We start from the raw sequence: 288358 nt of genomic DNA, 5'->3' as shown, positions 1-288358 counted from the left end.
AAGCTGCACCAGTGGTTCATATCAGAAAACAGTTTAATACATTTCTAGATTAGGTGACTTAAGACCTTTTCTGTGGTAATTTCTCCAGCAATTAGTATTGGGTTTGTTTTCTTAGAAAACTTGCTTTTAAATCCAGAACTGAGCTTTTGTTTCTTAAATACCGATTTATTTATTTTATTCTTTTACCAGCATGAAGATATCACTCAGCCAAAGAACCTACTGGCTGTAAGTATCTCCTTTTTCTTGGTGCTTTTTGCATTTCTGATATTTTTATTGATGACTTTGATCAGTAATAGACATAGAGACATCTTTGTCAAATGAACACTTGAAGTATTGAAAAATTTCAGATAGAAAATAATGGATTTAAATTCCCTTGCAGCTCTATTTGGAATGTTTTGGGGTTTTTTTCATGTTTTACATTAATACTCAGAACCAGAATACACCTTTTTTTTTTTTTTGTTAATTCATGTGACAAGATACCCAGGCTGGACAATGAGTTACCTGTTGATATCTGTTTTATTAACAGTCATGAAAGTATAAATAGTCTCTCCAGAATGCATTAAGGTATTGCTGCTATATGAAATGTTCAGGTGAAATGCAACATTTGGGGAAGGTTGCAAGGCTGTAAGACTTTTCTTAGAGGGATGGAGTCAGGTTTTCTATTAAGCTCAGTGCTATACTGCCCTTCTATATACCTGGAAATTATACTCTTGATGTATTTCCTTTTGCTGCTTTGATTTTGTTTATTACAGTAAAAGCTGTAATGGCATATAAGTTAGTATACCAGGATATCCTCTTGAAAGTCTCTCCTCCCTTCATTATTTCCTAATTTCTTGGAATATGAAGAAAAGAGAGGAGTTGTCCATGACTAGTCTCTCCTGTCCAACATCCCTAGATGAAATTTGAAACTTGCAGTCTTGCTGTTCCCCCCCAAGTCTAGTCCTTGCACTTCAGCTTCATCTTAGTGTAGCTTTTTTACCAAAATTTCAGCAAAGGTTTGAATTTTGCCTTTTTAAGAAGCAAGATTTGAAAAATGTAATTAAAAGTGTGGTACTTTCACCCTGGTGTGCCGCCAAGCACCACAGAGGTGCTTACTTGCTTCCTCCCACTGCCCAGGAGGACAGGGGAAGACGTAAAGAAGAATAAAAGCCAGAAAACTTGTGGGTCGAGATAAAATTACTTAAGAAGCAAAAGAGAAGTGGAAGCAGAGTGAAATAAAACAAAGAACCACCTACACGTGGCTGATGCTCAGCCAGTTCCCAAGAAAAAGGTTAACCTGCCTAAAACTCACCAATTAGTGATAACTGCCTCCTCACAAATTACTGCAGAGCATGGCATATGGCTGTCTCTTGGGTTAGTTCAGGTCATCTTTCAGCCTCTGCTGAAGCTCCAGTTTATTCACTGTGCAGAGAGAGTGAGAACCAGAGACTGACCTGAGACTGACCTGACACTGTGCAAACACCATTCATCAATAGCTACAATAATTAGGATGTTATCAGCGTTGTTTTGGTCACAGATCTGAAACACAAAACCATAAGAGCTGCTGTGAAGAAAAGTAACTCCATTCCAGCCAGACCCAGTACATAAATATATATACAGAACATTGTCACATGGTCTCTGAATCCATCATTATTCAAATAAAGCAAGGACATGCAGAACTTCAGCGCCACAAATTTCATACTCAGAATGGTCTCTGATTTAGTCACAGTTTGGCAGTCGATGAGTATCCCCCCTGTTCAGCAAACCAGAGAGGGAGGTGTCCCCTTGTGTCTGTCTTCATTCCCTCCTGCAACAAGTACCTGACTTTCCTCTCTTCTGGAAATTTGTCATCCAAAGGTGGGTGAGAGGTCTCAAGCAATCATCTGAGTCTTTATAGGTGAATTTATTTTACACATCAGTTAGGAAAAAATTGAACTTTTTTTACTTGATAATAATTCCTTAGTATTTTTTTACTTTATTTAGTCAGAAGTAGCTTCACATAAAGTGCTATTGCAGCAATGTATGGTCTGAATTCTGCCACAGTCCAATTAAATCATTTTTCTGCCCTGAAATGGTGAGGATCAGGTACTATGTCACTGTGTAAATATTGCAGTCTAAACACTGTGGCTACCAAGCATTTTGTTCCAGTCCAGTGGTACACTTGTTTAACCTCCTGTTCAAGCACAGTCAGAAACAGCTCCTCATTTCCCTGATGTGTAAGTACATGAAGGTACATGAAAATGTGAGTGCTAAACAAAAAAAGTAATTGAAAATCATTAACACCTGGATATGCAGGATTACTTGTACCTCTGCAATATTGTATTTTTCTTTTTTTTTTCCTTTTTTTTTTTTCTTTTGTAATACTTTATTCAAAGGGGACTTATAATTCACTGTTACCAGATAAACATTGGACCTTTAAATTTGGCTACTTTGTCTCATTCCTGTGTGGCAGAGGCTGAGGGGAGGTGAAACAGATACAGCAGTAACACTAGCAACTGTTTAACCTCTGTGATTTAGTTTCTTTCATGTAGAGTCACTTACAGATCTCATGTGGCCACATTTGTCATACAAACTATTTCTGTCTTGGTAGGCTTGTACAGCAAGATTTTATTTTTCATAACACCAGTTTGAGATTTTTTGTAAGTTATCTGATGAATCATTGTATCATAGGTTCTTTTTTTTTTTTTCCTTTGGTTTACGAACTCTGGAAAAAAAAAGTGCAGATTTGGGGCTTGGAAGATTTAAAATGTCTCTTCTACTTTGTATCTGAGAGTTGTTTAAAGATTAATAGGTTGGGAATACAGCAAGACAGTTGTGCAAGAAGCGCTTCAAGAATATTTTGAATTTTTTTTTTGTCAATAGACCTTAGGTGGTAATACTGAAGATTAAATTAATTAGAGCAGGGTAGGCATTAGAATATTTACTTTTAGAGTAGTCTCAGTTATATCATCTTTTCACAGGTTGCCCAACAGGCTGGGCTCTCCGCAGAGCTCTCCCAGAAGGCACTTGAAATGATTTCATCTGCTACAGTGAAGGACCGACTGAAAGAGACAACAGCTGAAGCACTGAAATACGGGGTGAGATGTTCCCAATAGCACTGGGCTTCACAGCTATGCATTCCTGCCCCCTTTAGAATACAGGGAAGCAAGGAACAATGAGGGTGATGATTAGAAAGCACTGTATAGACTCCTTGTTTTCCAATGTGTGTGAAAGCCACCTCACTGTTGTTAGTAGTTTATCTCACTGTCATCTGAGAAAGTAAGGTTGACCCACTCAGTTCATTCCAGCTGGATAGCAAGGACAAGACCAGTACTGAGAGATACCATTTGTTGCTACTTGAAATAGAACTGTGAATTAATCAGGTTGTTTTTTTGTGCTCCTTCAAAAGGGGCACACAGGCTCTGGAGAGGCACCTGGTTTCAGATGGCTTCATTAGGCTTATCTTTAAGAATGAAGAAGGTAAAAAGAAGGGGAGGAAAAAAGTAAAATTGTTGGGATTTACTCCAGAAGATATTATATGTTTGCAAGAAATTCTCCCATTATAACATTCTCTGTTTCATCTCCATGGTGTCAATAGGCATTTGGGATGCCTGCTGTTGTGGCACATTATGATGGGGAACCTCATCTGTTTTTTGGCTCGGATCGTTTAGAGCTGCTAGGCAGCTTTATAGGTGAGTCTATGTCATTACATCATTACTTTGGTTTCATGCCTTCACCCTCTTGGAATGAAATACATAATACAGCTGAGTTAAAAGGGCTTTCAAATGTTAAATAATGTTGCTTATCCTTCTCCTGGAATAAAACTGCTGACTGAAATCTAACTCAGTACACTTAAAATGACCAAATGATCCTTTTCCAAAGCAGAAGTAACTTGAGTTCTCCATCTTCTCTTGGTATGTTTCAAGGCTTTGTGCTCCATGTGCTGTTCTCAAAATACTACTGAAAGTCTTTAGTTCTCAAAATACTCATATGTAACCTTTTGGTACCACACAGTGGCCTTGGCTAAGATTATGACTATGGCTGATACTGGGTTTTTTTCATTTTTTTTGTCATTCTAACATTTTCATTTTATATCTGTTCCTTCTTAGTAAAAGCATTATCATTACAGCTCCCCAAACCATAACTTGTGTCTACCTACACAGCTGTTTAAAAGCTGTTCATATATTTGCCATCCTTTTCATTTTTCTATTAACAGAATATACATTTTAAATTCTTCAAAAGATTGAAGTAGACTGTGATAAATAATAAAACTAAAGTTAACTGTTTTTAGGAGTTAGAGGGCATTTGACTCTTAATCTCTTAGATCTGGCGCTTGAGAGAGTGTCTCTAGAAGAGTTATGCACATAATTAGCTCATGCTTTTGTGGAAAACATTCAGAAGAAAGTATTAATACAATTAGTATCAGTCATAGGCTTAAGCAGAAGGGAAACTTTGAGAGTTTTTTTAGTCTTCTGGATGAGTTTCTGATTCCATAAAATATTCTTGATGAACATGAGAGTGAGGAAGAATATCCAGCATTCACTACAGCAGTCACTAATATTGACTGGAATATTGTGGACTGGTTTCTAGTCTCAACTCCAAGGACTAAATCAGATTTTCTTTTTAATTCTCTGACTCCACAGCCTTGCACTTTTTTTTTGGTTTTTTTTTTTTAACCCCCACCCCCCCAAAAAACAGTCCTACAAAGAACTGATTTCTCTCTCATGTGGAATACCCCTGACCTACAGAATGTCTTATCTGTAATAGAGGAAAATAATTCTTCTGTACAGTTTCAGTTGTGACTAGACAGTAAAAGATTTATGGAGCTGGTTGAAGCATACCAAACAATACAGATATAAATCTTTATTCCATCACCAGTAGTTACCCTTCACAAGAGTAGGAACAGTAATCCTGCTGCAGAAAAATGAGCAGCCAATCACTTGTATGGATTATATTTTAACTGTCTCTTTTGTGCTGGTTTGTCTTGCAGGTGAAAAATGGCTGGGACCAGTTCCAAGCCCCAAGCTGTGAAAAGTCCTGGGGAAATATATAGGAAGGAAAATATATATGTCAATCTTCAGTGATTATCTGAATGTATTAAATTTTATGGAAAGATGGCTTTCTCATCCTTAACACTTTATTGTTTGGTCTTACCTCTAATTTTGAAGAACTTCAAGGTTTGCCAGTAATAACAGCATAGTGAGGTGTTTACTAAACACAAATGTGCTCCCTTTCTTTCAGAAATCAGATCAAAGATTAACATTAAAAATTTAACTTCTTGCAGCGTGAAGATTCTTTTTTCCTACAAACCACCACGGTTTTCTTTCCTTTAACCTAAAAACATGAGGATTACCTAGCTACTGGACTGCCATCTCTGGGTTTCTCAAGTCTTCCTGCTTGTCCTTGACAGACACACACACACACACACAACCTAAGAGAAGCTGGCCACATTCTCCTTTTATTTTAAGTCCAGTGTACTACATAGACAGAAGAAGCACAGGCTAAGATATTAATGTTTCCTTTTACTTTGCATCATGGTAGCTGGAAAGGACACAATTCAAGCCCAAAGAAGAGTCTAGGGAACCAATAAAGTATTTTAAAAGGAACTGCCCCTATCCTGGACAGTATTTGATACACCTTGCTCTGCAGTGACTGATATTTGAGGAAACCACCACACATGTGCATTCTTGGATACCAACCCCAAACCTTGCAGGGGTTTTTAATCAATGCAAGTTTTACAGTAATGTCTTTGGAGGACAGTGGTGAACACCATTGTAGGTTTCAACTGAAAAAAAAACTGTTTTGCTTCCTCGAGGACGCCCTAATTGCTGCCTACCCAAAGGTGATTTGGATACGGCTGTGATGGAGTTCCACTCATGTAGTCTGCAGTGGGAAAGGTTGCAAACAATAAAATTGAGAAATTTCACACAGAAACAGTTTCAGCCTGGCCCTATATCAGGTGAACTGGAGTAACACACGGAAATTTGATTTATATGAAGTCTGATTTCTCAATGGTTCCACACTTTGTGAGGCATCACTGAATGAAAACAGCAGCAGCTGGAATTCCTTTTTTGTCTTTTTCTGAACTTTAAGGTAAAGCATATTCATGTATTTTCACTTTAACAGCAAATCCTGGAACAAAGCATCAGAAAAAAAATCGGTATCCTTCATGTTGTTACAGCTGTTAAGTGTTGTGGGAGTATCATTTGCTCCCCCATCCACAATTTTACTTCTTTCAGCTCTTCAGGAAATACCCTAGGATAGGAGGAGTCCTTCCTCCTTTCTACCAGTGCACCCATTAGTCTTTAGGCAAATCCAGCCTGGAATTTAAGGAAATCTTTGTGAGAGATAAGAGGAGTTAGAATGACAAGAAATGCATGTAGGTGCCATAGGTTACTTTGAATACCTTGAACCCACATTAAAGAAATTTTTTACCCTTTCTACTGTGAAACTTGCTAGTCTTCAGTCTGTGCTATCAAACTGATTCAGAGGTTGTGATAAAATGGAATGACTAAAACATCACTTTAAGACTGTAGTGCTGTCTCAGGAGTGGGTAAAATGCCCTTTTGTGGAAATAACGAACTCTGGTAAAGAGCTGGTGAGAATTCAAAGAATATCTGGAAATAATCTCGCAGTGAAAAGCAGAGTCTCGTGAAAATTTTGTTCTTTGAACCAGATCAATTGAAAAATAACCAGCTTGTGGCAGAATGTTGTTGATTTGGCATATGGACCAAAAGAGATGGATCTTACAGACTGCAAATATTTCACAAAATTACTTTAAATGCTCTCTGACCTACTTCAAATCAGTGGAAATTAAATGCTCAAAATATTAGGTACTAAAATCATACCTAAGCACTACTGAGATACATTGCTTATTGCCTGTAATAGCCACCAGTAAATGCAAAACCACAGCCTTTGCATTTGGGTCACTGAGTTTGCAGACTGTTGCAGTTCTGACTCTGTACCTGTTTTGAGCAAAATTTGCCTGTTTGGTAGCAGAACTTTGAGGGAGTCCTGCCCCTTGTTTAGACAACCTTGCTCCTGTGTTACAGAGCTGTGATGTGAGTACAAGCTCTTGGCAAACACTCCGGGGATGACCCCAAGTAATCAGTGGCTGGCAGCTGCACTGTCATGATCAGTTCTGATCTTTGTCGCAGCACACACTGAAGCAGTCTCGGTGGTGAGTACCAGCTCCCCTCTCTGATCTGCTGTGGCACCAGAGGCCACCACATGGAGCTGAACTGTTCACCTGACTGCTCTGAATGCCACAAGGTGGCAGGGCAGCTAAAACTTGAGCACTAAGGATCTAAACAGCAACAGTAAGAACTACCAGCTGTTCAGGAATATTTAGGAATAGCTGGAAGAATTTTCTTCCATAAAGATGATACATCTACTCGGCTGTATACTAAACTAGTTCCTGATAGCTTCACGTCCCCACCACTTTCAAGGCAGCTGTTTAGCTGTCAGGCCAGAGAAGACACCAGGCAAGGAAAGGGACATAGAGCAAAAAGAGAGACTCTCAACAACACAGGCAAAACAGGACTATGAATTCTAGGAAACAAACCTGAAGTTGCTTCCCCTTTGCTCTATTACAGACCTCACCAGGAAATCAAGTCCCACCTCCCATGTCTGGAAAAGCTGTGAAACTGGCATGGACAAGTAGGTCCCACCAATGCTAGGCTGAAAGCAAATAAGCAAGTGTACAGACAAGCACAACATCAGAAAATGAGCAACAAAAAGGGGTTCTGTAAAGTAATGAAACTATAAAAAGCAGAGGTTAGGCACAGAGAAAGGTAGGTAGCATCTGAGGAAAGGAAACGGAACAATCAAAGACAAAGAAGATAAAGAAACTGTGCCTAGATTGGGGCAGAGTGCAGAATCTCAACAGAAACGCCATTCCCTGAGAGGGAGGAGGCAACCAAGAAAGGGAGTGCTTAGGTAAATCAGGCCAGAGCTGCTGGCCATGGAAGCTCACTTGGGGAGAAAGATAAAGGACTAACTGTGTTTGCTGAGAAGCTGTACAGCACTGGCTGCGCTATCTCAGTGAATCAGGGATGGGCAGGGGCCCGTGGCTTTCCTCCCCCCCGTGTCCATTACCTGTGCTCCTCACCCTGCCTGCAGCAGACAGTGCTCCAGCGCTGACATCACACACAGCACAAAATGGAGGCCTGCAGAACAAGGCACTGCTTTAACCTCACCCTTTCAGGCGAGTGCCTTCCTACTGCCCTTTCAACCCTCAGCAAGCAACACCTCCTAAATCAAGCCTCTCTCTTTTCTCCCATCCTTATCTCTGTGCAAGTGAGAAGGAAGTATTTTAATAAAGCACTTACTGGATTATGGTGCTGAGCCTCTGCTTTGCTGTCTTTTCCTTTGCCCGTGGAGCCAGCAACACTGCTGGAAGGAAGCAACCTGCTTCCTAGAAGGGAACCAAGCACAGAACAATACAGAAATAATCAAGAGGGTGTCCCAGGAGCTGCACACATAGCTGGTTTTACCCCAGAATTTTCACAGAGTGCAAGGAGTGTACCTATGCCCAAATTGACTAGTGTTACCTTCACCTGTTTCTCATTCCACCTCGAAACATGAGGAAAGTGACTGTTTTCATTTCATTAAAAAAAAAAATAAAAATCATCAGCCACTGGTTCCTGACAATCTGAATGCTTTATTCCCAAGGATACACATCTATGAAGCAGTCTCTAATCTTACACTCTCACAGTGTTTCTCTTCTTTCTCCCTCTGACCCCTCCCTTGAGATTCCCACATCTGACCTCAGGGTTTAAGGAATTTGCCTCTCATCACATATCAGCACCATGGCAAAACCAGGGATTAAATACTTGCAAAATTCACAAATTAAAAGCATTCTTTTGCTTTCTGTAATCATCTTATATTCACCATGTACATTTCTTGAGAAATGAGTAAGATGTCTTTAACATAACAGCTTTCTTAAACCATTCTACATTTATTCTTAGGTGGTCATCCATTCTATCCATTCTATGGTTAAAATTACTAAATATGGTAATTTAATAACCCGTATAGTTTGTGGGAGTTTATGCATAGCTGCAGCACAACATAAATCTGTATTATAACTCTTTTCTTTAAATCAGAGGAAAATGGAAAGAGTTTGAATTAAAGAGTTGATATTAATGTGGAATGTGCTAAGGGGTAGGTGAATACCTCTGATAGCATATCTACCCACCATTCAATCAGGAAAGTGAAGAAAGCTAATGAGGGATTCCTGCAGTAAGATGGTAAGCAAAGATGCTTTTCCCAGGAATACTTTTTTTTTAAATTTAATTTATTTATATGTGATCACGCCAGTATTTTCTAGGAAACAGATGAAATGCAACTATTTTTTCAGCATTTTTTCCAAGGTAGACTATCCCCTTTCCCAGTGTCATTATGCAATTTAAAACTGAGATTTAAAAACAAAACTGCTAAATCACTCCCAAATGCTGCTAAACTGTGGTTTTAAACAACATGAATTTACAATAAGAGGGTTCTTCTCTATTTTGTATGTATCCCAGTTCCACTATGCCGAAATTTAATTATGATGTATGCTTTTTGTAGGAAGTGACTAATAGGCCAATAAGCTACATAAAAATATACCTAACACAACTGGTAGTGTCTAAGTGTAAAGGAGAGTTATAGCTGAATTTTTGTCCTCCCCTTGAGGTTAGGGGAGAGTCACCTCTGCCTCATGTGACATACATTGGCACATGAGACATGTTGGTGCTTTAAAGCCAACTCAGAAAACACTTTGGCAATGCCAGTTCTCTATGTCATGATCTGGGAGCATAATAACCACAGACTGCTGACATTTTTTTTCCTGTTACTTTGCCCTCTCAATCTGAAAGGCAAATTGGAGAAGCTAAGAATGTGTACATGGGTTAGGAATGCTGGATTTATTCAGCATAAGATCTAGATTCACAGTGGGCTTGTCTTAGGTTTCTCCATTAAAAAAAAACCAGTTTGGTCTGATTTTATACAGTGCATTAACTGTGGCTGAATATTTACTATATAACTCAATGAAGGACAAATCTAAACCACCTGCTTTCTGTCCCAAGGTTGTAAAACCTAAAAGTTATGTTGAACTTTACATTGCATTCTCTGTAAAGATTATTCTCAGTGATGCATATTAATGATTTATATACTGTGAGACAATAAAGAGTCAGCAGACAGAGAAACTATCTGTGAAGAGCAACAGAGGCCAATGGAAAGCATCCCTGCCTCCAGCATCCACAACAAAAGAGCAACATCTCACAGAACAGAGGTCTCAGCAGATTATCTGACAGTATCACATCTTCAGTGCTGTTGCTAAGATACAGACAATTTTAAGCAGGGATCTATCTGATGGCCACTCTTGATATCTCATATATAGGAGCTGTGGAGACAGACTAACTCTATCCTCAAAGTAAGTTGGCTGCACTTTCTGACCATTGTAATCTTTACAAACAATCCTTTTTCACACAAAAATCTTCCTCTAAAGATTTCACGGTTCCTTCCAACCAACTCTCTTCCTTGCCATACCCATAATCCCTAGTATCTCTTACCACCTCAACATGCTCCTAAGCTTAATCTTCTCAATCATACTTCCCCAAAATCTTACACAGCCTCATTCTCAGAAACAGACCGAAACTGATTTAAACTTTCCATTATTTTAACTTAAGGCTGATGCTCAACAAAAAATGCTTCAATCCAAACCACTTCATTTTAACAAAGTAAAACACAACTGCAAACAGGATCTGAGATCAGGGCAGGTGATCCAGCTCCACAGCAGGAAATGCAATAATTGTCCCTGCTACAGGACTGAAGAGAACTGCTAAGGATTATAATCATCTCTGCATTGTGGATGGATCCAAGCTGATTTTAATCAACTATGTCAGCTTTAATCAAGTGCTAGACTAAGACCCCAACCTTGGCAAAAAACTCTCAATGCAGGTTAGCTTCCCAATTACCCATCTTCTCAGGAGCATACTGCTTTGTTCAGGCAGCAGCTCCTATGATCCCATATCCAAACTACCTAGTTTATATGGGGACTGCATTCAGAAATGCAACCACAGCTCTCCACAGAAAACACATCAACACTTTAACTCTTTGCAGTCTACTATAACTCCTTTTGCAGTATGTACAGCACTATTTATTCATGCCACTGAAACATTCTTTCCCCATTAAACTTTGCATGGCAACTTCTCTCCCCATTTTCCTGGACTATCATCTACCTGTGCTTCTAAAATATTAAGTACAGCACACAAAAGTTTTGGCTCAACCTCTCATATGCTTCTAGAGGTGTAAGTAGAGGGTTTTTTCTGTTTTTCTTTTTTTTTACCTGGTGAGCTAGAAGTACTGGGTGTGCAGTCACTGTCATCCAGCCACATACTCTGAACCATTGAATCCTGTTTTGGAGGGCCCTTAAGTGAGCACATCAGCTCCTGGAGAGGGCAAAGAAGATGTGTTTTAACAATGCACCTGGTTAAATTAGGGAGGGTCGCCTCTGTTTGGTAGAGATCACACACCCACCCTGTCATTCTCCTCTTCCACAGATGTTCCATTTTCCCTCAATCCACTACAACAACTGCTTACACTGGATGATGAACGTGAGAGTGGCTGCATCACACAGTATCCTGAAGTCTGACTCCTGAGCATTCTGTGAAATGCAAGCAATTCAAAATCATCATGCTTATTGCTATACACAGGCTTAACTTTTTGAGGCATAGCTTTATTATGTAGCAATCAGAAACAGTAAGAATGTATTCTTCATCCAAAGCTAGTTTTTTCACCTAGGAACAGAATTCAGGTGAACTGGCATGCATACCTTAATTTCTAGTTGCTAAATCATTTAGGAGAAACACCAGTTCTCTGACTCCATTCCAGATAACTGTATAAAAGGACAAGTCTGAACGAATTTTCAAGTCACAGATCTAAGTGTAATAAAATGGAGTGACTCAAACCACCTGCATTTAAGCATTAAATACATCTACACATTCATTACAATCAACAGATGCCCTACTTTGGAGATTAGAGATTTTAAGAAGTCAATACAGTATGAAGATGTGTTAAACTGAGTATGAAGGGCAGGTGCAACTCAGCCTAGGCCACCCATTCCCACAGCCACTCTCAGACTATCGTGTTTTATCTTTTGTGAAATTCCAGGCAGAACAAAGGGACCAAAAAAAGCACACTTTTCAGGTAATAGATCTTATAAATTGTTACAGCTATTTTCTGTACAGATGTAACAGAAGGCAGGAAAGGAGACAGACATTAACCAGTATTACAGAACAGTTAACTAAGAAAGTTCAAGGATGCAATGGGGAGGTAAAAACACATTACTGAGATCTGCATTGTTGCAGGATGTCTCAGTGTCAAACTATGAAGGATCAAGCGCCAAGCTCTTGCAAAGACATGTCAGAGCCTTCATCCTGCTTACAAACAGGAACACACCTAGGTCAGGATTCTCATCCTGGTGATTTTCCATGTGCCCAGTTGCCAATAGACCAACTTCTGCAGGTCCATCCCACTAAAATTCAGCTCCCACAAGGCCATTCAAAGGGGACATTCAAAGCAAACTGTACTGGATCCCTTTACCACCACTCTATCAAATGGAAAAGACATTGAGGTAGCCTGGTGCATGTTTCAGATCTATCCAAGAAGACCCGAGCTGAGAATTTGGGATCCACTGCCTAGTCATTCAGGAGATATAGCAGTCCCTGAGGCTGACACACTTACATAGTAAAAGGTGCACTGTGCATGCAAGCCCCAAATTTATGGTGAAGTACTTATTGTCTGCATAAGAGACCAGTTAGTAAGAAAGAGATGAAGTGCTAAAAAATGTTAAGGAACAAAAACAAGGTTAAGAGAGGCAAGAAAGATAAGACACCTTTAACATACTAAATATATTTATTCCTTCAGAAACACTGCAAAATGTGGCCAGTCTTGACCTACAAGCAGTAATGAAACCTGAAGTCCCAGGCATATTACATGCCAGCATGCAACAGGGAGAACAGTAAAGACAGGGCCAATAAAGGCCAAAGATATTTCCTCAAGAGATTAGGAAACACATTCTGGAAGAAATGAAGGCCAACATGCTTCTCCCTTAGCAGAGCAAATCAATAACATGAATCTATGTGAAGTGGGATCTAGATTTCCACAAAGCATTTCCTTCTCAGCACCCTTCCTCAGCAGGTTTCTCCATCCTTGTTCTCTGCACTGCATTTCTTGACCTGTGTCAAGGCACTAGAGACAGAGGTGGAGTTGTGTTCTTCTGCTCTTGCCTTCTGCAGGCCAAACTATTCTCACTCATCTAAGGGGAGAGGAAGGGAAGAGAAGGGGTCACACTCAAGGTAGCCTCCGTTCCCCATCATTAGTAGAGGTTGCTTCAGTGGCTGCTGATTTGGCAATGGGAAGGGCACAGAGCCAAAATGCTCCAACAGGAGCTATCTGTCCATCTCCCTCTCACAGAATTCCTGCTCCAGGAACTGCCAGTGGAGCGTTACTTGGTGCCACTCGGTCTCTCCACAGTCCTTGAGGTCCTCTAAGTACGTTCATGCTCCTCTTAGCCAGGACTCAGATTTCACCCCAAAAGTCTTGCCAGTGTCTTCAGTGAGGTACCCAATGACTGAGTAGCATCCGGTCCACTCCTGATTGGCTTGATGTTCCCACTCAGATGTGTCTGAGGAGGGAAAACACACATACAAAAAACCCATGTACTTTTCCTAGGATATGGACATACACAGATTTTTCAGATGCAACCCAGACAGTCGTCTGATCCTCAGGAGTTCTACCACTTGGTTACATAGGCTGGGCTCATTCTTTTGAGTCTGTCCCTTGGGAAGGATTATTTGGAAGGCTACCTGGACAGTAAAGCAGAAAAACTAAGGATAATTGTCCCTGTATGTGGGAGAGAAGACACCATTAGCTCAAGTGAACAATGCAGTTTCATGGATTGCTGGCTGATCACTGCATAAATGTGTGTTAAACTCAGCATGCAAGGACAGAAAGTAAGTGCTCCTTTGTCTCTACTGCAAAATAATAAATCTATTACTTATGTGTTCCCTTTGTATTTATTTCCAGGTTCTACTATTATAGTAGAACACAGGTGAAGAAGTTGATCATTCCAAGTTTTGAATCTGAAATTATTATGTAAGACCAGTAGCATCATGCTGGACACTTCTGAGGTAACAGAAATTTCTTGTGACTCTATGAAGAGAACCAGGAGTAGACTGATGACAGACTACCAGGAACAGCCCATTCTGTTATCTAATAGGGACTACATAAATTATTCTAGAACAAGGTAGAACTCTTTTGCATTGGAAGTATGCCTACATCTTGATCCTCATTTCACAGTTGATGAAAAACAGATAGGCTATTTCAGCAGAATGCTAGCAAGCTGACTCCAAAACAGACTTTACACTCCCAGCCTTTTCCTGCAACATTGTGCTAGTACTGTCTTGCTGAAAATGGTGTGCTTTACATGGTGGAATTACGTGTTCTTAATTCCCTGTCCCAGATGTCATGCAAAAAGTATGGCTGCACATGGGCAAGTCCCTAACTCTGACTAATCACTAATTGTGCAAAACTCCATGCTGCATCCCACCTTATAAATGAACTGTCCAGGAATGGGCTAAATCACCACAGATATGAAAATACTTCTTTTTTTTTCTGGTGATCCTAAGTGGTTTTGAGTCCATGACTGGAAAAAGAATCCTGGGAACAGAACCAGACAGACTGGCAAATCATACAGGTCATGCCTAATGTGCACAAACAATATTCATGCAAGTATTGTTAGTAAAATCCCATGCTATATTTGCTCTCTGGAAGCATGTGGATACCAACTGGAAACAGCCATTGCAGCTGGCTCACCTCCTCAGCTGATGGAGAATGGGGGTTGGGAAGTGGGGGAAGCAGAATTCTTGGTGATTATGCAAGGTAATCAGCTACCTAATCAGAGCAAGAGTCCCTCACACATGCCTGTCAGGAACTTCTAGTTCACTAACAAGGTCCCAGGCAGGATGAGGAAGAGAAGGTGGTGGGATGGTGTGGTAATGCTGGAAGATGGGGGATGCTGACCAATCAGCGATGTCCTGCATTCCCTCTAGTCCTTAGCTGCCAGAGCTAGCACCTTAAATGGTCTGTATCTCCTAAATGTGCTCCCATCCGCCTTCCCACCAAAATTCTGGGCGCTCATCCAACCCAAAAACTAGTGTACACACAAAAACATGCCAGAACACTGCACCTCGGCTGTGACAAAATTCTGAGCAGTCCTACAGCATACACCTGGGTAGCTGAACTACTGCAGATAGTCACCAGCTTACAATTCTTAGGGAGCATTGGGCGTGTAGCTGGAAGGGAGGCCCTTCCTTGTCAAATTTGGCACCTGAAGCAACTATAACCACAGACACCCGGTTCTAGGACACCTCCTGACCTTTTCTTAAGAATCTCCACATTCCCAAAGAAAGGGAAATGCCCTAATACAAAGTACTTGTTACCTTTCTTGCCACAGGTCTCATTCAAGTTCTCTTGAAAAAAATCAGGTGTGGCAAAATGTTCCAGAAGAAAGTCAGCTGCAGCCTTTTGATTAAGAGACAGCTATTCTGGAGTCTCAGAAATATAAATGGGTAGATTCCCTGAAGTGTTCTAGGTAGGATCACATCACTGTACAATACAGCTTAGCAGCAGCAAAGCTCCATTACCAGGAAATTGCATTTTTCCAGTTTTTGACAACCAGAAACTGGAGAATTAACTTGCAGATTACTGCATGAAGTGCTATGCACATACCACAGGGTGTGGTATGGCTTGCTTTAGCAATGAAACACAGGTGCAACACATGGGACCGTGCTGGAATCCTGCTGTAACACTTTGGGGAGACTGGAGACAGGTTAGTTCACGCTGGTTGGGAGCAGCGGCATGAATCCTGCTTAAAGGGGCAGAACTTGAGTACAACCCAACATCCCAACATACCCTTGTCCAAGCTTCTCCATGAAGCTCCAAAATCACTCCAGAGCAAACTATAGAGGAAACATACACACCAGTAAACATGAATAATCGGACAGCTAGGATTTTGTGTATCCTGTTGGATGCAAGCTCACATTACAGTAAAGATATTATCAAAATCAAGTGGTCCAAGCTTTCATCATGGTCTGTTTAAGAAAGCCAAGTTCTTCACAGGCTCTGAATTACTGTGCCACAGCCAGACATCCAACTTTTGAGATGCGTCAATGCCTGATGTGGACAATTTCAGTAAAGCTCCAACAGAGCAAGACATGCACCACACTTAAGCCAATAACAGAGACAGCATCTTTCAAATATTAAAATTTATTTTCAACTCACTTGCTCTTCCTGATGGGGAACTCTGGAGAGCTGGGACTGGATGATCCATCAGACTTCAGGTCAAAGAAAGTTCCTGGACTGTCCAACACCCTCTGTATCCTCTCTGTGGTGTCTCTGCTGGGAGAAAAGAGGAACCAGCTATATCCCAGGGCCACAGTTAACTACCATCTATTCTAACACTCCCTTACAAGACACAGTACAAAGCTGTATCTCCTGTATACACGTAAAAGGGAAGTAAACACAGCTGTGCTGAAAAGGGCACACTCCTTACATGTGTCATGTGACATCTGGAAACGGCCAACTTTTAAGCTCCTTTTGAATTGATAGAAAAGCCTGAATTAATTTTAGTATTCACCTTTAATTTTTTTTACTTTCTCCTCTATCCTCCCCATTCCACTGGTCTTAAGAAGCTATAGGATTTAACAGAGAGTGTAAATAAGATGGTTACAAAAGTGTTATTGCCACGAGGACTTGTCAAGATACCTCTGAAGAAAGCTGTCTGTGTAACTGATATGACAGGTACATTTAATTAAATAATGGAAAATTAAGGGATTGGGGTTTTTTTTTTTAGAACTTCAGTGATGGAATTTGTCATGAAGTTCTTCTTCTGCTCTCTTAGTCAGCTGACCCTACCTGCGTCCCTCACATCAGGGTTTCTGATACCCTCACTTAAGTTAATACAATTGTTTGTAAGACTAGAAATCACCCTGACAAAAAGTAATTCTAAAATTAAAGCAACCCTGAAGCTCCTACAACACACTAACAAGTGGGATGGCCTGGGTCAGCTCTGCCAGCAAAGCCTGCGTATCATTAAGTTACAGCTTCAGGGTGAAGTCACAAGTGACACTTTAAGCTCACTGTTTCCCATAAAGAGAGCATGCTCCAGCCTCCTTCATTTTTGCTGAGTGCACTTTCCACCAGTCCTGGTACCCATCAGACTTCTCCATGAGCCAGTTCATGGCAGAACCTGGCAGACAATTAATTCAGTGAAAGAAAGTTGATACTTCTATTTGATTAATGGGCTGAATCAGTTCCATGAAAGGCCCATTAGGGATCTGAGCAAACATCACAAGGAATAGTCAGGACTGGGTAAATGAAAGGGACAGAGGGAAAGTATCACATCTGCTTTCAATAACAATGAACTGTTAGAGCAGTTGCTAGTGAAACTGCACCTTTGAGAATGACCCACATAGCCTTTCAGAAAATACAAGCCAAGGTTCCCTGTTCCTCATATCTAAGTTTACAAGTAATCAAAAGGAAAGCTAAATAAGCCAATTAGTTCATCAGATCCCTCCAAGCAAAGAGTAGGGGGAAAAAGAGAAAATAAATCCAGGGGTTTTCCCTGGATTTCCTGTAGTATGAAGTTTTACAGATCCTTCAAGGAGATAGAAACAGTTGTTGTACACAAAGTAATGGATTGAAGGTCGCAGCTGCCTAAGGTACAAAAGTATTTCAAGTACTGAGGACCTGTGGCTACTGTGGTAGCTTAGACTGTTACAGGGCAGTTGTCTCTGAAGATCTAATTTTTCTCAAAAGAAGTTCTATTTATATTCAGATTAGGTTCATAGGCACCTCATTAAGAAGGAAGGAAAAATGCAGTAATTTCCTCCTAAAATAAGTAGTTTCCACATTAGAGACGACTTTCCCCCTTTTGCACCTAGTCTTTAAGCTGTTTCCTGGAATTCTTGCAACTGGGAAAACTGCATATTAGATCTAGAGCATTCATGTGACTTTTGAGACTCTGTATAAAGGTGTCTCAGCTAGAGCTGAGAGAAATTTATAATTTAACTAAATAATCTTTTGTGACAGTAGACAACTTTTGAATGGTTATAATTCTGTCAAATATGCAAAATCACTCCCTGAAGCAGTATATTATCCATTAATTATTTCTCAGATGATCTAACTTAAACACTAGTCATTTGGACTTACAGCTTTTTTAAATAAATCCTTTAAGTTACCAGAAGTTTTGCCTATATAAATATTTTAACATTAAAACAAACAAACAATCAAGCATCCCCTTCCCAAATACCAGCCTTTCATCTGACTTTCTTCTAAAAGTGTTCAGCGAAGAACAGGAAACTCAAGAGTCCTGGATCATACTGTACAGTATTTAAGAGTGATCTTAAAATGTTCCTCGACCCATTTCCTCCATTCTTCCTCAAATACTGATTCTCTCCAATTCCAAACGCCCTCTTTATATGTTGTCTGTTTGTTATTTGTCCGTTTCTCCATCAATCAATAATCAGTCCCTTTCCTTCCCATTCCAACTATTTCCATTTTAGTTTTCATTCCTGATGGCTTCCCCTCCACCTATACGTGCCTTTCTATGTTCCTTTTCTCAACTCCTCTTGGCTTTTTTACCCTCTTTGTCTTGTTTCCCCACAGCTCATACCTCTTTTCCTCCTGTATGTTTTCAATGCCAATGGCACTACTCCGTCGCCCATGGAAGCGGCTGGCTCGAGCACGTGATGGGCTCCTACCAGGCAAGGCAAAAGACTAGAAAAAAGGAAAGCATGACAGAAAGGACAGGAAAAAGACAGGAAAAGCTGTGAAGAGCTGAAAGCATAGAAGAGATTGCAATGTGGATCCAGATCCTCTCCTTTACTGCAATCCAAGAGCTCAGTTCCACCTGTGCAAGGAGTACTTTCTGTCAGCGAGCAAGAGCAGCCAGGGCTTACAAAGGTGGTGTGAGAAAGGGACAGAGATACAAAGGAACAAAGGCAGAACACAGCCAGTATATAGAGAAACAGGCTTGGGAAGGGAGGTATCCCCATATGGTGAGAGGCAGAACCAGAAAAGCAAAGAAAACCAGAAGTTAAAGGAGCAAAGGAGGCAGCAAACCCAAGTCATTAGTAGGCTGTGACTCTGTTGTATTGACATAAAGAATGCATACAACCAAGTAAATGTCACCAAGAAATCTTCACACTGAAGGGCACCTTCTTGGTTTACTCAGAGATGGTTTTTCTGTAGTTTGCCTGTATTGACATCACTAGTGCAGAGACCACAACCAGCTGGATGCACTTTGGCCAAGGTAACCATATTTTCAGTATCAGTAACATGGATCCTTTTCTGGAAAGATTTGTGATAGATTTTTTTAAATTAATTGGTCACATATATTTAATATCCCTATCAAATAAGAAAGGCTTTGATAGTGACTAGAAATATTAATTATTTTTCTCACCCCAAACTTTATTAATATTGCTGTTTGTTCCCAACATGCAAATTCTATTTACAGCAAAACAGCACCTTGAATATCTTGTGCACCTGTTTATATTGCAGAAAATATCCTGATAGGTGAAATCAAAGAAATGAAACAGTTCTAGTGTCCTTATGTTCTCAGGTCTTGCCATATGACAATACAGTACCATTCCAGCCAAACCACAGTGCATGCATTTTTTAACACATGGCACCGTACAGGATCTAATCCAGGATAGCAGAGGTAGATGTCTGATGCAGAATCATGTTTGGCTTTCTTTTCCCAGTCTGCATCAATCTCAGCTCTAGTTTACACATGAACTGGGGCTAGAGATGGGCACAGACAAAACAGACTGTAACACATGCTGTCACCACTTGTGAAATGGGAAGATACAACAAAAAGATTCACGGTGGGACAAGAAGACAAACTAATAGGGAAAAGGAAATGTGTGCGTGGTTACAAAGGTATGCCAGGTTCTCTTCTTACAGCCCACCCGAACACCTTACCGCAGCAATGGCCTTAGGGCCCTCGGCGACACTCTGGCTGAGGGCAAGGCCAGCTGTAGCTGGGCGGCTGGGCAAGGTGGCTGGCTGCTGCTTTCTCATGGATATCCCCATGGTATCCAGGCTCTGGCTGCGGCCTCTGATCACCCGCTGAACAGGAGGGAGGCAGGGAAACAGACAAACACAGATATACACATATAGACATGCACACGGTAGGGTAAGTGTGAGAAGCACCACAGATTGAGCGGGAAGTTGCGACAGACTGACACCAGAACTACACAGATCCTGACTCCCGGAAGGCAGCACCTTAGACACTGCCCTGTTTTGGTCCTAGCTGATTCAAGGAGCTCTGGGAAGAGCTCTTCCTCAAGTATATTCTCTAGTTTCACTTCCCTTCTCCTATTGCAATGCATAGAGGTTTCTGACCAGTATCCCAGCACAGCGGATTTAAATAGCATCACCTGGAGCAGTCCTATCCAGTACAGGCTATAAAACACAAAATCAAACTCCTGTTCAAGGCTGTAAGGTTCAGTCTCACATGAACTTGAGCTCTGGTTTCAATGGGAAAGCAGCTATATCAAAATCTGCCGCATTTGAAAAAGCCATTTTCTGACTTAACTCAGTCTTTTCCAGCCTTTTACAAATGTCATCTGTGTACATGAAATGCAAATCACAGCATCTGCCAGAAGTCATAAAAGGACATTTTGGGAGAATAAGAGTAAGACATGGATGGGTTAAAATTCATGGTTAGCAGCAAAGGCAGTTTGCATGTAAAAATACACCTCACCAAAGCATCCCAGACTTGACCAAAGCTATGCACACAGCTACCAAACCTATTTGTGAACAGATTAGTTTTACAGACCTTAATAACTCTAATTGATCCACCATACAAAGACACAAAGTAACCTGAAGAAATGCTATTTATAACCCATCTCTCTTTCCAGAGAGATAACTTATTATATAAAAGAAGTGGCAAGGCAGTTCCCACCTAAGTGGGAAAGGGTTAGTAGACAGAATAGGAAAGCATTGTCTCTATATAACCAGTTCAAAACTCAGTTTGTCCAGCCATACAAAAATTTTGTTTTCACATACCAATCATGTTTATCACTTCTAAAAGAAAGTTCTGTCAACTGATTTATTAAAAAAAAAAAAAACCCCTAACAATAAAAATGTCCTAACATGCCATTTACACTGAAAAAGGTAAATTAACTCTGGCTTTTAGAGGGTAAGTAAAGCATCACAGTTTTTCTAGACAGTAAGCTCAGAGATAAGCTAGAAACTCTTGCAGGGGCTCCTGCAATTCCTTCAGCTATAACGAAATTGAATTGAAAGACATCTGCTGTAGGAACTGAAAGTCCCTTGCTCCTAGTTATTACAATTCCTCTTGCAAACACTGACTCTTTCTTCTCTAAGTCATGGAACAAAACCACATCTGACACTTGACACCAGTATGAAGCATAAAGAGTTTGACTTCTAACGGCCAGTATGGAATTTTAGACCACACTGTAGGTTTGCAGAAAGGCTCACCTTGAAGTTTTCGAGGAAGCCCCCACTGCCATTGTCTATCTTGTCATCCTCCCCTACTGGTAATCCCATCATGCTGCGGCTGCGAAGCTGCAACTCCTCAAAAAGGCTCTCCAAGAGGGCACTTCGTGTTCTTTCCTGCATCAATATTGGAATGAGAACAGCTTTTACTGGAAGAGAAGATATTTTTTTCCTGTTTTTTTTTTAATGTCTCACACCCTTCTTAAAAAAAACAGCAAACCAACAAACAAACAAAAAACCCCAAAAGACCAACAATGACAACAACAAAACCCCATGAAAATTACTTTAAACAGTATGAAATAGTTTTAACTGCATAGTTACAGAATATATTACAGTAACACCCAGCCCTTTTAAACTCTTCCTAAAGCAAGTCATAAAGGACACTTCTTTACAGCTGATGAAACATCGTTTCATCATTTTTTCAGAGACATAGTTTTTTCTAGATTAGGCAACGGCAGAGTCTGGAACAGAATTTTGGTACCTTGAAGCACATATCAGAGATATCAGCATGCATCTTGTAGTGTAATACTGAATTTCAGCTAATACAGAATTTCCTCCAGCAAAATATATGCATCAAATTCCCATCCTTACTTGAGAATTAGATCTTTATATTTAAATGTACCTGTTCATAATCCATCACACCTGCTAAGAAATATGAAGGAAATATCCCATAGCTGAGTATAAAATCACATTTCATCTTCCTTTCTTGAGCAACACAAATTTAGTAGTCAGAAATTTTACTTGATTTTCTTTATCTGAAAATAATGTATTTATTATATATATAATTTTATTTTTCATATAATTTTTAATTGAAGCACACAGGTAACCCAGAAGCAGACCCACCTCTAACTTAGCAAATTTCTCAGCTCGATAGCAGCTGTACTCGGCGTTGATGAGCTTGACCAGAAGGAACTCACGAAACTCTGCACTCTACAAGACAAGATGAAGACTAAACTAAACTGGAGATGAAAATACTAGTAAAAACATCATATCATAAAAGCTCTGCTTACTACTCTTTGGACCTCCAAAGTGCTCTAGCCAGACTGACCATACAGACTCAGAACACAAGTGTGCACCACATCCCCTGGACCAGAGAAACAAACCTTTTTAAATATGGCTGGATTTGGCAGAGGCGGTCCAAAGAAAGGAACGTCATCTCGGGCTGTGACTGAAACCTGAAATAATATAAGGGGAAAAAATGAGAATCAGGACGTGAGACCATCAAACTACTCTGATGGATCTGATTCCTCCTAAATAATTTACCTATACAAAACAGATGTAATATAGTGCCCTGTGCATCCCTCTGTTCCTGAACTCAGTGGATGGATGTGCTCATTTATCTCCCAGAAACTCAAGTCAGCTAGATGTGCACACAGGAAGAGCAATAAAAAAAAGCTGAACAGACTGCTTTTTAAAAAAAATATTTAAAATAATAATTAGTATAGCCAGTATATTTAGGGAAAAAATGCTCCTATTCAGCCTGAAAGATTAACCTCCCCTAAAAAATCTTTGTCACTGTGGTTGTACTGACCTATTTATTTTTACAGAGAATCTTTGCTGGAGATATGCTGCACACTGAGGAGAGTACCTCAGTGACACTGCCTCTGTGAGTTACAGGGAGTAAACATTCAAATGCATTTTCCCAGTAAGAGATAGGATTAATTTGCTTTATTTTTAGCACTCTTACCTGATATACCAATGTCTAAAGAAGTAACTGTAATGCAGTCCAGTTTTTACACGGTCACTTGTTGCTTCACAGCACTTACCGATAGTTATATGCAGCTACCTTTCCAAATGCATACAGTACCCACGATATTTCAGAGGTTTTTTATCATGTTTGTCATTAAGCAAGACCATTATTTGTCCTTTCATACAAGAAGGAACCATTTCATAACAACCACAACTGACTCAAAACAACAACAAATAAATGTCACAGAGCCACTGCGAGGTGTGAGTTTAATGAGAGGAAGAATGGAAACGGGCTCTTGATTTAATTCAGATTTTTCACATTTCAGGCCACCTCCCATAATTACAAAGCCTCCATCTCTACCCTAATAGATATCTACCAGTTAAAATCCTGCTTTGCATTTTTAGTTTTCTGATTGCAAAAATTGATTCTATGAAATAAATTCTATTAATATTCCAATTTAACAGTAAGCACTAAAGCTTAAGTAAATGGAACAAGGCAAAGAAATCTTCCAAATGGCAGTACTTTTGTGTACTCCAATGCTCTCAAGGCAGCACCTGTTAAAGCCCCTTAAGAAAAGCCTTTACAGAAAACTCTGCTGTTGGAGTCAGCTTCAATAAAAGTGCAGATGACCAAGGCTTAAGGCTGTGGGAAAACCCTTGCAATAGCGGTAAGTAAAAAATCACCCCCAGAATCCTCCAGCTCTAATATATTGATCACTGCCAGAAAGTTCTCTGCTTCCCTTCTTATCATTGGTTCCTTTTTGCTGCAATAATTTTAATATTCCTAATCACCCTCCTTTATTGGACCCCCTCCCTAAACTCCACCCTAATTCCTCCCCTCCTCCATGTTTATCAATACCCCTGCCATGCCCTAACACCCGCTTTTGTCCATTTGCCCTCATGCATGGAACTGGCCTCCCTGTCCCATCTTTCCCTGTTCGTTCAGTACAAACTGCTCAGCTTGCTGTTTGTTATTTTCTGTATTAAAGTTTTTTAGTTCCCAAACAACCGGGTCAGATTTTCTTTCTGCATAAAGTCGCCAAGTTCAGTGAAGCCTCTGGCTCTAATAGCTGAGCTAGAAAGGATCAGAGGCTACACTCTGCATTGGCTCTAGGGTGATTATTGGGATGATTTCTTCTTCATGGAATGAAGCAGCCCTACTACACTAACAGAAAAAAAAAATGGTACTGCAAATAGGCAAAGATGAAAACAACGTCAGGAAAACACAGAATAAATAGTAACCTTTCCCAGCTCTTTCCTTGTCATTAAAAGGACCAGGGAAACTTTGTGCCCTACAAAACAGAGAGCAAGAGAAGTACTGGAACCCCATGCCCTGATCAACACAAGGCTTTCACTTACAAACTAGCTGCCCAAAACATAGGGAACAAACAATGGAAGGTGGTTGCTTCACCTCCAACACCCCTCTTGGTGGAAGAGATGATGGGGATCCTGTCCTAATTTTTATATTCTTGGTGTTCCTGTAGGCCTCCAAGGCATAAGAATTCATCATCACCATATCAAAATCCCTACATAACACAACACATGGCACTTGGATTAAAATGGAAAATCCATCACAAATCCAAGTTTCTTTATATTTTCTGTTCTCTCAGCATCACTGAAAGTTTAACATAAAGGTATACAGATATCCATATGGAGTCATGGCAGAGAGAGAATGAACTGTGTCCAAAGGCTGCAGATAATTAATTTGGGTTTTAGTAGGGCTCCTTTCAGATGGAGAGCCCCAACAGGTAACACTGCCCTTCCAGATTTGCATCAGTTCTGGAATTCCGAGAAGCAGCAGGTGTAGCTGGCTTGGATTCCATAATTAGGTCAACAGCTGTATCTGACCTGCAGCCTCAGGCAGTGCAAGCTGCAAGCACTGTGCTGTGCAGCACAGCCAATGCAGACATGAACTTTACCTGACTTATACAATGAAAGTGAGACAACTCCCAAAGTGGGATCAATTGTGGCTCATGCTCTTCGATGCAAACAAAATGTTTTACCTGAACTCTTTCTGTTTCAGTTCCAAAGCTTTAAGCTTCAGAAATTCATCAGCTACTTTGAAAAGCATACAACTTAACTCTGCTTTCAGGTGTAGATACTCAAGAAATCAGGACAACATCTGGCTGAACCTGCACCTCTCCCAAAGGACAAAGAATTACTTCAAGGATCAAAATCAGTACAGGTTAATCTCTTGCTTCTGGTTACCTTGTAGAGAGTGTCCCCAGTGGTGCTAAGAGTGAGCTGAACTACCACATAAGCATGTAGGAAATTAGAAGCAATCATATCAGGGACAAAAGGTGTGCTTTCATCCTGGAAAATGATGGCTACAATATCATTTCCAATGTGACGCTTCCGCTGAAGCTGGAGAGGAAAGAAATAATGAAGAGAGAAGACAGGTGAAAAAGAGCAGAACAGAATGATGAGACCTCAAACACCAGTCTGCCTAACATCTCAAACCTATCTGTTCACCAAATCCCTCATCACTACTTTTGCCATTACTCCAGCCAGAACTCCCAACACTATACAGTTAGTCATTCTCCCCTCTATGCAGTCCTTTTTCAAATACCCCCTCTCCCAGCCACACAGCTGTAATCCTTACTCCTCCTTCTGATACCTGCTGGGAATCTCCCTCTGTGAAGGGCAGCTTTGTGGACACGTGAAACATGATCTCCTTCCCCCGGAAATTTGTATAGACTGACTCAGTGCCTGTTTGACCTCTGGTAACATCCAAGCCTCCCCGGAACCTGAGCAAATCCATGCCACGCCATAGGTCAGGCAGTATAGAAATGAGAGAGCAGAGAGAAGACAGTATCAGTAACAGCAGTACATCGAGACTATCAAAGGAAATTTTTAGGAAATCATTGATAGTGAGGTACCAAATCTTCCCCGAACCCATGCACTGACTGAAGCTGCACTGTGTTTGTGCTGGTGAACATACCACCTTGCTAAAAGGTATGAAGTTAAACCAGGGATCTTCAAAATAGCTACTTCCTTTGGCATTCTTCTGAGAAACACTCCATATGTTAGAACTACAGAAGGGATGGGATGCCTCACAGAAAGAGCCTGCAAGAATACTGCCCCATACCACTGTGAAACAAATTTGTATTTGCGCTGCCAAAGAAAACTGTTCTTTGCTGATACTGCAGGTCAGATCGAGATGTCAGGAGACTTTTAAATCAAAATACCAGCAAAGACCAAAGCTCCAAGTAGTTCCCAGACACGATGGCTGACAGAAGCATCCAGGGCTTCTTCACCTGCACTGGGATTCAGAAGACACAGCACTTCTCCAGAAGCTGGGCAGTAACAGAGCCATAGCCTCTGAACACATGATGTTCCCTAACTTAATCTGGCTTTCCAGCTGCACTGCATACGCACCCACGGAAATCCTGCAGCTGAATCTTGTCACCAAGGAAATCTAGGAACTCCAGGAAACCCTGACTCTCTACTGTGTTACTGAAGACTTCTTCTTCAGTTGTCTGCAGAAGGAAAGCAGAAGTAGTAAGAAGCACAAGGAGTACAAAGAACAGGCAGTAATTTCTATAGACAGTTCAACCAATAATCATCTCTGCTTGAATACATTTCTGATCTGAGGCCCCACCATGGTGCTGGGGTCCTGTGCCTCAGCCCAAAGCTGCCATGAGGGTTAGAGTTAGGGTTCAGAGATCCACAAAGCCTACACTGCCAGAGATACTGCAGGGGAAGAGGCAAGCCAAAAGAACTACAGCACTGCACAAACACTGCTGCCTCCACGCCACTGCTTCTGGACAGTGCAGACCTTGCTATTGCATCCTTTAAGCTAGGAAAACTGACTATGCATTTTGCCACAAGTACCATGGGATCTGATGGGTCTTACCTGTCCAGGTTTTTGGTAGATGACCCCAAATTTGAAGTTATTGCTTATGACGTGTTCATCAAATGCAACAATAAGCTGTGAGGCCTGAGGTAATGAAAATGGAAATTATCAACTGGATGTCATTAGCCAGACTTCGATAGAAAAGTGTTATACAGACATATCAGACCACTGTACCTTGGGATAGAGGACAGGAAAGAAGCGTTCAACATTCACGTCCTCACACAGTAGCTGTTGAGTGAGAGAGACAGGGAAACAGATTATCATGTGCCCTGGCTTGCTGCAGGCATGAGAGTGTAGGCACCATTTATAATTATCTGACAAAAGCCCCTTCAGGCAAAAATTCTGAGGTAAAATTAGAAGAGAAAGAAGAGAAGGCAAATAGAAGGGTAAAAGGGAACTATATGACAGTTCTACTGGGAAATAGTAGAAAAAGAGCAAATAAGAGGACAGAGGTGAAAATAACTTGAAGAATGAGGCCTTAAGACAAACAGGCAAGCATGAATCTCACCTTTGCCATCTGAACAGCGTTGGGAAACTCATTCAGACAGGAAATGGGAATTAGATCATGTTTGGTGCCAGTACGAGTCCTGACACAAACAAAAAAGGCATTAGAGACATGGCTGAAGGGAGACACAAGCAACACTGTCTCCTTAAAGAAAGTATTGTTAAAGCAGTTAATTCCGGAGGGTTAATTTAACCGTGGTAGAATCACACATAGAATCATGCATTTTAACTGCACAGAATCACTGGAAAAGCAAGGTATTTTCACTTCTTACTGCCCATCACTTCTTGTGGTGAGCAGAGGAAGACAAACCAGGAGCCCTCAGTGCATTTGCTCCTTTGCACTCTTGTCTGCCCTGAGAAGTATTTTTCTTCCCTCCACACAGTTTTCTTTCACAGGAATCTAAATGACAAAATTCAATTCATGAACACAGAATAATAAGGCACTTGTGTGATCAGTGAGGGCTTGAAAGATTGTTATAAGGTCTGTTAGAAACAGCCCAGGAAAACAGATCTATGCAAAGTAAAGGAGGTAAAAACTGGTGTAGCATTGTTTCAGAAAGCTGACCGAGGAAAGCTGCCTTCCTCTTCATATGTGTATTTAAGGAGAGATATCTTTCTAAGGAGGACGAAATACTGGGCTGTCAAAAGCGTCTTCAAACTATTATAAACAAATAATGCAAAAAGTACTGTATATAATAAAATATCTTAACAGAGAAATAACTACCCTTTTGTTCTTCCCTGGTCTCTTCCACATAGGAAGATGAACATTCCCAGGCACAGCTCACAAACAGGCTCTCTCTTTATTCCCAAATTATTGCTAGCACTCTGAAGCATTCCCTGCAAACACTGGTGGAAACCCACCAGTGATTTTTTTTGTAGCTAATTCCTAGGCAACCATTTTTTTCCCTCAGTTCAGGATAAATCTTTGTCAGTAGCAACTGTAAATCACTTAGTTCCAGTAGCATTGCCTACTGGGAGTGCACCCAGCCCATAGAGCAGTAAAAATCTTCTCTGCAGTGGCCTCTCACCTACACAAGATCCTTCTCTGTTCTTCCTGTAGTTCATTCAGCAGCTCTCTCTAGGTAATGTCTCTCTTCATAACCCTCCCTAAGGGTTATGGCTTCATAGACTGCCCTGGGAATCTAGGGAATGTTTCTAGATCACCTTCAAGGGAGTCTTAGTCTCAAGTACAAAGCCTGGGCTAGGCTGTCCTCCATTCTCCTAGAGAGTACTCATATGTCTCGAAGTAGACAGAATAAACAGAAACACTTTCAATTTGAGGGAAGAACAGGTATTTTCCACACAGGTACTACAGGATGCACCTATAAGCACCACACCATCTTCTTTAGGGAAACTGCTGAGAGCAACTCAAGAGCAGAAGGCAAGGAAAAAAAGGCTCAAAGGTTTGCTGGCAGTTTCTTTTGTCTCCAGAAGAAAGACACAAAATTCACACCCATATCTATGCAGAGGGAGTGCAAGGTAAGACAAGAGACACAGCACAGTAGCATACACTTCAATAACAGGCATTGTTACCTCAGCAACAGGCGTAGATTTTCCTGTTTCTCAATCTGTTCGTATTTCACAGAAAGTACTAGGTAGCCCAAAGACATGTCACTGGAGTAAAAATTCTGGTGCTCCTGCAAACAGGAAACCAAAATGCATTATCCCCAACCCACTTCCTGGAGAAGTTTACCAAGTTGGTTTTTTTGCACACAGCCTATCACTCAAGATTAACTAATTTTTAATTTAATTAGGACTAGCATGTTTCCAGATGCGTGTATATTGTCTTCCAGCCCACTTGATCATCTGTGCATGAGCATACCAGTCAAAGTGCATCCAGACAGTTCAGTTCATCCTCACCTGTCCAATGTCAGAAGGGCTCCTGAGAAGGAATAAGATTAGAACACCAAGCAACATGTTTTGAAGAAATTGAGTTTCTTGTAAATAAAATCATATCCTTCATGGACTCTTCCTGTATCCATTCAGATTCTGCTCAACTAAGCACGGTCTTCTAGACATTCAACTGGATGTAGTTGAGGGAATTTTCTGTCTAAACAGCAATGGCAGGATTAATGGTAAATGACTGAACTCCCAAGAGTGCTCACATCTTAGGAAGGATATAGTCAGTAAGCAAAGAGATTTTGCAGATGAAGAATGGTCTCAGCAGTGCCACTAACACTGCCTGATCTTTAGTGGAGTGTGCCTGGAACAGAGTCATGCAGTCAAACAATGAAAGATAACTGCAAACATGTTCACAGTCTCTATATGTAAGTGGCTGTGGCCATACATTTCTCCTGGGTATACAGCCATGTTCCAGTGGCCTAGGTATAGCAATGTATATTTTGTACATTGCCGTATCATATATATTGATATATAATCTCTAACCTCAAAAGGTTAAAGCCTTTTGACACAGCATGTGCATGAAAACCTCCAGCACAATGAAAATATTATTTAGGTGAAATTGTGCAGAAATGCCTTGATCACTCCTATTATCCTAGTGGAAAAGCATCTTTATGCATGACACAGAAGAGGGACAGCAAGTTGTATTCAGTTGTACAGTCAAAACTTCCATGATTTGGAATATGTTCTGTGAAACAAATATTCCAGGCACAATAAATTAGTGAAGAACTCAGTGGGAGCAAAGTGTAATTTGATAAAAAATGGTTGCTAGTCTGTCAGTTACTCCCTCAATCTTTTGCCTAGAATACATAGAATATACATATGCCTAGAAGCTCCTCTCTGGCTCTGATGGATTGCAACCTCTCTCAAAACACTGGTAAGATTGTCTTTTGCTGTCTAAATCTTCTGTATTGGTCATAGTTCTGACACACTGTCAGAAATAAAGATACATCTAGTGAAATATTCTGGTATCTATGTGGACACAGCCAACTTGAAGTTAACAGACATAAACCAATCCTCTATTTGAAACAAAAAAACAGGAATAAGTAAGACTACAGTCACTATCCTAAACCAAAATGTGAAGATGTAGCTATCTAACTTTCTTAAGTATTAAAGATGTCATTGTCCTCACCTCCTTTTTGAGACAAAAAAGCACCCAATACCCAGAACTGCCCTGATACTGACTAACGGACAGAAGGTTGCATGACTGATCAAAGGAGGCAGTCTGAAAAAGGTAAGGTCTAAGAGCAGTCAAGAAGCAAACAAAATAATATGGCCTCTAGCTGCAGTGTTCAAATCACAGAAGTCCAGTGTGATCTGTCACACTGGTCTGTGATAGTACATGGGAAAAAAAGCTGAAATCAAAGGAAGCCACAAAGGACACTTTATTTCTCATGACCATGACTTTCAGGATACTAATGGATTTTTGGGATGCGAACAAGAATCAGGTGCAGTAAGTCACTGTGACCAAAGGCAAAAAGAGCAGCTGAGGAACAGACATATTCAAGGAGCAAAGCAAGAACATACTCCATGGTTACTTGAAGTCTAGAATCAAAATCCTTAAAACAAAGCAGTCAAATGCCAGGCTGGATGCCCCAGACAGTTGTTAAAGAAAAAGATGTCATAATGCCAACAAAAATCAGAACTAGAAGGCAAAGCAAAAGAAGAGGAGCCAAAGCCTGAGGTTAGCTGCAGCTAAAAGTAACACTGAGTTGCAAAGACCAGAAATTAAGATGCCTTTTGATGAGACTTCTAAGCCAGACCCCAGCAGATCCAATACTGGGGGATCTCAATTGCTTTGGAGACTGGGCTATCAGCTCTGAAGTTGATGTAGTAGGCAGAGCTCCACAAATGGGTGCAATCCTCACAGGGGAATGGGCACTAGAATTAGTGGAGGTCTTAAAATAACTGAATTTTTGTCAAAGCCCCTCTATGTAGCTTGATCCTGAATGTAAGCCTGGGGTTTAAACTGAGATCTGAGCAATCATATGTATGAATAAACCTGTAATTTATTCCTTATGATTTTCTTTCTCTGTAAAAACACATAGGTAACATACATCAAACTCATATTCTATCAGTGGACAGCAGCCTTTATTGTTAGCTGTCCTGAAGTTAAGAGTTGAACCATCAAAAGGCTTTACAGTCAATACTGAAGATTGCAAGTCAGTGATGACAAGACATCCTGGAGCTGAGATGACCTATGTATTAAGTACAAATTCGTTCAGCCACAGAAGCAGTTTCTGTAACACTGAATATATCTGGATTTCAAAAAGATTCTGTAAAAACAGCTAAGTATCTTCCACAGGCCAAGGGAAAAGACTAACAGAACGCACAAGGAATGCTGACAGTTTGCCTAAGAAATTATAAAGCTACTAAGACATCTGCTATCTGCAGCAACTTTAACCAGCACAAAGAAAGGACAGCATAAAGGAGAAATACATGATGACATAAGAATGCTTAGCAAGAAAGCTTCTCCCTCAGAACCAAGAGTTTCAAGTGCTTGAGAAACGGCCCCTAAGTTTATTTGACTGGCATTTACAATATATACCTTTATTAAATCCTTCCTGGCTTCAGGCCACTTCTCTCTATCAGAGCCTTGAAAAACAACAGACATTGAATAATTCCCACAGTATAAGACAAAAGGTTTTACAGCCTTCTTCCTAAAGGCTAAATAAATCTTACTGTGTAATCGTTATATAAAATACAGATCATGAGGCAAGGAAAAGGAACTGAGCTATGGCTTGAATGTTCTAGCACTTTTGGGGTGGTTGCTTTATAGGGTCTCCTGCAAGATGTTTTGTAAAAAGTGTCACAGAATTGTTTGAGTTTGAGCAATCTACATACACACATCCACAACACAGACATGTATATTACATTTGTAGTACCACACAATACTTTGATCTCCTGTCTTGCTTAAAGGATATTTCCAAAACCACTGGCTATGCCTCTCCCACCATGTGATGCCTTCAGACTCATCTTCAGCTAAGCATTGTTTGCCATTATTCAAAGCATTCAAGAGACCTTTCCTGATATGGCTGAAGTAATTTTCCTATGTAACAAACATGAAAAAGACCCAACACAGACAGCATTGAAATCACTGGTATCACTAATTTTGACTGAAGAAATAATCTTCTAGTAGAAATGCTCTGAGCTCTCTCCTTAACTAAGTTTTTAATCATGGGGAAAGCTTACTAGCCAAGGGTAGAGATTTCTGTGACAAGAGTCCTGCTCCCTTTGTTCTTTTCTGACAGTGGCTTGCTCAAAAACTTGCATGTTTAACTGAACATGGACACATTCATGTCAGTTAAAGCAAAGAATAAAACACTGGACACCAGAAAAGGAAGAATATAGGAGAGAGTTTTTCCATAGTACTGAGGCACTGATGGTTGGGCACTTTGCAGATGCAAAGTTCCACAACAGAGGAAGTCCTGGATCTCACTTGGAATGAACAATGACGATATGGCCTTGCTTGAGCAGGAGTATGGACAAGATGAGCCCCAGAGGTCCCTTCCAACCTCAACTGTTTTGTGATACCAGATCAGCAGTGAATCCTACAACTAGACTGCAAAAATCATATCCAAATTTGCCTCTCATCCTATATTGCTCTGGAAGCCTTCAAGCACAACCCTAAATTTACCATGACAGAAAAATAATTACAGTTGGCATACTGAAAGCTTCCAGAAGGTTACAGGATAAATGTCCATTAACAGATTGCACAGCAGATCTGTTAGTCTTGAGGAGAAGCCTGCAGGAAGGCTTTCTTGGCTTCCTTTTCTTCCTAATTATTTATAAATCATATTAATATAATTTTCCAGTGTTGTGGAACAAGATCTGCTACAGAAGATCACTCTGACAAGCTCAGCTACTGTGGAACAGGTCCCCAGCAATGTGAAAAGCACCACCTATTCCTGGTTTTGAACTTACTCAGCAGTCACTGAGGAAGATCACTGAATAAGATGATAAGATGCAGTGTGAGCACACTTGTCAGGCTTTATCTCCTTATGCCATGAACCAAATCTCAGAAGAGATCATGGGTTTTCCCCATTTGTTCTTAATGGCTAATATCATCCTAAGATTCAGTCTAGTAATCAGCCAATTCCATAAACAGGCCCATTCAGATAGACCTTAATGGCTGGCCACCAAACATTCACTTTATGAGGCCTAGCTCTGTTTCCTTATATGTCAAATTGGAATTTTTAAATTCATGGAACATTAAGCACCAAACGTACTTTAATCAACAACTATAAAACACATGGTCTGCCTTCATCATATACATTCTGTAATGACCATACACTGATGGGACTGTTCTATTTCCTCCTGAGGAGCTTGCACTGTTAATGCCGGAGTCCCCACTAAAAATAATGCCATTTCCACTTCCAATATTACTACACTTTTGTCCAGTTGTTATCCCAAGGTTGGTATCTGTATAAGAGCCTCAAAAGACCCTCTTAACTAAATAAAAACATTTCCCATGCAAATCTATTAATGCACAGGATAATGCACATTTCACAAGGGGACACCATAGACCATATTGTAGTATGTACCTCATTTACATCAGTTCAAGGCATCATCAGGAACTGAAATGCAGCAGCAGTGCTGACATTTTTAAGTACATCAGAAAAAGCCTGAGAAACATTTCAGCCTTGTGGCTGGGTGGGCAAAGAAGGCTCTGAAGGTCACCCTTACCTTTCCAAGAAAATGCTTGCGGTACAGCTTGGCTGTAGGATCACTTTCCAGTTTCACTTTACCACTCCAGGAAAAGGGTACATCAGACAGAGTTGGACTCAAGCTAGAGAGGTTGTGGCTGGTCCCTTCAATCCAGTAGCCCCCAAACTGGGGTAGGATAATGAGAGGATATGGCCATCCTTTCTGTAACACCTATTCAGAAGGACATAGTGCATTAAAGCTGACAGGTCTGTAAGCTGGAAGGCCAATAAGATGAAAAACCAATGAAGTCCAAGGACAAACAGAGAGAAAAGAGAGCAGTACTAACTCACCTCATGGATGCTGGGATAAGGAATATACTCCTCTTCTGTCTGAAAGCAGAACAGGCCATTAGTAAAAACATGCAGTATCTTTTAAAGCATTATGCTCTCATGACTGTGCAAGCTGCACCCTCAGCTTCTATTCTGTCCAAGGTCATCCTTAGAGCTTTACTTCAGGACTTTAGACTCCATTTCCAAGGTCTCAGCATCATAATAAAGAGCTTTGAGAACAATAAACTTAGGAGTCAGATTCTTCCCAGGCTCCTCCTCCAAAGTACAGGGAACATAGGCATGCGAAACAAGGAAATAGCCAACGATAGGCACACTTGATGTGGTTAGGAGCAGCAGCCTCTCTCCTTTTCTTGCACACAGTGTTAGATAGCTGCTGGCCAGCTGACAGGGATGACAGTAGGAATGGTAGAAAAAGTGTTTTTATTTACAGTGAGATTGAGGCTGTGTCATCTCCATGGCTGATCTGTGGTATGCATCTGAGCAATGCCAAGGCGTGACTCAGAGGACAGAAGCAGTATCTGAGCCAATTTATGCCAGTCGGATGTCCCCTCCATCACCACAAAGAGCACTGACTATCTCTGTCAGAATAAATCTATGTCAGTTCTCAATATGGCTTTTTTTGTAGGTCATCCCAATATAAAAGTCAAGGTCAAGTTTGATTTTAAGGTTAGTAGGCCTGAGCTGAGACTGAAGAAATGGAGTTCAATCTTCAACTTGAGGATTTAAAGATAGGAATCTGCTCTTATTGCCTTACTATTGGGCAAAACAGGTCAACTTTCTAGTAGTATCTCTATGAGTCATCAAGCAGACTAGTGAAATAAATGCTATGTGGTTTCATAAATATTATTACAGCTCTTAAACTGAACAAATTTAAGAAATTACTCAGTCAAAACAAACACTTTTAATAACAATAAACTCTTATTGGGACCACTTAAATTAGAAAAAGGGTAATGTTAATTCTATATCAGCTACACAGTTTCACCCTATTGTGCAGCAACTAGGAAAAAAGAAAGAAAAGAAAAAAGGCAAGCATGTAAGTGGTCTTCAGACGTTTGCAGACTCCTTGCTCATTCCAGTATGAAAGTACACTGCAAGACAGGCCAGTAATTATCTGCTATTCTCAGCAATTTAGGAGGCAACAACTCGGCCTGACCTTGAGAGGAGCTGGAAGGGAACATCTTTGTTCATCCAGACGACTTCCCTGAAAACATAAAGTCACAGACAGTGAATTCTGTATTTTAGCATGTCTGTCTCACTTACCCTCTGTGTCCTTCTCCATACCCTCAACATGCATACTTTGTCCCTCTATAAAATCTTCCATTTTAAGCAGGTTTGGAAGATTGGAATAAAAAGGTAAAGTGAAGCTAGAACTTGGCCAGTCCCCTAACCTGGCATTAAAACTGAAAAGCTACCCCCAAGCTTACACCTCTTAAAAAGCAGACAGCTGGCAGACATTAAAAGCAATCTCCCAAAATTATTCTCTTATTTGATACTCCCAATCTCTTCTAGCTACCTTCCTCCCTATCCTAAGCAATAAAAAAAAAAATGGAATGACTAAGATGTGAGTTGGAATAAGAGGGCAAAAGGCTACTGGCTGCCTAGTTTCTTCATTAATCAGGAGCCAGCATCTAGATTTCCATCTCCTCCTGAAAGCTACTCCATCCTCTGCCTTCTCACCACAGCAAAGTAGCTCACTTCCACCACACCGCTGGTGCAGAGGCACACAAGAATAAAATTTAGTGAGGAGAGCCTCAACACAGATTGAGCAGAGGCCCAGACCAGAAGATAGGAGGGTCAACAGGCCAAGTGGACATCACAGATAAAAGAGTCAGAAGCAGAATTTGCATCATCAGATAGGAAGGTGAGGACCAGGATTTAAAATGTAGGTTTCTCTTACACACAGTACGTAAGTATTCAACTATTGTCACCTAAATCTTGTAACTCTCATACTGGAACATGATGCTGAGACTACATTTTTATATACCATCAGTGACTGCCTAATGGCATGGCTAATCAGAGATTCCAGACAGGATAAGCAGCTCTTGACTTTGTGCTGAAAATAAGCAGGATTGGATTCATAACAGCCATGCCTATGCACATATTCTACAGTGGAACTAGCTTGTCAAATAGATTCTGGTAGAAATAAAATAAAGGTAAATATCAGAGGAGCTCTACAATGGAGACTCAGGAGGCTCAGGAACAAAAGTTTTAGACAATGTTCCAGCTATACAGGGTGCAAAAACTGCTAGCATAGTACCACTAACAGCAACCTTACTACTGAGGATTCACAATAATCAGGATTCTCTTTGCAGGAGTAACAAAAGAAAACAAAAAAGGAAAAAAAGAAAAAACCCAAGACATCTACTCCACATAAAAACAAGGTTTTAGGAAAATGAGAACGTTTATTAAAAGAACTAAGAAAGAGCCACAAAAAAATCTAAACCTTGATGAAATAATGAGAAACCAGACCTTGAGTACATAGCAAATGCTTAACACATTTAAAACACTCTGAGAAACATCGGAAATAAACCAGTATGGCGACACTCCAGGACAAGGGAGAGTAGTAGTAGATGCATGAGGTCATTCTCCAGAAGTCTCAAGTTGAGTTCAATCACAAAAAGTAGCAGTAACAACAAATTTAATTGGTTAAATATAGAAACACAGTAAAGCAAGTGAGGAACAATAAGCAGATAACAAAAAACCAAATTATTTTCCTCAGCTCTACTAGGAGAAAGAAGCTTCACATGTTATCTGCAGGGTGACAAGATCAAACTAGAAAAGCTGAGCTTCAAGACAATTACACATTCCCCAAAAACTTGTTTTACTTTTGCATTTTCAACAATAGAGACTAAATAAATAACAGCCTGGAAATATTCCTCATAGGAAAACTTAAGAATGTATGTTTTGAATTATGAAGTCAGTACACAGCATTGTCAAAAAGAACAACCAATTACCAGGATGTGGTGAGTTGTGAAATTAAGATGGAACACAGGTTGACAAGTTATCTTTATTTTGCAGAGGTAGTTAGTAACCATTTTGCATTTAGGGAAGTTGTAAAGATGACAAAGTCATGTTCATGGAATGTTAAGTGTTAAAAAGTGTTTTGTTGATGTGGTCCCAAGTTTCAGTTGTCAACCTACTGAGTTGAGGTTCAAAAGGAAGACCAGGTTCTGATTTCAAACAAGAATTTGGAAAAGAGATAAAGTCACTACTTTGTCACTACTCTCACTACCAGAAAGTCCTGTGCACCGTCAAGACAGGACTGAGGCAGGACAGCTACAGAGGTACAAAGCAGCCACAGCCCTCCATAACAAATGGTGGGAAGCATTGGGACAGAATGGAGATTGGGAAACTGCAGTCTTCTAATATTTCTCTCTCCTTCCTTGGCATATTTGGCAGATCTGATAACTGCAAGAATTTTCCAGTTTCAAAGGAGGTCCTGGTAAGAGACCAGTATCTCAGCAAGGCCTGAGGGAAAACTTTCTGGGCTGCTGTAAAGGAGCTCTGTATCAGAGCCTCTACAGAGAGCGAAGGAATGTACCAGCACATTCCATTACTGTGCACTGTTAAGGAAGCTCCTGGTAGCCTGGAAGTAGAAGACAAGTTTAAATCTACCTCTCCTCTAGAACAAAGCTTAAGAATAATGCAGCCCTGGGCTGCACAGTCCAAAGCTTTATTTTAAAGGGTAACCAGAACCACAAGAAGCTTACAGCATAAGTTGCTGATGATCACTGTCATTCCTCAAAAGGGAGAGGAATAAACTGCAGCAGTCTCAGCCACCTCTTGAGACACCCTTCTAGCTTGATCTGGTTTGGCTTGCTGCACTGCCAGGTTCTCTGGGGAGCTTACTGGAGACAGCATCAGTCTGGGAATCTCATATTACCAAGGTCTTGTACAGGGGAAACAGTTGACCTGAAGAGGATGAAAGAATGAATGACAGAGAAAAAGGTGTCCAGACCCAGAGTCAGGGTCCAACACAGCGTAACAATGCTATGATAATACACATATTTTATGGGGAAAGAGCATGCCTGGAGGGGACTTGTTCCAAACAATCAACTTGGATACAAAAGTGGATACAGGAAAAAAAACATGAAAGTAGTTGTGAGAAAGTAAGACTGAAGAATATGCAGAAACAGTAGGAATGCAGAACAGAGAGAGTGAACAAAAGCAATCAAGTGAAGAGGGATTGGCTATGCAAACATACAAAGACCTGAAACGTCTGAGCTTACTGGATGAAATAAAATTTCCTTGTTTTTCAACTGCCTGTACTGCAAAGCAATCTAGGAACAATATATTATTAAGCGTTCTTAACAGAGTATATACTGTGACTTCACTGGATCTGTAATCACAGAACAAGGTGGCCAGTAGCCCATTTATTTCCAATAAATTATTAATAAAATTGAAGAGAAAAAAATAAAAAATAAATAGGAAAAAAGCAGGCAAACTTGTTTCCCAGATCTTGGGATTAGTTTCAGTGTAAAAAGAGAGTACAACTTTACCTGTTAATTCATCACAGAATGCAAAATGGCTGTTCTAATTTTCAGTCCAACAATTATATTCCAATCCAATTGTTAAAGTACTCAAAAATAAATTCTATCCTGAGGCTTTTTTTGTTGTTATTTTACAGGAGAAATGTTCCAAGTCTCCTGCTTTGGTTTTCACTCACTTTGATTGTTAATGAAAATCCTAGATTTTCAGTAATGATTCAACAAATCTACAGGATAGTCACAGTGAAACGGAAGGAAAGGGAAAGGCGAAACAAACAAAAGAAAACAAAGAATTAGTAAAAATCTAAACAAAGATCATAAAAATTATTAGAAAAATTTTTTTTTTCTTTTGGGAAAGAAAACTTAACTTTCAAAAAAGTCTGTTACACTTAAACAGCAGTTATTGATTCTCCTAGTACATGTCAGGTGACAAAACAAGCTTAACTAAAAAAATGCTATAAAGTCTTAATAATGGGCAGCTAAGAAAACATCATAGATGCAAAATTAGGCAGTCTTCATGCCTTGGAAATTCCCATCAGCTCCCTGTTCTCCCTCTAACTAAAGAGGTGCAAATCCAGTCATACTTTCCATAGTGTAAACTGGGAGCAGAGAAACATTGATAATCTTAAGCACCAGTCTTCCACTGAAGGACACCTTATCCCTTATCTTCCTTATCCATATTTCAAAAGGCATGGGAAGGACTGTCACAACCTTTGAACATGTGTTTGAACTGAAGCAGTACCACATGCTCAAGCTTACTCTCCTGCACAGAGGTAAGTGAGCCAGGTGCACTTACAGAGCTGGCTACTCTCAAGCACTGAGAACACATCCCAAACGTAGTTTGGATGTCAGTACAGTGGTTGCAAGGTCTGTGTCTGTCTGTACACAAATACGAGGCATACACACCTTCAGCCCCTCCCTTCCACCCTCCTCTCTAGTCTGCCAAAAAGTACTTCAGCCTCATAACTGTAAACTCAGCATTTTGCTGCTACCTTCCACCTCCTCACCTTTGTAACCTCACTAAAGTAATTTTCTTCATATTCATAATTTGATCACCCAAATTCCAGAAAATACAGTAATTGGTTTTGGTAAGTCTAATTCCTGCACATAATAAAAGGCAGGAGTAATGTGCCATGCTGTGTGCCATGTTAGGTCAAGGCTAACCACAGCTTTTTAAGAAGGTGCACCACTCAGGGAAAATATTGGTGACCTGCAGGGATGCGCTGAGAACACAATCTGAAAACACAATCCAACTTCACTGGCAGATATTTAACACATAAAACATATTACTATTTCTTTATCTCATACGGTAAAAGGGGAAGAAACCCAACGCTGCCCTCTTTTAAGTTTATAATATAATATGTGCAGCTAAACGCATGTATTTCTGTGTAAGAATTAAGCCAGAGTCCTTCTTGCTTGCACAAGTTAAAGACAGGACCTACAGTAGTTATTTATTAAATTGTTTGACCTTGCTAAATGCTTTTAGGTTAACATCCCATTAATCACCTGTCATTATACCTGCTACCCAGCAGAACAGAGTTTCCTGAAGAAGATGCCAGAGATAACTTATTGCAATTTTGCTTTGCTCTCAGAATCACAATTCTGCAAAGAACAGACAGAATTATAATAACCTGTGTCTACTGCTTCCATTATGCTGACTAGAAAAAGGAACATGGAAAAATGCTTTTGAAATCCCATTGAAGAGTAAGAGATTGAGCCTAACAGACCTAAAAATTCTGTAAACCCGCATTAAAGGATATTGTGAGTGAAGCAATGGAACACAGAGTAGCCGATTATTTGTTTGCTACAAAAACCTAAGAGATCCCAAAGTTTGACAGAATTACTCTTCCTTACCTGCATTTTTTCAATCATCTCAAACAAGTCCACAGTCTGTGAAAAGAAAAAGACAACAGAGAAAAATTATTTGACATTTGAAGAAGCTAACATTATCTTCTGTGGTAACCCAGATATTGAAGGAGCCAACAGCTCCTTCCATATTTTGGCAAAGAAACTACTTGCTTGCTGAAGATACAATGGAATTATTCGTCCTTAATTAGTAGCATGGACAAAACAACTGGCCAAATTGTCTTCAGTCTGTGTTGCAAAAGTTTGACCTGAAACTTAGTCAGGTACCAGGAATTTCTCTCTTTCAATGGGTCAGATTGACTTGAGATAGTTTGCCATAAGAACTGGTCAAATTAGCAAGTTTAGGATTCTCACAGAAGAAGGCAACTATAGCCGTAAGATGTACATGTACACGAGTTTGATTTCAGTCAATTCTGCACATAACTCAAAGCATATACCAACCCTGAGCCAAACATGGACTGCTTTTACCTTGTTGGGGACAGCAGGAGTGAGGACACATGGAAAGCCTTCAGTGGGAGAGTCTATAACATCACTAAAACCCTGCACCACCTCCTCAGACTTCCTGCAACAGAGGTAAAAGAGAAAAAAAAAAAAGAAGGAAAAGTTAACTCTTAAGAGAATTCAAGGTGTCAGTGCTTTCCTGCAGTGTCCCCTCTGCCTTCTGCTTACTATTCCTCCCCTCAGGCCATTTCCTGCCCATAAGGAAGCTGTCACTCCCCGTGAGAATCCCCGAGGTGGCTGAACTTGCCACTTGCAAACATCCTGGATCTAACAGCAAAAATTTTCTGGCTTCTGACTGTTCTGTCTCTGCTCACATACAATATTTTCCTCACAACTGTCATGGAAGTGCTGAATGATTTTTCTTTGCCAAGTTCCTCTTCCATCATGAATTTGGAGCAGAATTAAGACACGTCTCACAAGAAGCTTTGTAATCAGATCTCAAAATAGAACCATATTAAAGAGGATAAAAGTAGTTCTCAACCATCACTGAAAAAACTGAAAGGACAGCCCCAGCTGCTTCAGCCTGGGTATTAATCTCAAAGACAGAAGCATAACAGAGATGGCACTAGAACATAACTGATAACACCCTGTAGAGATGCAGGCACAGCTTGGTGTTACCACTGCTAGCACAGCCAGCATGGAGATTAGGTGAGCTTTTGTCTGCACATCTGCTATGGAAAATATATTACTGCTATGGTAATAGTAAGCAGCAGCAGTATGTACAAACAGCAGCAGGACGCTATCTGATTTCACAGAAGAGAAAATAAAAAGCAACACAAACACCACACTGTAGTTTAGAAGACATATATAGCATTGCCCTTGGTACTACAGACTGTCTCAATGCCTATTGTCCTACTGTTACTTTGTAAACATTCCACACCTCTCACAGTTTTTACTAGCAGTCACAACATAGGTGGGGCTGGGAACTAAGCACAGGTTTACAGAACTCATCCACTTTGTAATGAAATCATGATTTTTAGGTAGTCACAGAATCACAGAAGAGTTTGGGTTGGAAGCGACCTTAAAGATCATCTACTCCCAACCACTCTGCCAGATGTCACCTGCTACATCAGATTGCTCAGGGCTCCATCCAACCTGGCCTTGAACACTTCCAAGGATGGGCCATCCACAGCTTCTCTGGGCAACCTATTCCAGTTCCTCACTACCCTCTGAGTAAAGAATTTCTTCCTAACATGTAATACAAATCTCCTCTCTTTTAGTTTTCAAACTATTCCCCATCATCCTGGCACTACCTGCCCTGTAAAAAGTCACTTTTTAATAAGCCCCTTCTAAGTACTACAAGGCTTCAATAAGGTCTCCCTCCCCTGGTCATTCTTTTCTCCATGCTGAAGTACCCCAGCTCTCTCAGCCTGTATTTGCAGGAGAGGAACTCCAGCCCTTGGAACATCTTTGTGGCCCCCTCTAGACCTACTCTAGCATGTTCATATCTCTCTTGTGCTGAGGACCCCAGAGCTGGATGCAGTACTCCCCACGGGGTCTCCTAAGAGCAGAGAGGGAAAATCACCACTCTCAACCTGCTGGCCACTCCTCTTGTGATGCAACCCAGCACATGTTTGGCCTTCCGGGCTGTAAGCACACACTGCAGGCTCATGTCCAGCTTTTCCTCTACCAGAATCCCCAAGTCCTTCTCCACAGAGCTGTTCTCAATGAGTTCATCTCCCAATCTGTGCCCATGTCTGGAATTGCCCCAAACCAGGTGCAGCACACTGCACTTGGACTTGCTGAACTTCACGAGGTTCTCACAGGACCACCACTCATCCAACTTATCCAGGTCTCTCTGGATGGTCCCTTCTTCTCTTGTGTCAACCACACCCCTCAGCTCTGTGTCATCTGCAAACCTGCTGAGGGTGCACTCTGCCCCACTGCATATGTCATTGATAAAGATACTAAAGATCACCAGCCCCAAGACAGAGCCCTAGAGACACCACTCATCAATGGCCATACAATCATCGTAACATGCAGATAATAATCCTAAAAGGCAATTAAGAATTGCTGTCCTGCAGCTGTTAGATGCATGACTGCTGCTGCTTCCATGCTGAAAGAGTGGTCATGCAGACCCTTGCTTTGAAAATAGTGGCTGTATTCCCTCTTGTATGGAGGTACAACATATTTCTGTAATACTGAAACTACTCTGCCACAAGCTCCAAGAATCATAATGCTCACCAGCTCTCTGACCATTCACAGTTCATTTTAGTGGCACAATGGCATCACATAACTTGCATATAGGCTCATCTACACAAAGTAACACAATGCTTCTATGCCACAATTTTCTCCTGAAATTCAAATGAGAGAGATCTGTATAATGCATCTAGAAATTAATGCCATAACATGTCTGGGAGGGAAGACGTAGGAGTTAGTCTCGACAGCCTCAAATAAATATTGAAACAGTTTGATGGCAAACGTATTTTAAATTAATATTAATACTATACTAATACACACTGTATATATCATCTTATTCATTTATTTAAAGAATGTCTGGGATGAGCAAATTTATGTCCAAGCAGTACATGAAACATTTTCACTGCCTCTTAATTAAAAATCTGAAGTTTCTGTTCTCTGAGCCCTAAAAAGGCAAGAGCTTAATTTGAAAAATTCTCATTTTCAGAAAGTGCAACAATAGAACCTTTTGTGCAACTGGATGTCCTGGGGCCTTAGTGTTTTCTTTGGCATGTCACTGAGGTGAATGCTGAATCAATCAGAGGAGTTAAACACACACCTGCATCATGGAAATCTGGCAGCTCCTACATGAGGTCAGTGTAGCCAGTCCTGCCCCTGTCTTCCCACCATAAATTCACCTCAACACTTTGGACTGACTGGAAAACTTTGGGCAGAAACTGTTCTTTACAGTTGAATCCTAGTACAGCTCTGTTGCCCAAATGAGTCCAGTAGATGCCAAAATCATCACTCTTACTGTACATTCAGGGATGTTCACAATTCTGTAATTATCCCAAATTAGGGATACGCCATTGACCTTTGAAAACCCAAGAGAATGCCTTAGATTTTACATTGCCTTTTATAAAATTCACAAAAATTTAGGGCTGTTATAATTATTGCTTTTAAGTCCACATTCAATTTCTGGAACTTGGAACTTCTGGAATGAAAAGCACTAGAATATATTACAAAAAGGGAACATAACTTCTTTTCAAATTGGAATTTCAAATTCTTTGACCACAGAAAAGAAGATCATCATCCTTCTGAAAAAGGAAAGCAATTCTGCAGAATGGGAGAGAAATATCTATGTGCAAATGTATACTTGCTGAAGCTTTATTCCTAGGGAATGGCAATAAGGGGAAGCATAGGGCCTAGAAAATGCTGAAGGCTAAACCCAGATTTTGCTAGTGACAGTAACCAGTGCATTAATTTCAAGCAGGGAGTCAAACTAAATGTAGGTACTGGTGATCCACTGACAAATTCCACTCTGAAGTCTGAAACAGAACAAGAAGAAGCTCTGAAGATCTCTAAGCCACTACAGCTCTGTTCATGCCTTGCAATCCTGTCTTGCAGCATCCTCTGCTATTTCAGTCATGGGATCTCTCTACCCAGCTTTCAAAATCATGGCTATCTACTGCAGCTGAGCCAGTTCAATAACCAAGTCAATGCAAGTATTTGCTCTAGGAAAAACACAAACTGGACAGAATTTCATGCACCCTTTCATAAATATTCCAGAGCAAATGGTGATTTGTTGCACTCTAAAAGGCAAGTGCGCCAAACCCTGAGATAACTGTTTTCCTGAGAATTCACAGGGAAGCAGGTGTATAGCTGTTCTAAATACTTCTGCTAATCTGGAAGCCTTCCAGTAGGAGAAACACCACAGCATGATTTGCAGCTATCTATGGAACAACAGTCAGTATAATAACTGGTGTCCCAGCCTGATAAGAGTTTCCTGTAGGGAGACACTAATATGCTTTTTAAATCCCTCATTAGAAGGGATGGGCAATTCTGAAGAACTTAAAGTAATGTGAAACAAGAACAGGCCTGAAATGCTCGTAAGGAAAATTCTGCAAAACCACTTCTCCTGAGCAACAGCTTCTGCTGTTTCACTCCCTTGTTTCTGCCTCTGCCTTAGAAAGATCCATTCACTTTACCAAATACAATTGCTAGCTATTCGGTGGAGACAGCTGAAAACATGACAAAAATAGCCCTACTCAGAACACCTGTACAGCTTTGAAATTTGCTTACACATAGACTCCTAGAGCTCAAGAGAAGGAATAACTGAAGCAGAACTAGGAAAAGGAAGCAACCACTACAGATGAGAGGTGGTTTGCTCTCAGCTGGTCACAAACTTTCTGCCCACAGACTCTAACTTCCAACAAGGAGCCTCTCTCCCACCCGCACTCCTCTCTGGCGGACGGGCAGCTCCCGTGTAGGACACCGCTCCCATCCGGGGGCAGCCCGTGCTCAGGACTTCGTGCACCCACAAAGAGGTGGGCAGGGTACCGGGAGGGCCCGGAGAATCCCGCCGGCTCTCCTTGCGGGGCAGGAGAAAGGAGAATTCCAGGGGGAAATTAATCTTGCCATTCAACCCGCACTCCTGCCTCCTGAGAAGTCCCAACAGGAGAGGTTCCCCGTACCCAGGACGGCAGGAGAAAGCCTTCAGAGCCTCTGCCCCCTCAGGCATAGGGACACCACGGCTCGCCTCCCCCGGCCGGAGCGGGGCCGGGAAGGACGGAGGGAGGGAGGGAGGGAGGCAGAGAGGGAGGGAGCGAGGGCCGGGCCCACAGCCAGACCCGGACCTGCCGGGCTGGGCACGGCCAGCGCCTTCCCCCTCCCCGGTTCTCCGCCCTTCCAGCCGACCCGCGGGGGCTCTTCCTGCTGCTCCAGGACTGCGGTCCCAACGCCGGCAGCCGCAGCCCTGCCCCGTCCCCGGGCTGCCCGGGAAAGGCAGGGCCCAGGCCCCGCGGCCGCCGGCACCGGTCCCGGTGGCGGTACCTACCCTCCGCTGGCTCCGGCAGGGGAGCCGTGCTCCCGGGAAAACATGCTGGACTGCTGCGCTGAGTCAGCTACCGGGTTCCCTCCTCGGGGGCCTGCTCTTCCCCGGCTTCGCCATGAGAAAGGGCTGCGGCTCCCTCCCGGCCCCCTGCGAAGCCGCGGCTCCCGCCCCCACCCCTCCTCTTCCTCTCGGGCCGGGGTTCAGCGGATAGACCGGGAAGGGACCCTCACGGCCGGCCCCGGCCCCGGCCCCGGCCCCGGCGGAGGACGAGGAGCCAAGGGGGGATGGGGTGATGATTTCTGCCCCTCCTCCGCTGTGGCAGAGCGGTTCCCCCTGGAGCCCCCCGTTGCGGGAGCCCGGGGGTAGAGCACAGCGTGCAGGAGCAGCTGCTGGGAGAGCCGAGCTGGGGACGCTGCTCTCCAGGTTGTTCGCGAGGGTAACACAAGCACAGCGTTAGACAGGGACAGCAGACAGGGGTTTCACTTACTCAGTTCAGCTGTAAAACAAGATCACGTCTCCGGGCTCTCAGTATCCAGTGAGGAAAGTGAGCATCAAAGAAGTTCTCCACAAATTGCCATTCTTTTAAAGGGAAGGCTAGGAAGATATCAAATCCACTAAATCCAAATCCTTGTCATTTGGACCTGGCGTACATCAAGTACCACAGAGATTTGGCTCTGCACTCCTTATGAAATAGCTCATTGATGCAATGCGTAAACTAGGGAAGCTCAAATTTTCAGGGGTCACAGACGCCTTGACTACATGTATTTCCATTTACTCATCAACAGATTGTCATTCCTGATAAAAGACTGAGCGTGAGAACATGGTCGGCTATAGCAAGAATATGCATATACCTGTGTTTAAATAAGAACACAGAGTTCTTCTGGACACATATATCTTCCTGTGCTTCTCAGTTTCATTCCACAGGATGATGTCATGTTTTCTCTTTACATCAAGATCTATAAAAGCAGCAGCTACAACCTTATGCCAAGTGTCAGCCTCCCACTGGGTTTATTCTAACTAATGAAGGAGACATGAGGAAACACAGAACAAGAGACAGAATTTGCCAGAGAGCTATGAAAAGATGTAAAGGGAGAGTGCAAACTGTATGCAGGCAGAAAATATGAGCTAGCAGATAGAGATGGGGAAAAAAGAAAAATGCAGAGAGCAAGGAGTTACATCAAAGTTTTTGGGATGAACGAACCATTTTCATCCTAATGCTTCCTATAAATTCTACTCTTGAAAGACTTGGATAGAAATGGTTATGGTGACTTCAAGGGTCTCTGGGTGGGCAAAGAGACTGTAAGGAGGAAGGAATCAGGATGACAACTTTGAATGGACAAAGAAAGGGTCCACTTGCTGGTTTTAGTAACTTGCCTGGAGCCCAGGTGACTCATTTCCCCTTGTCTACCTCCTGTAATTCCCCAGAAGATCTGATGCTGGAGAATGGGCCGATTCATGCATCCTCACTCCAACTCAAATGCCTCCCAAATGGGCCCAGGGCACTGAATAGAGCAGCTGCTCACTGCACATCTTACTCATTCACCTGGATCTCTGAGTAGAGATGTGACTGGACCAAGGCAAAGAGCCAAGCTTGCCATTTCTGCTGCATCTAGGAAGGAGGAAGAGACATTATTTTTTGCTGTTAGAGAGGGCTGCCAGCAGTAACTACTGCCTTCTCCCATCTCAGGGCCATTAGCAGCAGCACTATCGAGCCTGGCCATGGTGAAAGCAAAGCATACAGAGAGGCTCAGGTCTTTCTGCCATTCTTGCTCTTCAGCAGCTTGCCACTACGGACAAGAGCCAACTTTGTTCACACACAAAACCACACTGAACTCCGCTTTCATTTAACTGTCTCACAGCTTTACCTAACCTTCTGTGCAACTTCAGTTGTCTACGAAGTCCTTAACATGCATAAGCAAAAGAGCAATTACTAAATACCCTCATTACTGTTCTAATTACCCTCCTTTAGCAATAGCAATATGAATAAATCACATGTAAGCAAATCACAGGATGGCTTTCTGTTCCAAAACTTACAATCAAGTTAACGATTGTTACTATTTACCCTGCTGATGCAAAAATATTACGTATGATAAGCCTTCATTTGTAGTAAGTAGATTCAGCTCCTACTGGTATTTGCATTCTTATATGACTAATTCAGTGTACTTACAGTCTCAGATTTTAATCCCTATATGTGTCCATACTTGCATGGATCACTATGCATTTTATAGTTTTGTGTTTTAGGGGCTGGCATATAAGTTTTTGTTCTTTCAGGTATCCTTCTAGACACGTTAATATATGTAGTACAGTAATTGGTGTCTATACCTTTTGCTATGTATTGTCCCAGTTTTTGTTAGCAGATTTTTTCCATATGTTTCATTTCATTAGCATTTTATCTTGCTCACATAGGAAAAGCTTGTATTAGCTGTAACACAGAAACTGGTCCCTGCAATTCTGTTAATTGAGTCATTGTAAGAACATCAGCAGCTCCACGGAAGCTGCGCAGTACCACATAAACACAGCAGTATATTCTTCAAGGGTAAACTCTTCAGGGCAAACCTGTATTTTTTTAAGTTTTACTTCAATATTACAGAAACCCATAGCTGCATTCACAGACAGAAACATGTTTTCACATCAGCTGTTTCCACAGATCTGTGCACGCAGCTTCTAAATATAGCACCGGGTGTGCACAGACAGCACCTCCCGCAGCACACTTGGACTCCTCATTTTATGTCCAGGACTGACATAATCAGGGTGGGATTCCTTTGAGTCTGGACAGACCCTGTCTCATGCCCCTCCATCCCTTTAGTTTGTTTCATCTCCTACACAGACATCCACTCTCCCCACCTCCACTCTCCCTTTCTCTCTCTGCAACTGCTTCACTACACAATGCAGAATAGCACAATGTCTTTTAAAAAGAACACACACTTTCCATGATGGGGCTGAAATTGCCCCAAACTCTATCCATTACACAACGCCACGCAAGCAGCAAGAAGATCTGGATCAACCCTCCCCCACCTATCTTTGCTCCCATTCCTTCTAGATGCAAAATATTTTTAATTGGCATTGCAAGCAAGACGAGAATAAAAGCAGCTAAGCTGTTCATCCCCTACCTGAGCAAGGATCTCTCATCCCCAGCTGGTGAGCAGATGGAGACAGGGAACCCAGCTGCTCTCCTTTCCTTGCACTATCAATTATTCACGTAGGTTGCAGTGTCCTCCCTCTCCCTCCCTCCCTTTCTCTTCCGCTGCCCCCACCTGCAGCTGAATGGAGATCGAGCAGGTCGGTGCTGTCACACTTGAAACTAGAGATCATTGTCGATTAAACAGCCAGCCTGTGGAGCAGCTGTGCTCTTAAACAGAGAAGATCTGCCCTGGCAGAAGGGGACAGACTGGCAGCTCCAGAGATGGAAGACAGGCAGCTCTGTACATCCACATCCTGCTCCCTGCACTTCTAATCCCAGACCTGCAGGGATGACCTTTAAAGATGAGAGAGGGTTTTTTGGTTTGGGGTGGGGGGAGGGTTTACCACATGAAAGCACATTTTTCAAGTCCTCTCAATAATAATGACAGTTATTTGGCAACAGTGAACTGGGTCATGCGAATTCATGTATAGATCAGAGTAGGAAGGGAAAGCAGAAGACTGGAAAAATCTGAAACGTGATTATGTAGTACTGATTTAGTCCCATAGCAAAGGCACTGGGAGAGGATAATTTAAGGGGACAGGATGACATGGTACTTTCTAGAAATGCTTTTGGTAATCATGAGTCATGAAACTGACCTCTGGGGTGGAATGATTTCTTCACAGTTTTTGTAGATAATTAAAGGATTCTTAGGTGGTACCAGTCTTAGGCAAAAGTAAAATGAGTTCGGGCAGACCTAGGTCAAGGTGTTTAAAGCATTTTGTCTTTGTAGAGGGCTACTACCCACAACTGGATGAGTGTTCTAGATCTGCCTCACAGCAAAATTAGGTTGAAATCCCAGGACAAATTAACTGCTCAATTTTGCGCTGGAATAACTCACCCTGAATTATCCCAGTCCCATCAGTTTGCTGGGGACCCTCCTGCTGTGTCATGTCAAACATCACAGTAATTTGTTCTGTTAATTCTTCCCACGACCATAGCTGCAGCAGAGTCACCACAGAGACAAATAAAAAGCCCCACCATACTAGAGTGGTCAAACAGTAGGTCATCATGGCTTTTCTGCCCTATTTAACTTTTCCCATCTTTTGAAAAAAAAAAAAGCTTGCAGTAGTTTTCCCAGAAGTAGCAAAGTTTCCTGAAATTACATTAAAAATAAAATGCCTAATAGAAAAGGTTGGTATTGCAACTACAGTTATGAGTAAAAACTCCTGAAATCCAGCAACTCTTTGTAAAGGGACAACGCGATTGTTTTTAATTATCTTTCTGTTTTCAAAACTTTAGAGATCAAGCTTTGTCAAGCATTTCTCCACGATTCTGCAGGCTGGAAATATTTTATTTTATATAGAGAAAAAGTCATCACCTTTTTGTTTTCATGTGAGTATCGGAACCACCAAGTTCTACAGAAGAAACAAAAACAAATTTCCCGAAGATTTGTTTTGTGCAGTTGCTCCAGGTGCAAGAACTCTAATTGAGTCTGCTGGAGCACTTATAAGACCCTTCTCTTGTGCTAGATCTTTGATGAGGTTCACTTTGAAACCTTTCCATCTTTTGGATATTTTTTCCTGGTTGACCATTTAAATTAAATTTAAATGAAACTTTTCTCTGAGATAACAGAGAAAAAGTATTTTTGAGATAATTATCAAGTTATCAGAACATAATTTTAAGAACATTATAAAATCAACAAATTATCTTTGAGACCATCATACCCTAATTTTGGTAGAAGATAACTACTCCAGAGGTTACAAAGGGATAATGGTCTACAGGCACAGACAGACTATCTAAAGTAAGTTTTATTTCCATAAAAGTAGACTAAGAACAAGACATGGTAAAACTCAATAAAAGTAAGAAAATCAGCACTGTAAATATTGGAAAAGAAGCCATTTTTGGCTTTTCGGTAATAGCAAACATCAGTACCTATGCATCTACCTACAGATATAGAGGCATAGATTTATGCTTTTTTTAATATATATTAGACTCATACTGGACTAATTGTATGACTATTTTGGTACCTTATGCTTTAGTATTCATTCATATTATATACTATATACCATTTATATACTATATACAATTTAGTGTTATTAGTATGATATACTAAAACTAGTATTACTCATAACCTGATCAATACAATTATAACATCCGGCCATTTATACAAGTCTTTTAACCACCCTTAGATTATAAACAGAATAGGTCTTCCCATATGTCTGTAAAGACTGTAGAATAAATTCTTTCCATATAAATACAAACACTACCCATTTCCTTGCCACCTTTATCTGAAAATCTCACAGTGCATTACTGATACTGGTTCCCATTATTACCACTGCTCCACGTAAGGATGAACTGTCACAGAGATACTAACCCTCACTACCACCCAGGGCCACAAGAAGGAAACAGAGCTCTGAGTCTACCAGTACTGTTGTATAAACAACTTGAGATGCCTCCATACCATGCTGACATAGGAGAGTCCCACTCAGATTAGCCAGTGGGTCCAGCTGACATCCTGAATGCCAGTGCTGGTGCAATGAAGGGGACTGCAACAAGTGGCCAGTGATAGAACAGGGATATGGCAGGACTCTTTTGCAAGCAACTGAATTTTAAACTGGCTCTTGACAGTGCAGCATCAATCTCTCAGCAGGGCCCTTAGATAACAGCTCGGTTTACTTTCAAGCTTTGAGCAAAGTTGCCTGCTAGTATAACTTAAATGAGAACTATTTATCAATTTATCTGTCAGTACTGTATGAATTGAGGGGATTTTGACAGTATAACTTTGGATATTTTTCAACGGGGAAAATACTTTAGGAAGGAAATTATGGGATTGTTTTCTAATTTCAGAGATGACTGGAATGGCCACAATTCAGAAAAGATGAAGCAGCTTCTCCACAGAAGTGACATCTAGGTTCATCAGTATAGACACATCAAAAGGACAACATTCAGATTGCACCAAGGAAAATTTCAGCTATCTTCAAGGAAAAAAATGTTCTTCCTATGAGGGTGATTCAGTACTGAAAAGTGCCAAGAGAGACTGAGTAATATCATTCTTGGAGATCTTCAGAAGATATATATACAAGGGTCTTCTAGCTTTGAAGTTGACCATTTAGTGCACAGTAGTTGACCTAAATGAGACCTTTTCACACTAATTTATTCCATGGCATGAAATGTTCAAAAGCTCAAAAGTTCATCATTTATCATAATATGTAAGAGCTTCAAATTCTGAATGAATCAGATCATAACCAAGTCAAAATTCTTCACTAATGGTTTCCACACAAAAATCAAGTTTTCTAATCATTCATCAGGTAAAAATTTTCTTGGCATATGTGAAAGTACTTGGAAAATCAGTTTGTATCATCCAGCAAGTCTTGCCCTGGAGATATATCACAGGGGCTTAACAAGAGGATGATTCAGGGAGATGGAAAACACAAGATGTGAGGACAGCTCTAGCAGAGGAAGGGCCTCTAATTAAAGACCATATTTTGCAAACAGTACTGCATTATCTATATAATAATCATGCCTAAAAGAAAGGACTTCATTTGTAGGTTTTACTGCACCATTACTTCATAATGGGCTTTAACTAATAATTTTAACAAAGGAAAACTCTACACTCTCAGCATAATCTTTCAAAAGCAGTGACATATGAATATACAAAGCCAGTTCACATCCGGGAACTACATGTGAAATCAAGCCAGAGAAGTGAAAGAATTGCCAGGGTCAGGCTAAAACGGATGGATAGACAGAAGAGAGGCAAGTCATTAGACTGAGGAAAGGCTGAAGAGCACAAGCGTGAAGATATGGGTCTTGCCTGAGCTGGATCAACAAGGTTAACAATTTGCAGTAATGAAATTATATTCAAACAAGGGGAATAATAGCTGCTTAAACCAAGCAGTAGGACAGGAAGCACAGGCAAAGATTTTTTTGTGCCACTGGCTGTTAGAAAGATATATGGGATGAGAAGGAAGGGAGGTCAGAACTGGATGCAGTGGAAATGAGGGCAACAGAGGAACGTGTGGATGAAAAGGCAATCGGACAAGTAAATTTATTTTGCAGAATTAGGGATAAAGGTGCTTGCCATTTCCTTCTGTCCGGATAATCTGGATCAGGTGGGATTACTCCCCACAAACATCTTCTGCAACTCCCAAGGACGCAGAAGGGGTTAAAGCAGCCTGCGGCACAAAGGGTGGCGGGTCAGAGCCGGTCGGACCGCGTCGAGCCGCGCGGAATTCCCGGGGACGGGACACCCGGGCCCCGTCCTCTGGGAAAGGAGAACGCTGCGGCGGCCCCTTTAATAACGGGAGCCAGTGCTGATTAGTGTGGACGGCACGATCCACTGCGGAGCGGGAGAAGGGAGAAGGGAGACGGGAGAAGGAGAAGGGAGCGGGAGAAGGAGAAGGGAGAAGGGAGAAGGGAGCGGGGCGCCCGGCCGCCCACGGACTGCTGTGCCCGGAGCGTGCTAGGGACGATCAACAGGGCTTGCACCCCCGGAGCATCAATACGGGGTTGGGGGGTGGGAGTCGTGCTGGCAATTTCTTAGACATGGTCAACACCTGAAATACCGTAAAATTAGCTCTTTCAGTGAAACATTTGCACTTCAGTGAAACTTTTTTTTTTTATCCTTTCTCTTTCTTTTTTTTTTTTTTTTTTTTTCAGTCTTTTCATTGAAGGAGTATTCAAGATAGCTCAGGAAAATCTCGGCCCCGTTTCCAAGGCACAAAATAAGAGTCAGTCCCCGTTCTAAAAGAGTACGTTCTCTGAGAGACCTGCAGTGAAGGAAATTATTTGGTTAAAGTCACAGATGAAGGCTTTGTAGTAACTGGAATTTGAGCTGAGATTACCTGAATCAGAAGTCAGTGCCACTTACAAGAACAGTCTCCTTGTTTTCCTCTTCCTTCCCACCTGCAATACAGCACCTTTCTCCAGTCAGGGCAAGAGAAGGACATTGTTACTTACAGGAATCAGGACATTAAACAAAAAACATGAAGGCTGTTCACAATTAATTACTTAATAGAATTTCATTGGAAAGCACCTAGCAATTATTCCACATCAACATGCCACATGGAAAGCGGCAAGGGTGGTTTATGCAGGGTATTAGGAGACAAAATAATGGATCATTTATTTGTTAATCAATAAGGACACACAGAGAATAAGCAGGGTTTCAGTAGTGTAAGCATGTACAACAGCAGAGAACAGCTGATACTTGCTTTGACAAACACTTGGCATATATAAAAACTTAAAAATAATCACTTCATTACATTAGGTAAGAAGGTGTCTGCCACTTAGGAGCCATACGCTAACCCTAAATATCTAGAAAATCTATTAATGAAGAATGTGGGGAACATTTTGCTTCTGTGAATGGCTAAATATGTGTCCTAATGTGTTTGCACATTACACACTACATGCAGTGGCACATCACACCACACACCACATGCGTGGCATGTGTGGGCTGTGCATTATAGGTACACATACATTTATCAAACACATATATTCTGTGTATCAGACATGCAGTAAAAATGGAATTCATGGCTTCAAGTTTACTTGTTACAGAGAAGTGCCCCCTAAACATTTTGGAGTACTATCAAACAATATGTCTCACAAAATAGTGTTTCCACATCAAATTTAAATGACCAGAAAAAAAATTATTTTATGACAAGTTTGTTAAGCAACTCAATGACCTGGATAGCACTAAGAGGACAAGCATCACTGGAAAATCAGCCTGCACAGAGCACTTTGGTTAGTAAGATTCCAGTATAATTCCCAGACTGCAGGGAGCTGAACTGTTACAGTAAAAGAAAAAAATCTTTTCAGTTGCAGTGAAATTGGCTCACTTACTTCCCTGTGGTAGGATGGGGGAGAAAATCAAAAGGGTAAGAGTGAGAAAACACATGGGTTAAGACTGGAAGAAAGTTAATGGATAAAGAAGAGACTGCATATGCAAGCAAAGCAAAACAAGGAATCGTTCACCACTTTCCATGGGCAAGCAGGTGTACAACCATTCCCAGGACAGCAGGGCTCCATCATGTGTCACGGTTACTTTGAAGAAAATTAACTCTACCACAGCCAAAACCAGCACAGCATGGGATAAAAAGCATCCAGGCGTTCTCAGCAAGCAAATGCTCTTAAATAAATTGTAGACCTGAAATAAAGAATGCCAGCAATGCTTTGGTGACATAAAACTGGGAACAGGGAAAATCCAGCAATCTTTTAACAGCAAGTAGAGCTGCACAAAATAAAATGTAATGAAAGGAGGGCAAGGTGTTTACTTCCTTCTCAAAGAATATTAAGAATTGATAAATGTATTTATATAACTGATGTAAATATATTTGCGGAATGAAAGGCAGAACTATAATCAATCATGGGACTCTACCAAAATGAGAGAAGTTAGAATTGTTCAGCAGTAAATATTTACATTTTGTTAGTGCTCAGCTAACCAGCCCAGCTGGCTTTGTGTGAATGCTATGGAGATAACTCAGAAGGGTCAACAGTTAAACCAGAGAGTTTAGGATCAGCAATAATAATTCTCTTATCCTGAAGAGTTTTGCATAGGCATGTAAAATGTGGGGAATCACCTACAGCCTTGTTATTTATAATACCAGTATCTCATCTATGACCCCAAAACAGTAATTTCTTTTTCCTTTGACCCATTCAAGAGCATACGTCCAGTATTAATCTGGAGAATGTCAGGTTTGATTTTTTTCACCATTTTGTGTATGTTCTTCCAGCTGTACCACTTCCATTGTCGCCGATGGACCTACCACAAAAACCTCCTACTGTGGCAATTTCTAACCAAAACTTCTCCATTCAGAGAGACACAATTCACAAGAAGCCTGATTTTGTCTATTTTTTGTTTGGAAATGTTTACAGCCAAATTCCACACTGCTTGTTTGACCTATCAGTTTCAACACAACTTGTAAGAAAAAATAATCAGCCTCCAAATGAACAAAATGTAAGATAGGAACATAAAAATAATCCCTGAAACAAGCCTTTGCATGGAAATGAACATATCTCTGCCTTCTCCAACCCCATAATAAAGTATGTTGACATGGTAGATACTGTATTGCCAGTTTCATGTACTTGAGGCTCAGCATTTTAAAAATTGGGAGACAAGCTTAACAAAGTTCACCATAGCTGGGCTGCCATGGAACGACACTTCAGGGCAGGATTGCAAGAGGAAAGCAGCAAGCAGAAGTAAGACATGCAGAAAGCTGTAGTCCTCAACACAAGACAACAATTGTCAGGGATTTTGCATAAATCAAAATCATCTGGCCTTTAGAGTGCTCACAGGAAATTGAAAATCAGCTCATCTCCATGCAGTCCTCATTCTGCTCTGATCCCTGCTTTGCAAATATAATTTAAAAACAGCAGGTGAAAATAATATTGACAAGGGGGCAGAGGAGTCAGCTCTCATCATGAAGGCCCTTTATCTTTTCTTCATATGGCCAAATGTTCATGCCATAACAGTGCCTGAAGTACAAATTTAGGAAGTCTTGGTGATGGTCAAAGTTCTTGCTGAGTAGCTTCATGAGCAGGAGCTAAAAGGAGTACCACCACGTATCAGAGACTTGGAAACTTCATCAATAATAATGGGACCCAGGGACTTTGTCAATATCAATGAATCTCAAGCAGGTGTAGACTGGAAACTTGTGAGAGCTCTGGGTGTTGCATGCTGCCACACACTCAGGTGTGAGAAGTAAAGGGTCAGTTAATGGTGATTCTGATAAAAGAGTAGTCGATCTTTTTTTTTTTTTTTAAATCAAGCTAGACAATATTTGGAGGAAGCAGGGAGGAACAGAGGAGGCAGTGGACAAGAATATATACATGCCCCAAGTGTCAGTGAGAGCTTTACAAATAGTTAAGACCTTCTCATGAGTCACTGACATTTTACATCATCTGCAAGGGATTTCACAGAACAGTTCTATGAATCAGAGGTTGCCAATAGCCACTAAACTTAACAACTCTTCTCAAGAAACAGAGGCACTATCACAAAGATCATCTTCAGCATCAAATATTACTTCACTTCAACACAAATGTCCACAAACTATGACCACTCTACCCTGAAATTCTCCCTTCAATGGCAATCTTCTCATTTTCACAGAAAGATGTTTTACAACCAGCCAACACTTTCTCATGAAACAGGTACAATGTGGAGCAAGCAAACTTGCACAGTTATCACCACTAATAAATTCTCAAAGCCATCAGTTCAACCATACAGTTAATTCCACATAATGAGTGTCCTGGTTTTTTATTGCCTACAGTGAGCAGGAAAGCTATCTCTGAGCAACAGAAGCCCTGATAATACAGAGTTCCCCTCCACAAACAATAGGAGTTGCAGTATCACTACTGCTGCCACCTCAGGAGAAAGAAAAAGGTGTTGTATTGCTTTCACAGTGCTCATTTACAGGGAGCAGGCTGGACTGGCAGTGATGTGGTGTGGTGCTTTCATGAAATTGTCCCTGCAGCTGATGACTGACCTTGGAAACCGTCGTTTGTCCCCACAGGAACAAACATCTGAAACATCATCACAATGACATTCTAGAGTGTACCAGAATGACAATGCAGATGCCATACAAACTGCAACACTACAAGGCATGAGAATGGCACATACCAGAAATGCATTATGATGTGCTCTTGCTAATTTGGCAGTGTCCATTAGAATGCAAATCCATGCCAGAACTGGACAAAACCTGTCTATATCACTAAATAAACTGATAGCTCAGACTGAGGAACCATGCCAAGATAAAAACTACGTTCTTTTCAGCTCATGTGACTATTTGCTTTCATAAAATAACATATTTGCTCTTTCACTGACCCTGTGAATGCCTATTTGCAGGGATGTAACTGAAATATAACACCCATTTTTCCTGAGGCAGTAAGAGGAGCCAGATTGAGTTTCCTCCCTCCGAGGTGTGCTGCCTTTATGGCACGTGGCTGGAGCAAAAACTATTGGTAAAACTAGGCTGAAACAGTGTTACCTTTGAACAGAAAATATCTAATTAAGAAAAAAAATTAAGAAAAAGGATCCCAGTTACCGATCTAGTGTCAGGCAAAACGTATCTTTACTAAAATAAATTTTACTAATTTTTCTATTCTTTTCTTTCTTAGAGATTCTTTTCATCCTAAGTTATCTACCTCTGGTGTTCCATAGCTAAATTATTCTGTGGCTGTGTCACACTTGCTTTAGACTGTGAGCACCCTAGGCTGAGAACAGGCATCAAGCAGCGTGTGAGATTCTGTGCTTCACGTGCTGCAAAGCCCAGCACTCACAGAGGGACCAGTACCAATAACAACGGTGTCCTCTTCCTCTCCAGAGCACAGCTCATCAATAAAATAGTTAAGTGATTATTCTGTCTGGCAACACTTTCCCCATTTTCCCACCCCACTATTTACTCAAAGAATTTTAAGAAAGTGCAATATTATACAGTAGGAATGTAGGAGCACCTTATGGAGAGACACTGTGGGTCCCACCAGTGGCAGGAAATGATGCCAGATTCCTGCTCAGGAATCTACATTCTGCAACAGGCAGAATGCAACCTCTTTCTCATCTTCTCATGTCTATTACGTTTCAGTCCACAGTGAGTTGCACAGTTGCTGAATTCCAATACAAGTAGGCTGTATTTTACTGTTGGGTGGTAATTCCCAAATATTTCAGGCATAGTTCCCCAGCAAAACCACCTAGTGCTGTTGAAAGGAAAAGGGCATCCCCCTTTCTTCAACCCAGAAATAGGCTATGAGGTCCTTTCTCCTCTCCTGTGGCCATATGGGCACATTCTGTATGTTTCTGTGATTGTTAGTGCATTAACACAAGAGAAAATAGCACTTTTTCCCTTTTTACTTGTTTATGCCCTGTTAGCCATTCAGAACATGTGAGGGAGGGCTCCAGTGTATAACAGGTTTGGCAACATAAGCAGCAAGAATATGTCACTAGGGCCAGGGAGGAAGATAAGGAACAGAAACTCTGTGGCAATTACACATTAACTTTTCTCACTGCATCTCATGTCCTTTGGCTGAAAAGTTTCCTATTTTAGAATGGTGAAATTACATCTGGAGAAGATAAATGTTCCATATTAAAGCTGTTCAGCATACACAGGTCTGATTTTCTCTTCTTTCCAGAGACACCTAGTACAGTCTAGAATGACAGCAAATTATCTTCCCGTGTTCCTTTAACTATTCTCTGTTGAGTCCTTAGTTTCATCTTACAACTATTTCTTTCTGCTCATTTGCTCTTTCCACACTATGGAAATTTCCACAGTATTCCACGTGTTTCTTTCACCATATTCTGGCAGTAGAATCTTAACTGTCCTTCTTCTTCACATTTAGTCATGGCTGCCTCCTCCTCTGTCTAATCCACATTAGGAGCTCTAAATTAGCAAAAGAGGAGAGGCCACTGTAGTGTCCCATTTAGTAGCATTTCAGTCACCAGGGTGGATTCCTTCAGAGAAGTGCATACTGTTAATTTACATCCCACATACAGTAACATCTCAGCAGAAGTACTGCAGTGTGCAGAGATTCTACATAAGCGAAGAAAGTCTTCCAGCAAAAAGTAAATAATTTAGATCAAGCTGGGCTCTATCATTAAACTAAATCAGCTGCAAAAAGTTTTACCAATGCTAATGAAACCTCACAAATTTAAAGTGCTTGCCTTAAGGAGAACTCAGAATAAAAAAATGAGGAAGCTTCTAGCCTTCACTTTATTTTTTTTTCCCAAACAAAAAGCAAAACATGATGTATGTGAATTTAAAAGTCTGTAAGAGGATATAAAACCCCTCATATAATCTTGGTAAATGCTTGCTATTCTTCTGTTCCTCTCCTGGCAGGAAAAGGAGGTTCTGCTTTGTTAATTTTAAATACTTAGGAACTTTAGGTGCGCAGACAGCTCTGAAAACACTTCACATCTTGAATGTGACTCCCCACTTTCAGAAAAGAGAAATCCTTTAGTTCTGCACAATGTAAAAAGTGCCTCTGACTCAATCTCTGTACATTTATGCTTTTCAGGGATCCTTCAGACAGTGGAGGAATTAATAGTAGCCATAGAATCTCTTTGTGTAATATCAGTCCTTCTGTGACCATATCTCAGCCCTGATCTACAGAGAAAAGCCACTGCAGGTAGAAGATAGCTGTGCCAGAAAAAACCCACCCCACAGTGACTACACATATAACTTCCAAGCATTGTCCTGTAAGAACTGGAATAAGCTGGAAGGAAACAGAGATTGCCAGTTCCCAAGAAATGTATGACCATTAAACTCTAGCAGGTCAAACACAAATATTTTTCCCAAAGTTACACACAAATTTTGAATATCCAAGCGTAGGCATACTGCTTTCCTTCGGTTTTGCCTTCTTCTGCCTAAAACATTATTCTGACCAGAAATATCAACCAGAGCACATGACTGCCCCATGATCTCTAGATAAAATGCAGTGATGTAATTTGCTTAGTCACAAAAGTGACTTTGCAATACCTGGGGGACAAAAGGAGAGGCAGACAAGACTGGAAAAGGTGATTCAGTGACACTTTGCCCCCTGTACTTGCTCAGGTTCTCAGAAATTGCTTCAGGATGAGGTTATGGGGAAGAATAGACTTAGTGATTATGGTCAGATTAATCGTGCCGTGGTGTGCACGTCACAAGCCCTTGGGAATAAAGCAAGCTTCTCTGCATACCGAGCTGATAACTGAGCTTACTGCAGGTACTAAGTTAATTAGTAGCAGTCGGGGCAGAAGGTTGAGTAGATAGTGAGATGAAACAGGGGAAAGGTGAAATGCTTCCTAGAGGCTGACAATGAGATATGGGAAGAAACAAAGAAAGAATTATTTAAAAAAAAGGAAATTCACAGTCCTAACTAAAGAAATATACTGTTAAATGAGGGTTCCCAAAATATGACCAAACATCAGAGAACAGAAAGCCTTCTGCAAAAAAGAAAAAAATTCTCCACTGCACATGAAAGGGAGACAGTTCAGCAGGGCAGGATAAATATCCTTGTTTATTCTCCCAGGCTTCAACACCTTGTTTAACAAACCCTGCAGAGTGATATCTCTCAGGTCTTACCCAAGCCCCATTGCATCTTCTGTGCCTTTTAATCACCAAAAACTTCTTGATGCAGCTGTGTGATCTATTTTTCTTTGTTATGGATCCCAGTGACAGTCTGAAGCAGACTGTGGAGAGAACCAAAGCAGCAGACAGATAAAAATTTCAGAAGTCCTTCAGAAATGCTAAAAGGCCTCATGCAGAAGCACTTTTCTGCTAGAAAACATACTGCAAAGGTTAGTTCATAGAAATTCATCCTGCTTTGTAACCTTAGACTCACAAAACAGTATGGGTCACATTCATAAACATGTTCAACTAATGCACTCACAGCTGCATCATAAAGTATTGTTGTTCTACGCATGCTTGTAAATGAATAAATACAATTGCTCAAGATTCAGCACAGTCATCCACGAACAGCATGGGTAAAATCTACAGGAATTACTGAACTCTGAACTTCAACACAAATAAACTGATGCAATCAATGCAAGCAACAATCAATTCAATACAGATCTACCATTTCTAGCCTTTTTCATCCCAATATTGCATAACTGTGTCCAAGACTATTTTAAAAGATAGTGCACTACTAATCAAAACTACTATACAGATTTTCAGCAAAACCAATAGCTTTCTATATCCACAAATCAAATGCAGCATTTCCAATCACAGAAGTAGTTCTCCAGCAAATAATGAAGAATTTTTTCACCTTTCTGACTTTCTACTAACTTAGCAAAAAATCTAACCCCAAAGTAGTGCCTACTTCCCATAGGACAATGTGCAGAGAAGCAAAGTGCCTCAGCTCTGTCCACACAGGCATAGTACATTCTGCAGGAACTTACAAGGGAGACTCAACAATGGTCAAGTTGTTGAGGCTTTTGGACAGTAGTCAGTGTACATACCAGAGCTGGGAGTTGTCTAAAGTCATCAGGCTGAGCTGGTAATCCATGATATATCTAACAGGATTTGCTGAGTAAAAAATGGGTCTTAGATTCTTTCTACACCTTTATGTGGGGCTTACTCCACCAAAGAAGGAAGAATTTCCTTCTGCTCCAATGGTTTGGGCCAAGTCAATCAAATGGCGGCCACTACAGCTCTGGAAATTATTCCCACTCTTCCTTCTCCTCCACCACTCTGGCTATGCATTCCTATTGCTTCCCTTTAATGGGGAACTAATGGTTAGATGATACTTTAGAGACTAGATTAAGCCCACTAAATTCACTTTGGAAAAATGTAAATACTTTCCTACTGAGACAGCTGGGCTGGTTCAGTAAGAGATCACTTGAGCACTGAGTCACTGCAAGAAGACAGGAGGAAATTGAGAACAGGCAGGAGGATAATTTTAATTACCTCCTCAAATCAGTAGGACGTAAATCTTTTATCTCTGAGGAACGGTTCTAAAAACCACCAGCTACACTGTTTAGAAAGTAGCTACTGTTTGTATTGACACATGCAAATTCCACCATGGGTCAGTCGTGATGCCTGTGTACAGAGGCTGTCAAAACAGTTTTCTCAAACCTTCCTTAGTAGTTAAGGTGTTCTCAACACCAGGCAACCCCAAAATGGAAATCATATTTTTCATCTAAATAATAGCCTTGCAAAATGACATGCTACACACCAGAATCCTGACTTTCTCCCCTTTAGGTGAGTGTAAGTCTGCCATATTCAAAATAATTCTCTTGAAAGCAAAGAATGGATAACAATCAAAGCTAAAGCTCCTTTATCTGTCAGCAGCCAGAGAGGCAATAATAAGGAGAAAATATTCAAAACACAGAAACATTGACAAGTCTAGGCTGGAAGGGTAGATGATCTGGTTCAACCTCTTACTGGAAGCTGGGCCCTGAACTCAGCTATATCTCAAATACTTCCAGCCAAGAGGATTCCTCCATTTCTCTGGGCAAGTAATAGCATTTTGCTGTTTTCACATTAAAGACTGTTTTTCTTATCTAGAGGCACTTCCCTTTTTCCTGTTGCCTCCTTTCCTGTCACCATGTACCCTCATGAAAACTCCCTCCCTCTTCTTTGTAACTACCTACTACTACTGGTAAACTGTGAGTAGATACTTATCCAAAAGTAGATACTTGCCAAAACCTTCTCTCCTCTCGGATGTACAAATACAGCCTCTTAAGCTGTCAAAGTTCTCCAACCCTCAAGGCATTTGCCAGATCATATCCAATTTTTCAGATCACATCCAAACTGGGGGGACAAAAACTGTACACAATATTTCATGCATATCCTAACAAGTGCTGCTCAGAATAATCCCACCCCTTGATCTGTTCACTACCCTCTCACTGATGCAGCCCAGGACACAGCTTCCCTTCATTGCTTCCAGGGTCCCTGCTCAACAGAGACTACTGTTGAGCTTCCCTTTCATTATGTCCACCAGGTGTATTTCACAAGAGCTGCATCCCAGTCAGTCTGGCCCCAGCCTGTACTGCTGCTTGGGATTATTCCATCCCTGCAGGACTTTATCTTTGGTGAACCTCATGCAATTCTTGTTGGCCTAAACTTCCAAACTAAGTACTATTAATAAACATTTAGCACTGGGACATCTTCTTGTTACACACCACCATAAGCTGCACACTGCTCCTGGAGATAATTCATCCTATAGTATTCAAGAATTTACAGTGAGGTAAGCACTGATGAGTTCTTCTATAGGCATTTAAGAGAAATCTCTGAATCAGCAGCCCTTACCCTTATGGAAGATTCCAACTTCCCAGGTATCACCTGGGAATAACAAATTGCTTAGATGAGCACATCTAGGAAATTCCTGAAGTTTGTAGGTGATAACTTCTTGTCACAGATAGTGAGACCACTGTGAAAGATGCCCTCCTAGATTTGCAATCTGTGAATAGAGAAAGACTCGTGGGGGTGTTGGGGCAGCCTCACCTGGAGCGCTGGCAGCACTTCTGGGCCCTGCCATTTCAGTGGGGCAGGAAAGTCTTTGAATGTGTGCAGAGGAGGGAAACAAAGCTAGTGAAGGGTCTGGAAGGTGTGTCCTGGGAGGAGGAGCTGAGGGCTCTGGGAAATAGGGAGGCTGAGAGGTGGACCACCTTGCTCTCTGCAGCTCCCTGAGGAGGGGAAGGGGAAAGGGAGGTTCTGATCCATTCTCCCGGGGATCCAGTGGTAGGACAAGTGGAGATGGCTCAAAGCTGTGTCAGGGGACATTAGGAAGCATTTCTTTACCTAGAGGGTGGTCAGACACTGGGAACGGGCTTTGTGCAGAGGTGATCAATACCCCAAGCCTGTCAGTGTTTAAGAGACATTTGGACAATGCCTTTAATAACATGCTTTAGCTTCTGGTCAGCCCTGAAGCAGGTGGGGAGTTGGAGAAGGTGTAGGTCCCTTCCAACTGAAATTATTCTATTCTATTCTATTCTATTCTATTCTATTCTATTCTATTCTATTCTATTCTATTCTATTCTATTCTATTCCATTCCATTCCATTCCATTCCATTCCAGTTTTCAGACACACACTAAAGGTTCAGATAACAGAAGTAATTCAGTACCTAATTCGGTTCTGCTGCTTATCATCGCCTCTCATTCCATTCCCAGATACATCAGGGAGTAAAAATGTTTCTAACTCAGCTTTCTGTAAAATAATAACCTCTTGTCCCCTTTTTTCCCCCTTTTGTTTGTAAAATCGAAGAGAGCATAAAACATTTGACAAACAGGACTTGATCAGGACAAATGTGTGAATTTATATTTTACAGAAGTCATAAATAGATTTATATGTGGGCCACGTGATGTGGGCTGGGCAGGCAGTTGTTCCTGCTTAGTGAGGCAGAGATCAAGATTCCTTTGCTACGTGGGGGAAAACCCAGAATTTTCAGGGCAGTTTCTCTCACTGAAGTGAAGCAGACCAAAGAGATACGACACAGGTAAGCACTCCCCCACTGCTCACTCCGCCCTCTTTCCTAATGAGTTTCCTGCTTTTGTGGGACAGACCGAGAAGAGCTGCATAAGAGTAGAAGGTGTGTGATCGTCTAGAAGCTGCTTTGGATTCAGAACCTGGAAAACAGAGATTCTACTTTTCCACGCAAAACTTGTACAATGGGATCTTCCCATCAGTTGGTATCTTCCCATCCTCACTAGTTTCTGACTTTTATTTTCAAAAGAAATCCTCATAGTTTCCCTACCAAAAAAAAAAAAAAAAAAAAAAAAAACTCGAAAGGAGGAAGGGAGAGTTTTAACTGGTGTTCTATCCTTGGGTCAGAACGGGAAGCAGCAGTGCACATTTTTCCTTGTGATGAAGAGAGACGTTAAAACATGACTGTTTGTACCTACCGAAACCTATCTCTGGTAAGTAGATGCTAAAAAAAAAATGTGTTTCTTTTGCTTATATGCATTTAACTATTTTTGCTGTAATAAAGGGAAAGCACACAATGTAACATGGAGCTATATAAAACTGTTTGCTTATTTATTTGGAGAGGCATATCCATAAAAAATATGCCCATTGTGTCATGCTTTTTTCCTTCAAAGAGGTCTTCACCTAAACAGTGGGATAGATGGAGTTTAGTATAACATGTGTAAGACAGCTCCTTAATTATGGTATTCTTAAATGCCAGAGATCCCTGGTATTCATTCTGTGTTGATGGCACACAGTGACAACTGTTGTCTCTTTCACAGAAATGGGGTTTGGAATGGGGAACAGGAAAGGCTCTCATATCTGAGAACAGGGAAAAAAAAAAAAGCACATCAACAGATAAAGAACTGAGAATACAGGCAAATACTGAAATAAATGCCCACATTATTTAAAAAAAACCACACACACATCCTAGCTACATCCAGAACCTAAAGTTGCATTACTGCTCTAGTACTACACTGAAGTAAGATGCTTGTTTTACCAGTGCAGACAGGCCTACAGGCCTATTAAATAATTCTGCTTTTCTTCCGGATTTTAATGAGTATTTGAATGTTGATTATGCAAGGCACAAATGTCCTAGGATTAACTCTTATAGGTATTCCATGTCTTGCTTTTGCAGTAACCTCATTCTGCATTCCTGTTAAGCCAGACTTTTTAGATATGTCTGGTAATAAGTGCTGATGGTCTCTTTATGCATTTTATGCTTTGCAACTGTGTCCAAGTATTCCAGCTATTCAATACACACACACACACACACAGGAAATTCTAATATGTTTACATTGGTGTGCACAGCTTTCCCAGGCTTATGATGTACCTGCACGTACTTGAGTGTGGATGCTTTTACTGCGGTAACAATACTTAGAAATGTGTTTATATGCTCAGGTTTCATGTTGAAAAAACTGTTCCATCTTCCACAGATGTCTGTCCCTTTAAGTGCCCATCTGTTCTCAAGTGCCTGCTACCAACATCCCTTCTGCCATGTGGCTAGAGACACGCTGGAAGAACATCCGCCAAACCTTGCTGCTTCTGTTCACCGCTGCTCTTCTCATCGGGGTCACCATGCTGGCCATCTCCTCTAACATCAACCCAGTAGGCTATTTCTTCCTCGGGGTAGGGGGAGTGTGCCTGGTTGGATATTTGCTGAGTGTGTTTGTCGAGTGTTACCTGAGGAATCAACGCCAGCATGACGCAAACGAAGTAGCTCCAAACAGGCAGAGCCAAGCAGGGTAAGCAGCAACCTGGTTACTCCTCTTTAACTCTCACCTCACTCGTGGCCATTTTAAATACTCTTTTGCTGCACTCCCCTGAGGCACCAAATACAGACTTCATTCCCAAAGACAAAAGTTCTTTTCAGATCTTTTTTCCTCATTACTGACGTGGAGGTTGCAAAGTCAATGCCACGCATGCCCTGTACCTTTTGTAATATATATTTTCTTCCACTTGGGAACTGATCCACTAAAATTTGCCAATGTTAAACCGTTCCAGGACCATTTTATTTTTCTTTGAGTAATCAAGGCTTGCCAAACAATGACTCAGACACGGAAAAAGAAAAAATGTTGAAGCAGTACCAAATCTTATTTGGGTTTAGCTCTATAAACCTTATCTCTAGAGCAACTGTTTCTTGGCAAACTTTATGAGAAACCTGTAACTGGGTGTGTTTCCACTCTTAACATTTCTACTTGACACGAATAAAACCCCTGTTTTTCAGACACTCTGAATAATACCACCTATTTCGGCTTTATGTTCATTTGCAGGTTCTCAGCCTGACCTAATTTAACCTCAGTTTTCCTACTGTCATTGAAGAGGTTAACTTTATTTGCTTCCTTGTATAATCCAGATAATCATTATCCATGCGCATAAATGACTTGATGTTCCCAAATAAAATGTATCTTTTTAGAAAAACTATATTAAAAAAGAAGTCTATATTGGGCCCTGCTAGTTTGGGAGCATACTTGAAGAAAACTAGTATCCTTTTATTTAAAAATTAGACCTGAAAAGAAAAATGTTTCCAAAGTAACATTTTTTTCTTTGCAGGTAGTTCTTTTAAACACAGAATAATTAGTCCTTGTTTAAATTAAATGAAAGTACTTAAGTTTCTCCCCTTCTTAAAAATGGATGGACATTGAGCTAATATATTAAAAATAATAGGTCCTGTTTTATTCCATGAGATAACTAGTAGTTCGCAACCCTTAGTGATAAATTTTAACTGCAGGAGGACACCAGGTTAAGCCTAGGACACTGAACTGAACAGTGTGGGTAGCTCCACTAACTCTGGGGAGTGTGGGAAAATGGTCAGGTGAGCTATTTTCTATACCAGTAAGAAAGATATTCAGTTGGCTGGAGAGGTGGGCTGATCCAGGGGCAGAATATCCTACACAGCAACACCACATGAGATGCCCCGTCTCAGTCCCGTTTGTTGATTGTAGCACAGTCCCTATAGTCCATGATCTGTACTATGAACGTAAACTACGCAGTAAAATAACGAGTGTGTCTGGCATTGGTCTCTGGCACAGGGTGAATGCTGCCTATGAAGCGCCCACCTATGAGGAGGTGATGACCATGTCAGCTCCAGCAATATGGACAATTACATCCAACCCAGGCTCCGTGCCCTCGCCGCTGAGCGAGCCTCCACCGTACAACGTCGTTATTGAATCCTCTGCCCAACAAGAGATGATGGTGGAGGCTCTCTGGGGGCCAGTGCCACCAGACACAATGCCCACCGCTGACACAGACATTGGCACCAGGACACAGCTGCAGCTGGTGCTGCCCCCAAGACTGCAGCGGTTTGTTTCGGACATCCATGAGGAGAAAGATGTTGAAGAAAGATTTGAACCACTGGAGCCACTCACTCCACCACCTGCTTACGAGACTGCCATCAGTGATGAGGTCTTTGAAGATGCTCACCAGCCCTCTGCATTAGGACTGATTTCACCTTCCACGAATACAGAACCAAACCCTCACCCCAATACAGGATGCTCCTAGAGGGGTGGGAAAACGGCTGATAATGTTTTGCCTAAACATTTGTCTCACCATTCTTTGAACCAGAAATGAACTACAGCCACAGCTTCTGATGTTACTAGAATCTTTTTGCACAAAATAGAAATCAATGCAATACCACACTGCTTTGTCTTGGCAGATACATAAAACCATTGTGAGGAAAGTTGTGTTATGTATGGCAACAATCTCAAACTGGAGATACACCTTTATGAGAGAGGAGAAGTAAATCCTGAGAAGAGACAAGGTTGCCAAAAGTCCTCTGAATAAGAGCTGTAGGATGCAGCCAGAAGAATCTGCTTGGGAAAGGGGAAGAATAGAACACTAAGCACGTTCTGCCTGTGCATTGCAAACAGCAATATTCTGAGTGCTGTGTGGTCATCAGCCACCCTGAAATCCCTACAGACAGAACAAGCCTGCAGTCCCTGTGCTGCTGTTTTGCAGCAACACAAATTTATGGTCTGAGCTGTTTGTTGCTGTCCCTCTGCCACACCTGCTCCACATCCTCAAGTGTGCTACATTGCATTGTGTCGGAGGGGAGAGTGTCTGACTCCATCTGGAAGCTGGTAATACCCGATACCTGTCACTTAGGTTTGAAAACCTGATAGTATGCATCAGATGACTTCTGTTATTCACAAAGTTCTCATCCCCCACAGCCAGTGGTGGACAAGAGGGAAATAAGTTTTCACCCTGCAAGAGAGGCCAGTGATGGGATACCAACACATGTAAGCATACTCTGCTTGGACTTCATGGGTCTACAATAGGGCATATGTCAGCTGTATTACAGGTGTACTCTAACAGATGGCCTGAGACACTTTATTGTCATCAGGCACAGAAAGGCCAAAGCTCCTCCAGTTCTCTGGGGGCTCTGGAAAGGTCCAGTCTGTCTGCCAAGGCAGCAGACAACAGTCCCAAGACACATTTGGCCTTCATCATGATGGTTCTAGGCTGTAGGCAGGTTCTAGCTCTCACTGATCAGTGATACTGTGCCTTTTTTAATGGGTGAGCTAAACTGATTAGCTCTGCAGTGTCAAAGTGGTCTGCAGTATGCAAAGAGATGCATTTGCATCTGGTGAATGTCCAAATTAAAAAATCAAAATGGTGGTCTGAATCTCCTGTGAAGGAGAGGAGCAATCATCACAGCCTTGCTCATGACTGCATCTTTAATTCATATGAGGAACCATCAAACCATAGGCTAGAAGCAAATAAATTATTTCTTATTGTTTGATTCTTTATAGTTCAAAGAAGAAAAAAAATACCTTTTATGTTGTTTATAAATAAACAGGACTGCTTTAAAAATTCCTGGTGGCAATGTTAATTTTTCATCCCAAAAGAAACACTCTACAAAGCCATGCTTTTGCTTGCATTCTGCTTATTTGATAATCTTGGGTTAGAAAAGAAAGAGGAGTTCCATTTCTGAATCAACAGCTGAATCACTTTATTATCATTACTGATGAACCAATTATGATACATCTATCATGGAAGTATTAGAGGAGACAAACTTGCTGATCAAGGCAATGTGTCTTCTTTAATGCCAATCTCTTACACTTCTCTCCTGTATTGGCTAACAGAAAAAAACCTCACCAAAAGGTGTCACAGGTATATGTGACACAGGCATAGAAACTCTGAGTCTTAAACTGGGCAACTCAGGACCTGCTTGTGTGCACCAAATCGCCTAGAGTCAGAAGAAATTCAGGTGACCAGCACTGACTAAAAACTAGCCAAAACAAAGACCAAAAGTGTCACCAGTTATGATCAGTACAATTTTGTCTTCAACATTTGAAAAGGTTGTGAAGCCTTTTGGACGTGCATTAAGCTTTAGCAGATAGAATGCCTGTGCACAGGGACATAGGAGATCTATGTGCTAAAGAATAATATGCAGGAGCCATCTGAAGCTTTATGTGGCTTTTTTTGTGAGTTATATGACGAGCAGCTGTGGGAGCTGGAGTTGTTTAGCCTGGAGAAGGCTCAGGGGAGACCTTATCCCTCTCTACAACTCCCTGAATGGAGATTGTAGCCAGGTGGGGCTTGGTCTCTTCTCCCAGGCAACCAGAGGAACTGGCCTCAGGCTGTGCCGGGGGAGGTCAGGCTGGACAGCAGGAGGAATTTTGTCTCAGGAGGGCTGTGAAGCATTGGAATGGGTTGCCCAAAGGTGGTGGAGTCACCATCCCCGGAGTTGTTTAAAGAAAGGCTGGATGTGGCACTCGGCGCCATGGTCTGGTTGCCATGGTGGTGTTCGGTCAAAGGCTGGACTTGGTAATCTCATAGGTCTTTTCCAACTGGTATTTCCAATTGATTCTGTGATTCTGTAATGAGAGCTGGGAATTTTCATTCGCAAGGATGCTCACTTGATTTCTCCCCTTTGCATTTCCCTCTGCATTTCTTCCTCCCTCCCTCTTTAATTACAGCACGTCTGACTGCAGCCGATTTCCGCAGAAACCCACCTCAGCAGAGGTATATAAACTTAAATAGGTAAAATAGAAACAAAACAACCCACCAACAAAACAACCTATATACATATACGTATATAAAAGGCCGGGAGCCGGTACTCCCCCTTCCCAGGGCAGCCGCAGCCCGGCGAGCGCTGCCCCCCCTCAGGCCCGGGCCCTGCCCTGTCCCGCCGCGCCCCAGCCCGGGCAGGAAGAGGCGGGAAGCGCGGCGGCCGGAGGTCACGTGACTGCGGGACGGCGGGAAGCGCGTCCCGCCGTTTGAATCGCGGGGGCCGCCGGGAAAAGGCGGGACGGGGGCTCCTTTCTGCCCGCCCGTCGGCAGGCGGAGGCCGCGGCCCGCGGGGGTCCTGCCGCTTCTTTGCCGGGCCCGAAGTTCGGGAGGGCTAAGCGGGACGCGGGTGGCTCCTTGGCGCGGCGCTCGGCCCTGCTGTCCCCCCTCCTGCCGGGATGCTGGCGGCGTGCGGCATGCAGCGGTGCCACCAGGAAGCGCTCAGGAAGAACCGGGTGATGCTGGCCAAGCAGCTGGTGTTGAATGTGCTGGTGGAGCACATGGTGGAGAAAGACATCATCACCGCGGAGATGGTGGAAATGATCCAGGTACGCGGGTTGTCGCCTCCGCCGCGAGCTTTTGTCTCCGGCTGAGCTCGGTGTCGCTCTTTGCAGTGGCGGCGTGGAAAAGGCTCACCTGTTACCTGCACGTTTCAGGGGGATTGCCCTCGGAGGGGTTTGGTACCAGCGTGCAGGAGAACTGTAAGGTGCTTCTGTAGCGAGAAAAAGTGCATCCCCTCTTAAGATTCCCTCCGTTCTGGTGGGCAGCTGCAGCAGGGTGCGCTTAGTGGATCGGGTGGTAGCTTCCAGTCTTTTGTCGTAATTTCGAGTTTATCTTTTTTCTTCCGCATGTAGCAGCGGGACTAATTTCCAAGACGATGTTGTGAAAATAAGCAAACGAATATGCTATATACCATTTTGTTGTGGTGCCCTCCATAGAGTAAAAATTAGTGCTTCGTAGGTGTTTTTGTAAATTGTATGAAGCTCTTTGCAAGGTTCAAGGCTCGCTGTCAAATAGCAGATGCTGTTTGTTTGTAGGCTCGTGTTACTTTCCCTGTGCGGTTCGTACTCTGGAGAGAAGTAATTGGAAATAGCTTGGGATTTCTCCCAGAGGGATGGTAATGCCCAGGACACTGTGCAGGATGGACACACAAGTCTTCAGAGAAAGCAGACTGCAAAGGAAGTGGTTGAAGCTGCACGTCAAGTGCATGTCAGGGCTCAAGTAAGGAACTGAGGGAGTTTTTAGTCCCTTAGCAAAGTTCGTGGTCTCATAGTAAAGAACAGATTTTGAAAAATAGGGTTATGAACTATATTTTGGGCATGAGTGTAGAAAGTGTAAACCTGACACTGATAAGGTTTTGAGAGCAGAGAAGAAATAACTTCCTGAATAATTTTGAGTTATTGTCAAAGATAATGTGAATCCCTCTGCATACTTTGACGCAGTGTCAGAGATAATATTTGATGCCTCATGGGGCCTGTCAAGGGTATCAGTGCTGAATTGTGGGAGCTCCAGGCAGTCTCACCTGAAATAGCTCCAATCCCTAGTGGAAGAGAACAAAGATACTGTGAAACAGTGCAAGCCAGAGAATGAATCAAGGATTTCTCTGGGTTTGGGCTGGAGTAGTTAATTTCTTCATAGCGGCTGGTATGGGGCTGTGTTTTGGGTTTGTGCTGGAAACAGTGTTGTTAATGGAGAGGGCTTTTAGTTATTGCTGAGCAGCGCTGACCCAGAGCCAAGGCCTTTTCCTCTCACCCCACCCCACCAGCAATGCTGGAGGTGCACAAGAAATTGAGAGGGGACGCATCCGAGACAGCTGACCCCAAGTGACCCAAGGGATCTCCCACTCCCTTTGATGTCATGGTCAGCATGTAAAGGTAGGGGAAGCTCTGAGTGACAAAGCATGGTGCCAATGATGCCAAGGTTTTGAGTTTGATCCCTGTGTGGGGTCAGAGAGTTGGACTCAGTGATCATGGTGGGTCCCTTCCACTCAGAATATTCTGTGATTCTAAGTCACCATTGTGAGTGATGGAACCCCGCCGTCCTTGGAATGGCTGGACACCTGCCTGCCAAAGGAAGTAGTAGATGAGTTCTTTGTTTTTCTTCATGTGTGTGGCTTTTGCTTTACCTATTAAACCATCTATATCTCAGCTTTTCTCACTTTTATTCTTTGGATTCTTCCCCCCCCACCCCCCCATTCCACCTGGGGAGGAAGTAACTGAGTCTCTGGTGCTTAGCAGCCTACTGGGGTTAAGCAGCAGCATTGCTGAAGTGTGGATGGTGAGTAGGGGTGGGCTTTTGATGGCCTGCAGTTTGTCACCTAAGGGGGAGCAGGGAGAATGCAAGAAAAGGGGAAAAAAAATCCTCTCTAACTTAAGGTAATGCCAGAGAAGTAGCCTTTTTGGCAAGATGTTGTTAAAATTTAAAAATATTAAACTGAGAATGAATGGAAGAAGCCTAAAGGAGTCTTCCCCTCCAGATGTAATTGAGTAAAGAGGAATGCAACAATATGTAGTAATGCATTATCAGTAAGGAGAAAGGTGTTATAATGGATAAGTCAGGTAAAGAGTAATAGCTTAGTGGAAAAATAAACACACCAAACTAAGAGCTTAAAAGTGTATAAATAGCAGTTGTAGTCTGAGCAAGAGAACAGAGTGACTTGAACTACTGTTGCAGGCTATTGATCTGGAAATTGCAACAAAAATAGAAATATGGCAGAGGTAGAAGGAAAGCTGGAACTGCAAAATATGCATTGTACTAGAAGGATAGAAATGAACGTTTACTGCATAGTCCTAGGCATAGTAGTGTTACTGAGAAAAAGTAAAGTGCATTTATAAAAATCCACTCGAGTGGAAAACACTTTGTCTTACCTTTCATTTTCCTGTAGCAGGTCTGTGAATTTTTAATATTCTTCCTGCCTCTGTCAAATGTGAGCACAGTCTTAGAAGTGCTGTTAAGTAGCCTCTTATTGAAAATGTATTGTGACGCTGATCATGGGGTACCTTAATGGAAACAGGAGGAGCCAAATGCCATTGTCTGATGAAAGAGAATAGATTCTCCTGGATATTGTAACTGGCTGGTTCTATATATATCCTCCTGCTCCTGCAATAAGTCAGGAAATCAACATCTGGATAAATAGTTATGTTTTAAGTAATCTTTTTTTTTTTTTTTATAAAACAGCATCTGCACTGGTTCTGTTGGCTTGATTTAAGCTAAACAAAAGAAGAAAATAGTTCTGGAAATAGAGCACTTAAATAAATTTCTGCAAAGAAAGTAAAATAAATCAAGGGGCACAAGGAGATGAAGCATGAGATTTTTTTTCCAAGTGTGAGGTGTCAAACCAGTACTGAAACTTTACCACAAGTAAGAAAAAGATGGGAGGGGGGATGTGTTGCAGGAAGAGCCACTGAGACACTGGATGAGGAGCTCACAAGGAATATGAAGAGTAAGTAGAGAGTTTATAGGTGTACAACATAGGGGAAGAACCAGTAAATAGAAGCTGCTTCCTTTGATACCTGAAATGTGGGGAGATAGTAGGATCTGACAGTATTGAATTTAAATTTGGTCATTCAGAAAGATACTAAGCCATGGGAATCTTTTTCCACTGTATACACTTAAGTAAAGAGTAAAGAAAAAAATTGTGTTTACTTTGTAGCGAAAATGATCTTATAATTATTTAGGTGAAAACCCAGTGGAGGGGCTTTTCAAACACAGGAGAAAAATTATGGTGGAAATAAAGTGGGACAGTGGAAATAGCTGTTTTTAAGGCAAGCTCCAACATATGCTTGCATAAATGCCTTCTTGTTGGACCATCAGATATTCTTCCAGAGCTCTGGGATGGACTTTTAAAATTGCAGATATGGTAGCAAGAGCTTTCTTGCTTTTTAAACAAGTAGAGTACTCTGTTATGTAATCAAAGACTGAGATTGTATAGATACAGAGATTTAAATTGTTGATCACTAGACATTAATGAAGGGGTTACTGGTTTTGACAAGTGACATAAATTTGATTAGGATGTTTGTCAATTATATATACTTCTACAGATTCTGCAGGTGTATGATAAGACTAGTACGGAATTTTGACAGGAATTCAGAATTTATTGACAACTAGTTTCTGTTATGCAGATTATCAAACACATCTGTGAGGGGAAGGAAATAAATTAAGAATGCATTGGAAAATAAAATGAAAGAAGTGTCTTATTAACTTCTGTTTGCTGAACATTATTTAGCAAAACCTAAATGTGGTGTTGAAGATGAAGTTGTATCAGGAGGCACAGCCCTTTGAGTGTTTAAGGAAGCATTAAGCAAGAGGTTTGCCAAAAGCTGACTTCTGTGCATACAAAGGGCAGAGTATGAACATTATGGAAATTTCCTAACTTTTCAATGAAACTAACATTCTGGCTCTTGAGGTCAGCTTGTGTTCTTAACTATCGTATATGGCTTAGTCACAGACTGTGAAAAAGATGAATGACCTTTAGCTTATCTCAAAACAGCTGCAGGTCTACTAGAAAGGAAGCAAAATTCATTAGCTGCTTTAGAAATCAAGTCTCAATTTACTTTATTAAATAGTTACAATGAAATTCAGTGAGCTTACAGCAAGATACAAATATATGGAGCTGGTTATTTTCAATGGACTAATGGAGCAGCGTTACCAGGAGAAAGGTCCCTTCATACTTCTGGGAAGACACAAGTAAGACATTATTATTGGTACTTCTAGTCAATAGTACTCTGAAAATTCAGGATCCTGTGGGAATAGGAAGTGGTACTTACACTGTTAAGGGAAAGAGGCCATTTATGAAAGAAAGCAACTTGTTTCCTGTAGTAAATCAAGACCAATTTATAGAAAGAGGTTTGATAAATAAGGGAAAGGACAGAACACTGAAGTCAAGGAACACCGTTGAGAAAAATAAATGTTCTTAGTCAGTCATGATTGAATAGGTCTAAAATTCTAAATAGGCTCATAAACTTTGGATCAACAAGATTTTGAAATATCCTCCCAAACAGTGTGTTGGGGCAAATCCAAACTATTTTTGATACAGAGCTTGATAATTATGAATGAAACCAGATGATGTGATATCTTCTGTACCAGAAGATTTACATATGTACCTCAAGGTTTTTTTTCTTTTTTTTTTCCCCCTGTCCTGTGATTGCTGTATTGTTAGGCCTTAATTCTGTGTAACTCATCAGCTATTCCTAATTGTCCACCAAAAGGAAAGATCTTGGATCTAAGTGGTAATTTTAAAAAAATAGGATGGATTCCAAATAAATAAAATTTAGTTCTGATACCCAGTATTTTGGTATGTGATTTTTTGGTGTGGTTTAAATTACACAGGGAATGGTATAATTGTGTAAATTATGTTTTGTTGGCAAATTCCTGTTAATATTCCAACAATTAGAACTTCTTGGCACTGTGTCATTTTTTGTTGGTTACTTTTCCACATATACTAGTATGTATTGCTTCATTGGTCTAAGTATTTGTCTGTACATAGGAAATACTGTTCTGGAATTGACTGCATATAATAAGTATTCTACTTAATGTTTTCTGGAGGATTTGACTGTCTGCATGAGGCCATAAACTATTGGATAGTAGTAGAAGCATGTTTTCAACTTTGTGTATTCAATGGGGAGACGTAGATACTATTCCCAGGGTAACTGGAAGTAAAATTTTAGAGAGAATGCAGTGTATTACTGTGTGTGGTCATGTATGAATTGTTGGCTTGTGTTGTCCTGTACTCCCACTCTTAAACAAATAGGAACGGGGAGTGTGAGGAAAATCACCTAGGAAATAGTATGATAGTGTTTCTAACACAGCTAAGCATAGTGGTGAAATGTTTTTCCGAAATGATAAAAAAAAAAAAAGTTGTTCTGATGATTTATTGAAAGTTAATTATGTTGGGTATTACTTGAGTATGGATTTTGGTTTTTTTCCCCCTCTGGCTTCAGGCCAAGTCTGGGAGCTTCGACCGAAATGTGGAATTCCTCAATTTGCTGCCCAAGAGAGGCCCTAATGCCTTTTCAGCCTTCTGTGAAGCTCTGCGAGAAACCCAACAGCAGCATCTGGAGGCAGTGATCCTGAAGACAATGTCCAACCTCAGACACGAGATTGCAAGGGTACAACAGTTTTAAAAAAATAAGACGGATGGCTTGCATTTCAGATTGGGTGTGGCACAAAAGGAACTTTATCAAATGGGAAAAACTCAATTGTTTAAAAACGATAGAATGATTTTATTGCAAGTTGAAGCTTGTAGTAGCCTTAGTAAAAGCAGAGGGGAAGAAACTTGGGTAGAAGAGAAATTTTCATAAAGAATTGTAAGGTGGTAGAGGTTGGAAAGGGCCTCTGGAAGTCATCCCTTCCAACTTCCCTGCTCAAGTATTATCTTCAGTAGGCTTCCATGGTCACATCCAGACAGTTTCTGAATATCTGTCTGCAAGGATGGAGGCTGCAGTCTCTCTGGCCAACCTCCTCCAGTGCTCAGGCACCCCACAATAAAAAAAAGTGTTTCCTGATGTTTGAGAGGGAGTCTCCTCTCTTTCAGTTTGTGCTCATGGCCTCTGGGTCTGTCACTGGGCACCACTGAAAAGAGCCTGGCTCTGTCCTCTCCATTCAGATGTTCATACACATGGATAAATTCCCCTTGAGGGATGAGGGATCACCTCCCTTCATCTCTTCTGCTGGCATCACTCATCCTGATGCAGCCCGGGGTACCGCTTGCCTTTGTGCCAAGGGTTCATTGCTGGCTCCTGCTTGGCTTGGCAGCACCAAGTTCCTTTCTTCCAAGCTGCTTCCCAGCTGGGTGGCCCCCAGGATATATCGGTGCCTGGGAGTGATCCGCCCCAGGCACAGGACTTTGCACTTCTTTTTGTTGAACTGTACAAGGTTCCTGCAGTGTTCTTGCATCCAACAGGTTCTTAATTGATGCGTATAAATAATCAAAAAATTGAAAGGAAAGTATTTTTTCTCTGAACTTTTTTGATTTAATATTCAGTAAATGTCTGAATAGGCTCTTAAGGAAACAAATACTTCTATTTCTTGCTTTTATTATTTTTCCCCACCTTTTCACTAAGTCTAGTTAGTGTTGTACTAAATGAAGAATTTTGCGAAGATTCCATGTTCTTAGTGCACTGGCGAGGATGGAAACTCAGTAAACATATTTTATACAAAGGGAGGGAGAACAAATACTTCTGAACAAATGTTCCCTTATTAAAATGTAAGATTTATCAGACTACCCTTTTAATTTTTTGTTTTCAATTTTGCTTTACTATACAAACAATGAAATTTTGACAGCAAACAAAAATATAGGAATCACCAGACAAATAAAGTTTTTGTTAAAACCAAGGAAGCTAAGATGACCCCAGTGTGAAGATCCTAAACTCAGGATTTGGGTAGAAGTGGAGCAAATCAAAGAAGGGGAGGAGTCTTGCATTGGAAGAAAGTGCTGCTGCCTTGTCATGATGTTTCTTTTGGAAGTGGACCATAATACTTGTATTTCAGTCATTTTTATGTGTATATAAATGCATGCATCTTTTCTTCCATTATACCTTTACTTTTGTACTGTAAAGGGGAAAAAAAAAAGCTATTTTATGCTACTCTTTTTTTCATGGATTTATTGATGTCTTGTAGCTTGAACACTGTCATGAGTCAGATCTTCCATACCCTGTCAGTGAGTCCTGTAATGCAAAGAGACCCCGTTGGCTTGGTGAGTTGCACATGATTTGCTACCTCGTTGGCTCCTGCCAGTTTTCAACACTGTCTTAATTCAGGTCTAGAAATAAGCTTGCCACTACTTTGCTCACCCCAGGAATACAAACTTGACAGTAAACTGATTATATTATGGTCAAAGAGGGTACTTTATAGCATATGGGAAGAGACAAGTGATACGTGTTTCTTGTTAATTTATTCTTATGGGACACTTCATTGCTTAAAATAGTACATGTCAGTAAAATTCTAGATTTTGCAAAGATTTTTCTCTAAGATTTTGTAACAGAATTTCATTGAGCTAGCACTCTGATAAGATGCTGACTTCAGGCAGTGTTCCTTAACCAGTACTTCCTTCTTAAAAGATTGGTTTAAGGCCTTATGTGTGTTACATGGGTCCAGCTTGGTTTTCTGTAGCTTCTGTCACGTGCACCAAATCAGCTTTTCATTAACATGCATTTGCAACTTATACCAGGGGACTGGTCTAATAAAGAGGTGTTGGTATGAATCTCCTTGCTAGTTTTTATGTTGCCTTTAGTAATGCCTGGAGTACTTTTTCCCTAACCACAGGTTTACCTTTATGCTGGTTACTAGCAGCTCTCTCTGGTGTTAAAGAACAAGTGTCTAATTTTTTGGAAACTTTTATTTATGTGCAAGGGTTTTAGGTTGGGTTGTTTTGAGTTTTTTAGAGCATATGTTCCTCCAACTAGGAGAGCCATGCCTCAAAAGTCTGAAAGAGGATTTCAGAAGAGATCATGAATGTCATTAGCTCAGTTTCTTCGGTACATTTGCCATTTGTCTGCAAATGGCAAATAGTTGATTATCATTCCCCTCATCTGCTGTTTTCCAGAGGAAAGTGTTCAGAGGCAGATATATATAAAAAAAAAAAAGGCTTTGCACTGTATAGAAGTTAAAATTGTCTCGTTTGATCACTTATGCATGTGTTCAGCATGGGAGGCCTTTTATGAAAGGAAAGAACTATTCTGTTTGAAATTTTCTAGCAACATTTTGACAGCCAGACTCTGAAAGTAAGAACATACCATGTGAAACAGCAGAAAGCACAAGGATCTTAAATTAGATTAGAATTCTGTTTTCGTATTCTGTAGACTAGGCCTTGGATAAGGCTAACCCACATACAAGCAAAAATAAAAGCTGTTAGTTGAAATAAATAAAATGAGTGTACCATTACAGTACTTTTTTTCTCTTCTGAGTTTCATTTTGTGTCAGTAGTCCTTGATCAAACAAAATTTTTGGAGGTATGAAATATGCATAAATGAATATAGTTCAGAATTTGCAAGTTACTACCTTAGTGCAGTGGCTTGTGTCTGAAATTTTTTTAATCTTCATTGATACATTTGGTTTTAAACAGAACCAATGGAACACTCCTTGGATAATGGAGATGGTCCCTCAATTCCTCCAGTGAAGTATTGCAGTCCTGAATTTTACCGCAATCATCAGCACTTGGTGAGTTGTTGGCAAAGAAAGTCGAGAGATGTGAGATGTTTGGATCTATCAGCTGAACATGTGCCACTCCAAATTGAGTCGAAATGCCTCACTGGGATGCAGATCAGGGTTGTGCTGTTTGTGTAACTGTAAGGTGTCACTGCCAGTCATGCACCATTTGATGTGGTTCTCATTTACAAGTGTCAAGAAATCCTGAGAAGTTCTGTAACTAAACAAATCTCTGCCTCTGGTTTTTTTTGATCGTGAAGAGCTTCATGAAATGACTTCTCTGCTGTTGCTGTCTCTGAGCTGTCAGTATTATTGCAAGTTTATTTGTCTGTGTCTTTACCTTGTGGAAGATGACACACCCTGTAAATGACTAAGATTGTAGAACTGTATTTTCAACTAGTAAGTTGGCTGTTTTAATTGCCAGCTGCACCCAGTAGAGTTCTTAGGCTTAAGAACCAGATCAGGATTCTGTGCTAGAATTCTGCCTGTGGGTAGAACAATCTGAATTTCTAATCTTCTGCTGCAGTTTCCGAAGCTATATGTGTAATCTAACTACTTTGTGTTGATTCTGTCTGTAAAGCAGATAAATTACTTTGTGTTGTGGTATAAACACTTCATTAGGGTTATACAATGTCAGAGGCTATGTGTATAACAAAACAGAGTTTTTGTTTGTGTGTTGCTTTTTGTTTGGTTGGGTTTGTTTTTTTGGGGGTGGTTGTTGAGGGGTTTTTTTGGGATGTTGGGATGACTTAATTAATAAGCAGTGCCAGTGTGAGCTTGACCAGGCTCCTTTAACATCTGTACCTGGATATACCTTATTTGATATTCTCATTTAGTATTAAATTTTACTTCCAATTTATAGGCGTGTTAGTAAGTGAATTACTATTGATTTGTTGTTGTTAGAGTGGTAGGGACAGAGAGGAACTTAATCTGAAGACACCCCTCTTAAATTAGTTCTTAGCCTGTTAACCTCTTTTGCCAGTTGCATAATTTTAAAAGTCAATGACTGACAGTCCCTTGCTGTTACAATTCCACTCATTGCTATTTTACATCTCTGTCTGCTCCCAACAGCAATTAAGAAATGTTATCCAAATTTTACATAGTGTTGTCCTTTGATGGGGGTGACACAAATATATGGGGCCCTGCTGAGGTGAGGAAAGGGGAAAAGTTAGCAATATGTAATTCACTGCTTGAAATGGATAAGCTATGTTTCTTTTAAAATGAGGAGTAAGGCAAGCCAATCTAACTTATTAATAATAGTATTGTAGCATTGTCAGTTGTGGAGGCTGGCAAGCGCAGGCATATCAAGTTGGTGTGGAATGACTGCTGTTCTATTCTAACACATCATTATTTCCTTGTGTAGTCTAAATTTACCCATTTTTAATCTTCCTTTCAGGCATACAAGCTGACATCAGAGCCCCGAGGCTTAGCACTGATCCTCAGCAATGTCCGTTTCAGCAGCGGGAGCAACCTGGAATATCGTGCCGGGGGAGACGTGGACTGTGCTTCCCTGGAGATGCTTTTCAAGCATCTCGGGTATCAAGTCACTGTTTTTTGTGATCAAACTGCACAGGTAAGGGGGTGATCCCAGCACTTCACAACTAGTGTGGGTGAGAGTTTGTTTCATAATTGTCTCAAGACGTTCCCTTTGGAACGTAGCTCAGTTTTGAAGATAGAAATTATCACTTAAGAATAGAAAATAAGGCTAAGCATGATGATGTCTGCTCTCATACTGATTAAAATGAGCAAGCTTCGAAAGCTGGATTCTTCCTATGGATAGTAGTATCACAAAGGACTACTCCAATCTGACCCTAATGCAAGGGGCAAGAATTTTGAGACCACACCTGGCCTGTGTGTTAAAGGCACAAATGAATCAAGTCTCTCTAGTATCTCTCTAGATAGTCTTTTCCAGTGTCCTACTCTCCTAAAAGTTAAACTTCGCTAATATTTGATGTAGCCTTTGCTTTTGTGATGTTTTCAAGTCCTTTCACAGATGTAGTCAGTTGGCATCTTATTTATCAGTCTTCCAATATCCATGCAGCTCAGTTCCACTCTTCACTAAAAACGTGTATGTGCTTCACTTAGGAAAATTGGTTGTATTCCATTACTAACTTACTTTCCCTAGGAGTGCAGTGGCTGTCTTCTCCAGCATCATTTGATCTTAGTCCTTTTAAATCCCTATGAATTCAAGTGATACAGGACTTGTTAAAGAGTGTTTTATTCAAGAACAGAACTTTTGCAACATTGATACAAGATATTTGCGCCTGCCATGTTGTAAGAGCTCCTGAAGTTTTCCAGTTTAAGTTCTGAATTGACCACTAGTGTCTGAATGCCTGAGGTCCCAGAGTATGTATCTGTTAAGTTGCTCCAATATCCCAGACATTCCAGATTCCATTGTCAATGTAAAACCTCTGCAAAATATCACTTGGTTTCCTCTGCTGGCCTAAGTGATTCCTGCTTCACAGTGCTATACTTAGGCCTGAATATTGTATAAAAGAACAAGAATATTTTGCCTTATTTTTTTTTTAATGGAACATGTCTTTTTCACGTAAGTTTGATGTGTGTAGGGGTTTTCATTGTAACAGGACAGCCATTTGTGTTCTTCCCAGGAAAAGGATTCACTTTCCCTCTGGAAGTCTGGAAAGCATTGAACTATTTCTTTTCCCTGTTCTAGGAGATGCAGAATGCATTGGAAAGATTCTCCAAGCTGCAAGATCATCGAGATGTGGATTCCTGCATTATAGCTCTGCTTTCCCATGGTGTGGAAGGTGGGGTTTATGGCAGTGATGGCAAAATACTAGAGGTATATTGCTTTGTCCTCATCTTTTGTTGTAGGTTATCTCTAGGAAAGTAACAATGTCAAAAAAAAAAGAAGAAATTATGCACGACAGGATTCACATTTTTTGAAATAGAAAAAACAAGGGCTGGAGGGAAGAAAAGGGCAGGGCGTTGTCTGTGAGAGGTCTGGAAAATTAAAAATGGCAAGTAGGAGAAATCATCTCTCTGTATTAATGCTGGGTAGAGTGCATGGAACCCAAGCAAGCGTGAACCTGGGGAGAGGGTGGAAAAGGGTTGTGTTTCACACGCTGAGTTTGCAGATGAAGGGGAAGATACCAAGACTGGTGAGGTAATAAGCAAAATACAGGGAAGCAAAGTGAGACTGGGTTTGGCTTACAGAAGGCTACAGTGAAGAAATTATCTCTTTCTTCTCTCAGTTGCAGGAGGCTTTCCGGCTCTTTGATAATGGAAACTGCCCAAATCTCCAGAATAAACCCAAAATGTTCTTTATTCAGGCCTGCCGGGGAGGTGAGTGTCCAAACACTAAAAGCCATGTACTTTGCATGCCATTAAGGCTCATTTTGCACACATGCACACCCTCACACTCAACTTGCTGTCAACTTTCCTCTTTGCTTCTCTCAGGTGTAAGTGGGACCCATATCACCTCCCTCTGCCCTGCTGCTGCCACTGCATCTGTTGCTCTGTAAGTGTCTTTAGCTCTGCATGAGGTGTGTGCATTGACTTGCAGACCCCAGAGCACCTTAGTGACCTAAAGGTCTGCTATATCCCACTCGTTCCTTGAGGCTTCCTCGTGCTGTGCTTTGCAGTAGGGGGAGTGGGGCACATGATGCACAAATAGCAGCACAGCATGGAGCAGTACACTAGCACCAAAGTCTTGCTGAGGTTCCTTTCTTTCTCTTGATCTTCCATGTGTTTTGTCTGTTGAGCTGTCAGAACTGGTTCCAGTTATTTTTGGGGTTTTATCTCTTTCCTTTACTTCAGCCTGTTTTCAGCCTCAAATGAACTTTCCTTCCACCCTTTTCCACATACATGCTGTTATACAGAACTCTTTTCATGATTCTTATAGACTTGTTCTTCTTCTGTGTTTTCTGTACGTTTTTTTTAAAATTCTTTTGTTCCTTTTTCTTCCTTTTGTAACTAAACAAACACATCTGTAACTAACTACTTTTCAGATCTGCTAATGACCAAACTTTTCCCTCGAGTATTTGCACTCTGTGAAATTGCAAATATTCCAAAGTGAAACTCTGTCTTATAGTTTCTTTTTTTCCATTGTGATAGAGGAGTTTTCCTAGTGTGTATGCCTTTCCCCCTGCTTTTCCCTTGTTCCTCGCAGTTGTCTCCCTTCTTTCTCATTTTTAGCAAGCTTTACAGTTTATCCTCTAGTCTCTACTCCTGTTTAATCCCAACGCAGGGAAAAGACTGAAGTCTACATGAAGTATTTTGGTGATCAGAAATAATTGGTCCTTTTAAATGTTTGGGAATATTGTAACAGGCATGTTTACAATATTAATGGAATCTGATTGCTTTCCTTATGTAAATGAAGATTTAGATACTCTTGAACAAATGTGAATGTTCATACTCAGGTTGGAAATAAGTGTCATAGGCCAGAGTTTTCAGCTGACCTCATTAGGTAATTATGTTTATTTGACTGTAGTGTTACCATAATGAGTCTGTTAAGGCTAAGAAATCAAGTTTGGCCTTCATATTCCCAAAAAAAGTTGCAGTTAAGGAAGAGTGGTAAAGCTTGCTACACACAATGTTTAGAACTAGGATATTGCAATAGACAAAGGATTAAGATATTTGGAAAACTGGAAGGAAAAAGTCAATTTAATAAAAAAATAACAAAGAAGGCAAACCCCACCTTGTCTAACCTCTTTTAAAACTTGATTAATAGTTGGAGGGGAGAGCCAGTTACAAAGTTATTGAACCATCAACAAAAATATGTATCCTTTAGACAGCATTGGAAGGTCTGTATAAATACTATTGTCAACTCTGAAATAGTAATCAATCTATCTGTGCCATGCAAGTTAGCTGGAACTGGTTGAAACAAGATGAGAAGTGCACAAGTTATTCTTCTTCTCTAACCTTACATTGTAGGCCTGCTCTATCTTCTATTAATGACACATTTTTAAAATGTAGATAAAGAAATGATGGTACAGTCCTAATTCCTGAAGACCTTTTGGCAGGAGTCTACTAAAGAAGTTAAGTAATCCACCTTCAGTCATGGATGAAAACAGTGGCAACAGAAAACAATGGGAAGAATTTCCATGTGACATAAAAATGAAACTCTAAACTCGCTTAGTATCTGTGTTTAATGTAGTAGATTCAAAGGAGTGAAAAATCATGCTAATAACTGGGTAGTTAGCAGCTATTTAAATTAATTGGCAGAACAGCTATCTGGGAGCTTCAATACAATTTAAATAGACTAGATGAATCTTTGACAGTGGTTGTATGAATTAAAGGCTAAGTAATCAAAGGGTTAGTGCTTTACACATTTTGGTTAAATTGATTGAAGTGGTGTTTGAAGACACGCATGAGGAAGATGTGTAATCCTGAAGTGTAATTCTGAAGCTTTAATCAAAAAAGTTTTGATTTTATACATAATGGGGTGATGACAGTGTGAATAATAGAGTTTGACAGTAAAATTGCTCGAGTCTTCTGAAATAAAATGCACAGTGAACAGTACACTAAATTTTTTAAAAGACCGAGAACTGGAAGGATTTTGAGAAGTGTGGTAAAAGACATGAAAAAGTGTGGTTAAAAGTGAAAAAAAATTTGCATTGCTACCCTAAAGAGCTGAGAAAGGAACTTAATGGAAGCCGTTATGAAATTTTGAGCTATGGAGACTTTAATTCTAGGCTGTTTCAGACAATCACACCCTTCCCACTGCTGCTTGCTTTTTAGAGGAAAAGAACAGTGTTGCTGACTTATGAACTGACCACTTTCTGAGCATAATTACGAGATGCCACCTGTGCCACTGCCTGTTAAAGGGTTAGAAATCCAAATGTATTATTTAGCCATGAGCTAGCAATAGAAATTGAGAAACATCTTAGGGGGAAGGCCTCTGAGGTAGACACTTAAGCCTCATAACAGTAGGCTCAGATTCTTCTATTAGGAAGTAAGAATAGTAGATTTTCATCTTAGAACAAAACAAAAAGGCGAAATTCTATGGAAAATCTGTAAAATGTAATTTTAATTTTCTCGCAACACAGCTGGACTATCAAAGTTACCACCACTAAGCAATTACTTGAGATTATAATGGAAACTCTATATGATGTAGAAAACCAATTGAGAATATCTACACTTGCATAATACATACTAATGAATCCTGGAAAGAGCATTAAATGCACTCCAGGTTTTAAACAAATCTCCACGGACTCGAGTTCTCGCTCATGTTTGAGGTCAGATTATTTTGCATTTTTCTGCTGCACAATTTATGCTTTTAATTGAAACAAGTGGTATTGTAATCAAAACTAGGTGAGATACTTTCTGCATGTCCTGGGTGTAGATCTTAGCAAGCAAAATTACAGCTCTTGTTTGAGTTCTGCAGTAAATAGATAGTTAGCATTGCAAAGTGCACTAGATGTTTTTGGATATTTCTGAGGTAGCTATGAGTGGAAAATAGAAACCTTATGGCTAGGCATCAAATCCTTCCATTAAGGTTAGAAAACTACCCGAAACTTCACTGCTTTCATGGTTATCCCAAGTTCTGCACAGGAAGAGGTGGGAGCAGACATCAGCATGCAGATCAAGTCAGGTTAGGTTAAGCAGGTGCAGCAGTTGTTGGTATCTGCAGTTTGTGCAGATTAGTTTGGTTAGATTGTGCAGAAGGACTCTCATCTGAGTTTAACACAGCTGAGAAAGCCTAAAGTTAATGCAAAAGCTTTCTGCTTGGCAGTAGTTGTGGCATTGCTGACCACAAAACTGAGCAAGTACAGGAAAGCTACATCCAGGAATTCAGGATAATTTCTTCTCCCCTTCTCCCTCTCCTTGTTTATTGCTACCACAGATGAGTTGGACCGGGGAGTGGATCAAAGAGATGGCAAAGGGTGGTCAGATTCTCCAGGGTGTGAGGAAAGCGATGCGAACAAGGAAGAAAGTCTGAAGCTGCGGCTGCCGACACGCTCGGATATGATCTGTGGATATGCTTGTCTGAAAGGTACTGGCTCCTGCTTGTTTGGGCATAAGGAGGAGGTACCTCGTGTCTGTGTTCCCCAAAAGCCTTCATGGTAGGCACTGTCTCGCCAGGCACTGCAGCCATGCGAAATACCAAGCGTGGGTCCTGGTACGTCGAGGCTCTCACCTCAGTGTTTGCAGAGGACTCGCGACACACTCACGTGGCTGACATGCTGGTGAAGGTAAAGCACAAGGGCATTTACTCTCTCACTCCTGCCTGGGTTTTGAAGGGCCTTCCATTGCTTCAAAGTGCTAGGATTAATCTAGTTCTATTAAAGCGCTTATCCTTGCCTTGTTTCCTCATTCTTTCCTCATTCTTAATTTACTTATTTATATACAGTTCTGTAGTAGTTTAACCCAAGTAAAGACGCTGTTTCTTCAGCTCCTTCAGTTTCATTTGTGTGGGTCACTTGGTGAACTTGGAAGTAAAGTTAATACTTTTGCCAGGAATTACTTTTCTTCTGTAAAAATGGCTTTTTTTAAGGTGAATTCATTCCCTGAACATGCACACAACACAGCTGCAAAAGAAGCAGTACTCATATAAGGTAAAGATTGAGAAAGTGGAGGAAGAAGGAGTGAAAAAAAGCAGTGGGACCACAGCAACTTGAGCTGCTGTGGAGCTGCACCCTAGTTCTTTATCCTTCTTATAATTAGGGGACTAATTAATGCATTAAACAGGATAATCTATGAGTACAGAAAGAAATGACATTTTTCTTCCTTCTTTTTAAACCTTCCAGTTACTTATTTTTTTTTTTTAATCTCACATCTAGGTGAATAGGCGAATCAAGCAACGAGAAGGTTATGCCCCAGGCACCGAATTTCACCGCTGCAAGGAAATGTCAGAATATTGTAGCACACTCTGTCGGGACCTTTACCTGTTTCCTGGGTATCTACCAGGAAAATAACCTTGCCAGCTCTGTTTGAAGAGAGATACTGCCAAAGCTGAACTTTGACTGTGGATATCTGTTTTCACTCTTTGGAGCTGTGACATCAGATGGGAAGCAAGGAGTGCCAGTCTAATTCTTTGTCTTTTTCTAAAATAAACTGGCAAGCCCCCTTGTAATCTGACTCAGTTCAGGGTTTAGAATTCTAATATCCCAATTTTCTCTGTATGTATAGAAAGTGATGGAAACAGGATCAGCATTGGAACTGGAAAGAAGTGGGAACATCCTTTGGAAGAAGGCGTAAGGACGCTTGTAAGCAAAGTGAATGTGAAAATGGAAATGGACTACTAGTACAGTTTTTAAGTTAAGGCTTTGTGAGAGAAAAAACAGTCAAAAGATGCTACTTATGTTTATACTTTAACAATTTTAAATACTTTATGCATGGTTCTTCTTCATGCAGGACAGTCAATTCCTGTGCACATTAGAAAAGGGCACCTTATAAAGGAGAATCTTCCCCCTCTCTAAAATGGAAGGTTATTGTTCTCAGTACTCAACACTTTCCATTTTGATCACTTAAAAGTCTATTTTTCTGCATTCCTTCTATAGCCAGATTGTCAAGAAAATGACAAGATATCCTAGATTACCAGCAAAACATAGAGACCCAGACAAATACGCCTGCATAAAATGCCCCAGAAATAGTTTTGAATCTAGAAATTCTAGATTATCTCCCCTTAGTCCCAAAAGGGAGAAACTATATGGAATATTCCTTTTGAGGAATTTGTTTGCCGTAGTACTTACGTGTCACAACAGACATTCAGTCCACCAGCTTCTCAGGAGTCTATAAATTGCACTGTACAACTGAAGCCCTGAAACTCTACACCCTTGTACAAGAGGATCTTTTGTCCTTTTAATTAACAAAAATATTCAAGGCAGCTTTTTACAGTCTAAGTGTGTTGTTTGGATTATTTATCACTGCAGGTTTTTTTGCCCTTCTAAATGAAAGGGAAGAGTGTTACATTGTTATCCTGTTCTGTGCGTTTTCTTTTTTAATCCATTATCCTCTAAAAGCATAATCTATCACTTCTTTTGGAAATTCCTTCCACAGTCTCTTCATGCTGTAATTTATGTCTTGCTGTGTCCAACTGCAGTTACTCCACTTGATGTGATATGGGCATTGTTCTCTTTTTGTGGTAGAGCCTAAATCCTGAGACTGGATTACATATGGACTATAAGGTGGCTCACTTCAGTCTCCATCTCTCCATTTTGTAGCACTAAGTTAGCATAATTCCTGGCTTTTTTAAAATGTAAGTATGGCTTTTAAAATATATTTTTAAGGATAGAATTATGAATGGGAAGCACAAAGGTATATGGAGGGAGGCTGGAAAACTAGGCACATGCTGTTTTTATTATTCTGCCTAGAAAATGAAGGCTGGGTTTCCTCCAGCTGACAAAGGTGCAGTGTTAACATAGATCTTGCATTTATCCTACACACAATGTGACGAACAGAACAAGAATCATACTTGCCAATTGGTGCCTTACTCTGAAGTCTAATATACCAGTTTAGGGGCTCCTGTACCTTCCTGGAGTATGAACACTGTCTTCCTGAGTGCTCCCTCTGTGAAATGGTGCAATATATTACAGATAAGTTTATTAATGAAGCAGTCCATTCTGATGGATTAAATTTCTGTAGGATTGCATCAAGTTGTATTATCACTGCCACTTTTGTATATCTTTTTGTATACTTGCATTTTGCTGCCTTGAAGTATCAAAATAAAGAACTTTTGTTTGATTAACCTGTGTCTTCCATTTGGAGATTAGACCTCTGCAGAAATGGAGGTTCTACATAAAGAGAATTTTGTTCTAGTTCTTGAGATTGCACATCCCAGAGAGGGTTTTGAACCCTTGGGCAGAAGCCTGCTACAGCTGCAACCACTATGAGTTGCTTGTAAATTTTGGTAACACCTGGACCAAACAAAGACTGATACATTAAGGAGATATGAGGCAGAGCCACTAAGTAGGAGGCTCTTGTTGTGCTTCAGCACGTAATTTACTGACTTTGGGAAAATTTTGGGCTTGCTGTTTTTGAAGGAAAAGTTGGTGTCGAAATGTTCCTGGTAAAAATGAGACTTGGAAGGAGGAAGAGGCTGAAAAGAAAGTGATCTCTGTTGGAGAGATTCTGGAAGGGGAGGAAGGTCCAGGGGATCAGAGAGCTGCATGGGAAGGAATGCCAGGGAATGCTTAGAGGCTTGATGCATAAAGCCCAGGAGTTGTACCTGGGAGCAGCTGTACAACACAGAGCTTTCTGTTCCACCTTCACAAATGAGCCATGATCTTAATGCTGGGCAGGGAAGCTGAGATCAAAGTAATGCACCTGGGAGAAAGTCAACTAGTGTGAAATAAGAAGGTAGAAGATCTGTTCTTGTAAGTTCTAAAAATCATCCCCACCCCAGCCTCCAGATCCACCAGAGGTTGCCATTTACCCTGTTTCATCCATGATACCTTGAAGAGTTGTTTCCTGTCTTCCATGATCTCTTTTTGCTGAAAGAGTACATTGGTTTATTAAAAATACCGAATTCTGATACAGGAAATCTGGTGCTGATGTTAGCACTGGAATTACCAAAAACTACCTGTGCAGAAAGTGATTCTAGTAGGCCAGAAGATGAAGTAAACAAGATGTTTGCATTTTTATGGTGAGTTTTGAGCTACTAGCATAGTTCAAAGAATTGGTTTTAATAGCTGGGATAGCAGGGCAGTGTTATCAGGTTCACATTTTGTCTGGAAACCAGAGGAATAAGGTCGAGGGTTTTATTTGAGATGGAGAGTGAAAACAGTGAACCCAGTGTAGACAATGCATTTTAAAAATCTTGTGATGCATGAGAACTGCATTTATGAACAGAACAATTCAGTAAATTAATACAATTTTAATTCTAAACTGCTTTTACTTCCCTATTTGTGATTACTAATAGATAGCCAAAGGATTTGATTTTGTAAAAATAGTCAATACACTTAAAAATTAGGATGTGCAAAATGGTATTGAAAGAGAGCATATGCTTCCAAAATACCAAAAGGTTTGGCTAAATATCTATAAAACACCTTATAAAATTTATGCCAAGCTGAGCCTCCTAACATGCAGTGTACCTGTGTTGTATAATTTGTTCTTACTCCTCAGGGTATGATAATTCTTTACTATATTGCGACAGTAAATTATTGAATTAGGAGAAGGAAATGCAAGATACTGTTATGGAATAGATTATGTCATCAGTGTATACATACAGAAAACAGTTTATTTAAAAGGAAGGGAATGAAATGGAAATCTCCAGAGAAGTAACAATCAACTGTTGTCACAGGATCAGCAGCTTTGGTGAGTGTGTTTCACTAGGGATGAGTGCTGTGTCCTACTCAGTGCAATTTGGCCTGCTGTTGCTGATTTTGCCACTTCTCAAAGAATTATTTTCTGTTGAAGTTTGATATTGTTTTGTTTCCATTCATCTGCATTTGTTACTTGTTTGTGGGAACTGCTATGTATAACTTGGTCTTCAGACTGTATTTTGCACAAACTGTTTTGCCTGCACGCACAAATTCTTAAGATGACATCTGTGTAATTTACTGCATCTTTCAAAGAGCTCGGAGTAGCACTCAGATTTTTCTGACTTAGAAAACAGCTGGAACTGCTGTGGCTTAGGCTGATTTTTTTTTCTTTAAATTTTAATTATCCTTTGACACTCCAGAAAGTTTTTATTTGCAGCTGAAATAAAAAAAGGAGCTACAGTAACGCCTGCCACAGAAACCATGCTTTCACAAAGGTAAGGTTCACAGTGTATTGATAAAATATTTGGATTTGTTAAGTACAGGTGGTAAAGAAAAACACAAACTTAATAGCTGTAGCTGCTCCAGCTCCTGTTGATGAGACTGCACTTGCTTCAGCTCCTGTCCCCAGCACCCCAGTCTGACTGCAGTTGCTGGGCCAAATTCACTCATGCCAGTCTCACCAGCTGCTGGCACCTCAAACTTACAGCACTCATGTACACTGGATAATGAGATTTAATGGAAAGATAATTAAAGCATTTAATATGAAGATAGGACAGACACTGACCAGCCTTGGTTTTCATGAAAGCTGTCATTTTCCATCTATTCCCCTCATTATTCCTCCCCAGCCATCTTCCTTAACAAGCTTTGCATAGTTCCACAGACGGAGTTGAAATCCTTATGTTCCTGGTTTCCTACTTTGTAGTAGTTACAATCTCCAAGCTGACCCTCTCCAAAGCTGTGAATGTACTTTCCTAGTGGCCTGTCATATAGTGACTGCACGTATTTGGTCTTTTGCATGATCTCTGCTCCCCACTGTGTGAGTTCTGGGTAGTTTTATTTCTGGCTTCCCATCTTCTGCATTGAAAAACTCCTTGACTTAAGGATAACCTTAATAAAGGTGACCCTTTCACCTTTCACATGCTCTACATAACTCATTGTCATTTAGTGGGAGAAACAGCTTAGGAAATGATGATGTTTCTCTAGGTAACTGCTTTCCTAGATATAGAATTTTTCTTTTTCCCTCAATGAATAGCTTTATAGATAACAGACGATAGGGGGGAAAAAAAGAGCAGTTATCTGTGAAAAGATCTGTGGCCTATATTATCTGCTCCATTCCCTACAAACTTCTGTGCTTGCTGTTGCCTCAGGGTACAGCAGAGAGTAGCTGTGACTCAGCTGAGGATGTAGCTTTTGCCTCAGCTGCTCAGTGCTCTGTTTCTCAAGGCAGTAACTCACAGCACACCCTAATTTTGTTCTTTCTACACTATCAGTTTGTCCTTGCTTTTCTTGTGGCAGAGGCACAGGACGCACAGAAGAGCAGGGGGCAGGACCTCTCTACTTTGCACCCCTACACATGTTCCAGGATCCTCAACAGCCCACAAATCCTAACTGTGCTGTTGAGCTTAATTGGTTTTATGTATAAGAAATTTGGTTAAGGGACAAACTGAAACCGAGGAGGCTCCATCTGAACATCAGGAAAGGCTTTTTTTACCATGAGGGTGCCTGAAAACTGGAGGAAGTTGCCCAAAGGCTGCAGTCTCCATCTGAATATGGTCCTGAGCAACTGGTTCTGCAAGGCCCTGGCTGAACAGGGGAATTGGGCCAGATGACTTCCAGAGCTCCCTTCCAACATTAGCCATTCTGTGATTCTGGATATAAAAAATCCTGGGTGTTAGTTATGCCATTGGATGAAGGTTCATGAAGGTACGAAGACTGTAAGGAGGGCTGTTTATTTGTGGTGAGGTAACCAGCAATAATGGGTGTGCTTGAAAAAAAGTGGTGTTAAATGTGAGGACAGCATAACAGTAATTCATATGAGGAATAGTCTTCCGAGGCCTGCTAAAGAACTTACCCTCTCAGATACTGACATTTCACAAAATGGTTCCTGAAACAGGTTGTGGGAATATTCCTTTTCAAGCTGCAGGATGGTTCTCTTGTCTCTGATTTTGGTAATTTGTCATTTCCATCCTTTTTCTTCCTTAGTCTCTCTCTGCCATCAGTACCCATTCTCTCTGTGGTTCCCCACCCTTACCGAATGGAGTGAAGAATGACACTGCCTGAGAGAGGAGGAGGAAACGTTACCTCCTGTTAATTTACTGAGCTGTCCCATTGCCAGGACAGCAGAGAGAGATTAAAGCAGGGAAGCAGACAGAACAGGAGGGGGCAGGGAGGCTCTGGTTACACTCTCCCTCTGTGTCTTTCCCTGACCAGTAACCTTCTCTCTCAGGGTGCTCTGAGGGATTTTATCTGGAGCCTTGTGCCAGTTTACTCCATGATTTTGCTGGGGAGGGCAGACAGGAAGACAGTGCCCTGAACAACCCCTGCTCCACAGGACGTTGTCTCTGGGGATATGAGTGGGGATGCCTCTCCAACCAAAGCGTTCCGCTACCAACAAACTCTGGTGAGTACGATACCTGCAGCAGCACAGAATGTTTCCTACATGAGAGCTGGCTTTCCTCCTCTGCTTAAGGGGCTGAAAGTTTCCTTCGCCTACAAATGGCCTTCCCATTTGCATTAGACAGACTCCGTGAGAGATCTGCCCGAGTACACGTTCCAATAGTGGCTTCCTTCAAGAGAGAACATGGCCGTGTTCTCCTTGAATTCCTAATCTCCACGGGTGAAAAATTTACGTCACCCGGCTGGTTAAAAAATGCTGGCAGAAGTCAGAGCTGAGTCTACAGAGCTACACAGAAATGCAACTGCTGGTTGTGAATGGGTTTCTCTTTTCAAGACAACCACGGATATGGCACTGAAACCATTCCTTGGCTTTTGTTACAGTGTCCACAAGAAGTGGTTGGGATTCTGCCATAGTGGTGTCTACAGGTGCTGTGAGAACATGGAGCATGTTGCTCTATGGCATCCTGGGGGTCTTGCACTGCTTTGTTTTATAGGCCTTTGGATGCAGTCTGTTGAGCCTCTTTCTGCTTTAGCTGCTTTAAAGAGTTACTGCCAAGTAGCAGAAACGAGATCCATTGCATGTTTCTGAGTCCTCACACTTTACTGGACAAGTAGAGGGAGTAGTTTGTCCTTTGCCTAAAGAGCCTCTTGCTTTGGTCCCTGGAGTGAGAATTAGCATCATACAGTCCAGATTGCCTAAGGAACAACATGCATAAAATCCCAAACTTTAAAAATCAATAGTGGCCTGTTTGTACCTGAGCATGCAAAATTTTGGTAGCAGTGTTTAGAGAGAAGTAAGACTGTTGCAACTGAGGAAAAATGAAATCTCATCTTTTTTGAGCTACTGCAAAGATGGAGACTTTTCTTACATGTTGCTCTCTGGCATCTCTTGAGCACATCCGAGTAGGGTCTTGCACTGCTTTGTTTTATTGGTATTTGGATGCAGGCTGTTGTCACACTTTCCAGTTTCTGTTTCTAGAGCACCTAGTTTAGTAAGGAGAAGGTTTGGTTGTTACAGTTGTCTTGGGGCGCAGTAGGCTGAGGTGAAGAACTGAAGAGTGGCTTTCAGTCAAAAATATTCTTCTCCCAAACACTGCTCATGTGTATGACAGAGTACCTTACTGATGAATCAAGACTCTATGATCTTCAGTGCGACCATATAGCCCTTTATGACTGAAATTTTCATTTCAAATTCATACAGTGAATGTAAATTTCTTAGTGACCCACTTAGGCCCATCACAAGCACACACCCTCAAGCCAACAGTGGTTTATTAAGAATGGTGTTTATCGTATATCAAGTATTAGCATTGCCAAAGGAGACAATCAATAGAGTGGAAGGATTAGGATGTATTTCATCTCTCTTGGCCTGACTTTCTGCATTAAAATATAAACAGAAGCATCCTCAGTGTCAGAAGTGAGTAGCATCAACAATAAAGCATCAAGACTGAGCCTAATATAGAACATAAAGGGATTGCCATGGCCTGTTTGCACGATAAAAAAAATAAGTAATGATTGCACGAGGTATTGAACTGTAAGAAAATACTATAAACCTAAACAAAAGCAGAGGTAAGGAAGAGAGCATGAATCAGCACAAGATGCAGAAGTAGTGAGTATGCTACTTGGATAAAGTGACTATATTTCTTCTGCAACTATAACAAAATCATGGATCTCTTCAATTTTAGGTTGTTTATGTAGAACTAGACTAGTCAGAGTAAATAGACTAATGAGAATTTTCTTGAATGGTTGTGGGAAGATACAAGTAGCACCAGATTTCTTGAGTTCAAAGAACATGATTTATATAACTTGAGCTAGGACAAATCTTTCACAAAATATTTACTAAATAGTTATTTACTGAATAGCTACTAAATAGCTATTTGTGAGAGAAAGAAATACAATGTATTGCATTATATTCATTTATTCATATATTTATCCCAAATATTTGCTATTGTGAGCTCTTCTAGGCTTCTGGACAGGATAGGATTGTGTAATAAATTATATCTGTTTGATTTCTTGAGTACTTGCGTAGGTAAACCCCACATAATTAGTTCTTTGTTGAATTCAAGTCATTCCTATCCCTGATAAGCTTTATGATAAGGAGGCAGCCTCTGCTGGCTCTTTTCATTAAGGATGGACTCTAAAGTTAGGAATTCTTTGAGATTGACCATATATACTCAAGTCCCTAGGGATCATAGGCAGAGCAGCAGCTACTTACTGGAGCAGCTATTTGCTGGATTTAATCCAGGTGTTATTGCTAAGAAGGCAGTGAATCACTAATCTTCAATTAAGATAAATTATTCCTCAAAACAAACAAAATTAAGAACATTTATAAGGATTATGTAGCAAGTGGAAAAAGGACTGTAATTCTGGATGTTGTTGCCTCAAGTGTTGTTGCCAGACACTCTCAGGACTTGAGTATCTTAGCAATTTACACCTTAGAATGCTATCTTTAGGAGCAGGCTGCTCTCAAGTATCAGCATTACATCTGTTCACTCCATGTACTCAGTCATGTTAGTTCGTTCTTGTTTAGTGAGTGAACAGAAGCAGAGAGCACTTCTGAACTAAAGCTGCACACATCAGTTTTCAGATATAAAGCAACCACTGCTCTCTGGGCATAAAAGACAGACGATAGGTCATTGCCTGGCTCCAAAGACTGTAGGAATGACTGATATTTTCCTCTGATTTAGAAAATCTATTGCAGTGTCACAATCCACGGGTGAAGTCACTTATGAAGCCTGTATACCTTGGGATGAGTAGAGATGGTAGATGAAGTAGCTGCTGTTCAGCCTTCAAAGGTCACACACCATCTACATAAGAGTGCTGATGAGTCAACTGACCATTTCTTGTCCTTAAGTCCCTTCTATGATTGAAGTATCTGTGTTTGTTTATGTACTGTGGCCACTTCATTGACTTTTTTCTGCTGCTGGCTCTTTTGTGTTTTTTCTTTTTTTTTTTGTTTTTTTTGTTTGTTTTTTTGTTTTTTTTTCCAATTCCAGTAATCTCTTTAGCTATTTGTTTCCCAGGTGTTGACTATTTGTTACTTACTCTTTTACCATTCCTTTCTTACTCTCACATACCTTCTCACTCTTGTGCTCTGCTGCGTCTCCTCAATTTGTTTCTCTGCTGCTCTTGCTCTCAGTATACATGAGGCCAAGTGTTAGGTTTCACAGCTGTGTTTCTCTCTGTGCCTTCCTCACATCACTGCCATTGGATTCTGTTCTAAAAATATCCCATGTGACCCTTTCCCTGTGCTGTCCCAAGGCAGAGGGGGGATTCTCCCAGCTCCCCTCTCCTCTCTTTATTTTTGAAAGTCTTGTCAATCATACAGAAAATAATGTTAGAAGGCAGAAGAGACCTGGGGAACTGAGGTCATTAGAAAGATCACTCGTGCAGATTTGTATTGCCAATTCCAAAGCTGGAGAAGACAAAAGATGCAGGTGAACATGGGGTCAAGTTGTATATGACAAGATGTAGGCTTCTGACAATAACAATGGAAAAGAAAAAAAAAATAATTCTTTCTCCAGTTCATCTCTGCATGGGAGAGATGTTCAGGGCTACCCTACCTGTTTAAATGATGGGGATAGGAATTTTTGCTATATTTTGCTGTGGTCTTAAGCTCTGCCGTGAGACTAGCAGTTTCTTGAAGAAATTTTCTCATTTCCAGTTTGTATTGCTAGAGGGGCTGGTCTCCAGCATTCTATTAATAACTGAGGTTTGCCTGCCAGTATTTTGGTTTTGTCACCATCAAAGCAAAAAAGACACAAGAATTATAGAAGGTCCTAGAATGGAAGGGAACATTGTCAGTGTCCAGTTCCAGCCCCCTACTTGGTTATGAATTTTCCCTTTTTCAAGTCATGGCTGCTGCCTCTTGCATCTTCCTTGTGCCTCTCTGAGGACAGCCTGGTGTTGTCTTGTCTATACCCTCCCTCTGAGTGTATTTGCATTTGCTGTTTGCAAATCAGCCTCTTTTCTGGGGTGAATAAACCCGGAGGGAGGGTTTATTCACCCCAGCTCCTTCAGCTTCTCCAGTCAACCATCCAAAGTTATTCTTGACTTAAACACCTTTCCTTGGAGAAAGTTTGGTTTAACAGTAGCACATGCAACAGAAATGGTACCAAAGGCTTTACCTTGCCTGGCTGTTGCCCATGTTGTCCTTGAACTGAGCAATGGGAGCAGTTAGAGCTCCACAGGACCAGGCTGTCTGCAGACACCATACCCTGGGATAGCACCATCCTGGCCGGGAGTGCAAGGGGCCTTTTCTGCTACTTGCAGAAAAGTATTTTTTAAAACCCATTTCCAACATCATTCAGATATTTGGCTCTGTTGTAAAGGTGTCCAGAATTACATTTCTATTAATTATACAGGCCTCCTGCCCAAAGAAATAAATTCCAAGGGTTTGCAGCTTGGCAATCAGTCTAAACTTTGCCATTGGTCTCAGCTGTAAAAGGCAGAAAAACTTGCTCATGTGTAAATGGCATATGGGGGTATCCCACATTTGTGTGAAATTTAATAGGGTAGCTGCATGCTATAAGCTTTTTTATACAGACAAAGAAAATACATTATTGCTTTGACATCTGGTGTGTGCTCCTTTGGCAATAGAGCAGATTGAATTATTTCAGGTAAGTTTGGAGAAGGGGGTATATGTGTGGAAAGACCATGTACTAGAATTCCTGACATCAGAAAAAGTCAGACCTGTTGCTAGTATAATTCTCCACAATGGCAGCAGAGGTGCAAATGGAATACAGAGATTACTGCCCCAGCTGTACAGCAGGTGGCATACAAAGTATGGTAGATGAGAAATAATTCATCAATACAGAAATGTACAGCACAGAAAAATCCTCAGGGTAACGTTGACTACTATTGTGAATCTCCACAAAATCACAGCAGAGAGCCTGGGCATGCAGAAGAGAAGCTGGCAGTAAATATGACATGAAAATAAGTTATTTTGCCAATTCTTACTTTAGCAAAGTAGTAGGAAGTTGCTACTGTCACTATTGATGGAACAACTTCCACTTACCTGTATGATACAATGATCGCTGTTAACTTCTTAATGCAGAGGTGGGACAGACATAAGTTTGATAATACTGGGCACTACCTTATTGGAACCTGCTTATCTTAAGTGTTCATATTTGCTATTAAGTGAACTTGATGGAACCAGATTTCATTGCTGTTTCTTTGCATGGGAAGGCATATAATGTTTTTTTATTTGTTAATCACACATTTCTCAGCATTGAATATAGAGGCAGTAAAGAGACCCTCCACACATTGTGGCTGCAACACACACCTCAGTCTTTGGGCCTTGATAAGGACATAGTCAGGGTTAAAGGATTTGCTCATGTTTTTAAAACTCAGCCATTTCTCTCTATGACAAGTTCCTGCCTCTTAGTGAAGAAATTGATTCTTGCTTGTTCTTAAGGGAATCAAGTGGCTGTTGGGATTGACATTCATCCATTTCCACAACATATTTGTAAAAGGTCATGGATCAGGAATGTTTGCCTATCATCTATCAGCACTGAGAGTGGATTCTAGAAGCACATAAAAATACAAAGCACCTTCATCTATTGCACAGTGCTACTGGGAGTGTGAGTGGCACCTACACTTTTTCAAAGGAAGTCAAATACCTGTAGCTCTAAAAACTCTGACAAATTACATGCAGTATGTTGTTTTCTTAATTGGTGCTGTGAGGAAACATTACTTTGTGCACCTCCAAGTTTGTTTCAGATGGAAGTTTGTCCAACTAGTCTTACCTGTGCATAGTATAACATACACATCATTTTATTACATGTAAACTACTATATGTAGACTACTACAGATGTCTATATCCTGAGACTTGGAGTTACCCACATCACTACTGGGACACTGAAGAGAAGATAATTTGCCTGAAGACCAGTCACAAAGTATTTAACTGTGACAAAAGTATTTAACTGTGAGGAGGAACACACTGGTTTTACCTGCTACAGAAAAGCAACTATCCACTTTTGAGTATGCAGTCAGCCCAGGACTGACCACAGTCCTGCAAACAGATTTCAAAATTAGATGATGCTTTCTTCAGAGCATTGGAAGAGGTCATATTCACTGTCCCTGGAAGCAACCTGCTGCAGTAATAAGAGCAGGGCACAAGCACTCCAGGAGACTTCTGGAGTGCATTGCCAACAAGTTCACAAGATAATAAAAGAGACAGCAAGAGGAGGTGCTCTGATGGACTTCATACTTACAAAGGAGGAAGGATGGGTTAGGGATGTGAACATCCAGGAGAGTTTCTGAATCTGAGAAGGGAGAAGGGATCAAAATAAGGTCTCAATCCTTGAATTCAGGAGAGAAGTCTTTGACTCTTTAGGGATCTTCTTGGAAGAATCCCATGGGAAATAGCCCTGACGGAAAGAGGGATCTAAGAGAGCATGTTGTTGCACAGGAGTCATCTCCTCCAAGCTCAAGAATGATCCATCCTTACAAGTAGGAAGTCCAGCAAAGGCAGAAGGAGGCCTGCATGAATTAGGATGGAGGTCCTGATTAAATCAGACAGGTGACCTGGGAAGAATCTAGGGACACCAGCCATGTGGTATAGGATGAGGTTAAGAAAACTGAAGCTCATGGGAAGTTTAATCTGGTGAGAGACATGAAGGGCAACAAGAGAGGCTTCTACATGTATCAGAAGCAAAATTAAGGCAATGGAAAATAAGGGCCCACTTCTAAAGAATCAAGGCAAATTGATTCTAAAGAAGACAAAGAGTAAGCACCCTCACTGGAGGAGGATGAGGTCAGAGAACACTTAAACACACTGGGCGTGCACAAATCCATGGACCCTGATGGGATGCACCCACCAGCCTGAGGGAGCTGGTCAATCTCATTGCAAGGCCACTCTATTTAATTTTTCAAAGGCCATCAGGATTCAGAGTGGTAACTGAGGACAGGAAGAAAACAAATGTCACTCCTATCTTCAAACAGAGCAAGGAGTCCAGCAAACTGCAGGCTGACCCACTTCAGCTCAATCCCCATAAAGGTGGTAGAACAACTCATCTTGGGAACCATTTCCAGACACATGAAGGACAGAAAGATGATTTGGAGTGGCCAGCGTGGACTTGTGAAGGGAAAATCACACTTAACCAACATACAGTTCAGTGATCAGATGAGACAGCCTGGTGGATGAAGGAAGAGCAGTGGATTATTTTTACTTTAGCAATGCTTTTGTCTCCAACCACATCCTGATAGTAAGCTGATTAAGTACAGGCTGGACAAGTGGACCTCGGAGTGGATTGAAAACTGGCTGAGCTGCAGGGCTCCGAAGGTTGTGATCAGCAGCACAACCTTGTGCTTAGTTGTGATGAGGCTAAACCTGGAGTCCTGTATCCAGGTCTGAGCTCCCCAGTTCATAAAACCTATGGAGTTACTGGAGAGGGTTCTGCAAAAGGCCACAAAGATGATGAAAGGACAGGAGAATCCCACATCTGAGCAAAGGCTGAAAGAGCTGGGATTGTTCAGCAAAGGCTCAGGGGAGGTCTTATTATCTGATGGAAGACTGAAAATGGTGGAGCATTCTCTTCTCAATAGAGCCCAGTCACAAGACAAGATGGAATGGGAACAAATTGAAACACAGGAATTTCTGTCTGAACATAAAGAAAGAGGCTTTTGCATGACCACAGGTTTACCTGGAGTGATTGTTACATCCTTGAAGACATCCAAAAGCTGTCTGGACACAGCCCAAGGCAACTTTCTCATGATGACACTGCTTGAACATGGTGTTGGACAAAACAGCAGGTGTCCCATCCAATGCTCAAATATTCCATAATTCTGTAATTACCTTAAGTACTCAGAGGAACAGCAGTGCAAATTACCTACTGGTCTACAAGATTATTGTCTTCTAAATATTACACGAAATGTATTTTTAATTCTTTGTCTGTAATGAAATCTCTTATCTACCCTTGTTAAATGACTCACACAAACCTGTAATTTACTTCTATTACAGAAAAACAAATTAAAACTGTTTGCCTGCATCTAAATTCCAAGGAGTTGTGGCTTCAATAGAACAAGACCCTGCCTCCTGTGATACAGACAAATTAACCTTCTCAGTTAATCTTCTTCATATTGCTCAACATTTTCCAGACCTCATTGTCCTTTCCAGCCTGGGGGGGGTTCCAGCCCACTTAACTGTTCCTCATACAGCAGCTATTCCATAATTTGACCATCCTCTGAAACTCTCCCACTTCTACTATGTTCTTTTTGAGACTAGGGGAAACAGAAAACAAACATTATTCAGATGTACTTGCACATTGCATGTAATTAGATATTATTTTCCTACTTCTTAACCATAGTTCTAAATAAATGCCAAAGAGGTCATTATGATCATTCTATGTAACCCCAAGATCTTATTCTTATATATTGCAAGCTTGCACAGTTGAAGAATTCTTGTGTATGCAAAGCTAGAATGTCTGTTCCTCCCTAATTGCTTCAGATTTATTGTGACTTTTCATCTGTAATTTTATTGCTCAATCATCCTGTTAAAGCCCTGTACAATTCTCCAGTCAGTCTGCTTTTATTCCTCTGAATAACTTACTAGCATCCTGTGAGCCCTTACCCAGACCAGAGAGGTATTTGATATTAATTCTGCTTGGCATCAATTTTGTTATCAGCCGTAGGGGACATGATACTGAGGGCAGGCAGCTTTATGTTCCAATTCCATACAGAAATAGGGCATGTTGGAAACCTCATTTCCATTAGTTTGAAGTCCATAATGCTCCAGGCTCAAAGGGCAAAAGAGCTGCAGGTTCACCTATGCTTTCCAGGAATGGTAAAAGCAAAAGCAGGATTAAACACATGGCAGCTATGCAACAAGGGAGTGACAGAAGAAATGGTCACCATTGTGTAGGAATTTTATTCCAGAGGTACATGGAAATCTTCCTCTTGGGAAGATGAAGCAAGGGCTAAGCAAAGTTCTCTTGCCTACACTTGTGTTTCAGTGCTGCATGTGAGCATGCACGTTGTGGCTGACATGATCTATTCACGGCCACACGAACAGCTTTGTTCTTAAATGCTGCTTCCCTGACCTGTGGTGAACTCGCTCACAGCACGACTCTGAGCAGTTAACTGCATGAAGACATGAGTGCTTTCCATCAGTTTACCTTTCACAGTGCTCAGACAGACATAGCAGAGCTGGTGCAAAGAAGGGAATATGATCATCCTTCATTTATGCCGCTCACAGTTTTGGGGCAGCTGTAATGGTTCAGGCCAATGCTGAAAAATCTTGAATTTCTGTGTGTTCTCTCTTCTTTAACCCAGCTATATTTCACAAGCAGTACCAACTACTCTTATGCCATGACCCTAGAAAACTTATTTTTTCTTTTTTTTTTTCCTTATAACTCATACCAAAAGATAAAAGACTAGACTTGACACTTTGTCTGGAAATGTGGAACAGGAGAGACTAAGAGGGTCAGGACCTGATGCATCACTGGCTTTTGATTAGGCAGGTTCACAGTGTGACAGGCAGTCTTTTCTGTGGAGAGCTCAGGTACAGCATCTTGCTCCACCCTGATTAGTAGCCCCTCAATGCAAACCCTCAGAAAGAGTCAGAATATCTACAAGAAGTAGTCCTTCCCCATGGGACTTCTCACTCCCCAGTAGTTCTAGCCCTTAGCTGTCATATGTTACCTTTATTCTCTTTTACTGTTCCATCACTGAGGGAAACCACTTGAATGCTATGTAGCAAATAAGTAGTGTAATAATAGTGCAGTGGATTAACAGAATATGCTGAGATACTCTGGAACAACCGTTCCAAATCCTTCCACAAAGATTTTTTCACATTCAGAACTTCTAGTCGTTTCTGCTACCAACCCAACTATTTTTTTTTAATATGTGTAGACTTCTCTCTTCTTTCCACTTTTCCGGATCAGTGTGTTTGGTTCTGTAGTAAATGGATCTTCTCTAAAAAGTATGAACAATCATCAGCTGATGATGTTTTACTACTGAATATGGAGGATTGACACAACTGATTCCGTAACAGTATTTCATCTGAACCTGATATACCACGGTAAATGATTCAGCCTCTTAGCTGAAACCACTACTTCATGGTGACCACAATGTGCTTGGAGTCAATACCCCCATGGAAACAGCAAGGGTCAAAACATTAACTAGAATGGATCAAACTAAAAAACACATAAAAACAAAGAAGCTTTTTAATTTCTTAAGAGAAGTGTTCGAAAAAGTTAAACATTTCCAGAAGACATGAAAGTTACTAAAGGACACCAGATTGGTATCTAAAGAGATCAGGTCCCACAAAAAGACCTCAGTCCTTCTTTTGTCTGCTTCAGATCCTCAACATGAGTGCTGTCTCCTGCCAGGATGCAGGTGATATGCTTATTATCTGGTTGGAGGGCGTACTAGGACTCCTTTATGGAATGCTGACGCCCTGCCTTCTCAATGAAGGCCTCTTATTTCCAATGCAGTTCTCAAAGCTGGGTCCAGACCCTCCTGTGGAGGGACTGTGGACTGCAGAGGAAGGCATCTTGACAAAAATGGCATTTGAGACCTGGTATCAGAACAGAGATATTAGAGATATAAATGCACTCCTAAGCAGATCTGAATGCTCAGCAGCTGATTCAGGGCAATGATCATGTTCCCCACATTGCAAGACTATATATAGGTCAAGAAAGGACAGGACTGTAATGACCAGTGTGACAAAACTCAGTATGATATTGTATAGACAGACACGTCTGTTCAGGTGGTCCTACCACAAAGTACACTTAGATTGGTGAAAATCTTCTGTAGGAAGACAATGGACAACCCTCCTGCCCAAAGCAAGGAGAATACCCTGCCCCTACAGAGACCTCATCTCCATATAATAAGATTTAATGATGGCATTTGGAGCAGTTTTATTTGAAAGGAGAAGGAAGAGGGGGTAAGAAACCTGTTGGCTGGCAGGGGTGGTGCCACTGGTACCAGCTGTGCTTTCTACCAGCAAGTTGTGTAGCCAGAACTGTGGTCCCTGTGGTACAGGGAAGCACCACAGCAATACCCTCTGCATCCCTTTCCTCTTTGAAGAAGATGAGATTGAAATATGCCAGGGCAAGTGTCAGCTGCAACTTCCCAGAGCAATGAGTCTTCAGCATGATGGGTCTGAGGAGCCTGCAGACTTGTGTGAGCTCATGGTCCTCATGGTGCCCAAAAAACAGTGGTCTGGGGCCATCCTGTCCTTCTCCTCCTAAATAAATGTCCCCAGCCCCAATTAGTGCACCTGCCAGAGAGCAACAACTCTCTTCCTAAGGCAAGAAAGCCCAGCAGAATGAGTGGGATTTGAAATATTTCACAAAGTCCATCTCTAATTTTTTTTTAAATGACTCATTCCTTTCAAAATATTCTATATACATAATGTGGAATAGAATCTGGCTCTGTAATATGACAGACAGTAATATGTTTATATACACCCCGGACCAGGGCCAGTCCTTGAACAAGATACCACAAGTACTCTTAGGCACTGCTGTTGATTCTGAACACCTAATAATGCAAGAGCAGGACTGTGAGCAATGGTCTTGAGCAAACACAACATTCAAAAATCTGTAATTTCTCAAAAACAGTCTGAGTTTAGCAGCTTACAGAACTAATTTCAACTCCCAATGTAAGTGAAAGTCGGAATAGTTTCCACCATTTATTCTCAGCACCTTCTTCTTCATTGGCCATTATCTCTCCACCATTCCTGACCAACAGTTTCCAGTGTCAACCTACAGCCCCTTCCAGGACTCCTGCTCCAGGTTTAATATTTCTAGGTAGCATGGACAATAAATGCCAGGCCTGGGATACACTGTCATTTATGGGAACTTCCTGCAATTTCTTCTGATTTATCTTGTCCTGGGCTTAATATACTGAGCTACCTGTCTCTTTGGAATCTAGAGATTGTATCCAGTCATGACCCTGGTGTACTTATTGCACAGTTTTTCCCCTTGTGACAATCTAAATTGGCTCTTGCTAATAGGTGTGCAAGCAGCTCCAGTTTAAAAAACTTGACAGAGGAAAGACTTTTTGCAGCCTTCATGCCAAAGAGTGGCCAGGTACTTCAACCTGGATGCACGTGCTTAATGCAGTTCTTCTTCACTTCCCCCAGAATCTTCCTACAAGTCAAAGCAAGAGGCTGATAGAAGGGAAAGGGAGGCCAGTGAATGTCATGCTGACTCTCACTATCATCCCTGTATCAGCAGACAGTGATAACAGCAAAGGTTATTGCTGCAGGGGAATTTCTTTGCCCTCATTTGCAATGGATTTATTATTCAGGCTGCCAAGAGAAATACTATCTTCCCTCTGTTTACCTTAGTCTTTATCTCATATTACCACCAGGAATTGTTTTATGGAAAACAGGCAAGGTCCCTGCTATCCTGGAGGGTTGGGTGTTTTTGTATGGGTATCTGCATTTAGATGGGGGAAGGAGAAGGAAAACAGGAAGTTTAGTCAAAACTTCACAGGATTTACAACTATCCTAGTAAATAAGGTACAGTAAAAAAATCTTCAACGGTAGTGATAACACATCTGTGCTACAACCCTTCTATTGGCATCCTGTATCTCAGTTATCTGAGATGGGACAGGACAAACACTGCCCACAGCTAGTACTTAGCAACCATGGTTCAGGCAAGTATTTCATAGCATTTGCTCCAACCATGACAGGAGCCTGAAATGGAAGCAAGAGCCAAGTGTTACTGTGAAAATTTTTATGGTGGATTAGGGTTCTGTTGCAATCAGAAAAGACAGTCCCTTTCCTCAATTTTAGGTGTGTTCCTGATTCCTTCTTTACTGACATTCACATGGCCATACATCAGTAGGAATGGAGAGCTGAGCTGGATGAAAATTGATTTTTTTACTTGCATCAAGCTTCTTGATCCAGTACATAAAAATATTAGGACTGTCCTTTTCAACCAGTCAGTTCCTCAAGTGTTCTAAATTAGGTAATGTGATCACTTGTCATAGATATCTATAGATCATAGGGCTTCAGCGAAATTGCTTTCCAGGCATTTGAAAGTGGAATATATATCAGGAAAATGAAATAATTTTTCTTGTATACCTCTAATCCCAGCCATGGCCCCTTGGAGGTACTCTGTCCATACTCATGGTTCCTTCTTCTTGACCAACCCCAGCTCATGCACACCACAAACACGTCCTTGAATCTTTCCCAAAAATTTCCCCTTCACAAGCCAGCTCCTCCTAAACCTTTCAACTATGACCTCACATCTTCATAGTTTGCCACATTCTACACAAGAATCATCATACTCCACTTGAAAGTATCCAATTCAAAGCCAATTCAAACCCAGGAGCCTGTGGCAGACCATCTCTGCACAGCTCATCACTGCACTTTCCACCCTCGTGGTGTTGGTCAGACTGAGTGTCATGGCATGATTGACAAATTAAATGGGTAATTATTCACTTTGCCTGTGCAGCAAGCAATCTACAGGGAGAAGGGGAAGAAAGGCACGAGCTGCAGATTCTGTGGGCTGGAATAATAAATTCACTAGCTTAAAGGTATCTTTAATAAGTTTTGATCATTAGAGGTCATAATTAGAGGTAATCTAGGAAATATGTTTCCTAGATGTTCCTTGATCCTTTCTGCTAAAAATGTCTTCAAGCTGACTACATCAGAGAATGTTCGTGATGCAAAATCACTCTCCAAGAAAATAAGAAATCCACTGAATCTACTTCAACCAGTTGAGTGTTTGCTAGTTCTCACTGACTTTAGCTTCTTTTGGATGCACAGTACAGTTAGAAAAAGTTTTCTCCTTTTCAGCAGTAATATTACCTTTTCATAATAACTTTTTTTCTTCTTTTGGTACCGGTATACACACTGTGCCTATTTGGTTGTTCTTGGTTTATCCTAAGACAAGACATGCATTTTCCTACCCCACTAGTAATACACCTCTTCATTTGGAAAGCCTTTCAGCAGATGAAAAGAAAAATTATTTAACAGAAATTACGAGGTGCTGTAGGGTAGATAATCACCAAGGGAATTGCGGGCTGCAATTTAAGAAGGGGGCAGCTGTAAGGGAGGAGGCATTCAAGCTGTGGAGATATGAAAACAATCTCCTAGGCAATAGAGTGTAAGCACAAAATTTTAGCAGCTCAGAAGGTCATCAATTTAATTGCAACCAAGGTCACAGTGGGTGAGGAAGAGTTACAGTGGGTGAGGGAATGTGTATAGACTATATATTTATTTCTGTGTTTCCTGACTTTCATGCTTGAAGTTTTCTCTATTTAAAGTAATCAAATAACCTTATTTCTATTCTACTAAAGGCTGTTCTGAGTTTTGAAGCCTGATGGTCTTTACCTGAGAGCTCACCAGCATAGTCAGATTCACTTTAAAGTTCTGAATGAGTTCAGATCTGGTCAAAAAGCCTAATTTTGCTGTCTTCTCTTTCAACCGATTTTCTGCATCTTGCTCTTGTTTCTGGGTTTGTTTAAGTCTCTCTGAATGTCATTTTTCTTCTCAATTCCAACTTACGACCACATTGTGATGTAGGACAAGACAACTTTGAGTTAACAAGTAATTTACCTTAGATGGCATCATCGACATGGATATGGTGCTCCATGCAGACTGTCACAGTTGGGTTGTTTCTGGAACTGGGACATAACCCTGCCCCTTTAAAGCTCATTTGGTTTTTGCCAAGTCATGGCATATCATATTGTCATATCATGTCATACTGCACTGCCATCCTGCCCCTATACTGATCTGTTCAAGATTTCTTCCAAATTCCTCTATTCAAACAGCTACTTCAATGGCTCCTTCATGTCCTTGTGTTCCTGTATTTGTCTGATGCCAGTTGTGAGATTTTTTTCCTCATTCTGCCTCTTCTTGAGTTATCAAAAGCTGATTATTCTCAAAATCTGCCCTGTTTCTGTCAATTCTGCTCTACTCAGTCTAGTATTAGTCAGTACATGTCCACTTGAATATCATCATATTATCTTGTTATTTCTCTGTGATGAAAGCCCTTAAACTTTCTGGTCTTTTTCTTTCCACTTTTTGCTGTGAACTCAACCCTCCTTTCAAGTGTCCTCTAAGAGTTCTCTGTCATTGTCTCTCCATATCCAGACTGGCTTACTATGTGCCCCTGCACAGCTTAAATTTCTATCTTTTGCAGCTGTTCAAGCCTCAGTCCATGATCTATTTCTTTCTTTTACTATAAAAGCGGTCTTTTCTTCTAGTCTCCCTCCCTCATCCTAGCCCTTTTCACAGCATTCTTTCTCTCCCAAAGCTCTAATTGCCTCCTGTAGCTCTTTGAAGCCTCCATGGGTATCTTGTCTAATACAATGTCCTAGTCAAGAGCTTTGTTCTCATCTAGAAGCTGTTGCCTTATCTGACATCTACTGATGTCCTTTTTCCTGCCTTTTCACTCATTTTTGCTCCATCTAAAGGTACTGCTTGAAGCAAAATATGCTTGCTATATCTTCCTCCTGTCCAGATTCTCTTCCCCTCATGCCCTTCGGTGCTAAGTGTTAAATAGTCATCAGTTTATCACCTTTCTCCCCTTCCTCCTTTAAAACTCCCCTTTTCACCTTTACAGTTTATTTTGTCCCATAGACTATCTTTTATATTATCTTCTTTACAGACTTGTGGACCTCTTGGGCCAGGCTTTCTCAACCACAGAATATATATATATATTTAATGACTGTTTCTCTATTCTGCATGCAGGGTTCTAAGTAACAATAACTCTGCCTCGCAAATTCCACTCCTGTCAGTCTGGGGTGGCTGAGGGCTCTGCATCACCATCTGCTAGAATATATGTATATGCAGTGTTGGTGGCAGCTGAAAAATAGACATGTTTTTTTGCTCCAGAGGAGGCTACAATCTGCTGGTGGGCTGGTGTACAGTGAGGTCATGAAGTGGTCTAGATCTTTCAGGATGAACCTGCTACAGAACAAACCAAAAAAAGCTCTAGCATAAGTAGAAGTCTCCAAAGTTAGTATGATGTGTGCTAATTGTATGGGCAGGGCATAGGCAACATTAAGATTGTCACTGTTGATAAATAGCTCTTGGATTATTTCAGGTTAAAAATCTCCTGGGAACAGACCATGGGAGAAGAGTGATTCTTCAATCATCCTTAACCCCCTCCCCACCAGCCTCTCAGAACTTTCACTATCAAGGCAGTAGGATGGAAAGGCTAGGAATTGTATTTCTGCATCCTGAAAAGCATTCAGGAGAAATAAATAAACGCAGAGAAAGGGAGACCTGAGAGAAAACTGAGAAGAGGAGGGAGAAAAATGGACAAGACATCCATCTTGGTTGATAGTTCTTCCAAAGCCTATTCTTTCCTTTATTGTCACGTAATATCCTAATTAGGACTGTAGCTGTAATTTCATCTATCACAAATATGTTCTTCTTGAAACACACTTTGTAGTCCCACTAGGGCCTGTAATATGCAAAGGGAAAAAAAAGGTGTATGAGAAGACAGCGTAACTTTCCTCTTGCATGCCATCAGGAAGTCTAGAAACTTTTGTGAGCCTTTTCAAGAGGCTTAGGTGCACCTGGGGAGTCACACCACGCATACCAGTCATCTGTGTTTGTGGCTAGTGCAAGATGGTTTATGACACCTTCCTCTTATTTTTACATCTTCCTCTAGCTCTCTGCTAATCTCCTGAGTCTGCTGGTAACCTCTGAAGCAACAACAGCACTCCATTGGTGAGTCCCTGTGGAAGTGCAGAGCAAGAGATAGAAAGCAAGACAGAGAAGCAATAAAGAAAATATAGGAAGAAGAGCTTTGGCAGGAGATTACAGGAAGAGTGGTAGGGGAGATTTGAAAGCAGTTGCTGGGCAGCAGCAGTGCAGAAAGGGAGATTTTTTTTTTTCCAGGGTGTTCTCTGTATTCTGTGTTTATGTTTATATCTGCAGATCTGAAAACATGGAAAAGATGATGAGTAAAGCCAGAACTTTATTTTTCATTAGGTCAGCTGTGCCAGCTGGAAAAAGTGGACAAGCTGTTGGATCTATAAGTTCTTCTGAGAGTGTGAAATAGAAGTAGCAGATGTCAGAGCAAATACGAGTTGAGAGTAGCTGCTTTGAATTTAACTAGGGTAGTGTCAGTGAGGCTGGAGGCTGTGACAGAGATTATTGGTACCTTGTGAAATAGCAAGGATTGTTAATAATTTCCAGAGAGCTGACAAAGCACTTTCACTTCCTAGGGGAAGAGGGAGACAGTTGATTTATAAGCTCAGTTGCATGGTAAGATCAGTGTTCAGGACACAGGAAATATTATGACATAAATCCAGTATCTCTACTGATTGCATATATTTTGTCAGGCATTGAAATGCTGAATTTCAGTTCCCAGTTGTTTCCTTGTTAGACAGTATCTGGGTGCAGAAACTAGAGGCAGAGATGCTGTTTGATGAGAGGTGGGAATAAGATGAATACAAAGTTCTTAGCTACAGGAGAGCTGGGTCTTTCCTAGTGCATAGGTACCACCACACACACAGTGATTGCTCAGGATTGCTACCATCCCATGCACTGGCTGAAGTGTATTACATTGTGGGAAGCACAAGTGAGGACTCAGGGGGATGTCTTCCTAATGAGGATAGTAAAGGTTTTTTGTTCAAGTAGCATCTGGAGTAATTTGGTTGGCCTTGGGGTCCTTCATGCTTTTATTGATGAGGTGAGTGAGGCTGGGGCAAGTTTGGAAGCTGAGAGGGATAGTTCTTGGGAAAATACTTCCAGGGTGGAATCATTCTATTTTAGGCTATTTTTATATCATTATTTCCCATTGAAATTCCACAGCAGTATCATGCAAGACACACAGTAGAGTTCGATTAGCTGGCAGTAGAGGGTTCATTTTGATACTGCAGCAGTTTCTAATGTGCCATTCTTGTGCCTCTTGAAAAACAAGAGCTAGAAGAGTGCACTTTCAGCTACAGGTCCTCATTAGTTTTCTGCAGTGGCTCTGATGAGTGTTCTCTTGCAGTACATACAACAGTGACTGAAGATCTGGTGCTGTATTACAGCTTTAATATTTGCTGGGCCATACTGTGCTCAGTTTTTAGGCTTCCTATACCTTATATTTTAGACAGTTCTTTTGTATTTTATACACTATATAGTATGTGCTATGCATAATTTTTTATATAAGCCATAATGACAATGGTCTCCCAAAAGCATCTCAGTAGTTTGGGAGCCTTTTTGAGGGTAACCAAATGTTTTTCTCTGATTTCCTAGACACAGTCACTTAGGAACTCTCCTTTATGGTGATTCATTTCAAGTTCTGTCCTACCTATGGGGCACAGTATTCCTCCAGAAAACAGTGCTTGTTGACAGTAAAGTGAGTGCTGGTGAGAATGAAACAGGAGAGCCTGTAAGTTTTGGGGCAGCACTGATATTGCTTTTGAAAATATTCAGTGCTTGCCTGGCCTGATACTAGTTGTAGGTGGTACACACTAACCTTACCCATGTGGATATTACTGCTAATGGGTATTCACATCTTAGCAGGAACATGGAGAATGTGGCTTGTACAAGAAATTGTCTTCCTTGTGGAGACTTTCTTTCTACCTTACTCTTGAGGACCATGCAGACTAAAATAAAAGCAAAAGAAGAAATGTTTTACAGGGGTCTGTAAAATGAAATTATGAGACCACTGTTCTGGGCCCAAAAAAGGGTGTTTTGCCCTTCTCTCCACCCCATCTTGCCTGCAAATCTCTTACTCAGTATGAGTAGCTTGACCTGTGAGATGCTTTTTTCTAGTACACCGAGTCTGGGACCTTGAACTTTCTGCCCCTCCTTAATTAAGAGCCCTCAGAAGACACATGGTTGCAGTCAGCACACTGACAGTACTGGGAGGTGTCTCTAGGCCAAGTTGTTGTAACATGCTTCTCATTCCTATTGCTGCCTGGTAGCTCACTGGTGTTGACTGAGCTCCTTGCTTCTCTCCCTGGCTGAGAGACCAGCAGCAGAGTGGAGAGGAGAAGCTGTTCAATGCTCAGTTTGTGGAAAAATGAGCATCAAGAAGAATTAAATTTCTGCATACACCTGTAATTAAGTACCCACAGGGCAGTTTGGTGATGTGCTTTGAAGTACAAAGTATTCCCCATAAGATCAGCTGGGGAGGCTAAGATTAGACTGTAATATTCAGCAGTTTATAGGCATGTCTGACTTCTTCATTAGGGCTTGCTGCTGTGAACTGTGGACTTAGAAAAATTGTCTTGGGACGCCGATTCCATCTCATTCCATCTCGCCATAGCTGCTGGCATCCTTGTGACTGTTGCTTTAGGACACCTGGTATCTGGGGAGAAAATGAGGAAGGCCCCTGACCCTTGTTCTCACGTGAGTGGGATGGGGAGCTGTGAAAGAAGAGATATCCTGGATAGTAATTTCTGCTTCCTCTTGTCTGTTTTCTGTCTCTGTGCTTGTAGCTCTGTCTGCCACACCACCTCCATCCCTCTGCCCCCTCCCTCTCCTTCAGGAGTTCCCCTCTTGCTCACACCTGATATTCAATCCCAGCAGAGTTATTGCCTTTTGCTGAGATCAGACACAGCACTGGGGAATCATGTGGCAGAGGAAGGTTGCTATAAATATAGTTGAACCCTTTGGGCAGGAAGGGAAGAAAGTGAGAGAGGCACAAGGAGGAGGAGGAGGAGGAGGAGGAGGGGCAGAGAGAGAAAGAGAGTGCAGGAACAGGACAAGTCAGAGTGGTCTGGGTAGAGAGAGAAAGGAAGGATCAGCAGAGAATGCGGAGGCCGTGCCCTCTGCAGGAGCACGAGGCCGTTCTTGGTAAGGCCCAAAGCAGCAGCTCCGTGACGGACGAGCGCGAGGAGGAGTAGAGGAATGGAGAGCTCAGGGAGCAGGACACAGGAGCCCAGCCCGAAGACAGCTCTGTGGGAGGGCACACCGCAATACGACTATGTCTGCTTTGAGAAATGCACCCGTTTCGGGATACCTGTGGAGGCAGGACACGAGGCCGGGGCCACAGGGGACGGCCTGCGCTCCCCGGAGAACTCCCTGAGCTACCCGCAGGTAGGGCTGGACAACGGGACACTTGTGGCAGCACAGCTCTCCCTGGGACCTCGCAGGGAGATCTCTGGGCTCTCCGAACGGCGCTGGCAGAGCACACATCCCTGTCCATCCCCAGTCCCACCAGCTCTCCCCTCTGCTTGCTGACTCCAGGCTGGGCTTTGACGTTCATGGCTGTGCTTACACCAAGGATCCTACCTGTAATTCAAGTCAGAGGCGATTGTCACCTGCCATGGATGCAACGAGACTTGGAATGGGCAAGCTGGGATGGGGGAAACTAACCAGAGCATTAATGCATTTGTTACAGCAAAGAGAAGCTGCAGCTGCCTTCAGCTGCGTAGTGATATTAAAAAAAGCAAATGAGTGAGTAAAACCAAAGAGAACAGTGATGTTTATAGACGGGTATCTATCTGCACAGCTGTGTAGATGAAGTAAAGCTCCCTGGAGTCTTTTCTCTGACCAAAAAGCCCTTCATGGTCATAGACCCATACATGTGTATTGGTATTTTTGATAACGTAATGGAGCTGTAGGTGAGGGATTTTCTAACATTTAAGCTTGACCTGACTATTGCTCTGGCTTGTACAAACACTGGTTCAGGAAAATATCTGGGGCATAGATGTACTCTGGTTACGGCTTTTTGTTCCGTTTTGCTCTGTATCTCCCTTACCTCTTCTTCTGGGACAGCCTCCTGCAAAGGGGAGGGTTTACAGCACAGTCCTGGTGTCTTATTTCCTACCACTCTGTTCTGATTAAGCTGATCTAAGAGAGCTTCGATGCAATGAAGGATCCAGTCAAATTGTGAGGACAAGATAGTGTGAATGTGAAATTCATAAAGTGGATGTTTCTCCTTAAATGAATACAAATCCTCTTGCACGGATGGCAAATGGTTGGGCAATGAAGGAGATTGCATTAATTGTCTCCTAAAGACTTACATGATTTAGTGAAAGGAAAAAAGGTGCATTTGCCATCAAAAAAATTTCTTCCAGTAGATAAGCATCCCAGTGGGGATAGTTACATGCCACATTGCCAAAGATCAGAGAATCAGTTCCATGGCCATATTCAGGGATTTCTGTTCTGAAACTGCCTAAAACATCTGAGAGTTTGTGTGTCTCCTACACTGAAGTCTTCCAAAACCGCCCCACCGGCTTTTTTGGTAGTAGCAGCCCAGATGGACTGGAGCAGTTTTGACTTTGTCTACACAAGGCAGTGCTTTGGCCACAGCAGCCACACTAAGAGGGTGAGCACAGAAGTGGGATGGGGTAGAAAGGTGTGTGTGCCCACCCGAGGCTGAGCTCCACTGGGGTCACGCCTGCCCCATGGGGTGCAAATGGGGCTGGAGAGCTGAGGTGGGTGAAGGAAATGCACCTTTGTGTGTGTGCCAGGGACCAGGAGTGAGCTGGGGTGTGGGGAGCTGTGAGATGCAAACCCTTTCTCCAGTAAAGTACATCCCAGTTCACACATATCCAGTAGATATGCCAGTACCACACACCTAAAACCACTCTCAAGTAGGCACAGATAACACAGTGAGGCAACACCACCAGTTCTGTGCTCTTGCTCCCCGGCACCAGAGTGTCTCTGTGCTCAGCTCCAGAGGCATGATGGTCAGTGCATGTAGATAGATGATCTCACATACAAACAAGAAGGCCATCAAACCCATGCATATCTTCAGGCAGAAACATCCCCAAGCAAGCATGCATTTGTGAAGACAATTTGCAATCTAAAAACCTGAAAAATATTACTAGAATTACTACTATTACTAGAATTACTACTATTTTTACTGAAAAATATGTCCTAGAAATATTTTATATAAGCAGTCATGTACACATGTGCATGTACATTTATCATGGAACTTTGCACGCAAACATATTCTGGCTAAGCCAGGCTTGCTGTGGATGTGTATATTTTGCTGGTCATTCATGCACATTCAGATACATTATGAATATGCACGTGTACTTTGTACAAACATGCACATAATTATCATGTAGTTAGCATAAAAAACAACCTGTTGGACATATTTCCATCCAGAAACATTTCCACACAGAGTAATCATTCAGATTTCTTTCTCCACTGTCATGTGAAAAAACATTTGACCGAGATTTTGATTCTGTTGTGCTCTTTCTTTTTGCTAGCTGTTGCCTTCTCTTGTACATGTGTTTTGGTTTGGTTTACACAGGCCTCAGAATAGTGAAATCTTGGTCTTTGGCCTTGGCCCATCAGATAATTTACAGTCAAAAACCATATAGTGGTTAATAGATAATAACATAATAGTAGTAGGATAATAATATATTTTTGACAATTAATGTGAGAGATAGCAGATATATGACAGATGATGTAATATACCTTGATAATAATATACATTATCCTACACTGTAGGATTTTGTATTGTTTTATTTTTGCATGAGAAAGCAGTTATAGCTGGTGAAGTATTTGAAAGCTGTGCCGTTTGTGAATATAGAAAGGGTGTTCCTGGCAGGGAGCTCACTCAGCAATACACAGATGGGTGTAGTGGGAGGATGTGCAGTAAGACATCAGGCAATGCAGTAATACAGAATGACAGGCTCACACTGAGATGTAGGTGAGAGAACTCTCCAGCCCAAGCCCCTACTCACAGTAGGGCTGACTCCAAAGGTAGGTCACATTGTCCAGAACCTTTTCCAGGCACATTCTGAACATCTGCAGGACTGAAGATTCCCCAGTCCCACAGGGCTCCTGCTCCTGTGCTGAACTACTCTCAAGTGGGGCTGGATGGGGACATGTATGGGCTTTCCTTTCTTGCAAGCTGTGCTTTTTTTCCTTTTGTCCATCACTGTGCCTCTCTGAGATATCTTCCTCTGATGTTTCCCTCCAACCCCTCTCTCCCTTTAGCTAGTGGCATTGCTGTTAGACTTCCCCTCTGGCACCTTTTCTTCAGGAACAACTATTATTTTGTTGCTGTTTCCTGTCCCTTACCTGTGCCTCATCAGCTGTGTGTCTAAGCAGTTGATTGAGATGTTTTACTGACATTTAAATTTATGTATGTTGTGCATTTGGGGAGGTTTTACCGTTGAGGTCAGATATGGCTTCTCTTTGGTGATGCATCAGGGGAAAAAATAACCTAAGGACAATAATTTTAGGAATAGCAAGATGGCTGCAAGGCAGGAGTGTGAGGAAAAAGAAGTACAGGCTAAGGCTGCCTCTATGGCTGGGAGCAGCAGATCATAAACAGGATGTACTGACAGAGCTGGGAAAAGGGATTTCAGGACTGGGGGATTCTGTGGGGAATGTATTTTTCAGTCTGAATGGCATGGGAAATGGCTTGGGCTTTGGATTGTGGGAGGAGGGCAGTTTCATACATGTGTTGACCCCTCAGAAAATAGCTCCCAGAAAAATCTTGAGATTGTGATGTATTTTTTCCCCTGAGATTCTGTGCAGCTTTTCCTCAGTTGCTCAAACAATGAAATTCCCCCAATTTTTTGGGAAAACAAAAGATCATTTGCATAGCTAAAAGCTTCATCTCTGAAAATAAAGTTACTTCTTTGTGCTTTCTCCCTGGAGGGTTTGGTTGGGGTTTGTTTTTGCTTCTGTTTGTTTGTTTGTTTTTGTTTGGTTGGTTGGTTGGGGGTTTTTTGGCATTTTTGTTGTTGTTTGTTTGGGGGGTTTGTTTGTTGTTTTTTGTTTGTTTGTTTGCTTGTTTTGGGGGGTAGGTGTATATTCCTCCCATCTATTCCGAATGGTATTTATACCTTCAGCTGGTTTTGCACAATTTTGGTGGTCTCTCTCAGCATTTAGCCAAGCAGGCATGATAGTGCCTTTTCTGGTTCAGCCCTTAGGTGGTAATTGAGAACTTATAAGATTGTCTTGATTTTTTCTGGTGCTCAGAAACCCTGTGTTCCTTGTGTTAAAAAGGGAGCAACAGAAGAAGGAACAGTCAGAGTCATACTGTGTTATATTTTTAGTTTTACATCTTCTAGTGGAGTGGGTATTTCTTGCCTAACCCAATTTTGCTGTAAGGTCATCCTCTGATTTCTGGATTCTTTCTCTGTCCCACAATCTCCTAACATTGTAGATACTTCCAGAATCCTGGAGAAGCAAAGCACATGTGTGAAGCATTCTTTAAATGTGTTGAGACTACCTGGTTTTCCAGGACAGCAACTTCTTTTTTAAGTCTGTGGACTACCTCCTTTTTTTATCATATCCTGAGTGCACCATTTTACAGCCAGGCAGAAGCAGTGAGCTAGGACACCATATGAGGACTTTCAAATTTCATACTATTATACTGTCACACTGTTCTATCTGGCAGATGGAAGATTCTAATTTGAATCTCATATTTGACACGGGCTTAAGTTGTATTTGACATAAACCCATTTCTCATGACCATTTAAAAGTAGTAAAATACTGGCTGAGGTAATGTGAAGATGCATTTGTCAAATTTCTGCCAGCATTTGGCATTTCTGTCTGAAAGACAGAGAAAAAAATGAGCACTTTGCTAGGTAGGACTGCATTCTGTATGTGGCAGTTACCCTATAGATTAAATTCTTCAGCCTGAGGTTTCATTGTCCTGTCTGTTTTAGGGGGGGCAGAGTATGGCCATGATTTCCTGCAAAGAGTCTGGGTAATTTACTTAGAATGTGTCAGTAATCATGTGGTTAATAATCGCATTAAATTTGTGTAGCTTCCAATACAGTAAAGAATGGAAGAATTCTTTCAGCTGTTCAGATAGGATCAATCTGTTTAAGAGGCAGCAGGTGAGCTATATTTAGAACAGGATTATTTTAAAAAGCATTCATATGGGTTCTGTGAAGAAAAAAAAAAAATCACTAGGATTTCCAAAGGGAGCTATGGCACATGGTTCAAGCGTCTCTTGAGGAATACATGCAAATAAATAAAATACTTAGGAGCTTCAGTCATATTTGTTATGTTGAAATAGTAAATGGTAGAGCACTGAAACAGGTGCTCAGAGAAGCTGTGTAAACTCCTGGAGATGTTTAGGAGTTGCCTGGACATGGTCTTGAGCAGCCTAATCTGGTTCACCTGGCTTTGGAGTTTGCAGGCTGTGGGCAGAGGCTTGGACTAGAAATCTCCAGAGGCACATTCCAGTGTAAATCTTTCTGTGAGTCTCTGTATCTGTTTTATCTCAAGAGAACAGGAACATCTCTTTTGTTGCCTTGAAAGGGGGAGGCAGGAACTGTCAAATAGAAAAGTCTCCTAAGTGTGTGGTAGTACTTTATCTCTGTCATACATCCTGTCATTCTCCATCTTAAGTGTCTGATTTTGCTGATCAAAACATGGCCCATTCTCTTCTTGCCTCTCAGAAAATCTCAGAGAAGCAGATGTTGTGTTGGGGAGGGAACAAAGGGTCACCTTGTCAGAGGTGGGAGGTGCATCAGGTGATAACCTGGTCTGAAATGAAGCCAAACATGGTTCACTGAAGGACATTCAAGGAGAAGAGGCTTATTCTCTGCTTCTCAAATGCACACCTTCCCCACCTGTACTCTGAAAGAGTGAGGTGGCATAGCTGCTCTTCAGGGAATCTGGTAAACAAACCTGGGGCACAGTCAGGGTTCTTTGAACTCCCTTAAGATGTTGACAAGACAGCTTGTTGACAACTGCCCAGTTTAAGAATTAATTTTGTGTAAGAAATGTCCCTGGTAAGCACGTGTAACTGATTGTGAATTGCATATAACCAACTGCATTTCAAGTTTAATATCTGAAGAAAAAGACCAGATTAAGAAATTAGGTATTTCAGAGGAATTAGAGATACAGGAGGATTTAAAATGCTGACTTGGGTAAATAATTGTTGGAGGTGTGCAGCAGCCCGTGATATTTTTGAGATGATGCAGCTTCTTTTCCTCCATGAGCACCATCAGTGGCTATGTTCCCTGTTAAGCATTCCTTGGCAGCAGGCGGAACAGATGCAGGACATTCCTGCAGCCTGTTTGAGAGTGTAATGCCTCTCAAAACCTTCAGAGATGTTTTACAGTGCTTCTGAAATCTATGAGACAGCCCTGAGGATGGCGGCCTCATGTGAACTACTTTGACCTTCTTTTGTACCTTCAGGAAGCTGTCTCTTAATGCCCAAGTGCTGTCTCTTAATGTTCAATCTCTCAGCCATTTTTTCCCAGGGCATTAGAGACAAATGAATATTCTGTGATCATACCTTGTACTCCACAAAGGTGGTGAAATGGTTTTGGAGAGATTGGAAAGAGGAAACTAGAAACGAAAAAAAAGAAAAAATAAATGAGCTGATCTGTCTGAGAGTTTCTGTGTCTCAGTCTCCCTGCTTGGTACATTTGGGTCTATACCTTGGATTTTTGGTAGATCTGTGTTGTCATCCTTAATGATGTTTGTGAAGGAGCATTTGCCTTACCTTTTCCTTATGATCCCTCTTGTTTTCTGCTTTTTCTGCTCCTCTAGCTTTATGGCCGATACACAGACCAGATAACAGATAACATTTCAGACAAGGAAGCAGCAAAACTGCTGAAGAAACAGGCCCAAAGGAACAATGGAAGACCCCTGAAACGTGACAGTCAAGTACAGATCAAAGAAGAGCACTATTCCAAATGTCAAGGTAGGGACAATTTATGTTTCGTTACCCTATTACCAGATATTGATAGGCCAGCAAGAGAAATTGGATTTAAGCAATTGTGACTGGGGAGAAGCAGAGAGGGAAGGAAAAGGAATCGAGTTTCATTGGGTTGAAAAACCTTCTCTATGTGAGCTGTCATCCTAGAAAGAGAAAAGATATGTTCGGAACAAAAAAAAAACAATCCCAAGTAAATATTTTTTTTCACAACAGAGCTCTATAATTGGAGGAAAATTACCTCATTGTATCAGACACTAAATTATACCCTGTGTGTCCTGCACACCCCCACCCCCCCTTTTTAAAATGTTTTTTAAACTAAACAAGATGTCACAGAACTTTGTGAGAGAGGGATGGCTATCAGTCCTTCAGCATGAAGCCCCTGATTCCTCCAAATAAATCCTTTTTTTCGTCAGCTCTCAGCACAGGAGAGACAGACACAGCTTCATCTATGTTCACTCAGTTTTTCTGGTTCACTCTTCCCTCCACAGACTGTGCTAAACGCATCCAGAAATATGTTACCAAGAAGCTTGGAGAGGACTGGATTTTCTTGGTTCTGTTGGGTCTGGTCATGGCGTTGGTGAGCTGGGGAGTGGATTATGCCAGTGCAAAGACCGTACAGGGTGGGTCCCATTCAGGTGTTGCAAAAGCAGCCAGTAAATTATATGAATGTTTTACAAAGCCCAGTGACCAGTGTTGCTCCTCCTTTAACATCATTGTCCCATCCCCAACCCTCACTGCTTGGGAAGTTTGAAGTTCTGGCAACATAGTAAAGTTAGCTAGGGAGAGGTTCTTTAAAAGGATGGCAGTAGAAAATTTGGAGGTAAGTAGGTAGAAACAAGGGATATGTGTGTGATGAGTCAAAGACAATTATTTTTAATTCCTTTTCTTTCTGCTCCCTTGAATATGCAGGAGCACAGGGAAGTGTTACTGTGGCCTTTCCTGTTATACTGCTTCCCTTTCTCCCCAAGAATATTAAGGAATGGGTGATGGGGGCAAGGGGCTCTTAGATGCCCTCCTGACACTGTTTCTGCTTTTTACCTCACTTTTGTTCTTTCCAGTTTTTACTTACACAGTGCCCTGAATTTTTCTGCCATCTAGGCATATAGTGCCCTTTCCTTTTGCTCTTTTCACAGGGATCTCCTATTCCCTTATATCCCTTCCCTGCATTTTTCCTGTGGTCTGTCTCCCTTTGCCAGCTACAAAAATTACAAGATCTTTCAGCCCCCATTTCAGTGTGCACACACACAGCCCCCACTACCACATCCTGTTAACTGCACTGTTCCTCTGTCCTTACCCTCAGTGTCCCAGTCCTGACTGGCACACGTATACACCAACCTTTTCCTCCTTGCTGCTGCAATTCCTCAAATTCCTCCCAACATTCCTTCAGCCTGGTCTTCCTCCCTCCAGAGCTTCCCCATCTACCAGGTGACTGGTTTAGTCCACTCTGAGGATTCCTGTCCTTTATCCTCCCTGCACCTGAGTCCTTTGAGGTTCTTTTTCCTTCTCCCCTGCCAAGTCTCAGCCTCTGCTGATGCTGTGTGGGGAGCCAGCTCAGGCAGGGAAGATGCAGTTCAGAGGAGCTGCAGTTCAGTTTGGATTCTCAGCAGCTCATGTTGTTGTACCTGGTTGAGCAATGGTACCACTGCTGTTTTAATAGCTGCTGGCTTTTGAACAGCTTACATTCTGCTGCTCTAGAAGGGAAATCACAACCAGAGCTTTTAAACTAGTATTTTTTTATGAAGGAATGATTGGTGGACCACTTTATTGTCCTTCAGAACCCACACAAGACCCTCAGACTGCCAAATGAAGACACTGCACAGTAATTTGTCCTCGCAGCTGCATGTAACACACCTTTTAATGCCACACTTATGCACATATATTAATAGTGTTTTCTATCCATTCCTGCAGAATGCCTGCTTTACTGGGGAACTCAAAATGCAATTAGGCTTGTCTCGGAAAAGCAGCGTGAGGGCACCATTTCTGAAGGAGATTTAGCATGGGCACGTTTAGCAATTGTGTGATTCTCTGGTGTCTGCCAGCCTGTTTGGAGCAGCTGTGGTTACTGGCACGTTCTCTGTTTGTGTGCCCACAGCCTACAAGTGGACCTACAGAGCGCTGCACCCGAACGTCCCTCTGCAGTACATGGTGTGGGTTGCCTTTCCACTCGGCCTCATTCTGTTCGCAGCCAGCTTCTGCCACTTCGTCTCTCCACAGGCTGTTGGTGAGGGCAGAAGGCAGAAGGCAGGATCTGTCCCTGTCTGTCTCGTTTTCCTTGTTCTGTTTGCCGGTGGGTTTTGTTCATCCCCCGCTCTGCTGTTGTTTTCAGGGTCTGGGATCCCAGAGCTCAAGACCATTATGAGGGGAGTGGTCCTCAAGGAGTATCTCACTCTCAAAGCTTTTGTGGCCAAAGTTGTGGCCCTCACAGCTGGGCTTGGAAGTGGCATGCCTGTGGGGAAAGAGGTAAATATTGCTGATTCCATGTGCAGTAGTGACCAGTGTCTGGAAGGTGAGAGTTGTCTGTGAAAGAGGAATCTATAAATGTTTTCTTACTTTCACCACCATTCCTCTTCTCAAAGCTCTGCTCTTTCCAGCAATACCTATCTTTCCCTGGCCATTTTCCTTCCACTTTAAAAGACATGACATAGGAAAAATCAAAGAACTCAAGTCATGTAAGAGGGGAAAAAATTAAATGGAGATAGGAGAACAGAGGAATATTGGAGGGTCTAGAGTACAAATCTTACGAGGAGTGGCTGAGGGAAATGGGGTTGCTTAGTCTGGAGAAAAGGAGGCTCAGGGGAGGCCTTCTCATTCTCTATTACTCCTTGACAGGAGGTTGTAGCCAGGTGGGAATCAGTCAATTGTCCTGGGTAACCAGTGAAAAGAGGAAATGGCTTCAAGTTGCACCAGGCAAGGTTTATACTGGATATTAGGAAAAAATTCTGCAATGAGATGGTGGTCAACATTGAAACAGGCAAATGGTGGAATCAATATCCCTGGAAGAGTTAAAAGGTGTGTGGTTGTGGCAACTGGGGACATGGTTTAGTGGTGAACACAGTGATGCTGCATTAAAGGTTTGATTCAATGATCTCAGAGATCTTTTCTAACCTTAATGGTTCTATTACTGTCTGAGATGGCCGAAGAGAAGTTATGAGGCCTGCAGTGGCTAAATGATTGTCAGTAACTGGAGGGCAAACCTCTCTGATTTTCTCTTCCTCTTCTCTTGCAGGGTCCTTTTGTGCATATTGCCAGTATCTGTGCCGTGGTACTCAGCAAGTTCATGTCAATCTTCTGTGGGGTGTACGAGGTAAGGCACATATCTCCGCACACAGTTCTTCCACAGGCTGAGCTCCTGAGACACCCAGGACAGATGGGTAGGCCATGGAACACAGAGGAAACACATAGATCAACGTTTACTGTAGAACAGTAAAATAGAAGCTGAACAAAAGTAGTGCAAGGCCAGACATGCAGTCCAAATAACTATGCAGGACCACCAATGTTACCCAGAAATTACACAAACACTGGTTAGGAGTATGTGTTTGACAAGTTTTCAATATCATGAGTGATGCCTTTGCATTGTGATCATTGACTGTACAAAAAAGTAGCTGCAGACAAAGATCAATTTGTCTTTAAGCCAGATTTATACAGCATTGCTAATTATAGACACTGACACCATCTCTACGCTTTTGCTATCACAGACAAACCTCTGCAGGCTGATCACTGTATTGACTGCTTGTACAAAAAAACCCTATTAACTGCACATATAGATAAATGTAGGAACTCCCTTGTGTGCAGGCTCTTAGCAGAAAGTGACTGTGTAATACAACTGGAGGTGCTGTTTTACTTGAGTAGTTCCTGTCTGTGCACAAGGACCAGATGTCACTGCTGGAGACCAGCTGACAGTACTAAAGACTGCACTAAAGTGTGTAGAGCCTGCTATCTGTAATAGCAGGGGCTGACTGTGCTGCTGGCTGTTGCTTATTTTCATTGTTCTGGGTCCTAACGCCGTGGCTTTGCTCCCTCTAACCCCAGCATGCCCGTCTCTGGCTGCACTCCCTGTTCCAGAATGTGCATAGGCAGCTCGACCTCCTGGTGCCGGCTTGCGCAGTTGGAGTCAGATGTTGCTTCAAGGCCCCTCTTGGAGGCAAGTGTCTTCCTATATGTGACCTTTAATGTACAGTTCCTCTTGCTGTGAAAGGTTCTCCACAGATCCCTCTCCACTTCGGCAACACAAGTTCTTTCTTTTAACGTGTAACTGGTGGCAGTGAAAGGAAGGAAAGGTTACAGGAAAAGTGACACCTATTTAAGTGCTGATTTCTAATGATGCAGCTTGTTCAGTCCCTGCTAGCCATGAACATTGGTCCACCTGGAGAGTACCAAGGGCTGTCCAGAAATTCAGTAAAGATCAAGTAGACAACAGAAGAAAAAAAACCAAAACCTTGCAAGAGGCAACTGGCACAACTTTCAATGAGGGAAATTTTGACTCTGTTAAAGGAAATTATGTTTCTACTCTCAAGGGTGGTCCAGCACTGGCATAGGCATTCAGGGTGTCCAGGGAATTTCCACTCTTAGAAATATGCAAGACTCACCTGGACAAAACCTGATCTAGCTTTGGAATTAACAGAACTAACAGCTCTTTGAGCCAGGAGACAACTTCAGTGGTCCCTTCACAACTTTCCATGATCCTGCTTGGAGGAGAAATTTGGAAATTTATGCCTCCCCCATGCATTTGTACTAGTTTTCTGATTCACTGAATTTCTTTAAACAGAAGCACATGATAACTTCTTCCTAAAGCAGTGGAAATATATTCTTAAATAGTCTGTCTTTAATTTCACTTCCCCCTCTCCCCATGTGCTGCCCTGAACCTCTTTGCATGGTTGCTGTGCCCGGAAGTGTAAAAAGTTTTTAAATTCTATGTTTTTTTCTAAGTTGGCTTTAGTTCTTCCATGCACTACTTTCCTGTTAGTCTTCAAATGGATGAGTTAGCTGACAAATGCAACATAGTTTTGCATCAACAGTAATACTGATCTTTACTCTGGTTGGCTATTAAAAAAAAAAAAAGAAGTTAAGGAAGGAACATAGTTTGTCAGCTACAGATTAGAGGTTCTTCAGTTGATAACTTGAGAAAAGATGCCAGAAAGAAAATCAGGCTAAGAGAGAGGCTGTGCATATGTGGGCAGTCTAGCAAGATGTAGACAGCCTGAGCTGAAGCCTGAGGCTTCAAGGCAAAATTTGTCAGTCTGCCAAAAGCCTTGAGAGAAAGTAGTTTCAGAACCAAGGATCAGACTACAATCAGGTGGGACCATTGGAAGCACACAGGAGAATGGCACCTGTCTTAATGGCAAAAAAATAAAGCAAAAAAATCCCAAACCTAAAAAACACTCTGTAGAACTCTATGCTTCCTGTTTATTTCTCTGTACCTGGAATTAACATAGTCTCAGAGACTCCAGGATGCATCATACATGGATGACTGGGAGATGCTAGAGAAGAAAACAGAAAGCTAAACAGGGACTGATCTACCTGCTGCCTTTGGTAGCTAAAGGAGAGTCAGACAAAATAGCCAAAGTCTTCTCACAGGACAGTGAGAGGACAAAGAGACAACAGGCACAATTTGCAACAAGGGAAATTTTATCTACTTGTCCCAAAGGTGGTTCAGGGTGGCACAGGTGTCAAGAGATGCTGGGGAATTGCTGCCCTTGAAATCCTGAGCACCCTGATCCTATTGATCTAACTTTGCAGTGAGCCCAATTCTGAACAGCGAGATAGAGAAGCATTCAGAATTACAGAACTAAAACTTGCTGTGAGTCTGTGATAACACTGTAGTATGGGAACAAACACAAAGTTATCATAGTTTCTGTAGCCCTAGTTCCTATCTTGGATTTACACCAAATTGCAAATGTGATTTCCATTACCTGGGAGTCATGTAATCTTCAGCTGACCTTGCTCCAGGATATAGCTTGCAGTTTCACTTCATGTTGCCCTGGTGTGTAACTTCTTGGTGTTGTTGCAGGTAAACACCACCCTGTGCATTAAGGAGGATGGATTTGAAAAGCCAGTTTAGCCCTTGACAAGCAAGTGGTACCCAGTCTCTTAGAAAGATTCTCCCTTTTATACCTTCCAATTACGGTTTTTATTAGTATGACCATTTTCACCAGGACAGCACCATGCTTTACTGGGTGATCTGCCACCCACTCACCTACCAAGCATGGAAGAACCTTCAGCATCAGTCCACACTTTGCTCTGGACATGCTTGTGCCTTGTGCACACCAAGTCACAGGGTAGGTTTTATGAGGCATTCCGTGGCATATGTGCATCCTGAGATTCCCCGCCAAAATAAAAGAGATGGAGTGAAACCTACTTATGCTCCTTCCACCCTCTGGAGGATTTCCCATGAGACATTTCTTCCACAGTGACAGAAACGTGTATATTTCAAAGGAAAATGAGATGATGCCTTCTTCACATTTCTTGAATGTGTGATTCCAGGTATATGCCTGTCCTGTGCCAGATATTGCCTTTTCAGTATTTTGAAACCATCCAGAAGGGAACATAGCCATAACTCTGAGACTGGTTACAGAGCTGGGTGACATCATGCAGTCAAACCTGCCAATTTTGTTACTCACTCTCTGTTTTCTTTCCTTCTTTCTTCTGTTTGTCTGTCCCTCTTTGTCTCTTTCACCAGTAGCAGCCCTATTATTACACAGATGTCCTGACTGTGGGGTGTGCAGTGGGTGTTGGCTGCTGCTTTGGCACACCACTTGGAGGCAAGTGGCTGTTCTGTTTCCTTTTCCTCAGGTACCTAAATCCTCTCCTGCCTAGTCCTCTTCTCCTCTCCCCCTCCCCTGCTCCATATTTTTGATGTGGCATTTACTTCGGACAGAGACACTTACCTTTAGCATTTTCAACCTCCCCAGAATCTCTGACAGTCTTTTTCCCACATGTTGTCCACTTTCTGGAGGCAAGAGGAGAAAGCCCTCTAGAGCAATGGTCTCCAAATTGGGGTGTGTGTACCCTAGGAGGTGCACAAGGTGATCTGTTGAGTGTGGGAAGGAAATACCAGAATTTCTATTATTTTTAATATAAAAAAGTAAATAGATTAAACTTCACTAATGTTAAGTATTTGTATTGGCAGTGGTGCCCTAATATGTCACATGGCCACTTGTCACATACAGTGCATGAGGTGTAGAGTTGCTCCCAACATGGAGAGTTGACCATGGTGCCCTCAATCCTTTACTCTCTTCAAGCATATTGCAATGAATTGCAGTCGATGACTGCCCATACTGGATTAAGTGGATTTATGGATTATATCATCTAGGGTTAACTAAACTAATCCTCACAAATTAGAAAAGTGGCTTTAAAAGGTTCCTGCAAAGAGGCTATGGATTGAAGATAATACTAATTATGTGAGTACAGAGAAATGACAAGAAAGTCCAGAGCTGACACTTCTAGTACAGGCCCTTATTCAGACCCATTATGAGGTACAAACAATGGCCAGCTAATGAGATCTGAGAGGAAGTCAAACAAAAAAAGATTAAAATGATCAAAGGTTATTTTAAATATGAATTTACATCTGCTATCATTAACAATGAACCTTACCCTTTGTGTGCACTGTGCTTTGACAAGTTAACGAATGAGGGTATGAAGCCATCAGAGTTAGCAAGACATTTAAAATCTAGGCATTTAGACCATGAAGACAAACCTCTACAATTTTTTCAGTGATGTTTCAGGCCAGGTGACATTCAATCCAATACTTCACAAAATTTCACTGAACCTAATGATAAATGTCTAGAGAAACCTCCTTTGAGGTTTCTTGCTTCACAGCAAAAGAGAAATTGCCACAAACCACAGGGGAAACACTCTTCCTGACATAAAAGGTAAAAATGGTTGTGATCATACACAGAAAGCAATGGAGCAGCAGATTAAAATGTGTTCCTTCATCAGAAAACACTGCTGAGAGATGCATAGCGGACATTGCTTCAAGTTTTAAGAAATGAGAGTCTGTACAAATTACACAGTAGGAAAGGTTTCCTGTGCAGCTGCATTAGAGTACAGATGTTTCTAAAATGCCTCAGATGATGGTGTTTTCCAAATTCTGTTTGATAGTGAAATGCAGAACTTCTTTCTTGTGAAAGAAAGCTGTACTCTCAACAGTAAATTACTTCTTTAATAAAAAATGTTTTATGGCAGAGCTCTTCAAGTGTAACAACTGGTGGAGCAGAGTAAGAGAAGAACTGGGGGGTAAGGTTACCTAGACACCACTACACCTGGAATTCATGCACTGCAGTGTTCACAGATGAGCTATTGCAGCAAAGAAATGGGAGCCCAAACATGCACAAAGTGCTACAGGATGTTGTTGATGTGGTTCATGTCATAAAAACAAGACCCTGAAAGAGTAGTATCTCCACAATACTTCACAGCAAGATGGATGAAAATCCTACAGGTGTTTGCCGGTTATCTGATAGCAACTTTAAAGAACAATAGAATTTAAAGTCCAGTTACACCTTTCTCTTTTACAAAAAGACAAGTGTTCTGAATTTGCTGATCTTTTCTGTGATGACAAGTGTCTGTCAGTAGATTGCTACCTAGCAGTTATTTTTTGAAAAAGTAAACATACTTGATGTACTTCAAGGTGAAAATGATGTTCTAACAGTGGGTGAGAAACTGCTTTTCAAAAGAAACTTGTGGAGACTTTATGAATCTGTTGCTAAATACAATGTGTCTTAGCTGCAAAACCTCTAATTATATATATATATATATATATATATATATATATATATATACAAACTAGAAAATTCTGCCTTTTAAAAAATCTTCAAGATTATGATTTTCAGTGGGTTTTGAACCCACTTGTTGAAAATACAAAAATTCAACATCTTATTATTTTGCAAGAACAACTGATTGACATCAGGGAGGATGAAGATTTACTATCCAGATTTTAACAAAAATCTACTCATAGGTGGTGGGTGGGATTGAGAAAATAGTATCATGATTTAGCCAGCACAGCCAATTATACATTTCTTGCATTTGGATCTATGTGTCTTTGTGAGATACTCTTTTTAGACCAAGCATCAGAATGATTGAACATAGAACCATACCTCTGAATCCCTGTATCACAAAGCATTAAACCCAGATTTTTAAAAATAAAGAATATTACTATTTTAGTGAGAACAATTTTTTGTTCCATTAATAAATAAAACAAATTATTTTAAAAATTTTGTTTATTTCATCTTTATCTCATCCTTAATTTATATTTTTGTGCATGTCTGATATTGTACACAATATTTTAGTACAGTAGTACACGCGTATTATTTTTAAATATATACACATACGGGGGGAGGGTACATGCTCAAAAACCTTTTATTGGTAGCAGTGCACGATCAAAGAAGTGTGGAGACCACTGCTCTAGGAAGCTGTTTAGAATCCTCTCTCATGCCTCTACCCTTGCACTTGTTATTTTAACCTTTCTCCCTTTCCAACTCTTTCTAGGGGTTCTTTTCAGCATCGAGGTCACCTCCACCTACTTTGCTGTGCGCAATTATTGGAGAGGCTTCTTTGCAGCTACCTTTAGTGCCTTTGTGTTCCGAGTTCTTGCTGTCTGGAACAAGGATGCAGGTAAGCTAAGAACCATTCCTGCTCTCTTCGTACGAAAGTTGGTCTGTTAATGCATTACCTTCCATCTTTCTCAAAACCACAATGTTTTTATGATATTTGAAACTTCTGCCACAACACATGACTTCCAGCAGCAGAGAAGGAAGGGGAAAGGGAAATGACATCTTCTCAGTTGTCTAGCCTAACCTATTCCTAGGAGAGCTTGGATGTATCTAACTCATAAATGACAGAATATGAGTGCTCAGCAAGCAAAAGTCTCCCTGAAATGGGATTTTTTTGCCTCAACTCGGAATAGTGTCCAGACCGCAAACACAGAGATATCCCATCACAGAGGATGTCATCCTTGCTGGGAAACACATGGCCTGCTTTGGTCATATTTTGACTAAAAACAGATAGTCAAGAAATTTGAGATGATTAAATGATTAGGAGAGTGAGTACAGGATTGGTAGGATCTGACTGAAGATCCTGAAAAATGAAGTGTCTCAAGTAACTGAAAAGTATGAGAGTGACATTTGTTACAGACAGAAATTGCACAAGCCAGGCTTGTTCAGGAGAGCATCTCAGTCACTGTGGTAAAAGGGTTTTGGTGCAGAAGGATGCAATTTCTATGTAAACTTCCTCCTTATAATACCTTTATCTTTTATTCTTACAATATATCTATTTCACTGAGCTCCATGTTGGCAGTTTACTTATTTAAAACTGCTATAACATGTCTCTCTCGACTTCAGAGGGCTGGATTTTTTTGGGGTTTGAATATTCTCTAGAATATAGAAAACAACTACACTTTCTGCCTGAATGTAGAAAGTGACTACATCTTTCTTTGTGTAACTCTGCCTAAAAGTGAGGGGTATTTAACCATTGGGTCTGTCACAAAAAACCCCAAACTCATATCTCTCTATTCCTTCCAGAGAAAAATATAAGAAACTCAAAGACAGATAACAGGAGATAATTTCCTGTTCTTCACTTTGTCTTTTCTGACTCCCATGTTGGTCTCTCTAATCACTAGAAATCACCAGAAATTAATTTCAAAACACTAGAAATTAGCTTAATCCTGTCCCTTCTTCAAAATCATCCAGACAGCTTTAACACCTGTATTAATAGCTCCTTAAGATCTTCATTGATTGTCTAGGTTAAAAAGTTCCATGATTTCAACTGGAAAAATCATGCCTTTTCACAGTTCTGTATTTTCTTTGTGTAGTCAGTCTCCTTGTCCTTGCATTAAGGAACTAGGAACTTCTATCTAGCTAAGTCATTCGTTATTTTATGATCTTTCATCATGTCTGCTCTAGCTTGTCCTTCATGCCTTTTCTTGCTCATTTATTTCCCTTCAAATGTTACACACCTGGGCATTTCAGTCTCTGTTCATGCAAGGTTTTTCTACAATGCCTGCTACCAGGATGAAGTGATCACATCAGAATGACAGATGCAAATAACCTGTGTAGCATCTCATCAAAATTCTTTTATTTCTTAGACCCACAGAATCTTTGCTGGCTCCTTGATAGTCGTGGCTTTGTTGGCTGGCTTTACACACACCACTATCTGTACTTTCTAAATAACATTTGGTTATTTGCCAACCAATCTGGCTGGCTGCTGCGGCTTGAGCCCCTCTTCGCCAGTCATGGAAGGCTGGAGTTCTGCAATTTGCAGGATTTCTGTTTGACCACATCCCAGACTTTCATCTTACTTGCCATAGGATTTCATGCCTTGCCTTCCTCCTGCTGCTTCTGGTTCCTTCTACACATGGCTCAGCATTATCTTAGAGTTCAAATCGATTTTTAAGTAGACTCACAGTAACTACTTTCCCATTCCTTTTTATTTCTAACTTTGTAAGAATTGGACAGGTACTTGAAACTAGTACAGTTTCTAGCCAATGGAGAGAAAAGGGCTTAGACATTCAGTCTCAGGATGGCTTAGTCACTCAGGAAAGAGGATGCAGACAGAGAGGATGAAGCTCTCTGTGGAAATCTTTCTGTCCTGAGGGAGTAGAGACAGAAGCAAGAGAGACCCAGACTAAATGTTGTGACCGTTTTCCTTTCCTCTGGTCATCTGCTGCCTTGTAGCAAAACTCTCTGAAAATGAGTTCACTATACTTTATAACGCTCTGCCGTTTAGTGGCTTGGATTATTTGTTTCCTAAAACCGAATTGGGATGATCCCTTTCTTGGGCTGATCTAACAAAAAAGAGGACACATTGCTTTTCACCATCTTCCATCCCTGACTGTTATTCTAAGCCTCTCTGGTGCCATCTCTGTGTTTGCTGTTCCCCTCAATTCAACACACTTCCCTGGCAGAGGATTAATCCAGGGAAAGAGCAGATAGGTTTTCTGGCAGGTTTTAATGAGGCAAAGGAACTCAGAGAAGGCTGTGATGTGTCAGAGTGGGCCCAACGGGAGAGGAGAACAATAGTACAGCCAGGAGGGAAGGAACAGGGGGAAGAGACAGGGAGCAAGATTTTCCCAATTTGGATAGTAGAATGCAGTTTTAGGCTTAGCTATCTTAGGTAATGTAACCCACTGAGACCTCATTAAATTATTACTCTAAACCTAGTTCTGTCTGACCAAATAAAAAAGTACTTAATGCTTCCTGTTACTATCATATGTTAGACTTTCACCGCTTCTTTTATTTCCTTATTGAACAAATAATTCCTTCATCCAGGTCAAGTTGGGATTTATATCCATCCTCATTCAGCTGCACTTCCACTCTGTATTAAATTGCTAATTTATCCTTCACCTGCTGGCATACAGATGTTTACTGTTTCCACAGAAAAACGCACCTCCAGACAAAAGCAGCTTAGGTTTCAACATTGCATTGTATCGAAGCAGCACTACCAGGAGGGGTGAGCTGGAGAAGATGGAGTTTAGCTGATCTTTTCTATCTCTGATTTCTAAGCCTTTCATTGTTTTGGCATCAGTCAAAAATGTTGAAGCTGTAACTTCAGTGAAGACCTGAGTTTTGCTTCTGAAAGGCAATCACAACTGTGAGAAGTGATACAGCTTCTTCAGATATCCAGGCACTGCCTGCCTCAGCAAGGAGACCTCTTAGTTCAGTAAGGATACCAGGAAGAGCTTTTTTTTATAGCGAACGGATGGTAGAAAAAAAGAAAGGAAAGAAAACCCTTTAAAAAATGAGGGATTGCAGCTAAAATAATGCATACATTCTCTGAAAGCAAACCTAGACCATCTAGAGTCCTAGGGTTGCAAGTGCTCAAAAACAGAACCTACTAAATCAGAGCAGCCTGCCAATCTGTAATAATGTATATAATGTCTGGGAACCACACAGGAGCATGTATAAACCAGTTTCCTTGTCCCTACCCCTAGCTTTTATTGCATTTACCTTCTCACCTCATTATTTTCTCTCCTCCTCTACCTTTTGTCTCTCACAGTTACCATCACAGCCCTGTTCAGAACAAACTTCCGTATGGATTTCCCCTTTGATCTGCAAGAGCTGCCAGCATTTGCTATAATAGGGTAAGTTCCCAGGAAGCCGAAACTTTGCTCTGTAAAGGTTATAATATGATCTGTGTTAGGAATTCTGCCAAAAAGTTACATACATCACTTTTACTCACTTTGGTTGTCACAAATAAGGCTTCTACTCATTGGAATTCTTCCTTCAGAAATGGTGCCCATGTATCACAATTGCAAAGAAAAGAAATATGGGTATTATTAAGGTGTTTGTTATTTCCTTTCCATATATCTTTTTCAGAGATTCATCTCAGAGGTAAAAAAAAAAAAGTAGGTCTAACTTGGTCAAAGTTCTGGGAATAGATTTACTGAATGGCCCTTTAATTGTTTTGACATTTTCCCCAAATGAACAGATCCAACAAGTATGGCCTTTTCACATGACATAGATGGAACAAAAGGTTTAACCTGAAGTTTCCTTTTCACAAGCTCAGACTGGTTATCCTTTTTGAGAGAGAATGGTATACCCAAATGGTGACAAGGGTAACCAACTGTAATTGGATTCAGAGAGAATAATGGTTAATTTGGAGGAAATTAAAGGATGAACTTAAGAAAAAAGGAAATACTAGAGAAAAAATGAGTTTGTAATTACTGTGGGGAAATGTCTCTGGTTAGAGCTTGAGGGAGGATCCAGGGAAATCCATGCAGAGCACTAACCAATAAAGGTATCTATTGGTTTAGACTGACAAGGAAAAACGTAATCCTTGTGATTTTACAGCTGGTTGTTAGAATCCAAAATTTCTTGTCACTATGTTTTGGACAGAGTTGACAGAGCTCGCTTTTTTCAGCATTGCACATAGGCTAGGAAAGGAATATATGACAATTGCAAAGTGCTTTCAAACACCTGGGTGTCCAGTGTGTCTTTAAAATAAAAAACAACACCAAAGGCTTGGACAGTCTTGGATAAAGTTCTGATACCAAATTGGAATGCTTCAAATTCTCTTAACATTAAGTCTCAAAATTGAATTCTCTTTCTACCCAACATATTTCTTCACTTTCAGGTAGGACAAGCACTATCAACAGGTAGATCTTGCTTTTTCTGTGCCAGCAAATGTTAATTTGCATAATCTATACAGAAGGACCACTTCCAGTTTATGGATAAATCGATGGACATGAATGGAGAGATCTATATTTTAATATAAAGTATTACAGAGAAATTCAGTTGACTGTGCAGTCTACAGGCTTATATTGCCTAAGGGACTGGTCTATTTTAAACACTATTCTAATCAGTGTTGGCTTAAAATATTTAAGAGTAATTCATTGAACATGTTTGTCTGTGAAAAGCTTGATATTTAGTTTAAATGTGTTTCTGTGCAATTTTTAGATGATAAAGCAGGATTATTTTCAATGTGCAATGTTTTAAGTATCCTAAAATAATAATAGAATGGGATTTTGCAAATGCATGCATAACATATAACAAAGCAAAAGTTCATTAATTTTAGAAATTAATAGAATTAAAATATTAAGTGTTTATCCTCAGAATTACGTGGGTTAATTACCTGCCACATAAAATAAGGCTTCCCTTTACCAATCCTAAATGCAGTCTTTTTTCATTCTTCCCTTTTTTTCATGTTTGAGTATTAGGCCTTATTTATCCAAGTCTCATTAAGCTACAGAGCCTAAGGATCACACCAATTCTTAGACTACACTTTTTTCTTACTTTATCAAGATCAGGAGCATAAGCCTAAGTGATTAGGATCAAAGAGATGATATACTTTACTTTAGGCACAAGAGCTCCTATTGCTATTCGTAATTGTTGTAGGCGTATAATTTTACTGGATCAGACTTAAAACTCCCTTACTTTTTACTATTTTCCTTTCCAGCCTGATGTTTAAGTTCTGGCAATACTGGTCTTAACCGAGTTGCTCTTCACAAGGCCCCGCAGAGAATCATCAGTCTCTTTTTATAGATTATTTTATAGATTTTCCCCTCGCAGAAAGAGAAAATTGGTAAAACGGTAGTGTGTGTGACAAAGAGGTACAAAGTAATTTCCCCCTTTTCATCAGAGAGTCAATATCTTCAAATGAGCTGCTGTAGGAATAACCCTCTAGGTGACGTTCAAAAGATTTCACAAACAGCTGAAGATTAAACCACTCAGACTCATTTTCTTGGTTGGTGGCTTGTGTATTATCCATTGTTTGGCATGATTTTATTTCTTTTTCTCCATTTTAGCATATGTTCTGGATTCCTTGGAGCCTTTTTTGTTTATCTCAATCGCCAAGTGGTCCTGGGCATCCGACGTCATAAGGCTCTGAGCCAGTTTCTCACCAAATAGTGAGTGCTTGTGAAGATATTCTCTTTAGGGTCCACATTCTTACACCCTATTGGTATTGGATAGTAGCAAATGCTTTCTGGAAGACAGTAGACCGTTTCATGTGTAAGATAATAAAAATATGAGAAACTGCTCCTGTATGAGAGTAAGATTTCTCCAACCATCAAAAGAGTTTTTCCTGCACTGGATTTTCTTTTTCATCAGCACCCATAGTTTCAAATAGCTTCTTGATTTGGAAAGGAGACTCTACAATATTTGTTAAGAGGATAATATTTGATAAGAGGATGGAGCAAACGATTCATTGGAAAGAAAATATTTTTTAATTAGAAAGTCAATGATCATGCTTCTTAAAACCATGCTGTTGCTGGTTGGTTTGGATTTTTTAAGATCAGTGAAATTTTCAACATTATTTATATTTCAGGAAAATTAAATACTACGGAAATCTAACTACATTTTTAAATATATATTTGTTTTTTAATCAAAGTGTTGGCAAAAAGTGTAAGGAGTGTGCTTCATTCTTGTGAACTGAAAGCTGAAACTGATAGCAACCAAATGGTGTGAAATGCAGCATGGAAGAGAAATGCAAAGTACAATAAAAGCCTTCACAATAAATATTTTACAGGACACATGAAGATACTGTTTTACCCTCTCTAATAAAGTCCTAACCGCCAAAGTTTGTAACTTGAACAAGAAATGGTGGCTAGCTGTAAATGTCTTCAGTCTCTTTACAGAAAAAGATCTGATACTATCAGAATTTTTGAAGTTGAGAGACATGGAGGACTTTATTTCTTATCAAGTTGCAGGCCTGACCAGAAGAAAACCACTAGATAAACAGAAGTTCAAATTAACTTACTTTCTTATGTGAAGAAATATTGTCTTTCTTCATCATGTAGCCTTACCCACAAGCAGCAGCAGGGCTATCAAATCAAGTTAATAGAGAAGTAGAGCAAAGCCTGAAAAGTGGGAATAGACTTTTCACTGATTTCTCAGAATTTTTTAGGTCCTTAGACTGAAACAAATTAAAGGTTATAACCTGTCTTCCTAAATCTCAGCCAACGCTTCCTGTAGGAAACTGTAACTAGCCAAGGGACACATGACAGGATTAGTCCAGCATGTGGAAGCAGTTCAGGCTGATGTTGTCTCAGCACTTGTGAAGGAAGTGTCACAGCTCACCCAGACACCCACCCTGGGACTGGGCACAGCAGTAGGAAAACATGGATGGTTTTGGCCTCTGTCCCACTGTGTCCCACTGGCCTGGCACTGCAAGACCCCACTGGCTATCAAAGACACCTTCCCCAAAATTGGGACAGTCAGCAATTCAGCAGAAAGAGAAGCAGTTTTCCCCACAAGAAGTAATGCATCAGGGGGTGCCTGCAGAAATGCATGAAAAACCCCAACATTTAAATCCACTAGGACAGGATACATTGCATGCGGGGTGAAGAAGTAAGACTGTTGTCATCAGGACAAATGAGAAAAGTAGCAGCTTTTGACAATAGGTCAACACATCACTGCAAACACACATCCCTCCAAATGTTCAAGCTTGTGCATGTTGTACATTCCACTCTTCCTCCATTCCTCCTATGATATTAATTCTGTTAGAAAAAAGGGTTTTGCTGACAGGTGAACTCTATGAATTATGATGATCAGTGGAGCAGGGCATTAAACTGCCGGTAACAGCACTCCAAAGCAATGGATACAAATACAGAGAGGCTTCACAGAAATAGCATTCCTAGTCCTGAAGTGATGGTGCTACAAGAGCAGAATGTGAGGTCATATTGTAATAACTTCCTTTCTTTTCAGCCGACTGATATACCCTGCAGTTATAACCTTCTGTATAGCATCTGTGACGTTTCCTCATGGATTTGGGCAGTTCATGGCAGGAGAGGTGAGGCTGGAAAGTGTATTACTAATTCTGTGCAGCTCTTGGGAATGTTATCTCCTTATCCTCTGCCCCAATAACCTCGTGTCAGGGAAAAGGGAGGAGTTTGGACTGAGGAGGCACTATATGATCTCTTCTACCTCCTTCATAGAAAACTTTTTTTAAAAAGGTCCACTCTTCTAAGCAAATAATAAGGAAGATGTTACCATGTGTAAAAGAAGTTATCTTTTCACCTGTTTGAGTAAGGTTGTGTCTTTCTTCCTGAAGATTAAAAATGCGAATTAAGTCTTGTAGTCATGAATCACCACAGTAAAAATCTCCTCCAGTTCCTTGTAACAGAGATAGAATATTTACTCCATCTAATCTCATGACTCATACCTGTTTATTTGCTGTTTAGTTGATGCCACGGGAAGCCATCAGCACTCTCTTTGATAATTATACCTGGATCAAACACTCTGGGGACACCCAGATCCTAGGGAAATCTGCTGCCTGGATCCATCCTAAAGTCAGTGTCTTTGTCATCATCCTGCTCTTCTTCCTCGTGAAGGTAGGAAGCCCAGCTCACCATCTCCCTTCTCCACTCAGACTGAATGTTCTTCCCTTTTATAAAGCAGATTGAGAAGTGCCAATGAGGAGTTGCTGGGTACTGAATGAAGCAGTACAGCTGCAATAGATTCCTACATCTTTGTATGTGATGTTTGTTCACCTTGAATGAACGAAATTATTAGGGAATAGTCTCCTTAATTTAGTGGCCTTTTTCTGCTCCCTAGGTCATCCTCCTTATGCATCCTGCTGAATGACCTTTGGTATCCACTGTATAATAGCTGGTAGAGAGGACTAAATCAGGAAAGATTTCTCAAGTTCCACAAAAATAAATACTTGACTAAAAAACTCTCAGATAATTTATGTTTGATCTAAATGAAGTTTCATACAGTCTCTTGGATATTCCTGACTTCAGATAGGAGACAAATAGGAATATGCAAGCACAATCTATAGTTTTGTGAGGCTCAAGAATTTGTTAGCAGTCCATCAAAACTTGATGGAGAAATACAGCTGGAAACTGTTTTGCTCACTTCCCAGAAAGCAAGAGCAGATTAAAATTTCTGAGCTGACATGGTCTGTGAAAGTTGCAACTGTTCAGCCTCTGAAAGGACCAGCCTCTGATCCTGAGTAATTGACACAGGACAGAGACAAAAAAAAAAAAAAAGACATTTGAAAGAAGAAAACATCATATTCCAATGTTCAAAATAAAAATAGCAAGAAGGAGGTTTGCCTAAGATGAAATATATATATATATATATATATATGGATAAAAATATCATAGAATAGGTGATAATAGTTTTATTATGTACTTATTGCAAAGGGGCAGAAGAGCTGAGGTCATCTTGCAATGTCAGTTAAAATTTCAGTAGGTCAAGAACAGCTATCAATGACTGATTGACACAACTGTTTCCACCTAAAGTAAAACACTCTAGCACATTTCTGGTAGGTAGTTAAGGGTTCTCCTTCTGTGATAATTCTTATTACAGTGTACCAAGCAGAAAAGTTCTTGCTTACTTGAAGAAAAGAGGAGTAGAAAAGATGAGTGGACTACAGGGTGTGTCTGTCCCGAGTCCATCCGTTTGCCTCTGGAAGAGCTGTACCCTCAGTCACTCAACCCATTGGCCTTGTCCTACTAACTAAAGGCATTTTCTACTCTCCAGAAAACCGGTCTTGATTTTTCTTCTGGGTATATTCAGCACTGGGGTAGACCACATAAACAAGAAACTGCTGTTTTGACTCTGTGCAAAGGCCTGGCCTGCAGTATAGTCAATTTTCAGCTGTATTTGGCCAGGTTTGGTACTGCAAAGACAAAGCTTGGTTAGCAGTAGTACACCTCAGCAGCTTTCTGGTCTCTGTAGCCAGGCTGGGGACAGAGTAGGGCAGCAGGAAATGCTACTGCTGCTCAGTAACAACTGCACCCTCTGCCTCTGTTCTAGTTCTGCATGGCTGTTATTGCCACCACGATGCCAATCCCTTGTGGAGGCTTCATGCCTGTTTTTGTATTAGGTAAGTTTCAGTTTTGTTTTGCAGCATATTCATCTGACAGGTGGAGAGAATAGGAGAGACACTGCCTACACACCCAGCAGGGTTCATCTGGTGTATGAGTAGTCATCACTTGATGTCTGTGACTACCTGATTAGCAGGCCATAGACCAGCCTCTGGATCTCTGCTTTTGACATTTCCTCAATCCCCTAAAACCAAATGCCAAGTAGGTAATCCCTACCCTTTTACATAAGGAAAACCACACTTGGGGAGACATACTGAGCCATTGCCTTCTAATCTCTATGCCTCTTAACTTACAGAGAAACTTCCATCCTGTAATTAATAGTAGTTACTCCTTTCACCCCTGAAAGCCAGCCAAAAGAGAGAACCTCAACACTAGTACCCAAAATGTAATCTACCACTTACTCTTTTCTTGTAACTTAAATGTGATAACATAAAAAGTTTATTGACTCGCAACTGGTTTTAATTCCAATAGGAAAAAAAAAAGGAAAATAAAATAATATTATGCTCATGTTCAGAAAGAGAGGCTGTGTTAGACTGAACTATACGAGCTCATGATGTTCAGCATTAAGTACCCACAACTCTCAAATGAAATAGGGTGCTTTAAGAACCTCGGAGTTCTGGCAGGCAGCAACTGAACATGAGGCAATGCCACGCCCTTGTAGTGATGAAGGCTAACCAACATCAAGGCTGTATTAGGAAAAGACCTAGGCAGCAATGTAAAGAAATTGTTTGTTTCAATGCATTCAGCATTTTGGATACAATTCTGGAAAACCGTGCTATTTTGTGTCCACCAATCCAAGAGGTCCTTGCAGACTTGTAAAACCTGTCTGAAGGAGTCATGGGTGACTCCACCTCACTTTGAAATTAGCCCTTTTCTGAGCAGGCGTCAGAACAAGACCTCCAGAAGTCCCTTCCCACAAAAACTTTTCTGTAAACTGAGATTCTACTGTTTAGACATTCACAGAATGAGCATCTAAAGGGCCTCAACTGAGATCTGGACTGACACGGTATAGTCTGAAAATATGTCCTCCAGCTTGGGAATCACAGCTATTGCTGTGCCTGGTGTGCCCAAATGAATGAATGAGGGTTCAGCTGTAATTACCAATCTTAGTACCCTTTTTTCCTCTTGGAGTCTTAACTTCTGTATTTTTTAACTGAGAACTACTCTTTAGCTCCCTGTGTAATTTTAATGTAACTTTTGGCTTCGTTTCTGTTAGAAAACACCCAAGTGATTGCCCAGCACAGCTGCACAGCACAGACTGGATGCTCCTTAAATGTTAATTCTGTAACTGCAAGCAGTATTTTTCAGGTGCTGCATTTGGACGTCTCATTGGGGAAATCATGGCATCACTTTTTCCCAACGGGATCCTCTTTGATGACATTCTTTATCAAATCTTACCTGGAGGGTATGCTGTCATTGGTGAGCCTCCATGTCTTCCTTTTTCCTCACCTCGTCCCACTGCTGTAATTTCCCTGGTTGACATACCATACTGTTTCTATATGACAGTCTTCTTCTCTCCCTGTTATTCCTTTCCTACGTGGGAAAGGTGCAGCAGCTTTGACAGGAGCGGTGAGCCACACTGTCTCCACCGCCGTCATCTGCTTCGAGCTGACGGGTCAGATCTCTCACATCCTGCCCATGATGGTGGCTGTCATTCTTGCCAACATGGTGGCCCAAAGTTTGCAGCCCAGCCTCTATGACAGCATCATCCAGGTGAAGAAGTTGCCCTACCTGCCAGATTTGGGCTGGAATCACATAAGGTATAGTAGCAAAACAGGTGGAAGCAGGGAGTGGCAAAGAAATAAAGCAGGAGAGGATTAAGACCACAGAGGAATAAAAGGTTATTGAAAGGGTTCAGTACTACAAAGGAATTAAGGCAGAATAGGCCTGCAGTAAGGAAAAACAAGTGTTGGAGTAGAATTAGGTTTCATACACAAAAATGGAGAAAAGTCCTCTTCCTTTCTTCACTGAAAGCACAAGTTTGAATGACCTGCAATGTTACTGAATTTGTATTCATATTTCCAAATTGCTTCAGCTTAAAAATTTAAAAATCGGGAGTCTCATTTATCTAAATTCAGTGAGGTTTGGATATTTTTTCCCCAGCAAATATTTGAAATATTGTATTTGGATATTTTGCTTGAAGCAAAACTCAGTTATTCCCATAAATGTCTTCCTCTCTCTAGTATACATCATACATAAAGGTATGTATATAAAAATCATCTATATATACATGTGTCTTTTATGGTGAAGGGTAACAGAGTGGAACACAACTGTAATGGAAATTCAGCTAATCTGTGTTTATCCTCTTGGAAAGTCCTCTGGCTGCTCTCACAGAAGATCATTTGGCAGCTGTATTTTGAGCACTTTTTTAAAAAGTGGTCATTAGGTATTTCTTTAGGGAATTAATGTGCTTGACATTTCTAATATGCTAACTCTTCCTCTTATCATCCACAAATTCACAGCAAATACAATATCTTTGTTGAGGATATTATGGTCCAAGATGTGAAATTTGTTTCGTCCAACTGTAAATACCGAGACTTGCAAGCGGTACTCCAAAGCACCACAGTGAAATCTTTGCCTTTGGTGGACTCACCAGGTAAGCAATGTGAAGAAACTGGTCCTTCCTGAAGACTGTCTCAGTTTGGAGAAACTAGCTTTCAAATTACATGTTGTGAAGCAGGCAGCGTGACCTACCACATAAAAAAATAAATCCTAAAGATCTCCCAGTGTGGCTGATGTATGGCAGACGGCTGTTTCAGCTGGCCAAACAGGTAAGCTGCACTGTGGGCAGTGAAGCAGATCCAGCACGTAAGGGAAGTGTGTGGGAAGCCTGTAGAACTGTGACAACAGGGCTCTCCTGGGATCCTGCACGAGCCAAGAGCATGCATGGCATGGCACAGCTCAGGAGGGCAAGGTCTCTTCCTACAGCCTCACAGCCTGGGAGCCACCACAGGACTGGTCAGTGACTCATGTACAGCTCTAGTACGAGCCTGAGCACTTGAAAGAGGCTGGAAGGAGGAAGGGTGATGTGTGCAAGGAGACATGCAAAACCTTGAGGTGGCTTAATGGCTTCCCTGCTCTGTGTTGTGCAGAGACCATGATCCTCCTGGGGTCTGTGGAGCGATCAGAACTGCAGGCTCTCCTCCAGACACACATCAGCCCAGAGCGGCGACGGCTCCACAACAGAGAAATGCAGCAGAAGCTGAATGAGGCACCCTATGATGGACCCTGGGCAAACCTGCCAAAGCTGAAGCATGAATCTTTTGCTTATGTTGATGAGGATGAGGATACAGAGGAGAAGGGAGAGGTGAGGGAGAGAAGTGGACAGACTGCCACATAGAGACTGCTTAGAAGCACTTAGGCATTTGAGGAAGCTGAGAAATAAATGGCATAAGGTGGACTTTATTTTCTCCCCTTTCCATAACAGCTGCCTTGGCCTCCAAGTCCCACTCCCAGTTACCCGGAGGAGCCAAATGGCCCAACAAGTCCTCTTAAACAAATGCCTGAAACCTTGGAGCCCCAGCAACACTCAGGTATAGTAACTTCTGTCGTGGCTCAACCACATCCATCCCCAGCTTGGGGAAGCTTTCATGCTAACTGTGTGTATCTGCCTGTGTGAGGTGCTGGTTTCCCAGAGACTGAGAGAAGGATCTTTGCTGTTCCTGAATGAAAGACACTTTGTTAGTGCACCTCAACATCAGTGTAATGTACCTGGAAATACCTTTTGTTATGATCCCTCAGAGAGCACAGCATAAGTAGGCCCACGGGGAATGGACTCTCTCCGTCTCCCCACTTCATTCTTTGCAATAACAACTCCTTGGACATTTTCTGTAGATTCTGCATGGAACAGTCCCATCTCTTGGCTTTTCCACCATGTGGATGAAGCTCCCTGGGGAAGGAAGCCTGAGAGCTAAACATCTGCACTAAGTTTTTGAGTAGCTTAGGCTGTTGCTCAGCCACCTCCAAAACTGAAAGGCTCCTCCCTCGGACACACATCTCTTTGATTCAGCTGCATTAATGTGATGGACAAACACTGATGTATTGTGTTCCTTTGTGTCACACCCCAGCCTGCATTAGCTTTGCTTTCAAGACTGTACTCATAGCTCGTTTCTGATTCATTTATCATGTATATTTGATGCAGGATGGTGGGTTGTTTTTATTCTTTATGTGTCCTGAGATATGCAGAGAGTGAGTAAGCACAGAGATGTAGCCCAGTCTTGAGAACAAGTACAGAGGGCTTTAGTTCGTGCTTTTAGGCACCCAAATGTTGCATGTAATAGACAATATAGCACATTCTGGTTCATTAACATCCCTCATATATGTCTAAACCTCTAAGGCATAGAAAAATTCACTTTATGCTTCCAGAGCAGTGGCGTGGGGCAGCCATCCACCTATCTTACCAAAGCAGAAAAAAACCCCACATATGAAGACAAGGACTGTGTGAAACATTTTATGTGAGGCTACAACTGAGTGACCCAGGAATGACATGAGAAAGTGGAGCAGAAGTGAATTCATGAGACCTCCCTTTCCTTTTTTTTTTAGTTTGACTCACAGCTATCATTGTTTCTGACCAAACTTCCTCCACAGCCTTGTTCACAACAGCACCAGGCCCTGCCTCCTCCACTTCGCTAACTCCCTTCCTGGGAGTGTAGTTCTGGTCTTTTCTATTCCCATCATTCCACTGCTGGCAGAACCCATGGACTCCTCACCCCTTGGCACCTGTCACATCCAGTTTGTTGATATGTTTTGTTGCATGGGAATATTCATTCTGGAGTGTCCCAGACACCAACTGAATGCCAGTTTGTGACCAATTCAGCTCTGTCATGTCCCTCATAGCATTTCCCAGCCTGCCTTGGTTAAGAGGATGCGATAGGTGTGGGGGTTTGTATTTTTGTCTCTCACCTGTTCTTCTCTCTTATCCACATGTTTGTTCTCATCCTTCAGGCAGTTTCAGGAGTCTGAGGCAATTGATCCAGCAGATTTTGTGCCACTGCAGCCGTCCACATGAAACAGAGAGCACCATCCAGGTTAGGGCTACAGAGAATCTGGTAGTACCCTGAAGAAGGAAGGGAATGCAATGGAACTAGAAACTACTACTTGAGACATTCAGCATTTGGCTAAACCATGGACAAAATTATGGTCCTGAACTCTTGACAGCATCAGTGGGGAACTCTTTTCAAGGAGAAAGGGTGTGATTACTGTAAAGGAGTGTGCATCTTCCTGAAGAGTCACCTGTGCTCAGGTGTCAGGCTACCATCATGATTGAGTTTGGGCATCTTTTCTCAGTGAAAAAAAAATAATGATATTTTGGCTAACCTGCAATAAAGTGCAGTTCTATTCCATTTGGCAAACAGTTTTGGACAGATGGAGAAAAATGAAAAAAAAAATGCTTTTGGCTCTTGCCATGTCAAATGCCCTTGTTTATCTGACACGTCTGCAGAGGGTTTTGGGGATAACAGACGGAGCTTATGGGAGATCCATCCACTTCAGGGCAGTGGTTGGACCCCATATGGGATATTGTGAGAGCATCTAAATCAGTATTAGGTGGCCATGTTTAGGCACCTGAATTGCTCCACCAGAACTCCGTGGTGAATTGCCATTGGTAAGGGAGGCTCAGCAAGAGCAGAGTACGCTGCATAATGGATGAGGATAAAGAAAATCTAAGCACTTGGTAGTGCACTATTTGGAACAAAAAGGGGACCACATGGGGTGAGGAGGCTGTGCAGATTTTCCCTTTCTGTACTCTGAAACTGTGGGTTCTCTGGGTGTCCTAAACAGTGTTTTCTTCTACAGGAGCCAGTGGAAGTCACTGAGACAATGACACCAGAAGAGGTAAGACCAGGTGCTAAAACAGAGTGAGGTCATGTGAGTGCTTCTTTTACCTGCTTCCTATCACTTGCAATACTCCAGGAACCTCAGTGATTGTCACATAAAGCCATAGCTGAAGTAATTTTCTTCTTGGAGAGGCACAGTGGGCAAGTCTCACCCATAAGAGAAGAAATTTGCTTTCTGTGCTACACTGACTAAACTGATCTAGCCTTGAAGTCAATCCTGCTGCAGCAGGGATTTAGACTAGAGGCCTCCACAGGTGCCCCCTCATCTAAATCTTTCTGTGGACCCATGTTGTTCCTTCATTTCTTACACAATGGGTCAATTATCTTGCAACGACAAGGGGAAGATGCACTCAGAAAGGGAAGCTAAAGATGTTCACTCCCTCTTTAAGAAGGAATAAACAAAATCCCATCTTCTCAGAAAATCTTGAATTGCCCTGTTTCCATAAGGACTTGACATCTGGCAAGAAAGGGATGGGAAACCTGAGGGGTGAGATATAATGGACAAGATGAATGATGAACACAGGAAGGAAGAAGTATTAACAGGAGGAGGGGACTAGTTTAGGTACACAAGATAGGAATGCTGCAGGTAGCTGTAAGAGTGATTCTTCCTCTTCCCTGTGTCAGATAGATGCTTGGGAACAGGAGGAGCTGAACAAGAACGTGTGCTTTGACAGCTGCCGTGTAGATCCCTCCCCTTTCCAACTGGTGGAGAGAACTTCCCTGCACAAGGTGAGTGCAGATGTCTCCCTGAGGCATACATCCTTTTTCTCCGCTCATTCCAAGTCCAGTCTATGACTTATTTCTTCTCCTTGTCTTCACCTACAACTACTATCACCAGCCACTTTCACATCAAGCTACAGAAGTGAGCTTGTTCCTGTAATGTTCTGTGTATACTTCCAATCTCCTGCAAAAGAAAAAGCTTTGTGATAAGAAGTCTGAGACCATTCATTAAAAAAGCTTTTGGACAAAAATGATCTGCTACATTAACAGGAGTATTACGTGCCTTGCTGCTGGGGCACTACACTGAGATTTACACTCTGCCCTGTCAGTGTGCAGCACTGGAATGAGCACCCTGGATTTCTCAGAGTTTCTGTCAGGGTGTAGAGTCTGCCTGTGTCATAAGCTCTTCATTGAACTGAAGCACAAGGAAAGAGGAAGCTGGATCATGCAACACCTACAGTCAGCACAGGATGACTGGAGATTAAAGCAATCATTGTATGTCAAGAGGAAGATAGACTGGGCTTTCACTCAGTGGAAAAGGAAAGTAGTCTACTGAAGCAAAAGTACTCAGTGCATGCTTTTATCAATACTCATGTAATGTGAATGGTCAGCATAGGCCTTGTACTAAATTAATTAATTACTGTTAAGATCTCAGCCTTCAGCAAAACAAAAATAGGCTAGTATATAGTTTAGATGAGTTTTCTGAAGGGGTGGGTGAAGTCATCTGAAAACCACTAGCACTAGCATTATTTTTGAAAATATAGCCTTACAAAAATTATACCTGAAGGCTGATCATGGGGAAAGCTTCATACTTGTCATACAAAAGAGCAAGTGAGAAACTCTGAAATAACAGACAAATCAACTTAACTTGGATGCACCAAAAAACCCCAAAAAACCACCAGGAATAAATAATCAAACTATATTAAGTATACACAGTTAGACCTAAATGTGAGACAACTGACAATGAAAAGGATATCACAGTTTATAGTGACCAAACTATATTTAACCAGTCTGGTTTTCCTTTACATTAGAGTAAAATATCTTGTTCTTAAGAGATCAGACCTTTCCTAGTTTACACTTGAACATGACATTGAGTATCTCATATAATGCTAAAAAAAAGGTGAAACACTAGTTGTGACAGAATGATTTCATGTAAGGCCACAGGTAAAGTCCAGCTAAAACTCAGCTTTAAGAACCTGGAGGCTGGAAATGTACCAGAGATGAGCACTGAGAACGTGGAAAGTTTTAGAAACCTGGATCTGTGAATAACAGTAAAATAACGGGGTATATTTAGGCTGAAGAAGACTGATAGCAGTGTGATATCTGTCCTTTCAAGACTTTGTAAGAGAAAAGGAATAACTTGTTCTCAGTGTTCTCACTGCACACGATAAGCAGCAACAAGCTTAAGCTTTCACAGAAAATATTCTGGGACAGGAAAAAAGAAATCCTCTATTGTTAAGGAAAGCACTGGAATAAATAACCTAAGCAGTTTTTAACTTTACATATTACTATATGGTAGTTCAGTTTCCAGCACCAAAATGAAACAGAATCTGCACAGGTCTCCAAATGCACAATACAGGCTGCTGTATGTGAATCTCCAACAGATGCAGGATGAGAATGACCTTGAAAACGTGCTCTCCATCATCAGCATAGTCCCAACTACAGATGCACAGCAGAAGGAGCAAAGAGCAGTATTTGGCATATACAAAAGGGGAAGAAGGGAGTATGTAATTTCTCACTGGAATAACTACACAGTTTCATGTCTTCGTGATTTCCATTTCTAAATCCCGAGTCCCAGGTCTAGAACCAAGCTCTGTGTTACCCATTTCCAAAGTCCCTGAAATGGTCTTTTGTGGTTTTGCCCCTAGACACACACGTTGTTCTCACTGCTGGGCCTCAGCCATGCCTACGTAACCAGCATGGGGAAGCTGAGGGGAGTGCTGGCTTTGGAAGAGGTGAGTACAGATCCTCTGCCACGCTCTTAAATAACTGCAAGTGTCCTGTGGATCACTGCAGTAACTCACAGGTGCTGCAAGTTCCAGCTGGGAATATATATAACTGCAAGTGCTACATTTCCAATCCAGTGTTGAATTCTGAGTCAGCTCTTTGGAATTATGTAAAGGAATGGATGACTGCATTTCAGAGGAGGCAGCAAATGTTGTTTACAGGGATGTTAGAAGGTTCACCTTTTTCATGAGTGTAGGGCTCTTAACTGAGGCTTAATAGCCACTCTTAACTGAGTGGGTATTACTGTTTCTGAAAGAGGTGTGGAATTTGTTGTTTACCATGGAATTCTTCATTACATCACCAGTGTGAAAGATTATCTCCACAGGCCCTGGAGGTAGATCTGTGATCCCTTTACCATGGGGAGTAGAAGAACTTCTGCTGGGTAGGGCTGGGCCAGCCTCCCTTTCATGTTTGTTTTTCAGATTTTTTTCCTCTTTCTCAGCTCCAGAAGGCAATAGAGGGTTCCACCCGTTCTGGGGTCCGTCTCCGACCGCCCCTTGCCAGTTTCCGTGACATCAACCGGACTCCAGCCAACACGAAGGTGGAGCAGGAATCTCAGGCATGGAGCCGGGAAGACAACGGCACGGCAGCAGCACAGCAAGCAGCAAACCTGGGCACTGAGAGCCCTCTGCCTCCCTGCTCACACTCCCCCCAGCCCTCACACTCACAGGAAGAGGGGGAAGTCCCCAGCTCCACTTATGCCACGGATACCGAGTTGGAAGAGATGGAACTGACAGGGCCAGTTGCTGAAAACATCTCAGACATCCTCAAGGACATAAACCTACACACCACTGACCTGGACGAAGATGAAGACGAAGATGAGGATGTTCCCTTATAGCTGGTGTGGGGGTAGCAGTCCATCGCACTCTTCAGTGAGCCAGTCTTCTTGTGTTTGCTCCTCCAAGAGAAGCTTTTGGATGTTCTTTGCAATCCCCACAGAGGAATGATTCTGCCAGGAGGAGGGACATCAGACTGACCCTTTCTTCTGCTACTTTCCCTCTGTGCAGACTGTTAGGCTGCTGGACTATTCAGGCATGTGCAGGTGTCAGATGTGGACTGCAAAGTGCCTGAGAGCAGGCTTACAATGCTCAGGCTTGTGCCACAGAAGGGCACACTGTAACAGGACATGGATACTGCTGGACACAGTCAGGATTCTCTGGGTCTATCTGCCATGTGGGAAGTGGAGGAGGACCAGTTCTCACTCGCCACGGGTGCCATCCTTCCAGTCACACCAGGCCTGCACACAGCAGAGTAACACAGCCAGACCTCCTACCTGGAAGCATACTGCTGCTTCTGACTGCCACCCTGGCCATGTTGCTGCAGCTCCTTTTCACTGGCTCTTATCTTGCAGCCCCCCCAAAACATTCCCATGTAGAACATTTTTATTCTTTCTCAGTTTTTACTCTGGGATTTTCCTGGATGGGGATGCAGTTAGGAGCTTCTCCACTGTCCTATAGCTGAGCCACACTCTAAAAACAGATGGGAGGAAAATATTTGGTATATGTCTCATGCCTTGAATTCAGCCAAGGCTTTAGGAAACACTGGAAGGGAGAAAAGCTTCTTTGTTTTCCCATCATCTCTGGAATTTTAAAACAGAATGGGAAAATCTGAAGTGAGTGCATCCTCAGTGCTGGGGGAAGAGGAGTAAAACAGCATATATGTACCTGTATTTCAAATAACTGTGTTTGTCTCTCTGAATCACTGTTCACAATTTTCCACAGTTATAGTCTTAAAATATAAGAACTCAAGAAAAAAAAATAAATTATGGAGTGTTAGCAGGCTGCCAAGAAGTACAGCAGAGGGAAGACACATTTTCTACACTTTGAAAACAGGTTTGTTTCTGAAAACTCCTGCTCTCTTTCCTAGTAATTCTACCCTGCCTACTTTCCACATATTTCTGCATACCTCAGATCTGAGAATTCAAGCTCTCACTTTAGCCAGCTTGTCTCTGTTGTGACTAACAGCAGAGACCTCAACCCTTGTCTGCAGCATCCCTCTCTATTCCAGTTCTAAATCTGGAGCAGATCTGCATCTTGCAAAAAGACATCTTGTCAGTTCATGTCATGCATGCAAAACCTTGGCATCCAAAGGTAAGATGCTGCTTTAATTCACCGCTCTTGTGAGGTTTTCTCAGTAAACAGGCAAAACTAAATTCTGTGTATTCTTCAGCTTCTTCTGACAGTCCACATCTCTTTCTACTGTATTTTTGGTGTCTCACAGCACTTAGATGCAGTCCCAAGCAGCCTTCCACTTATCAGCAACAGAGAAGAAATCAAGGCTCTAAAAATATGTTCTTGGTGGTGTTCTCATTCCCCCTCCCGATATTAGTAAAGCATTATCTAACTTAGAGTGACCAGTTCTACATTAATATGTGATTTTCCACAAACTGTCTCAGGAGCAAGTCAAAAATACCATTACCTCTAACCCAGTCACCAAAGGAAAATTCCCTCCTGGCTTTAATTCCAAGGATTGACCTTGCACCAATTCCTCTCTGATGATGCTTATGGGTGGGAGAGTCTGTGACAAGCTTACAGTAGAAGGAAATCTTCCCTGCTAGTCTCTTGAAGAGAGAAATTAATTTTTGCTGTCTGGAATTCAGAGCCCACCAGGTCTGTTCTGTTTTTGGCACAAGATCGCTCTTTATAAGCTAACTGGGGACAGCCTTTCCCTGCCTTAATGATTGTCTGTCCTCCAGGAGCCACCCTGTCCTTGTGAGGAGACACTGGTGAGCTGAGGGCAAGTCTCCTGCATACAACAGCTGCTTGCTTCTACCAGAGGGGCACATTTGTGATTTTTGTCTGCCTGGCATCAGCACAGCCTCCCCACTACCTTTGTGTCACCTTCCACTGCCTGCAGGGAAGAGGCACAACCATTTTTTTTTTTTCCCCTCAGGGAATTGTGATAGTCCCTTATATAAGCTGAGGAGAAAGGACACTTCTTTTACAAAAGAATAAATATTAAGTGAGTGACAACACTGAGACCAAATCTGGTCTGAGGGTCCAAGCGCACTGAAGAAGGATGAGTTTCTCCAAGTCATCCCCAGCCTTACTGTGCAGACTTATATTTTACAGCTTAACCACATGCTTCCACTGAGACAGATGAGACAAGGAAAAACTTTTCAGTACACCTCCCCCTCCTCTCTCTTGAATACAGATATATGCTGTGCTCCAGTCCCACACTTCTCCTACAGTGTTACAGAAGAACTGGGATGTGACTGGCTGAGAAAGCAGATGGGAGTCTAAATCAAAGCCAGTGAGTATGTGAGTCATGACAGACAGACTGTGAGCTGGAAGAAAAATGATACACATGGAGGGGCTTGGGGAGCTTGGAGTGAAACCTTGGCTAACCTGGAGAGCTTCTTGAGTGAGGCTCATCACTTGAGATTGCAAGGGAACACCTGTGTGTCCACATATGCACACACAGGTACCTCTCCATTCCTATTGCCTTTAGCTCTCCCTGGGTTACTGTGAGGAGTGGGATTGCTCTCTGGGGGGGGAAGGGGGCTGAAAGGTGGGTGTAACTGCTGCTCTTTGTACACACTACTCAAGATCCATTCCAGGTATTGCCTCCACCCATGGAACGGAACCAGTATTCATCTAAACCATTTTCTCACCTTGATTCATACATGAAAATGCATAAGGAGCCAGGATGGGACAAAAAACACTCTGCAAAGATGGCTTCCAAAGGCTGAAGTTGTTCCCACTTCCATCTTATCAACAAAATCTTCAGTGATCTGATGACAAGTACATTAATAGGTGCAAAATATGCAGCAAAATAATACTAAGCCCACATTTGTCAAGGGAACTTTAAGCTTGTGCCCTCTCATGCTATCCTCTCAAAAACTTGAAACCTTTGTCCTGCAAACAGCGTCACACTGACCTGTCACTCTAAAACCTGTATCTCCCATCCTATCCAAATAGCACAGACTTGATTAGCTACAGGGAAAAGTAATTTTTTTCTCAACCTAAAATATCCCCAGAATTTGTATCAGCTGTGAGGCCTTTCCATCCAGACAGAAATTCACATCTAGCAAAAACCTGAACTACTCCTTTCATATGGCACTTAAGGGTGAAAGTAGAATCTTGTTGTTAAATGCATCAATACAAGGAATTTTAAAAATAGGGAAAACTTAGGGTTGGTAAGACAACAAGTGGGGCTTTAGGTAAGTATGACAAGGCTAGGAGACTTGAGGTCTATTTGGTCATGAGCCAAATAAAGGAGAAAACATGTGGAGATGAACTAATGAACAACATGAAAGATTTGCCTCAACAAAGTAAAAGTTTTGGTTGCCAAATTATTTGAGACTAAAATAATTCTAGTTTTCTAAGCCTATGGACAAAAACAATTAGTACAGGCAGAAACAGAGACAGATAAAGTCCATAAAAATAACATCTCCCTTCTGCCCAGTTATGCAAATACTGTATAGAAGTGTGTGTTTTGTGGCCAAAGGGTACAAGACCAGCAATAACCAGCTGAGCAAGTCAAGATCCCTCTTTGCCAAATTAGTCCAAACCCAGGAAGGGTATCATTAAAAACACACTATTAAAAATACAGCCACAGCAAGCACTAAGTTGTTCATGACCACATAAGCAGATATCTGGGCATAGGTCTCATAAAATTTTAATCAACACTGGAGACCAATAATTAAAATTTACACATAAAAGCCATGCCTGAGCATTAGGGTTAGGGTCTTAAGACATGATGTCAAACTTTTTAATGCTGTATTTGTGGGAAACAAGCTTAAACTGGTCCTGACCGTGAGCTACAGGCTGTTCTTGTGTGTCCCCCCGCCACTGGACAGACAGCCCTGTGCAAGTGCACTCAGGCACACACACAAATATCACCTCTGTCAAATCACAGCTGTGCAGTAGCAGAAAACTCTCCAACTCAGTTTCCTGTGCCTTGAGCTACTTCCCTCAGCCTGCTGGAAGTAACCAAGTCCCAGTGCAGCCTCATCATCAAACAAACAAGACACTGCTGTGGACACTGCTGGGATCAATGTGATGGCTAAAGGAGGTAAAGTCTTACCCAAACCTATTACTAGTTCAAGCACTGGACTTTCGAATGAGCATTTGCTCCCATCCCAGCCCTTTTCGTGTGCTGCTAATGTAAATATCTTGTTCTGTGTAGCAAAACCGGTATAGAAACATATCTAACCAACTTGAAGAACTGCACCTGATATGGAGGAAAATGTCCATCTGAGGAAAAGTCCAGTAGCAAATTAATAAAGGAAATAGAATGCAGAGAAATGAAAATGTGAAATGCCTGCTTTAGAGGAAGAACAATATAAGTACTGCTAGTATCTGACTGTTTACTGAATGGCTACTCAGTTTGAAGAACAGAAAGTAAAGCTACAAGGCACACTGAGACAGAATTAAAGTCACATAAACTCAGGTTAGAAGCTTTTCAGTTCTTTCCACACAGAAACAAATGCAAAAGACAGTAATGGAAGGTTTATGAGAAATGCATTTGAAAGAAAAAAAAAAATCTGCTTTTCTCTCCCCTCTCAAGCAAACGGGCTGTGAAAAGAAATGGGAGCTGAGATGGCTGGATTGTGACCAAACATGTCACAGTATCCTATGCTTAACTCAAATTTGCAATTTCTCTGGCACAGAAGATAGGATCTGTCTGAGGAACCATGTAGAAACTACCCTTGCAGCTGGCAAAGTGCAGATCTGGTGAGGTGTACAGCAAGAATGCTCTTATGCCTTTTTTAGTTACCATTTTCATTAATCACTTAGAAGTAACATACGAGGTACTGTAAAACAGCAACAAGAGAGAAACATATGCCAGGTTTGCCATCTAGTCTAAACAGAGAAATAAGCAGAAAGTGGAGATGAGAGCCTCAGGCAGATCCCATAGAATGAGGTTCATGCTGGGGCTAAGCAGCTAAATCCAGAGAAGATGAACTTAACTGAGGGGTAAGTCTAACCTAGTATGATGACAAAAGGGTTCTTTTAGGTGAAGCATTGCAGCATCTGGACACCATCCTTGCAGCATAATATGAAATTAATAACAAAATACATTTTTACTATGCAGAGGTATGACTTCCAGGACCAGAGACATTTTGGTTTCCCAAGGACTCAAGTCTTAAACATACATGGAATAACTGATTTCATTTCACACACTACATTTCAAAAAGAAAGTGGTTTATGTGAAAAAGAACCCAACACAACAACAACAAAACCCCAAAACAAACAAAAAACCCAAACAAAAACCAACCAACCAACCAAAAACAAAACAAAAAAAACCCCACACACCAAAAAAGCCCAAATAAACAAAAAACACCAGACAATCAAAGAACCAAAAACCAAAAAGCACACACAAAACTACAAGACAGTACAGGGGGGACTTAAAGGACTGAGAAAGAAAAAAGTTTTTTAAAACCCTCAAAAAACAATGAACATACACCTAAAGCAGTTAAGTAAGTGTGTCTAATGCAAGTTACGATTAATTCTATGAACACAGTTATGCAGACATACATACCAAGTGGTGGGTGGCAATCTATTTGGTAGCAAAAGCAGGTAAACTGGAAAGAATCAAATTAAATTCAAATAGAACACAGAAAGCAAAGATCAGTCCAATAGCTCTGGTTGTAAAATATGCTATGCCTTAAGCAGGGCAAGAGACACTGCTTAGCTCCTGGAAGAATCAGAGTCTGAACAGCACAAGTATCTTGACAAGGAAATAATACCTTTTATGGCTAGAATTTTAAAGTCTCATATGGCAAACAGCTACTGGATCTGCCTAATGTCCTGTATCAGAAACAGATGTTGGAAGTGCAGAGATGCTTCTTTCCCTCTGGGTCGACCAATTCCCCAATCTGCTATGAGGACAGTGGGCTGAGAAGCATTTAAAAATGTAATGTGAACCCAGAGTCGTGCTACCCAATGTCAGTGCCTTTTACAACCTAAGCATCAAACACCTTTCTGTATCCTGCCCTAACAAGCTGTTGTGAAATTTCTGTCCAACTCTGAGTCAGATATGTCTGCATCTCACCAGTACTGGGGCAAAACTTTTATGTATCACCTGGAAAATGCTAATTCAGTAGAACAGGAAAACTCACTCTGTGCTAAATTAGAGTATTCTGTTGATGTGATGCTTTCTATCCTCAATCTGGCTTAGGATTCATGTCCTGGTAGTCACAGACACACATCAGATTTTAGCCCTGCATAGTCTAACATGTGATGTTCTTTCTTAACGAGAAATCAGATATTTCCTACTCTGGGGTGTTTCTCCAAGCCACCATGGATCCTTCTCAGTGTGCTCCATCAGACTATCTCCTTGAAACCCACCCTCTTCCTAGGATCCTCCTTCCTCAGACGCAACTCCCCTGGTACCAGTCCCACAGAAATAAAACACTTCCACCAGCCAAGAGGGCAAGACCACATTCTGTTTAATAACAACTCCATAAAGGACTGTACATGCTATTTTGAGCTACCTCCCCTCCTTTACTGTGGTTGCTGCCACGTACAGGCATGGAGGTGTGTAGTGCCATATAGTTCTCTAAGTCTATATGTAATGTGTGCACATGTATGCAGGTGGTTGCACATGTATGTATTTATATATAGCTTTCTAGAAGTGTTTATCTCGTAAGTCACATTATCAAAACATGCGAAGTATATCCAACAAAAATTTTCAGGCAAACATGTTTTGGAGCTGGAAGACCAAAGGTAAATCAGACTCATTTTAGTTATTAAGGGCTAGTGTGTGATAATGTAAGGATGAAAGCTTTCAGTAGTGGGTCCCTTTCCCTTTTTGTTTTACTTCCATTCAGTACTTTCTCCCCAAACATCAACGCACCTCTGTGAACACCAGCTTAACAGGATACATATCATCACCATGCAGCCTCCCTGCTACAGAAAACACGCACAGGCTTGGGGGAAGCCCTTGAAAATTGCTTTGCAGCAACCTCCCTTGCCCCATGCGCTTATGCTAAAGTAGTTTCAGATACTGAGAATACAACAATTGAAGACCCAAGCCTTTGGTTATTTTTACATGTGCTTCAGGAATCCATTCCATATGCCACCCTTGAGCCTCCCATCCACCACCCTCACACCTCCCAAATCCTCTGCTGTACCCACCCACATCTGAAAAGAGCTGAAACAAGAGAAGTCTTGTTCCCTGTAAAATTACTTTTGAGTTCCAATTTTATAGTGTAGGGATTCCCAGAGACCTCCAATCATGCACAACATCCACAAATCAGAGAAGAAAAATTAAAGCCAAACAAGAATATATACCTGCAAAAGAGCTTTTGGCTTGCTACGTTGCTCAAGCATGCAGTATCTGAAAAGAAGGGAAGTCCACCTACACTTGCCTCATGGGAACATGGCAGAGCTCTTGAAGAGGGTTCATAACCTTGTGGCCTCCAATCCAAGCATGACTGGATTTCCATGCCCAATGAAAATGAATCCAGAAGGCCAATGAATCTGGACGACATGCCTTTATCTTATTAGAAGCAAATCTTGATGCACAATTTTGTTTCCATAATGGAGAAAAGCCTTTTTAGATGTTTTTGTCTTGCAAGCATGGACATTTGATCCCTTACGGGAAAGCAAAAACAGGACTAGATTTCAGAGGGCATTTAAAATGTCCCCAGCTGAAGGAGATGAGGAATATCCTAGCAGGAGCATTTTTTCCACAGAACACTGCAACCCATCTCTTCCCAGAAAACAGCAACTACTACACATCAGTAGGTAAGTCCAGCCCAAGGCAGAGGGATTGGACCTGATGATCTTCAAGATCCCTTCAACCATTCTGTGATTCTGTGGTATCTGCACTGAGAACACTCTTGAAGAAGTCTTTATAGTTTAAGTAAACATGTTCTTTCTCAGAATCACAGCCTGACTAAATTTTTCCTCTTCCAACAATGTGTATCTGCACTGGAGAAATACATCACATATCTCTTTTCTTTTGGGCAGACCAACACTGAAAATCATAGAGCTTCTCTTCATTTCCAAGGAAAAAAGAACACTTTGATCTGCCTATGCTGAGGAAAAGTGTCAGTGCAAGGATGTAAATAGACCCTGATGTTCCAAGTGCAGATCTTCCATGTCCATTTGTTAACATAATAAAACCCTCATGCCTTACCCCAGTCAATCCATGGATCTGGTTGTGCTGCTGAGAGAGCACAGTGTCCCCAGGCTCCATGACATATTCTAAGACAAAGCAAGACACTGATCTGGCACAGAAGTGCAGCTCTTCTGCTTCTGTACAGGTTCACTACTATTTAGCCTGGGAAATACCAATGGTACAAAAGAGGCACCTGACATTGACTTTACAGCTTGCAATCATATTTGAGACTGTGCTTTAATGACTGTAGGCTGTCCTACACATACATTTAGTTCTAATAGGCACCATTTTACTCACATTTTCCCTGTTTATTTTTCCTTTCCCTGAGCCATGGCATAGAAATCTTTCCCTGTCAAATTGCTACAGGGGAGGAAAATCAAAGATTAAAGTATTACTTATTTACATTTTTCTAGTTGTAAGCTGCTGATAATCTCTGTATAGGAATTAATTTTTTTCTTTCCTTTCTTTCCTATTTTTCTTTTAGAAAAAGTCAAAACAGTTAGTTAAAAAGATATGCCAGAGTTGTCTGAACAAGGAACACTGGTAAATCCACCTGGGAGAAATTAGAAGGAAGAGCTTAGACTTTGCCAATGTTGCTCTGCTTTTTATAGCATTTAGAGGCAGGTTATCTGAGTTTGCTTCTCCTTCTAGGCAATTACCAATACAACAGTTAAGGCAAACTAAGCTGAATTTAGGTATTTTGGGTTTCCAGTGAGATCAGAACTCACACTAACTTCATTTGGGTAAGGAGTAAGTTTTTATTTGGTGTATTTCTCATACAATTTCCCTGAAGAACTAAGCACACTGTGAACTGTTTTTAAGACAATGAAAAAGAAGCTAGCAGGTATCCAAATTCAGGGAGCTCACTTTCCCATCACTGTCTTAAAAAAAAAAAAAATTTAAAAAAAGCATGGCTTGGACTAAGGAGTATCACCGTAAGTATCTGCAATGATTCTGGACCTACAGCTTGTGCAGCAATTCTGTACCTCAGTCCACTCTGCCAGGAGTCTGTCATGAAGCTTCTTACCTGTGTAAATGAAAGGCATCAAGCTTTGCTTGACCTTCTTCCAAGCCCTTCTCTCCATGTCTTTCCCTCTCTACCACACACAGTGTGTGCACAAGCCTGTACTGTTGCACACTACCTTGCCTCACCACAATACCTCTTACCTCTGTCACACACAGAGATGATTTTCCTTCTCCAGTTCTCTTCTCTGAGGCTACAAATAACATTTTTCATTGTTGCTGTACTCAGTACAGCAAGCTCTGTCTAGGAGAGAAGTACTCTTCTGGATCTCACATTAGACTGGAACCAGCTTGAAAATAGGGAAAAATATCCCTTCCAATAGCTGTGCTTCACTCTTAAACAAGTCTCCCCTCTTGCAATTACAGGATAGGACTTACCAGTATCTTTAGCTGCCATGGAGTGTAATCACTGAGTGCATACACAATTTGTGCATGGTAATTTTATTAATTTCATGCATATATCAAGTTACTCATGTCCTCCCGCCCAATTTCCAGGGTTTAACTCAAAGGGGCCTGTGGAAGGGAACAGTGAGGGAAACAACAGGGCATAAATAACAAAGACCAAATCGAATACGAGCGTACTAAAAATTCCAAGGAAAACGCTAAGGCAGACAATAGGGAATAATGTCCTTCCTTGTATGCCAGTGGGGCTTATTCTTTTCAGACAGACATATCACAATCAGCTTAAGCCAATTTAAGTTGCATCTGCAACTAGTCTTCCACATAACCATGTACATGTTTCACCACCCCTCAGTGATGCCTGCCTCACCAAGAGAAGCAATATGAAGAGTTCATCCCACTGCAACCTTTATTTAGGTAGGGGACTGGGTTAGTTTTCAATGGGGCCAGTTCCTGAGCAGCCAAATGATTGTTAGTGCTGGTGCTTTTTTAGGCAGTAGAAGTGGAGCTGGTGGTGATGGAAGAGAAGAGGCAGGACAGCTCCTTTGAGCAGTTTAGACTCATCACGAAAATGCCATTTCTAAGTGCACTTTCCCAGTTTCTCTAACCTGAAATAAAGGAAGGCCAGCTGCTGAGAACTCTCTCCCTTTGCTCACAGCTCTACCACCTTCACTTTTATAGCAGGATGAAAGTCCCTGGCTTGGTGTGGGTCAGCTGTGCATCAGCAGCTGCCCATGGGTTGAGGGAGGTGAGCATGGTCAGAGCAGAGCTCCTCCTCCTTCAAAGCAGTTCACCACTGGATCAGCTCAGAAGTATGGCTAAACTCTGTTCTCTGCAGCAAGCCTGTCCCAAAAGGTGATGTTACCATTTTTTAAGGGGGAAAGCAAGCAGATGACTTGTCAGCAGCTTTCCAAAAGAAGATGATAATTTAGAGGCACAGAAACTGAAAGAAGCAGATTAACTTCTCTGACCCAGAGCCTGAGGTAACGGAACTGAAGAGAACCCAGAAGGCTTGTAAAGAAAGCTTCAGATTTATATAAAAGAAAAACTTATGAAATAGTATAACTAATCAGATATGAGCAATCATGGGAGGAAGAACAAGAGAGAATTTTCTTGCAGTAGAAGATTTCAAATTAAATTAGGGTCACTTCTGTTAAAACCTTCTTTCATGTTTAGCACAGTTAATTTCAACAAGTTCCTACTGAAGACAAAGGCTTGGCAGAAAGATGGGAATCTTCTACCTTCACTACTTCAAGAATATCCAAAATCTTCTGTAGCACAGCTTTGCTTCATAATGGGTTTGTGGAAACAAGAAGCAGAACTCAGTTTCTCAATAACTGCAAATCAGGGATACTGAGCTTACCTTCCCTTCTTATTTACAGCCTCACAAACACAATTTGGGCTCTGACTATTCGGCTGGACTCTCTCCAATTCATCCCTCTTCACCAGGATAAAGGGAGACAGCAGGCCAAATTTCTCTCACAGAGCACCTGTGCCTCCCATATGCTTGAATAGGTGTATCTATATAATAACAGCTTTTCTGGGAAATGTACAGGAGGTTCCAGGTCTCTCTCTCTGGTATTGGATACACACAGGCAGCAGGCCTGTTACATAAGAAAAGGCCAGATTATACAAACAATTTTCCACTTTCAAAGACATTCAAACTGCCTTTCCCGTTCAGCTCAGGTTGCTTACTCGGGTGGCAAGTGTGGACAGGAAGACCCGCTCTGTCTAGTCAAACTCCTAGCAATTAGCTCTTCTGGATTGTGGAGAGGTATGCAAAGTAGCCTTTTTCTTTCTCTCAGGAAAAGGCTGAAATTTTATTATTCACAGAATATTAACACATTTATGAAAAAAAAATACAGAATTTAGTAAGCTGGGAAGTTTTTATAGACAGTGGTGTTCAAACCAGTGTGCATCCACAGAGAATGAGGCTATCTACAGGTTTTTAGACAGCAGGTTATGGAACTATACAGCAGGGTATAATCCTCTGTCCCAATTCCACAGAGGCTAGAAGAATCTATAGATTTTCTCTTCTTACTGCACTCCACAGAATTTTCTTTCTGGTAGGTCAAAATTTTTTCACCCTTTTCCCTATGCAGATAACTCCCTGTCACTGCCTTCCATGGAGATACCTTTTAGATATCAGACATCTTAGTAAATGTATCACATATTAAAGAAAAAGAAGCCCTGGACAAGTTGACCCACTTGTACCAGTCCTGTAAACAACAGAGAGAGATCATTAGAAGCTACTCTGAAGGTTACCATAAATTAGATTGATCCTGGAGAGGCATATGGGAACAAAATGGTTTGGAGAAAGAAACAAGCCACCCAAATCTCCCACAAAGATACACACACAACCATTTTTGTTTCCCTTAAGACCTTTTAAAATATAAATAAAAATAGCTTTAAACTTACTCATTTACTCATCTGCTGAGGTGTTCTTGGCACTTGCCCCATCTCCCTTTTCTGGCTAGTGTGATTTCCCAGCTCTTTCTCCACAGCTGGACCCAAGGCAGTTCAGAACAATGAACTACCACTGACCCCGCAAGAACTATAGGAGATAATTTTTATCAAGCCCTGCTGTCCAGGGGAGGTTAGTACCTGAATGTGTAAATATCTTTGTAGAGATACTGAAAGGTCATTCATCATTCAGGAGAAGAGCAACCTCCTTAGAAAGACTGAAGCAAGACCAAGCAAACATGTAAAAAAAGATGGGTCACAAAAACTTTTCTCTCTCACCTACACCAAATTACCAGTCTTACTTAAACATCTCAGAGGTCTTTCATTTAGAGGTGCAATGGAGAGGGAAGACAGATCTGCTTGAAGTGGACTTGGTTGGAAAGACCCGGGTATTGGAAAAGGAGTCCCTCTTTTTCCAGCTGCCTATGTCAGCGGGAATAAGCTGAGTGGAGTAAAGTTCTTCCTGAGAGCCCCATTCCTACTTTTCACAATTCCTGGACATCATTTGTTTTGCTTGCCAGGAGCTGTCTGAACTCTGAGACTTGATGACATTCCTTCAGTCACATTTTATTTGCCTTAGATACTCTTCCCTGAAAATATGCAGGAACTAAACCTGAAGCAGGAAAGAAGCATGTATCACTCTCCTGTCATCCAAAAAACACACCAAGCCTGAAGAGGAGGCAAAGAAGAGACAAATGTATCATGAATTAAACAGAGCAAATATGAGTCAGAGTAAGTGAGAAAGAGTTGCTCCTGGAACAGTATGGCAGTGTCCAGGCAAATTCCTTTCTCTAGCTCATCAGATCCAGAATCTGATCTATACCCATGCTCTGCTGATGCTTCCTTGGAAGAGGTCTTGCAATTAAAACTCAGCACTTGGGTAATCTCAGCTGGTTCTCTTCAGTCCTCCAGCAAAATCAATAACCTCATACAATTTTTACTTTTGTCCCTGTTTTTTATTTCTGTTGAGAGCTGAAAGGAAACAATTTCCTTTCAAAACCTCTCCCTCCCAGAAGGAGGTCTGTAAAAAAAGTCAAGGAATTGCAAGAGACCAAATTCCCCCTAATCAGAGAATCATGTCTTTTAAACAAAATATATATAAGCCATATAAATAGGAAAAACTCCTGAAATCAGCTTTCTCCACACCTAAAAAAGAGATGGGAGGGAAAAACAAACAGACCAAGTACTGAGCATTATTTACACTGCTTGGGGATAGGAAAACAAAAAGAAAACATAGGCAGGAAGAAGAAGAAGACAAACAGGAGGAGAAAATTTCCTCTCACCCCTTTTCCTCCAGCTATATTTGGCACTGCAGGAGTGGCAGAAATGGGAAAGGTGCAGTATTTCTGTTAAGTCGTGACTGGAGTACAGGCCTTTCCCATTACTAACTGCTTCATTATGAACACTTATCCAGCATATAAAAATGTCTAAAAAAAAAGCACAAAAACTGAAAACTCTAATGTAAACTAGGTATCTAGTGATCTCATAGCTGTACACACTGTTCCTCGACCTGCTGCCTACTCTCTAGGTCTCCCCATTCTGCTGGCAAGGAAAAGACAGAAGGACACAGCAGCAGCACCAAGACGGACGTGTCCTCAAGCCCCCTGCAAGAGTCAGCTTTTTATGACTCTCTGTAGCTGAAAATGTCCTCTACACTGGCTTCCAGTGCCCACTGCCAAAAGGACACACCACTCTTGCCAGCTCCTGGGAAGGCAGAAATGTCAAAGAGATAAACAAATAAATGAAAGAGACCAAAGCATGAATATCTGAGAGCAGGGTTAGATTTGTGTCTGCATCCATACTCCCATGCCACAGCAGAGCTGTGCCCACAGAACCACACTGGCAGCACAGCCCGGGCCCACAGAGTGCAGTTCATATCCATCAAACCTAGAGCTTTGTATCAAGGTGCTACTGAGGAGGATCTGGTTACACAGCACATCTTTCATTTCCGTATGGTCTGTATCGAACATGGCCTGATCCTCTACATCAGCCACAATCGCAACACTACGGCAAATCTAGATCTGCAAAGCCACATCTTCATTTTAAACCAGTTTATACCCATATATTCTATCAAAGGGGGGCAAGTCCACAGAGCAACATCCATTCTGCCAAGATGAACTCTAGCCACAAAGCTGCTCCCTACACCGAGCCTGTCTCATCAACCACATCCCCAGTACCAGAAGAGTTTGTATCCACAGCCAAGACTTTGTATTAAAAAGGTTTAGAAATTATTTACCAATCCAGATCTCTCCAAGCACATCACATGTTGCCTAGAGCAATGAAAATCCAAAATATGTGTTCATGGGGGAGGGGAAGAAGAGATTTTTATGTGTCAATCACTTTGAGATTTTCCTCGTTTAAAAAAATATTTAAATGTCAGGAATGGAAAGGTGTGTCTGCTTGGAAATATGGGGAGCTGGAGAGAAGAATCCCTGTAATTGCATTCCTTGCCACCCCTCTCTTTGTTCAGCAATGACAAGAACTTCACTGAAAGCATCAGTTGTTTGTTTCTCCCTCTTCCTCATCAAAGGACTGCACCCCAGAGGAGGTGACATCTGAGACTTTGCGGCTCAGTGCAGCATGTTCCATCTCCTCTCGAGGAGACAAAGATTCCAGGTCCCGGCACACTGCATCATCCTCCTCTGGAGAGGGCTTCTTGTTTAGGAGAGGAGCTTTCTCCAGCCGTGGGTTCCCTTCATCCTCAATGTGGTCCTCCATGTACGTGCTGGACTCAGCTCCACCCCCACTCTGAGCAGTCTGCAGGGGCCACACGTGGACCAGCCCCGTGCTCTGGATGAAGTTCTGCTCCTGCCGCTGTTGCTGCAGCTGCTGCTGCTGCTGAAGAAAGCTGCTCTGAAGTAAAATGCTTTCCTGGAGGTTTGTCTGGGACTCATCGAAATTCTGGCCTAGGTAGGAGCCAGTTGCTGGGGAGGCGATGAGGGACTGATCGCTGGCCTCCCAGGCGTCGGATGAACCTAAGCAATACATGCCCTGCGAGACGTAGGAATGAGGCCAGCTATCATACTGCGTCTGGGCCATGTGCTCTGCAAGCAAAGGAGGCAAACAACACAGTTAGACACTCTCCCCAGGCCTGTGTGCCTGTGCATGGCACTGTACTGCACAGAGTGGATGAATCCTTCAGAGGGAAGGAGGGCAAAGAGAAAATACAGTTCCGGGCACTCAGCAGGTGACCTTGATTATACCCACAACTGACTGTAAGAGCTGGTAGCTTTCCACAGTTGTGCTCTAAAAAGGCAAAAGGAACTGGGCTTTGGAAACTTCCTGTTAAGATTAGATTCCTTGGACAGCTCCAACAACAGGGATGACTCTAGCAGATCTGACTGGGGCCACAGAATAAAACAGCATAGAACAAAAGAGAGCAACATGACAACCAGGGCAGAAAGGGGGTGTCTTAAGATTAGCAAGAAGCACTGGAACTCACCTTGGCTCTCCATCAGCTCCTGATAGTTCTCAGAGTAGTTGCCTGCTGGGTTATCCTGATTTGAATTTACACTCACATCCTCACCATCCATGGAGGACCAGGCCATGAGAGTCGCTTCAGAAATAGCAAATTGCTCCATCACTCCTGTGTCAAAGGAGACAGGGAAGGGAAGCAAAGATGTGTTAAAGCCTGCACTTCTCGCCATCATCCTTTACCCCATCTTTTGGTCACACTGTCCCACTCTGGTCCTACCTCAGCAAAACCCATCACCCATAAGTGGCCCTCACCCTCTCCACCTCGCATTCCACTGGCAATATCCCAACCATCAAAGCCTCTCTCTACGTCAGCCACCCAAACACACAGCCTCTCCCGAGTGTTTTTCTCAAGCTTCTGCATTTTGGTCTCTCACGGATTCCGCTCTGGGGCACCCCGACCAATCCCATCCAATCCAATCCAATCCAATCCAATCCAATCCAATCCAATCCAATCCAATCCAATCCAATCCAAGTGCCATGAACATGGCATGGCTACCTGCGAGGAAGCGTGCCTCCTTCTCGCCGTCGCTGAGGTCGGAGTAGGCGTCGGCGTCCTTGCGCGCGCTCTCGTGCGTGTGCTGCTGCTGCTGGCTCTGGGCTTTTCCCCAGCCCTGCCACTCGATCATGTGAGCCACGCGGCCCTGGCCCATCGCTGTTGGCTTCGTGACGTGGTCCTTCATGCTGCGAGATATCCCTAAGGGGCCAGACATCGGAAAACAAGGGAGGGCTATTACATAGCCCCAGCGTGTTCGGCGTGCTTTTTACCTCTCTTAGAAGTGGAGCTTCTCCCCTCCTTTCCTGACAGGATGCATGACTAGAGCTGGGTGTCTCCCACCTTTCACTGCATCACTCTCCAGGGGAGTTTCTCCATCTTCCCTTGGACAAACTCTCAGAAGGGGGGAAAAGGGGGAGCCCCAAATATGAAAGACCATTTCCTTCCTTGCCTAGAATCCATTTAGGATAGAGTTGGGCATGAAGGACGAAGCCTGGAAGTGAACAAATTAAGAAACAGAAAATGGGGTTAAACCCAAGACTGAGGGGAAGCTATTGAAGATGTCTGAGCAGGGGTGCACAGTGAGAAGCCAACAGGAGCAAGACAAATCTGTTCTTTAAAAGGGCAACAACTGTGAGATTTCTGTATTTAGAACCACGGTGGTGGAGACTCCTCTAAGGCCATGAAAAGGGGAAAGCCAGAAAGGAGCAGTTGTGAGAGCAACAGAGAGATATGGGAAGAGGCACAAAGGCCTGTGGAGAGAAGCTGCCAAGGATAAAGTCAAATTTTGAGGACCTCACCAGAGAAAGATGATTTAGCCAAAGCCCCAATCCCATAAGCATTGGAGTTACGTTTCAGCTTGGGGAGGATGGAGGTCGTATCTTCCATGGAGAGCTGAAAAGAGAGAGAACATGAAGAAATGATATACAGGAAAGAGAAAAGGAAGTGAATTGAAGTGAGAAAACAGTAGGTAGTTGGAAAATGAGGAGCAGAAGCAAGCAGTAAGAACAAAAGAAGGAAAGGAAAAATTAGAGGCAATTTAACCAGGACTGGATATTGCACAGCATTGGGACTGACTGAGGCAAGGCCAGAGGGAGAGGCAGAAAGAGGCTGTGAGAAGCCTCCTGTTGGCAGCTACCAGTCCTCCATAGACATGATGCACCATTCCCAACTCTTTGTTAGAGATGCAAGATGTGGCTGATGGACAATTCAATGATATTGCAGTGGGGAGTTGTCAGCGCAATAGGCAAGCCACAGTAATGTATCATATATGCATCATACTACCAATTATTTAATGTCACCTTTTTTTTCTTTTTATACAGTCTTAATAAAATTATCATGACTATATAAGTGATGTGTCGTGTTTCAAGCATCTACATCTGTAAAGAAATTTGGTCTACAGCTCTCCTTAATTTTCTTTACTGTCTTTTCTATGTTTATCCTCAGGGATGATGACAGGGCACTATTGGGACAGGCAGTTGTCACAAACATCATCACCAAAATAATCTCTCAAGATGAATTCATCAGGCCTCTTCAGAGATGCCACGCATTGCATATGAGGCTTAACTTTCACAAGGGCTAAATAAACATTGCTTCTGCTCTTCATTTCAACCTCTCTGAAAATCAAGGCCAGAATGTTTCAAACACAAGGATACTCAAAAGTAGTGACTATGACACTGGAAATATTAAATCCTGACACAAAACAAGCACTTTGTCATAGGTGCCCACCTCAGAAAAAAGTGAGTGGAGCAATAACTGGGCAGTGAAATAACTGGAGGCAAAGGAAGGCATTGTAAAGATCTCGCACTGTGTGCAATTCCATTCAGTTGCCAAAATATGAGAGGTGAGTTTTTCTGGAAACTGAGTGTAAATGCATCAGCTAAGATATCCTGTAACCGTGGAGCCAGGAATGCGCCATGTGTAACATGAGCTGAAGAAATCAGAAAGCAGAGGAAGAACAGCAAAAAGTGAGAGCACAGCCCTTGTTCCATGATGCATTTCCTTTGGTGATGTTGGAGAAAGTCCATCTATGCCCTCACTGGTCATCCCCGCCTGGGTGCTCCTGCTCAGTACCCACCCACTTGCTCCAAGACAGCCTGGGGGCTGTGCTGTGAGCTGCCTCATGGAACCCATCCAGAAAAGAAAGTAAATGGCAGAGGGCTCCTACTACTGCAAGACTGAAGAGCTGTGATATGAAGGCAGGAATTAATGGGAAAGGAAGGAAATTCATGATCCAGCTTCGGTACCAAAGAAGATCTATGGAATTACACTGGGTAAGAGCTGCCTCATGGAAGAGCTCCATGGATTCCCACAGAAAATGGGGAACTGCAAATAAGGAAACTGTCTTCTACTTTCTTTAATGAAACATGACTTTGTGTACTTTTCTTTCAGCTAGACATAAGTGCAGTGAGGAAAAAAATGACAAATTTCTTCTAGACAGTTGCTGCATGCACCAGTGTTTTCCAACACAATTTGTTTCTGCGATTGATCCTAGGCAAAAGATCCCAAGCCATAAGTGCCACAATGAAAGAAGTATCAGCACGGTGAGAATTAGTTAAAAATTATATTCAATGTCCCAGGTGCTTTCAAATCACAGTAAAGAAGAAAGCTAGAGGCATTTTACAAAGTTTTGAAAGACTCTGGAATTTGAAAATAGTTATACTACTCAATATGGAGCTGCTAATCCTGGCCTCCAAGTGTACAAAACTATAATGTTAACTTACATGAAAATATTTTATAAGTACCCTTTAAAAAAGTCCAGTAGAAAAAATATGCATTATTCCTTTCTCAGGATGCTGTTTCTGCATTAGTGAAAAAGAAAAAAAAAATTTCCATGGCACAAGTATTAAGAGCAGAAGGAACATATGTAATTAAAATATTTACTTGTTTCTGCTTTGTAGCTGAAGTTAACTGGTACTCACCATCTACCTTAGGAGACATAAAGAATTCTGTTACTTCTGTGCGCAACTGAAAATGAGGAAATTTTCTGCAAAACCCCTGGAGAAGATCAAATGATGCTCTAATCAAGGACTACTATTTTTTTTTAAATATGCTGGACAGACACCTTTCTTATGTAGCAGTGCCCAGAAATCTCATAGAACCTATGAAATGGCACATATTTGTCCCCAAAAAGATGAAAGTAATTCAATAGCCACCTACAGATTGAAATACCTGCCAGACAGCAAACAACAAACTCAGAAGCAAACAAAAATATATCACCATCCTCTGAATTGTAAACAACTCCCAGAATTTCAGTGGCACTATGGACTTTCAGTCATGTTCCCATTCTGGCCTCCACTGCATCCAATGTCAGACAAATCCTGGTCTTCCTATGATTAGAAATTTGAAAAGTGACGCAGTGCATACTCACATTGATACCATCCCAGGAGAAATCCGTCCGTGTTTGCTAAAGAAAGCAAAGAAAGGCACCCCATCAGTGTAACAAACAACTTGCAAGCAGCCATGCAACTCCAGTAGTTTGCCATAATCAACAGGCACAACTTCATCTGGTATGTTATAAAAAACTTGTGTCCCTCAAGATGGTTTCATTCCCTGCTGGTGTCTATGTAGGTGTCACAGTGTTTGAAGGTGAAATAGTGAACGGCGTGATGGGAGTAGGAAAGAGAAAAGTACCTTTTCCCAAGGCTCTCCTCCTAAATGTGGGTTGCACCACTTTGAGGTTAACACAAGGAGGAGCTCCACCTCCTTTGTATTTTGAGTGTCCTACAGCAAGCAACTCAATTCTGCTGAAGCTATTTTCTCCTGCAGTGTTTTGATTTGTCCATTCTGACTCACTCACATCTTGCACACCAGAAATATTTCCCACATCAGCCATCACAGTACCAATTCAGAGTGTGTCTCCTTCAGCTGGGAGGACTCAACTCACATCTCAACATCCTGGGTCTAGGGATGGAGATGCTCAGGAAAATTTAGATGACTCATGTTACACCTATGGTATCCATTCATATAAATCAAAATGTCCACTGAAGTGTGGTTTATGCTCACTGACTTTTAGATCTGCTTTGATTTGACTGAGTTCTCCATACAAGACTGAGCCCAACAATTTCTGCCAGGACTCCACAAAACTCTGAGTGTCTTGAAGTTATTTTCCAAGCCAGCAAGGTACACAAACAAAATAAAAATACCTATATATATACTTACTAACATTTTTCAAGTTTTTTTTTCAAACTGTATGTTATTTGTTAAGTTTATTTGTGAACATTATTTGTGATTCTTCAACTAATACACATTTAAAATAGATTTTATCTATTAACCATCATTGTATACTCTGAACCTTACAAAGCTGAAAATGCAGGTATCTAAGAATGCAGAAGCTGCAATAATTCAACGAGCAGCCCTTAAAATACTGCATGATAAGTCAGTTGTCTGTGAGTTACTAGTGAATGCATCTCTAAAATTCAAAATGCAGACAAATATGTTTCTTGGAAAGATTTCATGGCTGTGCTGCAGAAGCTGGGACAGACACACTGCTGGACATTCCAACTCCTTATTCAAGGAATGCAGACCTACAGGCTTGTCAGAACTGTCACTGTTTTTCTCATGTTGCATTCCACTCCCATCGTGACTAGTTAAAAGAACTTTCATTTGCAAATTCTTACTCACTATGGATCTTGTGAAGAGAGTGACTCAATTCTATTCAGAGCAAGCCAAACTACCCAGGTATGATCCTCAGGAGCTCACTGGCATTCCAGTCCTCTCACAGATGATGCCTCAGTGATGCACAACACCCATTTCGGAACTCAGAATTCAAACTTTCTCATCCCCTTGGCTAAGTAGCTCTGGGCCAGGCACTCACCTCAGTGGAAGGTCGATGGAAGCTGCTGCCATGCAGTGAACTCGTGCTGTCCATATTGATTTGGTCCACATCTTTCAGTCCCTTCCAGTCTACTGCAATCACCTCGTTTCCTGTGGGAACACATCTGGTCAGGCTTCTGAATGCCACTACAATTTGTTGCATCAGTCTTAAGCCAACTCAGCTAAGCAAACAGGAGAATCATGGAGTTTAAGGCCATGGACTTAGAGCAGATATTCCATTTTCAACCAGACCACTTGTACTTCAACTATTATATTTCTCACAGCTATTTCCATATGAAGACCAGTCACTTGTGTTTTTCTCAAGCATGATGTATGCTTGGCTGAAGTACAGATTCATCCAGTCATCCAGTCATGATGTGTGACTGGGAAAGAACCAATTCCTTTAATATCCTTAATATTAAACCATCATCCCTTAAAAAGGCATTTCACCGTTATGGCTTGAACTGGTTGGACATCAGCTTAGAGCTGCTGGAGCCCTTGCTTTGCCATCCTCAGCAAGATAGAAGACCTTTTTAATACCTGCCATTACATTTCAAATTGTAAATATCAGTAACACCAAAAAGGAATGATAAAATTTATTAAGATCAAAAAATTAAATTTAGAAAGTGAAACCAAATGCTAAGAAGTACATATAAGTAGTCGGCCAGGTAATCAGGACTGCTTTGGGCAGTCAGCAATTTACTCTGTCTTCAGCCTGTGTGCCATCCTCAAACTCTGGTTAAAGTTATTTGCTCCCGTGTCATGGAGGAACAACTGTACTGTCCTTAAATCTGAGCCTTGTAGAATTTGCCAAGAAATGTAGCTGTCAAAATTATAATCTATTCCTGGGATCAATTCAGCAAGGTCTAATCTGTTTGGATTGAATGTGAATGGTTCTACTTTCATGATCTTTTACCTTTATTTTTTTCCTCTTTATAGCAAATTTCTCCTCCAAAGACATATGCAAAGCCCCTTGCTCATTCTAGCAGCTCTGGCACATTTACAGTGCGCTCATCACTGCAATTCCCCAGTACAAATCTTCTGAGAGGTGAGAGATGCTGCACTCCACCCCACACAGGCCTGCAGGAGCCATGGAAGCAGTTAAGGGTGGGAAACCTGAGGCATTCATCAGCTAGAACTCAAAACACAAAAAAACCTGATTTTGTCCCCTAAAAAGGCTAAACATGGCAATATGAAACACATCAGAAAGACAACACTATTTGTATATTGTGGTGTCCACCAGACCTTCACATCTCAAATTTCTGCTGCACAGGAAGATCCATTTCTGAGAGAACCAAGGGATATATTTTCCTTCACATACGAAGTACTTTTCTGCTCATCAGGATCATTAGAACCAAGTGCTTTAATAGCATCCCCCATATGCTTCTAATTAGGCTGAGTAAAGCTGCTGTTCTTTGAGCTGGAGTTCCTTGCAACTCAGGGAACTGAAAAGAAAAAGGATTCCTGTACTGCACACTGCAAAGGTGAGCACAGAGGTCAGACACAGCCAGACCTCAGGAGGAGGCAGGACGTGGCTATGATGAGCATGACAAACACCACCTTCCAGGGCTGTGATCCTCTTAAATGGTGTTCCTGACAAGCACATGCTTGTATTGGACCTCACCGAGCTCTTGTGACTGCACTGCCACCGACTGCACTGGCAACCTTGAGTCCAGCAAAGCAAGACAGGGCCATCTGGGGATTTCTGTACTCAAGCAAAAGGAGCAAGGCTTAAGGGGCCAATTGTGAGTTGCCTGTTGCCACCATCGAACCTCTTTTATCTGGGGTCCAAGTAAACCTTCTAGGGCTAGAAGTCTCTCTGGCAAAGGGAAGTTCCAGGCAGAGCTGTGAAAGCCCAGCTGACAGCCCCAGACACATCAGCTGTAAGGTCTGGCTGTGGCTTAGAACAGAATACACTGGTACTCAGTCCCCCTGAACAGGGAAGGGGTAGAGGGAAGGAGGAGGGAGCACGATCAGGAAGTGCAAATCTAGTGAGGAAGGAGTGGAGGGGTTGACTGTGATCAGGGTGAACTGATGGTCCAACAGAGGGGCCAGTGAGAGGATGAAACTGGTGCAAAAGAGCAGGAGCAGGAGAGAGCAGGAGGCTGCCCCTACATACTGGGAGCCAGCTGCCTTTTCCTGTCTGTGTTCATTCCCTCCACCTGCAACCCTTCACACTAGAAGGGGAGAGCTGGGGCATTCCTGCCAGAGCTGAACAAGACAGGGATGCTGCAGAGGCAGGAGAGACGTCACCTCTCCAGAGCAGAAGGCAGCTGTACAGAACCCTTCAGTGCAGGTAAAAGTGCCACACCTGTTTTATCTCCACTTACCCAAGATCTTTTTCCTGCACTCTCAGCTTTTTCTGAGCGTAATGCTGTGGCCCTTCTGCAAGTGTAGAGGCACCCTGGCACACACTGCAAGCAGGCTGCAGCACCATTCTGAGCATGTACTGCAAAGACACCTCCACCATAAAGAAAGGAGCCTTTGGCTCAGCACCTGTGACTTGACAGCCCCAAAGTTCGGCAAATGACACTCAGTCTTTGCTCTCAATGCTGCATGCCCACTGATGGTTTTCTTGAAGTGTTAGAACGTGGAAAATATTCATAGAACCACACAACAGTTTGGGTCGGAAGGGACCTTAAGCATCATCTAGCTTCGCCCTCCTGCCATGGACAGGGACACCTTCCACTATCCCAGGTTGCTCAGAGCCCCATCCAACCTGGCCTTGAACACTCCCAGGGATAGGGCACCCACAGCTTCTCTGGGCAGCCTGTGCCCATGCCTCACCACACTCACAGTAAAGTATTTCTTCTTCAATTTAAAACAACCCTCTTCCATTCTGAAGCCACTTCCCCTGGCACTATCCCTCCATGCCCTTGTAAAATGTCCCTCTCCAGCTTTCAGGCCCCCTTTTTGTACTGGAAGGTGCTATAAGGTCTCCCAGGAGCTTTCTCTTGTCCAGGCTGAATATTAATACTATTCTGGCAGATGGTAGCATCAAATGGTTAAAGAACATCAAACAATTATTAGTCTCAAAGTCCACACCTGTTCTGCAAGAGCAGAACTAAAGACCTACAGAATTTATTTACTACTGAAACACCTCATCTACCTAGTTCAGGGGAAAAGAATGAGTAATATGTGATTTTTGGATGCTTTATAAAGACTGAATGATTTTTGAAAATAAATTCTTGGTCTAAACAGTTTCACAGGTACTCAGAGAGAAATGTATTGAGAGAAAATAACTCTTTAACATCTGTTAAATGGTTTTAAATGCAGTCATATCTGCTGAAAAGTTACAGCATTGCATACTGTTTGAAAAGAAAATGTCTGTGTTCTAACCAATGTTGGGCCTAGGGCAACATTACTTTCTCTTACTGAAAGTTGAATAAAAGGTTAGTGGGTTTTTTTCTCTCCTGCTAGAAGTAACAAGAGCAACATTAACCCATGTTAGACCAAGACACGAAAAAAACAAATTGAGCTCTCACAGATGGAAGAAACATGGAAAATCAGAAAAAAGTATGGAGAGTGAAGTGAGAGAACAGAAACTGAAAGCAGTACTTTGTAAATCAGTACTCTTTTTATCCAGTCTCTTGTCAACCTCTTTCTCCCTGCAATTAGTACAGAGTTTTTTTCTTTTGTAATGGTATGTTTCTTCTCCAATATAATTTCTCTTATCCATCTTCCCTTCCAGCCTCCACTAATCATCATGACTATTCCATTTGTAATTCTATGATCAATCACCTCTTACAGAATAGTATTTGCTCTTTTCCATATAGAGCTGATAAGAATTTTAAAATGAGTGGGTCATAAAGCTAATTTTAAAGTGGAATTTTTACTAACATGCCATCAAATTTCTCATTTCTGTGTTCTGAAATGAGTTGAAGAAAGTTGAAAGACAACTGAGTTTCTGATTTCCTTGTCATTGTTACTGTATGGTGTGAACAGAAAGGATATAGAGGTGATTCATTTTCATTGAACTTTTAAAAAATGTCTCCATTTTATTCAAAAATTTATTATTTGGTTTGGGGCTTTTTAACATCATGGATTTCATCCTTGTTTTGGAAGAGCCAGTGGACAGCTGGAGAAAAGGTAGGAAGCTGATTACATGAAACAGAGAGGGAAAATGAAAGCTGTTGAAATACATTAAGCCACGTTATTTCAGATCATGGCTGCTTTGTATTTTTTAACACAAATTAGATAAAAACAAAATCTGAAAAAATGCTCACAAGAAAAAGATGTCTCCATTACAACTGATGTAACATTCCAACTCAAGTCATTTAATTGCCATTTGTGAAAAAGTAGCATCCCTCCTTCTTTTACAGTAGAGTTAAGTTAAAAAAAATCAAGATTTATTTTTAAGTCAAGCCTTTCTAAATAGTAAAGATGAAAAGCTTTAAAAGAGGAAAAAAAGTGGGGGAAAGAAAATATCATTTCCCCCACTTCTTGCTTTATTTTGGGTTTTTTTGAGCACCATAACTTTGGGCTGTCGGGAATTAGGGAATGTGTGTAGTAAGCATTCCCAAGCAAAACAATAATTTTGATTAATTCACTGGAAAAATAATAATAAAAAAATCTGGATGACTGTACCTCACCTTGCTGATCTATTATTACTACTTTTTTACTATTTCTGTAGCTCGTTTTGCCACATACCTTGATTTACCATGGAGACACTGAGTTTCTTAGCTGGACATATTTTTAGTTTCTTTGCATTTCTGTGATCATAAAAAAATGCACCTTGTTTTGAATTACTCAGAACTTAATCTAAACAAGCCCATTCTCCTTGGGTCTCCTCTTGACATTTTCTCAATTGCTGTTTCCACTGTGCATTAATTGATTCTATATTTGGTACCCGTGTGCCTGCATTTTGTTCATTTACCAAGGTCCATGCTTGAATCAGGCTTCTGCATCTATGACTTTAATCTATAGCCTTTAATAATCTATTGTGTTGCAAATTCTGTGCTGGATGTTGAACATCATCTCCAATTTGTCTTCTCTATTTTGTGCTGTACCAAATACATGAACAGAGTTTGAGAGTCTAAAATTTCGTTTTTCCCTTCCAAACATCATGCTGGTGAAGATCTACACCACACACCAAACAAGTATTTGTGTTATTTGCTTTCTGACGTGTCATGCCAATTAACACAAGAAACATTTTAATAAAGCAATGACTTTCCAGCACTGCTATTATCCCCTGTCAGCACACTTTCTTCTGTTTCTCAAATGTTACTTTCTAGCAGAGAGTAGAAATCTTGTCATTTGATATTGGTAGCCAACATTAATGTTGGTAAATATGAATATTTAGAGTAATGGTTTAATTATTCTTTTCCATTCCCTTTTTTCCCCCGAACAACTAAGAAAACAACAAATGTAATTGCAGTAATTATGATCAGCCTTTAAATTGTTCTTTCCCTGATACCAATTTTCATGATACTCGTGGGAGTGTGTATCTTTGTCAAACACAACATCATCATGTCTTGTCAAATGTGGTTGAAATTAAAGAGTTGAAGCTGCTGGGAAGGACTGACAGATGGGTGGCTAAAATAACCATAGAAACCTTCTCCCTCCATGCCTGCTTTACATAGAGCAAATCAAAGCTATCCAAAAGGTCATCGAGGAAAGGATGTTTATTTTCTGTGACCAGACATGTCCCTGAGGTGAACCTCTGAAGGAAGCACTCAAATTCTCTCAGGTGAAGCTGAGAAATCCATCAATCCAAGTTGTGCACCTAACTCTGTAAGAATTCTACCTTGTACTGAAAAAGGAAGCATAAAAATTAGTTAACTGCTGATGGCACCTACCAGTAGGGTCAATTGTGGAAGAGAAACATAAAAAAGCCCTGCTTTTGTGTTTTTGTGGAGGAGACAGAGCCGAACAGTTTGGTGCTCATCAAGACACAGAAATGTCTTCGTCTCCACAAACAGATGTCTTTCAAATTTCTAACAAAAAATGGAAACACCTACAGCTCTGACAGGTCTGTAAGGAATCAGATGGGCAGTTCTCAGGATCTTTGTTTTGAATTTGGATAATCTGAGTGCTTTTTCCAGACCATTCTACCTCTCCCTGCAGGTAGGTCCCTCTACAGAGCTGTTTGGGAGATAGAATTGACGAACAAAGCCCTAACACCTACATTTTTCTTCTTGACTGGAAGCACTCTCAAACCAATGCAAAAGGGTACTGCATATCTTTAAGTAAAAGATGAGCAGAGAGCCGAATGCTAGACACAACCAGCTCTGCTCTGAGAAGCCACCATTTGGGCTAAGGAGGTACTGCAAAACGAAACACATCCAATTAACACAAACTCAAAAAAAAAAAAAAAAACAAAAAACAAAAAACCCCCCAAACCTCAGAGCACTGCCTCATTTGCAGAACAAGTATCAGCCAGGACGAAGAGCAGTGACGGGTTTATCCTCATTCTTCACCACTTCTCTGAAGTGCAGAGGATGTGTCCCCAGGGGCCTCACTCAGCACAGTAAGTATGAAAACGTCAATATGAGCCAAGGTAGCAGCCCTCTCTGGCTGGCCCCTAGCCAGCGTCACAGAAATAATACGCAGCAGGCAATTTCATATGTTGCTCTCCATACGTGTTTAAATTTTAATCCCTCTGTACATCACGCGGGCACTGTCCTGGAGCACAGGAATACTATTAGATGTGCCATCTTCATGCTGTGGTTTCATCCTTAACACTGGGGAAGAAGAACCACCCCCAGTGCTCCTCAAGAGTCAAACAGCAGACCACAATGTACCCTTCTCACCCCAGGGATTCTCCTGGTCCGCCTTCGTGGAATGGAGAAAACAAGAGCCTGCTCCAAACACCAGCACATGGGGTCAGTGCCAGCCTGTGAGTTTGAGGCTCCACTCGCCTCACCTGCCCTGCCTCAGCTGTGGGGTATCATCCTGGCAGCCCCAGAGTTTACAACCAGGTGGCTACACCCTTCTCCATCACAACCATCACACACTTGGTCACAGTCCTCACAAAGCATCTGGTTTTGGGACAGCAGTGGTCAGAGTCAGACAGGAGGTACTGAGGCTGCTGACTCCCTGTTACCACTCCCCTCCAAAAACAATTCTCCTCATCCTTTATCACTGTATTTTCCTCCACATCCAACAAAGGATGAAGATTCTCCTTAGCCTTCCTTTGGCTGCTTATGCATTTCTAGAAACATTTATAGGAACATTTTTATTGCCTTTTATGGCAGTGGCCAGATCAAATTCTGGTTGGTCTATGGCCTTTCTAATTTTCTCTCTGCACAACCTCACAACACCCTTGTAGTCTTCCTGAATGGCCTGCCTCTTCTCCCAAAGGTGAAACACTCTCTTTATTTCCTGAGTTTCAGACTAAGTTCTCTGTTCAGCCAGGCTGGTCTTTTTCCCCACCAGCTCATCTTTCAGCACATGGGGAGGGCCTGCTTCTTCACCTTTAGGATTTCCCTCTTGAAGAATGTCCAGCCTTTCTGGACTCCTCTCTCTTCAGGACTGCCTCACAAGGGACTCTGTGAAACAGTCTCCTAAAAATCCCAGAGACTGACCTCTGTAAGTCCAAGGTGGCAGTTCTGCTGACCCCCCTCCTTACTGCTCTGAGAATCAAAAACTCTCTCGTTTTGTGGTGCCTATGCCCAAGACAGCCTCCAACCACATCACCCACCAGTCCTTCTCTGTTCACAAACAACAGGTCCAGCAGGTGCCTTCCCTAGCTGGCTCACTCACCAGCTGTGTCAAGAAATTCTAACACACACTCCAGGAAAACTCCTGGTCTGTTTCCTCTCTGCCGTACTGTATTTTCAGCAGATATCTGGTAAGAAAAACTGTTCCCAGTCCTAGAAAGCCACCACCTGGTGTGCTCACCAGACAGAACTCCACAGCTCCCTAAGCAACTGGGGGAAATGACAAAGAGCTGCTGGCACTGTGACTGCAGGGGCTGAGCTCACCAGCACGGGTGAGCCCACATCTCACCATCACAAAAACCACCAAGCCGACCCTAACCCCACCCCACGATTCTCCCCTCTGTCCCCAAGGGCATCCACAGCTATACAGGGGATATTTACTGTTCAAGAGGCCCCTCTGATCTCCAAGGGCTACCCACATCAAGGGAACAGTCACCACTCTCTGCCAGGCATACACATCATTTGTTCAACCTCCACCTTAAACCCAAACACATGATTAAAAACCCCTTAGACCCATGATACATGATTGTAGGACCACTCATTGTCAGAAGAGAATGAAGAACCCCGGTGGCCAGTTTCTACTTTGACCTAATTCAATGGACCACTGGGAACATCAGCTGGAAAAATCCTTCATCAAGCAGAAGGCACAAGTTCTTTCAGAGGACTCCTCAAGTCATGCCTTTTCTGCACTCAGAGGGAGACTGAAAAAGGCAAACCACACATGCCAACCTTCTGTCTCCTCCTGAACGTATTACTTTGATTCTGGCTGCACTTCTCACATCTTTACTTGTACAGTTTCTATCCCAAAACCCACTAAACTCTGGGTCCTCTTTATCAGCTACCCTGTTTCTCACATGGATATGTCCAGCTCCAGGAGGAGGAAATCCCAAGACCCCAGCAACTAACAGTGCTATTTTTATTCTTGTGCTTTGGGCAGGGCATCAGCAGGCAGCATCTACCAGTTCCTGGATATCATGGAAATACAGGGGTGCTCCACTCACTGTTTTCCCTTAGTTCCTTGTTTCCCAGGTTTTAGCCTGTTAGCCTGCTCTCTTTTCCTATTGCATTATTTTTCCCACCCCCCACTCCGCAGTGACTGGGGGTTTTTCCCTCTCTGGTTTCTTTTCCACATCCTCTTCTTCTTTTGGGTAGTGGTGGGAAAGGAGGTATTTAGTATTTGTTTGGGATGGTATCAGCTTGTCCTTAAAGTGGGAGTAGATGTGTAAGAAAGACAGGGAACAATTCAAACAGGGGAAACAGCAGCAATATTTTCCCAGAATATTTGTCCTGACCTGTCACAATTTACACCTCAAGTAGTTCCCAAGACAGATATTGCCTCTGTACTTAGTCATCTTTAAAGGATTCATGTGTTCACTTCTAAAATAAAAAAAGCCTTTTAATACCCATAGCATCCTATGTCAAGTACTTCCACAATTGAATTTTGTGTTACATGAGGAAGTGCTGACTTTTATTTGCTTTAAACTTGCCACTTGCTAGTTTCATTTGATTTTTAGACTGTTTTAAAATTGATAATGAAAGTCTTCCTTCATTGCTTTCTTCATGATGCTCCTATCCCAGAGAAAATTCATGATTTTATAGGTATCTGTCATATCCTTAACCATCTAATTCCCCTACTTGCGAAATCCCTATTTAAATGACTTCTTTCATATTAGCCCCATGATACCTTTGATTGTCTTTGCTGCCCTTTTCTGAACCTTTTCCAGTTTGATTATGGCCTTTCTGAAATGGGAATAGACCATTAGGGTCAACGCATTATAAAATACCAAAAGAAGGGAACCATTTGGACAGATGCATAGTATACTGCTGTTTCTCGTTTTATTCTAACTGCTAACATTTCACTGGCATTTTTAGTGGTACTAAGCATTAAGCCACACATTATAACTGCAAGACCTCGTTCCTGCATGGTAATGGTAAACTCAGAACCTCCATCATTGCAAATGTAATTCTAGAATTTCTTTGCCTGTGTGCATCATTTTACATTCATCCACATCAAATTTCACCCATAATTTACATAATTTGATATTGTGAAATCATATGACCTAGTAATTCGATATCGTGAAATCCCGTTCCAAATCACTCCATGCAGGTTTTTGCCTGCTCCCCCAAATGATTACTTTATTATCATACTTCATTACCTCATTATGTACCCCTCCCACTTTTTCATGTCATTTATGGATATGCACAAATCTGGAAAAAAATAAAATCCCTGTGAAAAACTGACATTTCATGCGAATCCTTGTTTCCTATCTTTACCCAGCTACTTAAGGAACTTCCCTGATTCAATATCAGATTCATGTCCTTTAACAGCCTGGGGTAAGTGACCTTTACAAACGTGCTTTGCAAATCCAAGTGGACTACTGCCACTGGACCTCCTTTGTCAATATTGCTTGTTGACCCCTTCTAAGACTTATCAATTGTGATATCCACTAACAACAGTAGGGTTAACTCTTTCTCAGTACATCTTATCTGTCCATGCATGTGCTAATTCTGTTCTTCAGAGTAATGCTTATTAGCTTGCCTCCTAGGCATATCTTGTTTACTTGCTTGTAGTTTTCCAGATCTCAAAATCATTTTAAGAACTGGCACCACATCATCTACCTTCCAATCTTCTTGTACCAAAGCAACTGGAAAGCATTACAGATAACAATCTGCAGTTCAGCTCTTTCAGCCTCAAACTTCTCCAGAAGTCTCGCAGGAATATCATCTGACCATTGTTTTGTCTACCTGCCCTAAAAACTCACTGGGGCTTTGATTTGATCTGATGCATCCCCAACAAGGGAAAGTTCCACAGGATAAAACTGCACAACTTCTTCCACAATGAACAGACGCAGAATTGTTGGGTTTTTGAGGCTGGGGGCGGAGGATTTTCTGCTATGATCTTAATCTCTCTGAGTCACCTGAAGCCCCTTTAGTAGTATCACCATGCACTAAGTCCTACTAATCATTGCAAAAGGCAAGTTATTTGCCTTGTATGGGCTCTTTGAATAGCTCCTGAAGTAAACATTCAATCTGCAGCCTCTTTGATCTTCCTCTGGCTGTCACAGCTTTCTGTCACCATCCTGGCCAGTGAACGCAAATGGCAAGTACTATGAACCCTAACTCTTTTTCCCATGTAGATTGTCAATCCATATGCTCACCATTTGGGTCACCAAACTATTTTCTCCAGCGCACCTTAAAAATTTTGAACTGAAACTTTCCCCATGTCTGATCAGCATCTGCAAATACAACCACATTCATTCCAGGATATAAAAATTATGCTCCATTTAAAAGTCTGGTATACTCCTGAACTTGGGAACGTGCAGCTTAAACTCACAGAGAAACATCCTGATCATCTAATCTGACCTCCTTAAAGTAAGAGAGGCTAAATGTATTCCCTTTGTTAATTATACTTTCTGTTGCTGTGCTTGAACTAGAGCATTTTTTTAAATCTTGGTTTTATTGTGTTCCTGTGACAGAGGGCTCAGTACAACTCTCAGTAAATTACCCCAACAGTTCAGTATTTTTACTGTTTGATTTTTGCCTCATTTCCAAACTGAATGTATCATCTGCCATCCTTCTATCACATTTTAACAGTTTTCTACTAGGTTGAAGAGTCAGATGACTTTGAGGTGTTTTTTTTTCCTTCAGTCAAACACTTAAAGACTGTCATCAAGTCACTTTTGTAAGTTTTTATTCACGCTTCTGTGTTTATTTTCTTGTCATACTTCAGTTTTGCAGTATTTCTCAAAGTGAGAATAATAGACAAAGTAGATGAATAATATTTTTTTCACAAGTGCCAAATGCAGATAAAATATGCTTTTCTCTCCTCCTATTCAATACTCAAGAGCAAAGAACCACATCAGCTTCCTTGCCTGCAACATTTCAGTAGTAGCTGTTGATCTACTGATTACCAATCCAAATATCTATGAACTTATTTAGTGTGACTCCTTTCTAACATAGAGTTCTGGTCTCACAAATACAGTTCACGCTCTGCCATTAGATATACAAACTCATATTTGGTTAGACTGAAACCCACACTGTCTGTCAGTACTTAAAATGAATCAAACTGTTCTGTATCAGTGATTTATCCCTTTCATTTGTTACCTTCATTTTTAGCAGTTCTTCCAGTTGTTCCAGATATTATCAAGTTTATCAGTATTTTAGAACTCCCTCAGGATTTTGAGCAGTATGTTAAAATCACACGGTACTTGGCAAAATTAGAGCCAAAGGTTTTTCAACAATATATCTTTCCTTGTTACTATTTTGCTATTTATTACATTTAGGTGCACATAAAATGTACTGTACTCATATATTGACTAATTAAGAATCATGTGGTGCTAAGCAGATTGCTAGTTGATTGGAGGTTATATCTTTTACCAATCTCATATTTTACTTCCATTACCACGATTGTAGGTAAAGGTACTTCTATCAGAGAAGTACTTGGCTGCAGGGAGTCTCATAAAGTCATGAAATTAAGTTAGCTTGACAGGCTCTGTTTCATATAAGCCCATTTTCACTGATATATTCGTCTTCTAATATTTTATTGGGAATTTTAACAAATTGATAAAATTAAATACATAGGTCATCTCACAAAACCTTTAAAGTTGTGCTAACACCCCAGCTTTTCACTTGAGACCTTCTTCACTATTTCAAGACCTTATAAAACAAAGCTTTGACTTTTTATCCAAGTGCTTTGAAAACTCATGAGTGTGAATTATCTTGAATTGGTTGTTTTAAGTATCAGTCGCAAATTATGATTGCTTGCTGTTGGAGGGAATAACTTCATTAAATGAGCTGAAAACTAGTTTTTCTACTTCACCCCAAGAAGGCAGGCCTAAAACATGCATTGATTAGTCCACTTCTTCTACTTCAATACATATCAGTTTATAGAATTATGACTCCCAGCTCTATCATGCCAATGAATTCATTACTTCCATTTTTTCATCAACTCCTTTGTAATTTCTCTCATAATTCTTTCAGTATTACTGTCCGTAAGAGTTCACAAAGTCAATATGCTCCTCCTGAGTCCTGCTCCTCAAATCACATCTGTTGCACTGCACACACACAGAAGTCTGATGCCCATCAGCAACATGCCAAAGACTGTTTTCTGTTACTGTTTCTGACACACTTACCTTGCACACATTTTTAAAGGAGTGTTTCCTTATAAAGCCAGGCTTATGCAATCATGCTCTTTGCTAGCCTCTCCCCATCACAACTTTGAAACCACTCACCAATATTTCAGAATCCCTGAGGAGAGTGGGAAGTCTCAGAGATCACCTGTTTGTACACCCTTCAGGACAGCTGGCTGCTAGGTCTGGAGATGGTCTCTGCTCAGAATCTTACTGGCAGAAACAAGTTCTCATCCCTGAGCTCTTTACTTGAGTTTTAGTCTAAAAGTGATCAGATTGAGAAATGCTTGAGAAAGGAGAAGCCAGACTGGGAAGAAATACAAGTGGTAAAGTGAGACCAACCACAAAGCAATCTGATTGGAAGGTGTCCTTTTGCCCCTCTGTTCTGTTTGTCTCTATCTCAAGTCAGTGAGGAAGGAACAAGATACTCAGATGCCCCCTTTCATGTATTCCCAGTCTTTTACTCACATCACCTACAGTTTCTACACGGAGCTCTGTGCTCCTTCCCCTTTCACCTATGTGCATGCAACTAAATTAAAATATCCATATTTCATGTTTCAGTTCTCTTCTGCATTGCCATTTCCTTTCTGAGGCTTCTCCCTGTCTTTATTATTTTTCACTGACTCACTCAGATGTAGAAGGTGAAGGAGGGAGGAACTGAACACCTTAATACATACTTGATATGTGTGAGGTATGTATGCAGAGTCGATGTCTCACTTTTTCAAGCTCCAAGTGTGTAGACCACACTTGCCATTCCAGATCTCACTTCACACACCTACAGATCTGTGGGGGGCATAAGTAAGCAGAAAAATGCAGTGGATGTTCATTGCTTGCTCCAGCTGCTTTACCCCTCTCCTGTCAGCCTCCTACCCTGCTCCCACTCTGCTGAATGTAAAGAGGCTGGATTAGGAGTGGGTGGTCTTTGGCTCCATCTCTCCTGCTGTGGGTGCTATGAGCCACTTATTTACAGTTAGCACAGATCATCCAGTGGGAAAGCAACATATGAAGTACATACTCCTGCCTCTGGCAGGACACTGACCATTCCTTGTGAAGGAGAGCCCAGCAAGCCAGATACCTAGCTTTGGCAGACCACATCTGACCCAGAGACTGAACAATTAAGAGCACTGCCTTTCCCAGTCTTCATGGTCAGTGACTGGATGCTCGGTGTACCAGCCTAGCTGTCACTCAGGCTGCTTCTTGCAAAACTGCCAGACCAAAACCACACGGAGGGAACTTCAGCTGACAGCTGGGGTTATCATGGTGAGGAATTCTGTGACACATGGCACTCTCAGGAGTAAAAGGAAAGTGGTGGTGGGGGAAACATGTAGGAGTGTACTAACGACATGTAGAAGACCTGGGGTCCTCTGGCAGAGCAAGCCTCAAGCAGTGGGTCCAACCAGACTCAGAGGCAACCACTGCAGGGTTTAGATCCTAAGCATAGGATCACAGGATAATTGGGTTGGAAGGTGCCTCCTGAGGTGCAAACTCCAGTTCAAAGCAGAGTCAGCTATGAGGTTAGACCAAATTACTCAGGGTTTTATCCAGTCTGGTCCTGAAAACCTCAAAGAATGGATACTGAGCAACCTCTCTAAGAAACCCCTTACAGTGCTTGACACTCCTCACAATCAGAAAGTTTTTCCTGACACTCAGGGTGAGCAACTCCAGTTTCTCTCCTCTCACACTTCCAAAGTACTATTAGTTTATAATGTCTCGGAATATTTTCCCACCATTTTACATCACATTCACAAAACATGTTTGCTTATGTTTGCAGGCTTATGTGCAAAGACGTGAGAGAAATCACAAAGAAATCACTGGAAAAAAAGAGACAGCAATCTTGAGCTTAAAAGGCTTGAGCTTTCTACTAATTTAAATCCATTCAAGGAATTAAGAGAAACCTTGCCACACCAATCAGAACAGCCAGTGTTAGGAGATGTCTAAGTTGCAGTCAAAGGTACACTTGCAATGCATTGAGACACCTATGCAAACCTAAAACCCTAAACTTGGCTGACTCTGTTACTGACAACAATCAAGCTGATCTTTGGCATTTAGTTGGTTGGCACTCAAATATCTACCAGTTCCTAGCTGGATTTTACAGCTTTAACTGTCCAGCAACCTCAGTGAAAATTCTCCTGCACATTCCCTGAAACTGAGACCCAGCTATGATGAGAGATGCTCGGCAGCTCTCTAGGACCTGTGATGGGGTATCACCAACACACATACATGACTTGGAGCGATTACCAGAGGAAGAAGCCACCTTCAGTTCTCATTGTGTAACTTGCTATCATGCCATGTTACACAAAGCACATGTATGACATTGAGATGTGACTGTGGAGAAACTGGTTGGATATCAGGTTAGCCTTTTAAGACCACTTTTCAGCTTTTTTCACACATTAGGAAATCATAATGTGATCATTGCCATTCTGGAGGCCTCTATAAAATTTAAACATGCTCTGACTCTATTTCAAATTATCACATACGGAGCTGCTCTGTTATGACTCTCTCAATTACTTTTCCCCAGGGAGAAATAACCAGAAAACTCATATTTAGGAAAGAAAATGTAAAGTTGCACATCACTAAACATGTGCAAACTATGACATCTAACTAGATCATAGTAAAACATCCCTGCGGGAGATGAAGAAATCATGTGGCTTGCTTAAAATTGGAATGGAAAAAGGCCCGGAGCAAGCTCAGGGCACAATCCTGCACTGGCCCTTGTGTGGTGAATAAACTAAATGTGACTGATTATGAGCTTTCTATCACTAATTGAAACCTCTTGAATTCTGAGTTCAAAATCTGCTCCATGCAAATTCCAAGGCAAATCCAATACAAGCACAGCACTCCTTTCTCTAGGACCTACCTGGTCTTGGAAAGGCAATAAAGAGCCTGTATATTGAACCAATTCTGCAAAAATCTAACCAGAAGATCCCGGAAGAGAGAACACAAAGCTCTGCTCACGCTAGGATGTTAGTTTCCAACCACATCCTAGAGCTCATACCTAGTACTTCAAAGCATTGATTTCCCAAAATATGTCTGAAGAATCCTCTTAATAACTCCAGGAGGGCTGGAGCCAAAAATCTAGGCTGCCAAGTAAGAACTGCTCTGAACAGAACTCCTTAGGTGGAGTCATCCACATAAAACTCAAGGATCCCACCTTCCCTAAATCCAGCCTCTAGGACTGACAAGAGAATGAGCCCCTCCTAAAGCAAAGCAATGTAAAAGTTTCACACGAAGCAGGCATCAGGCAGTATTACTACGTTCACATGTGACTCCTACGGAGACCAGAATCATAGCTGTGCAATTCCCCTTAGCACACGCCTTCGTAACACCAGGGCAAGAGAAACTCCTCATTTAACTGTATAAATAGGTCCCTAAAGTCCACTGAGCTATCACCACCAAGAATGATCGTGTATCACACCAACCAAAAATCGCTATCACACGAGAAGTCAAACATCTGTACCATTAAGGTCTGTATTGAAGGACTGCAATTTGCAGGCTGAATTTTCAGCTATCATTATCCCATTGACATCACATAGATGCTATTTTCTGTTTTCATCTATGCCTACACAACTGTATGACATTTAGAAATATAAATATAAACATATATATAATCTCATATGAGAATGACACTTGCAACAGCTCAGTTATACCAGGGTTTGTTTTTTTTTCTAACACAGATTCCAAGTTACAGATCACAAAAACGCTGCCATGCACAGGAACAAACACCTGTAGTTTGTACTGCAGCTTAACCACAATTTGGAGTGGAGAGTGGATGTTACTAAATGGATGTTTGTTCTTTATTTCAACAGCATTGTGGGAAGAGAGACCAAGAATTAACGCTGCCAGTTCAGACACACATCGATAAAAGGCGTATCAATAATTACCCAGCTAACGGGATAATAATGTCCTCGGCAGTGTGGGTGCGCAGAGGATAGGGGCAAGGCAGAAGATGGAGGTAATATATGTCCTGATATTCCATAGAGATAGTGATCCAGGTGAGCTTGAAGAATCACAAGGGAAATACTGCAGCGATCCTTGCCACATAGACACGTAAGAGATTTCTCTAGGTCATAAGGACATTTGAGACCACTAAGAGACATAGGCTAGATATGGGAATTAATTCCCAAAGTAGAAACCGGTTTCTGTAAAGTTTGCTGCTCCAGGAGTAGCTGGATCCCTGCAAGTACTCACAAAGGGCTTTCCCACTGAGACAAGAAGTGTCACAGCACCAGGCTTTGATATAGTCCCTCAGATTTACTCTGGGGTTACACAGTCCCTCCATCTGGGGTGGTGGTGCAATTCTGATGTCTTCAGAGGTCTCCTTTTCCCCCACAGATGCCCGTGTGCTCTTGGGAGGGACAGAGCAGACCAGCTTGGCAGAGAGACATGCTGCCAAATGAACTCAGTTTTGCTCTCAGAGATTCTTTTAGCATATTGAATTATATATCCCCACATAACTGATAGAACTGTACCTGCGGTTTGCACAGAAAAAAAAAAAATCCTGAAGGGAAGAAAGTGTGTCCAGAATGCTGTGTTTACCTGTAGATACCTGCGCTTAAAAATCAAGGGACCTCTTGGTATCTGCATGTGTGTAGGAGGGGAGAGCTGGGATATATAGCCTGAAGGCTCAGGATCTTTCGGTTAAAAATGTGCATGGCGTGGCCCAGTGGAAGGATGCGATCCCTCCCCGTGTCCCCTCGCAATGGCTCAGCGAGAGCGAAGGGATTCAGTACTGCTTGCTCTTCTCCACTGAAGTCTGCGCAGGGGGAAGGGGGAGACAAGAAGACGTGCAGATCATGCAACGTTATGCATCTTCGGATAACAATAAACCCTTGCCGAGCAAAGGAGGCAGCCGCCGGCCGCCCGATCCCGGTTCGGGAGGCTCGGCACGGCACGGCACGCCCCGCACCCAACCCCTTCTCCGGAGGCGCCGCACTGACCCACATGTTCGGAGACCCTTCGTCACGGGTGACACGGGCAGACGACCCGCGGCCCCGGGCACGTCCCGCCGCCCCGCTGCCAGCACCTAGGCCAGCGGCTCCGCGGAGCCCCGCCGCGCCGCGGGAGACCGAGGTGGGGAAGGGTCGCGCGCAGCTAATGGCGCTGCACGGGCAGCCGGGAGGGGGCCGCGGGGGGCGACCCGCCACCAGCCGTGCCGGGGGCTGCCGTGCCGCTCACCCGGGCGGGGGCCGCGGCTGCCCGAGAATCCTCTGGCGCCGTCCCCGCCAACGCCTTACCCACGGTGCGGGATCCGATGCAGCCCATCACTCCGGCGGGGCTCCGGGGAGAGGCGGCAGCCTCAGCAGCGAGTAGGCGGAGAAGGCAGGGAGCGGCGGAGGTCGGAAAGGACCCGGTCCCTTCAGCGGGAAACGCCGGGGTGGCCCAGCGGGGACCGGCGCGGGGTCATGGTCAGGTAGGAGCGCGGGGTGCCCCCGGCGGGGCGAGGCGGGGAGCCCGCGGGCCAGGCTGTCATCTGACCCCGCCGCGCCTCCGCGCTTTTTTCCGCGCCCCGCGCGGCTCCCCGTCCGCCGCCGCGTCCCCGCCGGTGCCGCCGCCGAGCCCCCGCTGCCCGCCCGCCCCCCGCTCCCGGCTCCCCGACGGGGGGCGGGCTGAGACTGGGTAAACAGCTCGGCCCGGCAGCGCCGCGCCGATTGGCTGCCGCCCTCCGCGGCCCGGGGAGGGGAGGCAGCGCCGGCCGGGCCGGGCCGCCCCTCTGCCCGCGGGGAGCGCGGGACGGGCCGGCAGCGGGGCGGAGGCGAGGGACCCCGGCGGGCGGGCAGGACGGGACAGGTGCGGGATGCTGCACGGAGCGAGGGGCGGCGCGGGGCTCCCCCCGCCCACCGGGGGAGCGGGGCGGGGGGGGCACAGGTGAGCGGCGGGCGGTGCCGCAGGCCGGGAGAGGAGGGGGGAGGCGAGCGGGCAGCGGCCGCGTCCCCGTTAAGAGTAAAGCAAGTGGGGACGGGGGGAGGTAGGTGAGCAGCGGGTGGGCGCGTCTCCGTAAGAAGAAGCAGTAGCAGCGAGGGGCGCTGGAGGATGGATGGATGGATGGATGGATGGATGGATGGATGGATGGATGGATGGATGGATGGATGGATGGATGGATGGATGGATGGGGGCGGGGCGGGAGGGGAGCTGTTTCCCGGTAACTACACTTGCAGACCTGACTCAGTTACCGGCAGCCCCCCAGCGGCCGCGTCGCGCCTCCCCCGGCGCGCTCCAGCGCGGCTGATCCGGCCCGGCCCGGTGCCGGTGCTGGTGCCGGTGCGGTCCCGCCGCAGCCCTGCCCGCGGGGACTGCGGGAGCTGCCGGGGGTAGGCGGCCGGCGGAGCCGCCCCAGCTGGGATCCAAGGAGGAGTCCGGTGTTCCCCCGCGGTCGCTGCGGGGCTCAGGCGTGCGGCCTCTGCCCCTGGCCCCGCGTAGCCGTGGAGGAAGCAAGCCCAGCCTTGAGGATGATCGCTGAGGCCTTTCCCACGTCCTCCCGGCTAACACGGCAGCGAGGAGGGATCTCTGCAGATGGGGAAGGTGTGGTTAGGTGTCGGCTCCCTTCGCAGCCCAAATTCTCACCTGATGGCACCAGCAACAGGCAGTGTCCTCCTGGCCCGCTTCCCCAGCACCCCGGACTCTCTCGAGTCCGATCCTTCCACCTCCACTCTGAAATGCTCACAATTTCTCCCTTGCCCTTTGTGCCTCCTTCACCCAAAAAGCTTCTCTGCTCTCTCCAGCGCCCTTTCACCCTTCCATCCACCTCTAGTAATGGCATACTGAATTTTGCTGATCCCATATGAGCCATTTTGATCTCATCCTCGTGCCTGGGAAATTCAGGTTTTTGTCAGCATTGATGAGAAGTCACTCAAGACAGCTGATCAGTCTTCGTTAACAGCAGTGCCAAAGAAGAGGTAAGTTCTTTCATTTTTCCATCCACAACTTGCAGTCAGCCTAAGGAAAAAAATAAGGAAAAAAACTACTTCAGACAGAACATATTTTGCCTGACCCTCTGAAACGATAAGCTGGAAATCTACTCAGATAAAGTCAATTTACAAAATAAAATCTACGTAGGAAAGACAAAGGCATAAAAAAAAATTAACCCAAAACACCATCTGAATATATGCAGCTATTTTATCTTTTTCATTCTTCGTGATATTGAAGGTATTACTATGTATGGTGAACACAAAACTGCTGAAGTGTGAGAGATCACAGTCCCCTTCTCTCTGGTGCCTGAGGCCAGTCTGCTCTGCTGTTGCAATGCTTATCACTGGGTACAACGCATTAGATCTCTGCTGAGGATGAAGGTTTTCCACACTTAGAATTCTTTCCCTATTTCACTCCTTCCACCTCCCCCATATATTTCCAAACCTATCAGTTTTCATCTCGTTTTTCTGAATGACTTACTAAAGATACTTTTCCCAACATGTCTACACTCTTCTAACCTGGGTTGTAAAAATACTGGGAAACAATAGGTCTGGCAGTATGTTAACCAGAGGTGTTTCACCATCTCTAAAAAGCAGATCTCTAGGGCTAAAAATTAAAGGAAAAGGGAAACAAAAGCAGATTGTGATGGGAAGAGTGGTATATTAAGACACAAGTCCTGTTTTGGGTAGATGTTTTGTACGTTGGTGGCTGCCCAGCCAGCTGTGTCACCCACAGTCTCCTGTGGACTGACCGATCAAGGACAACTGTCCTTAGCAGTTTTGCCAAACCCCACCAAACAGTATTTGCACCTCACCCTGGCCTGAGAAGATGTATTACTTACACAGCTGTGGGCAATTTCTTTTCCTCTGTTCAGAGAGTCTGGTTTCATTTTAATCCCCTTCTCCCTCTCACCCACCCACCAAATCTAAATCTGTTCCTCTGTGAACCTTCTTTCTGCACTGAGTGAACTCTGCTGTGGTTTCCTTTTCAGTGAAGATTTCAGACAAGTCACATAGACTCTTCTTTCTTTATTCCCCCAAGCTTGTCTATCACTTTATCTCAAGCTCAAAGTTCTATCCCAAGTCCTAGCAAATGCACATTTGGCTTTCCTTTCATTAAGCTACAATGCCATCTACATCAGCCTGCTCTGACTTCTGCCTCAGGGTGTGATTCCACAGGCAGGTGAGCAAGTCCTAGAACTTAGGCTGCCTGAGAAGCTGCTTTCCAGTTCTTCATGGCTTTGTCTGCTGTTGCTTTAGTGAGGTGGTAGTTTACACAAGCTCTGGCAAGCACCCGTGCTGCTGCCAGACAGGCACAGCAGAAAAAAAGAACTGGAAAGAAGGATTATACCCAAGTGCCCATTCATTCACTCCACAGAACTACTGGTCTGTCTTGTGGCTGTCCCACATGTCCTGATGCCACCAGCTCCCTCATGTTTTTAATTTGAAATCAATAGTTCTTAGCTGCTGGAAGCAATACCTGTCTTGGCACCTACAGGCATGATTCATGTCTCATTTCTAATATAGTCAGTTTAATGAAAGGATAAGCTCTTCACCATCTTTTGGTTCTTAATCACACCTTTATTTATTATGTTTACATAATGTCATGTGTTGTTTATATTTACATAAATCTCCATATTTAAAGTCAATTTCATTCTCATTAGAAGCTGAGAAGATTTTGTTGAGAGTTTTCACCCAGTGGCCCAGCTCGTCTGTACAATAGGTTCTATGCAACAGGGAATTCACCATCAGTGAACAGTTTCTACAGTTTCTTTAATCAAGCCAATAACAAACTTCCTAAATTCAGTTTAAATGTTTATCATATAGTGCCATAAGAAAAGCAGGTATTTTACATTACAAAGTAGGCACTGTACATTATGGTTTAATAAGAATATGATTTCATAAGAATTATCTCGTAGGAGGGAAGTGGAAGGACTGCGTCTCTGAAAAAGGGACTGAAACAGAGCATAAATCTAAACTGTCCCCCACAGTTTCTGTCCTTGCTCCTCCAGAGCAACAGTATTCCCACTGCTGCTGCAAGGCAGTTGGGGCAAATGACAGAACATAAGTGGTTTTGTCTTCTTTAAAATGTACTTTCTGACAGGATCTGGATATTTTCTCTGAGCATTGTGAGTACTTTCTTAAACAACGAGGCTACATGTAGAATTACAGAATTCATTACAGAATTTGTTTGATGAGTGCTGATTTAAATGCTGGTCTGAAAGATCTTTGTAAACATAAGTTTTTCTACAGGTTTGGGAGAGGGAGGTATTTAAATATCTAGAGAGAAACAGGGACAGATCTTTTACATAGCTGGGTATCTCAGAAGGAAGTGGCAGTAGGAAACAGCCCTTTGCAACTTCCCGATTTATTTGTATGATGAGTGAAGTCATGTGCCCCTCTGTTTATTGCAGATCTGAAAACTTCCCCTTCCACAGCCCCTGTTGTGAGGGGCATGCTGGCAAAAGGGAGGGAATGTTTGACCTGTTGTGTCGCTGCCATTAGTAACTTCTGTTTGCAAAACAGAGCTTCAGTGCTGCCCAAACTAGGTCAAGGATGCTGCTGGAGGAAGTGCAACATAAAGATCCCTTGACTTTCTTCTTCCTCTTCCTGCAGTTCTGCCATGAATGCAACAGAGAAACTGAGATACCATAATCAGTAAGCATGTGCTCCTAGGTGAACACCACCTATTTCTGGGGTTGTATGCCAAGGTGAATTGGGAACAGACAAGGATCCATGCCTCAAATAGTCTCTTCCCTTCATGCTCTGCACACGGAATGGTCACTGTAGATCTGGGCAGGGACGGGTGGGGAGGAAAACATAATTCCAGCAAATCTAAAGATAGTCACCTTGTGACTGAGTCACGAGCATGATAGAGGGGCTGATAACAGCACAGAGTAAAGCAGTTTTAGAACTAGTCTAGTTCTTAGCAACTTGTTCTAAACCTATCCTGATGCTTCCATCATAACCCTGAAGATCAGCTTATGTTGTAAATAGTTAACTGTTTGTTTGTGTTTTAAGAGACAGCTGAACAACAGTGTTCATTTTTTCTATAAGCCATTGATGAATCTGTTAAACCTGTTTTACCAGATGTTCCCTATATCTCTATATAAATATAAAGATCTTATAAATTATAAATACTGGAACAGCCTCTTCCGAAGAAACAGTGCTTGTAAAATACAAAGCTATTGTCACTGTCTTAGCTGCTGAGTAAATTTATTCTTTTCATCAATTAATTATCATGGATGCAGATTATATCACAGTAGGTAATGTGCCCCTGTCATCTTCCTTAGCTACCACTAAAACCAGCTAAAATGAAAAGAAAAAAACAATATAAATCTTGCCATCTAATGTCCCACTTTCAGGTAAACACCACCAAACACCAGATAATGCGAATTGTCTTCCTTTTGTCTGTTCTGTCTTCAGAGGTGTCATTGGCAACCATGTCTATCGTCCCATGAAAAGACTGGAAAATGAATGTCCACCTTCTTCTCCGATCCTTTTTAAAATCCCTATCTAATATTTTGTGACCAGATACAATCACAGAAGATGTGGACAAACTTCCTACATGCTTCTTGCAAGATGTGTCTTCAGCTGTGGAAAATATGCAGTGGCCTATGAAGTTCCTGAGTAGGAGATGTTTACAAAAATAGTGTCTGTATCAGATCTATAGAGGCAGGAATCGTCCTCCAGGGATGGTTGCTCCACTGCTGGCCTCCTGCCACTGGCAGTTTGGATTCCCCAGTAAAAGCTACTTCTGGCAGAGATCTCAGTAATTGCTTCATAGAAGTAATCTAGTAGATGCCATAAGAGTTAATTCTACATCAAGCTGTATTAGCTACTGATAGGATTTTCATGTGGACCAAAAAGGAAATGAGATAGCAAAATGACTCATGCAGTTCTTTCTTCAGAGCTCTTTTGCTGCAGAAGACAAATAGAAAGGTTTGTTTATGATGTTTTAAAGAATGAAAAAAAGCAGTGCCAATGTAGTTCAGATCCTGAAAGTGGTGCCACTTATCTCACATAAGTGAAAGGCCGAGTCCTTTCAAGCTGGGAAAATATTTGAGGCTGTGTGAATCAACTGAAGGGAGAACAGGTGGAGAGAGGTAGGATAGGTTTGTATTACATACTGTGATACAAGCTCATGCTTACCTACACTCACACCCCAGCAAACTTGATGTTGTTCTTCCTGCACCCAGAGACCATAAAAAGCTTTAGGGGAGCATATTAGTTCAGTGTTGATATAGAACTAATCAATCCACACCCTCAATAGCGCATTTATCAGAAACTCCTCCTGGGTATTTTGTCCCATATTGCTGAAGAGACATAATGGTGAGCACCAAAATATTTTCTCCTCTTCATGGTGAATTCTCAAACTGGCCTATGCTGCCACAGTAGAGACATGCTTGGGGCATCCTGGCATCATCTGTTGGAAACTGAACATTTGACAATAGTGTCCCAAATTAAGAACAGTCTTACTCAGATGAACTAAATACTTTGATGTTCGCCAGACAACTTAAAAACAGACTTATTTCAACACAAGTTGAATTTTTATTTTTTTTTTCTGAAACAAACTAGAATTTCTACAGTGGGGGAGGTATGTCTTCCCAACACATAAAGCGCTGGCAAGGAGTGGGCCACCTGTAACTTAATAACAGACAGGACTCATATGCATGCTTTGCTGCAAGATCCCTGTTGTGTGACCTTGCTTAATTTGGTGGTATTTTATTAAAATGCAATCCGCTTTCTGTATGACACCTGGGTTTGAAGTACTGGTACAGAAATAAATGTTCAATAGTCAAGTATTCACCATTCTTTTCTCACCTTACCTTGATATTTGCCTTCCATTAGTTTTTCTTAAGAATTTATACCTTCATGGTTTTTCAGAACAACAGTACTGGTTTGCAGGTTTTTAGCAAGTGCAATATTCTCTCAGCATATTCATCCCTGTTTGGATTTTATCCAGAGTCATGCAGAAGTGTCATGCTGAGTTCTAGATATATTAAGATCACATTTTTGTACAGTTCCCTTTTCAAGACTTTGCAGAAGACGTAGGAAAGGACTTTGCCATCTGGAGCTGTGGTGGTGCAGCTTGCTCTGGTACATGTCCCCCATGCCTTTGTAGCACAGTGACCTAGTGCATGTGACCATGCATCACCTGCCTCCCGAGCAGGAGACCCGGCACTCTCTGGAACTGCAGCTCAGCACTAAAGAAGTAGCAAGTCTAGGCTGCCTCCTCTGTCACAAACTTCACCCACTCAGCAACACCCTCCTGGCAAGTATCTTTCATAAATCCGTTCTGCATCCTCATATGCCTTACTCTGTGTCTGAGCCAGCTAAATGCCTGCTCACACGAAGTGAGACTGGGGATAGGCTGGGCCATGCTCTGAAATTCCAGTTTCTTCTCCCATGGCCTGGGGCTTTTTCAGCAGCAAGTGAAGATGGGTGAGTTCAGTTAAGGGACTCTTTACCACTCCCTCCCTCCTGGGAGGGGCTCAGCAGATGCCAATGAGTGAGGAGGAAAAAAGGAAGTTCCAGGAGTGTAAAAAAGGAATTTGTTGAACCTCTGGCAGTGACACTGAGAATGTGAAGGTTCCTCATCATCAGGCAGGTAGAAACAAGAGGGGAGGTCTGAAGAGATTGCTTTGGAAGGTCAAAAAAGCTACTTGGTATGCATTCAAAAAAGAGACATCCCCAATGACATAAATGTGAGATGTATATTAGGATGAAAATATCTTTGGTGCAGTCTGAATCTTATTTTGCCTTTTTTTAAACATTTACTTCATCCTCTACTGAATGTCTTGTTTCCCAGCAGTGAAGCATACAGCAGCTCCTTCTCCTAAATGTCAGTGGAGTCTATACTAGTGTTGCTCAAACTGCATTTTTAAAAATAATCTGCAAGCAGTTAATGTGCTTTTTAAATTCCCAGTGTTATGTAAAGAGGCACAATATTTTTAGCCTTACAAAATATCAGTTGTCATCTCCTCACTTTCTGCCTTTGATATACTGGAGATGGGGGCCTAGAAGCTCAGAGAAACTGTGGATACTAACTGTTTTAAAAATAAGGTGGGGAGATGTTTTCCTGCAGTGTGGTTTTGTAGTTTTTCAGATCTTAATAAAAACATACAAAAATACCCCAAACCTTCAAAGCATGTCTGAACAAAGAAAAGTACTCCTTATTTTAAAAGCTACTGGTTCTGTCCTCGCTGCCAAATTTTAATGTCTGGAATAATGACAGTCTTATGTATCCTGAAGCAAAATATCGACTTAAACTGTTCACTCATGCACTGACAGAATGGCCCTCCTATTTTAAAAAAATCTCCAGAAATTACTCTCTAGCATAGAGCACACAGCTGTTGTGAGTAGGCTCTGGCAAATCAACATTGACTCAAACTATTTTTGGAATCAAGTCAGGCCTGCTGCTGTTTCTGGAAGATATGAGTACATCTACCTGCTCTGCTGTGCTCTGCTGCAGTCCATAAGGAATATGGTGGGATCCAGAACGCTTCCCTCTCTGCTTATTTGGAGGTGACCTTTCCATTCCCATCTGTTTACGAGTCTTCTGAGGTCTAATGTTTTTACCTGCTGGCAACCACCTTGATAAGCACATTTGGACCTTGCTGCTTTCTGTGTTCTCCACTGAAGTTTGAGGAACAGGGTCTCAGAAGAGGCTGCCTCTCTGCTTTTTCTTCTTCCTGTCTTGCAACACCTGACATCCTGATGGCACTTCTGGCTAGGAGGTGTCACCTGTGGGAAGCAGCTCAGGAAAGAGCATCCCATCCTCAGACTCATTAGGATCATAGCTGATTCTTGGAGAAATCCACCAATGCAATTGAAGAGATGGCTACTAGAAAATCTTGGAATAATAATGTTTATTACTGCACCCACAGTCTGTGCAGGTGCTGTGTATCAATACTGGGCTAACACAAAGCCTCTTAGCTTTTATCTGCTCTCACAGAAGGCTGCTTTTCCTTTCTATCTCCCCAAAATGTGTTTTAATCCACAATAGTTAAGATAACACCATATTTTCATATTTACCACTTCTTCCTCAGTTTACTGTTAGCTGGGAGAAAGAATTGAAATGGTTGTAGATGGAGAAAATTCTGTTCTCATGGTCCCTGGAGTCACATAAATAATTGCTATGTTTAGGAGAGTGGAATTCTTCAGGCACCAACTATGTAACTTGAAATTCCATTCCTTGCTTGGAGGTGCAGGGATTTGGAGAACAACAATTTCTGAGTCAAAAGCAAAACACAAGCGGAGACTCTGGTATAATCTGCTAAGACAGCAAAGCAGGCTGCAGCATACTGTAGGCTTCTCATCAGTGTAGACTGAAAGACAAAATGAATTCTGAATCTAATGAGGGAGTCATTCCAGCCTCAAAACCAAGCCAGGGGCCTGAGAATATGCAACATTAAAGAGTAAAAAAGTCTATGATTTAGTGTCCCTCTAATCTTGACCGCAAGCTAAGGTCATTAAGTTGAATTTAGGCTTTTGGCACCGAAGGGCTGATATCTGTCTGCAGTGATACCATCTAAGAAGTTAGAGGCAATGAACAGGATGAACCAGATCTTCATCCTATTCTTCACAGATGAACTGTACCTTCTACCTTCCCAGTCTCCTTCCTCAAGAAGGCTCACTGACTGTGTGTAGTCTAGCCCCTGTGGAATGCCTCCTTCTGAAACCGCAGAGGGAGTGGATACAGACAGTATCCCATATGTGCATTTAAATTTGGACCTCTCTGCAGCTTTCCTCTTTCTTGAATCAGGAGAAAATAGGAGATGTTTTACTGCATTGGAGAAATGCAGGCTGTCCAGTGTGTCAAAGCAAGTGACAAGTGGAACTAAGGCAGCTCCCTCCCTTTCAGGGTGTTCTGTCTGAGGTTGCAGTGCTTGTCTGTACACTGACTGGATGTAATATGTGGCTCTTGCACTGTTTCAAATTCGATGTGCTCTTACACAAATCCACAATATTTTCTCTTCTACTTTGAAACCAAATATAGCCCCCTTTTTACCAGATCTCATTTTTTTATATTCTTAATGATAGAGGCTTGATGACCACCTTGGGAGGACAGAGTTTTTGGAAAGCATGGCCACAAAGGCTAAATAAACAGGAAGCAAAAGGATTTGTGCTGGTAGGACTCAGTAATCCTCATGGCATTGAACACTGTGTACCAAGGTGTTGGAAAGAAAGCTGTTGGTGGGAAGCCCAGGAAAAGCAACACTGAAATAGCTTTGTAAACATCCCGTTCGTTTCCTTTGGCAGCAGCAAGTCTAACACTGTCTCTGAAACCATCAGTCATTCTGTAGAAAATGGTTTGATAGGGCTCTCGTCATAACCTGAGCCTAGTTTCATTAGCAACTTGGTGAGATTCTGCTGGCTTAGGTTCCAGGGATCTTTCACTATTTGCTGATCCCAACCTTTAGCCAGCACTGTCACAGACATTACCTGGGACTCAAGAATGCCAGAGAAGAAGTATATTTGCAGATGTAGCCTAAACACAGATAACCTTCATGTAGATTGCATCTGGCCAAATGCATATCTAAAGTGGTTTATTGGGAAACTGAAGTGTTTTGGGTAAGGTTAAAGGTTCCAAGTTACCTTTTTCATGAGCCATGAAAGCAAAGGGTCAGGTTTGCCAAGTACCATGATAATCATATTGATCTTCATCAAGGTAACTGAGGAATGCCACCATTGAAGGAAATGCACCTCCACCAGAGTATGTGCAGATAGTCAATGACTCAGTAACACTTTTTGAGGACCTCTCATCTTTTGAGTGATAGCTGTGGCTGCTGATCTCTCAATATCACTTGGATTAGCTACAAAGCACTGGCAATGGTGGCCTCTAACCCCTAGTACCCTATCCTTCAGTCCGTGGCTTTCATAGGGTGCTTGATCACTTTGCTGGATAAAGAAGGAACTTTGCACAAATTTTTGGTACGGCCTCTTACACCTCATATATTTTCAACCTGCTGAAAACCATACTCTGCTTGAAAACCAGCTCTCTCCCATAAGTTGTCACTGGTCACAGACTCCTAGCTGCCACTGGAAGGACGGTAGCTCCACTGCAAGGCTCTGCTAGTTTTCCTGAAAACCCCATGGAACAGTCAAAGATTTTTGTCTGGTCATCCTTTTATTCATACCATCAGTAAATTAACTATTAACTAGCAAAGGTACTAGTAGCCACATGCACTAAACCTGGGAACTGCAGGAAACTTCATATAGCCCCACACCTTTTGCTTTTGGATAACTGGAAGGCAAGGGCTTGAGGGGCTGCACCTCTTAAAGCTGTACTCAAATGGTGTTTTACTGTGCAGCTCGTGGATAACATTTGGCTTTTTTTTTTTTTTCAAGCAGACTGTTGGACCATATGCCTGTATTGTCTGTTTGGTTGGTCTGTTGTTTTGCTCCAGGGCCTTGGTTCCGTGATCATCTACACTTAGTACATATTAGGTTTTGCCAGGACTCTGGTCTGGAGTCAAATAATTACTTGGTTTTATGAGGGGCTGGTTTGCTGCGGGATCCACACCCTGTAGATGATTCAGGCATGGACTATACCAGGCTTCATTCTTCCTGACCAGAGCAATCTGCTTGTGTATTCCTAATGTGTGTGTTCCTAATGTGCCCTAAAGTCCAGCATGCCCAGGCATATGCATGGCACATCTTTGGAGGCACGCTACGAGACACAGAGTTAGCAGGTTCCAAAGCCTGTTCCTTGTTTACTTGGCTGCCTCAGTTCTTACACAGGAAAACAGTAGCACTGAGGCAGACATGTGCCATGTGGGGACTGGAGTGATCAGAATCCCATCCCAGGTTGATATTACTGGGACTGTAGCTTGGCATCTCTCTCCCTCCAGAATCAAGCAGCTGCACCAGATGCTTCCCTGGGAAACCACAACAGAACTTCTACTCTACCACATAGGAGGAGACTCAATGTGAGATCAAGAGAGCTGAGAACCTGCTTTTGTGTCTCAGCTTTGTCACAGGGAGGATGGGGGGGTGGGAAGAGCCCTTTTCCCAGGAAATAGCACCCTCCCCCTGACACAGACACGCACTGGAATTATCCCTGGGACTTTTTGTCTAAATTCACCACGATGCAACAGCCAGAAGTACCTACATCTGATTAAACTTGTTTGTAGGAAGGAGCATGGCTTGTTTGTGCCACACTTACAGCTCTACCTAAGTGAAGAAAGGAGACTTCTACCATGGGAACTCGAGTGGAAAGAGGCTCGCAACACACACAGGAACTCCTTAATTAGCAGCCCTGACAGATGTGGTTTTTTTGACAGTTCTGACAAGCAGTAATATTTGCCACAGAACAGCCAAATACGTCACTGCTTGTCCTGCTGGTCGCAAGGGGTGGGGCATACAGTTGAGGAAATGGTAAGGATGCCTTGGAATGTGGAAATGGCAGCTTTCCGAGGAGCAAAATGGGCTCTGGCGCCCATCCATACTCAGCCACACACATGGGCATGCCCCAGGAGCCATCTCACGGTTTTCCCCGAGTTGCAGAACAGGTCATACAGCACCTGAGGGAAAAGATATCCACTGGGACAACCTGCTTGCATCCCTCATTCTCTGGGCACAGAGCCCAGCAGCAGAGAGCAGGAGGTGTGGGAGGGCTGTGTGAGGGGAAGGAAGCTTGCCAATGAGCCAGACCCAGAAGCCATGGAATTGCAGGCCACTGCCTGCTCAGAAGCAGCAGGAAATTTTGGTGGAAGGAGATAAGGAAATAGCAGTGGTAACTCATTTGGGAGCTGTACCTCCTGCCCCAGAGCCCCTGTCATGGCTCTGTCTAGGAAAGACCTGCCAGCTTTGCTAGAAATGGAGCTTCTTCCCTGGATAGACACCACCCCAATCCTTCCCCTGTTCTCCTGGCTGCCTGGCTACTCTGATGGGCAGTCATATCCTGACATGACCAAGGTCATAACATAGGGATACTTTGCTCCCTCTTATGTGTATATGGATGATTTGCCCCACTTAAAAAGTGTTTCACGACACAGCAAAGGTTTGGGGTTTTGGTTTTTTTCTGTTTACAACTTTTGGCCTATTCTAGTGTTTTATTCAGGACAATTTAACTGTATGTGTGGGTGGAATGCTTTTTGAAGTATGTACCTATGTGCAGGTGTACCATGCAGTACCTTCATAGTGGGATTTGAACACCTACAGTGGCCCTTGTCAGAGATCACAGAGACTCTCTGTGGCTGCTGAACAGCTCCTCTTCTTGGGGACACACACTTCTGATGTTGCTTTGCACAGCACACTCGGGTTTGGAGAGAACCAGCAGAGAGATGCCATAGCCGTGTGTCCTGGGTAGCTGGTCATTCCGGGACGTCTCCAGAACTCGTGACCTTTGCAAAAAGCGTTCCTGACTGCATGCCAGTTGCACAGAGGCACGGAGATGACGAGGCCTGTAAGGACTGCTGTCTCATGAGGCTCTGGTGTCCCCAGCACAGCTCTCTGTGTGTGGCATCCAGCTGTCAACACACAACCCACAATGGCACTAAGGCGCCCCAACTTGAAAGTGCTGTTTGGTCAGAAAAGAGACAGCTCTGCACACGTCATGGCCTCCACGAGGCGTGTGAGCAGCAACCTGGCAGGGGACAATCTGGGCCAGATGTTGTCTTTCACACAGAGAACACCCCGCTCAAGGGAGGGAGCGAGGAGCACACCAGGACAGGCTGTGGGAACACAGCAGCTCCTAGGAGACCTCTCACCAGGGTGAATCACATAGAATCATAGAGTTGTTCAGCTTGGAAAAGAACTCTAAGATCACTGAGTCCAAGGGTAACGTGTTGGCCCATGTGGATGCAGGCAGTTTGCTGCAGGTGGCCCTGCCCTGGGCCTGCTTGGCCTGGAGACCAAAGCAGATCTATTATATATTCCAAACCCTTCCAGTTGGCCTAGATGTAGCATTTAATACAGCATGGGGAAAGCTGATTAAGTAGCAATTTAACATTAATCAATAAAACATGGTTAGACTAAACAGAAGTTTTGTGACTAAAGAAACATCAGAGATTCAGCACAGATACAAGCCAGAACTTTTGTTGCTTAGGAAAAACACAGGCTCCTGTGTGGCATCACTAATTGTTAACTAACACACGCTGAGAAAAAATGACACTAATTGATCTGTTGATATGGGTAGAAATATACAGATGTAGACATTTTGCACTACTAAGTAAAGTGTCCTGTCCAGATTCTGAATTGCTTTCCTCTAATCTTAAACACATATTTAACACAAAGATTCCTATCTGCAGCTACCCAAACCATACCTGGCTATCAAAAAAGATTTTCTGCCCCATAAGTTTAAGTCCCCAGTAGTGTTCTTGCAAATAAATCTTCTTTTTTTTATTTGAGGACTTATTTTTTCTTCTTAGATCTGTTTTCATTTTAATCTTACAGGCACCTAAACAGTGCTAGCACATACCTCATCCCAGTGCAGTACATGAATTTGCCACACCACTTCTGTGTGGTCTTATTCTTTATTTACTCACTGCGTTATGTGACTGAATTGCCAGCAAAGATTCTCCATAACTGTCTCCATTAAAACTTGGTCTTCCCAAGATGGCTGCCTTGAACTCTCAGCATTTCTAAGCTTTGATTTGATGGCCACTAGCAGGCTTTGCTTCTTGTCATTTGCCTCAAAAGAAGCACCCAGCTAGAACTGTGTATTCTAAATCCCTCCAACACCTGCTTTGTAGTGGCTGTCACTTCACCCATGGTGACAGCATTCACACCACAATACACTCCAAAATGCCACATCACTTTTATTCATGGCATGGAACAGCCAAAGTGATTTATGCAGAGGACGGCTGCTAATTCCAGAAATAACAAGGTCTGGCACAATATACTTGGCACAAGCCAAGTATACCTGCTGATCCATCTCTGCACCCAGGCAGCTAAATGCCTCTTCAGGACTAATATTTTGCTTCAGCTAATGATTGTGACTATAACTGTGTGCATCTCAGGCTCTAATTTTCATTTGCAGCAGAAAAATGCCTACTCTTTCAAGCCGATAATTGCATGAAGGAACACTGTTAGCATAAGGAGATTGTTTTCTTTCTAGAGGAATCAGAACTAACAGGGAACTTCCAATCCAAGTCATTAACAATTACAAAAGCACAAACTTTACATTCACTATGTGGCAAGCACAAAATCAGATTTGTTTCCCCCTGTGTACTCTGAAGTATTCTGATTTGAGCATTCTAGCTTTCACCCATGCAACCTGCAGAACACTTGTTTTGCATTTGTTTCCTCATAGTGAGGAGTTAATAGAGAATGTCTAAGAGAGCTGCTTTTCCTTTTCTTATTCCCACTTCCCTTAATCTGCCTTCATGACCTTTTAACATCAACACACTGTTGAGAAAATCAAACATGCAAGCATCTGGATTTGTGGGGATGTGACCAGAAAGTATGAAAGCATAGATTTTTGTAATTTTTTTTTTCATAGTCATTCAGTACTTTTTAAATCTTGGTCTGAGACATTCTTTGTTTTCCCTTTAGTCGGAGCTAGCCCACGGAACAGTGTCAAGAGTTCTCTGACGTCAGGCTCATTGTGTAGGGTATGTTGTGATGTTCTAGAATTTGATTCACAATTACACAGTGAATTCTTTTTATCTCTGCACTGACATCTTTACCTGAACAAGTGGGAAGATTGCAGTAGAAAAGTGACAGTGTTAGAAGACCCATTACAGAGATATATTCTTTATCCTATATAATTAATTTGTGCATTAATCATGGAAGGTAACAGAACGGATACCATGCCTACAAAAGCAACAGTAAACAGAATTATTTACCACCCACAGGAGAGCTATGTATCTCTGAGAAATTCAGAGCTATAGATCAGTGGTTCAATGGTTGCTGCTGTGTGAGGAGTAAGATGCTCAGTGCTAGGCTTTGCTATGGGTGGCATTTTCAAGTGGTATGTAACACTGAAAAAACCTCAGAGAGACTTTTTCCAACTGTATCCCCGGGTTAAATAAAAGACACAGCCTCTTTGTGCAAACTTTACGTGTAAAATTAAATATTTGTTTACAATGGATTTAAACCTTGGACGAATCTTTTGCATAGCTCTCTAACGTGAGCATTCCGCAGTAGTGGAGACTGGGAGTGTCACTGATGTGGTTTGTGGCTTGCTTACTCACCTGCAAGTAAATTATCAGTACTGAAAGGTACCTGTGTTGATAGGTAAGTCGTCAGAGCAGACAAGCCCCAAATCCCCTGAGCATTACCAAATACAGTTATTCTTCAGGGAACTTGCAACAGCAGGGGTATTAACCCAAATATTAAGGCCAGATTCCAAAGCCAAACACGATGATTACACAAAGCACAGGAAATTTCTTTATTGGTGCTCCTTCTTTGTGAGAGGCTCTGAAGCAAGGAGAAGCAGCAAAGGCTGGGGTTGAAAATTACGTTCTGTTGGGCTGGGTCAGGTTGCCCTGTTCTACAGTGGGCTGAGCCCCAAGCGAGCACTGGGATAAAAATAAAACCGATGTGCAGCACTGGCAATCCAACAAAGTAATTCACGTGGATATTGTTTGATATAAACCAGCTAACAGTGGTTGCCTTGCAGCCAGTACAAGGAGAACCAAGTCGCTTTTCTGCACGGTGGAGTCATCTGATGTTTGCCTTAATTTCTGGCAGATCGGGGCAGCGTGAGTCAGATGCTCTCACAGCTGGCTCGGGCGGGGAGGAGGCCAGCAGGGACCCTGACTCACCAGAGCCGCCGCATTCCTTCCGAAAATCCAGCTCAGCGACTGGAAGTGAAATCACGGGCTGGGGGCAGCTCCAAGGTTAGGGAAGGCGGGAGCAGCGAAACGCTCCGTGCGGGGGGGGGGGGGGGGCAGGCGGGGAGCCCTGCCCAGGGCGGGCGCCCCGGGGGCCGGGCAGAGCCCCGACAGTCGCGCCTGGCTGGCGACCGCCGGCGGGCAGAGCGCTCGCCCCCTCGCCCGCCGCAGAGCCCCGGGCCGCTGCCCCGGCAAGCCCCGGCCCCCGTTACCTCATTGCTACATTCCCCAGCGAGTGAGCTCAGCTGTGCCTCGGCCCCGCGCCTTTTATGGTCAAACAAGTTTGCCTGGGCGAGGCTTTTTTCGCGAGTTGGGAGGAAGCGCCGGGTTCGGCCGCTCCTCCACCTCTCGCCGTCGCTGCTGCTGCTCCCGGCGGGCTGGGCCGGGGCAGCCGAGCAGCCCCAGCACCGGGGGTGGCATTCCCCGCTCCCCCTGAGGTGAGTGTCTTGGCTCGGCTTGGTGACAACGCCTTTGTCCTTCGCCCCGGGGGTGGCGCGGAGGGATGCGGGTTTTCTGCCGCTCCCAGCACGGCTCTGCGCCTCGGACAGAGTCCTCTCTCAGGGAAGGGTGCTTAACTCTCCACAAAAAAATAAAGGTTTGTGTTTGTGTGTGTGTGTGCGTGTGTGTGCGCGCTTTCTTTGAGTTTTCTTCCCTGCCGGTGGAATGGAGGCGACGCGGCGCTCCCGCACAGTCCCGGCAGTGGGGGAGAGGGGAGGGGGTGCTGCCGGGCTCTGCTCGGGACAAGCTCTCTTTTGTGTGCGCATGGATGACCGAGACACCTCGCGAGCCTTTTTCCAGATGTGCTCGAGAGAGGAATCTGGGGCCCTTTGTGCATGATATTTGCCTAATGTATGAGTTTCTGTCTCCCTGGGAGTGCCCTGGGAAAGCGCTCGCAAACTCGTAGAACTTTCCAACGTTTTAAATATGTTTGCATAGCTCTTTGGAGTTTTCCCCGGTTTTTCTTCCTTGCACAGGGAGGAGGCAAGCCTAGCATCTGTGGGAGAAGTTAGTAGCTCCGAATAACCCCCTCCCCCAACCCGGTTGCTTTAAGGCTTTACCTTGCCGCTTGCATAGCTGATAGACTTTGCTCTCTTTGAAGCTTTGTAACTTTGGGGCAGGCTGGGAGAACTTTCTGGATGAAAAGCAGCATAATTCCTGAATCCGTTTAATCTGTTCTTAATATTCTTTTTTGTTTGTGGGGATTTTTTTGTTTTGGTGGGGTTTTGGGAGGCTTTTTTTTTTTTTTTTTTTTTTTCTTCTCTGGTTCCCCCCAGTTGGGAGGAAGTTGGCTGATGGGGCAAGTACAGATATTATGTATGGAGCTATAGGGACTCCCAGGTGGCTGCTGCTAAACTGCTTTTACCAAGAGAAGTGAAAAATGCCACTCGGCTCTCTGCTTCTTCAGGTTCCTCCAGCTTTTGCTATCCGGGAAAGGGGCAGAGCTGTTGAGAGTGGTGTCATGGCATCAGAGAAGTGAAAGCTGTCTTGATGTATAACAGGTGGCAGAGCCACCATGAGACCTTCTGGGAGTTGACCCTGTTGCTGAAGGAGGTGTCCCTTGGTTCTGTCCTCCTACTTCCTCCTTCTCTCAGAAACAGTGTATGAGGAACTTAGGTATACTGACTGTGACCTTTGGGGACATCTTTCTTCATAGCTCCACCTGAGTCATCCTAAATGCTGGTACACCAGGTAGAAAAATCTCTCCCCTTGGGGTAAATGTGAGGATGAGAAAGATCCGAGATTAGTTCTGTTGGCGTGACACTCCCTCTCCCACAGCTCTCACAAACTGTGCCACAGGACCTGTGAGAGCTGTGTGTTTCTGGCAAGGCTTAGATGGCATTGGCCACGTCCCAGGGCTGGAGGGGGCGACTCTGCAAGGCCAAGTTTTCTCAGCCGGTTTGGTCTGTGTGTGGGTGGACTGATAACCAGAAGTCAGGACGAGCAGGGGCAGCTGCGGCGTGGAGACAGCCCTGAGCAGAAAGTGCCCAAAGTGCGACACAGCATACCTGGAAATAGGCTGCTTTGGGTTAAGGGAGATAGCAGCTGCTGGGTGCAAAGCCAGTGGTTTTTTCGTTTGGGTGGGTTTTTTTGTGGGTTTTTTTTGTTTGTTTTGTTTTTTGTTTTTTTTTCTGTTGCGAGGCAGCCGATGTCCCTTGACTGTGTGTTGACTAACCCCGTGATTAGAAGTGACATTGTCACTGTAGTGTTCTGCTCACAGTGCTGTCAAATCTGGTAGAACGACTGCCAAGTGGTTCATTATACCCTAGTGAAATAGTGGAGCCTGAGGCAAAAGTCTCTAAAGAAAGGCTGGAAGTCTTTTTAACAGCTTCTGAAGCTTGGTGGGAACTGCAGAATGGAGGGAGTTGGTCAGTCCCTTCTGACTGGCAAGTCTGTTGACCCCTAAAAGTTTGGAGGAGTGAGGACAGACCTTGCTAATTACTCTTCTGCCTTGGCCCTTCCCCATTCTGAATAAAGGAGGAATGCTCAGCACAGCCTTTTGGCTCCTGCTTATTGTTGCGGACTCATTCTCCTTTTGAAACTCCCAGAAGAGCTGTCCCAAGTGTACGCATCTTATCAGCACCGCACAAAGGGAAGGAAAAGTTCAGCAGCGTGGACTTTGTTTGTGTCGCCACACGCTTGTGACCTGGGGCAGGTTGCTGCTGTATTGTGCCACACTGCAGTGAGTCGTGGGAGCGCTCAGAAGGGGGCATGCAGGTCTTATCAGTAGCCGGGGGTTAATCGGGGGTGGGCGGATGTCCGTGGCACCAGGGCTGCCAGTGGCAGCAGCTGTTATTGTGCGTGGGAGAGGCCGGCAGTGCGGAGGGGCACTGATTCGGACGTGCCAAAGGGAAAAGCTGGCACGGAGCCCCGGTGCTGACGGCAGCGCTATTGTGCTGGGGTGTTAGGAGGGCTCTGGGCATGCCAGGCTTTACAACAAAGCGTCTGGCTCCATGGAGGCTTCTGGCACGGGTGAGCTGGCTGGCCTGGATCGCAGCAGGGTCGGGGGCGCGGTAGGGATGCGGCTCGGCTCGGGATACCCGCAGATTCCCGGACGGGCATCCCGCGTTCGCCGGAGCCGAGCGGGCGGGCTGAGCCCGGGGGGCGGCGGCATCCGGGGAGCGCTTCCTCCCTGGCGGGGGCGGAGCCCGGCCGGGACGGGCAGGAATCGCCGGCTGGCATCGCCCAGCTCCGGGACACCCTCTCCCGCCCTGCCGTGCGGGCTCCGGCGGCATGGAGGGGCCTGGAGGTAAAGGGTGGGGGGTGCCGGGGGACAGGGGGCGTCGCCGGCGCTGCCAGGAGCTGAGCTCGAGAGGAACTGGCTGGCGTTATCGGGAAAAAGGGGGAAAGGAAATGCTGACTCCGCTTCTGGGGGTATCCTTTGGGGTGCGGGGGATCACCCCCCCCCTTCTGGTCACCGCAGGTGCGGGCTTCCAGTGCAGTGGAAATCTGGGTTTTCTCTTGGCGAGAGCCCTTTTGTGGTTAATGCTGTCCTGAGTTGAAATGGTGAAGTGTGATGGCTCATTCGAGCTGTCTGCAGTTTCTGTTCTTCATTTTTTCTGTGCTGGTCTTGTAAGTGAACTGCTCAGGCACCTCAGCCCCTGGCCTGAGTTAAATTCCTGTATCCCTTTGTTTCACGTATCCTTCTCCATTAATTTTCGCTCTGGCCCGAGGATGACTTGATACAGGTTCTCTCCTCCTCTTTCCTGCTAGGTGCTGAGAAGATGGCCTCCCCAGGTGCCCCAGGGACCCGCATGACGTCCACAGTCAGCATCAACATTTCTACTCCTTCCTTCTACAACCCACAGAAGAAGTTTGCCCCTGTGGTTGCCCCTAAACCCAAGGTGAACCCCTTCAAGGCTGGGGGTGCGTCAGAGTCGTCGCTGCCCCCACCTCCTGGTCCTGGTGCCCAGCGTGCTCAGATAGGGAAGGTGGGGGAGTTTCCATTGCCTCCCACATCCCTGCTGGCAGAAGGTAGGTGAAGGCTGGCATGGCCGATGTGAATATGCATTTCTGAATTCTCAGGGTGGGAGGTTTGTAGCTGGGCTGAATATGAGAACAGGGGCATAACTGCTCTAAGTGATGGATATTCTTTCTGTAGAGGCTAGCAGGTTCCATAACGAGATAAATGGATTGGAAAGAGATCTCAAAGTATGTGGTATCTCCATTAGGAAAGGAGGGGGGAGGCTGTCCTGCAGTGCACTGGTGCTGGAGGAATGCAGTGGATTTTTCACAGTATTCCCTGGGTGCACAGTTGTGTAATTGCAGCTGGTTTCTGGCTAGCTTGTCTGAGAACAAATATGTTGCAGAGAAGTTGCCCCTGATAGTGATGAATCACGCTGTTCTTCTTGTTGGTCAGTCTCAGCTCAAATTGGTTCTCTCTGACTGTCCTTGTGGACTCTGCAATTGCCATCTTTGATGTTGGATAAGAGAAGGGAGAAATAATTGCGTGAAAAAATAGTGACAGCAACGATAAGCAGGAAGCAAGATTTAGAGTTTAGTTTGTATTACTTGTACAGTTTTGTACTTACTCCTAGTGGTTTGGGTTGGGTTTTCCTGTGTAGAGTAACTTCTTGTTTCACTGTGGTTTTCTTACTTCTTTCTTTTTTTTGCGTGGCCTTTTTTTGTTTCCTGCAGTGGTGGCATGGGTTTTTTTGTTCCATGTTTTGTTGCTTGGTTGGTTTTGTGTCCTTTAAGATGCAGGTTACTGGTTGTGTGACTCTGTAGTTTGAACTCATGATCAGCATGGGGCCACCAGGAATTTCTGTAAGGCACCTATTGCTAATCCTTGATACTGCCTGTTTCCTCAAGGCTCTGTCAAATAAAGGGTGTGTCTCAGTCAGGACACATGTGTTCAGAGAGTGCCAGCTGCTGGTTTAAATTTATTTTCTTTCACTCTTTAGCAGAGACTGCAACACTGATGTTTTCCAGGATAGCATGCTGAGTTAGTGGGCAGCTGACCTGATGGTAGGAGGACTGGGCCTGTGCTTAGAGGAGAAAAATGATTAAGCCATTTTTGCCATGTCACAAGGGCATGCTGATGGTTCTGCCTCCTAAACTTGTACCAGCTAACTCTGATGACCTATTTCTAGTTGTTGTTGTTGGCTGGAATCTTGTGTCTATGGAAACCAAGGTCCTGTCTTAGGACTTGCCATTTTCTGCTGCAGTTGTCTGGATTAGGAATGTGTCTATTGGAAGGTCCCAGACTGACACAAATATTAACCTGAAGTAGACAGATGGATGTTAAAATTTTTTTTCAATATACATTGGGAGTGGAGCATTAGGTGTTGCTTCCTCTGCCTCTCCTATAGTTACAGTGGGCATTATGGAGAAACTAGACAGAAAAACTAGCAAAAGACCCATTTGTCATGAGCTGCTGTGTCATCATTGGGCAAGGGCTCCCAGCAAGACATCTGAAGTACAGATGAGCCACCAAAGCTCAGGCATGGGAGAAATGTCTGATTTCATCCTTCTCTGGTGCATATCTTCACTTCAGTCCTACTGTGCCTTTCTTACAGACTCGCCAAACAAAATGTTCCATGATACAGAGCTGTAGCAGTTGGACTCTTTGTCTTAAATGACAGGATGGCTAAGTTAGCACTGTTGTAGGGATGTTATATTTAGTATTGATTATTCTATAAATCTGGTATAACAACTTGGTGGGGAAGTTTCTTGTCCTGTGAATAATTCATAAAACAGGCTTTTAGTGCATCTGAGACAATCCGAAAACAGATCAGGGTTTTGTCTCTTATGGTTTCAGTAAACCAAAAGCGTGTACAAGCTTGATCCCAAACTGTAATTTCAAAGAAAAAAAATTACGTAGTATTACTCCCTCCCCCCAGCAGAACTTCTGCAGCACAAGAAGGCTTGGAAGAGGTGGTGCATACCAGGGCAGTTTATGCATTCCACAGGCTAATAAGATTTTGGCTTTCATTTTCTAAAAGAGCGCTATTGTCTCCCTTGGGTTACAGATGAGAAGTCCTTATAAAGCTGTTGATAACAGCTGAATGTAAAGATGAGACGATTTGATTACTGCTGTAAAAAGTTGCACTTGGAGTAGCTGGAGTGAAAGCTTGGTCTTTCACCCTATTCCTCATTGGGGCTAGCTGGAAAGAGAGGTGGGCGTATGGAAGTGACACTTTCTCATCTTAAATGTTCTTTGCTGTGTGGTCATAAGAGGACATTTTCTCCCCTACATGGTGAAGAGTCTCATTTATTTTTCTATGTTGTAAAATAGAAAATGGTTGGTTTTTCCTGCTCTTCATCTTTGGCAAATATGGATAGGTGGAAACAATGGGGTTTTCTAGAAAACTGAGATGCTCTGGTGCCTTTCAGCATGCTTTAAAGGGTTTTGGAAAATTCGTCATGTCCTAAGGTATATTGGGTGTGAAGACACACTAGCCTCAAAAATCAAAGTTGGTTTTACCCCCCAGAAAAAAAAAAAAGGCATTTCAGAGTTTCTTCATACACATAAGGGGTAATTGGTCCAGTTTGATTCTTTTCCCCTCCACTTATTTCTTGTAGTGCTTCCTATCCTACTGTGATATGCCAGGTTATTTTTGAGTAAAAAACACAGGCTCTCCAGGGTCCTGAGTTGTCCGCTGGTATTCCATGTCTGTTACCCTGTGTTCAGTAATTTGACCCAGTTACTGGCAAGGGAAAGGTATGCTGGAGACCAAGGAATAAGACAAGGAGTGGGAAGGTGCATAGCAAGTCGTGTTTCCCAAATAAGCAACAACTCTGCCCAGTGACTAATAGCAGCAGCTACTGAGGAAAGATTAAATCATTGTGAAGAGCTTTGGACAAGGTGAAAAACAACCTGTGGAGTTCAGTTGTCCTTGATGAGTGCTGAGGCCCTGTGAGTACAGGGAAACCAATGTGCACTCGCTGCCCACAAGGCATGTGGAATCCTGGGCTGCATCAAAAGGGGAGTGACCAGCAGATTGGGGAGGGACTCTGCCTCTCTGCTCCACTCTTGTGACACCCCACCTGGAATGCTGCATCTGCCTCTGGGGTTCTCAGCACAAGAAAGACGTGGACTCAGACTGAATCCAGAGGAGACCACGAAGATGATCCGAGGGTGGGAGCACCTCTTTTAGGAAGACAGGCTAAGAGAGCTGAGGTTTGTCATCTTAGAGAAAACTCTGGGGAGAACGCATTGTGGCCTTCTACCTTAAGGGGGTTGTAAAAAAGAGGGAGATGGACATTTTATGTGTACAGGTAGTGAAAGGACAGGGTTTTTAAACTGAAAGAGGGCTGCTAAGATTAGATGTCAGGAAGAAGTTCTTTACTCGGGGGTGATGAGGCACTGGAACAGATTTCCCAGAGAGACAGATGCCCCATTTCTGGAAGTATTCATGGTTGTGCTGGATGGGGCGTTGAGCATCCTGATCTAGTGAGTGGCAACCTTGCCCATGGCAGTGAGGTTCAAACTAGATATTCAACGTCTCTTCCATCCCAAATCACTCTGTGATTCTGTGATCCTGCTTGCTCCAGTACCTTCAAGAACTCTCCCAGCTAGGAGTAAGAAATTATCTGAAGTTGCTTTTATTCTCATTCTTCCCTATAGACCTGCCACTGCCACCTCCTCCTCCACCTGGGGAAGATGCAAGCTTCTCCTCAAACTGTTCATTTCCACCACCCCCACCACCCTTTGAAGAACCTTTTCCACCAGCCCCAGAAGAAGCTTTTCCTTCTCCTCCTTCGCCGCCGCCTCCTCCTCCTCCAATGTTCGATGAAGGACCTGTGAACAAGGTTCCTGCCCCACAGGTGAGTGAGATCCAAGGAAGTGTGGTTTCTCTGTGATGCTCTGTGAGATGGGAGAGCTTCTTGATACTGTCTGAACTCAGCAGCAGGAAGTCCTGAGAACTGGGAGAGCAGGAAGTGCTACCAGCCTGTGGACAGCATAGATTAGGGTCAGCTGGCTGGGCTGCAGCTCTGTGGGGAAAGGACCTGGGGTTCCTGGTGGACAGCGAGTTGAATTCAAGCCAGCAATGCACCCTTGTGGCGGTAAAGGCCCACCAACCACATGCTGGGCTGCACTTGGGAGAGAAGGACAAGGACAGTGAATACTCCTCCCCTCTGCTAGTGAGGCTGCATCTTGGAGGACTGTATCGGGCTCTTCAGTATAATAACCCCTCTGGAATACTGAATGAGATGCCATCCAGTGAAAGGTCATAGCAGCCTTTGGGGGTTGGAGCAGAAGAGGCTGCCAGTGCAGGGGTCTGACTGGAATCTGCAATACCTAAAGGAGGGCTGGAGAGAAGACAGATTCTTCTTACTTGGGCACAGCAAGAGATAATGGACAGAAGCTGTGGCAAGGGAAATTCCTCTTGGACAGAAGAAAGCCCTGTTCCACTTCAAGGGTGGCTCATTGCTGGCATGTGTGCCTAGAAGGACTGGGGAATCTGCGACATTGGGAATGTTGTGAAATTGCCTGGATGGGGCCCTGAGCAACCTGGTGTTGCTTGGGAATTAGCCCTGCTGTGAGCAGTGTTGGGGACTACAGATGTCCAGATGTCTTTTTCCCACCTAAATCTGAGAGCTTCCTTGGGCTGTGCATTTTCCCACTGTTTGTGGACCTTTGAGACCACGTCCTGTTCATCCTCACCAAATTGTTACTGATTCAAAGCAAGGAGCAGATCTGTACCACAGTCCACAGTATCAAAATAATGCTTTTGTGAGGGAATGATGCACCCATTTCTCTGGCTGTTCCTGTAACATACTCTGCTCCCTTTTTCCTCGTGGATGGTGGTGTAGGTACGTGGCAAGATGAGCAGCGTTGATCTTGAGATTGACTCACTGTCTGTAATGTTGGATGACATGGAGAAGAATGACCCCTTCAAATCCCGGGTGAGCTGTCCAGAATGTTGCAGGTGGAAGAAGTGATGACTGGTTTGCTGAAGAGGTAGTGAGAAGGGTGCTACTGCAGATTAAAATGTCCGGACAAAACCATAGCATGGAAGTGTTTGTGAAGGACTGGAAAGTACGGATCTTGCAGCTTGTCTTGCACTTGATAAATATGTCAAGTGTGGAAACTCCTCGTGTTCTGGGTCTGGAATAGCTGCTGTGTCACTGCTATACATGGCATATTTTCTCTTCCACCTTGCTGATACCTGCCCATTTTCTCTCTGCTCCCTCTCTTTACAGATAACTCCAGGATCCACAGGTTCTCTGGAGAAACCATTGGCTCCAAAAGCCCCTGTGGAAGTACCATCTGCACCCAAAGATACTCCTCATTCCTTTCCTTCCAGATTCACACCAAAGCCAAGTGGAAGCTCATCTTTTAAGCCCTCTGGGGTGGATTTAAATCCCACCCCAACCCCATGGGCAGCCCCACAGCAACGCAAGGAGCCCCAGGCACCATTCCCTCCACCCCCCTCTCTCCCTTCTGCTCAGCCTATGCCCAAATTCACCCCACCTCCTGTTGCTGGCTCTCCCAAATCTGTGTCCAAATCAGGTGACCATGTTCCAATGGCTCCCTCAAATTCTACAAGATACCCTGTCTTCCTTCAGACTCAGTTCACAGCCCCTTCACCTTCAGGCCCCTCCTCTAGACCACAGCCCCCCAATTTCACCTATGCCCAGCAGAAGGAAAGACCCCAAGTGCAGGAGAAGCCACGCCCAACAGAACAACCTGCTGCTGCAAAAGACACGGTAAGGGAACGAGCAAGAGCCGTGAGACTTTGGACAGGCACATTGGGAGTGAAGTTGGGGGGAAGAGGGTGGATCTGCCCCTGGCTGTGGGAGGCTGTTACCCATCTGAGAGAGAGATCTAACTATGGAGATACAGTGGTAGAAGTCTTCATGTAAAGGTGGAAAGAATCAAGCACAGTGGATGGCGGATTGTTCCTAGAGATGAACAGAGAGGACCTGTAAAGGCAAGACAAATGGGTTTATTAGGGACAGGGTAGGAGCAAGTCTGTCCTTGGGGACTGAATGTTTCCTCTTCCTGCAGCATAGACCCACAGGTTCCAGTGCAGATCCACCTCGGGGGAATTCCTGTCTGACAATGAAGGAGGTAGAAGAGCTGGAGAAGTTGACCCAGAAACTAATGAAGGACATGGAACATCCACCCACAGCAGAGGCTGCAACTTCTGGTGCGTGCCCTCAATGGACAGCAGTAGGATTAAGACTGTGATGGGTTTTCATCTCTCCTGATCCCTTTCCTTGTCCACTGACAGAGCTCTGTGGCTTCTGCCAGAAGCCACTGTCACGAACCCAGCCAGCTGTGAGGGCCTTGGACCGCCTCTTCCACGTGGAATGCTTCACCTGCTTCAAATGTGAGAAGCAGCTGCAGGGCCAGCAGTTTTACAATGTGGATGAGAAGCCCTTTTGTGAGGACTGCTATGCTGTGAGTCACTGGGGTGAAAGCTGCTGGAGAGAACTGAGCTCACTGTGGTTGTTCTCTCACGCTTTCCCTTCCTCCTTCCATCTTTGCTTTCTATGTAGCCTCACGAGTGGGAGATTAGATTCATGTGTCTTACTTGTTTTCTTTGGGCTCAGAGTACCTTGGAAAAGTGCAGTGTCTGCAAGCAGACCATCACAGATCGGATGCTGAAGGCCACTGGTAACTCATACCATCCCCAGTGCTTCACCTGTGTGATATGCCATACCCCCCTGGAGGGGACCTCTTTTATTGTGGACCAGTCCAACCAGCCTCACTGTGTGGATGACTACCACAGGTATGGGGAGGGCACGTGCATGTGGTGTATGAGTGAAGGCAGATTGCCTCACATCTGCTGCTTTTTGCTGCAGCATGGGGTTGGGTTGCCCATGTAATCTGTCTGACATGAAGTTAAAAATGAGTCAGCAAAGTATTAAGGTGCCTTTCCACCTAAAGATTTATTATTCCTCTGCTGCTAATGCAGTTGAACAGCACTGAGAAGCCTGCCTTGGATGTTGGCACGGTGGTCATGGTCTCCTTTGTGGTTCTGTGTTGCAGGAAGTATGCTCCACGCTGCTCAGTCTGTAGTGAACCTATCATGCCAGAGCCTGGAAAGGATGAGACAGTGCGTGTTGTTGCACTGGAGAAGAATTTCCACATGAAATGTTACAAGTGTGAGGTAGGCCTGGTAGCCCCACTCCTTCTATGTCTCCTGCACCCAGCACCAGCAACAGGGCACCTTTTTTGTCTATGCTGACCGAACACTGACGTTGTTTTGAATGAATCTGGAGTGTTTTTTGAAGCATGTTCAGAAAAAGATTAGATATTCACAGGCATGAACACAGGGACTATGCAAGGCTATTGCATTGTCTAACACCTTACTACATCAGGTTGTGTATAGGAGGGGAACTTGCTGGGGAGCAGCATCTCCCATTAGCACCACCAGGGACAGAGCAGTGGACTGTGAGTGATTATCCTGACCCCGTGGGGCATTTCTTACATCCTTGAATGCCTTTACCCTGTTCTTGGCTGTCATTGAGCTCCCTCCCTCTTCTTTTCCTGTTCAGGACTGTGGGAAGCCCTTGTCCATTGAAGCAGATGAGAATGGGTGCTTTCCTCTGGATGGGCACGTGCTGTGTATCAAGTGTCACACCGTCCGTGCAAAAACAGCACGCTGAGGAGCGTGGAGACCCCTCGAGACCCCTGCACTCAATACTCCTCCCCTCCCTGCCAGTGTCCTTACCCCTCTGCCTGACAAGGCAGACTGCTACCAATGGAGACTATGCCAGCGCAGTTTTTTACTCATGTAGGATTCACTACTCCTAGACTTCACTCTGCACACCCACCAAGAAAGGACCTCTCCTGTCACTGCTTCCTGGCCACAGTGTATTCCAGGCTGGGGGCTGTGATCAAGGTGAGTGCCCAGTCGCTGTTCCCTCAAGACTCTGGAGGAGAAAGAACAGAACTCTGCCACCGCCTGGTGGAAGAAGCAAGAAAGACTTGGTGGCAGGTGGTGGGAAGGGCTGAGAGCATTCTTCAGTTCCATGGAGCCAAGAATGATGCTTTGATTTGAGAAGGTGGAGGCCTGTATCTTGGCACCGCTTCTGTCTTCTATTTTATATCTTATGACACCTCATTATCAGGATGTCTTCCTCTGCTTGCTCCCTCACCTGGGTTAGTGTGTGGAGGCAGAAAGTGGGAGTTGGTTACTGTTGCTGGAAAAAGCTAACCTGCTATAGCTTTTCTGTCTCTAATGGATTTTACTGATTTAATGTCTAGTCATCTTTTTCCTTAGCCAGATTAAACTGGCAGTGTTTGAAATACTACTCTGTTTCTTGAGTTCAGAAACTTAAAAAAAAAAATAATTTTCCCCTTCCCAAAATGAACTGTTTCCCAGTGCAGTTTCTGGACAGCCAGCCTGGGAACAAAGTAGCAAAAGCAGTCCAAAGAATGCATGTTTACAAATAAAGACTGTCATAAGGACAGGCAGCACATGGTGAGGAGGCGTCTCAGTGCGTGGATGAGGATTCAGCAGACTGAGGAATGTCTCCTGTTCCAGTAGGGTTTCTTTCACTGCTGTCTGTGAAAGCTGCGGTGTAATTGCAGTGTACTGTCTGGCTCCAAGTGTTACTGCACTGAGCCCCATTTCCTGGACTAGAAACTGTCTCAAACTGAACAAACCTTTTGAATAACAACACTGTCCAACCACTGTTTGCCTTCAATAAAATGTGTGGGTTTTTTTCCATTAACGTGTGTCTGCTGTTATTTGTTCAGCCACCCATGAGAGTTGCTGTCTTTGGCAGTAGAACTGCCTTGTATGGCTTTTTTATACGTTGCCAAATATATGCAAGGCTGTTCCACCCAGCCTCAAGAGAGCAGGAGTCTGAACGTGGCCTTTCTCTCTCCACCTCTTGGTCTCCTTTCCAGACTTGTATTTTTCTGTGCCTGAAAAGTAGCACTCAGTGAAAGCAGGGGAAGACTGCAGTATATTGTAGTCTGTCTCACCTATAACTGAGGTGGGTATTCCAGTGAGATGGAAGTGTATTTTAATCAAAGTGCACTCTTTGTGACTGTTGCTTCTCAGAAAATGTTTGTGTTTGATGCTTACGGTTCTAAGCATGGTACTGTGATGGTCACTGCAGGTGAAACTCCTCCTCGTGGTAAGCACCAATGTTTCTGTACAGTTTTTCACAGAAATGTGAAACCTACTCTTGATCTCTTTCCAGTTTGGGGAGAATCTTTATTGACTTGTTACAAATTGATCCAGTAAATGTCTTGAGGTTTTTCTATAGAATGAGTAGAGAATAAACAAATCACACTTTTTTTTTCTTACTGTAGTTGTTGCTAATTCATAGGCATTGTTGAGAGAGGTTGTTTCTAGACCATGTTATGAAATGCATGTACCCACAAATACCAAGGAATGCAGAGAAAAGCAATGCTGGGGTAGAGAAGCACTAATTTGCCTCCTCCCAGAGCTATCAGAAGACCACAGCCTTGGTGTCTGGGTTTGAGACCTATCCAGTGGAGTCAGTGGGAAGGGATTGCCTTGGTTAAAGGGAAGTTTCCCCTCTGAGGGGCACGGGATGATGCGTATGGGGGGGGGGGGGGGGGGGGCGGCAGTGAAAGGTAAGAAACAGGAGTGATCACGGATGGGAAGCACAATGGGAAAAACTCAGGAAAAGGGCACAGAAGGAGGTGGCTGGACATATATACAGTGCACTTGTCAGGCTCTGCCCTGTGTGTCATCAGTGCTGTCTATCCATGTCTTTGTAATAGCTTTTCTTATTTTTCCCCTGGTTCCCAGTGCATGGAATCTGTTCTGTGCAAATGGATCTAAATGCCAGCAACTGGACAGACCTGAGTGCATGCATATTCTGTGGGTGTGTATGTCCTTGTGTTGCTACCAGCAAAATCAAGTCAGAGTAGCTGGTAAGGAAGGAGATTTGGGACCCAGGATATGGCATGGCTGTGGGTCTGGCTAAATGCTGTGCAGATGTGTGAGTCAGCTGCTCAAGCTCCCAGGAGCTACTCTTGGGTCTGAAGAGCAGCTGACAGAGAATAGTTTGCATCAGTGTGTGAGGACACTGGGAGACCAGGGAATCCTGGAGCCAGCTGCTGGGTAGAGCCAATGTCTAAGGCTAAGTCCTGGAGGGCTCCAGGGTGTGTGTGTGCATGTCTGCATGCCCGCCACTGCAGCAGGGTTGCAGGCCTGGAGGACTTGTGTATCCTGGTGCCAGCAATTGGGAGCAACTCAGGCTCCAGGGCGTGGAGCCAGCTGCAGGATGGCTGGTCTCAGGCACTAGAGGGACCCATCGTGTACATGTATGTATTTCCCTCTAACAGGTTCATCCTGATCAGCCAGAGCCGGGAAGAGGATTAGGCTGTTTGTGCTGTGCTTGCATGTCTGCTGTGCTCTCTGCCTCCGGCCAGTCGTGTACAGCGTGTGTGCGTTTATATACATGCACACATTATATACTTGGGATTTTCTGTGCATGAGTGCCTATTGGGAATGCATGCTCAGGCTTGCTAGTAGCTGTACCCTGAGGACATGGAACTGAACAGCCTCTTTTCTACCAGGGCAGCTGATTCAGCAGCTCCTAACATTTGGAGAGGATCTCCCCTTCTCAGAGCAGGGTCAACCAGAGCAGGTTGCTTTTTAATACCTTAAAGGATGACACCTGGATAATCTTCCAGCTTTAGCAATTCTCCTAAGATTTTTCCTCACCTTCACAATGGAATTTACTGCATTTTGGTTGTGTTCTCACTCCTTCTGCTTTCACTGGATACCACTGAGGAGTGTCTGGCTCCTTTTTTACTCCCATCAGGTGTTTATACACAATGATAAAAGCCACCCAACTATTCTTCTCTTGAGGCTGAACAGCCTCCAGCTCTCTGAGCCTCTCCCTGTATGTCAGATGCTCTAATCCCTTCAGAACCACTGTTGCTTTTCACTGGACTTGCTCCATTAAGCTTAAATCCCTTTTTGTACTGGCGACCCCAAGATTGGACACAACACTTCAGGTGTCTGACCAATGCTTAAATAAAGAGGAATAATTGCCTCCTTCCAGTAACTGGTGATGAATTTGCTGAAATGCAGCCCAGGTACTGTTGTCTTCTTTTCTTAAGGGCTCAGGTGCAAGTGAAGGGCAAGTGCTTTCCTGCAAAGCTGCCTTCCAGTCCCCAGCTTGTACTGGCACTTGAGACGATTCCTCCCCAGTCATAAGGCTCTGCCTTTCCCTTGGTTCAACTTCCTGAACCTCCTCTCTTCTCATTTTCCCCCCTATTTAGGTCCCTCTGCATGGCAGCAAGTATCTGATGTATCAACCACTCCCACTTCTCTACTCTTTCACTGCAGTGACAGGCCAGTTTACATGTTCTTGTGTCAGCTTCATCAAGGCTTTTCTGCTAGCTTGGGTGTCTGTCAGGTAGCAACTTCACTGGTTATCTGTATTTCATGCTAAAGACATCTCTTACTGAGACTGATGTACTAAAAACTCAGAGCTTTGCTTTTTGTCTTTGCGTTTTGCTGTAGTGGCAGTGACTTGAGTAGCCACAATCTAAATAGAAACCAACCTTCTCACATCAGGTTGCAGTTCGTTAGATCTCTGCTTCTTAGCCCTCCTGTCATCTATGGTTAAGCAAGGCCTTCCCAGAAGCAGCAATGTTAATTTATAGCCTTAAGAATTTAGAGCATTATACAGTTATGGAAACACTGTTATCTCTAGCAAATCACACTGCTGAATGTATAGCACTTACCTTCACCAACCTAGACTTGAAAAATAAATCTTGAGATAGCTACCCTTCCCAAGTGTGAGAAAGTCTTGGGAACATCAGTGAGAATTTTTCTTTCTCCTGGACAGTCTAGTCTGCAGGAGAAAGAAATACTACTCATATATTTAATCAAACACAGCAGTAGTTGCTAATATTTATGATTTTTGAATAATCACAGGATCTGTAAAACAATGGACTGGGGTGTTAGATAGATAGGCCTGTAAATGGGTTGAAAGAAAAAATTCTGAAGTGACCAGCTGCAAAGGTATCCTTTAATCCTAATGCAATTGCACTTCCCTGTTTCATCAGCAGTTAAATTGTCAAAGACCATTGCCTGAAACAACTAAGGATGGATGTCAGGACCCTGCTGGGACTTATATGTGTGCTAAAGGTCTCAATCACATTTGAAAAAAGCCAAAGAATTCCAACACAGCCTGCTCTGCCACAGGTTTATTTACAAAGTATTATTTACAGACTATAACTGTCTTGAGATCTGATAAATAATAACATTTCCTCCACAGAGAAGGAGTAAGACAGACCATCTACACATTTTTCTGTTACAAATACCCTATTCCAGCCAAACAAGACTACTGTCTTTTTTAAAAAGGGGCAGAGAAAAATGGATATGCAAAGGGTTTTCTGTCCATGGCATAAGAAAAGGTATTAAGCATTTTGGAGAGATGTAAATCTCCCCTCTGAAGTGTGCATGTGCAAAACAGCAACATGCTGAGGTGATAGGATCACACAAGTTACAGCAGGGTGTGCTTCTACTCCCAGTTTCTCCTCCAAAGAAAGAGAAGTACACCACAGGGTCATGTTCATGGCAAGAATAGCTGCACTAAAAAATATATGCCTTACCAGCAGCCTTGTGAAGGACTGAATAGTTTCAGTCCTGATGCAAAATAAGAAAGACAGAAGGGTGCTGAAATGAGAAGGAATGTATGCCAAGGAGTGAATGAGCCCTGTCTCTACCTGTCTGTATTCTTGTGCCTGATCCCCGCATGTCCCAGTCTCTCTTGAATCCTCATCTCCAATCTTAAAACGTTATGCACCACCCTCCACCCACTTTTTATTCCATGTGATATACTGAGGGTCTGAAACTCCAGCATGTGGACTGCAGGGCCTACTTAGTGCTGCATGAAGTGGACTGCAGAAGACAGAGAAGAGTTTCTAAGACCAGTGCTCTGAAACGTACTGATGGCCGCTGTAGAGCTAAAGCAAGGGGGAACAGAAATGAGAGCAGATGGTGTTGCCTCACGAGCTTTTTCACTTAAGGTTGTTTTGCTTTGTTTGTCCAGTCACTCATTTGGAAGCAATTGCCATAGGAATGATTCCAAGTGATATCTGGTAAGGATGGGCATTTTTCAAGCTTAAGAATACAACGACTGATCACTCCTTAAAGCCTTGGATGCTGCACAAGATCCTCTTCTGGTGACCTGGAAGTGACACTCCCATCTGTTTCAAGTCCCTGAAGGAAATGGGAAAAGAAAGGAAAAAAAGAATTGCTATTCTTGTTCCCTAGGGATGAGAGTGGGTAAGGGCAGAAACAGTTACCAAGCATTAGTTCAGAAAGCTTCCTTTCCCTCGGTGCCTCCTAATACACTACCTTTTCTCAGGAGGGAAGAAACTTCTAGATATTTCTGCCCTTCCCTGGTTACCTCTGCCCACCCAGTCAACTGACCTCTTCCACCTTGTGGAAGGCCTGTGCTCCCAGTAAATCAGGACTTGTGATTAAATCACCTTGTGATAGGAGCCATGTCTCAACCCTTCAGCAGGTACGTGCCTGCTCATTTGTTTCATGTAACTGCCCTGGTTGGAGCTGGCTGAACATCCCTGACAAAATAACACAGCTGTGTTCTGAGTCTTTCTAAGGAGCCCAGAAAGAGCTGACACAACAGTGCCTGGCTGATGGAGTGGGGGGGGATATAATTAGACTATATGGGATTTGTGGCAAGGAAATTATCTTACAAAGTCCTACAAGGGCGGGGAGACAGGTTAGAGATCTGTTTGACATCTACTCTTTTCTCCTTGCTGTTTGTGTCTGATGTGAGTTCAGAGCAGCTGAAGACCCCTGAAGAGCCTCAAGCATGGACATGGTTAGTTCGGGAATTAGTCTCACAGTTTGGGCTGCTCCCAGTTCTGGGCTGATTCTTCCCTTTTAGGTCAGGAAGCCTGTCCACTTCAATTTAACTGAATGGAGAAGGATGGAGAGAAGCATTCCAAGTGAGTATGAGTGCCTGTTCAGACACCACAGGGAGGAGCACAGGTGCTTGTAGCACAGCCTGAGGTGCCCTGTGGGAGCCTGGCCTGCACTTACTCTGCAGTGAGCTCCAGAATGGACTCCATGGTGTCCAGGCCGGCAGTGCGGAAGTTGGAGATGTAGCGCTTCATGCGAATGGATTCCAGCCACTCGGGGATGGATCGGTAGGGGATCCCATCAGATCCACTGCAGCTCGGGAGACGGAGTGTTACCCTAGAGACACATAAACCCTTCATTACCCAGGGCTAACCTGAAACGGACAGCACTAGGAGACAGTAACCAAAGGGGAAGCAAGCACCACTGCCAGGACTGAGCCAGCTAATCTGCTCTCTGCACAGTGAGGCCAGAGCCGGCCAATGGCTCTGCCCTCTCCTGTCACCAGGAGACAGGGATGACCACTATCTTCTGCACACAGAGCACTCAAGGTGCATCTTTCCAGTCTGCATCGCTCACACTGCCCCTCCTGCTGGGGACAGGGAGGTGAAGTGTCCCAGTTAACTCCTCCTCCTCTGGTGACAGCCTGCTTACCTGGGATCAAAGTCTGCAACAGGCCGGAGGAGCTGGGGACTTGAGATGAAATGTTGCAGCTGTGCCCGGATTTCCTGAAAATGAGGCCGCCTCATCCGATCGTGTGACCAGCAACTCTTCATGAGTTCATAGAGGATAGATGGGCAATCCACAGGCGGGGGGAGCCGGTACCCATCCTCTAAGCTTTTCATCACCTGCACAGAGGATACAGAGAACTCTGGCCAAGAGCAGAGAGTGCTGAGAGGAGCAGAAGAGGAGCCAGAGACCTCTGGGAGCAGCCATTCACCACTTCACAAAGTGCAGCCAGGGAGAGGTGGTGCAGATTACATGTGTATGACACTGGGTTTGGGCAGCATGGCACAGGATCAAGACACATAAGGGATGGCAAAAACTTAAGTGTCATGTGCATGTTTTTTCAGTCTTTTACTAGTTTAGTTCCCATTTGCCAGTCAGGACATGTTCAGGAGAAAGTGAGGAAAAGTGAGGACCAAATGGTCCTGGCACAGGCACAGTGAGAGAATGGGAACTAGACTCTGAGGAATAATTTCAACAATATGAGTGCTGAGCCTAGAATGAGACCAGACATAATGCACCAGAGCCAGAGGAAGGAGAAAACAAAGCCAATAGAAAGTATCTCCAGATCCAAATGCCATGGCTGATTTGAACAGTCTTTAATTTGGCTTATTGCTGTTGACATCTCAATACTTACTGCCCTTGGCTTGGTTGCACTGATTTTTAGCAGGGAGGGAAACATAGTAGTTATGTGTTCAAAAGAAAGTCAAGACTGCAGACTGAGGGATATCTAGAAAAGCTGTGCCCACATGCCTTGTTTGTTTTCAAAATCAGCTCTTGAACTCAGTGTCTGTTACCTCTTGATTGGTCATGTGCCCATATGGCTTGTCACCAAATGACAGCACCTCCCACATGACGATTCCAAAGCTCCAGACATCACTGGCTGAGGTGAAAATGCGATGAGCAATGGCCTCTGGGGCTGTCCATCGGATAGGAATCTTACCACCCTGTAAAAGAGTAGAAACATAGTGTATCCACTATGTTTCATTGAGCTATATTTCTCCAGTGTTTTCATGCAAGGACCTTACAAAGTGGTTCAGAGATTGGGCCCACTTCATTTGAAGTGACATGTAACCACCCCAGGGAAATTTCTCAAAAAGAGAGAAATATTCTTGGAAAGTAAATGAGTTTAAGCCCTCTGTTCAGTTGAATGATACACAAAATCTCTGCTGTGGGAGTAAGAGGCTGGCACCAGTCACAGCCCTGCTTTGAAGGACACCAGGCATTAGGAATTACTGGAACTTTCATTAAAAGGGACATAGAGATGACTCTAGCCCAAAACTCTGATCCCAGCAAGGCTGTCTTCAAAGCTAGATTTAGTAACTGAGTTCAAGAGATCAGATCTCTTATTTTGCTTCTCATTTTAACACCACAGTCCCTCTGAACTTCTTAGCAAACAAAATCAACCTGGACTCCAGAGACAAAAGTATCACCTTCTGAACCGTCTACACCACGACTTGCATTTTTTTTCTACAGGTTTTCCATAGAGAGAGCCTACAGTTAATTTACAAGGCTGAAAGATTTGGTTTGTGTTACCTTGGTTTCATAGGTTCCCTCTGCGTCATTCTCCAAAATTCGGGAGAGACCAAAGTCAGAAACTTTGCATTGGAGACTGCGTGTTACCAGGATGTTGCGAGCAGCCAGATCCCGGTGAACGTAGTTTTGTTCTGAAAGGTAGGTCATGCCAGAGGCTATTCCCTGCAGCATGCTCACAAGCTGCACAGGGCTAAATTTTTCCTCATTCTCCTGCACGGAAGAAGAAGTGAGAGAAGTGACATCGATCCGCTTGGTTTCTAGTCACTGACCTTATCAACATACAAAAGTGGAGAGTGGTGAACAAGCAAAAAGGCAATGCTGCAGCCCAAAGGCCCCAACAGGGTCTCACTAAGGGACTGGGGGTGGTCTCCAGTCATCATTAAGCAGTTGCATTTCAACTACCAAAGATGCCACTCTTGTAACTGAACAAACTGGAATGGCATTAAGCTTCTGCTGCTGACACTGGAAATGTCAGTAAGCAGAAAGTGGATGTCTGGATCTTATTTCTAGTTTTATTTTACAGCCCTAAATCCAGGCCAAGTGCAAGTTCTGGCAGCACACAAGCCTATTACAGATTGGAGTTTCTCACCCGGAGGAAGGTATCCAGTGCTCCATTTTCCATGTACTCAGTGATGATCATCATTGGCCTCCCTTGAGGAAGACAAGAGGGTTTCAGCCTTTTTCAAATTCTCCTACTTATGCCTTTCAATGCTCTCTATATTCCCCAACACAGAGAACCATGTCCAACCCCAGCTAACACCCCCACATCACCAACACTGCTGGCTGCCCCTTCTCCTTACACATCTCCCAATGACCTTGTACTCCTCCTTGTACTGCACATATGACCCTGCAGCATCCTTCACACTATCCTGACTTCTCATCTACTCACCAGCCCTAGAAGATCTCTCCTAACACTGCCTCAAGACTCTGTTGGAAATCCATACCTCTCTTCTTTCCCTCATTCTCTGATATGACAGTGCCTATCTCCTCCCAGAACATTCTCTCTCACAGCAAACTCTAAGAAAGGTCTGAGAAATGTGCCAGTTTCTGCTCTCATCCCAGGACTCTCTCACAACACACTCTTACTTTTGGTGACAACTCCCTCCAGACGCACAATGTTTGGGTGATTGAACTGCCCCATAATTGTTGCTTCACGCAGGAAGTTCCACCACTGTGAGTCTGAATATGTTGACTTCAGAGTCTTGATGGCAACCACAATACGTTCTTTCCCTGAGAGTCGCAGGGACCCACGATAGACCTCTCCAAACTCCCCTGAAGACAACCACAGGCAAAATGTCACAGATGAACTTGAGGATCAACAGTATGGGAAACTGAAAGATGGGGAGAGCAGTAAGTAACTCACCCTCTCCAATCACATTCTCCATAGTGACGCAAGAGACGTCCAGTTCCTTAGTGAATTCCAGCACCCCTCTGCTGGGGTCATCATATGGTTGCAGGTCTACATAGGGTTTCAACCAGACCTTCTCTGTGGCAAAGGGAAACAAATGAGCAAATTAGCCGGTCAGCTTTTTGGACAACCTTTTTAAAGTATAACTACAACAGCAGAAGTGAATCCATGGGCTTCTGACAATGGCAGTAAAACAATCTACCAAACTTACACTGAAGAATAGAACTGTTGTGGGAAGAAGCAAATTACATCAGAAAAGCCATGCCGGTATCTGGTTTCAAACTAATGTTTCTTTTCATTCCTTCCAACACATTCTAGGCTTCCCCCTGGTTTTACTACCCCTTTGAAGCTCACCTCGCTCAAAGCCCGAAGTGTTGTAATCTGGCCGTGCATGTCTCCGACGAGCCCGCCTGGAATATCAGAAAGAGTAATGGAAATAAAATGGTCGGCAGACAGCAAAGAAAAAAGCAAGACTTCCAAGGTGTCTTCCCTAGTTGGTTAGGGACAGAGTTCAGGGTAGCACAGAGTGAAGTGGAACCAGACACAGCCCCTACTTGGAAAAGTACAGCTGGCAATAAAACGTGATGTTTCATTAATATTTAGATATGGAGCTTTGTTTCCATACAGGGAGTTTTGTGCTGAGTTACGGACAAATTTCTGTTTATTTCATGTTTTCTGTAGTCTTTCAGTAGAATATCTGATCTTCTTAAAACCAAGCAAAAGCAGCTTTATAGACAGTGAGAAGGAAAGTGGAATTCTGTATATGGTAACCCAACAGTACTATTGTACAGTAACCAACAGTAATGGTATATGAAAAATGTTTTGAAATGGCTGGATAAATGTATTACCATTCAACTGGTCAGCAGCTACACAAATTATTGTACCATAACAATGTTTTTATTCCTCTGTCATGATAAGAATATGATACTGCTGGATTATTTTCTCAAAAAACTGAGAAATCATGACGTATTCCTCTGTTCCTCTGTTCCCAACAGCAAACATTTTCTTAGAATATCAATCCCTCCAATCCTGCTAGCCAAAGTTATTTACTGACACCCTTTCCATCTTTCTGCAGAATGCTGGTGTTTTTCTTCTCTAACTAACCTCTGCCTATACAACATCCTGTGAGAAATCAGGTCCTCCCTTTCTCAAGCTCCCATAGCTCAGCTATTCCCACATCTATACCTTTTTCAATATCAAAAATCCATACTTACTTTCTCCAAAATAAGAGAAGTCCCAGAATTAGCGCAATAAATAGGAAAACTCCAAAGATAATCGAGACAATGACTCCACCAGACAGAGCCCCTGTGTCTGCAGAAAAAAAGAGAGAGGCCATATCACTTAACAGACCAGTATCTATTTGTCTGGAATATACCAACCAGCTTCTACCAGTCAATGGCATTAGGCATGTTACAGCTACTCCTCTCGCAGGCAGCAGAGCCACCAGATGGGAGTCCTATCGCACTATTTACGTGCACAAAGCACCTCCTGGTGGTTATCTGGTTGACTCTTATCTACAGTCTTGGTCTTCCAGTTGAGTAATTTATCCCTATGTCTGATTTCCTATTTAAATTCCATGACACTTTCAAAAATGAAGAACAGATGTTCCTTCTCTCCTATTCCTATCCAACAATCCTTTCAGATCAGGCCTTTCTTCCTGCTCAGTAGCTGATTTAAACTATGGCAAAGCAAAGACATGATTTTCTCCAACGTTCTAAAGTGACTCTCTTCTTGTTTATGAAATTAATTACATGCTCCCCTCCCATCAATATCTGGCGCTGGTCCTTTGCCTAATTACCCTAACAAAAGCCCCTCACTGCTTAGGACTCCTGAAGCAAGTACTGACTTACAAACTTGCAGTCTATCATATTCCCGTTTTCCCAAAACTGGGCATCAGGTGGTTTCATTCTGTGATTGGACAGCTTTCAGATATGTTCAGATAACCCAGGTTATCTCCTTCCATTTAGGTTCTCAAGCTAAAGCTGGGCATTTCCACGAAGTATATTTGAATTCATCAGAGAAAATGCTGTATTACCTCTGCTGGTCTTTTTAAAACTTATACCCCATTATAAAAAAAAAACCAAAACTTAAAGTGCATTAATGGAGAAGTAATGAGAATCTACATATTTTTGATATTTTACCAAAAGAGATTTAGGAAAACACCTGAAAGAATGAAAATCCCCATTTTTTTTTAATTTTTTTTTTAATAAATGAGCAGATTTTAAAGCAAAGAACAGATGATACACAGAACTGTGTGGGGAAGTGTTTCCTAACATCTAGTCCAATGGTCCACATCCATAAGGCCTCATTAACACTAGTTTTTCTTCCTCTGACTCATCCCACTAAAATTATTAAAAATCACCAGCTTAGTTAAGCAGAAATCAAGAGATAGAGCTAATGTTCTTGTTTTGTTAAAATCAAAAAGCTAAGATTTGGAAGATTAAATAGTATCTTTATTAATAAAATGGACAAGCTTTTAGATACATAGGACTTCTGCAGGAATTTAGGGACCTAAATTATGAATTTCAGATTTAAATAAAATATTGCCATCCCTTGTAAATCCTGCTACATTAATATTCCTAGACTATAACAACTAAAAAATGCTGCTATTATTACCAAACAAGAACTCTCATCAAATGAAACCTTGCTGGCACTTCTTTTTGATCCCTTTCATTTTCAAAGTACCTTTGTCTTGGCACGATAAGGTGATCAACTTTCATTTGAAATAAAGCATAATATTGATGAAAGCATTTTCTAACTTATTCTTTCTTAATACAAACAATTTTGCATGCTAATTTACATCTTTTTCTCAGGGCCTTTGTAGTACATTATTTAATTGGTTAAACATAATTTTGGTTATCATCATTTGTCACCGACTTCACAAAGATTTTACCAAAAGCCCCTGGTGCCAAAAAGGGTCCAATCTCTATATTCCAGTAATGGTATCCCAATTCCTTCTCAGCTTTTACATTGTTAGTTTAACTATTTTGTTAAATTAAGGTATGTCTTAGCTTTCTTTCTTGTGTCCTTATTTCATTACAAATCAGTCTTTCAAATGCACCACTTCAATCCATGTATTTCTAAAGTTATCTGTAGGACCAATAGGAGTCCATGGAATGAAGAGAGCAAATTCCATTACAGAAAACTTTAGATTAAGGGGAAGTTTCTGGGTGACCCAGGGAAAGAGAAGGTTGGATGTCAGGCCTATATAAGATATTCTTTGACACAAGAGAAAGGTCATCTTGGCCTTCTACAAATTGTACTTTGGCAAAGAACTTTTTTCAGTGGCACATACCATCTCTTTGGGCAGAGCTACATTCAGGAGCTGGACTACATACAGTGGAACTGATAAAGCTGGAAAAAATAGTGCTGAGGTCCTCTGAGTTCTCCTTTTCACTAGTAAGTGGCACACAAAAGGAGATATATGGTAATCATCTAACTAGTGTTCAAACTTAGAAACGTTAGCCAAAATGAAAATGTCTTTCAAGAACTAAATGAATGTTTGGTTAAGTATTGAGCTAGTACAACACTAAACTGAGATGGATCAGGTCTAAAGGGGAAAGTGAAAGCAAATTTTATAAGACAGAAAGGAAACAAGAAAAATGCCTTCTGTCTTTACAAAGCAGTAGGCTTGGCTCTGGTGACAATGAACTCAGGAGAGTGGTGTCTTGTCTTACAGCCAGCAGAACACAAAAAGAGATCCATGTACCATGAGACTATACAACCTCATGGGGGAGTTTCTCCCAGATGAGATACCAGTGCTTGTCCTTTACCTGGTGGAAGGGTTCGAAATTCCTGCTCCGGGGAGTAGGGTCCAGGCCCAAGGGGTGTGATGGATCTCACACGGAGCAGGTAGGCTGTGTCTGGCTGCAGGTCTCTCAGAGTGACATTCGGCTCAAGAAGGTGCTTCACTGTGTAACGTGCCTCCTCTCCCTGCAGGAACCAAACAGGATCAAGTAACAAATGCATGCTGAACATGAGAGGACATTTCCACCCCTTTGGGTGAAAGGGGGGAAGAACAAATCAGGCTGGTCTCACCTTCTCAAAGAACATGACTTCATACTCCACTGAAGTCCGGCTGCGTTGCCGTGGGGCGAGCCAAGAAACAGAAAGACTACTGTCATCTCTCTGTGTCAGAATAAACTGGGATACTGTCACTGGAGCTGCAGTGAGAGAAAACAGAGAACATGAGGGAGAAATATAAACAAAATGCAAACGATGTCCTCTCTCCATCAGAGGATCTGGTCATACCATGCAACTGGAACTGAGTCTCATTGCCACTGTTATTTTTCTCTTGTGTGGTGGATGGGAAATGAGGTCTTTGGTTGTAATTAATTGCTTTCCATGAATAGTGTTCCTCTGCTCCAACAGTGGAAGCATAACTTTGTTTGGCCCTCAAAACAAAATCCGTGTTCCAAGAAATTACATTTATTCCAGGACTGAACTGAAAGTGTCCAATTTGAAATAAAAAATGTTAGGATTTTATACTCCTACAGCAGAAGTAGCACAGCTATCCTACATAATGATTTGGAATGCAGCTGCATTGCACAAGAGTACAGTGAAACTCAATGCTCAATATTTCTCAGCTGACTGCAAATGCATGCTGTTCATGAATAAAAAGATAATTCTCAAGAGTCTGCAAGGAGTCTGAGGAGTTAAGCCTGGTTCTCCTTGTCCTTCATCATCATCAGGAAGTGATGAGGCAAGCCAAAAGTAGCTCTGCTTTTCTAGCTCAAGAATTGTGCTGCCCCCGCATAGCATCGGGAAGAAAAGTCATATTTTGTTACTAAATTAGAATCTGGGAAATGCACCAAGGGTTGTTGAGCACTGTGATGTCACTTTTCTATAATCACATTTCACGGTGCTCTGGAAAGTATTTGCAGGACAACCAAACTAGCCAGACTGAAGCTAACCTACAGAAATGTCTTGAGATTTAACATCCTCATCCCTCCATGCTTTCAAAACCCTTTTTTTCCCCAGCTACACCAGGGTTTCTGTTGTGTTTGGCATTTTGCAGTATCTGGGTCATGGGGAATATTTAATGACGCAGCCCTTGTTCTTCCTGTCATACAGGTAACAATACTTAGGCTGTGTGACAGGGAGGGCTTCATCCTCCTCACCTCTGTTAAGTTACTGGCAGATTCATAGCTCTTGGTGGATAATGATTACTGCCACTTTGATTTGCAAGGAATATGACTAATGGACTTTACATGCCAGAGGCAGAGGTACTTTAGAATCCTTATCATACCATACCAACACATGTGTCAGGCAGAAGGAGAAGATGGAGAAAGCTTAAATATTCAAAGAGATTCCTCTTCCTTTTCGTGACGAGCAGGAAGAAATTCTCTCTGCTTCTGCTAACCTGCATGTCCAACTGAGACCCAGACAGCTGGAGCAGTTCTCTGTGGAGAAGGTCCCATTCCTGAGACACCATTATGGGCTTCCACAGTGAATGTGTAATTGGTGTATGCTTCTAGGCCATCCACGTCCACTGCAGGTTTCGTGAGACCAGAGGCACTGGGGGAGAACACCACGCCAGCCTCACAGGGCTCACAGGACAGGAAATGGCAGCGCTGGCAGAAGACTGTGTAAGTCAGGTCCTTCCTCCCGCCGTGGTCACTGGGCGGCTGCCACCACAGACTCAGCTGGGTGCCAATGAGGGAGAAGCTGACATTGCGGGGAGCTGAGGGTGGGCCTACAGGGAGCACAGAAGGAAGTGTTAGATCCAGCTGTTAATGCCTAAAGTTCTGCGACAGCTTCCCCCCTGCTGACGCATTTCAAATGGAGCCCTCTCTCCACCCCAGCCTCTCCCTTTCTGATCGCTCATCTCCATTTTCCAATATTTCACTTCTTCTCCCATATCACTGCACATGGAATCACAGAATGGTTTGGATTAGATGAGATTTAAAGATCTTCTAGTTCTAACCCCCCCACCATAGGCAGGTACACCTTTCACTAGACCCGGCTCCTCCAAGCTCCTTCCAACCTGGCCTTGAACATTTCCAGGGATAGGACACCCACAACCTGTTCCAGGTGTCTCATCACTCTCATAATAAAAAATTTCTTCCATATGTCCCATCTAAATCTACCCTCTTTCAGTTTAAAACCATTGTCCCTTGTGCTGTCACCACAGGCCTTGGTATAAAAACCCCTTCTTCATTTTTCTTGCAGGCCCCACTAAGTATTGAAAAGCTACAAGATGATCTCCCCAAAGATTTCTCTTCTTGGACTGAACAACCCCAACTCTCTCAACCTTTCCTCATAAGAGAGGTGTTCCATCCCTACAATCATTTTTAGGGCCCTCCTCTGGACCTGATCCAATAATTCCATATCTCTCTTGTACTGGGGTCCGCAGACCTGGATGTAGCCCTCCAGATGAGGTCTTGCAAGAGCAGAGCAGAGGAACAGAATCCCCTCCTTCACCCTGCTGGCCACATGCTTTTGATGCAGTCCAAGATACACTTGGCTTTCTGGGCTGCAAGCTCACACTGCCAGCTCATGCCAAATTTTTCACCTACCAGTACCCCCAAGTTCCTCTCTGTGATGCTGCTCTCAATAAATTCATCCCCCAGCCTGTGTGGATATTGTTCTTTCTTTCTGTGTGCAACTCACGGGTGCAAGCGATGTTCTGGCCCTCCGAAGGTGCTCGGTAGAAGCCTGCATTGCAGGAACAAGAGGTAGCCCCTGACTCATTGGACAAGCTGTTGGGGGGGCACTTCAGGCAGCGTTTAACTTCCAGGGAGTGCCGGTAGAACCCTCGCTGGCAGGCTGTGGAAGGACAAACAAGCCAACATAAGATAATCAATAAACCCAGATCAACAAAAAAATTGCCTGGTGGTTTTGCTCAGCTTCTTGAACACTCCTTTATCTGCTTCCATTTTTTTAGTACACAGAAATATTTAGGTTAGGAGGAACACCTGGACACCTGGCAGTCACCTAGATCAACCATCTCAAGAGAGAAGATGCAAACTCAAGGCAGCATCAGTATTATGACAGGACTTGCAGACTAAAGAAGGGGGATCTAATTTCTCACAGATGCTGTATGAATACAGAATCCAGTCAACCTCAGAAACTTCTTCCAATGTAAGCCCAGACTGGTCCTCACCTTGTCCTTTGAGCTTTCCACACCATAAATAAGAACCATAAAGTATAGCTACAAATCCTTGCACTCTTCAGTCTTCTGCTTGCTGACTTCATATGGGGTAGCCAGTAGGTTTCTTAGCAGAAGCATCTTTGCTGATTTCAAGTGTTGTACCAGCCCATCACCCAGCAGGACCCTGGAGAATATCTAGGAAGCTATCAGTTCACCTCACAGCATCCAGTGTAACTGGCTATGGAGCCAACACAGACTGCAAGAGAATAGGTGTCACACGTTTTCTACTTCCAGCCCTATAAAAATGAGCAGCCATACTCTCTTAGTATAACACCTGACAACCCTTTTTAGCTGTGTTACTATTAGTTCAATCCACAGAAGCACTGGTCAGCTTACCAGTTGTCTCAAGGTCAATGCTTCACCTTCTAGGGTTGTGTAACCGTGAGGAGAAAATCAGTGACAGAGCTTAAGGCAACCTGTGGATTTAATGGCTTGACAGCCTGTGCTAAGTGAATCAAATATTCTTTAGCTAAAGAAACAACCAACCTACTGCTAATCAGATGGTTGAGAAATGCATACACTAACTTTCTGCCAGAGCTACCACTCTGCATTTAACTTGCACATTGAGGGAATGACCCTTTTTATACTGCACTATAAAAGCAACAATATCCTATGTAATCCCTCAGGAGATTCCAATGGAGAAAACCATCTGTTCAGGAGCCTCACACAAATGGCTTACTGTGGTGGAGCATAGCATAGGAAAGGATTCTTTATCCAGAAGACAAAAAAACCCAACCTAGTCATTCCTGTGTGACAGAGGAACACCTGAGGGACCTTGAAAACTTTCCACTAACACAGGCCAAAACGGACTACTCATTATCAGTCTATAGAAGGGATGCTCAAAGGATGCTCAAAGAGCCCAGAAAAGAAAAATAATCACAAGTAGAAGCAACCAGCACCTTCTGATTCCAGGATTTGAGAGAACTGCTCAGGAAAATCTATCATTCCGAGATATAACCATGCAACTATGTGATTAATGATAGCAAAGGCCATTGAAAATAATTAAAAGGCTCAAGTATTGATTGTCACAGTCCAAAGAGATTCCATTTATACACCAGATCAAATCAGCTCTTTGAGAAACAGGCAGTAAAAGTTACTTTGATCTCAGCTGTTCACAACTGAGAACACTTCTACATGCTGGACTGAAGATTAAAGTTTTGAGGCTTCCTGCCACTTTGCTCCAGCATAAGATTTGAGGGCTCCTGACATTGGAACAGTTTGGGAGAGCTTTGACATGAAAAACAAAGGAAGCACATGGCCATTCTTGTACAACACAGAGGTTCTGATGTTGCCTGTATAATACTACCAGCCACAGATAAGATACAATACACATACACTCTTATCAGGCTGAGAACATCTGCAAGTAAATTACAGAAATTTGGGGTTGGGAACCTTTGGAAGCATCACAGAATCAATTAGGCTGGGAAAGATAGCTGAGATCATCAAGTCAAACCTGTGACTACCATGTCAACTAAACCATGGTGACAAGTGCCACATCCAGCCTTTCCTTAAACAACTTGGGGGATGGTGACTCCACCACATCAATGACCATCCCATTGAAATGTCTAATCACCCCTTCTGTGAAGAAATTCTTCCTAATGTCCAACCTAAACCAGCTAAAAACTATGCCCTCTTGTCTTGTCACTACTTGCCTGGGAGAAGAGACTGATCCCCACCTGGCTACACCCTCCTTTAAGGTGTTTGTAGAGAGTGATACGGTCTCCCCCGAGCATCTGTGCCCAACACCCCCAGCTCCTCCAGCCTCTCCCCATAAGACTTGTGCTCCAGAACAGGTAATTCGGACCCCAGGAGAGCCTCTGTTCCCCCAGTTCTGAGCTCCAGCGGCACTCCAGCCCACCGCCCGCATCTGCTGTGCCACTGGCGGTGCCGAGCCCCTCCAAGCAGGAGATGCCTTGCAGGGAGACAACAGCCCGGCAGAGAGTCCGCCGGGCGGGAGCTGCCCGGGGTACTCGGGTCGAAGGGACACACACAGCCTGGAGCTGTCCCGGTCACTCGGGTCGAAGGGACACACACAGCCTGGAGCTGTCCCGGTCACTCGGGTCGAAGGGACACACAGCCTGGAGCTGCCCGACACGAGGTGGCGGCGGCGGCCGGCAGGGGGCGGGAGCGGCCCGCGGAGCCCGGCCCGGCCCCGCATCCCCGGGGCGGAGCGGAGCGGTCCCGGCCCGGCCCGGTGCTGGGGCCGGCCGTGAGGGCGGAGCTGCCGGCTCCCTCCGCCCTGCCCCGGGGTTGCGGAGCTGGAGGGGAGGCTGCCCGCGGGCGTTCCGCCAGCAGCCGAGGCCCCCACCCAGCTCCGCTGCCCCCCGAGCCTTGGACACCCGCTGCGGGCGGCGCGATGGGGAAAACAAGCCTGGGAGAGGGCCTGCTCAGCCAGCACCAGAAGCAGAGAGGTTGGCTGTGGCGCTTCCTGCGTTCCTTGTTCCTGCAGGTGCCCCTCGTGGCTCGGCTCACCTGCCGCCCTGCAAGGAGCCAGGGCGCAGGCCAAGGCGCTGCCAGCCTCCGTGGGCACAGCAAATTACATTCTTGAGGGAGTTAATCACCGGCTCTGGGTTTATGGCAGCAAAGTCTGCATGCTCAGGGGCAGGCACAGCTTTTCTGGGACTGTGGGGCGGCTGAGCGATTCTGCACCCAGCAGAGCTTTATAGAGCTGGGAGTTCACTGAGAAAATGAGGGAACTAGTTAAGGACCTGACCTCTGGCTTTCTCTTGTCTTCTGTCCTGTAAAAGAGGTCAGGTTCTTTTCCCTGTTAAAAGGCAAAGGTGCAGCTTTCCCTTTTTTTTTGCTCCCTACTCTAGGCAAAACTCAGAATCAGAATGACACTGCCAGGTCTTCCATCCTGTGACACTTTACATGTCTGAAGAGGTCCTCCTCTGTTCTGAGGACAAAGGAAAAGCTGTGACTTCAGTCTTTATTCTGAGCTGGATTGCTCCCAGTCCATTGCACAGTCTGGTCTTTTCTGCTGAGGGAGCAGATCCTAAGATATCCTGCTGCATTCACCTTCTCCCCTGATGCTCCAGTAAGACACTAGGCTGGTCACAAAGTACCTCTCCCAACTCCTGCTAGGTTCTCCCCTCTTCCCTTCCTGTACTGGGAGACCTCCCCGGTCCCTACTAATCCTGTAAAACATACTTCTGGCTGCAGCTGTACTTGAGCAGAGTGGGATGAAAGCACAGATGTAGAATGAACCTGTGCTGTGATAGCAGTCGAGGCTTGTCCAGACATGACAGCTTCCCTGCCCCTTCCCAGAGGAGTGCTCTCAGGAGGGCGGGGAGAGCTCTGTAGCACCTAAGTGGAAAAACTGGCTGAGCTGTGCAAGAAAAGGGGATTGCTGGAGGAGGGTAAGCATCTTGTGTTTCAGCCTTCTCCAGCTCCCCAAGCAAAACGAGCAGCAAGCAGTAGGGATTCATAGAGACATCAGATCCCCGTAGAAGACCAAAGCAGAGACATGGGGCACCTGCTGAATCTGAGAGCACTGTGTGGATCCCTGTGGCCTTAGCCTTATGCCATACAGCTCTGGCAACAAGAGCAGAGATCTGCTGTCTTTTACCTCTCTCCCTGCAGTAATACATATCCCCCAAAACACCACACATGCCAAACTAAGTTGCCTTTAGAAGCTGAATCTTGTCCCCTCTGCAGCCAAGGGAGAACCCTGCACGTCTTACTCCAACAACCCTTGCTTGCTGTGACTCCAGCACCCTGATGACTTTTGCTTACTAATTGTTCTTCAGAAGAGCAGGCACCACGGAATTGCGCAATATGCTTTACATGGTTTCCCATGGCAGAAGAGCCATCCCAGTCCAAGGCGAACAAGGGACAGAGGAGAAACCTGTGCCCTCTGCCTCTCAGCTTTCTAGTCACGGGACAAATACCCTGCTGTGTGTGTCTGACCCATCTGCCCTGGGAGAACAAGGCTACTGTTCAAGGGTTGAGAACCAGTTGTTGAGTGAGTCAGTGTCAATCACATAGTTACAGCTCGCAGAAACTAGCTCCAGAGCTGAAAGCTCCTGGATGAAGCCCAAGAGGGAATGGAGAGGTGTGTGCAGATCTTACACCTGACACATGAGGAGAAAAATCACAACTGAGAAAGAGAAGCTTAAGAGAAGAAGGTAAGGAGAAGGAAAGATACAAGGGAGAGGTAGACCACACTAACTCTCCTGATCCCACTTTCTGCTTACATATACTGTGATCTCTAGCTCTCTGGAACCTCTCCCATGGCCTACAGCTAGTGTCTGCATACTCACCTACGCAGCTCCCATCGACTTCCTCAAACCCCACAGCACAAAGGCATCGGCCCACTGGTACCAGCCACTCCCCGTCAGTGCTGCAGTGCATCCTGGGGGGAGAGCCCACTTCTTCAGCTGCATAATCCACGCAGACCCCAGGCACTTCTGTCAGCCCCTCTGACCCTGCCAGCGTCTCTGGGAAGCGGGCCAGGCCACGCACTGCCTCTGGGCAAGTCTTGTAATACACTCGGACAGACACCATTGCTACACAAGCCCCAGAGTTCTGGAAAGCCAGGTAGAAGCCCCGGCGAGAGAGCTTCCCAATGGGACACACTTCTGTGTTCAGCTGCATGGCGCCCGACTCGATGTCTCTGCTCGTGAAACTTCGATCTGCTGCCACAGTGTTGAGCTACATGAAAAAGAGAAAGATGACGGCTTTACCATCTCAGCAGGCCACAGCAACTGAAATACCCATGCCTCTCAAGACTCTTTTACACTAAGGCCTTTTGGGGACAGTCTGGTCAACTGCTTCTGATGCCATTGCACTGCATACTTTCTTTGCACTTGGAAGAGGTGTCAAAAATGGGGCAGGCATCTTTTCCTGCCTCTGTACTTTCCATCCATTATCTCCTTCAACTGCTTTGTAGTCATTCACTGATCTTCTACTGTACCCTGTCTTCTGAATCTCTAATTTCAGAGGTCTTTAGGAACTGCCCTTTACAGGAGCAAATCTCTTTTCTGTGATAGTTTTCTTTGTTTGCAAATTGCTTACAGTGAATTCACAACACTACTCAAGAGCTGTGCTTTGAAACCAAGCAGGGAATTACAGCCACCTGTTTTTTAGGCTGTAGTTGCTGCAGTTCAGATCATCTACTGTAAGGTGCTCCTTCTGCAGCACTCAACATATTTCAGCAATGTAGGTACTTGAGTGAAAAACCTTCCCATGCTTTTACATTCCCACTGCGTCTGCAAACAAAGGATAAGAGTGAATGAGTGAGTGAGGATATTTTCCATGCTCGAGCAAATGGAAAAGGCCTCTGTGACACGGAAGAATTGGACTGCAGGTGGGGCAGCCTTTCTTCTTGGTGGGAGAGCCTGATAACTGATCCTCTCCTCCGCAGGCCCCTTCCCATTGTATGACACCACCCACTCCTTGTAGTTGGATGGGAGATGAAAGGCTCTGTAGAGCAGCTGCATTTGGCAGGGATCATAAGGCATGTTTAGGAGTTGTGGAGGTATCGCACAAATTCATGCTGTAGGCTGCAGGGAAGGTGGAGGAGCACTGGGGAGAGAGGGGAAGCAGTTACCAGAGTCCTGCTCTGCCTGTGGTGGCCTTCACTACTCTTTGTTTCCATCACATCCCATTTAAAGGAAAAGGCAGTCAAATAATTTAGGTGTGCAGCTTCTGTAGAACAGAACTGGCTTTGAGAATTTCCTCAGAAGAAAAATAAGATATTCTCTATTCTGCAATTCCAATATTTCCTTGGCAAGAGGGCACAATGTTGATGAAAACAGGAGTTAAATACAGCAGTGTTAAATACCTTCACACCAGGGAGAATTTCACTGTAGCAAACCATCACCGCCAGGTTTATGAAAGAAGACCCTATACCTCATGGCAATCAGAGTAAATAATCAGGACCACTGACACCTGAAACTGGATTCTGTTCTTTGCTTGGTTTAATCTTGTTTTATTCCCTAAGGCAAGTAAAATTCCTTTGGTCTCCACTTTACTATTTCTAAAAAGTGGTGTAACCATCTAGCCCTGTCACAACCCTTTAGAATCCTTACCTACATGGTGTCTGGTTAAATAAAAGGTTACACAGAACACAGGTCTGATCTCATTTGAAACCTCCTATGCCTCCTGTGGCAAAAACTTCTCTGAGCATCACAGAGGGCACTGGGGGTAAAGTTTACTTTAAGGACAACACTTACTATCCATGCCCTTCCCTCAAATGCTGGCTCTCCTGGCCTGTCCAAGCCAGCAAGACACACCTAGCTTAAGCTGAAAGATATGACAAGTTTAAGCTGAAAGATATGACTCAGTCTTCAGCCCCAGCAATACAGACCTTGGTGAACAGCGGGCGGCGGAACTGGATCCCGACATCTTGTTCAGACTCCATGTAATAGAGATTGAACGTCTCTTTGCAAGTCACCACTTCACCTTTGAAGCTCTTGCAGTCCCTCACAGTAAACTTTAGCTCCACATAAATGCGCGAGGCTGCCTCACCCCGATAAATCCAGTTGGTGCGAAGCCAGTGATCAGTGTCACCTTCGGAAAGCACACTGCAGTCCTGGTACATGTAGATAGGGGTACCATTTATCATCTGCTGCACTTCACTCCACTGCCCCCAGGGGAGAAGAAAACACATACTGTTAGACAGACATGAGAAACAAGTTTCACTTCAAATGTTACAAAATCTTGCCTAAAAATCAATTCTTATGCGTGGTTTGAGGCTCAAAGCCTGGCCAGCTAAGAAGTCCCCTACACTCATCAAGAGCTGCATCTGGTCTAGAGCTTCATTGCTGCCTAAACTCTGTACATAGGGAGCAAAGAGAATCCTGCAATTAAGATCTGAATTACATAGACCTTTGTACATCCCCTTCATCCTACCTCAGTTCCAATTTACTTCTTTCAGGCACTGCCTTATCTTGGAGATTGAGAGAAAGACCCACTATGGATCAACCGTTGAGTTGGGTCCCATGTTTTGGCCACATCTCTCTGCCACAGTTTACATTCAGGGTGTACAGTAGGACCTGCCAGACTAGGACTATTATCTGCCCCTGGAAATAATGCACAGCATTTGGGGGTAAGAGAAAAGATGGCCTGACATAATGGAAAGGTAAATTGCAGAAAGACTGTTCTAGAGCAAGCACTCATTAACTTGGAGTTCATGCTTTTTTAAGTGGGTTATTTTGCAAAACCTAATTTAACTATTGAAATTCAGGTGATTTTCCTGACTTCATATTACATGTAGGTTCTGCATCTTCCTCAGGCAAATAATGGCCGAGAGGTGTACATGGGCCCAGCTGGCTATATGACCCTACTAATACCGTTTGCATGAATCTAATAAAGTTTGGTACTGATTTTAACATGCACTTTTGCCAAATTTTAGGTGGTTCTAGTTTCTTCTTTCCATTCCACAGGTCAGATACAAAATGCAAAGAACACTCTCTTTTGAGTAATTCACACATGAGAACTGTAAATTTGTGAAGCAAGGTTTTGTCCACAGGGAAAATAACTTACATCCTTTTTTTCCCCAGTGCTAAGACAGTCTTTCTCATTAAGCTTTAAATGTTTAATCAAATTAAATTGAAACAAGTGCCCACATAAGTACTGGCACAAGTTTAAGCATCTTGGTTTTAAATCACACCCCAGGTTAAGATGCAATTTAAACAATTCAGTCTCTGTGTTACTACAGACTTGTCAAATCTCATGGGCAGAGCATGAGATTCACACATTTCTTCAGCACCCCCACCTCCTGTGCTCACAGCACAACAGCTTGTCTCCCCGCAGACCAGGTCACTCTGCTAGTGGAATACAAGAGAGGTGGACCCACAGAGTTCTAAAGGGGCTCTGCTTTAATGCAAGACTTAGAGCATGCCTCCTACACAGCCCCACTCTGAAAAGCATTGGACAACTTTCTCCAAGCCAGCAAGTCCTGTTGATAGTACAAGCTCCTCTCTGGATGATTTCAGCCTCTTACCTAAGTAGGTAGCAGTCTCCTCCCAGGAAGTTCTGGGGATGGTATCTATGTGTCCCTTCTTGTTCCCTTTTTTTCTCCATATAACTAATCCCCAGTGTTACCCCACCCTCTTAATATGATCCAGCTGGCATAGACCTGCAGCACACAGGATTTACACTTATTTCACTCACTGAATGTCAAAAGATTTATGATAACAAAACAAAGAAAGAGACTGACAGATCAATCCCAGTTGAGCAGAAGGGACAATCACTTAATGACCTCTTGCAGTCTTTAACCAAAAACCTACTGGAAAATGTTCCAGGACTGATTTTACAATGCATCTTGAAGTATATCAAAGTAGAAGAAAAGAAGTTAGGAAGGAGAATAAGAGCAAACTAGTTTTCATACACTACCAAGGTTAGGACTGGCTTTCAGAAGTATTTTTCAATGTGTATCTGCCTGGGAAAAGCATAATTGCATTTGGAGTCTGAGAGTTAGACAACTTTCTATTAGCAGTTTATCCCAAGGCAGTACCACAGACAAGTGTCACCAGAAAGTGGTTTTTGCATGTCTCACTGAAAGACTTGAGCTTCTGTGGAGCCCATTCTGAAAATACATTTTCAAAGCTTTCATGATACAGGACTAAAGTCTTATTTTCAGTGGTGACAACTCTAGCAAAAAAAAAAAAAAAAAAAAAATTCTTTAAACACTACTAAGCCCTGTACTTCTTAGCTCATCTCGGCCTAACTTCTTCCAGACTCAGTTCTTCAGGGCAAAGATGCTTGGCACTGACAATTACACAGTTTCATATGCAGTGTGGTGCGAAGAAATAACAAGGGAGTCAGACATGTTTTTTCTAGACTCTACTGCTGATGGGTAAAGGAAGTAAAATGAGGATATTATTTATGCTAACAATACAGAACTATTGTTAAATATGCTTCTGACTTCATTATTCAGTGAAGCTTTTAAATTCAAAGTAGTGGAGGAAAACTGTTACATACAACATTTAATGAAAGAACGATGAGACCAGAAGTTGCCAGGCAACTGTCTCCCATCCTCAAAGAATCTGCTGCAAAATCTAAATGTAAGTCTCTGATTTTTAATGTAATGTTCTTAATAAACATGTGTGGTAAAGTCTGGCTCGATCAATATTAATTACTTGCCTCTGCACTTCGTCTGCTAATGACATTGAATCAACCTTCTTTGATAATACAACTTTTTACCCATTTCAATCGAGACACTCATTACTCCAGTCACCAGCTGGCCATAGGAAGGGGAACATTTTTCTACCGGTGGAGAACAGCGTTAGTTAGACTTCCTTATTTTATCAGTGAGTGAATTTGTGGGTTTTTGATGAGAGAGAAAACTTTTCTATGAGATTCAGAGTCATAGAAAGATTTAGGATGGAAAGGACCCTTGGAGATCATCTAGTCCAATTCCCTGCTCCAAGCAAGCTAAAGAGTTCTTAAAGTCTTTGCATGTTATTCTTTAAAATGCCTTTTAAATGCTCTTCTTTTTTAAGTTAAAGTCTAAACTGAGTCCTTAAGCTAGTCTTCAAACTCTTAAAATCTTTTATAATTCTTTAAAAATTTATAAGAAAACAAATGCCAATGCATTTAGGAGAGTGCAGTAGGTGAGTAGCTTAGCTTCCTAAAAAGTCTAATGATATAGCCATTGAATTTGGGAAGAAACAGGTTTTCTGTACTTCTCAGACACCCATATACTAACACAGGCACCTAGTTCCAGAAGTTTGTTTTGAAAATCTTAGCGTGGTGGTATAATATAGAGTAAAATTATTCCAGTACAGCAAATACACAATGTCAATCTCAGTGCAATGGTACTGTGTCAATAACCTCAAAACATTGCAAGTTCAGAAAAAAGGAAAAAAGGAAAGCAACTTTTCTCGCATTGGTTTGATTCCATATAAAGAAAACTGTCTTTATAAAGGCTGTTCAGAATGACTTCAATGACAACATGAAAGAGCACCAATAGATATTTGTAGTAAACAGTATTGGTTTGATCTGCCATGTGAGTAAAAATCTAAAGATAAGGTATATGCCTTTTAATACCTGCCTTTATTGACTCTGAAATTATTATACAGTTTGAAGCTCTGAAGCCTATGGAAGGCTTACTCTGCTTTTTCTGTATAATGAGCCTTCTCTAGACTGGGTTTGTGTCAAGGATCCTATCTAAGACAAGCTGTGATTCCTTCATCCATATGTGGGCTACTCTTCCTAGGACCTACCATCAGGTATAAGATGGAAACAGACAGTTTGCACATCCTGAAACCACTGTCTCAGGCTTTGCAGGCATCAATTAAATGGTCTTGTTTGGTTTTAGCCTTTTTTAGGTGGGGAAAAAAAAAAGAAGGAAAGAACTTTTTTATGTTGACAAATACACATTTCATCCCTGCTAATGGAGAGGTAGGCTACCAGTGTCAGAGGCATCAGACTGTGACAGTATTGCAAATTGTAGGCTCAGACTGGAGACAGAAGAGTTTGTGGTTCACAGTAAGAATACTCTCTCCATCTCCAACTTGCCAGGGACTTGCCTGTCTCCTTTCAGAAAAGACCCTGCCTGCTGTGACCTCTATCTCATTTGCTTTCACATTACCTTAGCACAGTCTGTGGTCCGCAGACCACTGAGGAAAGACACAGTGATACTTTTAAGAGACTTACACAAGCAAAAGCAAGGCAAGCATCTAGCCAATAATCTTAAAGTTACTAAACTAAGACGCATGTCTCCACTGGAAAAGTTAATAAGAATTTTCCTACTGGAAAAGTCAGAGTTCATATGCTGAAATCCAATAACTTGTTTAACTTTGGATTAGAAAATTTCACTAAGATGAAAAGACCAGCTAAATTAGTAAAGCCAGCTACAGTGTAGCTGTGCATAGCAAGTGTGTCTCAATCTCATTTAATTTTCAACAGAATTGAGAGGCCATTAAATCTCTTCATGAAGAAAAATTGCAAGGCCCCAAAACAGCAACCCTTTTCAGCAGCAATACATCACTGGTGTGCCAAGCCTGAAACCACCTAGGAGAACATGTGCCGCTGAACAGTTTCTATCCCCTTTCCCTGTCTGCAGTCTTGCCTTTGCAGCGTCTTGACTTTTGTATAGTTGCATTGGTGTGCTACCATGACCAAAAAACATTCCTGGAACAGAGTCAGCACTGAAGGTCGTTACAGCTGTACTACAATCATAGTGTAGTTTCCTCAGAGGAAAGCCGGTGACAAGAGAGGCACCTTGCTGGCACCTGTCTTGATACAGTGAAGAGCTTCTCTTCAGTAGAAAAACATGTGACAAAAATTTGTCAGGAGGCAAGCTGGACCAGCCAACCAAAAATAGCATCACCACAGTGGTGTATTCCAGAATTGAAGGTCCTGTGACCCTTTACTGAAAGTTTCTCAATACTCTTTGAAGTTCTTTTGCTGGTGTGGATGACAATTTAGATGACGATGATGAAAGAAGCGTGGTGACATCTAGACACTTCATGAGTCCTTTAACTTCAAATCTGAGAACAGCTGAGGCTGCTCTTATTTCTTTGATCATTTGACTATGGTCAGGCAATTTAAATTTCATCACATCATCATGGAGCCTTTGACACAACTGAACACAGAAGAGATGTTTACTTATCTACAGTATCTTTATGGGTGGGATGATACATTTTTTCCCCCACAATGATCCATTGGTTATTTTCAGGGAGGAGCAACTCCATTATGTAATTACTCGTTCTTTAGGGCACTAGCACATAGGTCTCCATCCCACCCATGTCCTTTCAATTTAACTGGTACTCATGCTCTTATGGGAAGATAAGGTGTTAATGTGAGACACCAAGCACCAGTGCATTGATTACAGAACCTGTTTATCAAACACAGGTTCTGCTGTCTGCTCATTCTCTGAACTGCCTGACCACATTAAGGTCTTGCATGAAAACAGTTCTGGTCACAACAGATGGTGCTAGATGAGCGATAATGCTACTCTAGTGCAACATTTCACCTAGTTAGTTTGGAACACTTGTCTTGTATATACCTGTTTTACTAACACTCACTTACAGTACCAATACTTTATAAAAAAACAGGAGTGAAAAATCAGAGATTGTGAATCTCAAGAGTTCAGAATTCATGGCTAAAGCCACGTTACCAATAAAGCAAAGATTAGGTCTCATGTTATTTTTGCATTACATTGCACAGGATCCATTGCAAATTGAAGTGGGGTTTTTTTCATTTTTTCAAGGTAAAGGGCTTTATATTGTGAGCTGTGGTTTTGTGTGGTGTGTTAAGTGTACTTCTAGTGTTTACAGAGAAGCTGGAAATCAGTCTGATGGTGATGGGCAATACTTGCTGTGTTTGTATAAGTTCCTTTAAAGATGGATCAGGTGGAATCCCACGCAACGATGGGGTAATTATGCCTTGATGATGATCAAACCTGCCTGGAGAAAAGAAGCTGCAGGAGATGGCAGCCTGAAAGTCATATGAGGAACTAGTAATATTCAGGTGAAGAAAAGAGAAGCCAGAAACCAGGCCTTCAAAACAATGGAAGTAATATTCAGAGAAAGAAATTGTGGGAATATTTTTCTGCAGATCTGCCTCTGAGACTGTGCAAATCACAGTTCAAAGCATAGGTTCATGCTTCAAGGACACAGCAGGCAACAAAAGATGTAAAGCCTTTTCTTTCTAATTGCTTGCCTGCGAAGTCACCAGTATTTTAGTTGGTATTACAATAGAAGTTGTTTTGCTTGGGTTTTCTGTTTGTTTCGTTGGTTGGGTTTTATTATTATTATATTATTATTTTAAATAGCCTGTTAGTCTTCTTGAAAGACCATGCTATAGGCAGGTTAATCTCCAAGATCCAGCTGACTTGTGCTGCTTTTGTGTTGACACATGGAAGTTCAGTGAACCTTGTCCACTCATTCACAACTATAAAAGAGTAAAGCAGCTTTCAGACGCTGCCAGGCAACAGGGCTGTCACCAGCACAGTGCCTGAGCAGCCGTGGTGATGAATGTCATGGCCGCAGAGCATCTTCACTTCGGCTCACAACGTGATCCTTTCTGCCCTTCAGGTCACAACACTGAGTGCACTGGCCAAGATTGTTGCTTGGGTCTCTGGCAGTGACTCCATCCTAGGCTGCCTAGTTGGTGGCTTATGCAGTCTGGCCTTCCCTATAGCTTTTAGTTTACACTTTACTTGTTCTCATCTCACTGGTTCGTATTCCTCCTTCTCATACCTCTGAGTAAAGTACATCAAGACATGCATAACAATTTTTTTCCTTCTCTCCCAAATTGACACAAAATAATTAATTTTCAATTAACAGGATATCATCAATGAACATCTCTCCACCAGTCCATAGATCAACAGCAGCAGGTCATGTCAGGATACAAACCCAAAGCCAGAGCTGTTCCCATTTCCAGGTAGTTGTTTACTAAGTATTTTCCCCGTATTTCTGTACAGATCCTGTTCACTCAGAGGAGTTAATCCCCTATGCCTGATACTTAAACTGAGAGCAGTGAGGTGTACACTTCTAGTCTACTCCAGCTTCAGAGGTGATGGCACTCCTCTGAGTTATCTCCTAAAGGACATGCATGACCAACAGCTGCAGGAAGAGGTGCGCAGAACAGCTTTTCTGATGGCTGTTTTCCATACCACCCTTGGATGTTACAAAAATCTGACTGACTAAGACTCTTCCAGTTAAGACTATCTGAGTAAGAGATCATCAAGCCTGACTAAGTGAACTGCTCAGGTTTAACAAGATAGGAGTGCTGCACTGGAATTGCTTGCAAGTTGAAGGCTGTGTGCCCCACAGCACTACTTCCTTCGTGACCAAGACTATCTGTCTGACCAAGAAGTGGTGGAATAGAAACCAGTCATCAGCTGATACCAAAATCTGGGACCTCTGAGTCTGGTGGAACAAAACCTCACCTTGTTAGAACCTGAAGGCATGTAAATGTTATGGTGTGGTCAGTGATATAGAAGTTGCTGACAGGTCACAGGTACTTGATCTAGTCTATTACCTTAAAATTTATCAGTGTAGAATTTGAACTATCCCTGGACTTTAATAGGACAACAGCAGCATTAAAAAAAAAAATCTGATTTTTCTGCTTCATCAAATTGTATTCACATAGCTTTGGCAGTTGCTATAGTCATAATTAAACTTTCCATAGAACATGAGGTGCAAAACTCAGAACTCTTGTTCCTGAACAAGAATCACATAATTTCCAAAGTTTTCAAGTGTTTTTTGGAGCCATGATAGTTGTAGTTAATGGCTATTCATTGATAGCCTTTGGGACACATTAGGCCACTGGCATTACATGCCCATCCTCAGTCTTGTTTGAAAAAAGACTTCAGAAAAGCTGAGCAGATCAAGTGCTGTGAACACTGGGAAACTAGTAGAAAGCTTGAAACTGATAGCAATTCTTTGAAGCATGTTGGAAAGCAAGCAAGAATATGGAATAGGCTAGAAAAGAAGTATGTCCTCCTCCTCCTCACTGTGAATAAAAGAGTGAGAACAACATCAGCCTGGAAAGGAGACTAAGAAAGTCATTTGGAAGCTTTAATAATGCTATGACCCATGCAGGAATGTAAGCTGGAAAAAATAAGCTCCACAAATCAGCTACCAGCTGAGAACTGATCCTTGCCAAACTTTTAATATGTAATAAATATGGCACAGTTTGGCAGCAGTAGAGTTCATGTGATTCCTGAAATAACATACATCCCATTTAAAAATGAAGTCACCATGAAAAAGGACCCTTTTATAGCAAAGACAGCTGTTGAACTGGTGAAAGCACATCCCAAGAAAATGTAGCAGCTAAAAAAGAATAAAATGTATTTTATTTACAATTAACTCAACAATATAGATAAAGTCATATTGACAAGCCCAGTGTGCAGCATTCTCCAGCACAAATGGCTTAGAACTTAAGTAGTCACATGTACTCATGGAGGTATGACTGGATTATGAAAATACTATTTACATACACAAAAATTGGAAATTGTGGGTAAAAGGAAAATTTCAAGATAGGCCCACAAGCTGGGAGTGAAACAATCACAGCATTAAAGACAAATATTGGATTACTCAGTATGTTGTATCATAGGCCTACATAAATTCAGAAAATGTAGAAAATAAATACAAGCCTACATGACACAGAAAATCCATAGGAATAGACATTACATAAAATCATGGAAAAAAATCAAAACATAAAATCAAGAGGACCTTTTGTACCTGGGCTAAAAATTCAAGTTCAAGTTCAAGTTCAATAATTCTAATGAAAAAACAATTCTAAATTACCACACAAATGTAAAAATTTAGGTGGGAAAGGACCTTTGGTTCTCTGCTCCAATAGCCTGCTCAGAAGGCTGACTTCAAAGCCAGGCTGGGGTGGCTTAGGCCCTTGTCTATTAAGAGCAAAATGCAGGAGGAAAGCATAATTCTTCATCACAATCTGTTCACAGCTGATGCAATTATATTTGAAAGCAAATTAGTGATTAATAACTTTTTATACTGTTATTTTACAAGTTGACAAGAAGTAGTGCCACTATGCCTGATAAGTGAATTTGTTCATGACTGGATTTGAGAGGTCCTTTTCGAACAGTTTCAGTGGTATCTGAAACCAGTTCAGGTAGCTTGGCTGTTTGTGCAGCATGAGTCTTAAAGAAATGTGAGAGCAAGTAAATTCTGTATTCCTGACACCTTCAAAGTAGCCATCATTGTCTCTCAAATAGATGTTAAAAGGTGGAAATCTACCACTAGTAGTGTAATACACCTCTCTGTGCCCATCTGGTGTTGCTGTAGCAAAACTTCAAAGCCAAAAGAGAATTATCAAGGAATATGTTAGATTATGGGGGGAAGGGGGGGGGAGTGGTAAGGTAGATAAAAGGAGATTATAGGAACTACAGTCTGCCTCTTTAAAAGCTAGTTTCCAATAGTAGCCTAAAGTGGATGAAACCCTTTCTAAATAGCTACTGCAAAGCAAGCTGGCACAAACCTTTTAACAAACAAAACTCTACAGACACTTTACTTAAAGTACAGAGACTTTCACTCAAAGACTACCCTTAAGCTTAGGGTAAACTTATGATGCTGGCTAATGTGGTGCAGAAGTTATGATCTACTGAAGTGCCATCCAAAACTGAGTGTTGTTCTCAGGCTTAGCCTATGTGTTAGCAGAAGCGCTGCCTACCCTGGATACAGCCAGGTCTGACCACGAAACAATCACACCTGGCAAACCACTTCATCCTCTGTCATTTGCTGTAAGTGAGGAGAAAACAAAGGTGTAGTTCTGCCTCCACAGACTCAGCCAGCCTCTTCTGGGCTATGCCTCGGGGGCCTTGTGCATATAAAGCATGAAAATTCCCCACAGCAAATTCCTCCTCTGTGAGATAAGTATATTGACACAAATCTAGCACACTGTTGGGAGATCTCCGGCATCTGAGGTTAGGTGCAAGTAGCAGTGTTACATGAAGTACACCCTTCAGCTCCTTTTGCAACACAGCTCAGACGTATCCAGCCTGTTACTAATCAACCTAGTCAGATTATTCAGTACCAATCTTGGCTCTTTTTTGTCAAAAAATATTCTGAATTAATTTCCGTTCTTTTTTGAACATATTTAATTCTTCATTTTGAAGGAATGCTTTCAGAAACACCTGTTCAAAGTTCCAATTGCAAGAGAATCAGCCATTGTTCCCTTTTTGCTTGTGGCAATTTGTCAGACTTCCACCTAACAGTTATTGGGAAATGATGTAATTAGACAAATCTCCTCAAAAGACTTGCTCATGAGAAGTCAATGAATCTATTCTTCATCCTCTGTTGTTTTATCAGTCATCCATATCCTGATCTGTTAGTTTTGATTTCTCTCAGACCATGTTCCCCAACATTTTCAACAATTCTCAGTTACAATCATATTTTGAATATACATATTTTAAAAAGCAAATGTAGCACAAGCAAGAGAAGAAGGATTTGCCAACTCCTCACTGCCCTGAACCTACTGTGAAACACTCAGATGTTCTGTAATAAAGGTTTTCTTTTCTTTCTATCCAATTTTCTTTTTAGGACAAATTTTCAGTAGTTTTTTTCAATCTTTTCAAGAGGCATGTTCATCCTGAACATGCCTGGAGCCTAGAATTGGGGTAAAATTACCATGCAGAGAGTTTATGAGACAACAAAGGGAACAATGGGCAAAACATGATCTACATGTATGTCTCACTAGGGCACCTGTTTTGAGCAGGGTGTAACAATACTACTAATAATAACCAAAACAGCTTTACTAATGAAACAAATGCAGTTATGCTAGTACAGGAGAACCTCATTGTCTGGCTCTACTTCACCCAGCAAGGCTACAGGAAAGAGGAGGCTGGGGTGGATTTAAACCAGCCACAGCACATTAGAGGCAAGTTATGGAAATGAGTTAGGAACAGGCTGAACTCAGGTCTACTTTAGAACAGGAAGGGTGAAGACTCCCCACTGGAAAGCTTGGGACTTGCTAAAAAGACAAGAGCATGGATGAGGAACTGAAACTGTATTAACATATGTGCTAACTACCTCAGCTTGTCCCTAAATTCCCTTTTCTTTGTGCCTTCCTTCCACCACGCCCACAGTACTGCTTGCCATATAGGAAACCACCTTCACTGCTGTAGGTTGTGACACCAGAGGGACTGCTCAACTATGCTTCATGCAAAATAGCTGTACTTATGCAAAAATAGCTAAGAGTTCAGCTGTCTTTTGGGTCCAGTGCTGCAGTGGTTTTGGGAGTACATTTTGAAGCACCTCAACCAACTCAGTTTTTACAAAACGAAGGGAAATTTAATTTGTCTCTCATTGTCAGCTGTGTGAACCAAACACCACAGCTTGGTGTAAAGGCCGAGAAACTTGCACCCCACACACAAGGGCAGACTGCTGCCCCATGAGTTAACAGATATTTCTTCAGTCAGCTGTTGAATTAAAAAACCTATAATGTGTTTCTAATTTCTTGGGAGACTCTGATAAAGAAATATTTTTGCACTGTCTGTTTTCCTAGGGGAAGAAAAAAAATTTATGTGCAGCATGACAGGATGAATAACTGGGTGATGATTTGATTTTTTCATTTTCTTCATTGCTTTATTACTTTATGGAAGCAGTATATTTCAAGTATATGTTTAATCATAGTGGAAGTCAATAGGCATCAGTTCTTAAAAAGATGGCTATGGGTGAGGCTGCACAGGTGAAGGGAGAGACTTAAAAATCCTGAAGTGTCCAGGAGGGGGTGGAGCCTCAGAAGCTCAGTTACCAGAGGTAGGGTGAAATTTCAACACGTATTACATTTTTCCAGTTAGTACTGCCAGTGGCTCCCCTTCCTTGAATGTGGGTACTCACCCCTACTTCCGGAGGGTCTGGAAGCCAGCCCAGTTCACCCTGTGCAGTGCTTGTGTCAAGCAGATCCACTGAAAACCAGAAGAGACGGAAAAAATAAATCGCTGACCCAACTTATATGGCCCACGGAATGTTTTCATCCTTATTTTGTCAAAGAAGGTAAAGCCTGCATTCCCTCTCTCGACCCACCCCCCCCCCCCCCCCCCCCGCCCCCGCCCCCATCCTTTGGAACCTTTCACGTTCAAAAAGCATGACTAGAGGAAGGACAGAAAGATACAAAACAGGGCACCTTGTCAGGAGTTACAAGTGGTTACTAATATATGAGACCCCCTCCTATACACGTCCAAAAAATGCAACCCTGATAAATTTTATCACTTCCTAAAACTATCCCTAAAAGGAAGAAGAAGGCCGAAGCCTATTCAAATGGGAACCCGGCATTAGCAGCTGAACACATCTTTCCTAGAAATAGGAAGGTAACAAACTAAATGGCTGAAGAGGAAGGCAATCAAATAAATTACCAACACAAAAGATCAATCAGTGTCGCCTGGAGGGACTATTCAGTACTTGAAACACAGTGGGAAAGTACAGAGGCAGTGTGAAGTTGTAGAAGGGACTTTCCATTGTCACGGTACCCAAAAGCCAGGAGATGCATCAGTTGTGCAAATTTATGAGCTCCCTACTTCTGACTCAGACTGTCCACCAGCTGACGATGGCCCAGAAATCGTTTAACCTTCTCCCAGCCTTCCTCATTTTTGGCGGGACATCAAGGGAGTTGTGGCTCCGGCCATAGCATGGCCACCTCCTGCGGAATTGCAGGGATGCTTTAAGCCTTGCTGCTGGAGTCGTGTGACAAAGGAGAAAATCATTGCTATGTTCATTTTTAGCCCTCGAAGGAATTTGAAAATGCGATCACAGTTTGGCCTAAAGTCTTGATCTGAAGACACGTTAAAGATGTGTCACTTTGTAGGCAAACATTGAGAAGGCAGAGGAGTTGGAATAAGACATACTGTGGGATGTTCAGCTTCGTGCCTGCCTTTGGGTCTGCGGTGCTGCCAGCACAGTCTACTGCTTTCTGTGCACCTATCGAAGTCCCAGCTTGGGAACATAGGAAACAGGAAAAATTCTTTGGATTCCCTTTTAGATTCCTGTGGGTGTATTCAGAGGGGTCATTTCTAAACATCTCAGAAAAGAATTTGGGGGTGAAAGGTAGGAGTGGGGAGATTTTTAAATGGTGTTTAAAGGTTTCCTCCCCCTCATCTGACTGTTTTACAAATACTCCCTGCCAACTATAAGTAATAGTGTAAAGTGCAGATCAGCAAGAGTCCTGTGGAATGAGGAAGCAGGCTGTGGGCCCAGAATCAGAGATAAGAGGGATTGCTCTTCTGTTCTCACCTCTGAAACACCCTTTCGGGATTGGGAGAAGGGAAAAGCAGGAATCCAGGTTTTGCAAGTTTTAAGTGTTCACAGATAGGTCATATGGCAAAACCTTCCTAGCCACAGACTCCCTGTCCAGACAAGGCTCCTCATTCACTTCCCCTCTACTCTCAATCTCTTTATTTGAGATAATATTCTTTTGTGGTTAGCTCCAAAAACTCCATCACCCAGATAACATCTATGCCATCTTCCCATTCTCTTCAGGACTGAAGCAGCAATATGGAAGTGAGAGGGGCTGCATGGCAAGCTCTATCAGAGCAAGGGAAAAGGAACTTGGAAGTGGTCAGGATAGGAACCTGGCAGAGCCCTTGTGCCATGCTCTGCACTGTCAGCAATGGCAGCTCCTTCAGATGCTGAGTGCCCACTGGAGGGACAAACTCCATTGCCAAGGAGTAGTTCTCAAAGTGAATCCCACAATGGGGGTTCTCCACGAAAAGGACGATTGAGTCAGTAAGACTAGAGAAGCAGAGGAACACAAGTACTCAGGGACTACTAGCTCTCTGGTCCACAGCTTTGCTACTAGGAGTCTCACGCGGGTGTCCAGCCACAAGGGCGGAGGTATCCCCAAAAAGAAGAAAGGCTTCAGATAAGAGAGGACGCTGGGAAAATGAGCTGTTTCCCTGATAGACAAGTTAAGGAAGAGTGGATCACAGACACTCACAGCCCAAATGAGATGGCTGAGATAGGGGAGAAGCTGGCAGACAGGTCCCTGGCTGTTACTGCCAGCTACTGGTCACACGCTGCTGGAAGTGAATCCCGCCTGGTGCCACCCAGCATTACTTCTCACCCAGGCTGGCCTTCTCCACAATGTCTGCATCCACCACATAGCTGGATCCTTAATAGAAACGTGCTTCTCGAGGACGCTTTAGAAGATCATTCAGCACTCAGAGAACCAGAGCAGAGCCATGGCTGAACTGCTGGTTATGACAAAGTGCCCTCAACGAAGAGCCCGCAGAAGCAAAGGAGGACGGGGATGGAAAAGCCCCAACACCTCTTGCTGTACCAAACAGAAGTCCCTGGCAGAAATTGATTGCGGGAGGGTTTAGGAAACAAAGTAGAGGTTTACACTTCCCTCACCTTTCTATTAAAAGTTACCATTCTTCCATGTTTCATAACCACTGTGCAACTACCAAGATGGAAGGGGAAAAAAAAAATCACTTCATCTAATAAAAGAGAGTAAGTGATACAGAGAAGGGAAACATGGACGCCTAAAGTGGTAGAAGAGGAAATATTGAAGGCCAGCTCTGTCTTCCAGGAGTAGGGTAGGTAAAAGCCTCTCCGATAAATGACTGTCCGCTTGCTCACAAGGGTTAACTCCTTAGAGGGCTTCCTGAGGAAACTGCGGGGGTGTTGCCAGAGGAGGGGAGAAACTTTCTGAGTTTGTGTTTAAACTTGTTATCTGCAAGGGCCGTCTTTGAGGGAAACGGGCAGAATTCTCTTGGAAGACTGGATATGCCGAGGCATTTGTGCTCCAGCTAGAAGATGAAGGAGGGGGAGAAGATAAACTGGGCTCTTTCACTGAGCCACCGAGATTCGGATGGGATTTGCCAGGCCGTGATCCCCCACACCCGGCTGCCCTTCCCTGACCCCCCAGAGTCGCTGTGAGGTGTCCCTGGATCCCCAGGTCCCGTTCCCTGCCCCTTAGCGAGGCGGCTCTCGCTGCTCGCCCCAGCCCAGCCCAGCCCTCCAGGCAGAGGGACCCACGCTTACCTTCTTTCCCGTGCGCCTCGGGGGGAAGCAGAGCCCAGAGGAGAAGGAGCCCGAGGGAGAGCTCCATCCCGCCGCTGCAGGTGCTCAGCCCCGGGCTGGCCGGACAGGGGGCTCGGCTCGCAGCCCCCGCCGGCTCCGGCCTCCGTGCCCGGGCTGCCGCGGGCAGCTCATGGGCCGCTCCCGCAGCCTCCCGAGCGCGGCGCGCACGTTGCTCAAGCGCCCGCCTGGCCCACGGTGGTGATGAAAGATCAAGGCGAGTGGGTGGAGAAGCCTTACTGCCTTTACCTGTTCTAAGGGGCCGGTCACAGACTTCCCATCTGGCATCCAAATAAACCCACCTTAAAGGCAGCCACCTCTTTCCTAGGAGCCTCCCTCCACCTTTGCTCCACTCCCGTAAGAGGCTCCCGATTGCCACCTCCTGGGCGGCCCTCGCCGTCCTGCCCGGTCCCGGTAATGGCTTGAAACCGAAATTTTAGGAAGAAATTCTTCGGGGTGGTGAAGTACTGGAACGGGTTGCTCAGGGAGGTTGTTGCTTGTTCAAGGCCAGGTTGGATGGGGCCTTGGAGCAATCTGGTCTAGTGGAAGGTCTAGCTGCAACCCCCATGTCAGGGCAATTGGAAATAGATAATCTTTCAGGTCTCTTCCAAGCCGAACCATTCTGTGATTCTGTGATCTATAATAACGGAGCCAAAACCACTGAGCCATCCTCACTGGATATGTTTAGGAAATCCATCTGTACACAGGGACAGCCACCCATTTCATTCCCAAGCATGTCACAGTGTGACAGCAATACCACTTTGTCTGGCAGAATTACTGTTTTACATTCATGAAACTCCTCAGCATTGACGAACAGTACCTGCTTTTCAGCAGAAAATAAATCACAGGAGAAGAAGCAAACTAGATGGATTCTTTCTCTGTCCAGGAAGACCTCATCGGACTTTTAGTTTTCTTCCTGGGGGACATAAATATGAAATAACTTGCCTTTGTTCTGTCTCTTCTGGCATTCATCAAGGATGTTACTCCCACCCATACACAGCTATTACACCCCTCCCCGTAAAATACAGATGGTATTATTACATTTACACTTGCTGTATATCTGCATTCCTCCTGCTCTCTTCCTCCTCCTCCCCAAGGAAGGCTAAAGAAAGGACCTTGTAATGTTGCTTAAAGAGGCTGGGGGATCTCCACCCTTGGATATGTTCCAGATTTGCCAGGACACAGCTATGAACAACAGAACTACCTCCGGATTCAGCCCTGCTCTGAGCAGCACTTGGGACTGGGGACTCTCTGATGGCCCTCACATCTAATCTTTCATTGAACTCAGTGATTATCAAACCATACGTCTTGAGAAAGCAAGATCTATCCCAAGATGTCTGAACAAAGGCAAGAGAAATTTTAGAACGAATGGTTACAATACTAAGCTTTAAACTTTATCCAGCACATGAAGCAAAATATAGGTGCAGATAATTCAAATGTAAGTGGCATTCAGGGTAGTAGTACATTAAATTTTTTACTGTTTAATCCTGTCTAGAGTTCTCTTTATCAGTCCACAATGCTAAGTCTCAAACTTTTATGCCAATGTTTCCCCCACATTTGAATGACTCACATTGCAGGAGTGGTATAAGACTTTTTGGTCTACATTCCATACCTTGAGTTTGTGCTAGGGGAGTGTGTATATTTAGGTCTTCATTTGTACAGTTCTATGCCTTCTTTAGTCTGTGATGTAGCAGTGGGGCAGACAGACCCACAGCTAACTTCTCTATGATGGGATGACATAGGCAAGACCTACACAGGCATGAAATGGGGAAGAACCATTTGCAACTGGAGAATAAGGCTCTAGGGCAGGCCAGCAGGAGCTCATATCCTCCCTCAGGAAGAAAAACAAACCAAAAAACCCAAACCAAAACAAAAAACAACAACAACAACAAGCCACCAAAAACCAGTGTTGAGGCCTGACATTTGGTTCCTCAGGGCTAACAGAGTTTGCATCTGTAAAATCCCAGAAGTTTCAAGTTCTGGAGTTAAGAGTCTTGGGATTCTCTACCTTCATTTCACTGGTGTGCAGATACTCAGAACATTTGATCTAAGGAGTAGGCAGGAAGCAATTTACTAGGGCTTACTGGAGAACATGGCCTAAAAAATAATTACTTTCTTTTTCTCCCCCTTGTCATGTTGGCAGATGACAATCAGCAATTGGGGTTTTCCAGAAAACGGTGATCAGAAATCATAGGTATTGCTTCATGGATTTTCAGATTGGAGACCACCTAGTGTAGCTCACAATCAGAATGTGTGTAGAAAGATAGTGAAACAAAACATGATCTAATGTTGGAGCAGGATCAGGATCTGAAGAAAACCTATAAACATGTGGGAACACACAGAAGTAAAAACACCAAATGCCTAGAACTTTGCTGATATCTGTAAAAGGTCTGCTAGATTGCTGTCCCATGTGTCCTCTGCACCAAAATGCAGATCCAAAGGGAGGAAGAGGGAATGTACACAGAGGCTATAGCCAGTACAGTGAGTACCACACATGCATTTTTATACTCTGTATTTCACTACAGTGTTATTCTGTTTGTGCATCACAAGTTTGGATTTTGTCTTTGGAAATTGTTGGGCAAAATTAATTCTCTGACTGTCTAGTAAAAAAACACAAACAAAAACACAAACAACAAACAATTAAAACAAACAAAAAAAACCACCAACAAATAAACTAAACTGAAAGAGCTTAATTTAAAAAAAATCTTTTTATGTTTTGTTTACAATCATATTCTATGATTTATGTCTCCACAGCCTCTCGCTCTCATGGCTTCCCAGTGAGCATCCTGCCTCTGGCACACATTTTGGTGTTAAGAAGATAACTGCATCTGTTTAGCTTACTCTCAGCATGTTTTTAGGCTGAATCTCATCCTGTCTTTTGTGTCTCTCTGAGTATTTCTGAATTGCAGGGCACATATTTTCCTTCCATTTCCCAGTATCCTGTTTTGAGTATCACTGTGATTAGGTATCCAGCTGGAAAATATCACCACACAACACACCTGGGCTTTCCTCCCACAGCTGTGTGGGCTTGTGGTGAGGGAAGTGAGGAGGAAGGCTGTGCACCAGGTCTTGTTTTGATGAGCTGTTGGGAAAGTCAAAGGGCACTCCCAAGGCTGAGTTGGGACGTGCTTCTTTTGAACTGCAGTTCAGACAGAAGTGTCTCATATGATTCTTACAAATTGTTTACTGTGTTTGCTGCTCCTCATATTTTAGAATGAGTTTCACCATTGTGCTGTTAAATGATTGTGCTTACAGATGACAAATGAAACAGAACCTAGCAATAATCTCTGGAGTTTCTCACTTGATATTACTTCCCAAGTTATCAAAGCATCCTTTTGGTACCGATAACTTGAATCTGTGAATCCCGAGCTGGCTTTCAGTAAGGTATCATAGTAACATGGATGTATAGGTCTTCCAGAGGCCTCAAATGCATTTTGCAACAAGCCCACTTCAGTGTAAAGGAGGAACTTGCTCTTGTTCTGTGGTCTCTGTTTCACTTTTTTTATGCACTATCTCTACATCTCTAGGAATAAACTATGACAGCTCTGTAGCATGTAAGATATGCTCTGTTTCAATGTCTTATTCCTTGTAGAGAACCTGTGCTTTCTGTCCTTTATTCTGACCTGCATGACCACAGTTAAATATTCTAGTGTTTTCATTTTTTATCTTAGAAAGTTTTCTGGCTCTACTCCACCAGCAATTATCTTAGAATATTTCAAACAGCTGACTTCAGACTGGTTTTCTGCAGAAAATAGACTCCTGCCATTTAGTGATTTAAGCTGTTAAATTAGTTTTGTATATGGACATTTTTTCATTCAGAAACTCAGATTTTATTTTAAATAGATATTTTGAACTCCTATGAAGGAGCACAGGTAGCTCCTCTGGATCACAAAGCAGCCACCCTTATGTTAGAGACCTGAGGACCTGACTGCACAAGTAGTCAAGCTGGTTATCTTTCTCCCTTGAGAAGAATAACAAAGGCAAGGGAATGAATGAAGCTGATAGAGACAAGGAATAGATCTGACTTTTCATGCACAGAAGAAGCAGGGGACACTCCCTTACTCTTCCTCACATATGCAGAGAAAAACACCCTTGGAGATGTACAGATTTTGCTTGAAAGTCCCTGAGCAACCTGACACAGTTTTGGTGTTAACCCTGCAGTAAGAAGGTATTTGGGCTAAAGACCTCCAGTCTTCCCTCCCCACATTAATCTTTTTGCTCATTCAGTTCATCATTGGTAGATGAGCAATCACATCTTCCACCAGTAGTGTACGCAGCTCCTTACTTGGGCTCCAGTCAAAACAGGTGGGTAACCTCCCAAACGTATCTTCCACCTAACAGAGATGCCATACAGTACGTGGACTAGAAGAAGCCCAGAATTCTTGAATAAAACTCCACTTACTTCATCATCAGCGACACACTAATAGGTGTTTCTCTACTTACTGATGCCCTGACTGGACACCTGATCAGAGAGAGAAGTGTGTTTGCATTGCTGCCTGAACAGCAGGCTTGCTGGATTTTGTCTCTGGGTAAGCTTATCCTGCTATGGTCTGCCATGCTCTTATTTGGCTTGCAAAATAGGACTGAGTTAAATTATTACACCATCCTGCAAATGAGGGGGAGGACCTTGTCTTTTCTGCAGAAATTACCTGAGATAATTCTCTTGCCGTGTTATCCCAGCTCTGCTCCCCCTCGTGGTCCAGTGGCTGTGGAGCCCCAGAGGTCCCGACTGCCTCCGGGAGAGCAGCTTCACTTATGGTGAGGTGTGACATTTTGTATAGACAAGAGAAAAGCAACGAAAAACAAGTCATAATAGAATCTGATTAATTCTGCTAATCGTAAAACTTCCCTAAGCAGCACAAATCTGGGTCACAAGAATTGGCTACTTTCTATTATACTACTGCATCTTAGAAATCCAAGAAGTGCAGTTCTACACTTAACATTTCTCTTTGAGAGTGCATTCTTCCTGGGCACCTTTAAAGATATTTATTTATCTTGCTGGCATTAAGATTTCACAAGAGGATTCAATCTCTCTTTGAGCATTACTAACACAACAGCATATGTAGATAAACATAAAATCTGACCCAGATAAATTTTGATTTCTACTAGAGATGCTTATTCCACTACATTACAGCAAAGTAAGATTATAATATTTTTAGTAGTTGAATCAAACCTCAAAATATAGCAATAGTAACTTCTGCATGGCAAACACGTACCTCTCTGTAATTTGTAATTTGTTAATATTTTCTAGCCGTTCTTCCCTGCTCTTGGATTAATTGTGTTCAAGCATGGAAATATCTCACTGACAGTGAAAAATCTTTACTAAAATTCAATAAAAAGACACACCAGTAGTCAGTTAGATAGTGTGATTTTAGGTTTATTTTTTTTCTACTCTTACAGGTGAAGGTGTGAGTTAATCAACCTTTTCTGGGGGTTTATAACAGATATTTTAAAGATTTATGTCTGTTTCTAATATTTTTTCCTCAAGGTATTTTTATGGTCCTCTTCTTAACAAATTACAGTTGCCTCCACAATCAAAACACGAGAAGCTTGCCCATTTTTGTGGCTGTTGTAGCTTGGAAGAGTTGCTGTCCAGCACAGAAATGAAATAGTTTCCACTGGTCACTGTGTTAGCAAGCAGCATTCTCCCTGAGAGGTTTCAACATGAGAATATCAGGAGAAGGTATTTGAAACAGACACCCTGCAGATGGAAAGAGGGCACTGAACGTGTTAACATCTTCCCAACTCACTGCCAACTCTAGTCCCAGTTCATCCTCCCACTTGATTTTTTGAAACTTGAACTCATTAATTAAATCAAAACATGAAAACTAAAGTGAACGCTGAGAGCAACTGTACACCAAAACCACAATGAAACACAACACAGATTTTAGGAGACCTGATTTTCGGCAGTGACTAGGCTAGAGGCCATGTGCTGCTGAGCCATCAGGTCTTCCCTCAACTTTACATGCCAATTTGTAGAGCCAGACGGACTTGCATCTTTACATGCCAATTTGTAAAACCAGACTATCTCATATTCTTGCACTTATGCTGGTGAAGCCAAGGGTACACACTGGGTGGGTATCAACCTTCCCATTCTCACTTTTTTCTGGACTGCCTTGGAAGACAACTGAGCACAATAGGATCTTTTAGAGCCAAGAGCTTCAGGTTAGGAATACAGTGCTGGAATTATTAATAACACCTTCAGTCAGCTTTTTGATGTGGAGGTGCTTGTAGGGCAAGGTGAAACTAATTCTGAAACCAACCAGCTGGCAGGAGCTTCACCTCTTTTTTCAGCTCCACTTTGGTCTCCTGATTAGTTTTTGTCCTATGTTCCTGGTTGCTTCCTGAAACAATCCATTAAAGGAAACTTAAGTCCTGTGCAACAACCGAGTTGATAAATAAAAGCTTGTAGAAGTGTTTAATTCCGTGGAGAAATGGCAGACTATTTAAGTATATTTCTTTCCCATTAGCTTGTTTACAGGGTGTGGACTGTATTTGTTTTTTATCCTATAGGAACCAATCATATTTTTATGCTGAACACATAATTTCATATAATAGTAAAAAACAGTGTCAGGAAGGACTCATCTCTCTTCTTTTGTAAGTCTTCTATCTATAAATATCTGCAAAAGAAACTCCCATAGCATTCTAGCCTTTATAGTAGTAAAATACGTAAACAGTAAAGCAGAGTAAATATTGCTCCTTTGGCATGTTCATAATAAACATTGAAAATAGAAGACTTTTCTCAGTAAAGAAAATCTTCAACAGCTTTTCACCCCCATGATATTAACATCTATTTTTCTAGGTTTACTACTAAGTTCACACCCATTTCATTTTACAACTCCATTGTTGTAAATAGCTGTATTATATTCACTTTTCTGCTTCAGATCAAAGGACAAAAAAATCTATTTGGGCAAATATAGGATTATTTGCCAGTTTTCTAAGCTTTTAAAGGAATGAGAAAGAAAGAAAAGTTGGTGGACTCACTTTCTGTGTAAACCAAAACAGACAGAATGTGATAACGTGAGTTTGTCAAGGGAAGATAAATACACTGAAATTTCTTCCAAGCTCTTAAAACTGGATTTTTGCCAGTTTTTCAACTTTCCTTACCTATAATGTAAACAAATCCCTCCTTAACCACAATAGAAACAAATCCCCTAAATAAATGTTTTGTATTTATACTCCTAGGAAAATATAGATTTTCTTTTAATGAAAGTGCATTTAATTCTTTTAGGAGATTGATTATTTATAGGAACAACTTTTAGGAAATGTCTTACCTGGATTGCCAGCAAAACATAATAATGTACAAAAAAAAAATTCATCCCAAAGTATTTTCACTGATTAATTTCTATACTGAAGGGGAGGCTTCACTTGTATTCTCCTACTACAATGGTACTGGTCATAGCTCTCAAGGAACCACCTTGAAATATTCCCTTAAGTGCAGGAACCTTTCAGTGGCATGTTCCATTCAAGGTGCTGGACCTTGAGTATCCTGAATGCTGCCCAAAGGCTGTGCCATCATCCTCCAAAACCTCAATTTCTGAGAATGTGGACAGTGCTGATGTGATCTTACAGGTTGAACACTTACAGTTCAACTGGCTGTGCTCTGGTGCTCCAGCGCTGATAACATCTGTGTTCTCACACAGTGCTTGCTCAGGATTGCCTTTACGAAATTAATTGCAAGGGTGAATGATCCTTTTTTATGGCTGTGTAAACCACAAAGTGATTCTTAGTGATGTCCTAATTGGTTTCACTGGAAAACTCCATGACATCTATGTTTGCCAGATCTCAGGTGTCTGCGAATTTGGGAATGCAAGCATTCTTCTTCCAAGAAAGGACGAGACCATTTGTGAAATACAGGTACCCAGCTGTACTCATTCACTGGAGAGTCTTGAATCCCTACCCAATCAAAAAACTACAACACCCATGGAAAGATCTTCTCCATGCCCATCTTCAGTTGGAGGTGGAAAGTGCACTTGTCAAAATCTGCACTGAATGAAGGGATTCTGCTGCTCCCTATAAAAGTTCTGAAAAGAACTTAGAAATCACCTTTTCAAAATTATTATTCTGTGCTCATGCCTACATCAGGGATGGTGCTGCCTTACTTCACTTGAGCACTCTCCAGTTCTCAAACACAATGTGCTGAGTCAACAGGACTGAAACAACCACTTGTTGAGTGAAAAAGGGACCTCAGGCATGTCCAGTCAATTAAAAGATAACATTTTAGAAAGGAAGTGGGTCTGATATCTCTTATACATCGATGCTGCTCTTACCTCATAAGCTACCCCTCTTCCCACTCTTATCCCGGAGTCCTTTCTACAGATTTATACAATACTCAACACAGCTGGCATGGGGTGGGGGGAAAGGGTGTTGTGAATGGGTATGGGAATACCGATGGGGTTAGTCTTGGACTAGTAGGTGTGGAAATACTGGTAAGGATGGTCTTGGGCTCTGGGATGTATCCTCACTCTGTTCATCTTCAAGGACATTGGGTAGAGAAAGTGTTTTCTCAGAAAGTCTCCACTGCTCGTTGTACTTCCCACACGTATGTCAGAATGAAAGAGCTGGGAGCATAACCCAGCTGCTGTTTTGGTCATGTCATCCCTTCCAGAGGCACCATCTGTATCCTTGTAGTGAGGAGAGGTCTGCCCACATGCCTCCGTTCCGCAGTGGTCCACGAGGAAACTCCTAGCTCCGGGGACAGCCCTGCTATCTTCCCACATCTGGCAGCAGGTAAGTTATGTCTCTGATATCCCATGCTCACAGCTTCCAGAAATTTGTGAGGGCCTCTACCGAGGCTTTGAACAGTATTATGAACCTCAGTGTCTTTCTGTCCTTCAGTTTCCTTGCCAGGCATTTGGACATATCAGTACCTCCTAGAAGGCAGGTTAGAAACCTCTGATGCAAAGTCCTGCTAATCTCAGGCAGCATCTCTGGTGGTCTCAAGTCCAGCCAACTGCTTGTAGCAGGATTAACTTCAAAGCTTGGTTTGACTTGACAGGATTTAGAATTGGTGCTTCCTCTTTTTCCTATGCTCATTACTGTTACTTAATAGTATTAGATTCAAAATACTTCTCTAATGTAATTCTGTAGTACTTATCTATTAGTATGTAGTGTTCTTTTATTGATACTCTCCCCTTCTCACTTTTGGAAGAGCTGGCAGGTGATTAAAATGTTCACTGCAACTTTGATAATTTTAAATAATGCAGTTGAATGTTTGCCCACAGAGTAATTAGGTACTCATTGACATGAGAGCCGATATACTGTGTTAATGTTTTAGGCAGGCTAGACTGCAAACTTGAAGACAGCTTTTAATGTCAGTTTTAAATTCCACATTTCTCTTTTGTTGGAAGGCTCCAAGTCAACTTCCTTAGTTACAGTGCCAATTTCTTACAATTGTCAAATCCACTTAGATTGTAGCCCAGAGAAAGCAAATACCACTCTGCTCTCTCTATCTGCCCAGAGTGAGAGCTGAGGGCAGCTGGGGTGCTGAAATTCCTTTGGATTAGGCAGAGGAACAGAAGGAAATATTTTCATTTTTTCTCAGTGGTTTTGTATGTGAGAGGTGGGTTCTGAATCATAGGGTCTCTATGGCCTTTAAAGAGACATGGGGGAGGGACGCAGTAGATAAAATAACTAAGTTGGTTCTTCCCCTCCCCACACCCCCCGGCCTTCCTGGCCAAATTTGACCTTCCCTAATCTGTCTAAATCACCCTGTTCCTCCTACACTTAGGAAACTCATAAAATAACACTGTTTTGCACCTTTCAGACACTTATGTCTTGCAGTCCAGACTGCACTGTAACTCTCACTGGTTTTGCTGAAGAAATTGCAATAACTGTGGCAGCAGTATTATTACTTTTACAATTTTAGATCTCAACACTCCCCAGGCATTCATATTTATATGATGCAGTCTTTTCTGGTAAAAGTCACATGATAAGACAAGTGTCTTAGCCTTTGTGTTGCCATAGGAACAATTCAAACCTAAAGCATCTTCCTATAAATATGTTTTGCTTCCTGCAAAACAGGCATAGGAAAGTCATACTCTTGTTAGACTAATTGCATTTTAACTTTCAATATCTAGAATAATTCAAAGTTAGATGAGTCTGCACTAACAACCTTTCTGTTTGTCATGGGATGCCAGAGTGCAGCCTTCTGCTAAATTTGGAGAAAGCCACAGCTATTTTACCCTTCTTTCTAGCCAGGGACTTTCTTCTTCTAACATTTCTTTAAGCTCCTACAGATTTATTATTTTCCTAAACTTACCAGTCTAAAATTCGCACTGACTACCCAATTTCTACTGTCATCTAGATAGAAAAATAATGAAACCAATACTTTAATATTGGTTTATTTGCTTTAAAAATTTTTGTGTTGATCTTCTGATTGTGCTGGGATGACTGTGAATGTAAGCCTGAATACGTATGCAATCAGAGAAGCAAGACCAGTGACTGATCAAAGCTCTTCATCCTCACAACTCACTGAACCATTTTCCTTTAGATTGAGTGTTACGCTGGGGATTTTTTGGAGCAGAGATATCTTTTTCTCATAAATGTAGTGATGCATGTAGAATTCTGCCTGGATATTTGCCTTAGTGAAGTCTAGGTTGATCTGGTTATGGGGCTGTTCTCCAACAAGCATGTGTTTGTTCTGCCAAAATTTACCACACACACATCACAACTCTGATAGTATCCCTGTTCACCTGAGCTGTTTTCTTCCTCCTCAGCATTTTCCTGAGGACGCCTCTGATTTCCTTGTTCCTCAGGCTATAAATGAGGGGATACATTAATGGAGTAATGTTGGTGTAGACCAGAGACACCGCCTTGTCTCGAGCCGGTGAGTAACTGGACTTGGGACGGATGTAGATGAAGGTAGCACAGCCGTAGTGCAGTAGGGTGATGGCCAGGTGTGAAATGCAGGTGGAAAAGGCCTTGCCCCTTCCCACAGGGGAGGTGACGCCTAGCAAAGCCACAGCAATGCAGAGGTACGAGGCCAGGATTAGGAAGAAGGGGAGCAGCAGGAGGAGCAGGCAGGCCGCCAGCAGGGTCAGTTCGGGGGCATAGCTGTGTGTGCAGGCCAGGTGCAGCACGGCGGGGACATCGCAGAAGAAGTGGTTGATGCGGCGGGACCGGCAGAAAGGCAAGCGGAACACAGCCACCGTCAGGCCCAGGGCCAGAGCGAAGGCGGCCAGGCCGCAGAGCAGAGCCAGCCTGAGGCACAGCCCCTCGCTCATCACGGCCGCGTAGCGCAGGGGCTGGCAGATGGCCACGAAGCGGTCGTAGGACATGGCTGCCAGCAGGAAGCACTCGGCCCCTCCGAGGGCCACGAAGAAGTGCATCTGCACGGCACAGCCCAGGAAGGAGATGGTGCTGCCCTCCGCCACTGCCAGGCTGAGGAGTGCCTTGGGGACGATGACTAAAGTGTAGCAGAGCTCGATGGCAGAGAGCTGGCAGAGGAAGAAGAGCATGGGAGGACGTGAGGGCTCCATGACCACTGCCATGAAGATCATCATGTTCCCTGCCAAGGTTACCAAATGAACAATGAGAAAGAAAAGGAAGAGCAGCACCCGCAGACGGAGCAGCTCAGAGAAGCCAAGCAGGAGGAATTCCATGGTTGCACCAGTGCTCACATTGTCCCTCTCCATGCAGCCTTCACATGGCATCTATGGGAGAGAAATGGAAGGGAAACAGCTGAATTCTATGCCTGGCAATGAATTCCATATTGGAAATAATGTTGCGTTACTGTAGGACCAGTGTAGTAAAGCTTATTGGGTAGGGAGGAAGGTGATTGCATTGAAAAAATACCTCAAACTCCAAACCTGATTTGACTCAGCCACAATCAGCACACTCTCACACCCATATTCTCATAACCACCAAGGTTCTTGTGCCCAAACAATCTCCCTTGGATTCTTTGCCACAACATTGGTGACAAAGACTGTCAACTGTTGGGTCTTCATCACTTCTGCTGAGTTGTTCTTAGGTTTGTGACCATGTGCAGGTTTTGAACATGCATTTGGTTAGTAGTTGACACTGATTAGTCTGACTGAGCTGTCCTGCTTTTGAGAGTCTTCATTGGAGTCCCCCTCCTGATCTGAGTGTCCTTAGAAGCTGCAGACAGAGGTGTTTGAGTCTTGACTACCATCAGCTCCTAGGTCTCACAGAAGCTGCTGCTGTTCCTTGTGCTTCCACTCCCAGGCAAATCTGTTAATTCTCTATTCACAGCACTTCTTCAGTCCCCTACACCTGTATCAGAGAGGTACAGGAACAACCAGGCAGTGAGCTGGAGCTTCTCTGCTACAGCCTGATTCCAATTAGTGGGAATTTGGGGTGTTCTCTGACTGGCTTTTCCCTTCTCCACAGTGGAACTGCCATAAGGTTCATACAGAAAGAGGGTTTCAGTGATTAGACATAAGGATCCCAAAATTAGGGCTGATGTTTTGGCTGCTTACATCTTTATGCCTGGTTCAGCCCAATGGCATCACAGTTAAAGTAAATAAGGTTCCCTTCTCAAAACCAAAGATGTCCATGGAAACATACATATTCTGTAACATTTTTTTGAGGAAAACACAGTGCTAATATCCTGGACTTGGAGGCTGAGATCTTGCTTTTCACAGGAAGAACAGAAATTTCCTAGGAATGTGGAGTGATACAAAGCTATTTAAGCTGAAAAATCTAGGAAAGATAAGAATGTAGAGAGATATACAAAAATAAGTTATATATACTGGTCATGGTTCAGAACAGAGTTCATTGCTCACATGTTCATCAATGAATACAGTATTAACTACAAGGAATAATTCCAATACTTTCTACACTCTGCTGTAAAACAGAAATAAAATCAGGGATTCCTTGGAAGATTTCTGCTTCTATATAAAAAACAAATTCTGCCTTCTATATAAAAATCCCAGCAATATTTTAGCGTGAAACAAACCAGAAAACTACATGAAATATCATAGAAGACTAATAGAAGGATTGTGAAATTGGCAATAAAGGTATTAGTGGAGATGAGGATTTTCCTGGAAAAAGATGTTTCAAATAAACTCCAAAAATTCCAGAAAAAAATAATCAATACAACTGAGAGAGGAATCTGCTCAAAACCTACAGACCTTTGCCGTTTGTTTTTTTTCCCCCAAGGTTTCCTTGTGATTCAGTATCTCAGCAGCCTTCAAAATATCTGGGGACTCAGGAAAATATGAAAATATCCACAATTATATTACCTCAGGTGCAAAACTAGGAATTTAATCAGTCTGCCTCAGAGCATAAGTCAGCAAAATTAACAAGCTAGGAAGCAACTACCATAAACTCCAAGACCAAAAAATAATGGACAGTCAGTGAAGAACAAGAAGGAGCTCTTTAGAAACACAGAGAGAGCAGCAATCCTGAAAAAGCAAGTAAAAAATACTACTGCTAAAAAATACTACATCCATGTTTTGCTGCTGCAAGACCTCCCCAACAGCAGTTCTAAGCAGTCTCACTGTAAATCTTTCTTGACACTCTATGCAAGTAGAAGATCTTCACTGAAAACAGAAGTAATGGGTTGGTACATGACTGTGGACTGAGTCACTGAGGACCAGCTGGGGTTCCCCTCACTCACAAGTACTGAGACTTTAAGTGGATTCTACTAAACACAGCAGGGCTAATAAGTGGGGAAGAAACAGGGTTTTCCCTTCCTTTGGTTTGGAGCTGTTTGCTTCAGTGACAACATACCTTCTCTGGGTTGAAAGGTAAGAAAACAGAGACTTCTTCCTCTTGATGATGTGTGCTGTTCAGTCTGGACTGAGATTCTGTTTCTTGCCCAGTCTGGGCTCCCTCTGTCTGTGGGTGTCCCTAGAGCCAATGTTTTCCTTCAGCACAGAAACGCTTTTCTTTCCGTTTCCTTTCATCTCATAGCCATCCTCACCTGCCTTCTGCAGGACCCAGCTCCTTATATGCCATATGCCACAGAAGTCTGTCCTGTTCCCTGCTGCTCTGCCCTCCCTGTGCCAAGGACAGGCAGTTCCATTCCTCCCAAGAAAGGGGGGGTTGCAGGTTTTCTGTAAATCGAGCAATAGGATGTAATTGCATCTTCAGAGGATGGCAGGGTTGCAGCACCGTCCTCTCTTGTTCACTGAAACAATTGAAAGTAGCTGATTATTGATGGGGCTGCTTTGTACCTGGTACGGCAACATTTTTAAGTAACAAAATGCATTGCTGCCCTTAAATAAAAATAAATCTGTGGGCCTCTAAGTAAGTTTAAACCAAACTAATGCTTAGAGGCAAAGCAAAACAGATATAAAAACTTTAAACACATTTGTGTGCAGAGTTTTCACCATTTCAGGTGACCCATATTTTCTTACTGGCTCAGATGAAATCACCATTCAGCAGTTGATAGGACTGAGATTATTTGGACCCAATTTATTTTTATTGTCGTTGTTACATTCATTCCTGGCCACTTACACTGAAATAATTAAAGAGATCTGTAGCCTTATGTGAGTAGAAAAGGGAGGCAAAGTCAAGATTTTTGACTGCTAAAATGATGGTACCTCAACATTTTTCACAGGTCTTGGTTTAGAGGGAATCCTTTCAAAACGTCCTTCTATCTTATTTTGTCTATGTGGCATTGTCGTTTTGGAACAAAACTGCCTCATGCATTGGTCCAGTTTGGGACTAAAATTGTGTTGGGAAAAGAGCCTGGGCTTCCATTGGACAGCAAGAAACAGGAGCCAGGAAGAGGCAACAAAGACCAATCACTTACTGGGCTGCAATAGCAAAACTGTGTTCAGAAGATGAAGTAAAGTGATTAATTCCTTTTATCTGTCACACATGTAGCCACATCTGGAACACTGCCAAAGTTGTATTTAAGTATTTTTACTCTATTTTAAAACCTGTCATTTAACTCATTGGAATTAAAGCTATGACAGTGGAGTCTATCCACTTTAGTTTCTCAAGTCACTTCCTTAACTTTCGAATTTTAATTTTTTTCATTTAAACTCTTTTCCTTGCACTTCTTATTGTTTAAGGTTCCGAATTGCAAACAATTCAGAATGTTTATAGAGCATTTACAAAACTGAATTCTGAATCTGTCTTGAAGGAACTGTTGTATAATACTGAACAAAACAGCAACCCTGAAGCCTCTCTCAGTGATGCGTTGTCTCTGCATCTTTAACAGGAGCAAAATCGAGGTGCTGGTTATTTTCTAATTACACCTAGCAAGTTGGACGGATTATAAATGGAAGCAAATCTTTACAGTGAAGTCTATTTTAGTCAAATGCTTTGCAGAGTAAAACTGCTCCCTCTTGTAAAATCTGTGAGAATTTCAGGACACCAGCTGATTAACTTATGTAGAGTTTAACTTTGTGTTACAAAATAAAATTCAGGGGCTCTGGTGCTGTTTCTTACTTTATCCTCTTCTCTGACCCAAACTGCAGGAGAAAATCTGCTGCCTCAGAAACAATGCAAAAATAATTATCAGGAACTACTTTGGCCAGTCTGTTCCAACTTTCTCATCTTCAGATTGTCCTTTCCTCCTGCTGGACTGGAGGTGAATTGAGGTGAGTCAGCACGTACCTGGTAACCAATACCACACAGTCAGCACTTATATGCGTTAATTTTTTTTTACCATACTGCCCAGCCTTCCACTGAAATAAATCAGGCAAATTACTGTTTCAGTCTGTGTGTGCGCAGATAAGCCATCATTTATTAGCATGCAGCTTACACCTCCCTGCAACGTTTCAACACACTCCCACACATTACCTCCAAAACTCGGCTCCCCGAAGAGGGGAGTGCTAGCTGGAGTGAGCTGTGCAGCCCAGTGCCAGAACACACAGCAACCAGACAAACAACAAGCAGCAGAGGATGAGAATATGCATGTCAAAGCGACTCCATACTTCCTCCTCCAGCCCACACCTTTCAGGTTCCCAGCACTTCCATTGCATCAGCTTACAGCCAAATTCATAACAGATTATTAAAAGCTGCACGTTGGCATTAGTGTTTGCATGTCTTGAGTCTGCAGCATGTTACAGAGCTGTACATTCTGCCTTGCTGCAGAGTTCAGCCCTGCTCTCCTCCCCCACACTCTTAGCTGTGTGATTTTTTTTTCAGTACATGCCTGCAAGGCTTTGGGACTGGCCTGCCTTAGCCCGAATTTGTATTAAGAGTTTCTTGGAATCCAGCTACAGTTAATGAATCACATCATATCATCTTCTATCAGCAATTGCAACACACTTCAGAGGTTATTCCCCTTGGTCTTCAGAAAAAGGGCCAGTGCTGGGCTTGCCTGTCCACACCCGTGAATAGCCAGCCTGCTCCAAAGAAGGCAAGAGAAACTGGGAAGCTCAGAGTACTGCGGAGCAATCTGGGCGAAATGGAAACAACTGAGAGAGGTACCAGGAAACCTGGAGGAGAGGGACAACCAGTCCCAGCAACGGCCAAGGAAATGGCACTCTCAGCCCAGACAACACAATGCTCTTCAGCAGGCTGAAAGCAATGTTCAAGCAACACTAACTACCTAGCCAGTAGCAAAAGAGAACAAAGAGGATAAGAAAAACTGCAGATCTTCTTTGCATGCGAAAGCACTCTGATACTGATCCTCTGGGGATATCTTACCGCTGTAGAAAGCAAAGATTTTGGCTGTTGTAGCTGCACTGATGTTCTGCGGCAGGTATGTTCAGTAGCAGAAGCTACTGTGTTATTCAGAAACATAATGGTGACTAATCTGATTAGAGAGCTTGAGGAAGTTTTAAGGTAGATTGCTTGAATTGGTTTTGGTGGTTTATGAAATGTAAGATTTGCTCAAATTAAAATGTTAAGAGTGGAAATGTAAAAATAAATGCTAATATCTTTTGTGCATTTGTGACTCCAGTACAACTGATTATGATCATAACATAGCAGGGCCAAGGGCTGAAAATTACAGCATCTTGACAGAGACTTTTTAAGAGGTATGGGATCTCTATTCTGTAGTAAACAAAGGCAAGAAACATCTCCCACAGAGGCAAGACACTGAAACATTTGGGCATAGCCTTTAGGAGGAGCAGTGTATCCTTATTCCCACAATGTTCAGAGCTTTCTGGAAACCAGGAACTGAAACTAGCTGGGGTGGTAACAGCAGGATGGCTGGCTTCAATTTGTTTAGGTGAGAAAAATCATCCCACTTCTCAAGTTTCTGCTGATAAACCATGCCTGGGAACTCAGTCTGGGAAAGATGCTGGACTATAAACCAACTAAAACAGAGTTTTGCAAAAAAAAGAGCAAGCAACCTGGCAGCTCCTCATGATTTGTGAAAGGTGGGGCATTTCTTTCACCTCGTTGTACTTACTCATAGTCTAACCCAGCCAAAGGCATTGTCCTGCGTCTCTGCTAAAAAAAAGTTTGTACGGATCAGTTAATAGTGTCATAAACATGTAAACTTTTCCCATTTGCAAAAAAAATGGAGTCACTGTAAGAAAACTCATTTAGAACTAGAGAAAGAAATAACAAATCTAAAATAGGAATTCATGAATAAAAGGATGAAAATATTTAACCTGAGAACAGCAAGTGAAAATGAAAAGGACAAACTGAAAATTAGGCTACAGGCCCTGGAAAAAATTCACTAGAATTCCAGCAGTTAAGATAAGAAAGAAGGTGAGCGTAGTAAGAAACACTGATATTCTGACAACAGATCTAAGTTTTCTTCTTGTATCTGAAGTTATTTTCAGATTCATTTGGACAACTTTGTGGATGTCTCTGTGGATCCAATTAAAAGTTTGGGTTTTAACTACCTTCAGCCTGAAGGGCTCATCTGGAAAGAAACAGAGTAGCTGCAACTCTCAAGGTCTTTGAAGGAGCTTAGCAGTGTTCAGCCCCTCTTGGGGCAGAGATGACAGCACACTGGGGCCTTGCTGAGAATCACTGGTGTTGACTTCCAAAAACTGTGTATTTGTTGTTCCCTGTGCAATGGTAAATGAGACATTGTCTCACCTGAGCTTTTCCTTGGGGTGGCAGTGACTGAGACACTCCACCTGGAGACATAATTTGTTTTTTGCTTAATTTGTTCTGATGCAACTACAACCATTGGGAGAAAAGACAGAAAAACTCATTGTCTTATGAGGTTCTCTGCAGGAGACACCATCCCAAGCTGATGCTACACACACTTCATCCCCAATTTACTCAGCTACTACTTATTTCATCCTCCTCCTTCCATCTCATGTTTGGTCATCTAGATTCACATTTTTCATTTGTGTCACCTAGAAGCCCAAAACTCCTTTTCAGAATAGTGAGGCAAATAACTATTAGACCAACATGCTTTTCTGAAGAAGCTTATTGCAGAAAATAAACTCTGGAAATCAGCATCTCAGACTGAATGTACAAACTCCAGATGAACTGGAGCTTGTTTGGACAGAAGAACTGTGGTAGACAGTCAATATGTGTGGTCAGAGACTGCAGATGGGCTGTAGGATCCATTCTTGCACTGAACTCTCAAGTTTGTTTCAAGCTGTGTTTCAAGAAAGTCAGTTGGAGGTGAAAGAAAAGAGCAATCTGTTCCTAGTTGTGGAAGGAATCTGTGTTTTAGAAAACATATATACAGCAGCTTGCTGGACTGGATGGCAGGGGAGCAGGTGCTCAGTCAAAGAGCCATCCAGCTGTTGCCTTCAGCATTCTTTAGCATCATTTCCACTTATTGTCTCACACAATGATGTATGTATTAGCTACTTCTACTATTTTGTTTCTTGTGTTTGCTACATCTTTAAATTCTTATGTAACATAAGAACAAGCGCTGAAACAACGCAGTGAGAATTCAGCAAACTATTCTTGGTGCAAAGCCCAGCATTGCAGCACCACTGCAGAATACAGGATGAGATGCACTAAAATGTTGCTAGTCCAGGTGTCTATGAACACAGAATTACAGGGAATAGTTTCAAGACAAATGGATGCAAGAGAGGAAGCTCTTCTGCATGAGAACCTGCTAGAAACAGGGGATAGACTTAGCAGCCTGCAGGGATCCCTGTCTATAGATGCGCCATGTATTTTACTTATTCATTCTGCTTCTTGGGTGACCAAAACTCTTATCTGAAAGGAGACATCACATGGCACAACAGAAACACGAGCTGCTTGGAGGAACAGGAGAAAGAAGAGGACAATAGGTCACAAAGGACAAAAAGATTTGGCCCTTATCAACTTCTGTGAGTCTCAGTGAAGATGTGGCAGTAACAGAGTACTCATACTTGGCTGAGCTCTCTGGAAATCCCAGGAGCTGCACTTGATCCTTGTGGGGTACCTTCCAACTCAGGATATTCTATTCTATTCTATTCTATTCTATTCTATTCTATTCTATTCTATTCTATTCTATTCTATTCTGTTGTGGCACATTGCATTTTATTGCTGACAAATGCCCTTCAGCTATCAGAGTCCTGAACCCTGTCCCTGGCTAGGGAACTGTGGGCACACTTAGAGTTATCAGGAGACCATACTTATATTTACATGTTGGTTGACCAATACAACAGATCTAGGTCTTGGATGGGCGATCTAAAACTTGATACCTCTATTGCCCCTAATGATTTCCAATCTCATTTATCTATTTGGTGCAAAGGCTTTTATTCTGAAATAAGCTGCTTGTTAGAGCACATGCTGGCTGATCTGCATATTTATGCCTTTTCCTTTATATTCAGACACTGAGAAGAGCTTCCTCCATATTCAGTTTTAGCAACTTTCTTTTATTAGCAAAACCTAATTTTCCCTGATTAGAGAACATAGGCTGAAGACGCTGTGACAGCCTGAGCAATAAACCAAGCTAAGTACTCAGCAGTTCTTTCAGGCTGATGAATGGGAAACATAATGAAACTGCATCAAGTGGGTGTGATACCATAATGCTCTCCAGTGCTACAAAAGGTCTCCACTGAAACACAGAAACATAAAAAAACCAGCCTGGAGCACCCAGCGTCCTGCTCAGAGCTGGAGTATCAGTAATGCTGCATCCCATCATGACGGACTTTTCTTACAGAGTCCTGGGAGCCTCCAAGGCTGGAAAGTCCTTCCCACTCTACATGTCAGTTCCAGTGTTGGGCTGCCTGTGGGTGAAAAATTTTCTGAATTTCCACCCAGAGTCCCCTGAGATGTGATTTACAGCTACTGACCATTACTGTTGGTTTAATGGAGCTGTAAAAAACCTCTGGTATTTGGGACTGGAAGTAGGGGGGCAGAGGGAAACAGGACAAGGAGGAAAAACAAGATCAGTGCTAGAATATGTTGGAAACAGTCTCTCAGCACAGCATAAAGATGAAGTAAGCTTCTTTACTCTTTTTTTTCTGCACAAAGGCACAAGGTGATAGATTTGATAACACAGAGGCCCTGAAGACCTTTTCAGTAAGCACCATGTAAATGCAGTGCCTTCCTTTAAGCTGCTGTGCTCATTAGCCAGCAGTCTTTCAGTGCTAGACAACTGCATTTGGGCTGGTACCGAAATGGAAAGCATGAAATCCACTGTCTACTGTGGTCTGAGGCAAGCTCTAGCAGGCAGAGCCTGTTGGCTATTGTATTGCTGATGGCTTGCACTGAGCTGATGGTGAGTAGCTGAGCAGTGAAACTGAGTACAGCCTCCACTGCCTCCAGTATGTCGTCACTTCCATCCTAGTTTCCATACAGATGGATGGTGGACCCACTGTGGCTGAGTGTGTGCATGACAAATATCTTGTATTCCTGGCAGAAACATAGCAAAACTTTGTAATTTTTCTTTTGTTTGCTTCCATCCCCCCCTCACAAGCTCATCATATCTCACTCATTCACGGCTTTTACTTCAGAGCTTTTTACTGAAGAGGTTAAATTTTCAGAGTACCAGAGCAGACAGTTCAAATGGGCTGCAGATATGAAAATTCATCAATGTATCAAATGTCAGCTCCATCATATCTGATGAAACTCTTTGACATTTGCATGTTCTTATAAACTGATTTTATTTGTTCTAGGCTTTGATGAGAAGCCTTGTTGACTGAAATTTGAAACAATATTAAAGTTGTATAAGCTTGGTCACTGAGATGGGAATCTTAATATGTGTTTCTCAACACTACGACTGGACACTAAAATCAGAAGAACAACTTAATTGGAATTAAGTAAAATATATTGTTGTGTCTAAGAATGAATCTTTTTTCCAAGGTGCTCCAAATTAAGGTTTTACCCAGCTTTTACCCAAGGTGAAGAAATAATATCCATATTTTCTCAAATCACTAATATAGCTTGGAGAAACCACAAATCTCATTTTGGAAGCTCTATGGCTATTCCCAGAAGCACAGTTGCTTTCCTAGACAACAACTTTCCCAAAGATTTTTCTTTTCAGGCGTTTATAGTAGACTTAATAATATCCATTTTGTGGATAAAAATTGAGGACTGTGGAGCAGTGGAAATGCCTGAATTTCCATTGGAATTGTGGAATGGACAAGATGGACAATATGGCTTTTCTTGTCAATTAGTTACACATGCCAGGAAAGTAAAAAGGCACAAGGCCACCCTGTAAAGACTGAGATCACTGGTAATAGAAATATTTCATCCTCCCACAACATTAGGCCCTAGTCGAAAATGGGAACAGACCAAGCCTGCTACTTGTCTCATGGAGTATTTCTTTAGAAGAGAAAACATGTGTAAAAACATGAAATTTGACAAACAACCCTATTGTGGTGGACGGTCAATAGTCTGAAGGATGTGCTGACATCCAAGCAGATAAATGGGCTAAAAGCACTTTCCACTACACCGAGGAAGAAAAAAAATGTCTGAAAATTCAGATAATAAGACAAAAGTGGAAATATTTCCCTGTGGTCAACTGTGTCTGTGATGTTTGATGTACTAACAACATTAGGCCAGCATTTACATCTCTACCCAGAAACAGTCTCTGCTGCTATGCCAAATTTTTTTGAGATTCACTTCAGTCCAGGAATGGCTGTGAAAGGATACATTACTTAGAACTGTAAACACCAGCTTTTTCTCCCCAGTAAAACTTAAAGACAAACTGAGGATGGCAATAGAACTGGTAAGTATCTCAGTCACCACTGCAGAATGCATATACATTTTCCTTGATGTCACAACCCTACAGTGCTGTAATGACATTGGATTCAGACGAAGATTTTGGCTGTCTATACTTGCTTTGTGGGAGTGCTGGTGCTGTCAGCTCTGGGTGGCTGAGGGCAGCCCCTGCTGTGTGGCAGCCGGTGCAGGTGGCCGTGTCCGTGTCCTTTCCGTGCACACCTGTGTGCCTGTCCCTGGCTCACATGGCCAACCCCAGCACGGGCTGCCCCTGCAGCCTGGGCAGTGGCACTGGGAAAAGCAGCCCTGGACAGAGACCCTGCAGCCTGGGCTCAGCAGCTGAGCAGGAGTTCCTGGGGCTGAGCTCCTGAAATCCTGAGCTGTCCCTGCACACGGCGCTCCAGAAGTGGCTTGGCCAAAACAGAACTCTGGAACAGGTGTTTCCCTACAGAAAAAAAGAGCTTGTGTAATTTTACTGTTCTTTCCTCTTACTTTCTGTCCTTCTTCTATGATATATTTTTACCCTTTAGTTCCTTGCTGCTGATTAGCTACTTGCAGGAACTACCATATGCTTCCTTGGAAAAGCATCTTATATGTGAAAATCCCACAAATGCTACAGATCAGCAGACATTATCTCAGTTTTGTGGGTTTTTTTCTGTTTTTACAGTACTTTATTATATTCTGCCATGTAAAAAACAATAAAAACTCCCTTTCACAAAGGAGAAAAAAAATAACAGATTTACAGAAAAAGATAAGGACCAACCACTGAAGGCCTCTAGCCCAATATCCTGATGATGACAGGGCTGATTCTAGTTAGGTGAAGTTTCTTAAGGTCTTGTCCAGGTGAGTTCTGAACACTCAGTCATAGAGGATAGTTTGGGTTAGAAGGGAGGTTTGCAGACCATCTAGTTCCAACTCCCTGCTGTAGGCAGGGACATCTTCCACTAGAGCAGGTTGCTCAAAGCTCCATCCAACATGGGCTTGAACACTTCCAGGGATGGGGCATCCACAACTTCTCTGGGCAACATGGTCCCATGCTTCACTACCTCAGTAGTAAAAGATATCTTATATCTTCCATATATCCCATCTAAATGTATTCTCTTTCTGTGTAAAACCATTGTCCCTTGTCCTGAAACTACAGGTCATGGTAAAAAAATATCTTTCAACCTTTCTTATAAACCCTTTTTATATATTGAAAGGTCCCAATAAGATCTCACCAGAGTCTTCCCTCCTCCAGGCAGAACCACCACAAGTCCCTCAGATTTTCTTCATAGCAAAAGTGTTCCAGGCCTCTGACCATTTTTGTGGCCCTTCTCTAGACTGGTTGCAACAGGTCCAGGTTTTTTCTGTGCTGACTCCAGAGCTGGACACAGCACTCCATGTGGAATCTCTCTCGAGCCAAGTAGAGGGACAGAATCACCCCCGTGACCTGCTGGCCACATTGCTTTGGATGCAGTCCAGGCTTTCTGGACTGGAAGTGCTCTTTGTCAACTCGTGACCAGCTTTTCATCCATCAGTACTCCCAATTCCTTCTCAGCCATGCCACTCTCAGGTTCCTCAATTAGTCTTTACCATGATCTTTTATGATGACAGGAGAGACTTCATTCCCCCAGTACCTGTCTTGAGTTTCAGAGGCTTCAGAGATATGGGAAGAGAGAACTGAGGCAAAAAAAAATAAATTGTTGGGTACCTCAGTCTTCTTCATATCAGTTGTCACCATTTCTCCTGTCTTATTTACAGAGGGAGTGGGATATGACATTTTGTTTAATCTTCCTTTTCTGGTCAATTTAATTATAAAAGTCCTACTTATTTTTCTTTATAAATTAAGTTCCAGCTGTGCCTTGGCTTTCCTTATCTCATTCCCTAGTGTTTAGAGCACAGTTACATCAGTTAGGAACATGAAAAAACACTGGGGACTCCTCTGCTGAAGGAGGTATCTTTTCTACACTTCGTAGCTCTCTTAGGAGGAGCCAAAAAAGCTACATCTGCTTAGCCATTTGCAGAGCAGGAAGTTTTTAACTAAAGTAATGCATTACTGTGATGTGGACAACCCACACACAAAGTCAGTGTTTACACACAGGCTTCCGCCAACTATGCTCCCCATAATCTTAGTAAGTACGTGTCCTCAACAATCTCACCCCTTTGGTGTTTTTTCACATCTTCATCCGTCTTCATAAATGTCCTGACACAAGCTGTGATTAGGGAGATTTGGACATGGCATTGAGAGGAACTTTTTCACTAGGAGTCAGTGCAGCACTGGACCAGGTGTGAGATAGTGACTTCTTCATCAATATTTTCAACACTTGGCCAGATAAAGTCACAGTGACCTGATGTGGTGTTGAGAATAGTCCCACTTGAAGCAGAATTTCTGAACAATGGTCCACCAATTCGATGACACTGATATCCATGAACAACTGATAAATAATAAAGGAATGCTTACTTGTGCTTACAGCTCTGCTTCTCACACAGAGAGGGTATCTTAACCTGCTTCCCTTCCCAGGTTTACTGGGAGCTATTTCCATCACCAATCCTTTATATTCCTGTCATATTCATTCACTGTCAGGTGAGATCCTTATCCAATGGTAGATTGAGGTTCAGACCATGTCATCTTTGCTTAGTTTCAGTCCTTGACATCTTGTGAATTGTAATGACAGTGCAATAGAGAGTTCTGATGAAATTCCAGGCAAGTATATCAGTTTTCTTCAAACACTGCATGGATGGATTTTTTAAAAGTCCAGCCAATAAAGACCCTACCATCCCCTCTCCTTCCCATTCTTTTTAGGCTGTCCAGGAGCACAGTAAAAAAAACCACCAAAACCATGACATTAGTGATTTCTATAATTTATTTTTCTAGGAAGCAGATATTCAGGCTATAGTGACCACAAACATCTGATAATGGCCACTGTATTCTGCAAGTTCAGCTAAGGATTAATTGCATCAGCCATGCATTTAACTATATTCTTGATGTTTGGTTTCATTTTAACTTCTCTTGCAAGGGCTATGACTAAAAGGAGTTTCTGGTTTTAAAGTCTTTCCTCTTTCTCTAAAACTCTTTTGCTGCTGGCTCTCTTGCCCCAGGGCCAAAGGCACAAGCCTGCTGCACATGATGGCAATCATCTCCTCAGGCACGCTGGTCCCAGCTTTGTTGTCCACATCTTTCCAGTCAGAGCCACCATATTACAGCGTCCCTTTCCCTCCTCATGGCCCAAATTAAGCCCAAGTTTTGTTACTAGCAGCAAATCCAACCAACCATACAGAGGAAGCCCATTTAGGGTCAGCTCACTAGAGCTGCACCCTGTCCCTCTCCAGATGATGGCAGCAGAGCTCAAGCAACCCTGAAGGACCTCTTTCCCCGCCCTGGCTTATAGAATCACAGAATGGTTTGAGTTGAAAGGGATCTGAAAAATCACGTAGTTCCAACCACCCAGTTTCAGACTCTGCTGAACTCCCCGCTATTTTCAGGCTTAGCCTAAGCAAGTTTTCCAAGAGATCCAGACATGAAAGGATGAAGTAGTACTGATGAGCACAAAAAATCTGGATGGGAGTTCCAGGTAATATCAGGAGAAATTAAAGCGAGCATCACTAGAGGAGCAGAACCACCTCCAGCCAAAAGGCTGTACCAGTGGATTCCCAGGGTAGGAGGGTCCTACCTGGACCCCATCTGGTGTGCCCTGCCCTCCAACTCTCCAGGCTGTGCAAAGAGACTTGATTTCCCATTTTTCTCATTTAAAAAAATGAGATTTCAAGGATAAAGGAAAGACTGACTGCCACACCACAGGGCTGCCTGCTAAAAGTAAAATGTATTTATTTCAGCAAGCTATGGAAAGTCTGTTATGGATGATTAGATCAGCATGAAACAGGGGCTGGGAAAATTTATGAGGTAAGGAACTTGCAGTGTTAAATAAAGGTGAATGTGCCTTGTACTAGTTGTAGATTTTTTCCTTAAAGTTATCCCTTTTATGGTAAGCTGTTTCCAGAGTAAAATGAAAATGTTATGTTTATAAATAAATATGTCTATATTAAAAAAAATATGTCTACAACAGGGTTGCAGCATTGGTGGATAGGGGAAGAGTGTTTGACATTATCTGCTTTGCTTGTGCAAAGCATTTGAAGCTGTACAGTATGATATCCTTAGGTCTAAACTGGAGAGACATTAATTTGGTGGATGGACTGCTGTGTGGATAAGGATCTGGCTGGATGGTCACACTCAAGGCTTGTGGTCAATGACTCAATGTCCAAATAGAGACCAGTGATGAGCAGTGTTCTTCAGGAGATGGTATTGGGACTGGACTGTTTAATATCTTTGTTAGCAACACAGACAATGGGATTGGGTGCACCCTCAGTCAGTTCGCTGATAACACCAAGGTCTGCAGGGCTGTCAAGATTCTGGAGGGAAGGTATGCCATCCAGGGGGTCTTGCCATGCTGGAGTGGTGAGCCTATGTCAGCCTCATGAAGTTCAACAAGGCCAAGTGCAACATCAGCCTGTGAGTAGGGACAATCCCAAGCACAAACACAGGCTGGGCAAAAAATGAGCTGAGAGCCACCATGCGGGGAAGGACTTGGGGGTGTTGGCTGACAAGAAGCTCAGTGTGAGTTGGCAGTGAGCACTCAAAGCCCAGAAATCCAAACGTGTCCTGGTCTGCATCAGAAGCATCATGGTCATCAGGACAAGGGAGGAGATTCTGCCCCTCTATTCCAATCTGGTGAAACCCTACGTGGAGTGGAGTGTGTCCAGCTCTGGGACCCCTAACATAAGAAGAGCATGTACCTTTTGGAGAGGCCATGAAGATAGTCAGAGAGTTGGAGAACCTCCACCATGAAAATAAGCCAAGACAGTTGGGGCTGTTCAGCCTGCAGAAGAGGCAGCTTTGGGACTTTAAAGCACCTTCCAGTATCTAAAGAGACCAGAAGAAAGGTGAAAAGGCACTTTTTAAAAGGACATGCAATGATGGCACAAGGAATAATGGCTTTAAACTGAAAGAGCACAGGTTTCGATTAGATATTAGGAAGGAATTCTTTACTGTGGCGTGGTGACACACTGTAATATGTTGCCCAGAGAAGCTGTGGATTCCCTTTTCTTGGAAGTATTCAAGACAATGTAGGATGGGGAACTGAGCAACATGATTTAGTGAAAGGTATTCTCGTCTATGGACTAGAGGATCCTTAAGGGCACCTTCCAACCCAAACCATTCCTTGAGTCTATGTTTCTATTGATCACACGCTTATTGAGCCAAGGTACCCCTGCCTTTGTCCTCCCCAGTCATCTTGATCTCCTAAGGCAGCAGTTTTACTTCCCATTTTCAACAATCAGCATTTCTCCCCAGGCAACAGTGATTCTCCAGTGTATTCCTGTCACTCAGACCTCCTGAAAGATGGTGTTGGAGATGTTTGCAAGACTGTGAGTCCATCTGATGTGTCATGGGCATTTCCAAGAAAAGGCTTCCTGAGTACAGGATTCTTCAGCAACAGTTCATCACCTGTGGTCTGCTCTGTACACTTGGTGGTCACTAACTCTATTAGTATCCCCTGCTCTTGGTTCCTGAGTGAGCACAGGAACAGGGGGAGCATAAAGTGACAAGTAGACTCCTGCCTTGCTGTCACTGGTCATCTCTTACACATGCTAGAGATTTTCCTCTGGTATATGTTTGTTGTGATTTCCTGAGGGGAAGAGCCTGGCTTGACTGAAGGCTGTGGCTTGACTAATAGTGATAGGGAGTTTGTTCCCAGCCTTTTCAAAGACATTTGACTGGGTTTTGCTCTCTTGTTTATCACTCTGTCAGATTTGTGAGGTCTGGTAGTGCACATGAACATGAGCTCATTCCATTTTGTGCTGCTGCTAAGGAACCTCAATCCAGGTTGTCGTTGGGCCTAAGTGTCATTGCACTGGGAACTGCTCTAGATCAATAAGCCACTTTATTCCCCTGTGCTGGTTTTGCACAGCCTGGTTTTCAGTAGTGAGGGGACCGTGGAGGTGGCTTCTGTGAGAAGCTTCCACCATGTCTGGCAGAGCCAAGCCCTGATGGCTCTGAGGATGGACATGCTGCTGGCCAAAGCTGGGCATTTAGAGATGATGGCAACGCCTCTGTGTTAACATATTTGAGAAGAAACCAAAACTAAGTTGGGGGCACAGTTTTAATTCCAGATGCAGAAGAGGAACAGGTGAGAACACGTGAGGGACACGACATGGAGACACCAAGGTCAGTGGAGAAGGAGGGGCAGGAGCTGCTCCAGACACCAGAACCAAAATTCCTCTGCCTCTGTGGTGACACCATGGCAAAACAGCTGTGCCCCTGCAGCCCACGGGGATCCACGGGGGATGCAGAGATCCACCCACAGCCCATGGGGGAGGTGGCCATGCAGGAGCTGGTGGATGCCTGGAGGAGGCTGTGATCCTGTGGGACACCTGGTGGAGAGAGAGGCCCCTGCTTCCAGGCGGGAGCAGCCTGTCCTTGGAGACTGCACCCCGTGGAAAGAGAGTTTGGAACCACGCTGGAGAAGTTCACGTAGAATTTTGTCCTGTGGGAGGGACCCCACAGTCTCACAGGGAAAAAACTTCTCTCCCTGCACAGGGGAAGAAAACCTTGGGTGAGGAACTGACCAAAACCCTCACTCCCTTGTCTCCCTGCACTGTCACTGGAACAGAGGAGCTAGGGGGGAAAAGGTGTATTTGAGGGCTTATTTTACTTCTCATTATCCTGCTCTGATGTTGTTAGTAATAAACTCACTTTGTACCTCTAAGCTGAGCCTGTTTTGTCCTTGGAGTGCTTCTTCCTGGTCCTTATTCATCTAATGAACTCTTTGTTAAACTTTTCTCTGCTCTGTCGAGCTGTAGCAGGGGAGGTTGAGTGAGTAGCTCTTGTGGGTTCCTGGTGTTTGGCCAGTGTCAAACCAGGACATCCCCACAGGCGACAAAGCACTAGGAGGGTGTCTCATAGCACCAGATCTACCTTGAGTGCACTTGCCTCTGGGGCACCGAGATCGTAAACAGGCTGGGGTCCTGGGGGACCCATGATGAGTCTGTGCTGAGCTCTGGGGCTGATGGTGTTTATCTAGGTGAACTGCACTCTGCTAATCTGTGGGACTGCATGAACAGGAACAGGGTTTTGGGACCACACAAATGACAAAGGCAAGTTTGCTCCAATGAGGGAAACTCCTTTTAGGATTAACCTGCTGCAGCTGCACACATTTGACCATGTCACATTTATTTTCCTGATGACCTCTACAGATCTGTGAAAGAATGTGTCTCATTACTGATTTTGTCAGCAACATGCTTTGCTGTTTTTGAGATTTGATTTACCGGGATGGAGAGTCTCATTTAAGTTTTACCATAGTATTTCTCTGTTGAATCCAAAGGTCTAATAAGGCACTACCAAGAAAACACAGCAGCATAAGGGGGAGGAATACTCTGACAAAGAAAACCAAGAAGAAATTAAAGGAAGCATCAATAACTGAATTCAAAGTGAGGCAGCTGTTTAAAAAAATCAGACAAGTTTTACCATTTGGATCAAGCGTCCAGCCAATTCAAATTTATGAAAACAGTCTCTCTGATTATGTAATTTAGGCAGTAAAAGGCGATATCATCAGTATGATCAATGTCTTGAGATACAATCAAATACGTGATATTTAGGTACAGGCTGCAGGTGAGAGTTTGTCCAGGATCACAGCAATAATCAATATGCCCACCAAGACTTTATTTCTGGTTGAGTCAAGCCTGAACCCACTGTTACTGAACAGTGAAACTGGAAGGAGATAGAACTTTTCAGGAGACACCCACGAAAAAGGCCTCAAAGTGACTGCATGAAACATTCTCTGGATACAAAGAGACACCTCATCATGAAAGGGCAATATTTATCTACATTAAACAGAACATAAAACGGACCCACTGTTGCTTGCAAGAGCTTCTTTAATGACAACAACACAAAATGGATTAGAGACAATAGCAGAAGCCATGGAATCGCAAGGGCATTTTAAAACAAATCACAAAGACTGCAACAAAAGCACAGGCAGAGTACAAGTTCTTAAATTTCTTGCTGGTTCTGCATCTTCTTCAGCTTTGGAGGATTTGCATTCTAATAAGAACGGCCAGCACGAAGGGGACGCAGGAAGGAAAGCTTGTCATTGAAATTGATTGCCTTGTAATTTGGAAGGTTTTCATGTTCTCGAGCAAGGTATTGAATTCCACTTCCATCGCTGTGTTCACACAGCAGCCAGACACCTCTCTGCACTTTGTGAGAAGACATCATGTCATTGTCGTGTCCTGCAGCCAGGTTGGTTGCTTCTTTTACTACCCTGCTTTTCCCTTGATAGTTGGTATGCTCGTAGAGAGTGATCTCAGGGTTGCTCAGATCTTCAGTGATCATCTGCATAGAACTGACCTTGTTATTCATCTTTGAATCAAAAAAGCTATGGTCTCCCTCCTCGAGTACCAGAAATCGGCCTCCAAAGTTTGAATGCTCGTAAAGCACCCAAGGCTGGCCAATTACTTTTGCCGAGGAGGCAAGATCATTCCAATCTGCATCTCTTAGATTGGTAATATCAGAGGAGAATTCTTTGGACAAACCCTGGAAGTTGGCACGCTCATAAAGGATGATTCTTCCCATCTTAGTAGGACTTGGAGAGTTTTAATGTCTTCCTCTAGGAGCTGGATGACAGCCTGCACAAAAGGAAGACAGAAAACAAGCAAAGCTTTTAAGAAGCCTTGTGGACCTTGGGGGAAAAAAAAAAAAGGATGGACGTCCAGGGGGGAAAAGGGAGAAAAGGAAAAATGAAACATTTTGAACAAAGAGTAAACATAAAAGTAGTTGGGAGAGAGTGAGAGCATGACATACGTGTATTCGTTTAGGTGCATGTCCAAGATGAAGCTGTAAAATACTCTCACTTTCACCCCTCACAATTGTGTTTATCACTGGCCCACTCCACCCTCTCCCTTTCTGGGTTTGTTTGTCCTGCAGCAGCCATGTCCTCATGCCCTGAAGGATGGGCTCAGTCTCTGCACATGCACAGAGCAGACCCTCACATCTGTGCTGCAGCTCTCACCCCAACACTAAAGACTCCTTCCCTTCCCTTCCTTTCCCTTCCTTTCCCTTCCTTTCCCTTCCTTTCCCTTCCTTTCCCTTCCTTTCCCTTCCTTTCCCTTCCTTTCCTTTCCCTTCCCTTCCCTTCCCTTCCCTTCCCTTCCCTTCCCTTCCCTTCCCTTCCCTTCCCTTCCCTTCCCTTCCCTTCCCTTCCCTTCCCTTCCCTTCCCTTCCCTTCCCTTCCCTTCCCTTCCCTTCCCTTCCCTTCCCTTCCCTTCCCTTCCCTTCCCTTCCCTTCCCTTCCCTTCCCTTCCCTTCCCTTCCCTTCCCTTCCCACACCTTCCCACACCTTCCCTTCCCTTCCCTTCCCTTCCCTTCCCTTCCCTTCCCTTCCCTTCCCTTCCCTTCCCTTCCCTTCCCTTCCCTTCCCTTCCCTTCCCTTCCCTTCCCACACCTTCCCACACCTTCCCACACCTTCCCACACCTTCCCACACCTTCCCACACCTTCCCACACCTTCCCTTCCCACACCTTCCCTTCCCCTGCATTTCACACCAGCTGCCCCAGAAACCCTTCCACTTCTCCTGTGCCTCTTACCTTGATGTCAGCTGCAGGGCTGGGGAGAGCTGAGGGCAATTCCTGCAGTGCAGCCCTGTGGTTTGTCAAGGGAGTCTCACCTCCCTCCATTTATACTTGCTCAGAAATTTTGCAAATCACCCCAGTGAAAGGAACTGAAAGCGTCCAGTATTACTCCCACGGATCAAAACTCTTTACCCATTGTATTTTACTTTCTATCGTCCTACAATCAGGCATCTTCTTCCTCTTGTTCAAAAGTCTATTGATGCATAAGTAATTTCGTGAAACGACCGAAGTTTAATTCTTGTTTGTCCTTCTCCTCCAGACGAAAATAGAATCACAGTAATAAAAATGTATCAATGTATTTTTTGACATATATGCTGTAGAATGTTTCTCCCTGTTCAGTTCACATTTTTGCTTTTCTGGGAAGCATATCTAACACAAAACCTTAGTTTTACTAAGATTTTTGTTGTGAGATATCCAGGTGGCAGAGAGGGCATTTACATAGCTTTTTTTTTTTTCCAGTTACCTTTTCCCCTTAGGATCACAGTATCATTAAGGTTGGAAAAGGCCACCAAGATCCAAACTTTGACTGAATGCCACCTTGTCCATTAAACCATATTGTAATTGTTACTTCTACTCGTGTTTTCAACACTTCCAATGTTGGTGACTCTATCAGTTCCCTGGGCAGCCCATTTCAAAACTTAACCACTCTTGCTGTGAAGAAACGTTTCCTAAGATCCAGCCTGAACCTCTCCATGTACAACTGAAGGCCATTTCCCTTTGTCCCACCACTAATCACCTGCAGAAGAGACAAACCCCTTCCTTGCCTCAAGCTCGTTTCAGGTGCAATCAAGAGAAAAGATATCTGCCCCAAGCCTCCTTTCCTCCAGGATAAACACCCCCAGTTCTCTCAGCTCTTCCTCATCACACCTGTGCTCCAGATCCTTCAGCAGCTCCGTTGTCCTTCTCTGGACATGCCCCAGAACCTCATTGTCTGTGGTACAGTGAGGAGCCCAAAATGAACACAGAATTCCAGGTGTGGCCTCACCAGTGCTGAGTACAAGGGGATGATCACTGCCCTGGTGCTGCTGGCCACATCACTACTGATACAGGTTGGGTGCCATCAGCCTTCTTGACCACCTGGGAATACTGATGGCTCATGTACAGCCCAATGAAGGTGTGGATGCCCCAACCCTCGAAGGGTTTTTTAGGGTCCCTTGCAGCCCAAACCATTCTCTGATTCTGTGACATATGTATTCATATATAGTAATAGATGTATGTAATACTATCATAGATAATAATCAAATCCATCAATATTGTTGCCTCAAAAGCAGAAAGAAGTTCACAGTGTAGAAACTAGAAGCAGGATGTAAATAAGGATCTGCTGGCATGGTATAAAACCAGATTCAAAATCAGAATTTTAAAGCAGAAGCAAGGCAAAAGAAACATAGATATTTGCAGACTTTCATATTGCATTCAATACCATTTTATTTTAAATAGTGTTTTTTACTTTCACTTTTGAAATTAAACACTTGAATCTAGTTAGAGACGACGTTTCTTTCACAAACATGCCAAGCAGCAATCTTATTATGCTAAATATGACTCTAAACATTTTTCCAATTCGGTTGAAGTAAATGCATCAGATAATACTTCTTTTAATGTTTTCCCTCTATCAAGTTTTTCCGTCACTGTCTATGGACCACTGGTACCGTTTCTCCTAATTTTCCCATCCTCCTCTATTTTCTTCTCCAGATGGGTACAAATTATTTCCTACATCAAGTTATTGGTTCTCTCAAGTGCCACACTATGGTCTCAGTGACTCCTACTGGAATTCTGCTTCGCAGAAAACAGCATCCCATAAACTCTTCTGCTGGGAAATCTGCAGTATGTATCCCCAGGACTCAGCCCATCCTATCTCTGGTCACTGTATTTCAGGAACTTTGATCTGTCTTGTTCTGTTCTGGGCTTCCTGACCAACTTCCAAGCACCAGAAACACCATTTAATGAGTAACT

The 288358-nt window shown here is 42.8% G+C and overlaps 10 protein-coding genes across 12 annotated transcripts in view; 5 read left to right on the top strand and 5 right to left on the bottom strand.

The window, feature by feature from the left end:
• GSTK1 (glutathione S-transferase kappa 1) overlaps positions 1-5098 on the top strand; it is a 7390-nt gene extending 2292 nt beyond the window's left edge. For both annotated transcript variants that reach the window (XM_062487415.1, XM_062487414.1), the window contains 4 exons: positions 190-225; positions 2940-3056; positions 3557-3650; positions 4949-5098. In XM_062487415.1, coding sequence (XP_062343399.1) covers positions 190-225; positions 2940-3056; positions 3557-3650; positions 4949-4989 — 288 coding nt within the window. In that variant the 3' untranslated portion in view covers positions 4990-5098. The remainder of the gene's footprint in view (positions 1-189; positions 226-2939; positions 3057-3556; positions 3651-4948) is intronic.
• An 11179-nt stretch (positions 5099-16277) lies between these two features.
• On the bottom strand, positions 16278-40829 carry LOC134041115 (rap1 GTPase-activating protein 1-like). The gene is made up of 17 exons (XM_062487405.1): positions 40812-40829; positions 35624-35671; positions 34471-34509; positions 34160-34351; positions 29108-29211; positions 27579-27657; positions 27245-27298; positions 27071-27154; positions 26593-26693; positions 25832-25961; positions 25423-25578; positions 22629-22700; positions 22369-22455; positions 21508-21642; positions 19984-20130; positions 18674-18777; positions 16278-16398 (listed from the first exon to the last, which is right to left on the bottom strand). Exons 1-17 carry the CDS (start codon positions 40827-40829, stop codon positions 16278-16280), a joined length of 1671 nt encoding a protein of 556 aa, XP_062343389.1.
• A 25925-nt stretch (positions 40830-66754) lies between these two features.
• On the top strand, positions 66755-68758 carry TMEM139 (transmembrane protein 139). The gene is made up of 2 exons (XM_062487411.1): positions 66755-67002; positions 68290-68758. The coding sequence occupies exons 1-2, from the start codon at positions 66755-66757 to the stop codon at positions 68756-68758; spliced, it is 717 nt and encodes a 238-aa protein (XP_062343395.1).
• Positions 68759-71667: 2909 nt separating this feature from the next.
• CASP2 (caspase 2) lies at positions 71668-90052 on the top strand. Its single transcript, XM_062487406.1, has 10 exons — positions 71668-71817; positions 77209-77376; positions 78887-78962; positions 80331-80425; positions 81810-81986; positions 83088-83216; positions 83629-83719; positions 87222-87371; positions 87461-87570; positions 88159-90052. Exons 1-10 carry the CDS (start codon positions 71668-71670, stop codon positions 88291-88293), a joined length of 1281 nt encoding a protein of 426 aa, XP_062343390.1. The 3' UTR covers positions 88294-90052.
• Positions 90053-94150: 4098 nt separating this feature from the next.
• CLCN1 (chloride voltage-gated channel 1) lies at positions 94151-149364 on the top strand. The gene is made up of 27 exons (XM_062514892.1): positions 94151-94201; positions 104496-104716; positions 106154-106229; positions 110775-110833; positions 113938-114145; positions 120536-120689; positions 121193-121324; positions 122797-122925; positions 123031-123164; positions 123931-124008; positions 127384-127462; positions 130185-130310; positions 133689-133773; positions 135937-136038; positions 137837-137921; positions 138313-138462; positions 139895-139964; positions 141274-141384; positions 141512-141725; positions 142428-142561; positions 143058-143272; positions 143393-143498; positions 144910-144992; positions 145759-145797; positions 146424-146528; positions 148388-148474; positions 148969-149364. Exons 1-27 carry the CDS (start codon positions 94151-94153, stop codon positions 149362-149364), a joined length of 3429 nt encoding a protein of 1142 aa, XP_062370876.1.
• A 14615-nt stretch (positions 149365-163979) lies between these two features.
• Positions 163980-170374, bottom strand: FAM131B (family with sequence similarity 131 member B). The gene is made up of 6 exons (XM_062487416.1): positions 170270-170374; positions 168824-168859; positions 166254-166347; positions 165457-165654; positions 164926-165069; positions 163980-164527 (listed from the first exon to the last, which is right to left on the bottom strand). The coding sequence occupies exons 1-6, from the start codon at positions 170321-170323 to the stop codon at positions 163980-163982; spliced, it is 1074 nt and encodes a 357-aa protein (XP_062343400.1). The 5' UTR covers positions 170324-170374.
• A 34675-nt stretch (positions 170375-205049) lies between these two features.
• On the top strand, positions 205050-217378 carry ZYX (zyxin). 2 transcript variants are annotated; one of them, XM_062487403.1, is made up of 10 exons: positions 205050-205186; positions 208461-208721; positions 212317-212516; positions 213507-213599; positions 213897-214403; positions 214705-214846; positions 214931-215100; positions 215253-215431; positions 215692-215812; positions 216201-217378. In XM_062487403.1, exons 2-10 carry the CDS (start codon positions 208472-208474, stop codon positions 216309-216311), a joined length of 1773 nt encoding a protein of 590 aa, XP_062343387.1. In that variant the 5' UTR covers positions 205050-205186; positions 208461-208471; the 3' UTR covers positions 216312-217378. The 2 variants fall into 2 exon arrangements, with proteins under 2 accessions (XP_062343387.1, XP_062343388.1); XM_062487404.1 differs by lacking the exon at positions 213507-213599.
• A 3368-nt stretch (positions 217379-220746) lies between these two features.
• EPHA1 (EPH receptor A1) lies at positions 220747-254835 on the bottom strand. The gene is made up of 18 exons (XM_062515550.1): positions 254769-254835; positions 251628-251695; positions 239672-239947; positions 237624-238014; positions 232821-232976; positions 231571-231903; positions 230247-230371; positions 229982-230141; positions 227423-227519; positions 226563-226618; positions 226164-226286; positions 225887-226072; positions 225390-225451; positions 224801-225010; positions 224062-224211; positions 223193-223386; positions 222722-222877; positions 220747-221872 (listed from the first exon to the last, which is right to left on the bottom strand). The coding sequence occupies exons 1-18, from the start codon at positions 254833-254835 to the stop codon at positions 221794-221796; spliced, it is 2889 nt and encodes a 962-aa protein (XP_062371534.1). The 3' UTR covers positions 220747-221793.
• Positions 254836-265456: 10621 nt separating this feature from the next.
• Positions 265457-266458, bottom strand: LOC134057844 (olfactory receptor 10AC1-like). Its single transcript, XM_062514891.1, has one exon. It carries the CDS (start codon positions 266456-266458, stop codon positions 265457-265459), a length of 1002 nt encoding a protein of 333 aa, XP_062370875.1.
• An 18365-nt stretch (positions 266459-284823) lies between these two features.
• On the bottom strand, positions 284824-285354 carry LOC134057843 (epidermal differentiation-specific protein-like). Its single transcript, XM_062514890.1, has one exon. It carries the CDS (start codon positions 285352-285354, stop codon positions 284824-284826), a length of 531 nt encoding a protein of 176 aa, XP_062370874.1.
• Between the last annotated feature and the right edge of the window lie 3004 nt (positions 285355-288358).

The sequence above is a fragment of the Cinclus cinclus genome, chromosome 2 (assembly GCF_963662255.1).
Source record: "Cinclus cinclus chromosome 2, bCinCin1.1, whole genome shotgun sequence".
Classification (NCBI taxonomy): Eukaryota; Metazoa; Chordata; class Aves; order Passeriformes; family Cinclidae; genus Cinclus; species Cinclus cinclus.
This window is presented reverse-complemented; position numbering and strand designations above follow the sequence as displayed.

Excerpts from the sequence above, each read along its gene's own strand:
- LOC134041115 (XM_062487405.1), bottom strand. Across the intron at positions 27,155-27,244 it reads TTCCTGTCCTCTATCCCAAG|GCCTCACAGCTTATTGTTGC; the intron begins GTACAGTGGTCT and ends TCATTACCTCAG. Across the intron at positions 26,694-27,070 it reads TCTACCAAAAACCTGGACAG|ACAACTGAAGAAGAAGTCTT; the intron begins GTAAGACCCATC and ends TTCCTTCTGCAG.
- TMEM139 (XM_062487411.1), top strand. The coding sequence starts at position 66,755 with ATGTGGCTAGAGACACGCTGGAAGAACATCCGCCAAACCTTGCTGCTT. Across the intron at positions 67,003-68,289 it reads AACAGGCAGAGCCAAGCAGG|GGTGAATGCTGCCTATGAAG; the intron begins GTAAGCAGCAAC and ends TCTCTGGCACAG.
- CASP2 (XM_062487406.1), top strand. The coding sequence starts at position 71,668 with ATGCTGGCGGCGTGCGGCATGCAGCGGTGCCACCAGGAAGCGCTCAGG. Across the intron at positions 77,377-78,886 it reads TCAGACACGAGATTGCAAGG|CTTGAACACTGTCATGAGTC; the intron begins GTACAACAGTTT and ends GATGTCTTGTAG. Across the intron at positions 83,217-83,628 it reads GTGATGGCAAAATACTAGAG|TTGCAGGAGGCTTTCCGGCT; the intron begins GTATATTGCTTT and ends TTCTTCTCTCAG.
- CLCN1 (XM_062514892.1), top strand. The coding sequence starts at position 94,151 with ATGAGTGGGGATGCCTCTCCAACCAAAGCGTTCCGCTACCAACAAACT. Across the intron at positions 121,325-122,796 it reads CAGTGCAAAGACCGTACAGG|CCTACAAGTGGACCTACAGA; the intron begins GTGGGTCCCATT and ends GTGTGCCCACAG. Across the intron at positions 130,311-133,688 it reads TGTCTGGAACAAGGATGCAG|TTACCATCACAGCCCTGTTC; the intron begins GTAAGCTAAGAA and ends TGTCTCTCACAG.
- FAM131B (XM_062487416.1), bottom strand. The coding sequence starts at position 170,323 with ATGGACAGCACGAGTTCACTGCATGGCAGCAGCTTCCATCGACCTTCC. Across the intron at positions 165,070-165,456 it reads GGAGGCACGCTTCCTCGCAG|GAGTGATGGAGCAATTTGCT; the intron begins GTAGCCATGCCA and ends CCTTTGACACAG. Across the intron at positions 164,528-164,925 it reads GGAGCTGATGGAGAGCCAAG|AGCACATGGCCCAGACGCAG; the intron begins GTGAGTTCCAGT and ends CTTTGCTTGCAG.
- ZYX (XM_062487403.1), top strand. The coding sequence starts at position 208,472 with ATGGCCTCCCCAGGTGCCCCAGGGACCCGCATGACGTCCACAGTCAGC. Across the intron at positions 214,847-214,930 it reads AGCAGAGGCTGCAACTTCTG|AGCTCTGTGGCTTCTGCCAG; the intron begins GTGCGTGCCCTC and ends GTCCACTGACAG. Across the intron at positions 215,813-216,200 it reads TGAAATGTTACAAGTGTGAG|GACTGTGGGAAGCCCTTGTC; the intron begins GTAGGCCTGGTA and ends TTTCCTGTTCAG.
- EPHA1 (XM_062515550.1), bottom strand. The coding sequence starts at position 254,835 with ATGGAGCTCTCCCTCGGGCTCCTTCTCCTCTGGGCTCTGCTTCCCCCC. Across the intron at positions 251,696-254,768 it reads CGAGGCGCACGGGAAAGAAG|TGGATCTGCTTGACACAAGC; the intron begins GTAAGCGTGGGT and ends TCTGGTTTTCAG. Across the intron at positions 231,904-232,820 it reads CCAGAACATCGCTTGCACCC|GCCCACCCTCAGCTCCCCGC; the intron begins GTGAGTTGCACA and ends TGCTCCCTGTAG.
- LOC134057844 (XM_062514891.1), bottom strand. The coding sequence starts at position 266,458 with ATGCCATGTGAAGGCTGCATGGAGAGGGACAATGTGAGCACTGGTGCA.
- LOC134057843 (XM_062514890.1), bottom strand. The coding sequence starts at position 285,354 with ATGGGAAGAATCATCCTTTATGAGCGTGCCAACTTCCAGGGTTTGTCC.